General features: G+C 40.8%; 1 protein-coding gene and 1 long non-coding RNA gene across 9 annotated transcripts; one reads left to right on the plus strand and one right to left on the minus strand.

The window, feature by feature from the left end:
• Nucleotides 1-4,589: 4,589 nt before the first annotated feature.
• RBPMS (RNA binding protein, mRNA processing factor) lies at nt 4,590-162,449 on the minus strand. 7 transcript variants are annotated; one of them, XR_012495529.1, is made up of 9 exons: nt 161,472-162,262; nt 93,963-94,040; nt 91,127-91,165; nt 89,873-89,935; nt 65,292-65,442; nt 34,341-34,471; nt 21,118-21,187; nt 13,716-13,819; nt 4,590-6,055 (listed from the first exon to the last, which is right to left on the minus strand). XR_012495529.1 is itself a non-coding variant. In XM_074329695.1 (8 exons), exons 1-7 carry the CDS (start codon nt 161,535-161,537, stop codon nt 21,125-21,127), a joined length of 591 nt encoding a protein of 196 aa, XP_074185796.1. In that variant the 5' UTR covers nt 161,538-162,266; the 3' UTR covers nt 5,933-6,055; nt 21,118-21,124. The 7 variants fall into 7 exon arrangements, 5 of the variants coding, with proteins under 5 accessions (XP_074185795.1, XP_074185796.1, XP_019606069.1 ...); XR_012495528.1 differs by lacking the exon at nt 13,716-13,819 and adding an exon at nt 23,066-23,198 and having other exon boundaries at nt 5,933-6,055; nt 161,472-162,277; XM_074329695.1 differs by lacking the exon at nt 13,716-13,819 and having other exon boundaries at nt 5,933-6,055; nt 161,472-162,266.
• Nucleotides 161,034-168,657, plus strand: LOC109457551 (uncharacterized). Of its 2 annotated transcripts, XR_012495530.1 has the most exons (3): nt 161,234-161,486; nt 162,557-163,040; nt 167,700-168,657. It is a non-coding gene; the product is annotated as an uncharacterized LOC109457551 (long non-coding RNA). The 2 variants fall into 2 exon arrangements; XR_002139037.2 differs by lacking the exon at nt 167,700-168,657 and having other exon boundaries at nt 161,034-161,486; nt 162,557-164,445.
• The last annotated feature ends 119,701 nt before the right edge of the window (nt 168,658-288,358 follow it).

The raw sequence follows: 288,358 nt of genomic DNA on the forward strand, positions 1-288,358 counted from the left end.
TTCTGCTGGGGTCTGTCTTGCTCGCTGGTGCAGGGGGTGCTTTGGCCTCACCCTGTGCTCCAGAATTCTCAGTGGTGTCTCGTCCATGAATAGTTGGTTGTCAGTTCCTGTAAGGGGAACAGAATCAGGAACAACCTGTGTTGTCATCTTGGGGATATCACCTGTCACCAGCTGTATTGCAGGTTGGGTCTGAAAATGCATTTTGGATCAAACACCTCATCTTTGCGAAGACAGACATCAAGGCCTCCATCACAGGTTCTCAGACGAGTGCTTTCCTGCCGGTTGTGAATCGCTAGTGGTTTCCAGCTAAGCCTGCACTCATCAGTACTTGGTGAACTGGCCTTAGAGATTTCTGTTATCTTGTCTAAACTCTTTTCAGAAATGAGGAAATGGAGATTTAGAGAAATGAAATGTTTTGCCAAAGTGTCACACTTGCAAATTCTGTAGCTTTACCTCATTTACTTGCATTTTCTTGTGTGAAGCCTTGATTGCCTTTGCTTATTACATGGAAGAGAAATTCCACCTTATACCCCATGTTAAGGTACTAGAATTCGGTCATCTGGTGACGTGGGGAGGGATATAGTCTTTGTGGGAAATAGTGGTAGCCCTGTTGTGTTTGAAGATTGTAATAAAAATAAAGAAGAATCTTTTACCGGTTCTTCTGGGTGTCTAAAGACATATCCACCAGAAATTTGCATTAAAGTTGCAGTCACGTTCTTGCCTCTGCCCCTTTCTCCTGGATCGGCTGGCCATTTAGAAGTGGGAATGGGCATGGCTGGATGCGTTAAGAGGTTAGTCTGTAGTGCATTTTGATCTATAATTCATCACAGTCATTCGAGGCTTTTAAAAGGGATAGCTAAGAGAAACGTAGCCGAGCGTAGATCAGGTCTAAATAATGAACCTTTGGCTGCTGCTGTCACATCCTATAAGCGAGGCCAGATGACGGTGGGTCTCGGGGGATGAGGAGCCCTTGATACCAGTGGAGCAGAGTGTGTGACACAGCAGTGTAGGGCCGTCCCTTCGTTTCTGGTCAGTGTTCACAGGGAGGGCATTGCCATGGGCCAGCCCTTGATTACTTCTGTGAGCTGTTTGAAATCACTAGTAGAAAAAATGTTCTCGGTGTGGCAGCAGGGCGTTTGGATTTATAAATTCCCCCATTCTTTTTAGCTGACAATTTTCTGAGGCGTAGAAGATGAGACTCAGTGTCCCCACTTCCCTCTAAGCCACTGTTTTTACTTGTAAATGATATATTTGTGGGAAAGATTTGGGTTTTTTTAAGGTTTTATTGACTGTTCTTAACAAGCCAGGACGAGCACTGATGCCCCGTAGCCAGGCTGCTGTTCTGTGCGTGGAGACAGCAGCGATGACCTGTCATTAATGTGTTGCTGTCCTCGGGGCTTCATGTAGGACGGGCCATCTTTTCCCAGGTGTATTTTGTGGGCTGGTTCTGAGAAACCAGTGGATGTTGCGTGGGAGGTAGAGGGTTCGGGTCAGGAGGTCCAAGGACCTCGAGGCAACCACTTCTCAGACTAACGACCTTGGAACACCTGCCTCATTCCTGTCGCACGCGCGCGCGCGCGTGAGGTGTGTGGAGTGAGCACACACACACTTTGGAAACAGAGCTAGACCAGGCTTTGGCATTGCACTTTTGACCTTCCTTGTGGCCACAGCTAAAAAAACCAAACGCACGTTTTTCTTCACCAAAGGATTTCCATCAGCAGTGAGGCTGGCTGCCTCCACCAGAGTGTGAGGCTGTCTTGGCCCCTTTGGACACTTAGGCCCATAGAATTAGGCCAATCCCTCCGCTTTGGAGGTTGGTCAACGCATTCCTGTGACTCAAACCATGTGGTTTCAAGACCCCGTGAGAACTCAGGCAATTTCAACCCCCTGGAATTTTGTAGGGGTTGTACTTCAAAGGACACTCAGTGCAAACTTACCTTTAAGATTTTTTTAAATAACTGAAAATAGAAGAGTACTAACAGGAGAGAACTGAGTAAACCATAGCCTGAATTTGGCAGGACCTGATCCAGAAATCCCAAGAGCAGGTTTATCTCACATTTGACTGTTGTAAGAATTTAAACTTTCTTACTGAGCCTGTCTCACCCAAGATCTGCATTTCAGTTTTAGGGGGAAAGCATTCTTTTGGCCAGGTAAATATTTCAACCTGAGCATCATTTCCTTCCTTTTAGGCATGTCTTTGTGCTCAGAACACAAGTTTGGGTTGAATTTAAGCATCTGGCCTAATTTTCTAATTTAGTGTTCGATTAGCATGGTCAGGGTTCCACTTGAATTTTAAGTGTGAGATGCGTGTGAGTACTGAAGTGTGGATGGCTTCACTGCTGTCTTTATTTATGGGCATAGTATGTTATGGGCCTTCTCCCCTCTCCCTTACAAAGCAGGAAGCCCTGTGGTTGGTTAGGTTGAAATAGACCGCATGGATGTCACTAGAGAGCGGTGAAAGGGGGCTAAGACAAGGAAGAATTTTATGGCATATTAGCATCTTTGGGGACTTGGGATAGTTACAGGACCAGGTAGTTTAGGGAAGAGCTCACACTATTTTATACATCATCTTAAGACATTCTGCAACAAGGGTGCATAGGAGCTTTACTGTGGGAGTCTTTAAATTCTCCCAATTTGGGTGCCTTCATCAGCTGATTGCATAAGGTTTCCAGTATCACCAGTTCTTAGTTTTGAGGACCAGTATTTTAGATAACATCTCACTAGTAACAGATATTCTTCTGCCTTCTTAGAATGTTGTAAAATTGTTTGATGTCATGAGAGGGTGTGATAGAATGAATTGAGTTGAAGAGTAAGAGCAGTCATGTGCTGATACTCTTAAAATGGTAAGAATGCTCTTTTCACCTGGATGTCCCAGTGACAATGACATACAGTAGGAAATGTGCATATTCCTAGCACTCAGAAAGAACTAGTTTATTCCTCTGTGTCACCCTGGCACAGACACCAAGAATGCTTGTGTGTTGTCATACAGAATTCAGGGATGTTAGCTATGCCTCCTTCATTCTGAAGAATGTTCCTTGTGCCCCAACTCAGGACCCAAAATGCCATGGAGTTCAAGGAACCTCAGAGATGAGGGCATTAAGAATTGCAAGTTGGTCCCATAAAAGTAGGTCCTACATATATGCAAACACTGGGCCCAGTGAATTTGTAGCCTACATATGATTAACTGGAATTATAACGTTCATTTTTCAAGTTTTAAGGTACTTTCCCAAGTTTCTTTAATTTGCCATTTTGTTAGAGGTGGAAGGCACAGTATTGAATTTTAGATGGCAGTTTTATAGCCACATTAGTCATGTGTGCACAAGTCGTGCACCTTCCTCTCCTAATGGAGGGTTCACTTGGTAATGAAACAAAAAGAGGGCTTAGTTACCATCTTTCTGGAACCTATAAACTGGGACATTATGCATTTAAGCAAGAGAGACTTGCCTTTTCTTATCCTAAGTTCCCAATTCCAAGACACTCTTCCTTCCTGCTCAGTAGAGTGACCAAGGCAAGGCAGCTTTTCAGACTAATGAAGCTGGTGTCCGCCTGAGTGGTCAGTGGGAACGTATCTGGAGTTCATAAACGCCATCCAGACTTGGCAGTTGCACATCACTAATGACTGACTGTTGGCATGGTGATGGGGCACTCATTCCTCCATCCCCAGGCCCCTTGTGAAAAAGCATATGGATGAGACTGTGGTCAGGCAGTGACCGGGATGGGGGTGGCCCAAGGCAGCAGGAGGGGCCGTAAGTCTCCTTCAGAGGGAGATGCCCTCAGTTCCTAGGCTGTCTGGCCAACCCTGGTGATTTATAGATGGAAGGTCACAGATGGGCTGAAGGAAGACAAAGCTGTCTGATCAGCCTGTCCCGGAGTCATGCTGGGTGGCCTGCAAAGCCTGGGCAGGGATGCGGACTGCCGCCCGGTGGTTTTCTGCAGTTATACCTGGGCTCCAAGAGAATTGGAGGGCTGAGATGGGGGGACCTGCTTTTGGTGATGGTCTCCTCTGCGAAAAGGATGTGAGAGCCAAACCACAGAACCAATCACGTCAGTGCTCAACAAAACGAATAGTTATTAGTGGTTGTTGCCATTACTGGAATTGAGTGCTGTGCTTCGCCCACCCCTCCTCCCTTTGGGGGAAGTGGGCTTGGTGAGAGTGTATAGAAACACTTTTATCATCTTGGCTATCAATTCATTATATATTTTTCAGGTTAGCAGGAAACCTTAAGTGACCATTTTTAGATTTCAGATAACCTGGAGCTAAAGCTTTGTAGGCTAAGGTGGGTGTGGGGTCAGCTGAGTGCAGTAAAAGGCATCACGAAAGGTATGTGAACCAGCCCTGAGATCGTCGTGCCAGGTCAGGAAGGCCCAGAAAGGGCCAGCGGCCTAAGGCGTCAGTGTCATCACCGAGCGCCCACAGTAGAACATTTGTAGACGCTCTTCTCTGGCTCTCCCAGCTCCGCTGCCTCCTTAAGTCTCTGTCCTTAGCGCGAGGCCAGGAAATGGGACAGAAACTTGCTGTCCCTCGTCTGCACTGTGGTATGGATGCATTTGGTTGATCTCGTAAAAAAGAAATTCGCCAAACAGTGGAGTGACAGCTGGGATAAGCACTTTATTTTTAAAAAGGACAATAGAAAAGTACCTTTAAACAGTTTATAAAAGCATGATAGATTGTGTGGAAGTTGCTGTTTTCCTTAGAAACAAGAGGACAGAAGTCTCACTGCGAGCCAGGCGGCGCCCAAGGCGTAAGCAGGGCAGAACACAGCTGGCCCCACGCCGCCGAGTGCACTTGGCCTCATTTTTGTGAGGGTGACAGCCCCTCTCTCCTGGCTCTCTGTGGTTTTGTTGTGATGACCTTAAAAGCTTCTTGACATCTTTCTTTCTAATGGAAAATAATGAAACAAAAAAACCCCAGAAACCAACCATATAATCATTAAAACAATGAAGTCTTCAGCAGAATGTGAGCAGATCAGTAAGAAAGGTTGTGATTCTTAGGATCACTATATTTTTGCACATGGCTCTTCTACGACAGGGGGAGAGACTGAGCTGTCAGACTGGAAATGTGCCAGCTTCTGACACAAGACTGACTTTCTGGTTTTGAGACTCTTGGAGCTGCACAGCATTCATGCCGAACGCCCACTGGCTGAACCCCCTCTCTCTGGGCCGGTGTGGAAGGTAGTGTCCCCGTGAGCACGCGGGGTGCAAGGTAAAGCTTTCAATGGCTCATTTGGCATCATGCTGCCAGACTCAGGAATCACTTGGGAGCTCTGAGTGGCCCACTGCAGCCACGCAGGTCGGGCAAAGCCAGCCCCCTCCTGACGCAGCCTGGCCTCCCAAGCCGAGGTTTCGCCTTCTCAGTGAGACACTGCAGTGGGCATGAGGCATCTGTGCGTCAGTTTGTACAGCCTCCTCTGGAGCAGCCAGGGCTTTCTTAAGGGTTCACTCTGAGCAGGAGTTTGTACCAAGGAAAGGCTGCTTTGCCCAGCTGTGAATGTGCCGCCATGGTAGAAGCTCCTGGAGGCTTTGATTGTCTTGCAGGGATGTCCTGCCAGAGCCGTGAGTGTACACCTCGTACTGCATATAGCACAATTCTGTTTCTAACGTCACGCTTCTAATTTACCCTGGACTCAGGCCAGGCACACATTTCTATGTTCACAATACAATTCTGGATACTTAAAAACATGCCTCAAACATGCAGCTTATTTTAGAGGAAAAAATAGATATTTTTAATTACAAGCATTCAAAAGTCAAGCACAAAAATTGTTGTCCTACCCAGTGTAAGATCAGCCATCCTGTCGTCCTTAAATGGTACAAAAATACTCACTCTCTTGGTTTTATTGTTGACATCTTTTATGTTTCGTTTGAAAATATCTCCAAACTGTACAGAAATGTATGTCAGACCATGCGTTCACAAAAAACACACTATTTCTTACAATTATACAGTGTACAAGAGTAAAACATTTTTATTATATTTTTTTTTCTTCGAGAAAAACAGATGTGTGATAGAGGCTGTGGCAAAGTCTTGAAGGGATCAAAACTGGGCAGGGTTTTTTCAAGCCTGAAACAGAAAGAAGTGTGTAAGGAAAGCAGCTCTCACACGCATGGCACTCCCTCCTGGCTGCGGGGCTGTTAGGAGACACCTGTGATAGGAGAATTTATGGCTTAGAAACTTTTCCCTGCGAAAATTCATGGGTGACTCCCTAGGAAAGCATAAGTTATGTCACCATGGAATGTACTGACTGACTCGCCAAATAAAGACCACACGCGTATCTGTGCTCTCACCTTAGACACACAGGGAGTGGAAGAGCTCCTTCCCCTGCATTGCAAGGAAATGCTCATATTTGTTTTGCTTTGTGGCGGAAAAAGGGGCCTTCAAATAATCACTGAGACTTTCTGACTGCTTGCTGCTGGCAGAGTCCCATGATTTTCTTAAATACATCTTGGCTCCTTTGTGTCTGGCTTTAATTATGTTAAAGGCTGCATTGTGAAACCTCTACTGTTATTCTGTCATTTTACTTTTCTCAACTCCCAGGTCCCTTGTTTTCTTGCCATCATCTTACCAACATGTCAGACTCATATAAATTTATGGATGTAGAAGAGGTATATACAGAAGTATGTCCGCATATACTAGAGTTTTGTACAGGGAAATGCTTATTTGTGAGGGGCAGGAGGCTACAAAAAAATAGCATCATGATTCATAATCCATATAATTGTCCTAAGTTAGACTTATTTGGGAAAATATGTATTTAGCAGTAAATCCTGAAATTAGAAACAAATTTAGGTGAACACTCAAATATAGCTAATTGCACAATTTTAGTACCTACTCCTGTCCAAACCAGACCAGTGCTGGCTGCCCCTGAATCTGAACTATGAGCCAGTAACTCTTGTCACAGCTTCATTTGTAGATGGCAGTACAAATGGGTAGAAATAAAAATGGGCTACAAGTCAGAAGACCCAATATAATTACCACATACCTATGGATCATGGAAAAATCCACAGGAAGAAATCAGGCTGTAGCTTTCAAGAGAAGAGATCTGGACATGTAGAACTTTATGATGTTAGAATAACACTTACCTGTCTTTTCAGCTAGTTGTAACGGTTAAATTAGTTCTAGCACATCCATTTAATTATGCTTGTTACAGAGAGGCCAAATTAGAGAACCCTTTGGTTTTAGAAATGCTCCCAGCTCAGGCTCTGAGGCCTGTACAGCCGCACAGAACCGCAGTGGCCCCCAACCTCATCCCGCCTGCTCCTTGTACTTGCTCAGCAGAATTCTCTGCAACAGGAGGGAGTAAACGCCTTCAGGAAATCGCACTTGGACTCCTTTGCCGCCCCTGCTGCCCAGCACTCACCATATGCTGGCTGTGGGCCATGCCCGTTCACACCCCATCTTTGGTATAGGTCACACATCCTGTGCTGCTTAGTGAGCAGGGCCAGCAGATGGGCCCCGCCTGAGGTCTGCATTTCTTCTGCACTGATTTCTATCCGGCAGGGTGTGGGGCACGGAGCATGGAACAGCCCTGGATGGGTGGCAGGAGTGCGAGTGTCCCGCCTTGGGGGAGAGATCCAGGGGTGCAGGGGGCTTATGAGACTGTGCATTACCTTTGGGGCTGTAGTAGGTGACTTTCCCAATGAACCCACGACCTTCTGGCCCATCTCACATCCCCACAAATGCCCAATCTGCCCTTTCACTGCCAGAGAACCCTCCCCTCAAGTATGATGAGGTGACGTCCCCTCTGCCCCAGTCACCACGCATCAGAAGAGGGAAACCAGCTTAGAGGCACTGAATACAACGCCAGTTTCCTTCCTCCACATTCTCGGCCTATCAGGGATGGAGTGACACATTCCACGTCATCCCAAACTTGACCATGTGCCAGCAGCCCAAGCTGTGTGTGTTGATTCCAGGAAATCGTTTCTGAGGAACAGCAGCCACATTACGGCTGTCTGTACTTTGGAATAATCCACAGGGGATGGCACTTGGCAGCCCTTGGACTCTGGGAACCTAAGGGGCCTGCAGGCCGCCAGCAGCCTCTGACAGAGCACGGACTTGGAGCGCGCCATCTTGGGAAAGCAGCCGAAACTGGATGTGGTGACGGCATGGAGACCAACGGCCTGGAACAGAGCTGCCGCACTGCTTTCAGGGACAGAGTGAAGGGGCTGAATGAGTGGCAGGAAAAGGGACCCAGGCCACATGTGACCTGGGCTGGGGCCACTACTGGAGGATGGATGGCGTCCCTTCCAGCTCCTCCAGCTCTTGGCTGTTCTGGCAAGGGCCTCACTGACCTCCTGCTTTCTTCCCTGGAGAGCTCACAGCCATCTTTGGGCAAATGCACGTTGCTAGTCTTGGCCTCTTTCCGGTTCCACAGTCAGTTCCTGGACATTTCTGCCATGACCTCAAAGGCAACATGTCTGAACTCAGACTTCCCACACCAGCCTTAACACAGCCCCGGCCCCCTCTGCCGGGTGTCTTTGCCCCTGCACTCTCGAGTTCCTTCCCTGACATAGCCCTGCTCTTAGATCGTTCTATCCGTGACGCCACCATCATGGGTTTGCGTCTCCTGGTGTGTGCTTCGAACTTGACTCTTTATTTTGCTTTGCGTCGCAAGATGATGACGATTCTTAACACACCCCTCCTCCTCGTCAGGTCTCGCCAATGCCTCCCCAAGACCCAAATCCCTAACATACCCCTTAGGGCCCATAAAAGCTTGGTCATGTTCCCACTTCCTCCCTTCTTCTGTTCCAGTCCCCTCAGCATATACAAACCCTACTTAAGCCCCACTTCCTCAGCCTTTCCTGATCCCTTCAGCCTGCAGGGCTTTCTCCAGTGAATTCCTCCAATGCTCTCACTGTCTGGACCACTTACTAGGCTTTCACAGGGATTATTTCAGATTAGTTTTCTTCCTAAAACTATTCCCTCTGTCCTCTACCCCAGACATAGTCACTTGCGTATAGAAAAAATTTAGATACTTGGACTGTAAGCCAAATGAGACAGAACTATGGGCTGTTAACAGGATGTGGCACTGCAACTCGGTCCCCTAATCTTGATAATGCCGTGGGCTGAGAGCCAGGAGACAGTGCCCCGGGACTCAGGGTGGGCTCCAATACCAGCCCCCTGTGCCTGCGGCTCCTCTACAGGCAGCTTTGAGGTCTTCAACCAGAAGCTATATGGGGGCATGGGAAGGTGGCTCCTGCTCTCCTGACCTCTTAGTTCTCTGTCCCCCTTTCTTTTTGGACCCCTCAGTAGGAAGAAAAGGTGGGGAGGGGTGTCCTAGTTAATTCTGGCTGACTAGAAACGCTGATCTTTTGAACTGAAAAATATGGAAGGGAGAAGGGAAGAGAAAAGGAGGGGGATGGGGATGGATGGTTTCCTAAGCTTTTCCATAACTGTGCTGTGTAAATGTAATTCTCACATGGGAAAAGAATGCGTTCACATTGCCATAGATGTTCCCAGACTGAACAGAAGGTCAAAATGTGGCTATTTCAGTCCCTGTAAACAAGGAAGGGGTTTAGCTAGGAATGGAGTTCAAACCTTGGAATGTATTAACAAGGACATTTTAAACAGAATGCAAAGACATCTGAGAACACAGCACCATGAGGGCAGAGTGCCAGTTTCTGTTTAGAGAGCAGATTCTCCTCAGAGAACCTTTCCTGAAAGGGGGGAGGGGCCAACTATAATTTGAATGTGATGGGATAAACAAGGGAAGAAAATAGATGTTTGAAATCTTGTCTGAGGTAAATCATAAATGTCCGACGTTTAAGACAATGGAGAAAGTCTCCCGATATCTTAAAAAACACTATACAATTCTAAAACATTTCGTCTAGTTGTCCTTGATCAGAAAGGTCAGTATGTGGCCCTCAGTACTTGGGAGTGGGGTCAAGGTGAGTGCTGAAGCCTGTGTGTGTGTGTGTGTGTGGGGGGGGGGGGGGTGCCGACCTGGGAGTGGCTGCTTTGCCCTGGCTCCGCTTTCCCATTGCTAAGTTAGAATCTGTTTGTCCAAGTGCCTTGTGAGCTTTCTCCCAGCAATAAGAAAATTCTTTCTCTATCCCCCCCAATCCATCTTCATATACAGATGCTCCTCAACTTACGATGGGGTTATGTCCCTACAAACCCATTGTAAGCTGAAAATACCATTAAGTCAAAAATGTATTTAATACCAAACATCATAGCTTAGCCTAGCTTACCTTAAATGTGCTCAGAACACTTACATTAGCCTACAGTTGGACAAAATCATCTAACATGAAGCTATTTCATACTAAAGTGGATTAAAGACTTAAATGTAAGACCTGAAACCATAAAACTAGAAGAAAACATAGGCAGTAAGTTCTGACATCGCTCTTAATATCTTTTTGGATATGTCTCCTCGGGCAAGGGAAAAAAAGAAACAAATGGGACTACATCAAACTAAGAAGTTTCTGCACAACGAAGGAAACCATTAACAAAACGAAAAGACAACCTACTGAATGGAAGAAATATTCGCCAATGATACAGCTGATTAAGGAGTTAATATCCGAAATATATCAGGAACTCATACAACTTAACACCAAACAATCTGATTTAAAAATGGGCAGACGACCTGAATACACATTTCTCCAAAGAGGACGTACACATGGCCAAGATGTGAAAAGATGCTCAACATCACTAATCAGAGAAATGCAAATGAAAACCACAATGAGATGACACCTCACACATGTCAGAGTGGCCATCATCAATAAATCAACAGACAACAAGTGTAGCCACTATGGGAAACAGTGTGGAGGTTCCTCAAAAACTTAAAAATACAATGACCATATGGCCCAGCAAGACACTTCTGAGTATTTATCTGAAGAAACCCAAAACACTAATTCAAAATGACATATGCACCCCTATGTTCACTGCAGCACTATTTACAATAGGCAAGGTACGGAAGCATCCTAAGTGTCTATCGACTGATGAGTGGATGAAGATGATGATGTATGTATGAGTATATACAATAGAATGTTACTCAGCCATAAAAGAGAATGAAATCTTACCATTTGCGACAACATGGATGGATCTAGAGGGTATTATGCTAAGTGAAATGAGTTAGAGAAAGGTAAATAGCATCTGATCTCACTTATATATGGAATCTAAAAAAACAAATGAACAAACAAAATAGAAACAAACTCATAGATACAGAAAACATTTTGGGGGTTGCTAGATGGGGTTGGGGGAGATGGGTGAAAAAGGGGAAGGGATTAAGATGTACAAATTGGTAGTTACAAAATAGTCACGGATATAAAGTACAGTATAGGAAATAGTCAATAATATTGTAATAACTACATGGTATCAGACGGGTACTAGCTTTATCAGGTGATTACTTCGTAAGTTCTATAAATATCTAATCACTGTTGTACACCTGAAGCTAATATAATGTTGTATGTTAACCATCATTTAAAAAATAAAAAAAATGATAAAGTGTTGACTATCTCATGTAATTTACACAACACAACACAACATCCAAAAGAAGCTGGTAACACAGTACACGGTAGAGTGTCGCTTGTCTGCCCTTCGTGACTGTGGGGCTGACGGGAGCTGTGGCAGCTGCCGCCCAGCATCACAAGAGAACGTCGTACCTCATCACTAACGTGGGAAAAGACCAACATTTAAAATTTGAAGTAAGGTTTCTACTGATTGCGTGTCATACCATTATCATCACGTCAAACCATTGTAAGTCAGGGACGATCCGGACTTGACCAAGAGTTTGTCTAACATTCATTTTTACTAAAAGATTAAGGAATATTCCCCTCCTCCCAACTCGGACTTCACATGACAAAGGTTGTAAATCAGAGTGGTTTAGGTTTCATTTTATACCTGTCAGCTTGATTTTTAAAAAAACAAGTGTGGATACGAATTTGTAATAAAAGACTAGTTAATATTTTAAAAGGTTCACAGTCTATAGAGTCTCCAGGGGAATCGTCTGCAGTTAGAAGCCCCTCCCCGTTCACGCAGCCCTCCCTCCACAGTAACTAGTGTGGCTGCCCAAGCCAGTACCCTGCGTGGGCTCCAGCGCCCACGCTTGGCCAGAGAGCCTCCGTCCTCACAGTCCAGGCCTATCTGTGCCCTCCCAGGCAGGCCATAAGCAGTGTCCTCTGACTTCAGATTTGGGGAGAGGAAAGCCTCCACCAAACTCATTCTTTAAGCCATGGATGGGCCAGGAACTGGTGAGCCCCACCTTGAACACAGCTCATGCCGAAGGCAGCCTCCTCCTCGTCGGGTACATGCTGGCTGCCCACCCAGGACCACGCCGCAGTTCTCCTTCCCCACGTTTCTGCCCCTTGTCCCCAGGCCTTCCCATTGTCTGTGTGAAGTCACCCATGCACAGCTGCGGCTGCTTCCTGACTGGGCTCTTCTGCTCATGCGTCCATTTACTGCACTTAAAAAATCATTATTCTAACCTCCTTACTAAGTGTTCAGAGCAATAAGAATATCGTGGGCACTGTTATCAAAAAGGAAAAGGAAAACCTAATAAATTAGGCAGCTTTGGAATTAGTGGGATAAATAACTGCCCTTATGTGATGTGGAAAAATGTTTACCTGCTGATAAGTTGGTTACTGTGAGAAACGCGTCAGTGGGAGAAAGACCGTGAGTGCAGGTGCTGGCTTCCTGTCCAGGCAGGGAGTCAGGCTGCAGACACCCAAGCGCTTCCGCACAGGCGTGGAATGGTGCTATTCTGAACACGAAATTCCGTAAACCCCAAAGTGTCGTAATGACTTCCTTGGCCAGAACCGCCTGGTTCTCTGCCCTTAGCGGGAACTTGCCCTTTTTCTGACTCTTCTTTAGAGGTCCCTCCTAGAGATGAAATTTACCACCTTATTTGGGCCAAGACATAACCGCTGTCAGCCTGCCCCTGGCATTCCTGCTGTTCTAGGCCAAGCTTTCCAGAGACTGAAACCCCTGCGAGTGGGGCCTAGCCGGCAGGTCCCCTCTGGGAACGCTAAGCTACGTTGTTTTAAGACCACACCGTTTGCTAGAAACAGATGAATTGAGAAGTGATAGCTGGTGTTGATTAAGGAGACGGACAAGTCACCCACTAGAAAAGCCCAGCCGTCTGGAGGAATTCAGCGAGAATCCTAAGTCAGTAATGCCCAAGAGCAATCATCCTATTTACAAAGAGGCTTATAAAAATGTCGCTGAGTCATGGAGAAAGGGCTGCATTATATTCAGTATACTAGGATTAGTAAGACAGGAGAAAAAACCTAAAATGGTTAATTTCCCAAAAAGGCTTAAGGGCATTAAAAGCTTCATTTATCTGCCAGTTCCCTTAGATGGAATATCTCATCTGACGCTGCTGCTGGCGAGCAGGTGCTGTCGGCCTCACTAAGGGCCAGCCTGACGTAGGACGGCCATGGGAGGACCAAGTACTGGGGGAATGCACTTGGGGAGTTTGCCACACTCACAGTTGCTTTCCTGGCACGGCCTTCCCTAAGCAGGCCATGGTTGGAGGAGATAATGAAGGGTCCACCCCTGACCCTGAGCTCTCCACACCCACACGTCCCAAGCTGGAGCGCCCATCGGGATCACCAGGAGAGGTAGGCTGCAGAAACCCAGCACCCCGAAAGCGTGTGCCTCTGGACAGGCAGCCTGCTGAGCCCCACCCCCTGGGGCCTGCCTGATGGTCCCGACCACACGGGTCCACACAGCCCTGCCCGGACACGCTGCTGTTCTGGAGGCCTGCTCAGCCTCTGGCTTTGGCACTCACCAGCATGCTCCAGTTTTGTAGGACAGCTCGAAAACAGTAGCCACCAGTGAAGATTGCATTAATACCCACAAGACAGATTGCAGCCACCATCACACACCTGGAACCTGGGGTGGAGAAAGAGATCACCCATTAAACCCCTCAACACTGTGCCGCTGTCTCCACCCCCGGACTGCCTGCTGCAGGAATTCCCTGGGCTTTAAGACCAGCCTGTGTGGAAGGCAAAGAGCTGAGAGAGTCAAAGGCAAAGGGCCTAACAGCCTCTGCTGCTGAGTGAGGACAGCCAGCTTGGGATGGTGGAACCAGTGAGAGGGGGCGCCCAGGCCACGGAGGACAGCACCAGAAGTGAGGCTCCCAGGGAGCCCTGAGGGGGCTGCGGGGGATGGCCTTCGAGGGTGTAAATCACCAGGGTAGGGGGGCAGCACCAGGCGGCCTCCTGTCCCGGGGGCTGAGTCCTCAGGACTGTCCAAAGCCCTGTTGAGGAAACATACAGGACCTGAGGTCCCCAAAGAGAGGAAGAGCCCGAAATGGAACCAACTCCAGGGCCTGCCTCAGACCCCAGTAACAGCTTTGGTCAGCCCAAGGCCACAAACCAATTCTCCAGGACAGCCCTGTCGTGTCATGGGCACCCCTGAGCTCAACTTTGCTCCAAGCACCTACTGGAAAACAAAAACCAAAAGGAAGTATTTGTGAATATAAACTGCTAATCCCTGGGGTCTGAGATTTTTGGACTAGGAAGGTTCAGAGACCCAGCAAGTAATAAAGTTTCCCTGTTCATCCTGCAGGCATGGCTGCCTCTGAGCCAGCCAGTTTTCGAATATTTCTGAGGAAGGAAGCTCTGGCTGCCCATGGCCCCATTCCCCACTAGTATTTCTCAAATTTTCAGCCCCGGGCAGCAAAGCTCTCCTTCCTGCAGACAGAGGCTGTTTCTGGCACGCAGGGCTTCACGGACAGGCGTGCATCGAGGGCTGAGGCAAACCAAGTTCCTGTAAAGGTCGCACTGATTTGGGGGCACAGGAAGCTGCCCCTCCAGGAGGCCCCATGGCCCTTGGGGATTCAGCTGAAAGCCACCTCCAGGACTCTGGGTGAGGCTGAAGGAAAGGTGGCCTTCCTAGAACATCTCTCTTCTCAGAATTAAGAAAAAAACATGTTTTCCCCAGAATTTCACTATAAAAACATTAAAATATGAGTCAATGTGATTCTAGATTCCTAGTAAAAGGAGGGTTATTTCAGGATAGGAAAATATTCATCTTTGCAAACAAAACATCAATTTACCCAACTTCTGTCACTTGCCAGGAGCATTTCAGGGTGGGAGGGAGGCCACCCCTTCCGTCCCCCGCACCCCACCAAAGCAGCAGACCTGGGGGCCCTCCTGTGGCTGCCAAACCAAGGCTGCATTTGTGGCTGCCTGTCCTCTAAGAAAGGTTGAAGATCCCTCTGGGTGTGACTCAGGACTGAATTCAGAGTCTGGGACCCTAGTTGTCATCAGGTCCTGGAGTAGGGGGTTTTACACCAAGCTGCTCTTTGCACAGTTATCACGTCAGCAACACCTGTCTGCACGGCACTCACCTGATGGGCAGAGAGAATGCATTGGCCAGAGTCGCCAGACACCTGGGAGACGACCCCAAAGAACATAAAGCAGCGGAGGAAAGTACCACTGTGTTCATGTTTAGCTACTGTGCACGCGCAGGCCTTCTGAACTCCCGCTGCTGGTGTCAGATGATGGAAGTGGAGGCTCCTTAGGTCGCCCTGACCTGCCACTGTTCTCCGCAGCTCCTGAGACTCAGTGTCCTGGTCTCACACATGGCTGCCCCCTTTGAACAACTTCCAGGACCAGTCAGGCAACACTCCTGGTGCCGGTGCTCAGGGCTCTCAAAGACCCCCCAGCCAGATGCTCAGAACGTGGACAATGGACAATGGGGAGCGCGCAGCTTTCACTGCACTGGGCCATCCTAACAGTCTTGGTTTGAGATGAGCTCGGCCAGTGCTTGTGTGGTTAGCACACGTCTGTTGTGTTCTAATTTACAAAGCCCAGAGGACTTAGAAGTAGCTGGAAGGGGCACCCACCACAGTCCCTGGGGCAGGGGGCAGGTTTCCAGGCTGGTCGCTACTCCGTGACGCACACAAGAAGCATGGCACAGCCCAGGGCTCCTCACTGGGGAAGAAGTACCTCTCAGGGAGGGCGGGTGAGCACACAGGCCCGCTGCACAGGCTGCCCTGCTCTGAAACCTCACCTACCTTAAGCCTGCTGCATTTCGAGCCCGGTTACTTTGATTTAGCCAAAGGGGGAGACAAGAAGAGGAGGATAAGTGAAGTGAAATTACTCTCTACTAGTCTGGGAAAGCTTTGGGTCTCTGAATGGTGTCAGGCTGACCCTGACTCCTCTGCTCGCCTGCCCACCCATCACATTTCCCCTCTCACCTTGCTCACCCGTCCCCTCAGCACTTCTCACTATCTGACCCACTGTGTCTATTTTATCTATTCCCGTCTCCTCCCCGTCACAGAACGCCAGCTCCGTGAAGGCAAGGATTTTGTCTGCTGCTGTTCGCTGGAGTGTCCTTGGCACCCAGAGCACTACCTTACCTACTGTAATGGTCACTGAATATTCACTGTGTGAGTGAATGCAGTGTGATACGCAGACCTTGGTTAACAGAACAAAGGGGAACGGCAGGCCAGTCCCAAGCACCGGCCTGGTTTCTGGGCGCCAGGGCACGCTGCAGCACAAGAGCCTGGAGCCTGGGTCCCTTCCAGGGAGAAGGCAGGGGTGAGTGCAGGAGCCACAGCAGCTGTCGGGGCCGCCTGAAGACCCCGTACCTTTCCTGCCCTGCTAAGCTCCCAGCTCTGCCTTGACGTCCAGCACCTGGGACTCGCTGGTGACAGCTCCATCACAGGGCCCTCAAGCTCAAAGCCAGGGACTAGGCCGTTCCTCCCAGAACTAAACATAAGGGAAAAACCGCTTCAAATTCTGCTTTTGTCATCTCTCACCATATCGTCTCTAATCTGGTGAGGCTGTAACTATTAGGTTGGTGCAAAAGTAATTGCCATTTAAAAGGTTAAAAATAATTGCAAAACCCACAATTACTTGCACCAACCTAATATATGTGCTTATAATTTCTATGCTGTGGTCTTGTTCTGTGGCCAGGGAAATTTCATGAGTTCTTAAAGAATACCCTCCCACATCCACCCCAACTCCTAACAAACCCCCACCCCGCCTTTTGGATTTAACTACATTCCGATACCCAACAAGGAAAGCTGTGTAACTCATTCCCTGTAAAAGAGCGAGTAAAAACTTGCTCATGCTTTCCTGTTCTCAACACATCTGGGGAATTCATCATTTTCAATCATTATCATGTATTCTGGTGTTCTCTGCCACAAGGCTGGGCCATTAGCAAAAACTCCAGTGATAGGCAGACATAGCCTGTAGACCGACTAAACACCATCCATCAAGGAAGATACTTAACAAATTAAAACACCAACAACAGCCACCCCTCTGACAATAGTACTTCTGCCATGCATGCTGGTCAGCACGCCCACACCCACACCCGACACTGCAGCTTTCCTCACAGCAGGCTCAGCTTGGAGCTCCCTCTCTCTCTCTTCTCGCTAAAATGTGTGTCCATGACTCTTGCCCACTAGAATTTAAGCTCCTTAGGGGCACAGGCCTGATTTTGCACATTTTTATATCTAGCACATAGCAGACACACATATTTATTTAAAGAATAAAGAGCTTATTTACTTTTCTAGCCTAGTCACTGCAAAGCAGGTAAATTAGAAACCCTTGAAGGACCTCTGGGAAAAGCAGGCCCTGGACTCCTCAGGATTCGGAAGGAAGGCGTCCTGATGCTCCACACACCTGAAGTGACAGCCAGCCTGCATGTAGGTCGTCAGGTCTGACACCAGATGTCACTCCTGCTCTTGCCTCCTGTCCTGATGCCATCTTTCCACAAGGGAGGAAAGCCCCTACTGGTGATGGAAGAAGGCCCTGGGTCCAGCGGTGCCGTTAGCCGGCACCTACCCTTCCTTTGGCCATTCTGATTTCCTCAGCACCACTGTCTTCAATTCTAACTTACACTGCCCTACGGTTACATAGCCTGGATTATTAGCTGTCTTGGAAAGGACTTGATCCGAGAGCCTAGAAGGCCCCACTGATCTGCTCTAACTTCAGGTGCAATGGGAGACGACAGGCCCAGCCCCACTGCGGGGGGACCAGGTGCAGTCATCCGCCCTCCTTCCTAACCGCCTCCTGTACTCCACTCCCCAGGCTCCAAGGAGGACGCTCGCCCAGAACAGACAGCACATCCACCCGAGGCGTTACGTCTTTATGCACATCCTACAGCGTTTCACAAGCTGTACTTCCAAAGCGGGCACTGGTGGCCCTCCTCTCATGGCTGCTGCCACCTCTAGGTTTCGGTGGCTGGGTCAGTGGGGAAGGACAATTTAGAAAAACAGGTGAGCCGGATACAAGGACCTTTTTGGCTGAAGCCCACGCAGCTGCTTAATGATCCTGTGTTCCCTCTGGTCAACAATACACTCGTTCACGCTAAAACAATCCTTCCTCAGGCCCTATGCCACCACCACACTTTGCCAACAGAAACTGCCAGGTTTGAAGGTCTTCTCTCAATTTCCTAAACAAAGTACGTGACACTGCGGACCCAGCAGCCCCCGCTGCCCTGGCCAGGCCCCAGGCCTCGCCCGCTCCCGTCACTGCTCACTCTCACGGGCAGGTGCTGCTCCTCTGCTCACTCCTGACACCCAGGCGAGCTCAGGTTTGGTGCCACTGACCTCCCTTCAGTTCCATTACTTCCTCAAACACCAGCTTATGCTCAAGGCCACATCTACGTTTCAACTCATGAACTCTTTCGTGAGCTTCAGAATTTCAAGTTCTCCCATCCTAGACCCTTCCAGGTGAATAGTGACCAGCCTCTGAAAACAGAGAAACACACTGTCATGGAAGAGAGAGGCGCACGTGACGCTGCCTCCTGGAGCTGTAAACATGACAGTGCCGGATGTGTGTCACACAGTAACAGGGAGGCTCCCTGCGGCAAAACGATGAAGGCTTTTCTGAATAAAGAAACAAAGATTTGAGGATACATAACTTAAGTTTAACAAGTCATTACAGGTACGTGGATATAGGCATGGACTTAGGAAATCCTGGACTTGACAGACCTTTCAATATACCTCAAAACTTAAAAGTGGTACTTTCAGGGGAGATAGCATTCCCTAAACAGTGAACTTTTGATTTCACAAAATAGTAAAATATGTTTAAGAACCCTTTAGGTATCTACCATGGATGTTGACTTTATTTTTCTAAGAAAGGACATTTAAAATACAATTGCCATTCACTAACACTACCATTTCATTTAAAAAGGGTACTTGAACATACACACACAACCACACACACACAGAAGAACATAATTTCAGACTAAGGAACAAATATACCAGTAGCTTTAAGGAAAGAATCTACTATGTGGTCCTGATTTTCTCCTCATCATCAGTTCGTGAGACATGTAACAGATGACCGCTGGTCCAAGGACCTATATATATATGGGTGCCGCCACTGGTTTAGGTTTTGGATAAGAGGTTAGGGCAGTTTCCCAAAGTGTGCTCTATGTAAAACATTAGTTTTATAAGGTTCAGTGAAAAAAAGTGTTCCCTGGTCTCAAATAAGTTTGAGAAATATTGCATCCTAGAGTTCCCTAATCTTAAAGACCGGTGATGTGCCTACTGTTATAAAGGTTCTGAGAATCTTTTGGTAAAGAACCCTGTTTAACGGACATTGGGAACATTTCTGTACTCCGTCTGTGATCCCTGAGGACTAGTGCTTTGGCCACACTGAGAAGTACGTCAGGTGAGGGAAGAGGAGATCCAATTCTAACTGACCGAAGTTGGTGTCTTAAAGCACAGAAATGTTACCTCCCAACTTACTGATTTTCACCACGAGAGAAAGAATCGGGGTATAGGTCTGCTGGCTGACCCTCTGAAAAATCTATGGCATCTCTGATGCTCTGATATGCTTCGCTAGTCCCTTTCCTGTTTGGTGAGGCCCTTCCTTCAGAACAGAGAAGCTTCTTTCTAACCCAGGACCGGAGCTCTCTTGAAGTGCTCACTGCCCATGGTAATTAGAACCTCAGTAAATGAAGTCTACATGCGCAGTGACCCAGAAACTTGAAGTGAAGGGCACGTGACCTACCAAGTGAGGTTTCAGTCAACAGGGCAACGTGCCTGTGGAAAACAAACCCCAGGACTCTGAAAATCCGATTCAGCGGTCTCTTTCCTCCTCACCTGAAGCAGGCCAGCTCCCGCATCTACCATTTCTCCAATATTTTCCCAATGAGTGGTCTGAAAGACTTCTCCATTTAAGTTGCACCTAAATCAAGCAGAGGCCGGTCTTTGCCCGCATAGAACCTCCTCAGAAGAGTCTCAGTGGCCTCAAGTGATCTAACAAAGGCACATGGGACTCAGTATTAATGGTGGACGAAGAAGAACATTAGTTTAATTTGGAAGTGTTTTTCTCTAGAATAGCAGCTCTCCAAGAAAAGGACCATGACTCTAGTGTCAGCATGAGGTACGTACAGGTACATAACTTTCCATGACCTCCCTAGCATTCCTGTTTTGGGAAGGAAAGATGTAAACCAAGAGAATGGTGATTGGAGAACCCTACTATTTAAAAGACCTTAGGGCAGTGCCACTTCCCAAATTCACACACCAAAGTAGAGTTCAAAGGAAACAGTGCTTTGTGTTTAACAAAAGTGCAGTCAAGATATTGAATTAAAGAAGGCATTTGGAATTTTATAGAAATGCTACATTGAAAGGAAAAATATTCATTTGGTAGTTCTTTGAAGGTTAGGCCAAAGATAAAATGGCACCAAGATGCCAATTTAGGATATTGTTTCCTTCAAGATAAGACACTTGAAGGGAGCCTATTGGGAACAGCACACTATCTGCCTACAGTACAAACAGTAGGTAGTATAGAAAGACTCGAACTTATCTGTGAAGGAGACTGTTTGTTCCACGAGGTGACCGCTGCTGCCCCACAAGCTAGAGACCCACACAAGCTAGTCTGGGCCAGAACAGACACTGCTTCCCGTAAATCCCCTCCAGGACTGTCTGATCGACCCTCCCCTACCCCTCAGAGTACTGGTTCCTGGAACAGGCCCCCAGCAAGCATGTAAGGCGTTTGCTCCCTATCTGGGTCACACACCGGTTCCGCATCCACCCTGCCTGTTCTGTGTAACTGCAGCGCAGAGGACACCCTCATATCCTGCCGCGGCCCAAGATGTGCCTCGTTTAGAAGGTCCCTTAATAAACTTGATGTAATGCTGGATTTGTCAGCCCCTTTCTTGGGTCTCTTTACAAAGATTATCCAAAGTTGTGATGTGCGACCTGCATACAGGGAAGTACTTACACAGTATTCAGCAGAACTGACGGGACTTCCAGCCCTGAGAAGTAGCCTCGGAAGGAGGGAGCCAGCGCATCTGGAAAGACATGTGGGGAGAAGGCTGTGAACAGGGGCTCCCCTCTGACCTTCTCATTCCCCACAGAGCGTCCTGGGCTGCCATCCCCTTTACTCTTCCACGAAGGTGCCCACACACACTTGCCTATGGGCAGTTCTCCCCCCAGGGGCTGGGAAGTGGAGCAGCAGCCCAAGAAATCTTCCACAGCCCTGTGAGCACAGAGGGCAAGCTCTCAGGAAAGCACCCCCCACCCCCCAGGAACCCCGACCACCCTCCTCTTCAGAACTAAAATGTAGCCCAGTGACTCCCCCTTTCCATCCTCACTCGGAGGCACCTAGGCTGGGGATAGGCTGCCTAATGGATTTCTAAGCAGCATGTGGAAACATGGATCTGCTGATAAGGAAGGGACAGTGCATGACACCATGCCAGTGGTCTGGCCAGGACTTGAGATTCTGTGCCTGTTATCTTAGAAAAGGGGTTCTGGCTTCTTGGCACTGGGGTGTCTGGTACCCTGTGCCCCTGGCTCACTGCAGAGGGACCTGCAGCCCCATCTGTTCCGTTAGGTAGGTTTCCAAAGTGGAAGGCCAGCCCCAAACGCAACTGGATTGAGTGATGCTTTGGCCACTTGGCATTGTTCCCTTTCCTGTACTGAGGAAAATATGAAGAAACAAACAACAGGCCAAGTACACTTTGGCTTTAACAAGTGTCCCTCTGTTGGCAATGTCCATTTTGCTTCTAAGCCTTTGGACAGAGTCAAGAGATGCCCGTTTACCACTGCATCTCTGCTTACACTGGGGAGGGCCGACTCAGGGAGAGCAAACTGCAACAAAGGGGGGACACTGCACAGAAGAGGGCTGGGTGCCCCCTCCAGTGTGGCAGGAGAACTGCTCTCTCACCTGGGGCTTGGCCACACTGTGTCACCTGGAAACGTTTTTAGAGCAGCATGTGATGCTAGGAGGAATTTTACCCTGACCGATCTACTACGCTGGTTTAATAAACTATATTTTGCAGCAGAAACCCTGCTTCATATGGCATCCTATTCATGTCTCCAAAGCATAAACAGGTGCAGGGGGGCTAAGACCTGCGAAGCAACTCGGCAGAACCCAGGGGTTCTGGGGGACTGAGAAGACCTCATCTTACCTGGTTTTACAGGTGGGGAATCGGCTGAGGCCTGGGTGTTCTGAATGACATCCCTCACGGCACAGGCCCAGGGGGCTCAGGCTCACTAGTTCTCCGGACTTGATTCTAAAGCTGGCTGTCTAGGCCTTTGGCTCTGGTCCCCAGAAAGAAGTCCTTGGACTTCCCTTCCGCCCCACGGGCATTGCCCAGAGTGCTTATCTCCTCTCTGGCTGTCAGTGCAGGGTGAGAGGCTGCACCGGGGGACTCTCTCCCAACCTAGGGTAGAGGCATCTTGTTTCACTCGGGAAATAGGGGCCTACAAGGACCATGGATGCACTGTGAGCTTCTGCCTACACCAGGAGTCCATCTCAGGGAACCCCTTGGGCCAGCTGTGCATTAGAGACCCCTCCAGGGGACCACACCAGATTTACTAGGAACCAGATTACCAGCTCGAGAGGGGCCCCCACAAAGTGGAGGGCAAAGCTGTGTTCCTTGGACACCACCAGCAGGCACTGAAGCTCATTTAAGGCAGGGCCAGAGTCATTTTCAACACACAGCAATTAAGGGGGCGAGGGACCAGAAACTCTTCGCACGCTGGCAGGCTAAAAAACGTCACTTTGGGAACTTAGGGGTGTATGCTGGACAAAGGAGAGAAAGAGGGGAAATGTGGAAGGCAGGAGGACCAGAAGGGAGAGGGAGGATGGAGTACAGGGGAAGGGGGAGAGGGCGGAAGGGAGGAGAAGACAGAGAAAGAGACACAAAGAAAAAACTCATACCTACCCATGGCTTATGGCTTTGTGCATCTGAATCCACTTGCTCACTAAGCAAAGGGCAGAGCTGGAGCTGCCTTCCTGAGACAGGTGGTAAAGGGTAGGACGGGGGCACAGCCCTGTGGCAGGTGGGGGCTGGGAACCTAAACACACAGTGGATGGAAGGGCGATGGGTCTGTGTGCACCGGGGTCGGGAGCGCAGTGGTGGCCACGGGTGCTGCCTGCTGTGGGGCTGGGGCGCTGCGCCCCACGAGGCCAAGACGTGATGGTGTTTCGGAGGAGACACAGGAACAGGGAGGGCTGCCGGGGGAGCCGGGGGTGGGTGGCATGACTCGGTTCAGTGCAGGTGACTGCGGGAAGGAAGCCCCTCAGGTCCCCCGTGCCCACGCCAGCTCTCAGACAACCTCTCTCGCACTCGGGCCTCTTCCACCCACACAGCCCTCGCATTCTCTGTCACGCGCGTGCCTGCGGGGTGTGGGACCAGGGCGCTACGGTCAGCCTGGTCTACACCCGAGCGCTCGGTGGTGCCGCGGTGGGGTCCGGGTCAGCTGTGCTCAGCGGAGCTGGACTGAAGGCGGCCCCCTGGCTGAGGCTCAGGGAGGACGCGGTGGTGATGGAGGAAAGACAGGCCCCGAGATGCAGCACCTGTGACACTACTGCGCTTGCCCAGAGGGAGGGCTCTTCTCACCGCCTTCCAGACACCCAGGGCTGCCTCCTCTTCCAGCTCCGGGAAGCGCGGCTGCGCCCACCTTCCAGCAGAGGGCAGTGTCCCCCCAGGGCCGAGCCAAAGTTCCCCAATGTTCCACACACCGGGGCAGAGCAGAGGGCTTATGCTGCAAAACCGGGGTTCAGGCAGCTGGCCTAGGGGAACCAGCTGTTTTGTGCTAGTCACTGCTGCACTGCTGTCCTCAGGGAAGAAACACAGGCCTCACCTTACACCCACCCTACACCCACTGGGGCTGCTCATTCTGCTGTGGTTTTGGCCCCAGGTCACTCATGGCCACGCCTGCCCGTTGTCTGGGAGCTGCTTTAGGTGCATCATAAACACCAGGGCACCCACACTTCCCTGACTCCTATTCCTCAGACAGTTCAGCAGGGATTAAGTCTCCGCGGTTGACCTTCCGTGTAAGGCAATGCACATGTGCTCCCACACACTTACACACTCACACTGCACACTCAGTCCTGCGTGCAATTCCAGGGGCTTCCGAAGTCCCTGTGAGAACCTCTAACAGAGTATCTATAACCCAGACTAACAGATTATTTCCTCTGTGCCAGACACTGCTAAGCACGTCACACGGATTGTGACATATAACCGAATAAGCAACACAGAAGGCCCTGGGACACTTCTCCACTAGAACCTAATAACAGCACCAGTTATAACTATTACAGTTCACTGTCCAGGGGCCACACTGCATGGGATTCTCCTATTACACATTTCCAGAAACGCTCTTCTAAAATGCAGTGCCCCTGCAAGGGTACACTGAAAATCTCTAACACCTTAGCCTGGTACCAGCTCCTGTGACTGGTGACAGGGTAGGTAGGAGTAGGAGAGCACCTAGAAAGAGAAATAACTCAGAGCAAAAATAAAGTGGAACACTAGACAAAGTAGTAAGTATCCATAAAAATAATTCCCATCCTCTTCCATTTATAGATGAGCAAACCAAGGCCCAGATTAAAATACATACCGACTTCACATTCCCAACAAGGGTGCCAAGAACAGGAAGACCAACTGGTCTCCAGGTTGGAACCCCTGCCTGCCCCACCGGCCCTGCCACAGGGGTTGGCGAGAACAGTGTGAAGCAGAGAGAAATTATTTGCCCCGCCCCCTTCTGAGTGACAGACCCCTATCACCAATCACACTTGCCTTTAGAACACTCACAAGAAGGGCTTACCAGGTGCCTGGCTCATTTATGGTAGCTATTATTAACAAGGACCCTTTGGTGTAGCCATTTTCTTCTCTGTGGAATAAAGGGATAAATCTAGACCAGTGGTTCTCAGAATGTGGTACCTAGGCCATTAGCATCACCTGGGAAGGTGTCAGCAATGCAGATACTCTAGGGGTGGGGTCTAAGCACCTGTATTTAACAAGCCCTGCAGGTGACAACAATGCATGTGCTCAAGTTTGAAAAACACTGCTCTTAAATAAGGTCTCCAAGTGTGTCCAGAAGGCAGGTCTGGAGATGCTCTGTAGTCAAATAGGTTTGGGAGAAACAGTCTCCCTTAGGCAGATCTAGACACCTTAGCATATTAAAGGCTGAGAAGCTCCAAGGTCAAGGAACCTGTTTGACTTGATTGAACCCTGAGTTCCCCACGTTTATCTGACTGCAGAATCTCTTCACTATGTAGCAGCTATTAATAGTTGTGGGTATTGAGAAATGTTGGTCTGGAAGGTCCCTCCCACTGGTGACATTTGGTGGATCTAAAAGGCGGAGGTGTGCCAATACGGCACCCAAGTTTCTGGTTCGTAATTAGAGCTGGCAGATCACCAGACAGCTGGTGCCCTGGACGTCTAATCTATAACCGTGCTTCCTCGAAATAAGACCGGGTCTTAAATGTTGGTCCAAAAGACGCATTAGGGCTTATGTTCAGGGGATGTCCTGAAAAATTGGCTTGGGCTTATTTTCTGGTTAGGTCTTATCTTTGGGGAAACACGGAAGAAGCAGTAAAGATTTTCTTCCCTTTCCTAATGCAGGTGCTATACCTGAATGTAGATTTCCCCAGCACCATATTCAAAACCAAGCTCTCGCTCTCCTTTTTAAGGCATGGATATTCTTAGGCAGGTTTCTACCATATCCCTAAGATGGAGCCCTGAACACCCTGCTGAGGCTTTCCCAACATTGAGCCAACTGCAGCCAGCCACTCACACATTCTTTAATTATAATCAACTCTGGCTCACTCTCTCCAGGCCTAAGGACATGCTCTTGAGCGACATCACCAAATAAAGCCTGTCCAGTCCTACAGCAAACTGTGGAAAGCTGTCAGGCTGAGGGAGAGGTGGCCAAGCCAGCATGCTCTGATCCAGGAAACTCCAAACTCACCAAATAAACTAGAATGATGATTTGCGAAACAAAAAAGATGGTCTTCTTTGTGAGGCTAATTACAGGATTCTTTTAAATAGCAACCCTCCCCATTTCTAAGAAAGCATTCACCCAAACTGGAAGAACACTCTGCTTCAAGAAATGAGGCCCACCGTAAGCGAACATTCACCAACCTCCCCTCCCCCAAAACTACCAGCCCATACTCTTTGGTAACCGACACGGAGGGCATGAAATGCAATCAGCATTCTTTACTACTTGTCTGGAACCTAACATTCATTATTTAGGGCAATTAAATAAGTTGCCATTATCTAGGTAAATTGTCAAGACTTATGTGAACTGGTTCAGAGGTTAAGTCTGCCAGCCGACCCAGCCTAACAGCCGGGAAGGAGGAGAGTGACAGTCCTGGCCAGAGCAGGTCACGCTCCAGGCCAGCCCTGTGCTTCTGCGAGATCTCCCAATCTGGATGGTGGGATACTGCTGAGGTCTGCAGGATCTAGGCCCCAAAAGCAAGGTCTTAGGCCTGTGAACATCTCCTGCGAAGACCAGTCAAGGCCGGGCTTAATTAAAACTCAGCCTTCAGGGACAATTTTCTCTCCTGGGCTTTAAGACTCTTTTCCTGCCTGTCCAAGCACAAGCCAGGCTCTTATTTCCAAACAGGCATGTGAAATGTGCTCAGACATCCCAGAAGTTCACTCAAGACGCCACCTGGGTCAAGGGCACCCAAGCGAGTAACACCCTGTGTCAGATTAAGTCCACAGTAGTTGCTTGTCATCCATATTTAATTTTGTCAGTCTGTTAATTTTTAACTATGTTTGCTATCAAGGGCCATTAGAGGTCCCCAGGAGCTGAGCTTGGTGAAGCGAGAAGTACTTCACAGCAGAGTGGATGAAGCTTGAAGTTGGGGTGCCCCACTTTCCCATTCTGTCACTGAGTCTGGCCTTCCCCACCAGCAGCACAAATCCTGAATAAAACATGATCCCATTTGGAGTCGATTTTCCTTTTTCCCGGGTCACAGTTGGTTTTCTTCAAGAAGTTCACTTCCTTTTTATGAGGGTTATGTTTTATCATTCCAAAGTTTCTTTGTAGCCTTGATTTTGTTTCCGAAGCAGTTGGAATTGACATGCTTTCAGATGGTATGTGGGTGCCTATTCCTGCAAAAGGAAGCCTAAAACCCTGGGTGGACAGCCACCTGAGCCAGCCAGAGCCACACCTCAGCACACACCACAGCCACAGGCCCCCTTTCTCACCCCATCTCCAGCTGCTTCTCCCCTTTGCCAAAGATCAGACCTGGGCCCTCGGTTTTCTCTTGGTGGGGTGCTGGTCTTGCGTCCTTCTTCTGCACCCTACTTCTTAAGCTACAGAGGGAAGGCCCTGGAGCCTCTGGGCCATGCCAGCTCAAGTTTTGACCAAAAAAGGGAAATGGAAGAGCCATTTTAATAATTACTACTTGATGCCAAGCATTTTACTCTTTCACTCAAAGTAATACCATAAAACAGGTGTTCACTCTTCCTTCTTACAGATTAGGAAAGTGAAACGTGGTGAGGTGAAACAAAAACTTGCCTATAACCCCAGTTAGCAGAGTAGGTGGAAATTGTCATTAAAATTGGGTCTGTTTGAATGTAAAACTGAGTTGTCATCACATGCAGCCACCCTCCGTGATGGTGGGACCTCATGTTTGCTAATCCTCCCAAGGCAGAGGGTGAGGCGTGCTCACCCACAGCGTTTCCAGGGGACACGGAGACCCGGGGATGGGCTCTTCCTGAGGACAGCTGGAAACAGACAGGATCTGGGAAATTCACCCTTACGGAGGACAAAATGGAACATGCTTAGGAAACCCAGAACTGTACCAAATGGCGGTCATCTTGCTGCCCCTGCCACCAGGAGGAGCCCCCTCTCAGCTGTTCTCTCACTCAGCAATGGTAGTTCCAGGGAAGTCTCACTGGGATCCGCGACCAGGGACAGGGCCTAGCATTAGGGGACTGACTCTGGTACTCGACAGCTGCTGCCAAAAGCTGCCCAGCGTGGAGAAGTTGGGGCCTCGGTAGCATCAGCTCTGGCCAAAGGAACTGCTAGCCCAGCACTGTTGGGGGAAGGGGTTTGAACAACTTCCAAGAGGCCAGCGAGGCCAGGGCAAACATTTCTGTCTCTCACTCACTAAGGGGCTCCTTAGTTCTCCAAAACCAAAGAGCAGAGAAGGGGGAGGATGGAAGGATGGACAGGGCATTTGCTTGGCCATGACTGGGCTCCTCTGGGGTTCAGACACAGGGCTGTGAAGAGAAGTATCTCCCAAGGCACGAGATGTGACTCCACCACCTGGAAACGAATCTGGGCAGAAGCCTAGAGGATGGACTGCGGGAAGAGCAAGCCAGGAAGCCCAGGGAGGAATGGGCCGGTGACCTGTGGGCCTTTCTCTCCTCTAGCTTCTCTGATAGGAAAGCAAGATAAGGCAGCAGCTGGAAAGTTCAGGGACGAAGGGTGTGAGTAAAGCAAAACACACCAACCATTTGGTCTCCCTGGAAATTCAGCTGTTTCCCACTCTTGATCTATTTCCTGTCAGGGAGAAGTTTTCTTCTGGCAGGCGCGTCCGGGCCTGACTGGGGAGACTTCCATGAGGGGCAGAGACCATACTGCTAGATGCAGGGCAGTCGCTGTCCCTCGGTATCAGCTACTCTGCCATTGATGCCTCACTCATCTTGCTCCCCTGTCCCTCATTCAGTCTTTCCAGCCTCTGGCATTCTGTTTGGTTGCAGCCACGAGGACTCTGAGGCCCTATTACTGTTGTCAAGACGTACAGGATGTCTTTAGTGTTTGAACTATCACAGCCTTGTGGGTGGCTAGCCCTAGGCTTCCTTCTCTTTGTTGAAAATTCATTATGCTCCTTAAAAGTCTAACATTTACTAAGCCCTTACTGTGTGCCAGGTGCTCTTTTAGGAGTTTTATGTGGGGGAGTTATTAGCCCCCCCTTTACTGAAGCCCAGAGAGGTTAAGGAACTTGTTTAGTCAAGGTCACACAGCTTATAAATGGCACAGCCTGTGTCTGACCAGGCAGCTCTCTAGCCTGCACTTTCCACCATATGTTATTGCCGCAGACTCAGAGCCCTGCTAAGGGGCTCAGTCCCAGCACAAGCCAGGCCCCACGGAGCCGGCAGGGAAACAGCCCAGAGGAGGGGACCGGCAGGCGCACGCTCCGTGCTCACAGGAGGCTGGTGCTCTGAGCGCAGGGCCTGGCTCCCTGTGGGGATTAAGCCAGATGCTCCTGATGACCATAATGCTGAACAAAATAGGAAACGAGACCAGGCTGGCACGTTCAGGAGCATCACAGTATGGACTCTCCTGCCAGCCTGACCCTCCAGGGGCTACAGGTTTAGAAGGAATGGTAAATGTCAGAGGACGAATAGTTTCATTTTTATCTGAAAACAGCGGAAAGCCTTGGGCTGAACAGCCCGGAAGGCAACTCTGCAGTCCTCCAGAGGTTGGTCTCCCACAGCCACAAGCCTCGGGCTGCAGAAGGACAATACACGCTGGGGAAGGCCAGGCCTCAAGGAGGACGGCAGGTTAAGGGCTGATGTCGTCTGGGATGCACAGCTGTGGGCCTCGACCGTTGGACGGTGGCTGGCTGGCGAGGTGCGGAAGCGGCCTCTCATGGGTCCCAGAGATGGTTTTGTTCACAGGCCCCCTACAGGACCAGCCCCCATTACAGCACAGGCACTGCCTTGCATAGGAGAGTCCTTCCAGCGCGAGCCCCAGTATGTGCGTGGGCAGACTGCACTGCTGCCATGTCGCGGGGGGCTATGTGCTCACCTGAGTCCACTTACACCTGGCCTGCTCACTGCCTCCCTCAAGACACTCCTTCCTCATAGTTGCCAGAGTTAAATTACATCCCATGCCAAAGCAGACATTCTTGTGTCTTCTTTAGCTCAGTATTCTCCATAGGGCACAGTTAGTGACAGAGGAGATGCTTAATGAATTTTTTTTTTAAAGTTTAAAATGCAATTCTCAGAAGTCGCATGGTGCTGTGGAGTGAATGCTGGATATGGCGGTGGCGGGGTTGGGGGCAGCTCTGCAGTGAGGCCACCCACACACCATTCCTAGGTCCATCTCTCCCCCGTGATATTTCTTCCCTGTTTGCTATGTCTCTTTTCCCATGGTCCACTTTGGTATTTATTTTGGATTTAACCTTTACAGTTTTTCCAGTGTGTCATAAGGGACCTCCCAAGGGGCATGGCTTGCCCCTGGGAAGTCTGTGTTATGGTTTGAAAACCTTGTTTATGTGCAGGTGAAGTATTGCAGTGCAGATCTGCTGTCACTCAGGGCAGATGAGGCCTCTGAAGAACAAACAGGTCACCAGGACTTGCTCTCTGTCCTACTTACCTGCAACATTTTCTGGCCCAACAATGTGACCCTGGTCGAGGGTAAATGGTATTCTGTTTCTAGAATGTAGTGGGGACAATGCACTTTGTTGACTTTCTCTCTATTCCATCAGCAGCAAGACTAAAAAGTAAACACAAACCCAGACTTAAAAAGCTGAGATGTGTGACTATGAAGTGACAGGCACAGCTGGATGTTCTCTTCAGAGTATAACTTTCCTAAAAGCCGTGGATGAAACTTTCCTCTCCTGTTCACAGTGACTTACATAATATAGCTAATAAATTTCAAATACCAATGACCTTGAAAGCAAACAGGATGATCACGTCTAAAAATAATTAATGCTCTTCTTAGAAGTCAAATGTGTGCTGCACCAAGTAGTTTTTTTCATCTCTATGAAAACAAGGCAACACCGAGGCTTACAGTCCCACCACTGTATCCAATAATTCTTAAACATTGGGATTTGATGTCAAATAAACATCTTCAACTTAGAACCGGAGGCACCAGACCACAGACTGAAGGCAGGGCAGAACCAGATATGCGAGGCAACTCCTTTCCAATGACAATTTCTGTCTCCTGGGTCCTCCTTCTGGATCAGGGTAGACAGCTGGAAAACACATTGATTGCTTCAAAGAGGCTTCCACTAGCTAGACACATCATCCTGCTGAAACGAGGTCTCCTGGTAGATGTGACCCATGGATGTTCGACCGAGAATCTTCACTACTCAGCTCTTGATGGTCCAGGAGCCCAACAGGATACGAGCAGCAGCAGTGAGCGAGGCCTCGGCTCCGGCTGCGTCTCCCAGGGATGCTCCAAGTCCTCCCACAGAACGTGTTTTGGGCCCAGTTCTCCCCCAAATCTCAGCCACAGATAATATCTTAGCTCCAAATCACATCGTCATGAAAACAAAACGCTGCAGTCTACTTGAGACCATTTTTGCTCTGATTAAAATTTTTATTGAATTCTCTCAAAATGTTACCAAGAAATAAGTTTTTGCAAAAGGGGGAAAAATAGCTAACAAACAAATTCAACCTGGGAGCTCCCTCTGCTGGTCTGCAGTAGGTTGATACGTTACAAACACATTCCCAGAGACAAATCTAATTTGCTGGAGAAGTGGACAAAAGACAGGTGTGTTGGGCTTTGCCTCAGGAGAGAAACACTAGAAGAAAAAAAAAATCCATGTCTCAAAACAGAGCACAACATTGCTGAGAAAAGCAAAATAATTTAAAAACTTCTCCAAGACATATAATAAGATTTCCAAAACAAAAACGGAATTATCAACTAAGGGATGCTCCGTCTGGGCTTCCCCACTGCTCTCCCTCCAGTTAATAACAATGCTCTTAGGCCTTTCGGTGAAGGTTAAGTTCTCATCCCCTTGTCTTTGCCTCCAAGTCTCTTCTTACAGGCTTCTCATCTACTTAGAGAAGAAAGATCCAAGAAGTCATTGGAGTGAGGCCTTTTCAAAATTCCATCAAAGAATAAGTCTTTGGTGAGCCAGCACTGAGGCGTGGAAAGAGCAAGGCCTGTGAGTCACGTGACCTGGCTCTAGTCATGGCAGAGCCACTGGCGACTTTGAGTAACTCTCTCCATCTTCTCCGGTCTGTTGCCTCATCTGTAAAATGGGTCAGACCAGTTGATCTGTAAAGCCTCTGCCAGTTCATTCTATGATTCTCAGAGTGGACAAAGAAATTTAAGTAATGATATTTGTTCAGAGTCTTTAGGATACAGAACCCAAGCTTGCTCTGGGAATGACTCGAAACAAGAAGTGGGGTTGAGCACAAAGACCTCACTGATACCAGGTGAGAGTCCCACCCACTCTAGGAGAGATGCGGCAGAGCCGAGTGGATTCCAGGCTGGGCAAGTACTCACAGGGGAGGGTGCCCCCTCCCGCCCCCGGGCAATACATCCCATTAAGTCAAATGGCTGAGTCTACCTAAGCTGGGCTCTGTCTCTCCCCATCCTTTCTCACAATGGCATGGGCTTTCTCATCTCCTAAGAGTCTTTAGTTCGTCTTCCCACCATATCCCCAGATACTATATTTTTACTTCATCTGTTGTATGAGTGAAGCAAGGGCAAATTACCCAGATGTCATGGCCAAAAGCCACACCGTTCCTTTCTGGCCATTGTCAATTCTTGCTTTTCCAGGGTTAACGAAGGGTGAAAGGCTTTGCTGCTGATTAACCAAAGCCATGGACCTTACAAAGACTATGTGAACTTGGCACAGTTGCATGGTGTTTATTAACATCGGCCTCAACTGTCAATGGATCAGTATCCAGGCGATCTAGCAAGAAGAGGAAGACGAGGAGAGGAGACACAGCCACAGATGGGAGAGGGGGCACAGAGGGGTCCTTGAGCTGCTCCCCATCACCTCCCAGGTGATCCCCGAGGCCTACTACAAGCAGGCTGGTGGCTCAGCAGATATCCACAGGTTTACGTTTTATCCCTTCTTCCTCCACCTGCCATTACGAGGGTGACCAAGCACTGACGTGGACAAAAGGCGGAAAGAGCAGCAGGGGAAGGAGAAGCAAAAAGCTCAGCTAACCTAGAAATGAGTCGTCAGCCTCAGAATAATCCTGTCACTTGAAGTTACTTTCTGTCCCAAGTACTCCAGCAGCACCATCTACATTTCTCTTCACTACTTTACTCCTCCTCCCGACACAGAGTGAAATCGGGGCCCAGGCACCGAGGCTGTCTCTGCAGTTTGCCTGCACGGTGCCCGGGGAGCCGGGCCACCCCTGCACATAAGGAGCTCTGACAGCTCAGCTGAGAGAATGGAAGGCTGTTCAGCCAACACCACTCCTGGCCCCGTGGCCTGTGAGGCCCTCACGGGGGCTGCTTGCGGGTGTTTGTACAACACGGTGAGCTCTGTACAACAGAAAAGAGTTTTAAGTCAGAAGGAAGAGTTTTCTGGGAAGCTGTTTATTTCATCCAGCCTTATAAATAAACACTAAGCAAAACAAATAAACAAAAACTCTACCTGTGTAGGCCAACAATGTTTTAAAAACCAGGCTTTCTTGCTTTTAGAGGAGTTACACATGCAGTAAGTAAGACACATGAAATCTATATTCTATCTTATTTGCTATTGGTAATCACTCTGAATCCTAACACTGATCACCACTATGTGCACTAAAAGCAAAGCCAAGAGAAACATTTTTTCCAAGGGAAGAGACAGCGTTGGTATATAGACAGTAATCTTTGTGAAGAAATAAGGGAGTTTGTTTATAAAACTCAGGCTATTCTTAACTAAAAAAAAAAACAAAACCCTGGGCAGAACAAAGGCCTCTACCATGACCTACTGTTACATTCTAGACACTGTATCGTACCTTCTTTTCTGCAGGGTTTCCTGAAATGGAAGAAAAGGAACCCTTCATCTTTTCTGTAACATACGAAAGGTAGCACAGTCTTCCTTGTGGAAGCTCCCAACTTGCCTCTTTGGTCACTAGCGCTCATAGAACACGAGAGCAAAAATCTCTCAATACGCAGAAACACACACAAACACAACTCCTGCAACAAGTGCACGCCTCCCCCTGCAGCCCCTCCACGCAACGAGGCATTCGCACATCTACGCTGTGACGCCCTCTAGCTGGCTGGGAGCTGGGGAGGAAACCCGGCCCAGTCTCGTGTGTGATATGAGGGTGAGCTCATTAAGGAAGAGAGAGGTGTCGTTCGGGGCAAACATCAGGCAGTGGGTGGTATCATTGCTGTCAGATGGTCCTCCTAAGTCCTGGAGGAGTGTCAGCTTGATTTAGAAGGGATCATTAATCTCCTGAAGGTGGATCTGTTAGCTGGGTAGATGTTAGTTGTATGGTGTGCTCTGGGGAACCAGGTTTGAAAGGACTGGTGGTGGAGTGAGTGAAGTCGTGGCCGATGGGTATAAATTACCTGGGCATGCAGTGAAGCGGGATAGGTGAAAGCAGGAGGAGGTAGAGCAGGCGCTAACTCCGCTGGGTACAGAGGGTACGGGGCCCACACTTCAGGGCTACTGGGGTAAAGTGCAGGCACTGTGAGCTCATCTGCAAGAAAAGAATAAGGGGAGAGTTAGTGGTTACCACACAGCTGGTTTCAAATCAGAAACAAAACACCCAATACCCCAAGCCCCAATCAGTGTCAGAAGTCAAATTACTCTCATTCTTTTAATAACTTGCTGGCTTTGGTCCCCCAAACTCTAAGCAAGGGAATGGGAAATACAACATGACAAACAGCAACAGGCATCTGGTGCCTGCCCGGCCTGCAGAGATCTCAGGCCCAGGCTCTGCCTTGGACACTCTGATGTCTTCCCAGCTGTGGCTGGGGGAACCCGGGAGCAGTGGGGATTTCCTGCATAAAACAGCAAATGTGGTCCTCGAAGGGAAAGAGGAAGAACAAGAACCAGTAGGAGACAGCTCGTGAAAACCCACTGCAGAGTCTCTGGGAGAACAATGGCTTCCTGGCAGGACCCCAACAGACAAGAACTATAGGACTTTTCTGTTTATCAGTGTAATTAGCAGACAAATAAATCATGACCATCAAGCATTTTACATTTAGCCCTCAGAAGCACAGGGCCAGACACTGTCCCTACAGGGCATTTAAGATGTGAAAAATTCAGAGAATGGAAGTGAAGAGCCTTGAGTATCCTGATGAAAGTTAAGCTCCACAAAGATGCAAATAAGTACGTTCACAGGTGCCATTTACACTGACTATATATATTTTTTTCCCCAGGAAAAGTGAGTCAGGTTGCCAGCTGACTAGTCTAAATGTTCCTCGTACATCCCTGATTCCATTCAGGTCAAGCCACAGTTTGCCAGACTGAAAGGCAAGTGTCCGGGCCTCAGAATGTATCAGGAAGCCACCCATTAACATAACAGTAAATGCAAGAGTGAGCATCTCAGCAAAGGCAAAAATAACAGCCATCAATAATTACGAATCTGGACCCTGTGAAGCAGCAATCTCAATATGCGCTTTTATCACCTGTCAAAATCTGAAATCAAGTGGATCGAGGATGCCATCCAGCACTGCTGAGGGAGTCAGGAGACGGTGACTCGATAAAGCCATTAGTGACTCCGCCACTCAGGACTTCCCAGAAGTCTACAGTGCGTGTGATCCAAGGAGAAGAGTCACGTAACTCCTTCCCACCATCTAAGAAGCCACCCCAGGCCCACTCATTCCAGGTCTCCCTCATCCTCCCCCTCCTCCCCAACTCGGTCTCTGGGCAGGGTTTTCAGTATGGGAAGCGGCTGGAAACAGAACCCTGCTTTGCTGACTGATGCAGTGATTGCTCTGTGGAGCAGCCAGAAAGCAGCGGAGCCTGTGGGTGCATGTGGAGCAGGTGGGCAGGGCTGGGTGAGGCTTTCCATAGCCAGCCCGCATGGCAGGAGCTTGGTGATAGGAGTTGAGAGCTGACTGACGACTTCCATTCAGAGGGCAGCTCAGGGGTCCCAACGATGGGGTGTGAAGTACTGTGGCTGGTTGGCCAGCCGGCCTCCCCGTCACGCTCTCCCCGATGCCTTCTCTCAACAAGGCAGTAAAAATGACCTCTCAGGAGGCGGATTGGGAATACAGACTGCCTGTATAACTAGGCTAGAGAGCCTAGGCCAAAAGAGGGAACTGCTAGTCATTATTTAGACAGGGAAACAGTAGCATCATAAGCCTCTTTAAAGTGATCAGGTCTACCCCACCAGTTGTAGGCGTGTAGGTGTCTGTAGTTTCTGTAAGGAAATTCCTTACAGGGGAGTCGAGAGACTGCTTAACAGACCTCCATTTCCTGTCATGATGAGACCATATGATTTCCATTAGAGCAACTCCTGTGGGAGCCCAGCTCGTGGAAACCAGCTGCTGCCAGAACCAATGCCTCGATTTTTAAACAACCATTCTTAGGAATGACATGCTATTATTGTTGTTGTTGTTATTTCTGCTACCATGCTATTTTAAGACATTCTGAGTCTTTCTAAAAAGTCCAGAGAGTCTCAAGACCCAGCACACAATTTCTTCGCCCATGCTTGTACAGCCCCACTGTGACAGCAAAAGATTAAACGCCGGCAGAGGGGATATGCTTGGCCTGCAGCCCTCATCCAGCTGCCTAAAGGAACTGGCTAAGTGACCAATGGGTGCTTCCTTTAGAAAGTTTTAAAAATGAAATGTCTTTTAAGATATCTTAAAGAGATAAGTAATGGAGATACAGTGGAGTCAGCGTTTTAGCTGAATGGTTTAACTTACGATTTCCAGGCATTTCCACATTTTCATCCTAAAGCATTACTTTCCATTGGGTCGATACTGAGACTCAAGGAAAATTCACTGATGAACATGAACACAAAACCTAGCGCAGCAGAATGAGGGGTTTGTTTCCAAATCCCCTAAACCCAAAGCTACCCAGTATAGTCAGGTAGGGAAGCAGATGCCTAAAAGAGACGAGGGTGAACTTACGCTTGATAAATCCTTTGCTACATCTCATCTCTCCCTTCTCTTGTGACGGAATCACAAGGAGTTACTGTAAATGTCAAGAGACGTGCGGCACGCAGTGGGGTGACGAGCAAGAGGGGGCTCAGAACGTGTCAATGAAGGTGTTCCACGCTAGCGACACTGGGAGCAGAGGGACGGGCGTGAGGGTGACTTCTAACAACGAGTTTTCGGGGATCTGGGCCTTACTCAAGTCTGGGACAGCTCTGAGACTGGCATTTAGGGTATAATAATGCTTGTGGTACCCAATGGAAAATTCTAAAAGTTGTTTACAGATATACCAGTGTTTTCTTTGTTCAAGGAACTTAGAAAATATCCATAGGAATTAGATCTAAAATTTCTCAATCTTTGTAGTATTTGTCACACACACTAAATAAACTGAGCAAAAGAAGGTTCAAACCAGAGCAAATGTTACAGAGCAGTCATTTTCAAAGTTAAAAATAAAAGCAGTGAAACCTTTTTTTCAAACTAATTTTTCCCTGAAACTCTTTTTAGTAAAAGTGTAGCTATTTTGGTTGACTTGGGGGAGGTGGAGGTGCGGGGTGGCGGGGGCTGAAGGACCTCACCCCCTGTGATAGTCCCCAAGGTGCAGCAGGGTTCCAGAGAAAACAGTTTGAAAACTGCTCTTACAGCTGCTCTCATGCAGGGACCAGTTTTTAAAGTAAGATCCTCTTAAAAAATCTGTGAACTCTGAACTCTTTCCTGCAGCTCCTGGAAACCTGTCTGAGAGAGGGAGGGGAGGGCGAGCGCTGAATAGCCCGAGTGGGGGGAAGAAACAAAGAACAGTGACACAGCTGGGATGGAGCAAACAGGCTCTCCTGACTTCCTGAAGTACCTTGGAGTGCCAAACGCGTCCTCGAGTGAGAGTTTATGGCCTCACAAACAAAGTGCAGAAAAATCTGACCCAGGAAATAGAACTGGTAAAATAACAGAAAAGAGGTAAACCAACCAGGTGGCGCTATCTCCTTCCTCCTCCTTCCTCCTTCACGCTCCCAGACCATGTCTTCCCAGCTGCACTGCAGCGCCCACAGTGCACTGTCCTGTGAGTCACTGCTTCTCAACATGTGCTCCCCGACCAGCAGAATCAGCTCCACCTCACAGGCATGGCCACCACACTGCAGCCGACAGCTTTTAAAATACACAATTCAGGAATGTCACTCTCCCACTTAAAACCTTTCTGATTGTTTTGCTCTCTGGATAGTCTGAACTCCAGGTATCATGGCCTAGAACACCCCACAGGATCCTGCCCTCATCTATCTCTACAGCCCTGGCTCTCGTCTGGTTTTCCCTCGTGGTCTAAGACAGTCATTTTTCAATGCATCACCATGCCTGGTTCTCTCCCACTTTTAGGCCTTGTACGCTCTCGTTCCCTCTGCCAGAGGTGTTCTTCTGTTCTCCCTCACCGGGCTTAACTTTCGCTCATTCTTCAAAAGGACTCTCCTCCCTGGGGCGGGCTTCTCCGCCTTCTGCTGCATCCCGCACCTCCCGCACCTCCCAATCACTGCCGTCACCTCCAGGACTGTAACCTCTTATTCTTTGCTTACCCTGGTGCTTAGCATAGTGGATCAGAAAGTATCAAGAAGTCAACCATTTGCACTATACTGGACGAAATGAATGGAGAGAAAAAATGCTTATATCTTGCCCTTCAGAGGAGGAAATGACAAAACTGTAGGTTAATTCAATACTGTGTGGCAGAGACGTAGGCACAGAAAGAGGATGGACGTGAGCGCATGTAAATGTGATTCTTAAATAAGACAGCATTCTAACCCTGCTGTAAAAACACCTTATATTTGCCTGCATTTTTATACACAGCCAAGAGCTTGCACATCCAGTATCATTCTGGCGCCTCAGTAAAAGCTCTGGGCAAAGTGACAGGAATGGGTATCTCATTTTAACAATGAGGAAGGATCTCTCCAAGGTCTCATCGCTAACTCACAGTGTCTAACCTGGATTAGAACCCAGGTCTCTTGCCTCATGGTTCAGCTCCATCTCGTCCTCTGTGCAGTGGGGACACTCCCATTACTGATTTCATCTCTAGGTCTTCATCTCCAGGTTTGGGGTACTCAATTTACTAGAATAAACTCAGGGACAGAGTCTTCCAGGACAGCTTGCCTGAGAGATGAAGAATTTGGCCAGGGAAAAAATTAAAAAGCAGCTACGACAGAAAAGGCCTAAATGAAAAGTCCCATTTGAATGGGGGGAAAAAATCCATTTTGAAACAAGAAAAATAAATCAAGGATTCTATTAAGCAATCAACTCCCACTCACATAGCTCAGCAAGTAGTTGATCCATGTCTGTTAGGCAAACCCTTCAAAAATCCGCCTTGCGAGGCCTGTTTTGAGGGCCTGGCCCCTGAGGACATGCTCTTCCGGTATCATGGCTAAGACTGCAGTCCACATCCAGCTTCTGAGGCCCTGCGCAATACACACTAGCTTCTACAGTGGGTCGACTAGTGTCCTCCCAAAATTCACATCTACCTGGAACCTCAGAATGGAACCTTTTTTGAAAACAGGAATTTTGCAGATGTAATTATGTAAGGATCTCGAGATGAAATCATTCTAGATTTAGGGTGGGCCTAAATCCAATGACTGGTGTCCTTATAAGAAGAGAAGAAGGTAATGTGAGGATGGAGGCAGAGACTGGAATCGTGAGTCTACAAGCCCAGGATTGCCAGCAGCCACCGGGTGTTAGGAGAGAGGTATGAACAGTTTTTCCCTCTGAGCCTCCAGAAAAACACCAACAAGACTGACAACTTGATTTCAGACCTCTGGCCTCCTGTACTGTGAGAGAACAGATTTTTGTTGTTTTCAGCTACCCAGTTGGTGGCAATTTGTTGGGCAGCCCTAGGAAACTATAGTTCCCATAGAAGATCACACAGCTTCACTGGCTCCCGAAGATAAGCACAGGGAAGAATAAAAAGATTTGGTGAAAAGCTCAAAGGATGTGCCCAGCAGCACCTATCACAAGTCATGACTGTAACTTTTGTGTTCTGCACAGGAAACCCACTGCACTGTGTGCTGGAGACACCAGGAGAAACCAAGGCTGCGCTCAGCGCTTCCCCACCTCTGCCTGCTCTTCCTCACGGCCCTTCGCCGCTCCCACTGCCTCACTTAGTAATTCTGTGTAGGATAACTCATGAATCTACACCTTTGGTTTTTGCTCCAATGTAGACAGCCTGAACTCATCACACTCAGCTCCCCCAGTGAACTCACCGTTACTCATAAACCAATTCCTCCCCAAAACTCCCATATCCGAACAACTGCTAAGTCCTAATGACGTTAGAGAGGACAGATGCTGATGCTGCTGACAGTGGCAGGACAATAGGGCTGAGGATCACTGGTCTCACTGCGTGCGCCACACACGGGGCTCGTGCGCCTCGCGGGAGCGGCTGCATTAGCCCCTTGGATGTTGTGAGGAAGCAGAGGCACCAAAAGGTCACACAGTGCAATGACTCACAGCAAGTCCAGGGCCCATACCCTTGACTTCTCTGCCTCTCCATGTGGATTACGTTTCCTCTATGCCTTTTCTCATGTCTTTTCCTTTTTATCCCTATACTTCCACCACCCACATGCAGGTTCTCACCTGGACGGTTTTAACAGTCTCTTGAGACTTTTAAACTGGCTTCCTAATAACTTCCACTCTCTCTCCACTCCAATTTTTCTGTCATAACACATATTCCTGGAGCAACTCTTTAAACCTGCAGGAAAGGCCAACCCAGACCCACAAAATAAGTATGCCAAGGAAATTCCCAAAGCCAGTGAGTTGGTCTTGATTCAGCTGGCCCAGAGTCACCTCCTTTCCAGTTAATGATTTTCTGCCATGCCTCTGGCAGTCACTGCTCTCACTACCCAGCTGTTTCATACAAGAAACAATCCAACACAATCCATCGTTTTAAAGGGATCTGATCCCTGATCTCAGAGTTCAAGGGAACCCAGAGCATAAGCAGGAAGAAACTTGTTCCTCTGGGGACTTGACTTAAGTCCTACTGTTACCTATTCTTTTTCATCACAAGGGGACATTTTTTTTCCTCTTCCTGAGCCCTGCAGTTGCCCTCTGAGGGTATTTGCCAGCTTCTCTGATAACCGGGGTTTCTTAATGACCGCATTTAATTCTCGATGTTTCACAGAAGCTGTGTTTTCAGAGAGCGTTGGTTTTCTGTTACAGAAACAACATAAAAACATTTATCCAGCACCACTCTGCTAGAAACGTTGGTAAGCTTCATGAGGGTAGAACATTGTTCAGTTGTATTTACTAATATGCCCTTTCACAGTGGCTGGCACAAAGTAGGCATTCAATAAATATTTCCTGAATGAACATTTTGCATAACATACCCCCCACTCCTCTTTTTCCAGTCTTGAACTGTCATGTCCCTTAAAGTGCTTCTTCTGCCTCTTTTGTTGCGCAAAGAGCCTTTTCCATCTGTGGTAGATAATTTAGATTATAAAGGGATTTCAGTATTGTGAATAAGAGTGGCTGTCACACGTCAAATGGTAATAATAAGGATACTTATACACTGCACACTTTGTGTAAAATATTCCACCGACGTTAATCTATTTAGTCTCCACAACAGCCTTATGAGGTAGGTACTGCTATTATCATCTGCACATCACAAATGGAGGATGCTAAGGGCTTGGAGAGATTAAGTGACAGGCCCAAGGCCATGAGCTAGGAGGAATGAAGGCATGATGGGAATAGAAGCAATGCGGCTCCAGAGCTCGTGCTCTTAAACCACTGTATTAAGATGGTGGTTTTGTCTAGGCAAATACCTTGCCCCCAAACCATAAAACTTAACTTCTAAATCAAGTTAGAAAAGACAGGCACTGCCTTCAAAAACAAAAAGGAAAAAAAATGACTCCTTTAGGGTAGATGAATAACACAAGATGTTACTGTAAAAACATGACAATTCTGGCCTGCTTTTCCAGGCCATGATGATATGTAATTATTACTTAATTTTATTTTTAAAGTTTATAATAAAAAAGGAAAGAATATCCATAGGTAATTTTGACATGAGTTTTACCAAAACTAGTTAGGAGGCATACTATGTGTATATGAACACTGAGTGAGGGAGACAGAAGGTATGAGAATGCAGGCTTGGATCACAGAGATGATACATGAGAAATGTCAGCAACTTGTGCTTTACTAAAACATTTAGTGTTTTAGGAAAAATTCCACTTTCCACTCACGTTTTGGGGGAATATATATATTATTTGGTGAGGGAGGAAAATTAGAAAGGGAGAGGTATGTTTACAAGAACATGTGGAGGCGTAGGTGTTTCTTAATAAAATAGCTGCTGGCTATATCTCTAGTCTATAAAAACAGATCATCTACAAAACTGTTTTATTAAATGATAAGCTCTTTGAGTGCAGGGCCTGTCTGTTTTGCTCACCACTGTATCCCCAGTGCCTAGCATTGTACATGTCATACAGCAGATATTCAAAACTTTTAATAGTTTTGGGCATAAATAGTGTTGGGCATAAATCTTTGAGTACATCTTTTTTTCCCCTTTGAGATAAATTCTAAGAGTGGAACGACTACGTCTAATGTGATGAACATTTTTAATACATACATCTTGGTGTGTTGAAATGTTGTTTCAATACATATTCCCAATAGAAATAGACACATTTGTACCAATTTGTCATGTGACAATATTGGAGATCATCATTAAAAACAAAACTAAAAAAAACATTGACAACTTTATAAGCAAAACCTGTCTCCATTGTTTGAATGTACGTTTCTTTGATAGTTAAAGAGGCTAGACTAGTGTACTTCCACATTTCTAGCTGGAATGTGTGCTGCCTAAAACGTCTTCATTAAGGCACGTTGCTCTCTTGAACATCCAGGATGGACCACACGTCCTTCTTCACAGCAGCCATACAACCTGTGTGTACCTTGATCATTGCTCCTGTCACTTACATTGACACTCATCTCTTTCTGTATCTTTCTCCTTCCCCAAGTTGTAATCTCTTACTCTCAGCATTGATGTCTGGCACACAAAAGATATTCAATGAAAATTTTAAAAAATTTAACTCATATTACCAAGTGCCTGCAACTTATTATACTATCAAGTGTATGTGACAGTGAGAAATACATAGCTGACTTAATGATTTACAGTTTAGCACATTTCCTTGACTTTTAAGAAAATGTCAGTCTAAATCTGTACAGGATCCAGTCCTGGATAAAAAAGGCAAAAACTTTAATAACGTGTCACAGCCATCAGTTTTAAAGAGATTGAAAATGACTTAGAGAACTGATGAATCAGAACTTCAAAATATATCTAAGGTCCAAACGACACAAAGCCAGACACACACACACACACACACACACACACACACACAGTGGCCTATGGGCCATGTGAGGAATTTCTGGGTGGAGTTGTGTGTCTGAGCTGAGCCCCTCCTGTCATCTCCTCCCTCCTCCTGGCTCTGTAAGCTCAGCAGCTATACCCATTTGGTTCCCCATCTATGTTCACTCGCCGGTCCTGGGCCATGTGCCCTTGATTTATCCACAGGGAGTGTCATGAACATTCCCAAGCCGCTGGCAGAGCATCAGATCCTGGCTGCACAGGCTGCAAAGATGAGCGGTGGGTGGGCCACACTGGCAAAACCTCTGTCACCATTACTTCCCCTACTTGTTGGCTTTCTCTCATGCCAGATCAACACTGGTCTATAGTTTGCTGTTCTGAAAGTGATTCTGAGTTAAATGTGCGTGGCCACGTCAAAAAGTTCCAAGCATACTTTCTAGAATTCAAGAAAATGTATCCATCTTTATGGAAATAACAAAAACTAGGCACTAGCTTATGCTAACATTCTGTATCCCAAGGGGCCTTTCCAACCACAGAAAAGAGCCCATAGACTAAAAGGTGTCAGTCCACATAGATGATAAAACACCTACTGAAGTAAAATGCCATTGTCTCTAGAGATGAAGCTGGAAAGTTTTAGTATTGCCCTCCCTAGTTTCTCAGGCGATCCTATAATTTGGACTCCTAAAAATTTTAGTTAAAATTGCAATTATAAAATTAAACAAATCAATTAATTGACAGAGAGGAAGCTGTGTATATCATTTATCACCTTCCTGACTGAGGCGGCTTGGGCACTTGCCTCCAACCATCACCACCACCTCACCCACCCTCCTGGCGGCCCGAAGCACCAAGACGGACGCAGCCAGAGGACTTACTGCAGGCAGACGGGGCCCACACCAAAGCCAGGAGTCTGGTATGAAAAGGCTCCTCCTGCCAGTCACTGTGAACTATGAAAAACCTCTAAGAACAAAGCGTCAGTAGACCCAGAACTTCCTGCCCACATGTAACCAAGTTGCCAGCATATGGGAAACTCAGAAACCTGCCCTCCTTTTTCCGTCTCCTCCAAACTCCCCTTCCTTGAGTCACTCAGTCTTACAACCTGGTGACTTCAGATGAAATCCTGAGTGCAAAGCAAACCCCACTTGCAGAAGCACTAGTCTCTGTCTCAAACTGCTTTCCTCCTCCCTCACTCTCAGAGGCGACATGGGTCCCACATCACCACTGAAAGGCATCCCACCTGCACACTCTAGGATGGAATTGAATACAATGTTTTCTGAGTGTTGAAGCATGAGGCCGCAGGACGGATGAAGTAATTGGGCAGTTTCCAGTTAAGAATAACAAAACGAGAGAAAGCTAGTTCTTAAAGTTAAATGCAGCTCAGGGACAGCATGAATGAATAAATCCCAGTATCTAAAAATGTCAATTTAGTCAGGGCTACTTTCTTTCAAGTTTTATCACTTTTCTCTGTCCATGTCTTCAACAAATATTTACTAAGTACCTACTGTGGGCCAGATGCTGAGTGAATACCACCATCTTTTATTTTTCCAGCCCAAATTTGGCACAATGATGCTGAGCCACGGAAGGACCTACCTCATTATCTATAAACTTGAAAGTATAGGCTATTCAATTAAATGTGCTTTGGTGATCCTGGGGTGGGTAAGAAGAACATATTTGAAAATAACTATTTGAAAATGAAACTCCTTATTAATTTCATGGTGGTAGGCTATTAGGAGGATGTGATTTGTCATCTGGAAAGTGCGGGAAGAACTGTAAACTCTTCTGGGAGCCAGCAAATGGTCACCAAAAAGGAAATGGACAAGAAAAAATGACTTTGTTGCATCATTATTATACATGAGGTAATTCCAGAAATGTGGTGAAAAGTGACTCAGTAAGTTTCTCTGAAAGTCAAACCAGTGTTTCTCCTCTTCGAGTCTTTTAGTTGTAAATGTTGCTAGCTGTGTAACATTTGGCCTTAGTTTCCTCAGTGAAAAATATAGACTATCCCATCGGTTAATTATAAAAAGTAAATGAGAATTTGAGATGCTCACAGTAAGTACATATTATCATGCAGTGTGAGGTAGCGAACGACTGACACTGACATGGGAGAGGAGGAGAACACACTCTGGGGGTGTAAATAATGTCTGTGCTACAGGAAATCTCTCCTATTACCAGAAAATTCCTTGGTTCATTAAATTGTTTGGGGCCGTACATGCTCGGAGGAGGCAGCAGGGAGTGGTCCTGTGGAATGTGTGCCACTTCTCATGTTTAACTCTGTTTCTTCCTCATTCTTTGGTGCCTCATACTTGTCCAGCTCTTCTGACTGAGAATAAGTTGATGATCGTATAAGACAAAACCTTTGCTACAGGGCGTGGTGTGTACTTTTTTATTTGTAAAATAACAATAGGGCTCTTCTTTTAAGAGCAGATGCTTCCTTTAAAAGAAGTCTCACTGCCCTTCAGCTTCTCTAAGGGAATGTGATCCACTCAAAAGGCTCACTTAACCTCACAAACAAAACCGGCCAAGTACCTGTGGAGACTCTGACCCACACTTCCCTGAGCTCCTGTTCCACCAGCTACGCGGCTCCCAAGTTACAACAGCAGCTTCTGGTGTCCATGCAGCTCAATCCCTTGACTAGCACCCTTGATTTCCTTTCTTCCCTCCATCTCTGCACCTCATAAAAATCAGAAAGATTTAACCGCAGAATTTAAGAACAACCATAACAAAAAGCCTAGATCTTAACTGTGTAGGAGGTTAACAGTCAGTCACACTGTTGACTTTCCAGTAAGATAAACAGTGAAAACTTGGCAAGTTCTAACATATACAACGGCCCCCTCCCCCCATTCCTGAGGATTATACTCACTCTTGGGATGTGAATGACAGCAAGAGTTCATTTGTGAGAGCAGAGTGTCCTAACCTGGGCAGAAGCCCTGAAACGCCCAAAAAACCCGGCGGGCTTAGGCTGAGTGTCTTCATTTAGGGGAATAATAAGCAGTTCTGTCTCATGAGGATCTCTGGTGTGTGACGAACAGATTACAAATTACCTTCAAACTCTAAAAGGTTGCCTGTCAGTGTAAGTCTTTTTCCAGTTCTACTCTGATATGCAACACTAGGGAAAACGGGGTGAAAGGGTTAGCAGGAAGGCTGGGGGGCTCTGGCATGACTTCTGAGCACTGCTGGGGGGTCTGCACAGGAACCCGGGAGTTTGTGGGGTTGCTTCACCTCCCCAGAGCCAGATAGGAGGGCATTTTCAAGTAGAAAGGGCATGCCGAAGCCATCACAGTGCAGGCAAGACCCGTCACAAGTCTGCAACGGGCAGCTGGTTAAGCATTACGAAGGTGGTCATATGAGGTTTTGTAAAAACAACTGAGGAAGACCTTCACGCTCACACCTAGTGGCTAGCTAGGCAAGGAACTATAAAGTGCGTGTTCTTAGAGCCACTGCAAATGATGTGAGAGATCTGTATTTACACGGAAAGGTATTAACAAAACACTCATTGAAAAAGAAAATAGGTTGCAGAACAACGTATATAATACAACCTCATGAATACACACAGACACACATGCGCGCGCGTGCGCGTCGCATGAGGCACTGGCATAACGCCTTGGTAGGCAGCCGGAGGTCTCAGCCACTTTTTAGCTCTGTGACCTGGGCTAAGTCAGTAACGTCAAGGCCAAATTTCCTCATCTGAAAAACTATTAAAGAGGAAAAAGGAGAGGAGCAGGAGGGGAGTACCTGTTCTCAGAGACTGTCATGAGAATTAAATAATATATAAAGGATTTAGAAAACTACTTGTGATATAATACATATTTAATAATATTATTGTGATTATGTCTGGATAGTGGATTTTACATATTCTATTTTGCTCATTATGCTTTATGAATTTCTACCATGGCCATGTACTTTTTCCAGGTTTTTTTTTTTCCCCCTAAGGGGTAAAAACACAAAGGACACAAGGGCCTTTGGGGGATAAAAAAAAAAGAATATTTATTCTTCCAGTGTTATAAAAATGAACATAGAATTGAATATGAAGACTAAAGATTTTCATTTCATATTTGTTAAATTCCATGTCAGTAAATACATACAGAAGAAAATATCTAACCCCAGCAAATGTGCCATTTAAACAAATAACTATTGAGTAGTATTTGTCTTGAAATAACTCTGAAGGGTTGGTATTATTGCTTCCACCTTAGAGACTGAGAAAATCCAGGGTGAAAGAGGCTGGGTAACATGTCCTTGCTCTCACAACTAACGTGTGACAGACCTGGATTTCAAACCCCAGGTATGCCAGACTCTTGTAAAGACTACAGAATGTCAGTGCAGCGTCATGGTTTCTGCAACATGGTGTGACTCCAGGACTGAAGTGAGAAGTCAGGAGAGTCCGTCCTGGGTGGCCCTCAGCTCACCTTGTAACGTACATGCCAGTAAAAACGTGGGCTCTCAGCAACAGCCAAAAGGAGCAAATAACTCGTGTCCACCAACAGATGAATGGCTCAACAAAATGTGGTATAAATGGAATATTTAGCCATAAAAGGAATGAAATCCTAACACATTACAATATTGATGAACTCTGAACATTATGCTCTTACCAAGAAGCCAGGCATTAAAGGACAAATATCACATGCTCCCATTTTCAGGAAGTATCTAAAGTAGTCCAATTCATAGAGACGGAAAGCAGACAAGAGAGTATTGGGGCTGCCAGGGGAGGGAAATGGGGTACATTGCTTTATGATTAGTTTCTGTTTGAGATAATGAAAAAGTTTTGGAAATAGTGGCAATGGTTGTAAAACAACGTGAATTAATGCCACTGAACTGTACACACTTAAAATGGTTATAATGGCAAAATTTATGTCATATATTTTACCACAATTTAAAAAAATTAGTAATGTAATACAAAAAGAATTTAATCGTATGGTATGTGAATTGTATCTCAATAAATGTGTGGGGCAAAAAACAAAACAAAACAAAAAAACAACCCTTTGGGCTCTGTGGCCAGGCAGACCGGGCCATAAACCCCAGATAGGCAGCTTACCAATTATGACCCTGGACACATTTTTAAAAACAATCTGAGCCTGATTCCTCATTTGTAACATGAGGATAACAACTGCACTTATGTAATAGAGTAAATGAGGTAATTATGAGTAACAGCTGCTGCTGTTACCATTATTAAACTTCTCATACCTGAAGATTCCTGAAGGTCAAACATGCTCTACCTATTGACTCCAGGTTGTACCAGCTCTCAGAACTGTTAAGACCTAATGACCCACCACGGCAGCAAGAAAGAGTACATGTTCCACTTTCCCTTCGGAGTCCATCAGGCAAACAGACCTGCAGGAGCGCCCCCATCCTCCATGCCCCAGGCAGCAGCCGCAGCGCACCTCTCTTTGCCATCAAAATCTCACAGCAAATCAGAGGAGAGACAGAAAACAAAGGGAGCAAAATCCTACAGCAGAGACTGTTTGAGCACCTCGGACCATCCATTCTAAGCAATGTAACATCCTGCACAAAGAGAGTCCATCACTAAATAAGGATTACAAAATTTTAAAGGATCTTGATGGACCATATAATAACCAGGATGAAAATGAAGCAAGGAAAGGGGCTGCTGACTGTTCTCTCTCAACCTATCACCGTCTATCTCTTATCAGAGCTAAACCTACCCCGTTCCTTCATCCTTTTCTTATAGCAACTCCTCTTTCCAATCTTTCAATCATTTTCTTTGAGCTGGACTCCCTCCAAGTTTTTCTTTTCTCACACAGTGCTGAGGCCCAGCACGGGATGCAGGGGCTGGGAATGGTCTGGTAAACAGATCATAAAGCCCCACAGCACATCCACTGTGGGGCTTGGATGGTAAATTATGAAAAGATTAGGCTGAGGCTGTGTATGCAACCAATGGCTGTGGGCCAACTAGTGGGTGACGTGACAGGAGTTTACAAATGTCTAACAAAGGAGAAACTGTTTGGAGAGTTGTCCCTGGATGTTTCATGAGAAGTCATGAAATGAGATGAGAATGGGAAGTTTAGTTCAGAGACCTGGAGACTTGGTCGTTGGGGGGAAGAAGAACAAACTGCATGCAGAGTGAGGCTGGGAGCCCCAGAAAAGGCCTCTCAGGGCAGCTGTGAAATCATGGCTGGGGCAAGACTTCCATGGTGTGGAGACTCCACACCGGCTCATAGGGCTGTTCCCGTTGTTAATTCTTCTGTCTCTGCTGCAAATACAGAATGAGAAGCCTGCCTGAAGCTTTACAGTAATTCATCTCAAGGTTTTGTCAGAAAAGTTATTTTTGCCACACTTGAGTATCTTTAGATGAGAATCAGGTCCAAAGGGGCAAATGGTGCTGGAAATAGAGGCAGGGGTAGTACTGGGAAAGTTTCTTGAGAGTGTGTGCCAGAAAAACAAGCTAACGTGCCCTTTTTAGGATGGAGACACAGAGCACTGTCTGATTCATCACCCTGACACTTTTGGTGATGCACTTTCAATCATTCATTTCATTTTCTTGGATAAGAAAATGCCTAACGCAAAGCCATATCTCCTTCAAAACCCACCACTGAGATTTTTTTTTTTTTTTTTGAGATCTTGCTGATAATGTAATTCCCTTAGGGATCTCCAATAGCTGCCAATTCCTCCTGAATCAAAGACAACTTCTAACTGTAATAAGAATTGCCATTTATTCCTTCCTTCCTTCTTCCCATACCCACCACATACCATTAACTCACCTCTAGCTGTGTAAAATTAGTTATCATTTCTTGAACCAAGTTATTCTTGCCACTGAACTTTTGTAATTGATTTAAGTCAGGGGGGAGCCATACAGCTCAGAATGGCTTTCCCAAGGCTGTGTATGTTTCAAGAGCTAACTCTAAGGGCTTCCCAGCCCTCAAAGTTATTAACATAAAATTGAGCTAAAAATTTAGATCTCAGTAGAGCTACTTTTAAGAACTACTTACATCTATCGGCCTACTTGCGTGTAGTCAGTATCTACGCTACCACCTTAATTGCCTTCCTTCCTTCATTAGAACGAAAACCGTAAGATTTTTGCCTACCATTCTTCAGGTGGAAAGCTATCATTCAGTCCTCTCCTCCTGATGGCTGTTCTATAAGTAATTAAGTATGCTTTGCCCAGGTATAAGAAATCACTCTTTCTGGAATATCTCTTTCTTTCTGGGGAACCATCCCTCAGAAATCCAGATTCTGAGTGGCTATCACGCAAATGTGGAATTAGACTTGTTCCATGTGGCCCAGGGAATAAAAATAAGTCAGTGAGTTGTAGTGTCAGGATATATAGACTTCGGCCAGTTAGTAGTAAAACTGGATCAAAAATTAATTTAGCAAATATTTATTAAACACCTACTATGCATCTAACACTATGCATAGCCTAGTCTTATTACTCAGGAAGCTTAGAGACTACAGAGGAAGATGGAGAAATAACTGGCAATTTCAACACAGGATGACAGGTTTTCTCTAAAGGAATAACCACAGTTCTATAGCAGCAACCAACCCAGTAGGGAAATTAAGCTCGCTCTAGAGAGTCAGACAAGATTTCTAGAAGAGAGGGACAGTGAAGGTAACTTCTGAGGGGCAGGCAGCTAAATTGCAAAATGACTGAATTTACAGCCAGGGAATGGGCCCTGTAAGCAAAAAGCAGAGGCTCAAAAAGCACAGGGTGCCTCGGCCCAGACTCAGGAGCCCAGGACTGATGGAGCATGGCAGTTAGGAGACACACGGGTGGCGGGGGAGGAGCAGAGCAGCCGACCAAGAAGGGACTGCACGCTGCACTAAGGAGGCAAGAGTCTCTCCAGAGGGCAGTGGAGCTCTTTGCAGGTCACTACTGGGATCTGCATCTATTAGAAATCTCTTTTCATCAAAAGGAGACCTGTTATCATACACTGCTGCTAACCTGGGATTTAAATGCATCAAATATTTTACAATCAATGCATTTCACCAAGTACCGAGGAACTCTTTTACACATTGTATATGGTATTCAGAAGAGAATTCAAGAAAAAGCCCGAGGCTGGGAAGCCTCAGAGTAAGCGGTGAGTTGGGAAGGCCAGCTGCAGGGTTGTCACCAGCGGCAGAGCCAGGAGCTCTGTAAGGGTTGGTCCTGAGACCAGTCACCTACCTGGCCTTTGGGTCAATGCCCCATCCAATACTTTTCTCTATACCAGGATTTACCTACCTATCATCCCCTCAAGGAGTTTCCATTTCCGGACTAAAATCTCATTCTGATTCAGTTAAAGCAGTAACACAATTCCTTCTAGAAACTGGAAAAAAAGGCTCTTGTGGTTCCATTTAATTACTTAAAGACATTTCATGTTTCTCAAATATAAAGTCTCACACTTTTATCTGATGGTTTGTATTATGGCTCCAGAATTTTAGATGACTTCAGAGAGGAAGCCAGTGAACTTTGAAAGGACACATTTACATTTGTTTGCCGTATCAGTTAGCAATTAAAATATATAAATAGGGACATGGGGGAGAAGAAAAACAGAAGGATTTCTAAAGTTTCCACAGGATTACTGTAGATTCTTTTTATTTTGGTGTGTGTGGGGGGAGGAGGATCAAGTGGAAAAATGACTATATGATTTAAAACAGTTTTTACAAGAATCACATAGTTTCCTGTTTGCACATCTCTTTTGGCATTTGTTAAGATCAGTGTTTAGGTCTTGGGAGAGACCAACATATTTTAGACTTTTAAAAGTTCACTTGGATTTAAACTAGAAGGGGGAGACTGCTAATTGCTAAATTTAGCTTCCATGCAAAATTACTACAATCAAAACTTAGCTCAACCTTTGAGGAGTAACTATTTGCCAGGAGTCAAATTAAATTGCTATTTTAGGAAAATAACTTAAATAAGTTTGAGAAACATTTACTATTAATATATAATAAAATGGCTTTCGAAATACCTTTTAATGACAAGGTTTATCAAACACATCTAGATTAAATTTCTCCATAAATATACCCTCTAGTAAATTAAGAGAGAAGTGCTAGGAAAAAATGGAATGTTTAGGTGAAATGAAGGACTAAATTTGGAATGTTCCCATAGTATTCAAGCCCTGGTACTTTGTATAGTGTTAATAAATGGTCTTTAAAGGGCATGGGGAAGGTGCTACAAAATGTAGTCTTTCTGGCAAAGTTTGAGATTAAGATTCTAAAGCTACTGATTTCTGGCCAAATGTGTATTTTGAAAAATACATAGGATCAAGCAATGAATTAGTAATGATAATCAATGGCTGGATCACGATAAGCACTAGAACATCAAAACAAGAGGAGAATGTTGTGGAAATGACTTTTGTGTCTTTAACTCTCCTATGTTAATTGTTCAATTCCTTTCTTTTCATCTTTCATCTTGCCTTCTTTATTTGTTACTTTCTATCATTTCTCCAAAATGAAGATAAGCAATTACCTGGGGCTATGGGCAAAGGAGAAAAGGCAGCTCGTGTGATGTACAAGATTAAGGCAAGACTCATACATTAAACTCTGGCATTGTACTGTGACCATGGGGACAATTATAATGCTCCTTAAGCCTGAGGTACCTCATCTATAAAATAAGAAAATTAAAGTTTGGGCATTCTGGTACATGGCGGTTGCTATGTGACTTGGTATAATCTTCATATAGGGCTATTTGGCAAATATGTAAAAGGTTTTATAAATTTCATGAAATACATCAAATAACCAAGACAATAACTAAATATAAAAAGGAATAGGCAATTAACTAGTAGATCTTGGTAAAGATAATTGATGGCTGTCAACATTACAAAAGGAGAGACAACTAATCATTATGTGCCTCCTGCTGGAAGTACATATTGTCTCTCCACCCCCAATTCTAACGTGAATTTGATCAAGCCTTTATAACTAACTACTAATTTACAGAAAATTCAAAAACAGGAACATGTTAAGCAACACCACAGAGATGCAATAAACAACATCCACACTATAGGAAGTTAAGAGGACACACAATCTGGGTTCCTCAACACATAGGATGCAAGGAAAATGAGAAAGAACACAGAGATTACTATATTAGAAGAGATTTAAGAGACCAATCAAAATGTAAAGATGGTCTAGATATAAATCTTGGTTTAAACAAACTGTTAAAAACATTATGCTAAAAATCTCTCTACTTCGGTGTATGTTTGAAATTTTCCATAATAAAAAGTTAAAAATAAAATTTGGGGAGATCACCATTAAAAATGGTAATCCTGAAAGATAACAATCAACTTACAAATATCTCTATTTTCTCATCTATCCTCTTTGATGATTATTCCCCCACTCACTAGAAAGCAACACACCAACAGACAGCTATGATGTCACAATTTCTGTCTATCTTAAGTAAAATGCAATTTATGGACTTTGTAAGAGCCCAGGAATCAAGAAAAGGAAAAGGTACTTCTACATGAACCGCATTCCCAGTGACACCCCAAATGACACTCTGGTTAAGCCTTAAGCTTCAAGTCCGCCTAGTCTAGCAATACCATTTGCAATGTGCTATTATGCTTAATATATTTCAAAGCACATTATCTCATTCCCACTACAGCTCAGTGAGGTCAAGCAGAATAGGGAGTTCATCATTATATGAAAGACAAACCACCAGCTGTGAGGGATGCTCATATTATCAATTTTGAGGAGGAGGAAAAAAGAAAACAACTGCCACCTTCTTTGTCAACTAAATGATGAAGAAATTATCCACTGAAAAATAATCACACTAATCAAGAAAGCACTGTTATTCTGACACAGATATATCAGTAAGAAATAGACAGATGGAAAAATACCACTGTCAAATTAAATGGCCAATGAGTATATGACAAGAAATTAACTTTATTAATAAACCATAATGCCATGCCATTTGTGCCTGTCAGACAGAATGAAACAGTTTATATACAATGATATATCCAGAAGAATGGGAGAGACAGGGAAATAGGCATTCTCATTCCAAAGTGCCTACTAAGTTTCCATCTTTGTGCCAGGCACCACACTTGTTGATGGAATCAATCTACTCTTTATAAACAAGATGAAAAGGACAAGTAAGTTTAGCCTCAGACTCAAGTGTCTAGTCTTTTGGAAGAAAAAGTTAGTGAACCCAAACAGATCATAATGGAATGACAGATTCATACTGTCTTGATTCTAGAAAGCCACCAAATTTTCAATAGTATTAAAGAGGGTGCAAAGAAACAACCGAATGGCTTATACAAACAAAGAGAAAATGTCAAACAAACCCACCCAAATCACTGAGTGTCTTCCCGTCTACACATTCCAGCTCAGGGACCAAGGTCAGGTGTTAAAACAAGCAGAGGAGACATGTTCCAGGAATCCTCCATCAATGGCACACTGCTACAAAGCTAACATTCCACACTAATCTAAATATTTAACTTTCTGCCCCCTGAGCTTATTTTAAAGCATTTAGTCAATATCATTGCTCAGTCTGTTTTATGTTTATTTTATGTGCATAATTCAAAGACATTCTTTTTATGAGATAAATTTCATTTCCTTTTGATGAGCATTCTGGCTGTTACATGTCCCACCTTAACATTTTAGTTTAATTTCATTGGGGGAAAGTACTAGACATGCATAACTACTTTTCATTACTCTTCTGCTCAAATATTCTTAAATTAAGAGGAAAATAGCCAATCCTTTATAACTACTAATAACCGCAGTGTTCTTCTACTGAAGTGCCTAATTAAGGAATCTGAATAAATTTTTTAAAAATCTATTTTTTTCCTAAAATTCTTATCCTCAGCAAGGTTGTAGAAGTGGCCTTTCTGTGGATAAAAAGTAGCTCTGACTAGGTGAACAGCCAAAGAAATTCATTCTAGTCCGGCGATGACAGGTCATATTGAGCACCAGGGGAGGCCCATGGACAAACGCGCACTAATCCAGTCCTGTACCGCCAGGCCCAGAGCCCGTCACTCCCTAAATGAAGGACATTTTAAGGCTCTACCCACTAAAAAGTCCTGGAATTTCCTTCAGTCAAATGGAAAGAAAAGGATGCCGCCCCTTTCCTGTCCCCAGGCATCAGAAAAAGTAATGACTGCAATACACTGAAATACCTTGAAAATAATAAAAACACAAATTCACAGGGAATGCAAAAAGAAAAGCAATAAACAAAACCCCCCACAAAGCAGTGATCACTAATGCAGATAACCAAGCATCAATCCCTTATGCTCAAAATTGGCAATGAAAAGGAAAGACCTAACCATGGAGCTTTTTTGGTTTGTTTTGTTTTAGATGAACTAACTATATTTCAGGGTAAACAAACAGAATTAGGAAAATCATCATTTTTCAACTCCCAATCAAGTAATGAGGTCAAGATCAGTGGATGAAACCACGAAAGTGATGCTGATAGGGCCCTTTACATTGGAGGCGCTGTGCCATTAATACCTGAATCCACAGGTCCATTTTAGCATCACTGAACAGAAAGCCCAAACACTGGTTACTTCCTAACGCAGTACCCCAGGAAGCACACAGCACCTCCTATGATATATCCTTGACAAAAAAGATGAACTTGAATTTAACCAAACCTTTCAAATCTAACCAAGCCTTTCAATTTGCAGTAAATAGAGGGACACAGGAACAAGCACAAGGATACCTTAAAAGGAAGCAAACAGAAAAACCCAGGAGGGTTTTTTTCTCAGGAAGGCTGACACTTTTTCAACAAATCAATGGCATAAAAAAGGAAGAGTGGGGGACTGGGAACTGCTCTAGATTGAAAGACATTTAAGAGACATAACTAAATACAATATTGACATCATATGAACAATTCAACAGTAAAAAACCTAAGGAGGAAAAGAAAGAAATTTAAAACGCAAGTTATGGAGAAATCTTGCTAACTGTTAAACATGAATAATGGGTTCCTGGGGTTGATTATACTATTCTATATATATTTTGGTATGTTTGAAAACAGACAGAGGGAGACACACTCCCCCAAGCAAAAATGGAACAAAACTTCGAGATACCAATCTCTTCTGTATTGTGGGGAAAAAAAAAAAAGAAAAAAAAAGTTTCTTCTGTAATGTTGCCAAGGAGACACCTACTCCATGAGATGGGGTCCTAAGTGAAATAAAAATGTATGTTGTTTTTATAACCATCCCCATACTTCCTTTATCAGTTTGCTTATTTCATAAGTGCTTATCTCTGATGACTAACGCAGTGTACTGGTGAGATGTAGTCTGTGACAGAGTGAAAAATCTGGAATGGTTTCCTCCTGTTCACAAAACAAAACCTGTCACCTGGAGTGCATGGATTTCCTGTATTGCTACAATTTCTCTGTCTAGTGTTGTCACCCTCTATTTCCTTCTGTGCAGCTCTTCAGCCTCCCCGGATCTTTTGTGATCCCTTTCCTCCTATACCTTCAGTTTCATCTTCGAGTCAGCCACACCTGAAATCTGTAGATCCTTCTTCACTCTCTTACTAAAATCTTTCTCACCTTCAGCTACCAGGTCAACAGACCTCCATGTCTTTTCCCATTCTCTCCGTAATTACCAGTTTCATCATTATCTGTACCTTCAATTTAGCACCTTGTCTGCCTTCTATTGCAGTCATTTACAGGCATTTCCCATACTAAAGTGTAAATGCCGTTAAGAGCAGAACTGTGCCCTTATTCAGCTTTTTATCTCTCATCCCCCCTCAAATGTTTGTTATACCCAAGAGAGAAAACTAGAACAGGAAGTCACCATAATAACCAGTACAGATCTGGTAATGTTTGAACAGCTTGATCTCCTTGACCTCCTGAGAGATACTTAATTAAAAGATAGAAAGACACTCCTCCACCCTCAGCCACCAATTAGACTACTTTGTTCACGTAGAGATGCTGCTTCTGGTTTCAGCTCCATCATTTCTCTAAAATCCTAGTGGCCATACACACTGTGGAATGAAAAGGAGGACGATAAAAGGACCTACCTGCATTTGCACTGACTACATTACACCTCAAGCCTGAGATTTTTCGCTTTTAACTCTCCAAGCAACCACCACTTCTACTAGTCTTTTCCCCAAGGAAAAGAGCCTTGGTTATAGGGTATTCCTTCGTTATAAATCAGCTACCTATTTACTAATGTGCAAAAGTGAGTCCTAGAGCTGAGAAGGAAAGCAGGTATCAATCAGAACAGCATGTAGTGTATAACCCTATTCATATAAATGTTATAGTGTATATTGTTATAGTATATATTGGTATGGCTGCTCATCACAGATGTTAAAATGCTTATCTCCGGGTAGGTGAGGTTATTTTCTAAATACATGTGTAGATGTTAAATAAAAGTGGTCATATTATTAAAAACCAATGAACACAAGGAAAGCGATACATTTATATTTTTAAAACTATGTTAAAATGCCTTAAACCTTTGTATTTTTTTAAAAAAACATTTTATTTATAAAGTTGTATATTTAAAAATACAAAGGAAATAGAATTTAATAGCATGTGTCTTTAGGTTTAGGAACTTAAAAACATTAATTTTCCCCTCTTTTATATCTTTCCAAGTTTCTTAAAATGAGCTTATTACATTTGAGCCCCATTTGGTAATGGGGTGTGGTGGTGCGGCAGGGGAAGGTTAAACATTTTTGAAAGGCCCTTAGTGCAGATCCATTCCCCTAAGAAGGTTCTCAGGATGAGTCGGCGGCAAATTCTCCAGCTCCTCCAACCACATTGTGCAGTTACTCTTGGGCTGGTCTTTAGAAAATAAGTGGCAGAAGCAGACACCCCTCATCAAAGCTGAGGCTGGCACACGAGCCTGCAGGACCCTGAGCACTGTTTCCCTCCAGTCTAGCTCTGAATGGCTTTAGCTGCTGTACCGAACTTAATCACCTGCCCCAAACCTAGTAGCCATCTGGTAACTGCAAGTCTCCTTGCCCACTCCACTCAACCAGAACAAAATGTTAACTTTAAAAATGTTTAAAACCAGTGGTTTTTAAACTTTAGTTTCGATACCCCTTTACACAAGTAAAAACTATTGAAGACATCAAAGAACTTTTGTTTATGTAGGTTGTAGCAATTGGATGTTTACCATGTTAAAAATTAAAACTTAAAAAATTTCAAAAATATTTATTAATCCATTAAATAACCAGACCCATTACATATTAAAATAGAATGTTTTATGAAAAACGACATATTCCAAAACAAACAGGGAAAAACTTTAGTTGTACACTTTTGTAAACCTCTTTAGCACAAGAGAACTCCCTTATCTGTGTTTTCGCTTTCTGTGGTTTTAGTTACCCATGGTCAACTGTGGTCCAAAAATATTAAATGGAAAATTCTAGAAATAAGCAATTGATAAGTTTTAAATTGCACGCCATTCTGAGTACCTCAGTTCATCTCATCAGATAGGCACTGTATCATCTCACAGCATCACAAGAAGGGTGAGTACAGTACAATAACATATTTTGAGACCACATTCACATTAATTCTTATTAGTATATTGTTCTAGTTATTCTATCTTATTATTAGTTATTGTTGTTAATCTTATGGTGCCTAATTTGTAAATTAAACTTTATCGTGTGTGTACACACACACACATACATACACACACACACACACACACACACACACACACACATGAAAAAACATAGTATATAGGGTTTAGTACTATCTGTAGTTTCAGACATCCACTGGAGGTCTTGGGACATATCCCCCATGGATAAGGGGCGACTGCTGTATCTGGTTTAACAGAAGATAATTGGATTCTCATATCTGCTTCTAATTTAATCTATTGCAATGTATTACATTGGTTGCAATATATGAAAAAATGGCCTCTAGGAAGGAATATGTTATTATATTTTATAAGCAACTGTGGCTATTCCTTATTTATTATTAAGGTTTATGTGCTTTCAAGGTATTATTAAATTATTGTTAAATTTAATTACTAGATTATTAAGGTTATACACATTAAGCAAAAACTAAGAATGTGTGCAGGTTTGAAGAGAAGACAGAGGTGGAGGTGGGCCTATAAACATTGGTGTGGCTCAGTAAATGTTTGATCCTTCTTTTTAAAAGGAAAACAGTGTTTTTGCTTTGTCAAAGTAGGACATATGTAGAAATAAACATTAGTTTAGGACTCCGGTTTTTAAGAGTATTTTGCCGTCATTATTGACTGTAGTTTTGTTTCATGTTTCTATTTCTCAGAGCGTCCAGGGACCTAAGCCCCTGGTGCCCTTATACATATCCTGAATGGCAAAGACACATCCTGAGTCTTGACAATAGGCCTTTCTCTGTGATGGGACAATCACGCCCACAGGTGCCTGGAGGAGGGGTGGTGGAGGAGGGGCGCGGTGACGATGTCCAGAGAACGCTCAGTGGGTTACCCAATCATTACGAAGTCTCATTACACAGAATGAAAGCACTGGCGTATTTCTGTGAACTACACTTCTGGTAGCTTCAAACTGGTCCACAACAAGGACAGAATCCCTAGCCTCAGAGGGAATCCATGCCTCAGAGGGAATCCATGCCTCAGAGGGAATCCATGCCTCTGAGGGAATCCATGCCTCAGAGGGAATCCCTAGCCTCAGAGGGAATCCATGCCTCAGAGGGAATCCCTAGCCTCAGAGGGAATCCATGCCTCAGAGGGAATCCATGCCGCAGAGGGAATCCATGCCTCAGAGGGAATCCCTAGCCTCAGAGGGAATCCACACCTCAGAGGGAATCCACGCCGCAGAGGGAATCCCTAGCCTCAGAGGGAATCCACGCCTCAGAGGGAATCCATGCCTCAGAGGGAATCCACGCCTCAGAGGGAACGGGCCCATGAGTTAAATAAGTACAATCCTGCAAGTTCAGCTTCCACACTTTGATGTCCTCATCTCCTTTGCGCTTAGCCGCCAGCTTCCTCCTGTGTCCTCCCTGTGTCCATCTCCTGGCCTCGTTCCTTTACTTCTTCCCAATGCCTCTGACTGCCCCGAGCCCTCATTACAGTCTTTCTCCAGAACTTCCTTTCCATACTTGGGCTCCCCTCCTAGCTGGGGTCAGTACTGGATAAAAGGGAAATTCCAGTGGTGCGGCAGGAAAACTAGGAAGTGGTCTGATTGTTCACCAAAGGGTTATGTGCTTTCAAGGTATTTAAGAGTATCCATTGAATAGAGCATCCTTTTGGTTTTAGAGGGGCTGAGAGTGGTACAAGGGAGGGGGAGAAGAGTATGCGTAGGAAGGACAACTTAATTTTAAAACTCCTTGCTTTGCCGATGATTCGCAAACTTGGATACGCATCAGAATCATCCAAAGAGCTTTTAAAAATGCAAAGCTTAAGTCCCAGACCAGACCTGTAGAATCAGAATCCCTGGGGTTGGACTATAGGAATCTGAATTACTGCAAAGTTCTAGAGCCTTCTAATTTTTGTACCATAAAACTTGAACTTAAAGGAGAGGATCTGTCTAATCTGAGTAAAGGCTCTATAAGTATTGGCTGCCTCCACCCTTAAAAACTATTATAATATGGTATGCTACAAACAGTATAAACAGATCAAGAGCACGTAATCTATTAAATTCTATATGTATTAGGACAAAAACCTACCAAATTTAGCACATTAAATATGTGCATTTTATTGTATCCCAATCATACTCAATAACACTGTAAATTTTTAAAGTTCCAAATGAAAAAGCATAAAATAAAATCTGTGGCATCTTTTAAAAATTTTCACATGTATTTCTAGATGCTGAGCATACAAAGACAGAAAAACTGTAAGATCTCACAACTATGAGATTCAAAAAGCACATAAACATATACATTCTTATACACACATGTTATCAGTCACTGAGTACTCACTATGTGGCCCCTCTTCTAACTTTTACATATGTCAATTCATTCAATCGTCACAACCCTATGGGTGGGTACAATTATTATTGCATTATATAGATAAGACAGAGAGGTTAAGTAACTAGACCAAAGTTAACAAAATTAATAAAGCGACAGGCCAGAATTTAAATCCAGGCGCTATCACTTGATGTTATTCGTGTGCTCAGGCTGCCATCACAAAATACCACAGACTGGGTGGCTTAACCACTAGAAATTTCTCACAGCTGTAGAGGCTGGAAGTCCAAGATCAAGTTGTGGGCAGGTGTAGCTTCTCCTGAGGCTTCTGCTCTTGGCATGCAGAGCCTGCTCACTGTGTCCTCACATGGCCTTTCCTCTGTGGGAGCGCACCCCTGGTCTCTTTTTCTTCGTATAAGGACACTACCATATTGGAATAGGGCCACCCTACGGGCCTCATTTACATTTAAGCACCCCTTGATATGGTTACTGGGGGTTGGGACTTCAACGTATGAATTTGGTGGGAACACAATTCAATCCATAACACCTCATGACTGCGTAACCTCAAGAAAGTTACTAAACCTTCCTACGCCTCAGTCTCATCAACTAACATAGTGCTACAGAGAATCAAATGAGATCATTCACATCAAATGGTTAGCAAAGTGTCTGGCACAGGATCATCATCGTATAGATGAGGAAAACAACTGAGACAGATGGTGGCTCGCCCTGTTTACAGATAGTGTAAGTGGAGTTCTCACACTACAGAACACCACCTTTCTGTACAACCAAATGCATAATCTAGGAGAATTTTATATACTTTGTAGATTTTCTGCATCTCTAACTTCCTGCTTTCTCACAGCATTTTTCTTACTTTATTACATACAAGGGAGTAAGAGAAGAGGAAGCTCAAATTAATAAAAATTTAGTTAGGGATGTCTACTACTTTCCTGGAGTTTATGCAAATTTCATTCATCCTTTCTCCTAATTTGCAAAGACAATTGGCTATAGTCACACAGTGACAATACCTTATAAGATCAATACCTATTTTTTAAGTATTAGGAAAGAAAAGCAACTCAATGCTTTTTTAAAAAATTAAGATTGTATTTTACATTTGCCTAGTACTCGACACATATTACACCCATTTAATCCTCAAAACAGTTTTATGATATCGTTTTATTTAGCACTAAAACAATCACGTGAAGAAGGAATTCTTCCCATTTTATAGCTGAGGGAACAGGAGCACAGCAAGGTTAAATGCTTTTCTTTAATGTCACAAAGCTTGACAATACCATGTTTCCCCGAAAATAAGACCTAACTGGACCATCAGCTCTAATGCATCTTTTGGAGCAAAAATTAATATTAAGACCCGGTCTTATATAATATTATAATATGATATGATATGATATAATATAATATAATATAATATAATATAATATAATATATTAAGACTGGGCTATAATATAATATAATATAATATAATATAATATAATATAAATATAATCACCAGGTCTTACATTAATTTTTGCTCCAAAAGACGCATTAGAGCTGATGGTCTGGCTAGGTCTTGTTTTCGAGGAAGCACGGTAACTGGCAGAGCCAGAATTCTCACTCACATCTTCAAGTCTAAGGCCAAGGTTCTCCACTGAGGCCACCCTCTACCTTGGCAAGTTGCAATATCTGGTTTTCTCGATCTTCATGCTTAGCACAAACAGAGCAGGTGCTCAGCAAACAAGGCAGTCTAATTTGAGGCAACCCAGACTAGGCTGCAAGGAATCTTCCACACCCTTTGTATAAGCCAAGTTTCCTGACAATGCTGACCTCCACCAACCCCTTGGACGACAGCTCTTCTAAGGCAGCAACCAGAGTCCCCTTCTACCCTAGTGCTAGCATGCTGGCTGCTCATTTAAATTCAACAGATACTTGAGAAATGAGAGTGCAAGTAAATACTTGTATAATCGAATCATAACAAATTCTTCCTTTAGTGGTGGCAATGGGTGCTTTTCAGCCACCAGCATATAAAAAACATCAACAAAAAGCATTTATTAAAAAAACCACACACAAACAAAACCCTCTCTATCATGGACTACGACAGAGACGCCTACAGGGCTTTTCCAACCCCAAATTCTATTGATTCCATGGCAGCCCATTCCTGACAGGTGATTAAACCAACCACCTTGAGCACCAATTATGGGCACAATGCAATAGTATTGCCCAGTTCAGAACCAGCACAGTGTTCTTAGGCTGGGGTATGCTTCCGGGAAAGCAACAATTCCGTGTATGTGACAGGGAAGTCCACAATTCCCAGTGGGAACTGTAATGGGTGATAAGGCCGATCTGAGTCACAGAGGAACTGCTGTTTGTCAAGGCCCCTATGTCATAAAAATAAGCTATATTAAGTCAAATCGTGCTAACTTTTATTTTCTCAAGAATATATTGCTGTTTGGATTTTTTTTTTTTTTTTTAACTTCAAGTTTGTTTTGCCACGAGCAGCCAGGCATGTTCTGACCCCACCATGGAAACTATCCGACCACTTCTGAGCTATTCTGTACACATGGAAGGGACGTAGGCAGAGCCGGCCAGAGCAGAGCCGGCCAGAGCAGCGTCCTAAACTGTTTTAAGCTCTAACGTAACTTCAGGAACTTGTGATGTCCAGTTTGTTCATTTCTATTGCTTTTGTGTACCCTGTTGTGAACTGGCCATTACCTCCTGGCTACCTATTTCACAGAGCTGTTATAGCAGATTTAAAATAAATATTTGAGCTCCCAGAAATAGCAGTCAATAAAGAACTGAAGGGATAAAGTATTGCAAGCATTACAATTCCTGTCTGAATTACTCTTTTCAATGTACTCTGAGATCTGAGGCAGGCAAGTAAAATCACTAGAAAAGAGTTACTAGTAACTCTCTAGAAAAGAATTATCTTTTCTAAATCAAGGTATCCTACAAATACTCTTTTCGGATGCCTTAATCAAGAGAGAAATTTCAGAAAAAAGTGAAGAGGCATACAAATGGAATAATTCTGAAAACAGCTAAATTAAAATATTAATTTATCTACTCATGACTGTAATAAATATTATTTATTAAATATATGCAATATATAAGGCACTGAGCTAGATGCTGTAAGGACACAGAATCATATAAATGTCCATATGTCCTCCTAGAGTGCTACTGCACCAGAAGATGAAACTTTAATTTAGCTTTCCTTCCCAAATAAACAAAGGTTTGAAGTTTCCCTAGAACATGGAAGAACAAAACCTTTTCTCTATTATGACTCTGTGGCTTCATAGAAAATTTTTCGAACACACTGGGGGAGAAACTCTTTTATCTATTAGTTTCCATCAACAAGCAGCAGCTTTCTCAAGAGTGACTGAGCTACAGAACGACTATAAATTCCACAATAACCTGATTAAATCTGACAGGCACATGACGGGGGGAGAAAGGAACCCATGTGACCTTCAATTTCAATACGAAAAGTTGAAACGTATTGTCAGAGAAAGCAGGAAGATGCAGATCATGTGGTCTGGAAAGAAGATCAAAAAATGATAGGACAGAAATATTCCAAATAACAGCAAGTCACTTGGGATTCTCGGAATGCCCTGCCATATTAAATCACATAAGGCTACGCAACGAAAGGAGCAGTTAAGGCCTATCTTACGCCTCCCTTCTGCTACTGAGTGAGCTTGAGAAAAAAAATCAAGACAACCTTTTAAGTTATTCAATCAAAGGCAGAAATTGTAGCCTAGACATTTAAAAGAATAAACTCATGAGGTGGGGTAAAAGACTTGTTTAGCAATTAGTTAGTCCTTACCCAATTAATTTAAAACAAAGTCCCACATTTCCTTAAAGCTTTACTGGTATTAGTTTGCTGGAATTGATTGTTCCAATATATACATTTCGTGTGTGTGTGTTTACTTTTCCTGCCCCTATATTTATGGCTAAACTGTTCTCAAAAATAGAACTTCTTAATATCTGCTTCTTCTACTTTTAATAGCCTATTTTCCCAAAGCCACAGAACTGATGTTCTTCAACAAATAAAATAAAGGGAATACTGAGAACCAGCTCTCGTGTCCAAGGATGAGGAAATAAAAAGAGTTTATGCTCCAAAGCAAATAGAGCATACTCACGATAAGGTCAAGATCACATTAAAAGAATCTACAGCACATCAAACAAAATTTTGTGCTTATAGTTCTGATCAAGCCGAACCATCTTTCAGGACCGCCAATCCCAAACAAGATTGCTGTATTTGGAATTCAGACAGCAAGAATGGGCAGCTTCTTCATAGAAACAGAAAATGACACTCGGCCAGCTCTATGTCCCATGGTATAATCTCACAGGCAGCGCACGAACAATTCTTAGTTATTCATTTTTCTTCTTACAAATGAAAAGTAGATCAACTTACATGGCTCTCTGGCAATGAACTGAGGTACAGTGTTGGGCAGAGGAGTACTGGGGTTTGGAGTCCCTACTAGTTTGTTCTTGGCCATCTTCGTGTTTGCCTTTGCAAACTCTAGTCGTAGTGTTTGCGGAATTTCAGGATCAAAGCGGATGCCCTTTGGAAATAGAGAACAAATGGAAGATGTTTTCATTTCCTTAGAGTCAAACCGGAATGGTGACAAAATAAACACACCAGTAAACCCTGGCCTATCAAAAAAAAAGGGAGGGGGGTTCAGCAAGAGCTCTCATTCTCACTGTTTACACAGAATACACGAACACCATAACACAACATGTCCAGAAAGTCAGGGAGATTTAGTTTACTTAATTTTCAGTTACATGGGTTTTTAAGTTTTCTTCATGGTTTTTCTTCTTGGACAAAAACATTCAAGTTCAAATTTTAAATCTGTACCAGCAAATTCCTTGCACAGTTAAAAACCTCAGTTAATGGCTATCAATAAGAATAAAAGAATTATTGCAAAGCCATATACAATACTAGAAAGTCTAATACCTGAAATCCCAAAAGGCCTAGGCTTGACACTGACTTAAAATAATGTAATTCCTCAATACCTTAGCTTTATCACCTATGAGAGGAAAACATTCCATCCCTTTCTAAGGAGAGCTTTCATAACAGTGATACATGTACTCTGAGTTATTAAGAAGACAGAAACTAAACAGTTAAAAGATGTCAATATAACTAGTACAATTTATTTCTAGTTAGCTTATAAATTTATATAAAATCTGAATGTCTTGATGTGGTTAAGTCCTGATTTTGATTATAGCTGGCTTATTAGCTACATGGATAGAGAAACAGGTCATATGAGCCAAAGAGGGGATAGTAATTTCAATTACCCTTGACCCTAGTAGAACACTTTATCTAAAATAAAACATATTCAATAAAATAAATCACAAACACTATAAAATACAAGATTTAGGGCAAGAAAAGTCTATTTTGAAACCCTCACACTATTCAAGAATGCCTCCATTGCTAAGCATGACAAATCATCTCATGATATCTATGACCAATAACATGGATTCTGAACCCAAACAATAGTATCAAAAAGACATCCCAGTGTAGTGCATAAATGTGCATCCAAATCAGATTAGGTCACATGTTTGTCTGTATATGTTCTGGAAAAGGAGTGGAGTCCTGAAAATGAGTATGCTAGAAATACAGGTGGGCCTGTGGGCCCCAAAACCCCCCTTCTTCTCCTTGATTAGCTTGAAGGAAAGAAAGAGCAATTTCCACAAGAAATTAGCAAGAATCTCTGACTCTGCAGACCAGGATGAACAACTGTGAACTTCACAGGCTGAGCTCCAAAGATGGGAGGAAGAGCCTCTGACTGGATGGTAACAATAAGCGAAATGAGGTGGGGGAAGCGGTCGGAAAGAGAGGCTCTCAGAGAAATACCACAAAAAAGCTGCACATCCCTGACCCTCAGACGTCCTGGAGTGGGTGGAATTTCTATCTGAGCCTGATTTACTCATTCTCTGAGAAGAAACCAATTGAAGGTGGCAAACAGGTAGGGGTAGGGGTGGGCAGGAAGAAAAGAAATCTACTTGTGCAGCCATAACCAACAACATAAAGGAAAAAGGGGGTGCCAGTTACATGAAATGTAAAAATAAATTATTTAACTGGTCTCAGTTTTAGTTTTGTTTTAATTTGGAAAACCTTAGTATTATCTTGCCAAAAACATACCTAAAGAAAAAGAATAAAGTAGCATTCTGAAGGATTTGGCCTCCATCCGCTTCCATTTAACAGCATTTTACTCTATCAATGCTAGTATCATAACAGAACAAATTATTCCCAAATATGGCCCTGAAGAGCTATGGTCTTTGCTGGGACGCAGGCGCAGACCCTGGCTGTCACGGAAAGGTAGCTGTGCTAGATGGTAGCACTCGCATATTCACATCACACACCTTCAGCCACACAGAGTAACAGCCTGCCATCAATTTCAGGGCGTCCTCGCTGGCACTAAACTCCACCAGCGTTCCTAAACCTGAACCCACATCTACCTGAGCACCGTGGCCATGGCCATGGTAACGCGAGCCCATGCTGGGACCTATCGGGGGTCCTCTGGAGCTCCTAGCCTCAGGTGGTACGGCTGCACCTCTGAATTCTAGGCCTCAGCTTTGTCACTGCTGCTCCAGAGCCAGCTGAGGCCCCACAGCGCGCTTGCCTCTTACACAACCTGGGCTGGTGGCTCGGGTCCTAAAACATGCTTGAACGGAGTCTCTGCCACTTTCCACCCCCCTCTTCATACCCTTTCTCCCCATTTGAGCTAAAATAACACCACCATCATGTTCCAAATCAAAGTTCCAGCTCCTTATTAAAAAAAAAAAAAATCTCAGAAGTTAAAATGACCTAATTTGTTTGGCAGCATATTCAGAGACTGGAGGCTTAGAATACAAGTCACATTCCTCTAACATCTTTAGCAGCAATACCATATTTGGTAATCAATATCCTGCTCAGCTCAGTTTCTATCCACAGGGATTAGCCAAGCCCAAAACATTTTAAATGCTCAAGGATGATGAAGAGGAGGCAGAGGGGGTGGAGTAGGGGAACATGGAAGTGAAGAGGAAGAAAAGAAAAAGAGGAAGGATGAAAAAGATACAGATAAGGAGGAGACGTGAAAAAACAAACAAACAAAAAACCTTGTGCTTTTAATTAAAGCCTAAAAAGATTATTCTCTGGCCACAGTGACTTCACATTAAATGCTGTCAGGATAAAATTACTGCCAAGTCAAGGGGAAATCTGTGCCGTTCAAAATCAACTTTTTCCTCTCTTGCCTATAATTCACCAAAACCCTTCTTATAATGAACAGAAACGCTTCCTGTTGTAAATGTTGTCTTATTTACATGGTGACCAGAAAGCACAGTTTCTGGATATCAGTATGATATCAATTTGAGAATAAACAGTTACTTAGAAACAACCAAATCTGACTGCCTAGAGGGACAGTCAACAGTCTCTTCAAGATGCTCTGAAACATTGTGACCAAAGCAACACAGGTTCACTATGATCTACAAAGGCTGAACTCTCCACCCAGGGCCAACTCTGGGAGGTATAAAGACACTGTTGGTAAATAATGTATACTAAGTGGTCTAATATACTTAAGAATATACCAGGGCAGTTTCAAATCCATATGCTATCTATTATAGACAGAATGTTGTGCCCTCCTAAAATTCCTATGTTGAACCCCAATGTGATGGTATTTGGAGGTGGGGCCTTTGGGAGTAATTAGGTTTAAATGCGGTCATGAGGGTGGGGCCCCTATGACGGAATTAGTGCCCTTGGAAAAAGACACCAGAGATCTCTCTTGCCAAGAGCAGACACCAAGGAAAGGCCATGTGAGCACACAGAGAGAAGGTGGCTGGCTGTAAGCCAGGAAGAGGGCCCTCTCCAGATACTGCTTCTGTTGGTAACTCGCTCTTAGAGTTTCTAGGCTCCAGAAATGAGAGAATTAATGTCTGTTGTTTAAGCCACACAGTCTATGTATGGTATTTTGTTACTGCACTCTGAGCTGACTAAGATACCATGCTAACACAGTTTTCTTTCTTGGGCCATAGTTCCTAAAATACCTCATAATACTCTTTCTGAACCTTCTGTGTTCTCACAGAGGTAAATCTCCCTTTCTCCACCAATCCCATCCCCAGCCCCTTTCTACTCACTGCAGGTGATTCACCCACAAGAACAATTTTATTCAACAACCTTTGCAATGTCTCATAAACGCGTATGTGATCACCAGAAGGACTAATAATTCAATCTCAAAAGCTACAGAGAACAATTAGAGACTCCAAAGGAAAACTCAAACTCTGCATTTATATACAGTGTTTCCCCGAAAATAAGACCTAGCCGGACCATCAGCTCTAATGCATCTTTTGGAGCAAAAATTAATATAAGACCTGGTCTTATTTTACTATAATAAAAGACTGGGTCCATATAATATAACATAATATAATATGATATGATATGATATGATATGATATGATATGATATGATATGATATGAGACCGGGTCTTATATTAATTTTTGCTCCAAAAGACGCATTAGAGCTGATCGTCTGGCTAGGTCTTATTTTGGGGAAAACACGGTACTACAATGCTCTAAACTCAAAGAAAGTCAGTTATTGCATTCAGGACTCTGTTGAGGGAATTTTAAAAAATCCTCTTTTTATTTTTGTTTCTCTTACGTGTAAATAAAGCTTCAGAATTATTTGTAAGTAGAAAGATTAAAGAGAGAATTTTCTGGACTTATGGAGAGACTGGAACTGACCAGACCTGAAGCAATTTGAGCCTCCCTGGAACAAGAAGTTGGTTGGGATGGCTGCTCTGCTGGTCCTTCTTCTCTGAGAAGGGCACCCAGAGGCCAATGTCTGGGTTCTGTGCCTTATTCCCTTGACAACAGCTGACTATTTAAGGGACAGATGCTGCCCAAAGTGACCAAATATGGTTCTTCTGGAGCTTTCAACCTTGAGTATAGATCAAGAACATGGAGGCTGTTGGAGTTGAGTCACCTTAATAGTCTCCCGCTAGAAAAAATATCTCCGAACTCCTGTCACTGAGGTCCTTCAGAGCTGCCCTGATACCTAGAGTCTTGTTTATTTGGTCCCTCCTTCAATTCTGTCAACTACTGGGTATTCCAGTGTCCTTATGAATGGTTCTATCATTAAAGTAAGTCAGCTTATCAGTCCTTGATTACTACTTTTAGGGACAACGGAAGCATTCATTAGAGAAAAAAAGGTAAAGAATGAAGGAAAGCTGTATGTATGTACTGAAACTGATGCCCATGGCAGTATGTTAGGGAAAAAAAGATAATCAATGTTTAATAGTCTTGCGGGGAGCAGGGGAGGAGGAGGAATTCTGTACATGTGCATGAGTGTGAACACATTCGTCTATCTGTGTAAGTTTAGGAATATTTATAATGTAACAACCAACCAGCTAATAGAGGAAACTTTGGTAGTGATGGTGATGGGGCTGGCGGAGAGGTCGACAGGACAACGACGTCTGTTCTGTACAATTTTGTATGGTTTGAACTTACTACAGATATGTATATTTGATAAAGTTATAATTTATAAAATCCAATAGAGATTTAAAAAAAAGAGGGAAAGAGCTGGAATAAGGGATTTCCTATGGAGTGGTAGCAGAGTCAGAGCAGAACCAAGAGCAGGAGACACGTAGACTTCCTGGCACAGAGTATTCAAACAGCTAAGCTGGTATTTTCTATTAAGGTTTTAAAAAATATTTTATTTTCAAATAATTTCAGACTTATAGAATAGTTGGAGACATAGTACAAAGAATTCCTGTATACTCTTTGACCAGTTTCCCATGCAAAATTCCTCTCCCCCTTGAACAGTTTAAGTTGAAAGTATGATGCCCCTTTACACTTTACAGTTTGATTTCCTAAAAACAAGGACACCTCTTTGTTTTCATGATCCAAGATGCGATCCAGAATCATATATAGCATTCAGCTGCCATTTCTTTAGTATCCTGATATATTTCCCTCAGTCTTTGTCTTTTATGACCTTGACATTTTTGAAGAGTAGAGGCTATTTTGTAGAATGACCCTCAATTTGGGTTTATCTGATTTATTTCTTGATTAGATTCAGGTTATGCATTTTTGGCAGGAATATCACAGAAGAGACTTATGTCATTCTCAGTGCATATCAGGAGGCACATGATGTCATTTTTGTCCCATTACTGGTGATAATAACTGATCACTTGCCAAGTTTCTCATGGTAAGGTTACTATATTATTCTCTCTTTAATTAATAAATATCTCATTGGGAAATACTTTGAGACTACATAAATATTTTGTTTCTCTTTAAACTTTTACCCACTAACTAATTTTAACATCCATTGATGATTCTTACCTGACACAATCATGATGATTATGGTTGCCAAATGATTTGCTAATCCCATCATCCCATCTGTATTTATTAGTTTTCTACTCTAGGAAAAAGCTTATTGTTCTGCTTTGGCTATTATTTATTTATTAATATGTTCATTCATTCACTCACACATCAGTACTGATTCATAGCTTATTTTATTATTCTAAGATTTAAAATTTATTACTTATTTTTTGGTGCTCAAATTTCTCCAAATTTGTATGTGCACTCATGTATACACACATGCTTTCCCAGTCACATCTATTTAGATATGTTAAAAACACATGCTTGTACTGATAGCTCCAACTACAGGTCAACATGATTGCATTAATTCTAGCCTTCCTTTTCTGTATTTTTAACTCCTCTGAATCTTAGCTCTCATTATTGATTATACATTTACTTATTTGCTCAATACAGGAATGCATACTAAGTAGTTTCATAATTGCTAAACAATAGCAGCATAAAAAACCATCTTATTAACTGCAGTTCAATATTTATTTAGTGATTTTTGTCTTCAGCCTGAAAGAAAGCATGTAGCCAATGTGCGTGTTCAAGAGTAATTTGGGTCTGTTTTCCTCATCCTTCTCTTCACTTTATTTTCTCTGAATTTATGTATTTATTGCAGGTAAAATTATTTTACCATTTAAAAAGTCAAAGTTAATTCATCAACCTATTTTATCTTTCTGTTTACCCATTTATGAATAACTTTATGTATGTTGACTACAAAGCCGAGGACCCAGAATTTACCAGCACTCACCACTTGCTGAGAGACAACCTTTTGAAATAAGATCCTAAATAACCAAAGATTTGAAAATGTCACTTATTATAGTTAATTTTTTGTTTAATTTGCAATTGCTAATTGAAATATATTTAAATGTTTAAAAAACGGGGTGGGAGTTGGGGGTAAAGATAACTGGAGCTAAAATTGCTCTGATAAACACGCTATAAATGGGCAGTTAAATTTGTGGCCTAAACGTGGGGGAGTGGAGCATTCTCAAGGCTGAGTCCTGAACCAAAAACCTTTACAAAGTCATAATATGGGCAAATTCAAATGCTTAGGATACTATTTCATTCAGACGAACTATATGAAACTCTACTGGAAAGTAGCAGACCGCACCTACCACTCATTCCACCGTCAGTGGCCTCTGCTATCCTCTGGGAGACAGCCACAGGTCTCCCACTTGTTTTAGAGTGAAGGGCGTTTCCTAGTATCAGAATCTCCTGGCATTTCACACATACCCCATCCTGATACAGTAATCCAGTGGGTCTGAGGCATACCTATCAAACCAGATGGAACTACTTTTTTTGGGGGGGTGCGGGGGCAGCAGGTTGGAGGTAGCATAAAGGTAGTAAAGCAGCAACAGTTTCATAAGATTCAACTTAATATGCTGAGTTTCCTGGTTGAGTCTTAAAAGCTTCTTACCGCCCCTTTCTCTGTGCCCAACTCAAAATGAAAATCTACTTCTACTTTAAGGAATATGGGGCACCCAGAAAACCCTGCCTAAGCAGGTGTCTGCGCTGAAGGGGAGAAATAATTGCACTTTAAGTTATAGTTATTTAATTCATTCTTTCTAATACAGAATGAGAATGAAAAATTTCTTATCAAAACTATATATACAGTACAATAAAATCCCAGTGTATGTAAATACATTTTCTTTTGTAATAATCTGCTTAGTTCTTCCCTAACCTTGAGAATCTCCTAAGCTTTACAGATGAGGTCAATGAAATCCCCATGTTGTGTCCAGGAAATAATAGGAACCTGACGAAGGGAGCTCAAGTCAAGGTCAAATTTAATACTGACCTGTCTCTGACCTTGTAATCTAACCTCAGTACCTGGATCTTGTCTTCTCTCCCACTTCACACCATCCTCCTTATCTTGGTTTTTGGTACTAAACCCCAGATCCTCTGGGGGGAGAGGAGTTCTGACATGCCTCTTCAAGGCTTATCTAAGCACAGACCCCAATAAATCTCCAGGGCTGCTTCATAAGCTGCTGTTAGAACCTCCAATACTCAGAGCTCCACCACATGGTAGCTGCTCTGCCTGGTACCCAGAGCCGGCCTTTCTTATCACTGACCTAGCCTGAGTTAGAACTTATGTTTTTATTTCTCTTTATGAAGGTAGTGTTTATTATCCTACAAGGCAGAAGAAATCAGATAGTGTAGTAGAATTGGGGGTGGGGTGGTAAAATGATTTTCTTCTAAATTATCAAAATTATCAAGCCATTAAGCAGAAATGTTGAACCAATACTGCTGGTTGCTATAAGTAATGATGCATAAAACAGTATCTATGAGAAAGGAAGAATTAATTCAATTCTCAGGAATAACTAAGGAGAATGGCATATTCAGCTGATGTTGTGGGGGTTTTGTAAAGCATTTATATTCTAATTAACTGAGATCAAAACTTGGTTGAGCTTTAATAAACAACTATTCAATTAACTATTCCAAGTAACCTGTTGGCTTTTTCCATAAGAAACTAAGTGCTCCAACTAAGCGTTCCCTCTGCTAGTTGACTAGAACAAGCTAATAAATCAGTTCTCTCTCCTGCAGACTAGAATAAGCTAATTAATAAATAGGAGAAGCAAGCAAGTGAATGAATGAATGAATGAATGAATGAATGAATGATTCTTATTACCTATTCTTATGCAAGTTGTACTCAAAAGATTTCCAGTCATAGCATGTGGGGGAAGATATGGGCGAAAGATTCAGAGGTTGGAGGTGGCTTAATTACACTACACTACATTCAAAAGTTTTTTCATTCAATCACAAAATGCATTTGAGTCCTTACTTGCTAAGTGACCGAACACTGAAGTCTATTTTACTTATGACTTAACTTTCTATTTATTTAATGTTAATTTAACTGAAAATGTGATGTTCTTATTTTAAAAGTTGCTGGAATATCATATATACTGAATTTATTATAGATATTATAGATATTTTAATAACCTGTTTATGAAATATAATTCACATAAAACTCACCCTTTGATGTAAAATGCAATGATGTTTAGTACAGTTACAGAGTTGTGCAACCATCACCACTATATAGCTTTAGACCATTTTCATCTCCCCCAAAAGAAACTATACTCATTAGCAGTCACTCCTCAATTCCTCCCTCTTTCCTTTTCACTCACTTCCGACCACTAATCTACTGTCAGTCTCTGTGAATTTGCCCATTTATTCTGGATATTTCATATAAATGGAATCCTACAATACTGGTCTTTTATGACTGTTTCTTTTTCCCAGGATAATGTTTTCAAAGTTCATCTATGTTGTACCATGTAGCAAGTATGTATTTTTATTGCCGAGTAATATTCCATTGTACAAATATACTACACTTTGTTTATCCTTTCATCAGTTGCTATATATTGGGTTGTTTCCACGGTTTTGGCTGCTATGAACACTGTATACAAGTTTTGATGTGGACATGTGTTTTCAATTCTCTGGGAGTGGAATTGCTGGATCATCCAGTAACTACGTTAACTTTTTGAAGAACTGCAGACCTGTTTTCCAAAGTGGCCACACCGTTTCAACCTCATCAAAATTGAGGATCCCAATTTTTTCACATCCTTGCCAACACTTGTTATTGCCTGTCTTTCTTATTTTAGCCATCCTAGTAGATACAAAGTGGTATCTCATTATGGTTTTGATTTGTATTTCTCAATGCTGTTATACTTTAAAACATTTTGTAAAGAAGGCTAAGACTAAAAACCTTCTATTTTCAAAGAGCATTTTGGTCACAAGGAAAGGAAGTAACCTTGGAACCACAAATCTTTCAACATAAAAAAGGGAACGAAGCTAAAAGAATTAACTTTTGCCTTTTAAAAGTTAAAAACACATGTTAGAACTATAAACTGTTTTCTAAAAATTATTGATAGGCATGTCATTCCCCTCAAAAACTATGTAGGTAAATACATACTTTAAAGATAGTCCGAGGTCTCAGAGGACGAAACTGTATTTAGTTTTTTGAGTATTGTCAGCTTTCTCTTCTACTGGCAGCATAAAACATTCAATCAGAAACAGACGCTAGGCAAGGTATATGCAAAAGTTTCCCCAGGAGTCTGAAAACAATTGTTACATTCAGCTGGAGTCTTAAAATGACTCAATGGCATGCAAAATAGAAACTCGAATCTGGGTAATCTTTTACAGTGGAGTGGATGGGGCTCATTCAGCAGCAACAACAGTGTGGATGGAAGTGAAAGGAACAACTGCATGTTATAAATATAACTAGAGGTGACTGGAGAAAAAGAAATGGGAGGGAAATCAAAAATTTCAAAATTTTCTCCCAACTCAATACTATTTCTAAAAATGAATAAGTAGAAATCTCCCACCATTTATAAAAATGTCATTGTATCATAAATGAAAACTTGTGATGCCCAAACATTATTTTTAAAAACAAAACGATCTGTGAGTAAAGATGACAGAAGCTGGGGACTATCTGGGTCAGGTTTTCTGATGCTAAGTAGTAGAGGGTTATCTACATGAAGCATGAAATTCACAGAAATTTAGTACTGAATTTTTGGGACCTCCTAACCTAGTAATTTTCAACCACAGCTAGTCTCCTCATTGCCGTCTCCCACCACCCCCAAACTCCTTACGGACATTCAGAAATGTGTGAGGGTGTTTTTGCACTGTTACATGACTGAAGACCACACTGGCATTCAGTGGGCAGGCCAGGCCATTAAAGTCCTACAACGAGCCGGACAGTCCCATACAATTTAAGAATAATCTCATCCAAAATGTCAATTGCCTCTCCAACACAGATGAAGACATTAAAATCCAGAGAAGTCAAGTAACCCACTTAGATTCAGAGTTAACTGAGAGAATCCAGAAGTCTATTTCTGATTCCTGTGATTGTGTGTGTGTGTGTGTGTGTGTGTGTGTGTGTGTAGATTACAGTTCTGTGAAGTTCTTTATTTTACAAAGACTACATTATTTTCAGATAATAATGGAGGTTGTTGTTCAGCTTCCACTGTGCTGAAATTTAGATAGACGTGGGTTCCAAATGGGAATGAACAAGTGAGAAGAATCCAGCAGATGTAAATTGTATTTCATACTTTTCCTAAATAAGGGCACTGCTTGCAGAAACATCAGGACTGTTAATACAATAGCCTGTGCTGCTGGGTCATAGCCCATTAAGAAACTATCAGACCAATTACGCCCTGTTCTTTTTATTAATCCAACTACCTCAAAGGGCTTGTCCTGGATTTACTTTAGGATAATCTACTGCTCTTTGTCCTCCTTGCCTAAGCAATGAAATGTGTCCTTCCACATTGGTAGTATATCTGGATTACACTTCAAGAAAGAGACCCCTTTCCAAGGGCTCTCTGTGGGTATACACGGCCAGATGGGCTGAAGCTGGGCCATGAGTCCAGGTACAATTCCCTGCTCCATTGCCTAATTTAACATTCTTCCAGTAAGCATTAGGTTTCTATATATCTTGTATCCCCTTCTAGTCTTTAACTCCTTGAATTAAAAAAGAAAAAAAGAAAACACTGTATAATTTTGTTCCTAAACCAGATGTTCCATAAAATACAATGAAACTTTATCCTGCTTTGAAAGTTTTAGTGACGGGAATACATGTCCACATCTAGCCTAGAATGTCTCTAGAGGTTTATCTTTGACTTCAAGCCTATGTAATTTCTCCTCTGATAATATTTTGTAACAAGCTCAGGTCTCCGAGTATTATAATGAATCCATTTGGCCACAATAGAGAAACCCATTATCATCCCTCGTTACCCATCTTTGGTCTAGAATAAAAGGATTTTAATAATATTTCCTAGAGACTAGGCCACTTCCTAAAATAGTTTATCATTGGCTTCATTTTTATTCATGTGAACAAACTTTAGGCCTCAAATTCACACCCACTCATTACTAAGCCAGATTTCTCTGGTGAAACCTACAAAGTGGTTAAGATAAAGATGTATCTGCCTCAACAACAAAAAGAGGAAAACCTCATTTCTGTCCCCCAAATCCAGAAGGCCTAGAAAAGCAACTAGGAGATGGTCTTGGTGGACCCCATTCCACTTATCGGTGAAGGCAACAAGAAAACTGGTTCTCCAGAAGTACCATCAGCTATAGTTAATTATAGTGACAATTACAAAGGAAACACCCCAACTCAAGGTCACAACACATTTGGGGTGGACTGCCCCCCAAATAACAGGCTTAAATTGTGGCAATTACAAGACTGGGCTTTGGAGCCTGACTGCCTGCATTCAAATCTACCTCCTTTGTTGATCTTGAGCACGTTCTTTAACCTTTCTGTGCCTCAGTATCTCCGGCTATGAACTGGAAGTGATAACAGTCCATACATAACAGGGTTGACTGTAAAAAAAAAAAAGAGAGACCTCTTCTTCTCAATAGTTAATGTCTGGCATATGATAAACATTCATCAGCTATGGAGCTGCTTCCTAAACATGACCTGATAGGCATTTCTTCTCCTTTGGACTTTCTGGAAAGGTGCTTTTATCACTTGTGAAAGAGAAAGATGAGATTCATTCTCGGCTCTGAGACTCCCCCACCGGAGCGCAGAAGCAGCAGGATCCAGAGCCGCCACCTGAGCTGGTGCAGTGTAATTTCAGCGAGTTCTTTTATTCCACCGGGTTTCATCTCCTCCACGGGGAGCTGGTGCGTGTCCTCTTTCTCTCGCCTGCTTCTGTTGATTCATAGTCTCAGTAGCTCTTACGGGGACTGGCTGGTAACTGCAGAGACTGGATCCACTTTGTAGGAGAATTAGGGAGAAGTACTTCAGACGTATCTGGGTCTCCATTTGACTTGACCATCCACTCCAGCTAAATTTATTTCTTTTCCACTAAAGCATACTTTTTATTAGCCAGCCACCCCCTGTGTATATAACCATGCCCTAGAAGAATCTGCTTTGTATAGGATGACTATAAAGTCTTGACAGAGGCTTTGAAGAAGCTATAAACTCAATCTTTAACATGTCAACAGAATCAGAGTCAAACAGAGTTTATTTTCCAAAGGGTTGAGAGGGCAGGATTATTTGAACTTCTGTCACTATGTTCTCAAACTGTCCTGAAAAGGATGATTGAAAGACCTGGGTTCTGACAATGTCAGGAAGGGGATGTCCCCACTTGAAGCATGGTCAGTTACCCATTAAAGCAGTATTTTACAGTGACACTTTGAAATAGATAATATTATATGGAAAGAAACAGGCCAGAGTGCAGATGGTATTCTTTAGTTCAGGAATCCTGACATTAACATTTTTACTCCAAGGACTTGGAAGATAAACAGGGGTCAACTGTTCTGATAGGGGAAAAGCCATCTCTCGGAATCTTTCCCACACAAGCACCAAATGTGGTGGGTGCTGCCAACAGTCCCTTTCACTGTATCCTTATGCCTCCTCTCATGTCTCGTTGTTGGACAATGAATGTATCCAAAAGCATTTCCCTCCTGCCCCTCCCCCTTTCCCTTTCCAAGGGGAAAAAGGTAGCAGCTGCACGACCATCTTTTACTCCTGCTACCTGCTGAATAGAAACACTCAAACAGATGGCCCTCACAATGAAAACTCAAAAGGAAGTAATCCCAAGGCAATAGTTTTCATTTAGTTCAGTTTTTGACCCTGAGAAGATCTCTGGGTAAAAGGGGGCAAAACTACAAAACAAGTTTTCATGGTCCACATCTGCTCCATGTTGACCCATGACATTCTAGTCTGATGTCTGTCACTCCACTGGACACCAGAGAAAACTCAGAATTTTGGTGGCTAGCTTCACTTTTTTGGGAAATCAACAGAGATTCTGCCACAGCCAAGTACTTCCCTGTAGTTATCCAAAGCCTTATGGCTTCACAGCACAAATGTCAGAGATTAAAGTGACAACCTTAAGAAATGTAAGCTATAAACCATGCTCTGTCAATGTGAACATGTAAATAATTTCTAAGTTAGGCAGTTCAGCTACTAAGTCCAGATCATGGGCTTAAATCGGCTAGATTGGCATTGAGGAAAAAAGAAAACTAAATAATAAAACTAACAAAAGAAATCACAACCCTATTCTTAGCCCTAGTCTATATTACTAAATCAAGTCAGTCTAGAAAATATACACCTTTGGTCACATAGTATATCTGATGAAAAAGCAAGGGTGTTAATTGTCAATTACAACTACAAACATCACTTAAATCTCTGTTCCTAGTGACGACAAATTGCGCATATCACTTTCATTCATAAAGGCCACCCGTGTGCTCATACTGCTTATGCAAAGTACAAAACTCAAGACTGAACTGGGAAGGAATGAGTGTCTACTTACTAGTTATATATCCAATAGTTAATTCGTAGATGACTATACAAGTCCTTTAAAGATAAAAGAGTTACTGGTGTTACTGAGACTGGAGTTTCAAGTATGGTGTTGGCACTTCCAGGAAAGGACTAATTACACATAATTACACACTAATCTTCTAATTATTGAAAATAAGGTGACTGACCTGCTTTTGTATCCAATACATATTAGGCACATGCCAGGCAAAATAAGGCTGTGTGTGTGTGTGTGTGTGTGTGTGTGTGAGAATACTTTATGAACTCTGAGATATGTTGAATGTTTAACACTGGGCAATATAAAGTCTTAGAATTATAAAACCAAGTATTTTTGTATCTATGTAGAAAAGCATATGAAGAATAAATTCTACTTGTGAGGTAGGCAGGTTAACAAAATGCATTTAACATACTCTTTTTAGCTTCTTTTAGCTTTTTGTGTTTATTAGGTCACTTGAGGACCCATTTAACTTTCTGTATATGTTTTAAGGATCATTTTGCCAAGTTTACATTGAGTCTTTATTAGTGGCTGGTGTAGACAAAAAAAAGGTGAGGGTTGGGGAGGAGAGGAAAAACAGTGCTGATATAAACAGACTCTACAATTGAAAAAAGACAGTTGCCTAAACTTTCCAAAACCATTTTGAAAAAGACTTCCATTTAAAGATCAGACACAGCCCACAATAAGCCTCCAAGTATATTTTTACAGCCCTGTTTCTGCTTTCCAGCTCTTCAGCATCAAAAGCCCCTCCTCCCAACAGAAGCCAGTGGAAACTCCCACTCTTGTGTATGCATAACCAAGTTTAGGTAATCTTAATGTTAAATCTTAATTATTCTGAAAGTTAGTCTTAAGTTAAATACCAAAAGGAAGTTAAAAAACGTTCATTCTAGTTATTGATTTTTAATCTGCCTAATAGGATAATGCCAATTCTTTAGAAAGAAAAGGCTGCATTACATTTAAAAAGTTAAAAATATTTCTACAAGTCAATGGCTTTATACCCTCACCTTTACTGAGTATAAAAATGAGTGCCATCTACACCAATAAATTACTAATTTGGTCCTCAAGGTCATTTATTAACATCACTACAGATAAATCAATCCATCGGTGGGAAATCTGTTCTCTGATGAATGCACTAAAAATACAGAAATAAGGAAAGAGGGTAGAGCATTTGCTCCTTAAACCTGTTTTTAAAAAACTCTAGCACAGACCATCAAATGGTTTGCAACCTCTTTCCAAACAAGAATTTGGAGCTTAGGCACAAGTTAGTTGCAAAGAATGTAAACAGTGAAGTCTAAACTTTGGAAGTTCACTACAAAGTACTTCCTGTGCTTCACAAGGAGCCAAAATAAAGTGAGTCAAAACGGATCTCACCTCTGAGCAACTTAAATCAGCACTCTTGTTTCACTCCAATGCACGACCTCTAGGCCCCTGGTGATCTGACAGTGCTGAGGCTGAATTTCCTCCTCTCTACAGAAAAGCCTGTTTAGACAATAAATCCTGAGGAAACTCACTGGCTGATAAACAAAACACTTTTATTAAGAATAAATGTAGGGGTATTTGGTTTTAACTAGATTCAACCGGAACCTGAAATGGAGAAAGACATGTGCATGATAGTTTGGTAGAATAAAAGGGAGATGCAGGTGTGGTGGTGGGCTTACAGTATTTTAAAGGCTTGAGAATATTAAGGGCATTTGTAATTTTGTTTCCCAAAAAAGTTCCAAGGAAGGACTGATGAATCAATATTAAGGATATTTGTAATTTTGTTTCCCCAAAAAGTTCGAAGGAAGGACTGATGAATCAATTCACCATTGATTATGATACAAATCAGTGTTCATACAAATCAATGTTCGGAAGTACTCTGAACCCAGTGGAATTGGGATTCTGCATATATATTTATATACATATTTGTATATTTTATATATATAAAACATCTGTAGAAAGTGGAAATTAGGAATAAAAATCCCTTTGCAAAAGCCATCATCACCATCCATTTGCAGAATTTTTACCATATATTGAATGCTAATAGCTTTAAAAATACCTGTCTCATTAATTTGATCCTCTTACCATTTGAGATAGGTATTATCCACAGGAGGAAAACTGAGGCTCAGAGAAGAGCCTCAAATCAGTAAGTGGTAGAACCTGGATTTGAACCTGGTCAGCCTGACTCTAGCACCTTCATTACTCTCCCTTTGACTAGAAAGCCCCCCAGACATGATAATTAGTTATCAAGAAGACACTTTCCTTGCTCTCTCCTTAGCCTCAATTTAGAGACTTAGTACCTTTTCACAGGTACAAACACACTAACAACATTTAATGTTATACACAAATACATAAAACCACCCTAATACATCAAAGACACAGTACATTTTTAACATCAGTGAATTAAAATTAATTTTTAGAACTGTTTTTAAGTATGTTTTTAGAATTTGGTGACCACCACTACAGATAAACCAAGAAGACACTCTGAAGTGTTAGAAAACTCAGTATCGCTCTACTCGTTACCCGGGACATATCTTAGCCTAACAGGCTTTCCTCCATTAGTTTTGTCACTCATTTATTTAGCATTCTAAGATGTGTAAACAGCCAGATTCTCTTTCATAACATTCTGGTTGTTTGCTTTTCTCATTGAGGTGTATCCATGACCTGTAACCTTAAATAGTCATTTCTGTCTTCTATTCAACGTTCCTTTATTTGCATATTACACTGGCTTTATAACTGAGTACCAAAAATCTATGAAAAAATAATACTTTAATAGTGTGAATTCTAATTTTAAAATTAACTGCCCTCACAATGGCTAGAAAACAAAACTCATATCCTCTTATGCACTGTCCAGGTTATACAACGTACTTAATTTTTCAAAATGTTCTCTATTGAAAGTTATCACTATATTTTTAGAAGAGAAATTTTAGTCTTAAAGATATATTTCATGTTTTTTCTATAAATATAAGACACTTCATTATTTTTAAGATTCTAGATTTAGATTAGTCAAATCATGTTAACTAATTGTTTTATTTCTTATTCCTCCTTTTCCCATATTTACAATGCATTAGATATATATTTTTTATATTTTAGTAGTATATTTACTCTATTTCTTTTCCCCTACTTATTTTTACATATTAAAAAATCCTTGACTATTTGTGGTTCTCTCATTTAAAATTTGTTTAATGTTTCCATGTAATATTTATTAAATGTCTATTAAAACAAGAAAAGTTTACATTTAATTATAAAGAAAGAAAATACCTCCTATTGTATATACTTATAAGGAAATAGAAGTGTAATCACTGACATGTCCTCTCAAAATACCCTACTCCACTTAAAGGGGGTCAAATCCCACCTCCACTCCCCAAGACTTTAAAATGTTCTAATGCATCCCAGTCACAGAGTAAGACAGTTTCAGCTTTGTGGACCAAAAGCTCAAATCCATGTAGAATTATCAGAAACATTAAGCCAATGTGGGAGAGAGCTCTGTAATCCCTAGTCATTATGATGGTATAATCATTCACTAAAAAGTAAGAGTGATTTTACAACAAAGACAGTGATTTTAAAGAGCCAAAATGTGCCACACTGTAGAATAATCAGTGGAGAGGGGAGATCTTTGGTTTTAAAAACTTGCTTGGCTTCCTAGTGAAAGAAATCCTAGCTAATAACTGATTCTTTGCACTTTATGTTTCAGAAACACGAACAACATTTTCAACTTTCATTTACAATAAGGGCAAACAGATTCTCAGCATTTCTGAAATACCTGAAGAACTATGGAGAAAGGGCAAGGTCAATGAGATAGAATTTTCAAATGGGAATCTAGATAGGTTTAAACAAGCAGATCCTCAAAAAAGGCCACAATGCAGTCTGAGGACAGTTTCACATGTAATATTTGATGAACTATTTTACCTAGAGAAGAACTGGGTGAACTTGAGATTTCCATGTACACATGTTGTCACTGGAATATACACCAGTTTATGTGTGAGAACCTGTGGTCCTTCCCACCCATTTCCTTGGAAAGGATGATGCTAACATTTCTGGCTACTTTTCCTTCTCCAACCTCCCTTAGGGCTTTTTACTAGCATTGTATCTTAGCTTTTCTGTGTGATGCTTAATAGATTTAAATAACCTACTTTTCTTCAGCCAAGGACTCTAATTGGGAATTTAGCAAATTTCTCACATTCACCTTCATTGTTTTTTTTTCTTTTTTTTTCAGAACAACGTTTAAATTATGTGCTGCACCATTCCTAGGGATGTTTGATAACAATTCAAAAATGTAGGACCACCATAAAGAGAGCAGAGCACAGGAAGGGTGAAAAGGAAAAGAGCAAAAAAAAATTTTAAAGCCTATTATTTCAGACTTCAAGGGGACTAGCTGGATTGAGCCGTTTGTCGAGCCCAAAAGTACATGCAAGCATTGAGAAAAAGAGCCCAATAACCCTGCATCACGGCAGCTCTGTATTAGCCAGGCACCATCCCCAACCCAATGACATCAAATGGCTGCCTTAAAACTCTGCAAGTCAATAGTAAGCAGTTATAAACAGATTTAACAGATAAACACTAGATCGGACTCATGATCTCATCTGGCAGCCCTAAATATTTCCCATCCAAAGGTCCCAGCTGGGATCAACCGAATTGGGCCTCTTCAACCACTCTGAGCAATAGACTAAGAGAAATTTAGGGAGAAATTTTTAAAACTGATAAGAAACATATTGACATGGTGCCTGGTGAGGGGAGAGCTGAGATAGGCCATCTGGTTGCTTGTGTTTGTGAAAAGTTTTGTTTAGTGGAAATACTTCACCTAACTCACAAGCTGTATAAATATTAAGATCAGAAGTCCTAACTTGCACAACCTGTCAGGAAAACCTGTGATACAGGAAATGGAGACTGTCGTCCAGACTTCTGCCAAACCGAAGCCAAAATGTCTTTGTGTGGCCAGTGCCTGTCTCAATAGCCCTGGTGCCCCTCTGTACTCAAGAGTTTGTACCAGCACTTTACGGCTGTATCTTTTGACTAAGAAAGTATATTAATGAAATAGGTTCAGATTTAGAGCATTTCCAAGTGTTCTTGCTTGGGGGTTTCCCTTTAACACTTTTGGAAGTGAATAATATCCCTATTTCACAGACAAGGAACCTGGTATAGGAGTAGTAAATTAATTATACCCAACTATTCAGAAACTCAGTAGTCAGAGAGCCTAAGCTATGCAACAAGCTGAAATTATGTACAAGGCTGGAATCTTTGTGACATAAATAACTGTAGTGTCTACTTCAATGCCAGGAATTTATGGAGATGGAAAAAACTAAGTTTTCCTGATAATATCAGTATTTTTTTCTTCAGTCTGCGACCCTATCAAGTACCTTTTCAACAAATTAATATTTCTTACAAATTAGTATTTTCCTAAAAATTCTTTTACCACACAGTTGAATCAATAAATTTTTTCAATAATCAAGAAATAATTTAATACTATATATCCTCAATTCTTCTTCCTTTTCCACTTATTATTAACGCTCCTTTGCACTAGAAGTCTGAATGACTACCACTTTTTGCTCCTCAAAACCAAAACTGCTTTCATCTCTTTAAAATACCTTTCCTTCATGTCTTGTTTTATATTCCTGTATAAACATGCAAGTCTTATTAAAAGAATCACCCAGTGACTGGGTTGGATTTTCTCCTCCCTTCTTTTATTAACAGATAAACTATTTAAGGGTAGCACAGTTTCATTAATTACAACTGCCATCACAAAAAAGAAATGTTACTAATCCCTGTTAAAAGAAACATTTTAAGTCATGTGGGATTCCAAAAGAACCCAAATCTACTACTGAAATCAGGCAAAAATACCAATGATTACTTCACATATACTAGGTTGGTTATAATTCAAAGAAACAAAATAACAAGTGTTGGCGAGGATATGGGAAAACTGGAAAGAAACCGTCATAACATTGCTGATGTGAATGTAAAATGGTTTAGCTACTACAGAAAGGCTTGGAGGTTCCTAAAAGGCTAAAAATACAATTACCATATGACTCAGCAATTCCACTCCTAAGTATATACCTAAAGGAATTGAAAAGAAATTGTTCCTACTGAAATATTTGTACCCTAATGTTCACTGAAACATTATTCTCAATAGCCAAAAGGTATTTTGACTATTTTGAGAACTGTGAGTAACTAAACCCAAGTGTCCATCAACAAATGGATGAATAAACCAAATCTGGTATATCCATACAAGGGAATATTACTGAGCCCAAGGAGAAACGATATTCTGATACGTGCTACCATATGAATGAATCTTGAAAATATTACGCTAAGTGAAAGAAGCCAGACACAAAAGGACAAATATTTCAATAACTAGAATAGACAAATTAATAGACAAAGAAATTAGCGGTTACCAGGAGCTAGAGTGGAGGAGAAATGGGAATGTACTGCTCAATAGTTGCAGAGTTTCTGTTTCAGGTGATGAAAAAATTTTGGGAATAGTGGGATGGCTGCACAACATGGTAAATGTAATTAATGCCACTGAATGGTAAACTTAAAACATCATTAAAATAGCAACTTTTGTTATATATACTACAATTAAAATATCAAAATCACTGAATTTTACACTTTAAATGGGTGACTTGTATGGCATGTGAGTTATATCTCAATACAGCTATATAAAAAAAGAACCCAATGGACTTGGGGGTGCAACGATAATTAGAGATCACTTAGATAAATGAGTCTAGTTTGAGAGTAAAGCAAATTACTGTGCTAGCCTAAGCAATGTTTACTGTGAAAGCAGTTTGCATGACATACTTTGATAACATCAGACTCTCTAGTTCTACTGTAATAATTTATAATAGAGCCTATGATAAAACCAACCTTAATAACAATTATTTAAAATCAGGGATGGAGGGATGTCACACAAAAATGTATACTCAAGAGTCCAAACACAGCCTTTTAAAGTACTTCAGATGAGCGATGCTCAAACATAAGGGTAAGACAATGCCTGTGGAGGAACTGTACACAAGCAAGGAGTACGACCAGTCTGTTGATCTGAAATATTAACTACAAATCACGCTTATTTATTAAGACACAATTTCAGCTAGGCAACACTGGCAATATCGGGGTCTTCACAGTTGGTTGGAGCAGCCAGAGATGGCCTACTCCCACTACTACTCAGGGTCTTAAACCTCAGCCCCATCCTGCTTCCTGTGTTTCTTCTTAACATTTCCACAGATCAAGTTTGTACTAACCAGGCTAACTCTCAGCATCAATGTATTTGATTTACATTCCCAAATTATAGATAAGTCCTAAATATAATCTGATACTTTAGGTTATCAGCTCCCCCTTCCATTAGCATGGAAAATGGAAAACTGCCGGTACAGAAATTATAAATGTGTGTGGAGGGTGAAGGATAGGTCAGATATTTTGCTGTCAGTTAAAGAATGAATGGGGTTTCTAATCATGTGGATTAATGGGAACATAGATAACCTGAAGGGAAGTCTGGGTTAGGGTTATTTTTAGCTTAATTTGGGACTTTTTGTTATAAAAACAAAATATACTATATTTATTTAGAAGATATGAGTAACTCTCCGATAAAAGTTCAATGTTACCACTTAATTCAATCTGAGCTTTTCCATAAAATTATCAAATTGACTAAACCATGATCTAAAAATGGAAGAAAATAAATGGATTTAAAAAAATCAGACATTTTGGGAAAAGACTAGTAATACTAGTAACTGAACCAGATAGTAATCAAGACAGAGAAATAACAAGAGAAGCTCCAAACATGGAGAAGTGGTTCATACATGATGAACTATTTTATATACAGGGACTTACGGAATTGAGGTTTAAGATTCTCAATAATAGAATCAATCAAAACATTATAACATGGAACTTTCCCCCCAAAGGAATGTGAGGGAAAGCTTTTAAGAGAAGCCTGGACAAATGACATGCGAGGAGAAAATTTTGTAATAGCTGTGAGTATCATATGTTTTTAATTCACAAATTAGAAAAGATGACCCTGAAAAAGAGCATAATATGTCAGGTCATAGAGAAGATATGTCAGCTTCATGATTAAGTATATTATCCTGAATGGGCCCATTTTCCCTTGCTCTTGGTCACATATGAAACTTTATCATGGGCATTTGTCCTGGACATTGTGAATTAAACAGTCTGTCATTGCCACCAGGACTAAGATACAAGAGGCTCACTTCTATTTGTAGCACTAACCCTACACTTCCTGAACTGAGTCATCCATCCTCTCTAGGTCGCAGTTCCCTGAAACATAACAATAGAACAGTTTCTAAGGTGTAAAGACCTCTAATACTTCATATATAAAAGTTAAACATACTGGAAAAGAGATCAACCAGGAGCGCAATAAATACCCTATACTCACAAGTCAGCCTCTGAGCAGAAGAAAACTCAGGTTCAATATGCCACAGGTAAATACTAAGAGTTACCCTTAGGTCCACAGAATAGAATTAGGCCTGTTTCACTTGGAGTTCTTCCCAAGTTATGAACAACAGAATTAATGTTGCTAATGGAAGGCTTGCTGCCAGTGAAAAAGAAGGAAGAGCTAAGTACAAGAAGAACCTAAACTCGACCTCAGGACAGGAAAGCACATGATCTGGGGCCATCTGGCATAGGATGGGCTTAAAGGCCTCTATCCCTGTGATAGCACAGCTCAATTCCTGATGGTAGAACCCGCAGGCACTAAGAAAAATGGAAATGATATTACTACACTCTGCTTAATAAGGCAAGGAAACACAGCTCTCACAATCACCAGTTAATAACCTGGACCATAAGGGAATGTTGCTTTTGTCAGATGAGAGCGGTCACCATAAAAGCCTACTATTCTTCAGACAGAGGGTCAGTGACATCTTTACACCCACAGCAAAGATAAAATAAGGCAATGGAGAGCCCCATCTGTGAACAAGCTTCAATTGCTGTTACTTCCTTTAGAAAAACAATGAAAAGGACCTGGTGAAAAACTTCATCTCACGTAACTTTGGATGACCCAGAATGTTTCTGCATTTAGAAAGATGCCAACTGGTTAGAATGAAAGAGAACACTGCCTAAATAGAAATTGTAGTTTTATTTTCGAGTTTCAAATTTTTTTTTGATAAACTTCTGGTTGTATCTATGTAACGCAAAAATCAAAATAATTTTTATATTAAAATAACCAATTATACATTTTGCTTCAGTGTATACCATTGGCACTCAATAAATAATTGGTTTACATTTTGTTCTGTGGGAGAGGAACAGAGTGAGTAAGGAATTATTCTGACCAGGTCATTTATCCAAATTCAGAAAAATTCTGAGGTATTTGAGCTCCTAGATTCCTAAGACGCTCCTGTATGTTTTCATGAAAAACCAACAATAACAAGCAAACTATTTCTTCTGAAGAGTGTATGCATTTTTATTCAAAGCCAAAAAAACCTCTCAAGATTGTGTCAGAATGACACCACTATGTTGAGTACAGACCCCTTGGAGGCCCTTCCACTGGCCACCAAATCCTCAGCATACAGGGCACCCAGGCAGGAGAGGAGCAACTGCAGGGGTACCTGTAGGTTCCAAAGCAACACAAAGGCCAGTGACAGGTTCACAGAGCTCACACAATGATACCCAGATTGCAACCAGGCAAGTGGCCAGTTGCCTTTCCAGAAGCCCCCATAAATACTTTGAGCCACATTCATCAATCCTCATTCACAGCCACTTCGGCCAACTGCCTGGAGCACGATGGATGGAGCCAGATTTTTCACTGAGACCCCTCACCTGAGGATCAGCCCTCAGCATCTGGAACTAAATTAAATCAGCTTCCTTCCACCTTCTCTCAACTTGGTTGTTTTGTTTTTCAACATACCAAAGGGGAAAAATATTTACTAAAGTAAAGCTGGTAAAAGTCTCACAACATATGGCAGACAAGATGCTGAAAACCAAATACAGCTATCTCTATTCAATTACAGTTTACTATCATTTATTATATCACAATGCAAAATGTCTTTTAGGAAAGCCACATATGCAAGTTTTTAATCAATCAGAATGAAGACTATGTATGACCTGTTTAAAAAACAAAAAGCCACATACCTAAAATAAAAACCACATGAAATAAGGAAAGCCAAGATTTTGATCTCTTCTTGGCTTAGGCTTAGCCATTGAGAGTATGATGGCCAAACTAAGTTGTATAGCACCATGGGATATGATTGGGCTGAATTAAAAAATAAGACCATCATCATCAGATATTTTGAGCACTATAGTAAAAGCCAGAGAAGAGCAAAGTGTTACTTAATAGTTTGCACATCTGACTACAATTCTAGGAAAAATCTCTTTAGAGGCCTAAATTGATGACTCCCTCCCTGTTAGATTGAGAAGTCATATTCCTTCCTTTTGAGGTTCTAATACTTCCCACCAATTCGTAAGGAACCCCCCAATGATTACATCGTTAGTACTCACATTCAGAGCATTCTTTGCAGCTTCTGCTTCTGAGCGACTGTCAAAACTGACAAAACCTACGGGCTGAGGAAAGAAAAATATGAAGGGAAAAATAATCAGGGGATATTTTTCTGGGTCAAAGGTGATGAAGAGCTAAGATAAAGAAATGACCAGAGGCACTGGGTAGAAATAAGAAAGTCAGGCCTGAAGAATCATGACTCAGTGGTTTAGCCAAATTTCTAACATGAATCAAAGGGATTGTGAGGGTGGTTCTTCAAGGGCATAGCTGGAGATTTAGAGAACCATAAAAATAATCTAGAAGGGGTTGGAAGGTGAGCAGCAGTGAACAAGGGAATAGAGGAAAACTTGGGTCGAGAGGCTCTACTTTCCTAAATCAAATTCACTGTACCTCAGTCTGTTCACCTTTTTAAATGGAAGGAGAACAAAATCACCTTTCAGTACACTGTAAGTGCAAGGAATACAATGACACAGTGCTAAAAGCCCTGAACTCTCACTGCATGATCAAAATTATAAAATGAACATTTCCATCGCAAATCCCAAGGGATGCCTTTAAAAAGTCCTGTGTTTAATTAGGTGTGTAAACCATACTGTTCCAACTAAAGAGAGAGGGGTCGTAATCCCTTTGGACTCTGTATCTTTCAGTCCACCAGAAGGATGCTTGCAATATAGCTTATTACTGATGAATCAGAGAACACCTTACTGAGGGACTAAAAGTGATTAGGAGGTGAGCTGCCAAGTATTCAGCAGTAGGAAGAAAGAAAAAAAAAGAATATAGCTGAAAATGTTCAAGAAGCTTGCCGACTACCAGGCAAAGGTGATTACCACCCTCAATTAGGGGGTCTGAGAGACATGATTCTTCACCACCAGATACTCATACCAATTGTGAAAGTTTGCTTGTTTAACATTAAACAAACCAAAAATAAAAAAACAGGAAAGAATTGTGAATAAAAATGAATTTGTATGTAACTAATAATTACTTTTGAATATACAGATAAATCCCAATATAACTATGCTGGATGTATTAGTTTTGCCTCCAGTGGGGACAGTTCAGTCATCCTAGCAGGAGACTACAGAATTATAAATCATTTTCCTGGGCTAATTTCTGACCCATGAAACCCTTAATTTTAAAACAACAACGGCAAAATAAAACCCTAATGGGAATAAAGAACGTTAAGCTACAGTAACATTCCTAAAGGCAGTCAATTCAAACTTATTGTAGAAGTGATCATTTATATGCAAGTTTAAAATTCTTACCTGCTTAGATGTGAGCTTTATAAGAGAACCCTCATAGCCCTAAAAATAAAGAACCAAATTTAGACAAAAAATAAGTAGTAGGAAAAAAAGCAATTATAAAAGCATCTTGCTGAAGTAAAAACGAGTCCTTTATGACTACTGACTACCTCTTTTCACAAATGCCTCAAATTAACTGGAAAAGCAAATTACACACACATGCACGCACTCTCTCACACACACACACAGGCACACCCATGCATGTGTGTATATATATCTATGTTTGCAAACTTGGGGCCTAAAGGAAATCAAGCCCTGGAATTCATGCATGTTTATCTGTTTCTTTTTCTTATTTTTTTTTCATGAAATTATGCAATAGTAGGAAAATGGGTGTCTCTACAGCAGATATCTTTTTTATAGAACAAGGAGAGGGACGAGGGTAAATTAATAAGATATGAAGGTCAGAGTATGCAATAACTTGGTCGTGTATTTGCTATAAAATAACAACAATGAAACATTAAGAATGCACCAGGTAGAACTTGTTAATCAAAATTTCAAAACTGCCAGGAAAGGTTAAGCAGGCAGTGATGCTAAATCTTGTTGAGTTCTTTTGCTTATTTATTAAATCAGCCAGTTTTCATGTTGGTATTCCGAATGGGACATGCAAAAAGTCACTGTTGGGTTTTTATTGCAGCTCATCCTCAAGGAAGACAGAAACACTGTTTTCATTCCCTCCCCTCACCCCTCCCTGGCTCCTGAGGATAAGGATAACAAAGTGTGTTTATTTCTGAAAGTAATCAATGGCTGTGGCTTGCACTGATGGGTGACACAAGAGGGGGGAAAAACACCACTTGACAGGATTGACCACCACACATATCAGTGCAGAGACAGATTTGCAGACTAGAGTCAACCTCCAGGGACTTTAATTAAAAGATGGTTGTTAGGAATGTAGCAGAGTCCTGACTTCAGCATAGCGTTTCTGGGCAGGATGTTGAGATTGATTCATTCTCATATCTTCCCAGCAGAGAACTCATGACCAATTAGCTACTGTAAACATTTCACCTCAAAGACCTTGAGCTCTTCTGGCCAAAGAGGTGGTGATTCACAGCCCTTCCTCTTTCCTTTTCAAGGCGCTTTCTCTGAAAAACCTGGAGGCTTAAACCTGAAGGCCTCAGTGGCAAAGGACAAATGGGTATTTCACTCAAGTACAACACCACTAGTAGGAATAAATTGTACTCTCAAGTCACAGGAAGAGAAGCAGTATTACACAGTAATTCAGAACAGGGACAGCAGTCAGACTGCTTGGGTTCAAATACCGGCCCTGCCATTTATTATGTGTGTGAACTTGAGCAACATTTATTCAACTGCTTCAAGTTTCATTTTCCTCATTTGAAAAAATGAGGCCAACCACTTTAAAGGATTGTGATGAGAATTAAATGAGATAATTCATATAAAGGCTTGCTGGCTGAATCTCTTTCTCTGTATACATATATAAACATAACAGTATGTTGTCCATTAAGGTGGTCAATTACTTAAAAAGTCCTCATCCTACAAAAGGGACAGAGAGTAAAAATTGCAACCCTGTGGAAGAAACTCAGGAAATTCTGTGACGTTGGCACTCTCCATCCACAACACCTTTTTCTTTCCCATTTCTTCTCAGCTAACCTCATACATAACCTTTCTGTTTCCCTCTCTATCGTCATCAGTATTGTTTCGTTAAGGGGATGGCTGTCAGAATGGAATTAGGTCCATTACTACATAGTACCTCCTTGGCATATAAGCTCGACTCTGTTTTATCTTTGTTGGTTTTAACTGGCTGCCTCCTAAGGCTCCCCTTTCCTTTCCTACCTAGCTGTTTTCAGCTGTCACATCCTATTTCCTCTCCCTAAGAAGCTAGATACTGTTCTCAACCTGTCTTGCCTGTGTGGCTGGAGTCCTGCTTCAACAGAGATGGATCTTTGGTCAGAAATCAAGATGGTCCATCACCTAATCATAAGTGTGACCCTGGCCTGGCATGACTGCTGACATGTCCTCAACGACCAGCTCAGACACAGTCCTGGAATTTATCATGGCTTCTAGGTACACTCCTTGAGTGCCAAAGTCTCCAACCAGCAATTTGCCCAGTCTCAGCCTTCTCCTATCCTCCACAGGCTAACCTGCAAGGTTTCTCCATGGTTATTTCGGCTTGAGTCCAATTTCCTGTTAAGTTTTCAATCCCAGCAACATTAAGTATCTCTAAAATAGTTCTATCTTGATAGTCACACGCCATTAAATAGTTCCCTAAGCACCAGGAAAGCGTCCCCTCAACTCATACCAAGCAATACTTTAAAATTTTGTTTTACTTTATTTGAAACTCAGGACATTTTTTTTTCCTATGGAAAAAAATAGTGGTGTTAGGTTCCTAGTCTAATTCACAAAAGCCTATTTAACTTATTGTGTCTCCGAAGAATACTATTAACAGAACTATTTCAACTAATAAAGAATCTCCTAGGGATAGGGCTTGACTTTATTATTGCATTTGAAATATCAATACATAATCAGTAATTCTGGTGATCTGTACTCAGAAGAACACCCCCAGCTGGCAGAGGATAGACGGGGGTACACTAAAGCTGCTCATGTCCATATCGGTAAGAGAAGAGATTTCTCTAGATTAGCTGTTAGGAAGACAAAAGGCAACTTCAGTCTTTCCCAAGTGAGAGTGCACTTAGAATTGAGTTGTTAAATCTCCTTTACTCATTAACCTTTTTAAAATATCACTTTATAGGATACTTTCTCAAATATTTCATTTCTTCCTCCAAAGAGCCCCCATGAAGCTTATACACATACTTTTTGTTTAGTTTTACAATTTCTGAAAAGGTACCTTAAATGGTCTGAAAAGCAGATAGAGCTCCCGAGGTTTGATATCCAGAGGGAGACCACTGACAAATAGGGTCCGGACCTGGAAAATAAACATGAGAAGTCATCAGAGGAGTAGAATCCAGAGAATAGCTTTCACTTGAAATTTCAAAACCGCATTTCTTCAAATATTCCACGAGTCCCACCTATTTTACATTCTTTCAATGACACAATGAGTTCTCTAATGCTAAGATGCCATTGAGCCAACTCTTCTCTGTGAATCATTCAAAGTGAACTGCCTCAAGCTGCTTTAAATTCACAAACTGACTTTCTTCCCAACTAGTCACTGCCTGGTTCTAAAAATGTGAGGCGGGGAGAAGGTCCACATAATTGTTAACTTAAGAAAAAAACTGTCACGAGGACAGTAAATCTACCCATGCTTCTGCTCTAATCAAAAGAACATAGAATGAGGCTCAAAAAAATATCAAAACAATGTTTTCTCCTACCTATCTTGTCACTGCTTCCCTCACCAGCATTCATAGTTACAGTAATTTTGATAAATGTGAACATTTATCAAACAATTCAAACGCCTAAATAGTAGCTCGAATGCATAGCTCTAGGTCTTATTTTTGGGGAAACAGCATATAAACAGCCCTAGTATCATGCATGCCTTATTTTATTGTTTGTTTATGTTCAAATTTTAGACAGCTTTGAGGTACAATTGATATATAAAACTGTATATCTTGTTTATAATTTGGTAAATTTTGACATATGTATAACCTGTGAAACCATAAACAAACAAGATAATGTCCACATCCATCACCTCCAAAAGGTTCCTCATGCGCTCTTGGTCTTCCTCTCACCCTGTCCTACCATCGTCAGGCCTAGGCAATCACTGATTTGCCTGCTGTCACTATAGCTCAGTGTACATGTTCTAAAGTTTATATAAACTGGAGGCATAAAGTGTGTATCCTTTTTGTCTGACTTCTTTCATTTAAGCATAATTATATTGAAATTCAATCACATTGTTGCATGTATCAAGTCTATTTCTTTTTATTACTGAGTAGTATTCTGTTATATGGATAAGTAGCAGTTCGTTTATCTATCCATTTTTATTTTTTTAAGTAAAGTTTATTGGGGTGATAATTGTTAGTAAAGTCACATAGATTTCAGGTGTATGATTCCATATTACATCATCTATATATCACACGATGTGTCACCACCCAGAGTCAGTTCTCTTTCTTTCCATCACCATATATTTGATCCCTTTTACCCTCATCTACCACCCCCTTCCCCCCTTACCCTCTGGTAACCACTAAACTATTGTCTGTGTCCATGAGTTTTTGTTTCTTCATTTGTTTGTCTTGTTCTTTAGTTGTTTTCAGTTTTATATACCACATATCAGTGAAATCATATGGTTCTCAACTTTTTCTGATTTATTTCACTTAGCATAATAATCTCAAGATCCATCCATGTTGTCGCAAATAGTACTATTTCATCTTTTCTTATAGCACAATAGTACTCCATATCCATTCACTTCTTGATAGGACATTGGGATTATTTCTAGTTTGGGGCTTTTACAAATAAAATGGCTATGAACACTTACGTATCAATTTGTACAAGCTTTTGTATTGACATGTTTTCTTTCTTCTTGGATAAATAACTAGGAGTGGAATAACTGGATAATATGGTAGGTACATGCTTTACTTTTTAGAAAACTACCTTTTCAATTCCTTGTTTTATGGCCCAGAACATGATAAATGTCCTCTGTGTCCTTCAAACAAATGTATATTCTGTTGCTGTTGGGTGTTTTATAAACATCAATTAGGTCAAGTTTGTTGTTTAATATATCTTTTGCTTCTTCCCCAACTTTGCCAATGATAAAGACTCTTTCCAAGGAACTTTATCAAAGCTGTTAAGGCTGACTCACTGACAACTGCCAAAGGGAACCCAGCTATCCAGTGTTCCTTCCCTGCCATCCACAACCATCTACCCATAGTCCAGAAAGTGAACACCCATCTGTTCTCCTCAGCTGCTCTGGCCAGGACACCCTGGGCAGAGAGGGAATCCTCGCTCCCATTAGTTCAGATTTTGTTGAGTGTCCATTATATGTCTGGTTCTATGCCAGGTACTCACTGGATTATAGAGATTTCCACGGAAATAACATGAAGCAGATCCTATGTTTTAAACACTGGAGTACCATTTGTTCAGCAAGGAAGCCAAGCTATATGATAGGTGTCAATTAGTATTTGGGGAATTAACTTAGGAAATAAAACTACCATTTGTAGTACTGTTCTAAAGAAAAAGGCTTTACGAACTTGCAAGTCAAACAATTTAGCAACAACACCCACTAGAAATCTGGGAATTATCAACAAGATTACTTGATATATAAATTAAAGTTCATCTATATCCATAAAATGTAATATTAAGCAACCAATAAAAATGATGCTCAAGGAAAAAGTACATATAGTTTAGTTTCATTCTGTAAAACAGCCAACACACATGTATTAAAAAATGCCTTGTAGGATATATATATACCCAAATGTTTAAATTTATATGGTTTAGCTCTGAGTGGTAGAATATAAGTGATTTTCATTTTTTTTAGCTTATTTGTATTTTCTTTCTATAATAAGTATGTATTAGATACTGTAAGTTTATTTTGTTGGGTTGAGAATTATCTAATTTATTATTACTTTGCTTTCTTGAGGAAACTATAAATAATACCAATATTTATAACAAAAAATTGTCAAGTTTATGGAGAAAACTTTTCTATGTAAATGTTTCAGAATTCAAAGAAAGAGATTCTTATCTTAGTGTCTCAACAGGAAAGAGTCATACACGGGGGGAGAAAAAAGAGCTGTTAGGTCTACGTTTGCCACTTGCCCAGAGATGACAAGAGGCTCAAAGCAACTCTGCTTTGTTCATTAAATTAGAGGCAACTAAGATGTCTGACATTTTATTTACATATGAACACAACTTACATTTCCTAGAATCTATTGAAACCCAACATTGTCTCAGAAACCTGCCAGGATGTGTCAGTTCTCGCTGAACAGATATTGTCTCCTCTGACAGAACAGATACAATGACTAGGAGAAATATTCTTAAATACTTACATTATGAAATTACGAGTACAACTAAAGGTCACTTAAATCCAAGTGCTGGGAATCCATGTGCTTTGAATCCCTTCTAGACTTCCTCAGACTTGTAGACTTCATTAAGCAGTTTAAAAAGAAATCATGTATATAATGAATGGAAAAAGCTCTTCCTAGATATGTAACTCACACATGTCTATGAATTCTAGGTGACTGGGACCTAGAACCATGGGGATATTTGAAAACATTTTAGCTTCCCTACTCTTCCCACCACCACACTTTCTATCTGAGCCATTAAATAACAAAGCACTTCTGGGTTTTGTCTTTGCTATGTCTGTGGAAATCACAAAGTTAAGACACAATTCTTTTTTTCTTTCTCTCTCTCTTTTTTTTTTAGTTTCAGGTGTACAAAACAATGTAATAGTTAGACATTTATCATTTATATCTTTCACAAAGTGGAAACATAACCCCCCCCCCAATCTACTACCCCTCTGATATCTCATACAACCTTTATATTTCCACTGTTTCTATTCCTAAGACACAATTCTTGACTGCAGGGAGCTTACTGTCAGTGAAGGAAACAAAATATGCAAATGACCTTCTGTGACAACAGAAAGCTTAGCTCATTCACAAAATAACCAATTGGAACCCAAACAGTGAGATAAAAATTTAAGAAACATGTAAATCCATGATCAAATGCTCAGAAAAAAAAGTCCCTCCCTCCCCCAATAGCAAATAAAACACCCAAATGAACTTTGTGGCAGGTCAGTCATTATCCAGGGCAACTCTTAATTTACCAGCAGCGTCTGAGGACACAGATGTGCCTGGCATTCTGCCTCTGGCATCACAGATGTTTACTGCAGCAGACACATGGGGAAACACATTTCTTAGTCAAGGACACAACATGCCTCATAGAAGTTCAAGACATGAAGCTGCTGACAGCTCTGTCCCAAAGGAACTCTAATGGACTCTGTGGATGCATCTCCAACTTCATTTTCACCCCAATAGGACTGAAAGAATAAATGCTAGGAGAAATCATCCTGTGCCGAATGCTAAGAGCAAGAGCCTTCTTGGCTCAGCTATCACCATGTTTCCCCGAAAGTAAGACCGAGCCGGACCATCAGCTCTAATGCGTCTTTTGGAGCAAAAATTAATATAAGACCCAGTAGTTTATTATATTATATTATATTATATTATATTATATTATATTATATTATACCCGGTCTTATGTTAAAATAAGACCAGATCTTACATTAATTTTTGCTCCAAAAGACGCATTAGAGCTGATGGTCCGGCTCGGTCTTATTTTCGGGGAAACACGGTATGTACCATTCCTGCAGAGGCCACAGTTACATTTTGGATAAAACTAACCATGTGTTCTGAAATGGCACTGCCAGCTCCCACTAGGAAAGACAAGCCACATTTCAGTGACTGACTTCTAATTTAATAAACTCTCTGCAAGTAAAGTCATTGTGTCAGTCTTGAGCTTTCTTGGATAGAAAGGCCAAAACAGCCCTTGAAATGGAAAAGTCCAACCTTTAATGAAGAACAGGCATTATCTTGTAAGTACTCTAAACATTAAAATAAAAACCACCAGATAAATGCTTGTTAATTTCAGTGCACAGCAGAGAGTAATCATGCACACTTTTCAGTAAATAGCCACATCTGGTAAACACTGTAGTGTTCAAAGACTATAGGCATTTTCTCTGTATGTTTTAAATGTTTATTAAAAGGTCTTAGGGACAATCGTCTAGCTGCTCTAAAATGATCTCTTGAGGTCCTCTTACATTTATAGGACGAGGAGAAGCAATTTCTTATTTTCTAATGACTCATGAGTAACTGTGTATAGTCAGTCATTTGAAACATTCTAATAACTAAAACCCGTGGGGGTGCTTCTGTGACCATCTATCCTCTGCAAGCTTTCTCTCCATCTACCCACATTTTTAAACATACAAAAGTAGGCTCCAAAAGAAGCTTTCAAATGTGCTGTATGTTTAAATCATTCTTTTGGAGTAACCATTCTTTGAAACACATAAGTGGATTCACAGAGAAGAACTTTTAAAGGATGTTTTAAAATTTGAAGGCTTTTTTTTTTTTTGCAGTGAGCAGCACAGTCCTAGGCACGGAGTGCATACTCTATAAATAGCTCTTGAATTATGTTAGAAATCTACAGAATGACATTGTGTATTCATGGGAGACAGTGAGAGTTTGCTTGTCGGCACCTCTGGTAACTACGTGGTGAACACACTTTCCAGTCACAATCATATGCATACAGTTAGCACAACATCAAATGATAACCACTCATATATGACAAAAAGACAAAAGACATTAACACTGTAAGAGATAGAAATTTAGAAGAAGAAAAAGAGAAATGAGACAAAAACAACCAGAATCAAGGGAGAAAAATGATAAAAAGAAAAACAAACTGAAATTGCAACGGACTACAAAAAATTCAGGACTCTACATCCATTAACAAAGAGCGATCAATAAACGGATACTAGGAAAATCGCTCACATGTCAACTGATGATGACTGAAACATACTTATGTATAAATAAGTCCAATTCCAACAAATTTATGTAAATGAATAATAATTCAGAGTTTTTAAAAAAGATGCCCAAACTCACCAGCACGCACATTTAAAATGGTGAGGAGATATCTATATCTACTGACATAGAACAAGGTTTTCGATTATTAAATAAAAAAGCAAACACCAGAAATTACTCAAAATCCAAGCTTAATTCTTTCAGTGTTTTTGTAAGTTAGTACATGCTCAAGTAAAAAATTAAAAAAAAGAAAAGTGTTGAAAGAATATATACCAAATTCCCTATATGTTAATAGTGGGAAGTTCCATATGTGTTAATAGTGTGAAGGGGAAGTGGGATTTATAGAGCTTACATTTTATATATTTGTATACTTTGGCATTTAAATATTTATGAGCATAAGCTATTTATTTATAAAAAGAGAATAAACACAAGCTCAAATGTATTCTCCTTTCTTTGAAAATACAAACCTTGGGTCCTGCCTATCCACTTTTGTCCTTAGAAATTCTCATTTTCCTGCCTATCCTTGCTCTACAGGGACAAGCTTGACCTAGTAGAGATACACATTCATATATTTGCTTCACATTTCAATTCTGACTACAAGTCAATGTTTCTTCGTACTTACTTTAAAAATAAAATCTAACCCAAGGGGGCACCAGTGCCTCTAAGACAAGGCCCTAGGAGCAGGACCATCTGGTTACAGTCAAAAGGGTGTTCTTGCTTTGGGACCACCCTGCTTTCCAAGGACATATGGATCACTCCCTCTCTAACAACTAAGGGAGTACCAACTCGTAAGATAGGAAGGTGGGGCGGGGGTTCCAGAGCTGTGGAAGTTTTACACTCGGGCTAAATTATTTTTCTTTTAAAATAAAGTATAAATGGATTTAGTTCTTTGCTTATTCTATAAGCACCAACTGAAACACCATATTGCAAAAACTGAATCCTACTGAGGATTGCTGGTCATCTCGCTTCCAAAGGCGGCTCTGTTGGCCTATGATCTCCCATTCATGTATTGCCACCATGGAAATGGATTTCCACAATCATTAAAATGGACTGCCAGGTGTTTCATTCTGGTTGCAACTCAGTAAAATCTGATCGGCCTTTGGTCAAGTTCCAGTTTCTGTTGGCACTGGCTTCAAGATGAGGCAGATGGTCCGGTTCCTTTTCCTGACAATGGATACCTACTGGACTTAAAGACTCACTCCTTTCCTAGCCCCGGGGAGGTTATGTTTGAGTTCAAGAGTCCAGGTTGCTACAAACACCAAGGACTGACTAACCACAGGATAAAAAGGGTCACTGCACTGACTCCAGTTTTAAATTGATAATTGCTCTTTCCTTACTAAAGGAAAATGTCACATAATTATCCACAATGCACGTCTCCCTAGTTTTAAGGGACCCACTAGTGTTTGCCCTGACTGATATTCAGTTGGTTGACCCTATCTGTAGAATAACCAAATGTAGTATATCTTTATTTAGGGCCATGGAAGCCAGTGCCCTTTGTCAAGGCGATCAGCAAGTTTCCAGTAGTATCAGGAAAAGAAGGAAGACTCACGGGAGCACATATAGAAGGAGGAGGAACGTGGCATTCCATAAAGTCATATATGCAGGGCTCAGAACATGCACAAGGAATGGGGACAAGTTAGCAATAGATCCACCATGTGACTACGTTTGTTGTTTGAGGAGCCTATCACAGCCCAACCCGACGTCAACTGATAATCAGATGATCTCATAATCTTATTTCGATAGGACTTCTTAAGACCAAAGTCCCACCTTGCATCTGTTATACGCTAGTCTAAAAGGATAAAAGACAAATTGAGAATTTTTATGGTTTGAAAACTGCCCAAGTATAGGCAGGGGAGGTGTCTGTACGTGTAAGCACTTAACCCCATTATTAAGAAATGTCCTTAGTGTAGTGCTGTCAGACACAAAGGGAGGTGGGTACCAGAGGCAAATCAGGAATTTAGGGTTTGAATTGTCCTAGATAAGAAACCAGATATTTAAGTGCCTGCATGTAAGAACTTAATCTCATTATTAGTAAATTCACTGAGTGCTGTCAAACACAATATATGGCTGTCAGATCCTTAGAGTTCAATAAAAAGTTCCTTATAAAGACAGAAAGCTTTACCCCTTAACTCTGTTCCTGCTCTTACCCCACCATGGCTTCCCTTAGTCAACTTTCCAATGGCTTATTCTGTTTCCCTGGTTAGCCCAAGGAATCCTACTCTTCATTCAATTACATGGCTTACATTGCTAAAACATGAAAATTTAAAGACGGATACATTAATCCAGTGTATTATAAACAGAACTTTGCATTCTTGTGCCCTAACATGCACTTGCCCTTAGGATTTTAATCCTATAAAATGTCAAAAAGATCACCTGGGCTACCCACAATACAGACTTTTCCATGGCCTAACAAAATGAAATATAAGCAGAACATATGAAAAAATATTAAAAGAAAGTATCTTTCTTTCTCCTTCTGCATAGTTTGAGTAATTGTTATTTAACAAAGCAGATCTGTTCAAACAAGTCATTCCATCCATAAATATTCAGATATGGATGAGTATGAAGAAGAAATAAAGCCATTGTGACCTTTTAATATGCATTTAAGAGATTAAGTATTCAAAGCAGTAAAGCATACGTAGTTTAAAAAAAAAAATTCATGTTGAGCCTGGTTGCTGGGATTTAAATCCTGTTTCTGCAACTCACTAGCTATGCACCTTGGACAAGACACTTAACCTCTCCTGATTCAGAAGTTTTCTCATCTGGAAAATAGAGACAATAAAGGTACCCACTTGTGGCAGTTTTAAAACATGTCCACGAATTCTTTGTTACTCTTCCCTTCACAAGGTGGAACTTAATTTCCTTCCCCTTTAGCGTGGGTTCCACTTAGTGACTTACTTCAAATGAACAGAATATGGCAGAAATGAGTGTGTGTGACTTCTAACACTAGCTCAAAAAGACACTGTGGCTTCCTCAGTAGAAGAAGCTTCACTTGGATCACTCGCTCTGGGGAAGCCAGATACCATGTCTTGATGATAAGAAGCTCCTTGGGGAGGTCCACGTGCTAGGGGACTGAGGTTTGGGGCCAAAGCCTGTGAGTCAGTCATCTTAGCAGCAGACGTCCCAGTCTCAGTCAAGTCTTCAGATGACTTGTAGCCCCAGCTCAAAATGTCTTACCTGCATCCTCATTAGAGACCCTGAGCTATTAGGTTGGTGTAGAAGTAATTGCGATTTAAAAGTTTAAAATAATTGCAAAAACCGCTATTACTTTTGCACTAACCTAATAGATCCACTTGGCTAAGCCAGCTCCTAAATTCTTGACCTTTAGAAACTATCAAATAATAAATGTTTGCTGTTTAAGCTGCTAAATTTGGGGGTAATTTCTTACACAGAGTTGTCACAAGGATTAAATAAGGCCGGTCCTCAACGTCCTTCACTGCGCCTCTCTTTCTCCCTTAAGATGCCATGAGCAAGTCCCCTTCTGGCCAGCAACCCGCTCCTGCTCCTCATGCATTCTCCTGGACTCCTTTCCTCCTTCATAGCCCTCTTTTTCAACTTTTGTCACATCAGGAAAATCTGTTTCTCTTTTCATTCTATTTCTGAGATTTTAAAAAAGTATCAAGGCTAATGGGTTTAAGCAAGTCCCATGAAAGAAAAGAAAAATAAAGAAAAGAAAAACAAAGTAATAAATTTTGAAGTGGTGTTAGCAAATCATCACTTTCTAAAATCTTTAATTAAGCTTGGACATAATAATATCTGCCCTCTTCCTACCTACATTAAAAGTATAAATTAATTTCTTCATTAAGTATTAGCATTTAAGGTATATTAAAAGTATATTTTACTCAATTTTATAATATTCCTGATTTGTTGCATCACTATTTTTATTGTATATTTTAGCTAAATTATACATTAATATCCATAACTCATTAAAGCATCCATTTGATTAATATCCATAGCAAACCGTATTTTCTCATATAAAACAAAAATAATGACAATACTAGTGCTGGGAAGGATGCAAAAAACTGAATCTCTCACATACACTGCTGGTGGGAAGGTGAAAAGTACAACCTCTGTAGAAAACAGTTTGGCAGCTTCTTATCGAACAAAAATGCAATTACTACCGTGTTTCCCCGAACATAAGACCTAGCCAGACAATCAGCTCTAACGCATCTTTTGGAGCAAAAATTAATATAAGTCCCGGTCTTCTTTTACTATAATATAATATAATATAATATAATATAATATAATATAATATAATATAATATAATATAATATAATATAATATAATATAATATAATATAACGTCTTATACAACATAAGACCGGGTTTTATATTAATTTTTGCTTCAAAAGACATATTAGAGCTGATTGTCCAGCTAGGTCTTATTTTTGGGGAAACAGGGTATAGAAAAACCTGTACAAAAATGTTTGTAGATGCTTTATTCATAATAGCCATGAACTGGAAATACCGTGTTTCCCTAAAAATAAGACCTAGCCGGACCATCAGCTCTAATGGGTCTTTTGGAGCAAAAATTAATATAAGACCCAGTATTATTTTAATATAAGACTGGGTATAATATAATATGCTATAATATAATATGATATAATATAATATAATATAATATAATATAACTACTGGGTCTTACATTAATTTTTGCTCCAAAAGATGCGTAAGAGCTGATAGTCTGGCTAGGTCTTATTTTCGAGGACAAACTGTAAGCCAGATGTCCTTCAATGGGTGAATGATTAAACTGTGGCACGGCCCCACCATGGAATACCACTCAGCAAAAAGCAAACAAACAAACAGAACTTATTAATACAAACAACTTGGATAAGTCTCAAGGGAATTATGCTGAGTAAAAAAAAACCAACCCAATTCCTAAAGATTATATACCACATGATTCCTTTATATAATATTCTTGAAATGATGCAAGTATAGAGATGGAAAGCAGATGAAGAGTTTATAAAGGACAAAGGAGGAGCCAGGGATGAGAAGAGGGTGCACATTACACAAGGGCAAGGGCAGGGATCCTTGTGGTGATGGACTGTTCTTCATCCACAGAACAAAACACACACAGTAAAACGGGAATTCTAAACAAAATGACCTAAGTGTATCAATACCAATTTTTTAGTTGTGATATTGTACTATGATTTTACAACATTTTAGCATTAGGAAAAATTAGGCAAAGGGCACAAAGGATCTCTCTGTATTACTTCTTAGAACTTCATGTGAACTAACAATTATCTTAAAGTTTAAACAAATGTAAGTATACATTTAGAAAAACTTTATGATATAAATAATTATATCCACAATAATCAAGAGATTTGTATCAGTTGGTAAAACTGGGAAGTGACACTATATAGTTATGGATTCATATGCATTTCTATTTAAAACCCTACCAGAAATTAGTCTTTCTCCTTTAATGCTTTTAATTGATAAGATTCAGTATTGTAAAAGACATTAGAATGAAATAAATGTGACTTTCTTCTTTTAAAAAATGTATATTTTACTCCATCTATAATTTTCATGATTTATTCAATCACTACCTTTTATTATAGTATATGACATCTTAGTTATGGTCTACTTTGATTAAATATCCATTCCTCATTCCAGATACATCTCACATGATATAAAAAATAAAAATGTCAAATATACAAATTTAAAATATTTTAAACTACTACCAGGGAAAAGACTAGGTGTGTCAAACCCAGAGAAGTCCACAGAGCATAGATGTATTTATAGGCGGGCTACATTTTGTATTAACAAAGTGTTGGTGAGCTCACTACTAAAAATCATCGACTTTTCTAAACTTGTTTCTGCATGAAAATTTAGTCAGACAATACTTGTTTGTGTTTAAAATACCATACAACTGAAATACAAATTTTAGGAATACAACCTAACTTAAGGTGGATACTTCCTTTAATTCATAAATTAGTTCAAAATTTTAAACACTTTAAAATCCAATGCTTATAATGCATTATTCCAATAAAAGAGCAAACGTCCATTTTTAAGTTTAGATCACTTCCTAGATTTTCAGTCATAGAATTTCCAATTCTAGAATACATCCAATATATTTAGGCTACAACTAATAATCCCGCAGCCTACTACAGGAATTATCTCTCCTCTGAGACATAACTGATTTGATTTGATAATCACCTATAATTATGTCTGTTTACCATTTATGTGATCATAAATCAATTCAATATTAACTTTACATATGTATACGCATGTGTAATTTTGTAAAGGGATCAGGTCTCAGAAGACTTAACATGATTTACAAGTAGGACTGTATGTGTCAGTTGGGAGCAATGAAAGACATAGAACAAATGTCAGAAAAAAAAGAAATGGTGAGGTTTGAGGTTGAGAAATAACCTAGATTAACAAAAGTAACATATGCTTTTCAAATGAATCTAAAAAATTTTTAAGTTTGTTGGATATTTAAATATGGATTCCCATAACATTTTTCAATTACTATAACGAAAGGCAAAGACCACTATATTAAGCCTGGTGGTTTAAACCACTCTTAACAAACCAAAGTCCAAAACCAAAGTCCAAGACCAGATAGTTTCACTGGTGAATTCTACCAAACATTCAAAGAAGAATTACTACCAATCCTTCTCAAACTCTTCCAAAAATAAATAGAAAAGAAGGGAACTCTTCCAAACTCATTTTAGGAGGCTGGCATTACCCTGATAACAAAAACCAGACAAGGTGCCACAAGAAAAGTGCAGCTCAATATCCCTCCTGAACAGAGATACAGAAATCCTTAACAAAATATTAGCAAACTGAATTCAACAATACATTTAAAGGAACATAAACCATGATATCAAGTGGGATTTATTCTAGGGATGAAAGGATAGTTCAACACCTACAAATTAGTCAACATGACATTAACAAAATGAAAGGTAAAAATCATACGGTCATCTCAGTAGATGCAAAAAAGCATTTGACAAAATTAAACATCCACTTACGATTAAAAAAAACCACAAACTCAACAAATCAAGTAGAGAGAGAATGTACCTCAACATAACAAAGGCCATACATGACAAACCCAGAGCTAACATCATACTCAACAGTGAAAAGCTCAAAGTTTTTCTTCTAAGACCAGGCACAAGACAAGGATGCCAGCTCTCACCATTTTTATTCTTAGTATTAGAATTCCTAGCCAGAGCAATTAGACAAGAAAAAACAAAAGGCAGCCAAACTGGAAAGAAGTAAAACTGTCACTATTTAAAGGTAACATGATATTATACATAGAAAACCCTAAAGACTCCACCAAAAAATTGTTAGAATAAATGAGTTCAGTCAAGTTGTAGGACACAAAATCAATATGCAAAAATCGGATGCGTTTCTATACACTAATAACAAACTATCCAAAAGAGAAATTGAGAAAATAATTCCATTTACAATTACATCAAAAAGAATAAAATGCCCACGAATAAACTTAGCCAAGGAGGTGAAAGCCTGTATACAGCAAACAGCAAAACATTTATGAAAGTAATTGAGGACAAATAAATTGAAAGATATTCTGTGCTCTTGAAGAATTAAAACTGTTAAAATGTCCGTATTACCCAAAGCAATATACAAATTCAATTCAATTCCTATCAAAATTCCAATGGCTTTTTTCACAGAAATGGAACAAAAAACCCCTAAGCTTTATATGGAATCACAAGTGACCCTGAAAGCCAAAGCTATCTTGAGAAAGAGAACGAAGGTGGGGGCATCATGTTTCCCAATTTCAACTTAGCAATTAAAACAGTATGGTACTGGCATAAAAATACCCATATAGATCAAAACATCAGAATAGAAAGCCTAGAAATAAACCCACACATATATGGTCAATTAATTTATGACAAAAAGAGCCAAGAATATGCAATGGGAAAAGGACTGTTTCTTCAATTAATAGTGATGGGAAAATTGGACAGCCACATACAAAAGGATGCAACTGGACCACTATCGTACACCATATACAAAAATTAATTCAAAATGTATTAAAGACTTGAACGTAAGACCAACACCTAGAAGAAAACATAGGCGGAAAGATCCTTGACATTGGTCTTGACAGTAAGTTGTTGAACCTGGTACCAAATGCAAAAGCAACAGAAGCAAAAATAGACAAGTGGGACTACACTAAACTAAAAAGCTTCTGCACAGCAAAGGAAACCATCAACAAAATGAAAAAGCACCTTACTGAATGGGAGAAAATATTTGCAAATCATACAACTAATCAGGGGCTAATGTTCAAAATATACAAAGAACTCACACAGCTAAATAGTAAAAACTAAGCAATCTAATTTCTAAAATGGGCAGAAGATCTGAATAGACATTTTTCCAAAGAAGACATATAGATGCACAAGAGATACATGAAAATATGCTCATCTTTAAATCATCAGGGAAATGGAACTAAAAACTACAATGAGATATCATCTCACACCTGTTAGAATAGTTATTATCAAAAAGACAAGAAATAAAAAGTGTTTGCGAATGTGCAGTAAAGGGAACCCTCATGCACTGTTGGTGGGAATGTAAATTGGTGCAACCACTATGGAAAACACTATGGATATTCCTCAAAAAAATTAAAAAATGAACTACCATATGACCCAGCAATTCCACCCCTGGGTATTTATCCGAAAAAAACAAAGACACTAACTCGAAAAGACATATGCATTCCCGTGTTCACTGCACCATTATTAACAATAACCAAGATATGGAAACAACCTAAGTGCCCATCAATGGATGAATGGATAAAGAAATTGTGATATATATATATATATATATATATATATATATATATATATATATGTGTGTGTGTACACACACACACAATGTCTCAAGCCATGAGGCTCCAGATTTAAAGGGCCTATTAAGTGTTCAGCACATCGCTAGGTCCATAGTGAAATTTCAGAACACTAAGGATAAAGAGAAATGTTAAAGCACACACACATCTCTGATGTTAAACACACACACCACCTACAAAGTATTGATAATGATACTGACAACAAATTCCTTATCAGTGACACTGTAAACTATAAAACAGCAGAGCAAAAAGTTACGTAAGGCACTCCAGAAAAACAAGGGAGTAAACCAATTTACAATAAGACAGAATCCAGTTAAATGGAGTTACCTCTGGGGAGTCCAGCTGAGAGGCAGAGAAATGTAAAACAAGAGACAGTTGTTTTTCATTATAACCCCCTTTGTACAACATTTTTTGACATGTACAAGTACTACTTTAACAAAAACTTAGAAAAAAAATTTTTTCAGGTAGCACATTAAGTTAGAGATTGAGATTAGACATAAGAAAACACGAGGAAAACCCATAGCTCCAACATCTCAAACTCAAGCATTGTTAAAATTTGGGGTCTATATTCTTCCAGTCTATTTTTAAAATATAGGGGTTTTTTTAATTTAAAAACCAACAGAGTTGTAGTCATATTGTATATACAATTTTACCTTGACTTTCTTGCATAAACTTTTTTCTTAGAGTTACATATACTTTTTAAATATTTTAAATGACTGCAAGTATTTTACAATTAGATATATTACAGTTTAACTAATCTCTATAAATGAGTTGTTTATAATTTTGTATCTTTTAAACAATACTATGACAAATATTTTGCCATAAAAATAGAAGTAACATTTGTCAGTCAGCCTGACTCCACCTGAGTATTGCTATTTTTATCTGGTTAGGCTCCTTAAGTTTTCCATGCTCTCTATGAAATCATTGTAGTTGTGGTCTCCACACCTCTGATAAGAACCCAAACCTCTTGACTTCAAAGATCATGGTTCCTTGTTTTAATAACACTGTTTAAACTTCTGAAATGCAAGGACATTTCTGGGCAGCAGCATTTACGGCCTGCTGGATATGGTCATCTTGAATGCTCAGTCAACTTTATCGCAGCTAACGGAAAAGGGCCTACTGAAATCTAATGAAAACTGAGCTAGATAATGGATTCATCCTCATCTTGTAATGTAACATTTCAGGAAGAAACTGCAGCTACTTTTTTTTTCTTTAGTTTAATGCAATAGAAACTAAATTCAAAATCTTGAAGTTTAAAAACTGTTTTGTCTCTTGTGTCTCTAAGTGTTTCAGTTTCAGGATTTAAGAGCTCCTTTGGATTAGAGTCCCCAGTGAATAGGATACTGGCTAAAATAAATGTAGACAGATGCTTATCCAGAAATCCTTTATCATCCTGCAATAGGACACACAGCCATTACAAAAAAAAAAAAAAAAATGTCTTAAGCTACAAATTTAAAGACCTCAGCAGAGTTGTCAGTGTAAAACAAGGTAAAGGGGCTCCAGAGTTACTGATGTGCATTTAGTTCATCACAGACACTCTGACCTGAAATCTATTCGCTTGTCTTTTTTCCCTTGTGAGGAAGAAAAGCACAGCAGAGCACAGTGCTTAATTTAAGCACACAGACTCTGGAGCTAGACTGCCCGGATTTGAATCCCAGTTTCAACACCTATTAGCTAAGTGATCTTGGACAACCTACAGTGTTTCTCCGAAAATAAGACCTAACATTATAGGTATTATATTATATATTATACTATATTATATTATACCTGGACCGGGTCTTATATTAATTTTGCTCCAAAAGATGCATTAGAGCTGATGGTCTGGCTAGGTCTTATTTTTGGAGAAACACGGTATTAACTAATTATAGCCTCAGCTTCCTTATCTGTAAAATGAAAGATATAAAATCTACCTCATAGGGTTGCAGAGAGGATTAAATAAATGAATATTTGCAACGTATTTAGAAAAGTCCCTGGCATGTAGTAAGCATCATACAAGTTTTTGTTAAATAAGTAAAATAAATATAACCCCTCGGTTGCTATCTGATAACAAGTTTTGCTGGCAGAGGCAGAATGAGTGCTAAAGAATGAAATTGTTCAAATCCTAAAACTTGGGAGTTCACTTAGCCAGCTAAACATACTTTGAAAAGTTACCCATCATAAAACAATGTCTAAAACATAGCTGTTAAGGGAAGAAAAGAAAACACAACCACTGAACACACAAATATTTCATTATTAATACTGAATTTCCAGAGTGAAACTCTTATTATTCACATTGTTTCCCCACTCCCTAGAAATTCCTTTTCAAGGTTTAACATATGAACGAGAACACACATTTGAAATATAACATATTTGTAATGAATACAAATAAAATAGTATATTTTAAGAAACCAACTCAATATTTTCCATTTTGTGAACATCCAACAACAGCTCAGGCAGTTTCCAAAACTGTTCTTCTCCAAATGAGGAAGAATTCTCAAAATTCTCAGAACCTAAAGGCATGTGAAAAATCTCTCATAGTGGACATGACTCAGCCTGTCAGTGGTCTACCTGGAACCTGGTGTGCCAGCCTCGCTCTGGCCAGGACACAGGCTAAGATATGCACAGCCAAAACAGTGTTCATGGTGCCAGAGTCTGGATTCTAATGTGACCAAATAAAGATATAACCAACATCCCAGATATGCTGTTCCATAGTGCTAAAACTTCTCAATCATTCTTACAAACAGCCACATCTAATCTAGTAATTAAAGTGTAATTTACCCGGAGCCTAGTGGAAGAATTTCCAAATATTCTAAATATTAGGTTGGTGCAAAAGTAATTGTGGTTGGGGTGACCGGATGGCTCAGTTGGTTAGAGCACGAGCTCTGAACAACAGGGTTACTGGTTCAATTCCCACATGGGTCAGTGAGCTGTACCCTCTACAACTAGATTGAAGACGAGCTGCCTCTGAGTCCTGGAAGGGATGGCCGGATGGCTCAGATGGTTAGAGCGCAAGCTCTCAACAACAAGGTTGCCGGTTCAATTCCCACATGGGATTTTGAACTGGGGTGGGCTGCAAATGGTGACTGGACTTGGGGCTGAGCTGCGCCATCCACAGCTAGACTGAAGGACAATGACTTGGAGCTGATGGGCCCTGGAGAAACACACTGTTCCTCAATATTCCCTACTTAAAAGAAAAAGTAACTACGGTTTTTGCAATTTTTAACCTTTTAAACTTCAATACTTTTGCACCAACCTAATACAATAGAATATCAAACCTCATCAGAAATCTAAAAGACAATATATGTACATATTTAACTATAATATACCTATGACTTTAACAAAATCTGTTTAGTGTGGTTAACACCACATACCACAAGCAATACACTTTTTTGCTACCTAAAATTGTGTCACAGAGACTATGAACCCAGGGAAGATGAAAATGGATCTTTAACCTCACACCTCAGCCCTTCAAAACCATCCAAGAATAAGCAATGCGTGGATAACTGGCCAATAACCCTGAGATGACCCTCTAGGGCTAGCACAAGCATCACTTGTTTTCTCCAAATGTCTTCATCTGTGCTGGAGAGTAGTATCCCATTCATCAAAAATTTCAAATTTTATTTGCAATGTCATGTTATGGCTCAAAGACGTTAAACAGAATACACACACACACACACACACACACACTTATTTTGGAAATGCATAATAAACACACACACAACAAAATTATTGCTTTTCTAATCTCACAATCAACACTGCTCACATCCATCAGTTTCCTCACGCTACATCAAATCAAAACAAGATTCCCGAGCCTCTGGCATTCAAATGTTCATAATTATGCTTCCCTCTTCTGCAACTTTTCCCCCCAGGCTTTCCTGGGTCAGTCTTAACACCATACCTTGCTTATTCCTGGCTAAAAGCCTCTTCTGTGATGATTATTCTTTTTGCGTAGAAGGCTCACTTCTTGAATGAGAAGCCCAAGTCACGTCTCCTCCTTCTCCAGGGAAGAACCTTTCTATGGACTACTCCAATTCTTTCCCTCCTTATTTGCTGAACTCCTACTGCACTGTTTGTACCACATTCACACGTCTTCCTCTGTTCTCTAATTGTTTCACGGGCTTTAGTTAAGTCCTTTCCAATTAAACTATAAATTCCTTGAGAGCAGGCACCGTATCTTATTCACCTATCACAGAATCTTGAACTAGGGATCTAAGTTTCCTTCTGCACCTGACATTTAAGAATGACACATTCACTCGGAGAAAGCCAAGGTTGGACAGTATTTAAATTATTTGATAGAAATGGTCAGGTTTCAATTGTAAGAGGAAAAGGCTCCCTTTCTACCTATCCATCAAAAATAATTCAGAATTTAACCCAGGAAAAGATCAAGAATTTGGATTCCCAAATTAGGTAACACTACCTAATTCAATCATGGCTTTACACAAATAGTAAATTCAGTGATTTCTAAGATAGTACCGTTAAGTATTTGATAACTTATCTTTTTGTCTTAGTGTTCAAGATTATAAGGATTATTCTAATCCTAAATTAGATATCAACAAAATGTGTTTCTTTAAAAAAAACTAGCTTTCTTCTGCAAAGTTCAGAAAGGATGGCACATGAACTATTTAATTATAAGGAAAAAGAAGCATAATTCATTTCTCTAAATAATAGTAAAAATAATAAAAGTTTATCTCTGAGTGTAAAGCATGGTCAAGAGTTAAACGTGAACAAAGGAGTTATGAGATAAGAGATGACAAATCACATATTTAACCCTTCCCATATATGTATACATGCGCACGCACACACACACACACACACCCTCAAGTATTCCGTGATGCTTTACCATTTCACCATCTTAGATCTTGTTTCCTCCACATGGAGAATGGACATAACACTTGGCATCCTTATGACCTTTTCAAAGGAATATGAAAACTATGAAATAACTTGTAGTATTTTTAAGTCCTTGACCAGCAATATTGTGCAGTACTTAGTTATCCACATTCCGATTTTCAGTACTAAACTGGCAATCCTGAGATGTCTCTGTACTGTGCTTGCGGCATTATGTGTTCAAGAAAAGAAAGGGATGACATGATGAGTTCCAAAAAATACAAACAGAAAAATAAGCTGGTGGGGGGAAAAGACCACATAATTCAGTATTTCTCAAACATGCCTGATTGAAAGGAAGTCCAGGGTGTCTGCTTAAAAACCGATTGCTGGGATTCTCCTCCAGAAATTCTAATTCAGTTGATCTGGGGATGAGGCTGAGGAGTCTGAATTTTTAATAAGCAACACAGACAATTTCCCTAATCATACATATTTGGGAAACACTAAAATAACACATTACCACAGAAGGGTTTTCTAGTTTTAAAAGAACATACAAACAACATTCAATTACTGCCCCAGAGATGAGGCGTTTGCCCCCTGAAAGCTCCTGACTGCCAAGTGCCATAGGGTCTGTTTTGGGAAGACATTCCTTGACCTTAGAGCAGAAACCTTTGAGTCAGGCCCAGGGTGAATCTAACAGAGGCAGAGAAGAATCTGACCCTTTTGGATGAGAAACAGATTTGCAATCTTCCCCCACCCAGGCCTCATCATAGAGGTCAAAGACGACAGAATGACAGGAACTATACTGAAGGAGATGAAAGAAAGATTATTCTTATGCACTAATAGAAAAAAAAATTATTGGGTGGTGGAGGTGAGTAGAGCTAATAAATCTAGCTGTGACAATCACATTCTTCATCTAGTGTCTGGACAAAATGCCTGATTCCAACCAAGTGACTCCCACCTCTCCTCTCCTTGACATCGAGCATTTTTTGTTTATTACACTTTGGATGCCTTCTCTGTAAATGGTAATAGCTGGTACAATCATCTCTGCACATCAAACATCAATTACTCATTCCTTCCTGCCTTCCCATAGACTGGACTCGATGAACCTTCGTTCCTTGGCCACCTCTGAATAGACATAACAGGCCTCCAGAATGCCCAGGTTTCAGGATAATTTAGAGGAAGGCAATAATCAGAATGCATTTTTACAGTCATCAGTCTTAGTTAAATTGAACTTTGCACCATACAACCTGTATGGATGACCTCTTAGAAACAGAAACACAGTCTTCTTGAGGGAGCTCACCAAGGAGGAAGGTAGAATGATATGGAGAAAAAAATACTTGACAAGGAATTACGAGTCCTGTATTCCAGTACTGATGACCTTTGACCACTGCTTCATTCCTAAAACTTATTGTCCATGGATGCGATATCTTTCTGAGAATGCTTGAAATAATACTGTAACCAAAATAATGACGGGAATGAAACAGAGAACCAAACAGTATCTTGTGGATCCAGGCTAATGTCAAGGCTTGAAACAACACCACATCTAGCTGCTCAGTACTCTGCATTCCCTAGAAGACGGGAGAGATTTATGCAATTAACAATTTGATTTTAAAAAACAAATGGGCTAAATGTGTGTATAAATAAAATTAGCCCCAAACTCTGTACAAAAATTTCCAGTTTCTCACTTGTTCTTCATTTTTATGAGTATATTCATCACCAACAGACTGTTTCCTGCTGGGAAACATCAGTAAAATGGCAGTTTTCCCTGAGAAAAGACACTAGCCCCATTGACACTTCTGGAGAGCCTTAAATAATCTGAGCTATTTCCAAAGAGAAAACTGTTTGGGGGCGGGGGAGATGATAATCTGTAACTATCAAAATCTCAATTTAGTTCCTGTGCAAAGCATTCTTGCTTTGCTTGACAACCTTCACATGACCTAATTCAACACACACTAAATAATGAAAGATGTCTCAGTCTTGCCTAACCAACAATGCCCCATGAGTATAGACCCTGTGACAAAAACCGAATCCCTGATATACATCATTTTATCAGGAAGTTTATTAGATATTAGCTTAGGGAGATATGAAAAAGAAATCTTCTGAGGCTTAGAGCACTGGGATGGCAGGCATGACTCAGGAGCCCAAGCAAGTGACGTGTTGTGGTCTGCCCGCTTCTGCTACCGAGCAGGGTATGCAAAAGAAAACACTGCTATGCGGTAGCTCTCAGGGCCTGTTGAAGACCCCATGATTGCAGCATTTCTTTTCGCATGAAAATGATTACATATTGTACCTCCAGGGCTTTTAAAGCAATTTACTTTTAAATAAATATTAAAATGATAATTAGTCACCATGTATATTGATGTTTTCGAATCATTTTCATATATGTAGTAGGACTTTTACTAAAGGAAAATACCTGCCTTTTATCATTATCATAAAAGGCTAAGGAAAAATGGTTTTACTTCAAAATTTCTCTATTTTTAAATGAAAGGTTTTCCTTCAGTTTAAGAAAACATTTTTATTGCTCTCAGGCAGCGGGTAACCAAATAAGGCCAAAAATGATAAATAGCTATACTTAACGTTGTTATAGAAGACTATGCCAGCTTTTAGAAGGTTAGTTATTTTTTCATGCAGCTCTGGAAATATTATGCAGCATTTTATGTGATGTCTTCTGACACTGAATTCAACTGTCATGAATTCCAAGGCAGGAGCTGGGACTGAAGGCCTGAGCTTGTTGGAGGGAAACAACCTAAAAGTTGCCGTTCACTCAGCACTTGGAGTTCCCAGCCACAATCACGGGTATGGACATGGTGTTCTGCTCACACCCTCAGCCCCCAACTAAAGCGACCCCCGTGGTGCCTGTCCCTTCCTCCTCCTCCAAGTCTAGTTCTGAGTAGAATAAAAGCAGACATCAGGGCATAACCGTCCAGAGTTTCCACCGCACTGAAACTAGGTCTAGTGGAGAATATCAAGCCCAATTTAGTGCATCTGTAAATTCATTTCATGCTGAACTGCTTAATTATTAATTCTTAGGAACTAGCATGCAAGTGATTATAAATATTCTACCTCCAGGTGTTTTAAAACAGTCTACTTTTAAACAAATGCTAGCCATCAAAATGCTGGCTAGCCATCGTGTTTCTTGATTGTAAAGTGACTAGATGTGGAAATCTGAAGTTCGGTCATCTCAATCCATTCTCCCACCCTTCATTTTAAGAGGAAAGTTATCTGGGAGAAGGAAACCATGCGTGAATTCATTTTGATGTGGCAACCTACCTTCCATCTGTGTCCCATGTAATACCTCCATTTGTTTAAAAGAAAGATAAACTGTTCTTTAAAAAGGCCTGGAACCCTGCTTCTAAACAGGATATCCTAGTTGACTTGGAGTGTAACTAAATGTAAATTGTAATTTTTCAGGATTTTCTGTTGAAACCAAAGTCTGCTCATAAAACTGTAGACACTGGTCCTGAAGGAGTTCTTTCTAAAACAATGTAAAAGTACTCTGAAAATCAAACTGCCCAAGCGACTAGCCGAGGAGCAGAAACCCCCTAGAATCTGGCCAAGGGTCTGGCAGGAGCAGATGTTCCTCCAGTGACTCTGCAGGGGCCCAGCTTCTCCTGTGTGTGGCAGAGGTGACAGTGCTTGCCTCTGTCTCTTCCTGAGAGGTGGTATGTGAAGACAACGGATATCATGACCTACAGAGAACTAAGAGCTGGGGGGTAGAAAGGAGACATTAATCAAGATATGAGAATATGGGGCTAAGTCAGAAAGGAAAGATCTTGTTAGAGATTTAGTATTTTAACGAAAACCCAAGTTTAAAAACGCTATGAAGTTCGTTGTCTTTCACGTTTTCCTTTCTCTTGCTTTATTTCTTACTTTAATTCTCAATTAGTCTCAACAAAGCATTTAAGGAATACATGCCAGAATGGTAAACTGTTCAAAACCCTGAGAATCTGGAATTAGCATTGCTCCAATCACTGTTTTCTCTTGCAAAAGTTACCCATCATTCTTCTCCAGCATTCCCAGCTGAGTGAAGAAATAATATAAAATATAACGTGTCAAATCCCCAAATTTCTAATCCTGACTTCAACTCAGGGGCAGGGCAGGAAGGATGCTGGATAAGAGAACAATAGACAGAAAAGTCCACCCTGTAAATATGGTCTCACAAAGTTTTCACACTGGATGCGGAGAAGAAAGGAAAGGTGTATAGGGCGGTATCAGACTTGCCAAACATACTACCAAGTATTTAACTACATGTATTATTTATTTAATCCTAACTCCAACTAGATGAACTAGGTACTATTTTGGTCGCTGTATTATAGATGAGAAAACAGAGACTCAGAAAGCTTAAGTAACTTGTGACAAAACTAGAAAGTGACAGAGTCAAAACTTGAACATTGAACAAGACCTGACTCCTGAATTCAAGAGCTCTTAACCATTACACCCGTTTCTATCCACTGCTTTCTCACTTTACTTTTCCAATTTTTTACCAGTTCATACCAGCTACCCACTCTTTTTCACACACTGCTGCTTCCATCTTGAAAAATTCTATACTGAATAGATGTGGTGCCTTGACTTGAATTTGAGAGGCAACACAGTAAAGAGAGGAAGGAATGGAAAGGGAACTGGTTTTAAGACTAGTACTGAAACAGTGGGAGAGCTGATCCCCAGGCCCGCGGTAGAAGGGCCAAACATTAGGAATGTAGCACCTTGCAAGCATCTTGGTGTCTTCCACCAAGAATGTTATGCTGTATATTAAAATATATATATATATATATATATATATACACACACACACACACAAAGGAGGACTGCTCGTACAAACATGCTGAATGTTACAGCGTAAACATATGAAAAATACCAAATACAGGTTAACTCTTCCAATGCTTTACTAACATAGAGCTAATTAGTTAAATCTCAATATTCTAATTAATAAGAATTATGCAAAATTATCTAGAACTAGAAAACAGATTAATTTTTTTTTTAATCGTTTCACTTTGAATTTAGCAGTGGGTACTGTAGTTGTAAACCATCTCAATTTTTGTTTGTTTGCTTTTCATGCCGGAGCCCTCTTACTTCTAACAGCATATGTATTCTCACAGAGAAAATTTAGAATACCGGAAGACCAGACTATAGATTTCTGAGGCAAGAAGACAAAATGAACTAAGAGGCTTTAGAAATCACCTGTTTATATCAGTGAACTATCTAAAATTCATCATCTAGCAAAAAATGTGATCACAAATGAAGCATGTGACAATTATACTAACAGCATTATTTTAAAATTCCCCAATTAAATGCTATATAATTTTTTAAAATGAGGTAGATCTATACTGCTGATATAGAAAGAAGTCTAAAACACATCATTAAGTAAAACAAAACAATAAAACAATACAGATGCAATTTTGTATACTGACACAATAAAGTTCTAAAAGTATCTCGAAAGTTGGATGAAGGACTTTTACTTTCATTACTGAGTTATTTTTTAACCATATGTTTCAGTTAGTTAATAATAATTTCTCCTTTATGAAGGCTTTTCTAAATTAAGAATTAGGAGCGCTCTCTCCACATGTGACAGATTGGAAGGAAATATTTTTCAGGGATATCCAAGACTGGTGATTTATAGATCCCAATGGCTGTATAACAGAGGTGGGTATTTTCTTCTTGTGGTAAATATTGATAATGATGAGTATTCACAGTTAGTGAAATATTGTACTTAATATTCTATACTTTAGTAGCAACTGCCTATTTTCTCCAATATCTATTCTACCCATTTTACACAGTAATACATCTTAGCCGCGTACACGATTTCCCAAACTCCCTTGTTAGGTAGGACTATATTTTATATTACTAAGGTTTGGCCTATGGTATGGGCAGAAGTGATGCCTGCAAGTTCTAAGATGTGCCCATAAAGGGAGCATATCTTTCCTCTTGTCTAGAAGATCTAATAGTGGGAACTGAAGCAGCCATCTCAAACCATTAAGATAAAAGCTACCTGTTGAAGATGGAAAAGCAACAAAATAAAAAGTCCCTGATGAATATGTACCCACCATACCCACCATGGACCACTTTTCAGGTTTCCATGTCTGAGAGCAGTAAGTGTCTATTTTGTTTAAGCCACATTTTCTTTTATGTTGCTGCAGTCAATATCATACTGCATGCATTTGTGCCTACACACACACCCAGAAGTTATTCTAATGCTATAATTAAATATCTCATTTTAAAGCTAAGTTTATTAAAGTGATGACTGAAAAATTAATTGACCTGTATTAAATCTTAGAAAACAAGAGAAGCAGAATAACCTAAGATATCTCAGTTTCTTCCTTAACCCTCTTAGTTTTAGAGTAGCAAGTCTGAAACGGAACAGCCTCACCCTTATTGATGGCTGGCCTTGATTCTTGTTAAAGGAGTAAAATATAGGATCTTAAATACTGTGAGACTGCTAAAAATAAAATGTACTAAATGTCCTAATCTACATCACAGATTAACCACAAGAAAGAAAAAAGTGAACTGGAAGGAATTGCAATACACAATAAACTATAAAATCAACTTTAAAATTAATAGCTGACATCACCACAATGTGAAAGAGGAAAAAAGATAAAATTACACAAAGAAACAAGGCTAACTTTAAGAAGGTGATCTTTGGCAATTCTGATCTAACTTTCCAAGTTATTTTTAGTATACCACAACATTGGTATGCCTTAACTGATTCCACTGCTTCTTTCTTTAACAAAGCCCTCACACAAATATAAATGTATAGACAGACTAAAGATAAACGATAAAGAAAAGTTAGGGAGAAAGGAAAAATATAAAAACTCCAATATCAGCTTTCCTCTACAGAGAATCAATTAATTTTAGGAACTAATGGACAACTGATTTATGGGTAAAAGTGGAATTTGTAGTTCTTCATAGAATAGCTTTAAGCCAACAAAGTAATTTAAAGGATGTTATTCTCCTGAAGTGTCTGAATACCTGTGTTTAATTGCTTTTGTTAATATGTATATTTCTTGCAGACATAAGGATAATAACATTTCCCTTAAAATTTTAAATTTGCCCTTCATAGAGTGTATAATATATAGTTTCTGCTTCTAGTATCTGGTTTATCTTTTCAAGAATATACATCATTCTTTCAAACATTCCCACCTCCTCCTTTTGGTCAGGCTTTGACTGGGTATAAATATATGTATTGGGTGGAAAGAGGATGACAATCTAGAGGTCTAATCATTTTCTACTATAAGAGCTACAATAGACTTTTAATGAATTTTAATAGGATAAAATATAATAGATTGCCAGACTTTCAGGCCATACAAATTTATATAAAACATTTAATCCCACAGTCCTAAACTAGGAGTTTAAACTTTCTTTGGTAAGGCGAGCTAAAACCTTAAAAGCACTTACATTACTTAACATTTAAGATTTTTTTTTTTAACACCATCAAATGTTCCAGAAATGACCCACTGGCAGCAAAGCAGATCAAAAGATAAAGATCTACATGGAGGATTTCTGTTCTTAACATGTGCTTAAAAGTAGAGGCAAGTCAGGCAGGAGTAACTAGTCACAACAAAAGAAAATATTTCAGAAATTATTTGAAATCTCTAAAATAAATGTGCTTTAAAAATTGTTCTATATGGAATCACCTGGTAAGCAAGGCAAGATGAGAGTCAAGAGGAACATGGAACGTTTCTGCTCCGCCTTGTTCTCTTTCTTGTTTTTACACAACTGGAAAAAGGGGTGGACCTGAAACCCACATGAAATAGTAATATGTGAAAAATACATACAGTTGTGTGTGGCCCCCACCATATCCACTTTAAACCACAATGATTTAACTATCCTTATAAATAATGGCCAGCCAAAAGTCATAAAGTATAGAAAGAATTCAGTTCTGCATTTATATGGTGCTTGCAAATGCTTTATATATAATACATAGATCCACAAACCCTAATCCACAACTTAAAAACCTAAAAGCTCTGAAAGCCTGAAGTTGTACGTGTTGGGAGGAAGGGAGTTGTATGTGCAAAACTCACTGGGTGGCAAAACAGGACCTGCAGTGATGTATAGCTATTTATAGTTTTAATTTATCCCACTTAGCGTTACTATTTATGTTTCATTACAGAAACGTTAATGTGCTTAATTATTAGGTGCCACGTTAGACCTCATGGGGGGTATTATTTACTGTGTATGGGTTATGTACTGTGTTACCTTTTAAAATCTGAAAGGTTTTGAAGCACATCTGGTCCCAAGGATTTCAGATAAGTTAGTGTGGACTTGTATCAACTCAATCACCCTTACCACAACCTTATGAGATAGGAGCTGTTTTGCAAATGAGGAAACTGAGGGTTAAGGAACCTGTCCAAGAAAAAAAAAAAAAGAAGAAAGAAAGAAAAAGGAAAAAAACACACAAAAACTGGTAAATCTTAAAGCTGGGATTTGAACTTAAGTAGTTCAGAGTCTGGACTCTTAATCATTATGCTATGCAGCCTTTTCTTTTTACATCATGCAGATGATGTTTTTTTTTATTTTCCAGCCATAATTACCAAAATTATTAATGCAGGACTTTACCTCTCTCTCTCTCTCTCTCTCTCTCTCTCTCTCTCTCTCAAACCGTAATTAGGCTTCAGAAAAAGTGCAATAAATATTCCATTTTAAGGAAAAATAAGATTTGGGCAAACTCATTCCGATATTTTATAATAACCAACATCCATACAGCACATTACTCCAGATTAGGGTTGTAGATAAATGGCAGAGCTTGAAGTGGCTGTCACATCTGTTCTTGGTATTGAGGAGCCATTGCCAGTGGTGTGGACAAGGGTTATTAAACACATGCTTTTTTAAATTGCTGCTATTATCACAAGTGAATGTTTCAGGAGACATAGTCTTAACATAATGGTTAAAAAAAGTTATGGTAGGAAAAAGGTAGTGATTAGGAGTCACTGTATCAGTAGGGAGAGCTAATCGCCAAGTCTTTCTCCAGCCTTTCCCTAACCCCACCCCAAATGCCATGTTCTAACCTTTCCCCTCCTCCTGCTGGAGGACGGTTAACACACCCCAGGTAGCCTCTGGGGCTCTCCGATGCCCTCCCACTACTGACAGCTGGCGCGCCCCAAGCCTCCACCTAGATGGCGGCCGGCGCGCCGCGTGACCGGAAGCAGGACCGCGCATCTGCCATGACTTCCGGCCGGCAGCCGGCTCCGCGCAGCAGGAGGCCTCAGTGAGAGGAAGGGACGAGCAGGCAGCTGAGATGAAGGCCTAAGGAGAACAGGCTCCACTCTTAGCAAAACAGGAAGCGTTCCAGGAAGACCGCAGGGGCGGGGGGAATGTACTTAAAATGGAGAAGGCCGTGACTGGCTGCGAAGGTTTACAGCAACAAGGTCACCACCACTAAGCCCGCATTCTGAGCTGCTGAGTTAGAGACGAGGTGACGGCGGGAAGCCTTGAAGGACGTGCGTGTAAAGCGAAGGGCAAAGGTGAAAAAGTCACTAAGACCTGGAGAGGCAGAGAATGAAAAAATGGAGTGTAAAGAATCTAAAATGTTTGATTTCATCTTTTAGCTTAATTATGCCTATATCACCAGAGGGAAAACTTGGTATATGTATGGTCCAAAATATTGTTTAAAATTGTCAGTCACCACATGCTCTTAGGTCAGAAATGGCCCATGTTCTTCTACACAAGTTTACTTGATTCTCTAACGCATATATAGGAGGCAGATTATTCCCAACATATTAAGAGGATTCAAGAATAAATTTAAAAATACTATTTGATGGCAAATCAAACTTCCAAAACATTAATTTTTTTTCTCTTTACTATCTTTGGAAGGTTCACTTTTCAAATTTAACAGATGTAACAAAAAAGGGTGAAAATTAATGTCTTGGAAGTTTGATTTGCCATCAATAGTATTTTTTAATTTATTCTTGTATCCTCTTAATATATTGGGAATACTTTTATAATCTGCCTCCTATGTACTATACATAAGGATGGAAATTAGGCATTATGATGAAAAAGTCAAACACTAGAGAGAGCTGAAGAAATCCACGACCTTATCCATCTTCCTTGACTGTACAGTCTCTGGAACATTTCCATTAATGGGCAAGAAACATCCCAGTGCATTGACTGTGTACACCTGTTATTTGTAAACTCTTATGACATGAATAATGGTTTCCCCACAATATGTTCTACTGAACTTTACTTTTTTTCTATCAGCATAATAGTTGTGCCAAGTTGAGATCTGCAATTTTAGCTACCAAAATGTTCCACTGGGTTTTTTACGTAGGTTAAACATTCCCATACAGGCCTTGCTGAAAAACCAAGAAGAAACAATGATACTCTGCACTGCACCAGACCTATTAAAAACAAGTAAAAGAGAACAATTTAAAACTCAGCTTTTTAGACTGCACACAAATCTCATACTTGTGCACCTCGGGCACTCAAAAATTTTTTGATCCTTCTGGTTAGTGTTAAAAACTGTGAATTACTATTTAAAAAAAAAAATGTGTTACCGAGGATGTAGAGAAACTGGAGCCCTTCTGCACTATTAGTGGGAATGCAAAATGGTGCAGCCACTATGGAAAACAGTAGTATGGTAGTTCCTCAAAAAGTAAATGTAAAATTACCATATGTGTGATCTAGCAATCCCACTTCTGGGTATATATCCTAAAGAATTGAAAGCAGGATCTCAAAGAAATATTTGCATACCCATGTTCACAGCAGCATAATTCACAATGGTTAGGAGATGAAAGCAATCCAAATGCCCATCAACAAATGGATGGCAAAGTGTGGTGTTGATACACACAATGGATACTTACTTGGAAAGAAAAAGGATAAGACAAGGAGTGGATCAGAAATATTACATAAAATGCTGTTATTTTGCTAAAAGCCACTAGGCTATTTATCAGCAGAGGAAGATGGAAATGAATAATATCTTAAAATTGTTCTCTAAGACAAACTTGCATAACAGATAAATCATTTCCTAAATAAAAACTTTTTTAAAGCATTCAAAGAAAGGATTCAATTGAAAATTCTTCAGAAGTGAACTTGTTTATCCAAATGGCAGGCTTTGATAAGGTCAATTTTAATGTTTGTCCTATAATCCTGACAACTAAGGTCAAATTGCTACACATATCATGACAAGGAGTGTAAATATTTTAAGTTTATTACTTACACAATTACATTCAGGAAACATTTATTAAGTGCCCATGAGCAACGATCCTATGAATTGAACACAATGACCCCATATCTTTCTTTTTAAAACAAAACACAAGCAAACCATAACTGCATGAAAGAATGCAAGGGCACCAGAAAGCTATAGCAAACCACATACCCCAGTCTTGGAGAAGCAAGGAAACAGGATGACATGTGCTGAGAAAAGCAGTGTAGTCCTAAGTGACAGTAATGTTAGGTAAAGGAGAGTAATTATGCCAACATTCCACAAAATCCCACGTGAAGACTGGAAGGGACAAGCTGGAGACTCAGAGAAGAGCAATCAGGTCAGTAAAGGAACTGGAAACTATGGCATATAAAAATGGTTGAAGAAAGAAGAGATGTTTAGCCTGAAGGGAAAAAAGCAAGGAACGGGTAAATTATGTCATCATCCAACTAGGCAGAAAGAGTGCCAGGCATGGCAGTCATAGGAAGGTCCCAGGAGTGCATAACCATTTGAACTGTCCATAATGAAAAGGGGCTACCTTGGAGAATAGAGAGCTCCTGGCACCAGGAAATGTTTAGAGATTTGGAAAACTGAAAAGAAGGCCTGACTTGAGAGAGAGGCTAAAGCAGTTATTGTAAGGACAATTATTTTCTTCAAAAGGAAAAGGGGATAGCTATTGGAAATAACTAAATTCCAAATAAGGACTCAAGAAAATGCCAGAAAAATTGTTGTTCCCTCCCTGTATTTACCCATATTCCAAAAGAAAAATTTATATCTTGGATCAGTGTATTGCCGACTTATATAATCTAACCAAAAGTTGTTTCTTTTTCTCCCAATCACCAACTCATCTTTGAAGCCTCTTAAAGATTGTTCTCGATACGGAGTCTTTCCTAACTCACCACACACACACACACACACACACACACACACACAAGCCCATCCCCATTGGCTGCTGTCTTTTTTCTCTAAACTCCCAAGTTATCTGTACATACCACCAATGCTGAACCCATTGCCCCACAAGGACTACTGATATGAACGGAGTTCTAAATTTTAGCAAAAGGCTTCTAATTGATAGTCATGTAACATAAAATACTGGATTACAAAAATCTATGAATTTATGAGAGAGAATTCACCAAATCAAAGAGCAATGTGCCGAAGACGTCTCCCGAGAGCATGTATTCTAGCTGAGCACCTTCAAAAGGAGTTAGCAAACATTTGGACCAGATGGGTATGTGTCTTCTTTGGACGTTTGTCCCTTAGAAACACGTTTCATGACCCTTTCCATTCTATGGCAGTCAGCCTTGCTTAGATTATAAATTCCTTGAAGATGGAGATGTCTTCCTTTCCCAGTCCCACAAGAGCCCTTAGTAGCTGGTTAAATGGAATTCCATAAATTGCTCCCCAATAGAAAAAAATTTTACCTGGAAAACTAAATTTTGTGCAATATATGTGGTGAGGGAGTAATTGTTAAGACCATCTAATGTAGCTTCCACATTTTACAGTTTAGAAAGGTAGAGTGACCTGTTGGTCCAGGACTGTAAACAGCTTTTCCACTTTTTTAACTACAAACAAAAAAACATAGGCTGTATCACCTCAGAGAAGTCACTGCCTTGGTTTAGGACCTCCTAAGAGCAATGATTGCACAGTGATTTTATTCCTGAAATAACTCATACTTGAAAGTCATCACTTAGCTAACATATGTATACAATGACAAAAACCAGGACATGGAAGTTCTAAGGCAAGTCATTAATGATAATGAATCGATAATTATACTTAGAACAGCTATCATTTCACGAACTCCTACTATGCACTAGATAGTCGATCCAATCCTACGCACACAGTGTCTCATATAATCATCCCAATAATCCTGCCATGGCAGGTCTAATTATCGCTGGTTTACAGATTAGACAGATGAGGCTCATTTTGCCCAAAGACAAAGCATCAAAGTACAAGTCTGGATTTAAACCCAGGCCTGACTTCAAAGCCTGTGCACTCTCTGCTGTGCCGCTTTAAGCATTGTCTTATGGTTCCTCATCAAAGCTGTTCCAGTTCTTAGGACCACATTTCTGGATGTTGGGAAAGGCAAATACACCAAGAGAGGTGGCATGGTTCATTGCAACAAGCAAGGACTTAGAAAGCCAGAGCCACCAGGGTTGGAGTCCTGACACCATCACTCACTGGTTCTGAATAATCAAGGCATACAGAATAGAGAGGTATTATGAGAAGATTAACAAGGTAAATTTTAAGAAGTGAAGTCTTATTGTGTAAGAGTTATTTGTAAATCATCACCCTTAAAATTCAGAGTATAATCTTCGGATGGAACCTGAAAAATTATTCCAAAGTATGTATGACAACCCTAAAAAGAGAAAACTCACCTCCAAAAAAATGATATTTTAAAATCCTAACATAGTGACCTCTATATTTTGCCTCCCTTGTGGGTGTTTACTTTGTATCACAATTAAGTGGCCATTGGAAGAATAAGTTTTTTCAAAGTTCTGGAAAGTCATCTTAAATTAGGCCCCGGAAAGAAATGGAATCTCTTTTAGTAATGACTCTTGTTTTCTTTGAAAGTTCATGTTTGGGTCAGCCAAGTTTTAAACGGTAAAATTATATTGCTGTGTTGTTAGTCAAGTTTGGGGGTGGGGTGGGGGTGAGGCCGCTAGCTATTTGGATCACTGTAGGACAGCTTATCTGGTTTCTATACTGAAAGAAGGGTCTATTCTTAGGCAAAAGACAATCATTTTAGAGGAGCAGAAGCTTGCATTGGATTTCTATTGAATGTTCCACATGGGAAGACTCAAGAAAAGTCTAGCTCTCCAAATAAAAGCTTTTTTCAGAGCTTGTGTGATTTTTCTTGGGTCAATGGAATGTCTAAGCTAAAGGATTTTTTTTCTTTTGTTGTTTTCCTATGTTGCAATTTAGCCAGATAGAAAACAATTGCGAAATGATTTTTTTCCATTTATTTATTCTTTGCCTTGTTCTAACAAGAATAAAGCAGTGAATAATAACAAATAATAAACTCAAATTATTGCCAAGTTACAAATGAGCCAGAAGGCGTACTTGGTTTGATTATAATAGCTATTACCCTGATCTTAAACTATTAGTCATGTGAGCCTGCACACCACACTCTCATACTCTGTTGAAGCCCACCTGACTTTAATATTACCGTCTTCTATAACTACCTTCATGGAGGTTGTCATTGTATAGTTACAGGAACTGAGGAAGTGGTTTGGTTGATAGAAAGGCAAAATAGGTGAACGACACAGGTTGAGGCAGTAATTCCCTGAGGGATTAAAAACGTTTCACTCCAGGAAGGATTTAAGTAGTCCTTGCCACCAGTATCCTCAAGTGACATCAAAAGAAGCCATGAGTACCTCTGTGTGGTAGCACCAGATCACCAGAGCGCCTGGTGAAGACTTCTTGCTTAAGAGTAAAAAATATAATGCAAATAAGATGCAGGGCTAACTTGTCTGCAGCTTTCCATCTAACCAAAGACTCAGAGCATCGTATCAGACAATCAGGTGAAAAATAGATACTTTTTGACTAGAGCATCAGTTTACATAAACAACTATAGTATTACTTCAAATTAGGTAAACAAGGGACTGGTTCAAAAGAAAAGTGTTCTCTGGAAAGTAAAATTTAAAAGTTTTTTAAACTCTTACTTGATACAATAGAACAGTACAATTAGTAATAAGTATACTGCTAGACTCCATTCATTATTGAAAGAAGTGATGCAAGTGAATGAGAGTAGGCCTTGGTTCATTTTTAAACCACCTTAATTTACACAACAAAAGTAAATCATATCCACGAATACTACTTATTCCACTGCCTTATAATCATCTGCTTCACTTTTCATCACTCTCACCAGGTAAGAAAAGTGCCTTGTTTTATTTGTCTTTAAGTTTCAGCAGCTTGCACAGTGTCATGCACATGTTAGGCACTTAGTTTATCTTTTTTGGAATAAACGAACTGTAAGAGATAGGCATTTTAAAAATTCACAGCACTTTCATGTATATCTAAGTAAATGAAGATGAGGCAGAGGCTATAATTTTGGCTTTTAGGAGAAACTGCGAAATATGACCCCCTCTGTGCCCCACAAGCCTACCTAGTACATGTTTCTCAAAGTATATCCACTCAAACGTGTAAAAGGACGGCTGCATGCTTACTCCACACTATCCAATAGCTACCAGGAACTCACACACTATTTCTCCTCATAGAGCATTTAAATACCAGTAATTTTTTTAAATGCTGGCATTACTGCATTTCTGCTCTTGGACATGACATACTTCGTAATGTATTTGGGGGAGGATAGATCAAAAGTTATTGAATAACTCACTGAAGACAGGTTTTCTGAAAAATGTGCCAAAACAAAGTACATTTCAGGGATACACACAACGAAGCCTCTTCTTTGTTTTCAGTTCTCAACTACCATGCTTCACATGACAGCACAGAATCAAGACATGTAACTGGTTTCTTCTCTGTATTACAGAGATACTACAGGCATATAATGTAATAGGTATGATTGTTTCCTGTATTGCTAACAGTGGCAAAGGGACTTATGTGATTTCACATTTTTAAAATTGCCAAGTTTATGGGTAGATTCTACAAACTATCCAGTTATTACCTAAAGTATTGTTCTATAAATCAGAGTTACTAGGGCTTGGGCATTGAACCTATCTTACTCCTACTGAATTTCCTCTAAAGCACTCTCCCCTTTCACTTGAAAAATAATTTAAAATCACAAATTGACATACATTCTGAAAAAGGAGACAAGAGCAAGTGTATACCATTTTCGAAAACATGGAAATCTGGAAATAATAGTACAATTTATTGGACTGCTGAGCTTAGAAAGTTTGTAGACACCAAGAAGCCACAACATGAAAGGAAAAAGCTGCACAAAACTGATAAAAGGGATCTTGCTGGGTGACCTGACGACTCAATTGCTAAGGACATATTTGAGACCTATGAAAATTGGTTAAACTTTGATTACAAAATAAGATTATAGACTGTTTTTATATCTCACTACCAAAATTTGGGGACATGTATATCAATCACTGGATGAGGTAGTTAAGGCTTCCAACACTGTCATTAGCTTAATTGTTTTGCCTTTTTAAAAAAGGGAAACTAAATACCCTTCCAGGAGGCCTGGATTTCACCACTTTTAATTTAGGCAAAATTTAGTTATGAAAGCACAAAGGAGATACTGCCTGGGGAGTCCAGGAAGGCTTTCTAGAAGCAAGCTGTGTACTTGAAGACAGACATTCCTGCACAGACAGCAGATGTGTGGGCACTCCAGCCTCCCCTCCCCACCCCCACCGCCGCCCCCAGCCACAGGGCTAGTCATGTGAAATCTGTGTGAGGACTGATGGCACAAGCCCATCCCCACATCCACAGCACAATGTTATACGGCAAATCATCCTACATCCACGACACAATGTTATATGGCAAATCACTCCACTTTTTTTTAACCTCAGTTCCCTCACTTGCCAGGGAGAAGAAGCTAGACTAGTGAAGTTCCTTCCAGTTCTAAAAGTAGATTATTACATCTTTGACGTTTGCAGGATGTCCCTATCCTGCCTACAAAAAACACACTGAAGAAACAACTCCTTAGATGAAATTTTTTTCTCACCACCTTTGACTTGTCTTAGAAGTAGAAGCAAATGTTTTTGTGATTGTTTCTTACGGAGTCCCAGAAGGCTGACCATTACTCCTGGGGCTACATGGTGGGAACCCTTCTTCACACTTTCCAAAGCTTGCTAGGGCTGCTCTGAAAGGGATTTGAAAACACAAGGTTTTGAATACATTTAAACTATAATATTAAAACAGTGTGCACTGTATTTTTTTTTAAATAAATAAGTCTTGTATCCCACAGTACCAACTTCTAAATGGCTTAGTGCGTTTCCCTGAAAATAAGACCTAGCAGGACAATCAGCTCTAATGCATCTTTTGGAGCAAAAATTAATGTAAGACCCAGTCTTATATTACTATAATCTAAGACTGGGTCTTTAATATAATATAATATAAAATACAATACAATACAATACAATATAATACCAGGTCTTATATTAATTTTTGCTCCAAAAGATGCATCAGAGCTGATTGTCCGGCTAGGTCTTATTTTCGGGGAAACACTGTAGATTACAGTTAACATAAACACAAAGAGTTGGACTATAGAAAGTGTGTCCTATTAAGCCTCTCAGTGCCCCACAAATATTGGATTGATTTATTTGATCTATGCTAAGATTAAAACTTGGAGAAGACAGAATCAACTAAATTTCTATAATTCTAAATAACGTTATCTCCAATTATGGCTGGATTATTTTTATGAGTTTTTCATTCACTCAATAATAATACTGCTTAACATTATGATTAAAGACCACAATGGTTACCACTTGCTGAATATCTTACCACATGCCAGGCACAATATGCACTGACCCCCTTTGTCCCCCACAAGCCTACCTTTGAGGAAACAGAGACAAAATCATTTGAATACAAGTCCGCGAAGTCAGAATCTGAATCCTGACTAATCCTATAGCGCACTTGTCTAACCTCTGGATGGCAAACACATCTAGCACCTGACACTGTGCTAAGTGATAAAAGATGATTAAGACAAGCACTTGGTTACAGGTAGTGGAGACTGCCAAACATATAAAAAATAATTACAACATGATATGTGTGCTGTAACCCAGGCCTTTAAAACCTGCTATGGCAACACAAAGGAGAGAGGCTGCCAGGGGAGTTCACAAGGCTTCTAGTGGAACTGGGTACTGAAAGAGGAGCGGGCATTCCTGGGGTACAGGAAGAATGGAAGGGCATTCCAAGTAGAGAAGAGCATGTGCCAAGGTACATAAAGGTGAGTGAGCCTGGGGAATCAGTGTGGCAGGAGCGGAGAGAGGAAGGCAGGGCAGGAATAGGAAGATTTTACAGGCCAGCTAACCAGACACCTTTCAGCATTAGTTCCTATCTGGCTAATGGTGGTCAGAAAGCCTGGCCCACTGGACATCTGTCTCCTTCAATGATAACATCTGGTGGGGTTTGAGGGAATGTGTTTTCTTCCCTTCTAAGATTCACTTCCCCTGAGTCAGGAAGATTTTAAAATGCAAACAGTCCTGGGCTGTAAACAAGAATATAAGTATAATAATCAGCTGAATTTTAGAGCCAGGGTGAGCAGGCAGAGGATGGCACACAGAAGGGAGGGGCAGTAAATTGGCTCCCATGATGAATCACCGTATATTCCAAAGGCTAGGTTTGTAGCCCTTAAGCGGTTATGAACAAAACATTGTGCATTTGTGTGTTTCTGGAGAAAGTGCCCATAGGTTTCACCAGATTCTCTAAGGCATCAATGACCCCAAAGAAACAACAATCACTGCTTTCAAGCAGGCTTAGAGCCAGAACTCTATGCATCTTATAACATCTGGGGCCACCCTAAGACACAGTAAGTAAAGACTCATGCAAGCAAAATTCCTCCCTCCCTTCCTCACTCTTGGACCTTACTTGAGACTCTGACAAACACTTTAACTTCAGACTCTATTCAAAAGGCCTTTAAGATCTGAGATAGTTATGTTTGCCTAACTTTATTCAGGTCATATTATGTACATCTGCCACCTATTCAGGACCCCAAATGTTCAAGATTTACCGATAAGGTAATAAACCCTCCAATTTGTAATCTAATTCTCCTAAAGAAAACCTTCCTTCTAAATGGTAAAAACAGTGAGGAAATGCAAGACGCCGGATCCACAGGGCAGGTACTTAATTAACTTCTCTGAACTAATATTTAAAAGAAAACTGAAAAATAAACCACACTTCAGTGAAACTCACTTTAATTTTCTACCACAAGATTAAAAGGATGACTGCCCCCTGAGGAATAATAATTACCGAGGAGTCTGAACACAAGAAACCTTATTTACAGATGGACTATTTGGCCCCCTGGTGGAACATGAATATCGACCCAACATCTGTCATCATCACATCTTACATCACCAGCATTGCAACATATCATAATTCTTCTGTTGTCGGAACAGCAAAATTCTACCGCTGCTGAGCTCTATGCAGCCATCTTTACAACAGTGCACAGTTCAAGGGAATACAAGCAACTTTTTATGAAAGACAGAGAGAGACAGAGAGAAGGCGTGCTAGGCAGGAAGGAGCAGAGTAAAGAACACGGCTGGAGTCAGCAGCTGCCTGGATTCCAATGCCAGCCTTGTTCCACTGGAGCTGCGTAAGCTCAGGCAGGTTACCCTTTCTGCGGTTTCTTCACCTATAAAATGAGGATCATAGATGTACCTCTTCATTGGATTGTTATGAGAATTCAGTAAGTTAATGTTTGTAAAATGTTTAGAACAGTGTCTGGAACCTTGTAAGTGTTTGACAAATACACTAATCTTACCAAACAAAAGCCCTTGGTTAAGGAAACTAGCTATTTCAACAAAACTCAGAAAGAAAAGGCATGTTCAGTAACATGCCAATATCCAGAGTTGATCTGTCCAATGTTCAATGTGAAATAAAACTGCAGTGCAAATAGTTTACGTGTCAATGGAATGAAAAATAATTAAAAATAAAGGAATTCAAATTAAGTTAAAGAGACATATATGGAGTTTACTATCTGTGCTAGATTTTAGGGATAAAGAAATTAAAAGTATTCTACGTATACATTTTTGAACCACCGTACAGAGAATACTGACAGTAGGACTCATGCTTCTATGCATTGTAATACTATTTGGAGGAACCTAGCCTTAATTTTTAAAGGAAGATAGAAATGTCTACAGAAGTAATAAGGGAGTAAAGAGTTACTATTTAATAGTGATCTAACGCTATTGGTGTGCGTGTGTGTGTGTGTGTGTGTGTGTGTGTGTGTGTGTTTGCTGGGAAAACAAAATAATGAGTGTCGAATTTTGGAAACACAACAGGCATATTTCCAAGTACAGAAAGCACAATGATGATACTGTAGCATTAATTGCTCTCTTACTGTGCCTTAAAATTTACTGTGAAGTAAAAATAAGACCTTCCTTTCTCAGTCAAATCCTGTGCCCTACACCATGTCACATGTTTTACATGTAACATCCCCTTACGACTCCACGAAGCCGGCATTATCATCATTGTCTTCTTAAAAACAGATGAAGAAATTCAACTAGGGTTTAGACAGGTGAACGTTCACCCAGTCAGCAAGTGGAACAGACTTCATGAGCCTAGTTATGAATCCAACAGAACCATGTACCTTAAGCAACTGATTTATAATTAAATGTCCAATGTCACAAAAGCTGGGCTTCTTGCCTGAGTTCTCCCTAACCACTCTCTTTCCACTTCTCAGTGATAACTCCCTAATAATAGCAGCAGCTTCGCTCTGGTTGAGTACACTACTGAAACTCTTTGAAGGCATGCTCTCTATCAATATTGCTACAATCCATATACAATCCTATGCTGTAGATTTTGTTATTCCCAATTTACACAGGAAGAGTTAGCCTCAGAGAAATCAAGTAATTTGCCCAAGGTAACAGCTAACAAGTGACAGAGACAGGGCAGGAAACCAGGATTCAAAACCTACACAGGCTGACTCCAAAGCTCAACGTACCATAAAGAAATCCAAAGCTCATCTAAATTTTCTGAATGTAGATCTAGTGTAAAACTCTTCATATTCACCATCATGATGCCTTTCTTCTCAACTGACCCATGTGACTTGTCTCTTAAAATCTAAACTATTCTCTTTCCAGGAAGTTCCCCCACCCCTCGACTAATTTACTCCGCAGATCCTTTGGTCCTGATATGCACCCGTGGACCTAAGGTAGAAGCAGAAATGAAGAACCAACTAAAACAGAGGGAAGGAAAAGCAGAAAAGTGTAAGAAGAACTGGAAGGGAAGTGGCCGTTTCTCCAACAATAGATTTTCCTTCAGCCCCTTGAAGCACCTCCCACACTGGAGAATAACACAGGCCTAACTCAGACTTCTGCCAGGCTTCCCCTTTCCAGAGTAGTCCTCACTCCTACCCCTCAGAGGTAGGTAGCTAGGCAACCAGACCCGAGAGACACAAAGAGGGAAGAGGTGCCAAGTCCTGCCACTCAGGTCTTCAATCCAAAGCCGACCTGGTGAACTATAAATATCCGCAAAATGACGGAACACATGAACAAAGAGATAAGGGACAAATATTACGTGTTTGAAAGTCTAGATCTCTAATCAGAGTAAGAATAAAAAGAGCCCTGGTAAGACACTGGTGGACAGAGAACTGGAAGACTGGTCTGGGAAACCAGATAGCAAATCCCCTGGTGATTCCGTGCCCAGAGTAGAGACAAGAAGTGCGGCTGAATAGCTGTCCTGTTAACACAGCACTGAAGGTCTAGGGCATAGACTTTGTAATACACATTTCAACTGCTCAGAGATCTGTGAGCCAGGTCCTACTTCTCAAGCCTACTTTGGATAATGGGAATTAAGAGGTAAAGGTCCTCTACAAAATGAACTGTGAATTAGAAAGGCGCTTAGTACAGTAAATAGAATTAATTCCACGTATACTGAATTTTCCTAGCACAAATAGACATAAACAAGTATTTACTGAAAATGGAACTTTGTTTCAGTAAAACACATCCATTCAATACCATTCATTAAGGAGTTATAATGTTTCCATTTTATTTTTTAGAAAGGTGTACTTGTTAAGTATTTTTCCTATGACTTCTTGGATATTTAGTTTACATGAGAAAAAATTGAAGACAATGGGCCCAAAGTGAAAAGATTTCTAAAATCTACCCTCAGATACATCTAAATTTGTACAGAAAAATACATTTGGGTTTGTCTTATACATTTAGTTCCTTCAAGAGGAAGTGCCATGGAACACTCTTGCCTAAACAAAGCCTATATTTGTCTATAAATTAACACTATTTAATCCTACACATCCCAGCCCAAATGCTACCTCTTCTAAGAAACTTTCCTCACTTTCCTACCCAGTGATTACTTTATTCTTAGCTATTATAGCAATTAGCCTTTTCTAACCTCACTTTTAATACTTTCTAACTAGTCCATGAGTTGTCTGAGGGCATTACAATTCTTGGCACATAGTAGGTACCTAGAAAATTTCTAAAAACTCATCTATGTGATGCTGTCCTTTCAAATTTAAGAATACTAAATATAATATTTAGATACGACAGTTGTACTTGAAGGAATTTTTCATAAGAAAGACATATATGTACACACAAACAAAAACTGTAGAAGACTCATGAAAACATCACCAGAAAGAAAGACGAAGCCAAATAATGCCTTCATTTTCTTTAAGAAATTTACTTTAAAAATGATGGCTGCAGATGTGTCTATCCAGAACTAAAGTTAAATTAGCCTGCTAGCTGCTGTCTGGTGATAATTTTCTTAGTGCCAGGAAGTTGGTGAGTATGTGATTAAACCTGTTTCCGCCCTTAGCTCCACCCAAGATGATATCAGTTCACTAAACAGAAGGTTCTGCAGCTGACCAGCTCATACCACATTCAAAAAAAAAAAAAAAACACCTAAGAAAAACAAAATGAACTGTGCCAAATTTTCATACAAGTAATTATAAATGCTAAATCCCCTCCCATCCGTGCACTTTTTACTCATCTCCTTCCCAACAGAGCACAAATTTAAAGCATAGGAGGAAAATAAATTAAAATTAGCCATACTCATGACTTCAAACATTTAAATATTTAGTATTTAAATGTTCATATTTGTGGTTATATTTAATACACATATATAATTTTTTCCCCAAAAACACTATATTTTTAGTTGACAAAATGAGAAATCCCAAATGGAGTTTTGCTAAGAGTTAGACTCACATGCAATCAGTTTAGAAACTGAGAAACACTTTTATACTTCATGAACAATGTCTCTACCCAGCTCTAGGACCTTAAACTGGTCATTTCACCTTTCTGGTCTTCAGTCTCCTCAATTAGTGATTTGTCTCTTTCAACCACAACATTATACTATTTTAAAACTGGTTTTTTGTTTTTGTTTTTAACATTTTGAAATGGGTTTTGATATCTAGTCAGGAAACTCCCCTTCATAGTTCTTTTTAAAATTTTTCCTGGCACTATCTATGTTTATAAGTCCAGTTGAACTTTAGAAACTAGTATAAGTTCTAAAACTTACTTTCAATTTTTTTATTGAAATTATATTTAATTTGTAAACTAATTTGTAGGAAATTGATAATTTTATAACACCCATCCAGGAATATAGTCTTTATCTTCGTTTATTGAGGTCTTTTGTGTCCTTCAGAATACAGTATTCTTCAAGTAGTTCCTGCAAATTTGTTTTTACTGCTGTCAAGAATGGTATCTTTTTCATTATTGGTATCTTATTCATCATTTCTAACTGATTAGTACGCTTTCCTATGATAGTATGTTTAAAAAAAAAAATCCCTGTGATTTTGTGTTTATCTTGTCCAGCCACTTTACTGAAGTTTATTAGTCCTAAACGTTTTTTTTCCAATTGATAATTTTGGATTTTCTAAGCCAATAGTCTCACTGACAGCAAATGACAGTTTGAGCCTATCCTTAAAAGACAAGCAAAAGACTAGGGGAAATATTTCCAAAATACATATATTAGAAAGTATGTACATTAGACAATGTTTATAAGATATTAAGAGTGCCTAGAAATCAGTAAAGACAAACAACCTAATAGAAAAATAAAGAATATAAATAACAAAGTTGTCTAAAACCTAAAAACCAGTGAACACATAAAAATGTTAGACTTCATTAATATAAAGAATACAAATTAAAACAATAATGAAATGCCTTCTTCCAACCAATGACTGCAAAGTGAGAAAGATAGTATCTAATGTTAGAAAGGGTTACGACAAAATTAATACTCTAAATAAGATTATAAATTGATTAGTCTCTTTAGAGGGCAATTTAGCCTTATCTATCAAAAAATTAAATGTACATAACTCAACCAGAAATTTCATTTCCAGTAATCTTTGCATTATATTCAAATTCTAGAGTTAAATTATAAAACGATATATGGTAAAAAAAGAAAAAATCCTAAACGATCCCTTAAATTGTCCACATATATGTAATTCATTTTTTCAAAAATGCATTATATATACATAAATTATACCAATGTACATATTACAATGAACACATATAAAACAATAAAATTTTACATTTTTAATTACGTGTGTATATATATATATATATATATATATATATATAGTTGAATTCTAATAGGTTAAATGCATAAAATGCAACCCTAATATACTATTAGAAATACCAGCACACTCATGCCCAAAGATGCTTCCTGCAATAGCATTAGTAACAGCAAAAATACTAAAAATAACTCAAATGTCAGTCAGCAGGAAATGGTAAATTATATTTAGTACATCCATACAAAGAAATATCATGTAGCTATTAAAAAATATGAGCTACTGCTATACATTCTGACATGGAAGACCTAAGATCTATTGTCAAGTAAAAACAAAAACAGGGAGCAAATCATAGGTATTACATGTGAGAAAACATTTTTATCTGCATCTAAGTGCATAGAACAGTGCATATTAAACCATTAACTGATTACACTTCTGGAACAGGATGGGGGTAGGAGACTGAGGTGGGAATTACAGTGTTTGCGACATGGACTTCTGTATTTTTACATTTTTTAAAATCCCAAGTACTTATTACTTTAATTTTTAACAATGGAAAAATGAGGGGCCATGGTATTTATGGTTCATTGCAACTTTCTAAATGTTTATAAAAAACAGGTTTTCTGAGTATCTCCATGTTAGTTTCAGTCACTGACAGTATCAGTGACTTGGTTCTGAGCAGTGAAGATTCACTGTGAGGTGCAGACTGTGAGAAAGAAAGCAGACGGCATCTGACAATTCCAAACATTCTGGTAAAAGCTTAAATACCCAGTCAATGTGATCTATTTTGTTTTGTTTCTATGTGGAAGTAAAATACCTAAACATTTTAACAAACTTTTCAGTGATCACAAACACAGCCAAAGACTTTATTGTATGTATGCTTAGATTAGGTAAAAGATCTATCTGTCCCTTTGAAGAACAAGTTTCCCCCACCAAAAGAAAAACAATAAATGAAAAACATCAGGAGGGCAGAAGGAGGGTAAAAGAGTGGATCTGTAAGACTGGAGAGCAAAGAACATTCTATTTCCTAGGGATTAACATTTACACAAACATTGACTCCACTAATGGAGGGCCTTTTCTACACTTTATCATTTTGTTTAGTTTATCTGGCCAGGATGATGCAAAACAAACCCAGAATGAAACAGGGAACAAAGCTACTATATACGCAACTCTTCCAACTCACTAGTATATCCAGAAACAACAGTCTATATCCTGGCTCACAGAGATTTCCCAACTCTGAAAATCCCACGTTGCTATGTAACATTACTTGGAATATTACAAAAGGGACTCATTGTATTCCATTAAAGTTTAGCCCTATACATAGTCATTATAAGTATAAAGCTAATAGAAAGCCAAACTGACATGCCTCAGGAGCACTTACTTTAGATGAAGAAATCAGATGTCCTTCCCTCTGCACAATGTGTTTCTCACATAGTTCTTCCCAGGTGTCATCCTTCAAAGCCCAGCAGAAAAACAAGCTGAAATACTGCACAACTTGCACATGCCAAGCACTGTGCTAGTACACACACTGCCAGTTAAATGCATGGTCCTGGTCTAGGTTTTCCTGAAGACAGAGCCATTACAGCCTTCCAGCTAAGCCCAGTCTCCGTCTCCCTCAAGCATGTTCCCAAACCTAGTGTCTGGCATGGTTAGATAATCAATAAAAATGCCTACTGAATAAATGAATTATCATTACAGCGAATAGCAGAGAGTCTGCAGGAGAAAGGGTCACGGATGAGACTATCTGGCAAAGGAACAGTCGAAGGTTTTAAGCAGGAGCATGACAGAGCATATTTCCATTTCTTGAAAGGTTACCCTGGCTGTCCTGAGGAGCAAGACAGGCAAGGCTGGAGACAGAAAGGTGTTTGTTTCCAAGCTGGTACAGCAGCACAGAAAGCTTTGATGGTGGCCTGAAGTAGGATAGCAGCAGGGAAGATGGACAGAAGTCAACAGATTTGAGAGAGATGTGGAGGGTGGATTGCTGGATTGGTGATGGACTAGTTAGGGAGGGAGAGGGAAGAGTTAGCACCTAGATGCAGAGTGCCCTGAATCAGAGACGCGGAACACAGGGGAGCAGGTTGGGGGTGAGGATGATGAAATCATCTGGACGTGTTCAGTGTAAGGTGTATGGGAGACGAGCAACCTGAGGTGGTATAGACACTTAGATACTGGAATCTGGAGCTCAGGACAGAGAACATCATCCATGGGAGCCTCCGCAGGATAATGAGAACTGAAGACACAGGACAAAGGGCTAAGGAATACTATCATTTAAGGAGCACACAAAGGAACAAAGATGAAAGGGATAATGTAGGAGTAGGGTCAGGAAGAGGGAGGAAAATCCATGATATCATGGAAGCCAAAGAAAGAGAATATCAAGAACGGGAAAATCCAAAATGTAAGACCTGTCCGTAGTGGAAAAATGGTTTTTGTTTTTTTCCTTATTACTTTTCTGAATTTTCCTAGGATCCTCAATAGACATGTATTTTGTTATTAATCAGAAAATCCTTTTCTGAAGAAAAGCGACATAAAATTTGTTATGATATCCCCCATAAATTAAAGAGCCATGAATAGGCTACTATCCGCAGGGCATGTGTTTTGAGTCCGTTTCCTGGGTCTGGTGATCTCTCTGCTCCAGCTTCGTGACCAATGACACACATTGCCCAGCCTCCTGGCCAAGGTCTGGAATCCCAGCAGAGCAGAGCTGGCTGGCCTACACACAGATGGTCCAGTGACCTTGGCTTCATCTGCATACTGTTCTAATCAAATGAGCTAACCAGTAACAGATCCTGCCCACTTTGTCCCACTTCCCACCACTACTAAGGCCAAAGTTCCCCAGCTCTGCACCATTTCCTATAAACAAGAGATTGCCTATAAACATTCATGCAGATACAGGAGGTCCAAGGCTCACCAAAAATATTTGTTCATTGCCTCTAAATAGGATTTATGTTTACTTACAAGGTACTTGCCCTGGCAAGCAGAAGTGTATCATTAATGAAAAAGATGGTGGCCCACTGAGCCAGTGTGGATAGTAACCAATGACTCAATACCTGTTGTTCTGATCACACTGAAAAAAGGGGGTATGACCAAGATACTTCTAGAGGGCAAGAAGGACGTAAGAAATAATATACTAACCTTCTACCTCTCTCGACCCAAAAAAACAATTTTGGCATATTTTAAAACATTCACCTTTAATAGCACCCTTTTCAGTGCAGGCTGAAAGTAGGTATCATTCTCTCCACTTTTTCAATCAACAAACTCAAAATATAGGAGTTAATTTACTTGACATCAAGGGATCCAGAAAGAGATGACAGCTCTTCCTCCAGAGACAGAGGGATCAATTAGAACAACGCAGCCTACTTTAAAAAGGGAATGGGCCTTGGGCTTTGGCAACCTTGGGCTTTGGCTGTCTCACTGCTCAGGTTGAGGGGGTTGAACAAAAGTACTTTATAGGTCCCTTCCAGCTCAAAAAACACCTATGACAGCATAAATCTCTATGTCATTATTCTGACAACCAGAGCAGGAGGGATAGTCTTTAAAACTGGCTTTCAAACATGTAAATTTCCATGCTTACATACTACTACTTGAAAAGTAGTATCTGTTTCATGAAAGGAACGTGAATAAACTTTTGTAGTAATCTATATAAAATATTTGTGCATTTTCCTTTGTTGACTTAAAATATGGAACACTATTGGAATGTTGTATCTGCCATTTCTTTTTTAAATACAACATTAAAAAAAAAATGGATGTACTTTGTACTTCAACATAATTCTTGGGATAAGTAGCCTATCTTTCCAGGAAAAGAAAATTGAAGAACTTAACTTTGGCTGGAATATTCTGTGCAAATGGATTTTACTATACTTGGTTTTCAGAGGGAAAGAATCACAGAGATGGGGTGCTAAATATAGATGCAATAAAACTGAGGGGAAAGCACTTGTGAGATGACAGTAACAATTAGCAAAAAAAAAAAAGTGGCATCACCAGTATTAAAATAGGAAATCTGAGCCCATTCTGGGAACACTGTCATGGACTGCCACAGTCATCGAGCCTGGCGGGCTGGCCCAGCTCCCCTCAGCCCCAGTGGACAGCCTTATAAGGCAACCATGCTCCGAGAGAAGATAAGAACAACGCTAGGCACTTAACAGTTCCAGGGGCCTCTACACGTATTAACTCATTGATTCTCACAGTATTCTGGAGAGCCACGCTCCTATCATTTCCAAGAGAGACTGGGAAAGAAAGACACCTGACTAATCACAGTTCATTATGACAAGGTGGGCGAGGAGCTGGCAGCTCGCCTTGGATGCCTGCTTAAGGCTAGACACACCTCAGTTTTGTCAGGAACTGAATAAATACTTTCCTACTAATGAACGGAGAGGAGGAAAATTTCTCAACTTTGACAGTAAATGAAGAACAGACTCTACCCTCCATTTCCCATAGTCTCCACAAGATTCTCATCCTTAGAATTACTAAGACTGACTTGAACAGCCTAGGAAACAAAGGGGCGAGATGTAGGCAAGTGTCTGGAGTCAAGACATGGCGTACAGTGGACGTGAGACTTGCTCTCCCCAAGTTGACTTCTATTCCCTAGGGGACAGTTAATATCCATCCTTTCACCTTCATAAATAAATTCAGCAATTCTGATTATAGTGCCAGTAAGAAATAAGACAGCAACCTATAAAGTTTGGAGAGGATTAAGTGGCCTCATTTTTTTTTTAATTAAGAAAATTTCAATGTAATAGTTATCAAATAATGTTTACTGAGAATCTATACTGTATGACATATTATGGCCAGGTGTTGGAAATATAAAAGAGTAGCAGATATTTATATATATATCTGCTTTATATATCTGTTTCTCCAGAGAAAAAGAACCAATAGGAGATATATGCATATGTATATATGTATGTGTATATACGATACATATCTATATCTATATATATCTATCTAGATATATATAGATATATACAGATATATATATCTGCTACTCCTTTATATTTCCAACACCTGGCCATAATATATATATAGAGAGAGAGAGAGAGAAAGAGATCTCTCTCTCTCTCTGTCTGTCTCTCTCTCTCTCTATGTGTGTGTGTGTGTGTGCATTATCTTTAAAAAATGAGCTCAAGGTCCAAATAAGTAAACATTTGTAGATATGCAAGAAAGGATATATAAGTAAAAGTACTAGGTAACATATTCGATGTGCTAAATCAGAGACTGACTTAATAGTCCTTTGGGGGGGAAACCCCATCGGCTAATAAGTAGGAAAGCTGACAGGGCAAACCAGGAAGGAAAAAATGTAAGTGCATGGCGAGGACGGAAGAAGGTATTCTAGGCACTAGAAAGTTAGGAGGAGGTAGAATGCCTTTATACTAACACACCCCCCAAAAAACTGGCAACAACTCAAATGCTCATCAACTAATGAATGGATAACAACATGTGGTACATCTATACAATGGGATATTATTCAGTGATAAAAAGGAACAAAGTACCAATTCATGCTACAACATGGATGAAACTTGAAAACATGATGCTAAATGAAATAAACCAGACACAAAAGGCCACATTTTGTATTATTCCCTTTGTATGAAAGGTACATAATAGGCAAATCCATGGAGACAAAAACTGGATTAACAGTCACCAGGGGCTGGGAGGAGGGGTTACTGAGCACAGGTTTTTGTGGTTATTTTCCGGGGGGGGGGGGGGGGGGTCCTAGCAAAAATGTTGTAAAATTAGAGTCGTGATGATTACATAACTCTGTGAATACACCAAAAACTACTAAATTGTATACTTTAGAAGGGTGGATTTTAAGATATATGAATTATACCTCAATAAAGTTGTTATTAAAAACGAAGAACAGTGCACCATTACTAGACTAGCTGCGGGGCTGGAGGTTAAGGGAAGACAGTGCACAGGGGCAGATAGTAGATACCAAGTTTGGAAACGCAGGGAAAGGTCTGATCGTGCAGTTTTAAATGTCAGCTAATGAAATATGGATCTTACCCACTAACTACCACAAAGAAATGGTGGTAGACAGGCTCTCCAGTCTTCAGAGTACCTTAATACACATCAGATCCTTCGATTGAGGAGCCTCCAAATGTCTTCAGGTGCTAGCTGAGTTAGGGCAAGTAACACCTTTGGAAGAGAAATCTGCCATTAATGGACTAAGAGTGAAAGAAAGTCAATTTAGGCTCTGAAGGTCTAATTTAGAGTCCAGACAGGTGAGCTGGAAAAGATGGGAAAGATTAGGCTGTGGCAAGAAGTCCAGGGCCCTCCAGATTTTCTAAAACTAGGCATGCTATTCTATATATATATATATAGAATATATATATATATATATATATATATATATATATGTATATATATATATATATATATGTATATATATGTATATATATATAAATGGGTGATTCAACTCCTTGAAAAGAAGTTGCCACATTACTGCTCACTGAGGGCTTAGGCAGGTCCCATATCTCAAATTCCTCTCTCTACGAAGGCAGCGTTCTAAGAGGTACTAGGCTCAAGAGACCACTTGATCTCCTTGGAATAAACTTCTCAGAAGAAAGAGTGCTCTGGACTGGCAGTGAGGTTTAGTGTTAAGATGACAGATTTTGAACTAACTGCCCAGGTTCAAATCCAGGCTTTGCTATTTATTAGCTGTGACCTAGAACAAGTTATACAACTCTCTGAGCCTCCGTTCCTCACCTGTACATTAGGCGTAATGATGGTTGGTACCCACCTGACAGAGTAATGAGGACTAAAAGAGTTTCACATACATAAAGTGACGTGAACAGTGTTTGGAACAAACAGGGTCCCCTTGTTACCCATCAACCATGCTTTTCCTTTATAGCACTTATCAGTTTGTAAGTCTATATTTATGGGTGCTTTTAATTGTCTAATATACACTTCCTTACTACACTGTAAGTTCCAGGAAGGTCAACGACAATGTCTGTTTGCTGCCCATTGTATCACTAGGACCTAAAATACAGTAGGAGCTTAATATCTTTGGAATGACTATACCATCTAGGAATTATATATTCAGTTTCTAAGATTAAGAGGCATACTCTTCTGAATAGACAGAATAAAGGCACAAAGAAACAAATGCAGCCATGGCTTCATCAAGGAAGTGAAGGGGAAATAGTCAAAAAGGAAAATGCTTTATTTTTTCCAGTATGCTAATGCTAACAGTTTGTGTGGCCTTGCAAGCCTCATTCACACAAAAAAAAAAAAAAAAAAAAAAAGGCAAAAGGTTTAGCATATTGGCATAGCGTTCTGCAGGTTGTACATCTGTCACCTACAGAACAGGGCCTGCTAGGGGAGCCAATGACAACTGACAAAATTCTTTAAGATATCCTCAAATCTTTACCATTCATTTACTCATTTATTAAAAAGTAACAACAAAACAAGACTTCTCCTTGCCATATAAATATGCCACATTCCTTCTTACTTCCAAACCTTTACAATGGTGAAACTCTCCTATCCCAGTGCCCATTTCTTTCCACCTATTTAAATTTTACCAGTTCATTAAAGTCCATCTCTTTTACTCTCATCCCCAATGATCTCTCTCTCTCTCTCTTTGGGTTTCTAAGCCCTGTCTATATTACAAAATGTTGTCAATATACTTCGGAACTCATTATTTTTCCCATTGGTTTCTGTGTTGACTGGTTCTTTCCAAATAGCAGAAAAACTGCTCTGGGCTCACAGCCTGCCATCAAGGACCAATGACTGTACCCCAGGGGCATCATACCTCTTCACTACGAGTCAATGTTCTCTTCACCAACTCTGTCAACCGGAATCAAAGACTCAAGAAAAGAAGGCAATTTTTATTTGCAAAAGAGCTTCCAGTTCCTTTGAGAACGGTGCTACATGCATATAAATTCAGCATTTTATGACCTCAGCGGGAATTTACCCTGAAATACTGTTGGCATAAACTCTAAATGAGATGCAAATTCCACTCACATAACAGTCAAAATGAGTCAAGACTGAGGTTTCCATTACATCTGCTCATTTCCTAGCATCACACTCCCAAAAAATTTGTGTAGCATTTGTAGAGGGTGTGTGCTAGGCAGGAAATGTTCTGTTAACAATTAAGGAGGCTTTGAGGGCTGAGGTTAATGGTGATTGAACCTGCCCACATGGAGGGAGACCTGAGCTCCACTCTGCAGACAGTATTTGGCTCTTGGTTTCTTGTGGGCATCTGTAGTGAAAATGCCCATGGGAGGATGAGAACGCCCTGATGGTCCTTTTGTTCAGACTGAGGAATACTTGTGGCAGCTTCTACCCTGGAGTTCCAGGCCCTACGCCTCAATTTAGAGGGGAGGAAAAGGACATTTTCATACCACAGTAGATGTACTGCATGGTCCACACCTAATAAAAGGCATTGTTGTTTTAACTCTATCTATAAAAGTTCCTTGCAGGGATGTAACTGGCCAGTTGTCCACCAAAACTTACATCGAACTGACCAACGTGACTAAGAGAATCTATCCTTACCGGAAGAGCAAACCCACCATGTGACTAGAAAAGTAGAGATAAAAGGACATATCCACCAGTTCTGACACGTTTCTACAACGTAACATCTCTGAAATCGAGACGCACCTTATAATACAGTTTAAATGCAGTAATTAGGTCACATGACAAATGCTGGAACTGCCTCAATGAAATTCTGTACATGCACACAGAAGACCCAAGATGTTGGTGTCATCGCCAGTCGTTAAGCTTATAACCAGCAATATATATATGAAGATCCTAATATATAAGATCACAAAATCAAGAGTTTCTATGTGTTCAATGAACTCAAGAATGACATCTCCAGAAACTATCTGCTAAGCATTTCAGTGCTTGCAGCAGTACCTGAAACAATTAGGTGATGGCTTGAAATGGGGTTTTAAAAAAGTGAACAGGTGACATCCAAGTGTTGTACAGATCAGGCTGGGATATTAATTAGGAATCACAGATAGAATACAAACATGAAGAACTTCACAGTGAAGAAGCAACCTTTAAAACAGCAAAACTGCACTGGCAGGGGATACAGGAAAATGGGCCTGCTGATACTCTTGGTGGGAGTATAAGTCAGTGCCGTGTTTCTAGAGAAGATTTGGCAGTAACCATCTTCCATCTTAAAAATAATGTATGCCCTTTGACAGAGAAATTCCACTTCTAAAACTTTCAGCTAAGGAAATCACTCTGGATGTACACACAGATTTAGCTAGGAGGACGTATAGCACTGTTTCTATCACAAAGCTGGAAACACGCTAAACCCTCAATAATGTCCAATGGCAGGCAGAAATGTTCATACCATAGTGTCAAGTGAAAAAAAAAGTCAAATGTAAACATTATTATAGCATGAATTCATTTTTGTTAAAATAGAAGGGTGGGCGTAGCGTGCACGTGTGTGTGTGTGTGTGTGTGTGTGTGTGTGTACACAGAGAAAAGGACTTGAAAAAGATATACACCAAAGTGTCAACACTGGTTGTTGAGAAAGGCCTTGTAGAATTGTATACTTCTTTTTTGCTTATGTGTATTTTCTGAGGGGGAGAGAGAATAATGCAGGAGAATTTATTTGCCAATAAGGAAAGAAAAAGATTGTGTTCCGGAAAAAACAGTGAAAAAAAACTTGGGCACTAATGGCTTAAAACTAATGGCTTAAAAATCTTGGTTGTTTCAATCCTAAAATTCAAATAAGTTAAAAATCCAATGGATTTATTATCATTATTTTTTTAAATCTGTAAAATAGAAGCAATACATTACACCCTTCCTTTGAGGAATGCTGAGAGAAACGACCCACAGAATTAAGTGAATAACAGGATTTAAAATACACAAAAATTCCCCAGGAGATAATCGCTGTTGTACACTGAAGCTCTGCTGTGCCCAGTGCCATAGGAGTGGGTACTGCAAATGCCCTAGACAACAACAAAAATTGCATTCATATCCTAGAGCTTCTGATAAAGGGAAACCACCTCAGGACCTTACAATATGCGTGTGCTCTATCCCATCCCTACATGAGAAATTTCCTCATTCGTATGACTATAAATTAACCCATCAAGGGTGGGGTATTTATGGCAGGCTTTCTAAGGAATACGACTGCAATTTCAATTTGTAAAATGTAATGCTTACTAGGTTCATGGAGAGATTTCAGAGAGCACTGGAATGAGTGGGAGGACCCAGAACAAGCAGCTGGATTCCTATGCCTGGGCCTCCTTCAAGAGCGGTGCCCAAGCTTTGCCTGGTGTAAGGGAAAACAACACTTTGTTGCTGACTTCAGGATAACCTCACACCAGTAGGATTCCTCTGTATACTCATGACCCATGATTTACAACATTAGAAAAATAAGAGCAATTTTCATATTGATGAAAGGCCTAGGGGTTTTTAGGAAGAGAGATCAGGAGAACGTGAATGACTAAAACTCCACTGGATATTTGCCAAAACCGGAAATCCATATTCCAGGCCCCACAGCACCTTTGAGTCTTTGCTCCCTAGCCACGGACTTGTGCTTGTTTTTACGATATGGAGTCAGTAGGTTGGGCGCACTATGACCAAATGGCAACAGATGCTGGTCTTGCAAAGGGCAAGATGCTTCCCTTTGAGCATCTAAGAACATGGAGAGAATGGACAAACATTCCTGACCAGGACAGTTTCACTTTGACTCAAGGTTTACCAGTAGCATGAATATGAAGAGCTACAGAAAAAAGCGGCTCCTCCACTCAATAAAAGCAGGCACAGTCCATTCCTGAATCCATCTAAACCACAAACGAACCTATGTAAAACACGCCAGTTGGGAATGCTTGGAAGGCTGAGGCAGAAATGATTTTCCATGCAGAGAATGTTAGTGCCATATATTGCATAATTCTAAGGAGTTAATGTAGAGAAGATTATCACTAGTATTTTTATCTTTTCTTTGTAAAAATACAAGTAATGTTACATAGATCATTGGAAAACAGCTGATACTCTAAATGAAAAACATGCCAAATGTATATGGTATACAAGCCTCCGAACAAATCTAAATCAATATCTATTTCCATATCTGTAAATTAATAACATGACAACAGTAACCTTTCTCAAAAGTTTATGTGTCAAGAAAATGAGAAAACCTACCAACACATCAGACCCTGGAATTCTCAATGAGAATAATTTTTCCCTGGAAACCTTGGAGTTTACAATGATCATACCTCTTTTAAACAACACGGCACCCCTCGCTTCATATTTAAGACACAGAGTCTGCCAGGACATTTAATGTATAAACAAAACCCCTTCACACTGGCATCTGAGTGTCAGCTGTAATCTTATCTCAGCAATTCTGTTAAGTACCTGGGGCTGTGGACTAAGTAAGCCACCTCTCTATGCGTTACAGACCCACCAGCTATATCAGCGGCTTTCTAAAAATATAGTTACAATGTAAAGCCTAAAAATAGTGGTGTAACAATGTTTTTTCTTTGAAAAGATGTTTGTCATTTTCAAGTGTTCTGAAAACTAAACAAACCACAAAACCATTTTCAATAAAATGTGTGTTTGTAATTATTAGTGGAAAGATTTATATTCCTGGGGTGGGGGGTGGAATGGTGTGCCTGGAAGAGAAGTTCATTGCTGCAAGTCCGCAAGAATTTGTAAAGGCAAAATAATTTTGATAAGACATAACTACTTTTCTAGCAATATAAATTCAGGATCCTGCTGTACAAATATGGACACAGCGAACAGTCAGTCACTTTCAAGTGAAGAGAGGGAGCATTCCAGAGCAGGGGCAAGGCCCGACAGTTCTCATATGGGCTGGCTATCTCACACTGTAAACATTACGAATCCCCTGTTAGTCAAGAGGCAGAAGTCACTCCTATTATCAGGTCATCGGTTTAGATTTAGAAAAATAAAGACAGTAGTTAATGCAGTCATATTCAAATCTTCAATTTGTTTATAGGGCGTTTATTAGCAAATCACAGCACCCCAACTTTTACTTACGGAGAAATAGATCATATAAAATCCCTTTCTCCTGCTTCCCTCATTCTGTACTGCTGAGGCTGAAAGTTAAGGCTGAAAGCCAAGGTTAAAGCTGAATGTCACACTGTGTATAATTCTGCCCAACCTGGTTCCTTCTTGCCTCTTGGGAGTGAGGCCACACTCTACCGAAGAACCTCCCTTAAACCTCTCTGGCACTCACGGTGGGTACCGCCTGACACTTGAACACTTGAGAGGGCAGACAGGGAAGAAAATCTTCTCCTTCCTCCCCTCCCCCATCAGAATGGCTAAAGCAGAGATTAATCTCCTAGCTCTGGTTTTCTGCATAACCCTCCTCAAAACACAAAAACTCAGGATGGGTCTTAAAGAGTCCTTTTGTTTAAGAAAGGCCATTTCCTGCCGTTAGCTCACACCCAGAAACTCCCACCCATTTCTCAAGGAGACGCATTTCACAGTAAAAAACAAAAACAAAACAAAACAAATTTCAAACTTAAAACTATTCACGCCCGCCCCAACAGCCTACGCTGCCAGCCTAGATGTATGCTGGCTGATTTGCCACAACTGCACCCTGTATCACCGAGGGGGCATGAAAAGTGGGATAAGTGGGAAAATGGGAGTGGAGTTCCAGTTCTTTTAATGCACAGCAGGCCTTGTCTGTCCAATCCCTACATTTTAGTTAAGGAAACAGGCTTAAATGACTTGTCCTAGGTCCTTCAGAAGAGAAGAGGGAAGAAAAAGAGTACTGATGATTTGGTTAAGACCTGAGTAACACAAAGATTTATATACCATTGGTTCTAAGACTCTAACAGACAATGGATGATGGACGGTCAAGTTTAAGAAGTTTGCTCAAGGTCAAGTATTATGACATAAATGCTATAAATAAATGAGGATAATCCAATGGCCTGCATTTCCATGACTGCCTTAATTAGTGTGCTCAGCTAACAGCCGGTCGGATGACCAAAGCAATGATGACTTACATTTCTTTCATCGTGCAATGTCATCTGCTCCGATGTGAACAATGAATAAAAACAGCTCCCGTCTGTGAGCCTGACCAATGGGTATAAATTACGGCTGTGAGGTGCCTCCTGAAGGGTTCACAAAACCCAGCTTACACACTCCCTCGCAGCTACCCATACAGGTGCTTGAGGGCTGGATTTGTCCAGCTCAAGCCTGCATTATGCTGAGCTACAAGACTTTTTACTTTGCAGGCAAACGGAGGAAGAAAACCCGTTGAGCTTGAGGCTAGACTAAATCAAAGGACTGAGAGTGCTAAGTCTATCTCCAAATCAATTCCACCTGGGTTACTAACATTAACCCTTTGCACCCCAACAATCACATCTGCAAAGGGGGATCAAATTCACCTTGCTCTACTTATACTTATCCCCCCAACCAGGCCCACATTTCACTCCTGATTCTGTGGAATTATGTACTAGATTTCCATTCTAAGTCGACAAAGAGAAGGATTCCTTCATATGTGATAAATTGCTGTATAACCCCTACCCCTGCCAAGGGATCTATCACTTACCATCCCAAATTTCTGGCTTAAAAGTGTGTGATAATTGTATAATATTTTCTGATGTAATTAAGTGGGGATGGTGATCCAGACATGATCATGTTGAAGGCAGCAATAATGAAAATTTAATCTAAAAACTGCTGGAAAAGGTTTATGATGGTGTAGTGTATTGTACAGGTCTCGACATCTGACGAGTTGGTTTGCATTCTAGTCATTTAAAAATAACAAATTCATGGGGCAGTTCCAGGCATTGTTCTAGGCATTGGGGGTGACAGCCTTAAATAAGACAGAGGTCCCTTAGGCCAGAGACTCACGTACCAGGAGTTCAAGACAAATGATGCACAAGGTAAGGTCAGTGACTACAGATTACTATCTGAAAAATAAGAGGGACGGGATAAGTGGGAGGGAAGATGGGGCTACTTTAAACTTGGAGGTCAAAAGTGTTTATGAGTAACATCTGAACTGAGATGTGAATGAACGCCAAGGATGAGGCTGCCCTGTAAACATCTGCGTGTACCGTGTTCCAGGCAGACAGGATAGCCAACACCAAGGCCCTGAGGCAGGAACAAGTTTGGCAAGTTGGAGGTACCTAAATAAGGTCCAAGCAACTGAAGCATAATGCGTAAGGCTGTGATTCCCGGTGGATGAGGTCAGAGAGACCAGCAGGGCCCAGGTCACATGAACCGCGTGCACCACTGGAGAACTTTTCATCTTCTACCCACTGTAAAACCTTAGACAAATGACCTAATCTCTCAGAGCCTCAGTTTTCTTATTTCTCGACACATGGGATAACACTTCATTTGGTTAAAGTGCAATGTTCAAAACAGAATAGACACTACTCAGTAAGTGCTTAATGAATTGATGTGCAAAAAAATCCATAACTGCTTTTACAAGTCTGAGTATATTTGAATATGTACCTGATCTTCAATTCTCCCTCCAATCTTCTTACATGTTAAGACTGAAAAGGAAATCTGGGCCACAAAAATGGTCTGAGTGTTAGCTCTAACAATTCTCTTTTGCTCATTAATGGGAAAAGGCTTGGCGGTCCTGGAAAAGAAAGACTTGGGCTTAGGAAAGTGGAGAGGGGAGAAAGCTGAATCAGAACAGTGATTTGGCCAAGTGGCGGCTGCCTGGACTCCAGCCCCTCCCATGTTTCTTCTACTGATTAGCAAGGCCCTGAGGAGAAGCAATTACCAATGTTTTCAGTTCCCTGTCACCCAGCATCTGTGGGCAGGCACAGGACGGAAGAGTGTGTGTGTCAGTCTGTCCCTCCCCTGCCCCAAATCACATCCTGTTGGGTTAGAGGGATACTGTATTTAAAAACAGATGCCTCTTTGGAAACTCACACATTTTAAGTCCTGTAAATCACACATGCTGGGTAAAGCAATTACACTTTTGTAGCACTTCCCCTCCAAGCACAAAGGAAATTCTGGTACTTCTGTAATAAGATAGCACTTTCTAGGCTGCACCTTCTCTCACGAGGCCCCAACTATCCATCCTATAGGTGGGCCGAAGAGAAATTTTCACAAAAAAGGATCCTGGGGATTCAAGGAAAAAAATTTTTTTTATTCTTTAGTACTTCTCTTAGGATAATGTTGGCCACCTGCAAGCATATTTACCTGGTACCATAAGTGAGGAAGAGCAGAGGAACATCATTTATAAATCAACTCATGATTTATAAATTGATAGTAGAAATTGGCCTCTAAATTATTTTCATGGATTGGAGAGATGCATTTCAATTTCAGACTCCCAGATTTCTCACACCTTTGCAAAATCCCAGGGGCTGAGAGGATTGAGCTAGGCTACTACTACGGCATTTCCTTAGTATTTAAATTTGTGTAACAATACTGTATTGCAGCCTGGAATTTGAAACTAACCTTCCTGATGTGACTGGCATTTACTACTGCTATTTCCTTTTTTTTCTCCAGTATTCTACATAATATGCATCAGAATGGTTACAACCTGAGAAATACAAATGCAAGTTATTTTCTTAAATTCTCAGACTATTTTTACTATTCTTTCTTCACCAGCTGACACTTAGCCATGAGCAGAAAAGGCAGCAAACTTGTAGAAAAGGTCGAAATGAATGAATTGAAAATGTGACCCACAGAATAGATAACTTTGGGCTCTGGCCAAAGTCTTGTTCTACTATTTCACCCCACCCCACCCCCAATAAAATAAAAAAGGAACAAAGCAACTTGGGGAAATTTCTTCTTATAAAAATATTCAAGCTGGGGCGGCCAGTTAGCTCGATTGGTTAGAGCACGATGCTCGTAACACCAGGGTTGCTGGTTCGATCCCTGCATGGGCCAGTGTGAGCTGTGCCCTCCACACCTAGATTGAAACAACTACTTCACTTGGGAGCTAGTGGGTCCTGGAAAAACACATTTAAAATAAATAAAAGTTATATATATATATATATATATACACACACACACACACACACACACACACACACACACACACACATTGAAGCTTGTTTAGGCCATCCAGCTTTACTTTCCAAACCCATCTATAAATTTTATGATAGCTTAATCATCCAGGGTTGGGAAAAGAAAAATTGAACAAGTGAAAGCCTGGGAATTAACTGCAACTTTTAGAGGAAAGCAATTTCCAGAGACTGCAGATGAAAGCAAAAGAGTGTAAGAAATACTGTATATACCTAGATTTTTCTAAGCTTCCCCGCCCCCATCCAGGCTTTCAAATGGATAAGTATACTGAACACTATTAGGTTATAATTAGGTAGATTATATGTAATACATTTTTATGTTTCTAAATTAAAGAGAGCTTTAAAAATGTTGCTTCAGTTTTTCCCAAGAATTTCCAGCCCCCCCCCCCCCGAAAATAAATCACATTTTTTTACTTAGATCAACTTTTAAGTAAAATTTCTCTTTTGTTGCCTACCCACAGAGGTTTCCTAGGAACTAGAGTCTCAATGCCTCTCTTAAATTTTCTGGCCACTCTCACTCATGTTACCCACCTTTTCAGCCACCAGCTATAATAACTTCTTCAATTGTTCTCACAATCACTTTTCAAGATCAGACCTCTCCTCTGCATCTCAAACTCAACATCCTCACCTCTTAGTTGCCTATTTTTATTCCCCTTCCAAACTCTCTATTTTCTATTTCTGCAAATACAGCCACTATTTAGCTAGTCATCCATAGGAGACTCCTAAGAGAATTCCTGGATGAGACTCTTCTCTCCCGCACATCTGACAGTTGTGAAGGCCCCTACACACCTCTGGCTCTCCATCCAGCTCAGTCACCACTGCCAGCCACTGCCTTACTTTGAGACCAGGACTCTCTCAAGAACTCCTCCAAAACCTGCTGCCTCCCCTTCCCCACTGGAAGGTCCCAGAATGCCAAGTCCCTGCTGCACAGCAGCCCAGCTCCCACCACAGGCGAATTTCCCCAACAGTGCCTCCCTCCCTCTCCAGGTTCACCCTTACTTCCCTTCTTTCCTGCCATGTCTTGCTTGCTCTCCCCAAAAGGGTCCCTTGGAAGCATCTATATCTTCATACAGGCCGATCTTTCCCCACACTCTCTCAACTCTTCTCATCTGGCTAAATCTTAATCGAGACTTTGCTCACATGTCACCTCTGTTTAAGTTTTCTTTGACACAGCTCCATCACCCTGTCCTTGCTGTGTTGACTGTGTCCCCAACTCATACATCTATTTCAGCTTTAACTCAGTGCTTTATTATACATGGCTATCATCACTCAACTGGGAGTGACTACCTCTCACAGATCTTGGTATCCCCAGAATCTGCAAATGAAGGCCTGTTACTGAACTTCTCGGTGCCTCAGTGGCTCCCCATAAAATGAGGTTCATCGTCATGGTAATACCCACATCAGCTTGTACTGAGGATGGAATAATGCAATACATATAAAGTGCTTGGCCAGTCCTTGACACAAAAGTTAGCAATCATTATTTCTTGAGCGAATGGGTAAAAACAGTTCAGAAATTTTCATAGGATCAAATATTCTAGCATTTTCCTTTTTCTGCTATCAATAAAAATGACAAACTGGGGGGGCCGGCACGGTGGCTCAGGCGGTTAGAGCTCCATGCTCCTAACTCCGAAGGCTGCTGGTTCGATTCCCACATGGGCCAGTGGGCTCTTAACCACAAGGTTGCCGGTTCAACTCCCGCAAGGGATGGTGGGCTCTGCCCCCTGCAACTAGAAAACGGCAACTAGAAAACGGCAACTAGAAAACGGCAACTGGACCTGGAGCTGAGCTGCGCCCTGCACAGCTAAGACTGAAAGGACAACAACTTGAAGCTGAACGGCGCCCTCCACAACTAAGATTGAAAGGACAACAACTTGACTTGGAAAAAAGTCCTGGAAGTACACACTGTTCCCCAATAAAGTCCTGTTCAAAAAAAAAAAAAAAAAATGACAAACTGGGCAACTCTATTCTGATAAGCTCACACAGGTACCCTTCCTTGAGTATGCAGTCAAACACTCCACCCCGCCCGGTTCCCATATACACACACAATGCACTGAAGTTGTTTAAAAACATTCTCCCAACACACTTTAAAGAGTTACATGCAAGTTATCCGCAGACATCAAAATCAGCTCATCTCCATCAGGGATGACATACTGATATCAACACAGCATCAGTGTAAATACCTGGCCCAAAGCCCACTGAGCCAGGCAGCCACTTTTGCTACAGCAGTGATGATTAAGGTTCATTCCCCTCATTCCTTCCTGGGTTTTTTCTTTGACCAAAGCAAGCACTTTTCAAGAGGAACATTTGCATTCCCTTTCCCCTACCCCCAGGCAGACACTAAGGTGCCAAAGGAAACTGAACACAAACATTCCAAAGTGGCTGTCACACAGAGCATGCTTGTTTGGGAACCCAGGGAGCGCTGAGCTCTTCCACCTAACCAAGGCTTCTAGAAGCCCTGTCCAAAGAACCAACGTGAGTTCCACAGCAGTAACCAAATTCTAACGATGAAAACCCAAATGCACTTCGGAATGAGTGGGCCCACGTTGGCAGTGGCTGTTGGATGGACCAGGCAGAGCTCACCTGAGCACTCAAATGGAGACTGTGAATGACAGATGGAGGGAGTTACAGTTCCCTCTGATCCATCCATGACTTCAGTAAATCTCCTGTGAGCAAGGGACCTCAACAATAAACAGTGGTTGCTTTTTAACAGCTTACTTATACAAAAGCATCTCCAACCCTACCAATAAGGCTATTTCCTGTTTATAAACTATGCGTTTATCAAGAGTTACGTGCATATATGTGTGTGAGACTGTGCTACTTCCCTGGTTCTGGGGTAGTAACTTTGGGTAGGTGTTGAGTATTGGGAATACCATGATGTCACTGATCCTTTAAAAAAAAATACATGAAAGAAGGTAATAATTCAGGAATTAAATGGATAACAAAAAGTAACTTCTACTAGAATTCTGAGGACAATCATCTGTTTGGGATGGGACATTTAGTTGATGGGATCCTGCAAAAATGTAGGCTGAAGCTTGACTTCTGCCTTGAAAGCAGCTCAGGCTAGGAAAAAAAGGGGGTTGAAGTAAATGGTTTACAGTGTATAGAAGTACATTGGGGCGATCCTAACGTCAAGTTGGGACTTCACTGTGTAAAGAGAGCAGTGCTAAAGGAGTCGGGGCCATCAGAGGATCCAGCAGTGTTGTGTAGGGATATACTGACAAAGCATATTAGTACAAGGAAAGCTGCTAAAGATCACTAAAATGAGCCAGGATAAAGAAGAGGGGAGATAATTATGATGAAAGGCTACCAGGAACAGAAGAGGTCTGATTCCTACAGCAATGCTTGAGAACAAAACGAAATACAACCAATCTGACGGTTTTGTGACACCTACAGATGTTGCAAGAAAATTTGATGAACTCTTCAAAGCAAAAGACATTTAATTGTTTTTGTTCACGTGTTCATTTTAGAAAATTTAGAAAGCACAGAAAAGCATCAGAAAGCAAATAAATAAAAATTATTTGTAATCCACCAGATAACTTTTATTAACATTTAATTTTTTTATATATTTAGTTATATATATATTTTAAATTGGCATCACATAGTATAAAACTTTCAAATCTGTACTTTTCAATTAATGCTATAACAGTGATCATTATCTCAATTAAAACGTAGTCAGAAGCTGGAAGAGACAAAATCAAATTCTCTCATACCTCCTTCAGAGGGAGGGTGGCAATGTTGACACTTTGATTCTAGATTTCTGGTCTCCAGAACTGTAACAGAATACATTTCCTGTAGTTTTCTTTTAAAACATGCTTTTAATGGCTACATAATATTCTCTTTCAGGAAGGATACTATGATTTACTTAGCAATTTCCCTACTTCAGAAATAGAGTCTATATAAATTTTCACTATCACAAGAAACTCTGTAATAATCATTCCTATAAATAAATCTTTGTGCGTGCTTATTATTTCCTTTGGGTAAATTCCTAAAAATGAAAGTACTGAATCAAAGGGCTTAGGCATATTTTAATATATAATGCCAAAGTCCTCCAAAAAGCTGCACTAATTTAAATCACCATCACAATACACAAGCGTTCCCACACTATTATCCCATCATCATTGAACAGTTTTGTCCTCAAAGCAAAAATTAATATGAAGCTACACAAACTATATAAAAGCATCTCCAAAAAGAACCTCTACCTTATCCAAACTACCCAATAAACGAATGCCATTGGAAATAGAGAAGACTGCATGAAAGTTTAAAACCACTACTGGAAAAATAACAAAAGTGCATGCCATATTGGCAGTGGTCTTACCACATCATTTTACTATGAAGTCACCACATTTCCATCCGAAACACTGTCACCAAATCCTATTCTATGACCGAAATATAAGTTTATTATATCAGATTTGATTTAGAATAACAGAGGCCCCAGCCTTGGTTAAATTGTATAAAACCATTCTGTACTTTCCCCAAGTCATAATGTAGATTAAACTTAATGCTCAGTGAAAACCTGAAGTTGCCATATCAAACTGACATGGTAACTTTTCTCTGTGCCAATTATAAAAAGCAATTTTCTTCATGACCCCAATATTTTGGCAAAATGACTAAGCACTTTAAAAGAAGGAATGTGAGGCAAAGATTTGTATTAACTTTTGAAGAACTGACTTTACTCCATGATTGCTGCCAAACAACTTTTTGATCAATATTCCAACACTGCCAAGCTTTTTGCTTTTTTAGTGTTGAAGTACAAAAAAGTTTCAACAAAGCAATTTAAGGAGAAATTACTCTAACACTAGCACCTCAACACAATAAAACACTTTTTACAAATAATTTGTAATCAACCTGAAAAGTACCCAATGACACAAATAAAAGGAAAATGGAAACAAAATTACATATTTACCTGATTTCCAAAAAAAGAAATTTCTATTTTGAAAATTTGGTGACCAAAAATAAATTAGTCCTATCTACTACTAGATGGGAAAAAGTTGATATTTAAAACAACTGATAAGACAAATGAGTGCATTACTTACATATTTATTAATTTTAATAAAGTCTGGTCAAGCGCAAACTGCCAAAGGTGTTTTAAGAGAATACTGCCTAGTCCAAAATTAAAGGCAAATTCTAGAAATTATTTTATTAATTGTAAAATGATGTGATAAATGATCTAATGCCCTATACGTACATAAACCTTATAAATCTCACACCCCAATAAGATTTTGACAACCAGTTTTTCTTTATAGGGACAATTTGCATAGGAACACACATATTTAGCATACTAGAAGCTAGAAAGGCAGATGTATTATCTCTTACAAAATTGGCTAGCCAGATCTTAAAATCAGTTTTCCTCAGTTTTAAACACTATCTAAAGCAGAAGCCTATGTCCTGCCCAAGTTCTCAAAAACTTCCAAACCTAAAAAGCTGCAAAAATTCTCCTAAACCCTGGACTGTTCAATCTATACAGTTGGAACCAAATAAGTGTTTCTGCATCAATTATTTCAGAGTAAGCTTTAGAAGCTCTCAAGCAGGGCTAAAACGGCTTGGTAGATAAAAGGAACTCATTTAAAACATTGAAAAGAAAAACACAACTTGGATTTTATAATGTAGCAGAGAAAGCCTCAACTACCCTGACGATCTATGAAATAAACTGTTTTCCCTTAATGATGATTGGACTCTCTCGTCCTCGTCAGTGCAATCACTACCAGAAACTACAACAAAACACATTTTTCCTCTCTTGTCATTATGTGTGTATATATATATTTTATATGTCTGTGTGCTGTTTACTGGAGTCCTCAGCCAAGACTTTTAGATGTGTTTGAGGACAAATTGCTGATCGTTGGGTGGGCAGGAAAAGGGTCCAGTGTGGTGGTTTTGTATAATGCTGAGCACATTAATGAGACTCACTAAAAACCATATTTATTTTACTTGTGGCTTCCAGAGTTAGACAAAAGAGGTTCGGAGTTTTCCAAAACCAAAACATAAATCCAAAACAGGGAATTTGGGCAAAACTACCTGGATCATTCAGGCCAACTTACTTTCTTTTCCTGAATTTTTAACATTACAAACCCTCTGTCTTTATAGTGTTTGTTTTACGCACTCCACCTTTTGTACAACTTAGGTTCTGAAATCTTCCTAACCTGTTTTTAAAATAGCAAGTATCTTGCTAAAGCTACTGACACTTCCTAGAGCCACATGCCATTCCCACCTAAAAAGGAACACTGTAATGACAACAGGACAGGTAAGAGGCAGTGACTATACTGAGGTCACCTGTGATTCTACTTGGACACAACCTCACACATTAAGATGACCAGGAACAGGGTAAACAACACCTCAGTACTGGCAGTAGTTAGGCTGAGAAAGGTCAAGCAGAAAAATGTGATTTTATTTAATTTTATCAAGTTAAGTAGGTTATGGTTTGCGGACACTCAAACCTCTTTTGCTACCTACCAAAAGAAAAAAGAAAAAGAAACCTTTACTTTGCCTGATTAATGTTTTACGTTTACAAGTTTTCTTAATTGGGTGAAGAGAAAAAGCTGGTTTCATACAATATATTCTTACCCTTTGAAGTACACAGATTGCCAACCTACCCGAAATAGAAAAGCTTCTGAAGCAATTATTACCTTGGTGTGTTCTGTGAATTTGTTAAACATAGCGATTCACAAAAAAAGGCAAACTTGTCATCATTTTTAAAATTTTATTTTAGTGGCAGGAAAAATAAATAGCAAAGAAGCCAGCAAGGTTCAAGAAAAAAGTAGAACTTGCAATTCAAGTCACCTCTTTGAAAAAGAAGGAAATGTCAACAGTATTTCTTCACTTGTAGTTAAACACAACAAGCACGTAAGCAACGCTTTTCAAAATAATAGTTTATAATAAAATAGGCAGTTTCCTCATGTGAGAAGGCAATTTTTGGTTCACTGCAATTCACCTAGGTTGCACTACCCTACACCTGTGTTAAGAGTAACATTTTGTGTTAATTTTGCGTGGTTTTAGGTCTCTCCTTTACTTCCCCAGTTACAAGTGGACAATGTGCTAAGGGCTTGTATGTACTAATCAAATCCTCCACTAAATTTGGTTTCACTATCAGAATTTCAGTTTGCACATAACATATTATCTCAATAATAATGTCAATATCCTAACCGCTTTAGAATCAGCTTACCATTCTGTTAGCCTTTTATAGGATGAAATACCTGTAAAAATGCTTTATAGGTCATACCTAGGTGCATGGTTTCTGCATTTACACACATTCTAAAGTTCTTTTTAGCATTGTTTAAGAACTCCACTAGGTCGGATCTTAAAAAGTGGGCGAGAAACATTGTTTCTTGGACTCCAGATCATGTACCTGTAGGAAAAGAGCCATTTTACAGGATACGATAAATATCCAACTACAGATTCTGAAACATGTGTTCAGGACTTCCCTCCTACACTGACTGAATTCTGTTTATACCAAAGGAAAGCTCGGCAGCCCCAACATTTTTATCGTTGTTAGGGACCCACCACATAAAATTTACGCTCGGAAGTCAAAGTCCTATTAAAATTGCCTCGATGATCATTCGGTTAATTGCAAAGTTTTAAAACTCTGCTCCCCACAACCGCATCGCCCCCACATTTACAAAACCTAATCACCCAGGTTCGGGGTCTTTGACTCATCAGAGAAGAATGCGGCTGAGGAGTTATCTATTAATCCAAAATGCCTCAGCTGGAAAGATATTTCACCAAGAACTTTCAACACTGAAAGGGAGGGGGCTGGGAATAGAAGGTATCTTTTAAGACGAACTTTCCCCGACTTCTTCCTTAAACCACACACACAAACACACCCCACAACTTCCAGGGCCGGACGCAGAACTAAGTCCTGATCCTCCGGGTCCCAATAATCTGAGGTCACCCAGGAGTCAGTCTCGATTCCGCTTTTAAAATCTCGGGCAAACAAAGCTGAGCATTATACTTACAAAAGTTTCCGAAAAGTCCTCAAAGTTACGCAACGCTAGGCACGCACCCACAAAAACACACTCTCCGAAGATACAGTCTCCCGGGACGAGAGTCTGCGGCAATTCCCACCCCCTGGACTGCGGCGCCCCGGGACCAGTGCCCGCATCCCGCCAGCCTCTCCCGGCCCGCCGCCCGCACTTTGGAGAAAGCCGGCGCGGTTAGCGTCCCAGGTCGTACCCGCCACCGCACCGAGCCACTCAGTACCTCTTCCTCCTGAAGGTTGGCCTCGTTCGGGGTGTTCTCCTTCTCGGCTTTGACGCCGTTGTTCATCTTCCCGGTCCTCCCTCGCCGGGCAGGGCTGGGGCGCGGGGCTGGGCGAGGGCGCGCTCGCCCACTGTTCCCTTCCCCGGGCGCGGCGGGTTGGAGCCGGGGCAGCGGCGTCTCGAGTTCGGGCTCCCGGGCGCGGCGCGACTGCGGCGGCGGGCGACTCAGGAAGTGCAAGAAAGAGACCCGGCAGGGCGAGGCGCGGGCTGAGTAGGGGCCGGAGACAATCGGGACCCGGGCCGGAGACCTGGAGAGCGAGGGCGGGCGCAAGGGGAAGGAAGGAAGGAAGAAAGGATGGGGCGAGGACGCGCGTCCCAGGAGTGACCCCAGAGAGTTGGGGATGTGGCCGACTAGGGGTTGGGGGCGACCGCAGCCCAAGCCTAGCCGCTGCTGAAGGGAGGGGGCGAGAGGCGCCCAGAAAGGCGGAGGAGGAGGAGGAGGAGGAGGAGGAGTGGGACAGAGGGGCGCGGGCCGCGGCTGGGACGCTGGGACCCGGAGAGCGGCTGAGTGCGCGCTCCTGGCTGACTCTGGGAAGTCCAGGATCCAAGCTGCGCCCTTTCTTTCGCCTTCCTCCCTCCCCTCTTCCCTCCCCCTCCTCCCTCCGCCCTCCCTGGACGTGGGCTGCAGGCTGTCGCCGAGAGGGACAGGACGCGAACCGCGAAGCCCCCGCGGGAGGAGGGGCTGCGCCCAGGGCAGCTGCCCCGCGGCCCAAAGGCGTGCGCCCGGGAGTGGGGGGGCGCACGGGCGGAAGCGGCAGACCCCAGCCTCCAACTCCGCTGTAGGTCCGAGGGAGAGGGCCGCGGAAGGAGGGAAGGTCAGGTCTTCCGAGTTACCCTGGTGGCAGTGTGGGGACGGAGTTGGCGAACTGGCGTGGCTGTGCTCGCGAACTTGGAGCGAGGCTTCGAGGAGACAGGCCCTCTGCCAGTGTGACCACCGCTAGGTGTGATGTGCTACTTTTGTTTGTGGGATTCTCACGAGGGATTTTCACCCGTATGCCGCTTTACACCTATTTCTTCCCTTCCTAGTACGCAGCTGGAAATGACAGGATGCGAGAACTGGAGTGACATCCGGGGGCAGCCTGAGCCGGGCCGCCGTTTTCAGGGCACAGCTTCAAGCCCACTTCACGCGCGGGGTCCTCCAAAACCTTTCCCACCGCGATCCCCACCCCAGACCCCGCGAACCGTCCGCCGCCGTCACTCTCCGCGAGGCTCCCCCGGGCCCCTGTTCAGACTCTTGTCACAGCCCTTATCAGACTGTTCTGGAATTAATGTTTACCTGGCTGCCTTTCTGACTCTTTTGAGAGCTCCTCCCTGGAAGACAAGACCGTGCCCTGTTTATCTTCCTAATCCCACAGCTTTATAAATACGCTACCTGGTATATAGTAGACACTCGACAAATATTTGTTGGCTAAGGGAACATTTCTCCTCACTGCAAGCCGAACGGGGCCCAACAGAGCTGATCTGCAGAGTGTCAAAGCTGCTGCTTGAAAGAGACTCGGCATTCCGGGAGGTCAGCGCACGAAGCTTGTTCATGCACCAACCTCGGACGGACCATGTGGTTTCCTTTCCTCGAACCTGTGAAAAGGGAGTAGTTATATTATCTCCCAGGAGTTTGCCATTAGAGGAGATTACAGTTTGATAGAGCGATAGCACCTAGCACCCATTCTTACCCACTTTAAGTTTATAATACATGAAGCTAACATTTTTATTAAGGACATTTCCATTTTTCTTGCGCCATAGAGAGCTTTTCCAATACTGTATCATTTAAGCTTTCAAACTTGACTACTACAAACACATACGTTTAAAACTCCATACATCAGAAGATTCTCCCTCACTAACTACCTCCAGGAATTCTCTTTCCCAGCATGCTGTTCCTTTCCAGCACAGCACCAAACACAATTTCTAATTATTTGCTTGCTTCACTGTTCATCTCTTTCCCCCTCCCCCACCCCTACTAGACATTCTTTACCCTCATACCGGTTTAAGTGCTGCTGGTATGGGCTGAGGGTGGTGGTGGGAATTGAAGATAAGGCTCTTCGCTGTTAGGGAGTTGAAAGTGGTGTTGTGGCGACAGGATATCCAAAACAACTCCCCTGGCAACATAATCACAGACCCCGGTTCAAATTGTGGAAAGCAAAGCAAATATCCGCTGTAAGAGCATTCGGAAGAGAAACACAGTAGTAATACTTGGATTTACGTAGCGGATTTTTCTTGGTAGTGAGGGGAGTCTGAAGATTTTGATAAAGAGATGTAATTGCTGTCATGATGGCACTTCCCTCTATGGGGAAGAAAGTGTGTATCCTGGGTGAAAATAAACCCAGAGTCTATTGAAATTGAAATTCAGAATCGACAAGGGCTGCAATTAATCTGGAGACTTGGACAACTGTCTCCACCTTCAGTTCCTCACTGGGTTGTGTGAGGAACCACGAGGGGGCAATGTCTTCCCGAGCGTTGGCCGAAGGGTGGTCTTGGGCCCCTGTGCTGACCTCCAATGCCAGCTCTACCCTCCTTGGCCTTTCTTGCCTGTTAACTGAATACACTTCACAGAAAGGTATTGTCTTGCTGGAGCCTGGCAAGGGCCCAAGAAAAAGGACAGTTGATCTCGTCCTTGATGATTCCAGTCAGACTTTACTTATAAGTCGGTGGAAGAAGTATGATTCCAGGATGCTGGGCGAACCTCCCCTACCCCCACCCAGGGAAATGTGGCTTAATTCCAAATGTAGAACCTGATTCCTTTGTCTTTAAGCCAAGCTGGCATTTTGTCCATTGTTAAAAGTCAAACACCTCTGAGATTAAAAAAAAAGAACAAGTTCCACGAGAGGATCCTTGTCTAACTTGTTCATCGTTGTGATCCCAACATCTAGATACTGCCTAACGCATAGTAGACGCTCAACAATGATTTTTGAATGAATGAACACATTGTCTTATCAGTTTTGATTCTCAGGCTTAAACGACATTATCAGATCCTTCCAAGACCTGGCAGGAGGGACTGAATTAGTGGAGGCATGGAGAGCCATCACATGGGGCATGAGGCAGATTCATGGAGTGGTCTTTAGTCATTATTTTGCAGAGGGGAGACCCTAGATAGACGACAGCCTGTGCAGAAAAGGACAATCGATGAGATTTCAAGAAATAAAAAATAAAATCACACGACTCAGCACGAGGGCCCCAAACCACAACTGAGCCAGTCAACTGACACATGCAGTTGACAACAAAGCAGGGAGACCTAGACTACATAGTCAATGGTGAGCGAAATTCAAGGTGTCTTCAGAAAAGTGTGTAGGGATGGGGTAACATGCCAGTAAAAGGGGTCTCCTATTTTGCCCTTTTCTTTAGAAATGGTTTAGACTTATGTGGAAGAACAATAGAGTCATGTTGCCAACAAAACTCAATGAAAATCTGTGTATTTGGCTATTTATAAAACCTTGTGAGTATGGGGAAAGTTTGAGTGTGTGGGGGGAGAGGGCCATGTACATTCATTCAGGATATAAATGATCTTTATGACCTGTTTACTACTTCAAAGAAAGAAAGTTTCAAAAGTGAGATCTCAGTAGCAATAGTTTCCAGACGCACTAAGAGTTATAAGACAACAAAGGGATTTTATATCCTAGAAAAATAGGGCTAATGACCAAGAAACATCTGCTTTCTTTCCTGCCCACCACCCTACCATGCTGCTTCTGGCCTACCAGGTTACATGCTATATTGATAGGGAAATATTGTATGCACCTATAGTTTTTATTACTCATCTCTATTTCTCTGGCTGTGTTCATTTTGAGGTGTGCTTTAAGAAATTCGAACCTATAATTATGTCTTAAATGACTGGTCATTGCAGATATTAAAGGTCTATTTTGGGCATGGTCTTTGCACCTATGTTATCACTGCAGCAGAAAGCTGCAGTGTCTACCACATGTGTTGTGACTGTTAACTGTTCTGCATCCTCTGCTGGACCAAACAAGTTTTTCAGGGCAGAGACTGTGTTTTATTGGTTTTTGTCATCCTTAACATTTCTTTCTCTTTCACCCATCCCCACCCACCTCCAGGCCATCACCATCATCCCCTGAGTTTATTTATTACTTTTCAATTGTGGCTAAAAACACACACAACATAGTATTGACCATCTGAACCATTTTTTAGTATACAGTCAGTAGCTTACAGTATATTCACACTGTTGTGAATATACTGAATATAAAGACATAATTTAAGACCAGTCATTTAAGACATAATTTAAGACAGTCTCCTGATCTTTACCTCCTAAATAGTTCTGAGATTCAATCACTTCCCTCCAAGTACTCATGGTTGCCTATGCAGCCACGTGGACAGGCTCACAGGGAACAGGATTATAGCCCCAGCTGAGCTCTTAGTGGACAGCCGGTACCAATTGCCAGCCTTGTGAGTGAGTTATCTTGGAAGTGGATAATCGCTTAGCCCCAGCTGACGCCACATGAAAGCAAGATGAGCTGTCTTCACTGACTCGTGCCCAAATTGCAAAATTGTTAGCAAAAAAAGTGAATGCTATTGTTTTGAAACACTAAGTTCTAGGTTGGTTTGTTATACAGCAATAGATAACTGAAACATAATTGTGTACCTAGAGGTGAGGTCCTGCTGTCACAGTGTGGGAACAGAGTCCCAGAGAGCAGTTTCCAGGCTCTTGGCCTCATGTGAAAGGTTCTGGCCCCGGTAGTAGATGGCCGTCAGCTGTGGCTAATTAACCATCAGCTGTAACCAGTTAGCCAATTAGGCACTGATATAACTGCCTTGGCTGCACTGGTTGGTCAGTCGGTTGGTTGGCAGGCAGAGAAGTGGACAGCAGGTTGCAGGTCGTGTGGATCCAGCCTACAGTGAGACTATAGTGCCTTCAGTGAGACTATAGTGGTATGACTCCCCTATCTATGTCTCCGTGGGTGTTCCTTTTTGGCCTAGCCATATCCTGTGTTCTTATGTGGGGAGCAGAACCAGGGACCCTGCAGGCCGCCTTGCATGACAAATGGCTCAGCTATCAGGGTCCCCCACATGACACACAGAAACCCAAAGTAGGTGGCAGTGCCATTGGAATCAGGTGGAGGATAGAAGCTGGAAGAACTTTGAGGAATCTGCTAGTGAAGAGCATTATTAAAGGAGAATGAAAGTATTGTTATTATAGGCTGGAGAAAGGGGAACGTGATTTATACATTGGAAGAACAACTAGCTAAATTAGCCTGTTGTTACATGAAAGATACAGAAAAGATACATAATGAACATGTGGATCTGGCTAAGTAGATATTTGGATAGAATGTTGAAAGGGTTGAATGGTTTCTTTTAGATACTTATGATACAGTACAAGAGAAATGAGATCAGCTGAAAAAGGAATCTTTCCATTTTCTTTTCTTTCCTTTTTTTGGGGGGTTTATATTGGGGACGGGGCACAGGAACTTTATAGGGGAACAGTGTGTATTTCCAGGACTCATCAGCTCTGTACAAGTCAAGTTGTTGTCCTTTCAATCTTAGTTGTGGAGGGCGCAGCTCAGCTCCAGGTCCAGTTGCCGTTGTTAGTTACAGCAGGCGCAGCACAGCAACCTTGTGGTTGAGAGCCCGCAGTCCAACCAACTGAGCCATCTGGCCACCCAGGAGCTCAGTGGTAGCTCATTGACCCCACTCCAGCTGCAGAGGGCACAGCTCACTGGCCCATGTGGGAATCGAACCAGCAGCCCCATTGCCCAGACCTTATGCTCTAACCAACTGAGCCACCTGTCTGTCCCCTTTCCATTTTCAATCAGAATTTAGAGGAAGCCTAAAGAAGCCAGAACTTGCTGGATTTGAAATAAAACTATTTGTCATTCCTAGCTTCTCCAGAGGACAAAACTCTCAATATAAGAAACGACCTAATGGCAAAGGTCAAATCCAAGGTGATATCAGGAAAATATAGCCTTAGGTGAAGTTCAAGATAAGGGTGCATTGCAGCTAGAAGACCCTGTGGTAGGCAGCCTCTGTGATGGCCTCCAATGATCCCTACCTCCTGGTATTCGAGCCCTTGTGTATTCTCATCCCCTGAGCATGAGCTGGCCCTAATGACTTGCTTTTAATAAATAGAGCATGGCAAAAGTGATGGATAGCACTTCCAGTTTAAAGTGCGAAGAGACGATGGACCCCATCTTATGCACCCTCTCTTCCTCTGTCACTTGCTACCTTTCAGAGAAGCCAGCTGTTACGATGTGAGCTGCCCTGTGGAGAGGCCCATGTGGCAAGGGACAATGGAGGCTTCCATCCAAGAAGCCAGACAGGAACTGGGGCTTTCAGTCCAACAGCCCACAAAGAACTGAATCCTGCCAACAGCCACATGAGTAAGTGTAGGGACGGAGTCCCAGAGAGCAGTTTCCAGGCTCTCAACCTCACGTGGAAAAGGGCTGGCTCGGTAGTAGATGGCCATCAGCTGTGACTAGTTGGCCGTCAGCTGTAACTAGTTAGCCACTAGCCACTAATATAACTGCCGTGGCTAAGCTAGCAAGCCCGGATTGCAGCTAGCAAGTGCAGTTAGCAAGCGGATTGTGGATTGTGTTGATCCTACTTCCTGTGTCTCGCCCGGCCACCAGCGAGACTGGGGTGCAGGCAGACCCTTCGTTGGGGTACTGGCAGATGTTTGCTTTTGTGTCTTGACCAGCCACCATCGAGAATGTAGCGGTATGACTCCTCTATCTATGGCTCCATTGTTGTTCCTTTTTGGCCTCACCGTGTCCTGCGTTGTTGTGAGGGGAGTGGGAGCTGAGATCCTGCTTGACAGTAAGCTTGGAAGTGGATCTTCCCTAAGTGCAGCCTTAGAGGAGGCCTGTGATAGACTGAATGTTTAAATCCCCCAAAACTCATATTATGAAGCCCTAACTAATTCCCAATGTGATGACATTGGGGTCTTTGGGAGGTAATAAGGTTTAGATCAGGTCGTGAGGGTGTAGCCCCCATGATGAGATTAGTGCCCTTATAAGAAGAGAAATAGACACCAAAGCTTCTGTTTTCTCTGCCATGTGAGGATACAATGAGAAGGAGGCCATCTGCCAGCCAAACAGATGGCCCTCACCAAGAAGCGAACTGGCTGGTACCTTGATCTTGGACTTCCAACCTCCAGCACTGTGAAAAATAAATGTCTGTTGTTTAAGCCATCTAGTCTATGCTGTTTTCTTACGGTAATCTGAGCTGACTAAAACAAGACCATCGCCTGGCTGACACCTCGGTTGCAGCAAGAGACATTGAGGAAGAGGGTGTAAGCAGTGTCTTGGATTCCTAACAGAAGCTGTGAGATAATAATAGATCGTTGTCTTAAGCCATTAAGTTTGAAGATAACTTCTTATACAACAATAGATAAGTTCATAGCTCACAAAGATTTAAGGTAGGTAAATAGATCTTCATAGATCCTTCTAACTAGACTGCAGGGCTTCTAAGAATCCAAATGTGGCTTTTGCCTCAGGGACATGATTATAACATGAAGTATAAGAAACCTATGGCTGCTTACGGATCTCTACTAGTTTACATTGAAATAGACAGAGTCTATTCAGAATGAATAGAGACCTCTGGACCTGCAACTTTATAGGCAGGAAGCAGGCTGAGGAAGCTACTCATCTGCAATTATGGCCTGTTTTCAAAAGGGACTTAAGATGGAGCAAAGAGCCACTGAGAAGCATTTCCAAAGAGCAGAAGTGAGCTGAATTAAAGAACTGATATCATTTGACTAGTTGGATTTCAGAATTGCTATGGATCACTTTCCCCTCATTTTCTCCCCTAGTCAAGGAATTGCACCCAAGGAACCACATCTGCCCTTGGATCTGATTTAGATGCCGACCAATGTCATAAACCAGGGGTTGGCACACTTTTGCTGTATAGCTGTCAGACAGTAAATATTTCAGGCTTTACGGTAATATGTGTGATCTCTGTAGCACATTCTTCTATGTTTTTGTTTTTTTATAACCCTGTGAAAATATAAAAACCATTCTTATCTCAGGGGCTATACAAAATTGACTACAGGTCAGATTTGGCCCTTATGCTGTGGTTTCCTCACCCCCGTCCTAGACTATGAAATGATGTGTAATGGAATGAGATATTTTGATATCTTAGGGGAAGAAATGGTATATTTTTCATATGGGAGAGAAATGTGTTATTGTGGCCATAGGGTAGATGGTGGTAGCTAGTCTTCAAACATGGTCCAAATAACTTCATTTTTTTGTACATGCCTGTCACTCCTGCCATCAAGATTTGGAGCTTATGTGTCCTCCCCTTGAATCTGAGCTGGGCCTATTTCAGCTTTGACCAATAGAATATGGAGGAAGTGACATTCTGGGAATTCTGAGCCCAAGCATTATAAAATTTTGGCAGCTCTGTGTCCTCCCTCCTGGAACCCAGCTTCCATGTAAGGACAAATCCCAAACAGTCACCTGCAGAGGCCCACATGGAGGAGATTCAAGCCCTAGCCCTCCCACCCTTACCCTGACAGCCTCATCTGAGCTCCCTGCAACAGCCAGCAGCCTCGTGACTGAGCCATCCTGAGGTACATCCTCTACCATGAACCCCAGCTGCCACCACATGGAGCACAGAAAGGCTGTCTTCTCAAAACAGTGCCCACACTGTAAATATACCTGTGAGCAAATAAATGATTATTGTTTTAAGCCACTGGTTTTAGGGTGGTTACTTATGTAGCAAAATATAATGAAAACACTGGGAGGAGGAACAATGTAAGCAAGGCTCTGGAAATCAGAGAACACTGGACATTTTCAAGGGTTAGCCAGCATGGTAACCCTTGACACAATCTATAAAATAACAAAAATCACAAATGCCATTTCTCACATATACTTTTCCTTCTAAAAGACAGTAAAGTAGAATTGAAAAATGTATGTGGTCCCTTGAGAACCTGCATAAGAACTGCTGAATATCTGATGATAAGTAGAAAACAACAAAGGCCGACTGAGGTGGTGCAGTTGGCCAGGCTCGCTTATTAAGTGACTTTTCCTATCATCAACTTTATATTATATGTGATTTGAATTTGTGCTTCAGGAAAAGAGTAAAGTAGCAAATGCCTCTGGCCTTTTAGAGAGTTACTCATAAACAAAGGTCAAATGCTAAATGTAAAGTGTAAATGTCTACTATACTCTAACTTGTCCAGAATGTAGAGAACCTGTGAGCGAGTGTTAGGAGTTAAGGCTCAAGATTTAGTTCCTTTAGTCTTATCAAGAACGCCCTTTAGAAAGAAATCTTCAGATGCTTGTAAGATAGATTTAAGTGAGGCAAGTTGGGAGATAAGAAACAATGACTCTGAATGACCCATGAAAAGCAGTGACAAAAGGATTGGAAATGAAAGCCATTTCCAAGGGAGAAGCTAAATGATTGACAAATGATTGCATGTAGGGGGAAAAGGGAAAACAAGGCATTTGACCTAACAGCCAAGTTTCAAAGTTCAAGGATTTTGTGGTGCCAACTCCAAAAAGAAAAGAAAAAGAGACATGTCCAGAGAAGACTTGGTTGTATGTATAGAAGAGGAGCTCAGCATCAGGCATATGAAGTTTGCTAGTGTCAGGATCATGCTGATTGTTGGGAAATGAGTCTGTAGCCCAGAAGTAATAGAAGATAATACATATATCTGCATGCCACCTGAACTGAAATCATAGGTGAGCTTAAACCAGAACAAGGTGGGAGAATAGAGTCATAAGAAATATCTATGCTTAGGACAAGGAGAAAGACTAGTCAGAAAAGAGACAGCCCAAGCAGTCAGATGTAAGGGGAGACAAGCACACTAACAAAAATAATAGCAGCTAACAGCACTGAAGAGGGGACCATGCTACAAATTCTACATGGATCGTCAAATTTTATTGTTTGCAAATGCCAGGTTAAACATAAACATTTCTATCCACTCTGTTCCAAAACCTCTAATAAAAGCACAGAAAGGATTTGTTGTTGTCATTATTTTAAGACACAAAGTAACAAGGATAAAGAGAATGAAAGAAAACAACAGCAGTAAAATTTGGGAAGCTGTAAAGCATATATAAATACTTGGAAAATTAAATAATAAATCTGATGGGAGAAATTTGAGAAGCAAACTTGCACTGAAGAATCCCCAAAAGATTCAAGCCTTGATAGCAGCTGGCACCTCGGAAGTGAGAGTGGAAATGGGCTGTAACGTGGAGGAGTGATCGAAAGGAAAGTGTTTTATACCCAGATTCCTCTCCCTTTTTTTTCTACCCTCCACATTTTATTGTTAAATTAACGTTTTCAATTTCTCCCCTTTTTTAAGGACTATCCAACAGGAAAAAAACGAAAAACAAAACCAAAAAAACCCCAAGCATTTCTGTTTTTTTTCTTTTTTCCCTGTAAGTGCTGAATTTACTGATAGAGATATGAGTAAACTTGCAATGAGTGAAAAAGGGGAATTAAAAATAAAGCTTTCTGTATGGTGGCTATTATGTCTGGACATATCATAAAATGAATGTAAAATTTATATGCCTGTAAATTCATAAAAGCTAGAGGGATCATTTCCATCAGGAAAAGTTATAAAGAAAAAAACATTAATGCACATAACTCCCTTCCCCCCCCTTTTTACCTTTTGACCCCCTTCACCCACTTCCCTCTGCCCGCCCCACTTCACCTCTGGCAACCACCAATCTGTTCTCTGTATCTGTGAGCTTTTTTTAGATGCCATATATGAGAGATCACACAGTATTTGTCTTTCTCTGCTCGACTTATTTCACTTAGCATAATGCCCTCGAGGTCCATCCATGTTGTTGCAAACGTTAAGTTTCATTCTTTGTTGTGGCTGAGTAATATTCCATTATACATACATATATGCTACAATTTCTTTACCCATTCATCCATCAATAGACACTTAGGTGGTTTCCATATCTTGGGCTATTGTAAATCATGCTGCAGTGAACATGGGGGTGCATATATCTTTTTGAGTTAGGGTTTTCATTTTTCTCTGGGTAAATTACTGGATCATATGGTAGTTTCTATTTTTAATTTTTTGAGGAACCGCCACACTGCCTTCCATAGTGGCTGCACCAATCTGCAATCCCACCAACAGTGCATGAGGGTTCCCTTTACTGCACATCCTCGCCAACACTTGTGATTTCTTGTCTTTTTCATAACAGCCATTCTCACAGGTGTGAGATGACATCTCATTGTGGTTTTGATTTGCATTTCCCTGATAATGATGTGGAGCATCTTTTCATGTATCTGTTGGCCATCTGTATGTCTTCTTTGGAAAAATGTCTATTCGAATCCTCTGCCCATTTTTTAATTGGATTTTTGTTTGTTTGTTTTGCTACTGAGTTGTGTGAGTTATTTATATATTTTGGATATTAGCACCTTATGAGTTATATGATTTGCAAATATTTTCTCCTGTTCAATAGGGTGTCTTTTCATTTTGTCAGTGGTTTCCTTTGCTGTCCAGGAGCTTTTTTGTTTGAGGTACGTCGCGCCATTTGATTATTTATTTTTGCTTTTGTTGCTTTTACTTTTGGTGTCAGATTAAAAAAATCATTACCCAGACCTATATCAAGGAGCTCAGGTATTTCTTCATTTTTATTAGACATTTTTTCTCTTCATATGATAAAGTTTTATCAAATGCTTAAGTATAAAATCAGCTTAAGTATAAAATAAATATACAAATTTTTAAGAGGCAAAAACCATGACTAATTATGTAAGATAAGCATTAGTGGCTGAAAGTTGCAAAATTAGATCTTTGTGTGTATGTAAATTTAGTTTTGATTTTTTTACAGAAATCCTAAGCATTACTGTAATTTTTACCCTAAGTGACCCACTTTAAAATTTGTATCTTTCTTGAATATGACTAATGATTGTAAAAGTAATGTGGACATTCTGTGACTAAAAAGTTTCAAAACTAATGGCTAGATATATTCATCTTGGTCCAATATGTTTTTTGGACAGTATATGTTTCAACCAGTTTAATTGTTTTAAATTTGTTTTTTTAATCAATTTTTAACATATATTATAAATGGCATCATTAGGTACTCATACTCAATACTTGTTTTTTCAATTAAACACATATTATGAACATTTATCTATAGCAAGACATCTAGGTTTTTTAATCTCATCTTTTTAAAATGTAGATTTCCACTGTGTGTGCACAAGTTCTCTATGGATGAACATTTGTTTACAGTTTGTTGATATTAAACAATTCTTTGGTGAACATCCATACAAATATCTTTGTGCTTTGCCCAATTATTTCCTTAGAAAATATTCTAAAGAAATAACTAGGTCATATAGTAGGCAAATTTCGTGTTGATGTTTATGGTTAGAAAGTTAATACAATTTACATTTACTCCGACAGTGTATGAGGGCACCCATTTCATTTACAGCATTCCCACCACTGGTGAAATCGTCTTTTCATTTTGCCAATCTGTTGGTGAAGAACATTATTCTTTTATTATTTTTTTCTTTTTACCTTTAACCCCCTTTACCCACTTCTCCCACAGTATTTTTTAAATTTGCATTTCTTGATTGTTAGAGGATCTAACCATCTTTTCATCTGTTTATAACCATTTGGAATTGCCCATCATGTTTTTCTGCATTTTTCTAGTGAGATGTTTGCTTTTTTTCTAATTGATCTTTGAAATTATTTTGATTCTTATATATAATAATGAACAAGAGAGACACAAACTCTACTTGCATGGGCAAGACAATTTGTTAAACCGTTATGATAAAGTAGAATATGTACTAGAATTGTGGAAGTTCAAATTTCCGGGAACTTCATAAATGTGGCAAATACATACCTCGGGTGGTCAGTAGAGGCTTCTAGGATGATGTGACATTTCACCAAGTCCTAAAGGATGAGCAATAATGTCCAGTTAAAGTAGGAGTGGTAGAAGTGGTGAGGATTCCAGTTCGAAACTAGCCTGAAGGAAAGAGAGAGGACTTTGTCTGGAGAATTGAAAAAAACCTGAAGAATGCAAAAAATGGTGAGAGATTAGCTTAGAAAAGGAAAGGGGAAACCAGATTATTAAGAGCTTAAGAATTTTGTAAGTTGTAGGAAGTAATTTGGACTTTATCCTAAGGCAATAATAAAATGCATTCATTAGAATATTTTCAGCTCTAAGTAACAACAAAAAAGACTTAACTGAAAATGAGAAGTGTGGTTCCTGCATTGGTTTATCATTTCACTCTGCCAGTCTCAATGTGTGTTATACCTCTTATGGTCTCATGACCTATCCCCCTATGGTCCCAAAATAGCTGCAGCAATTCCAAGCATCATATCCTTACACAATTATTTTCAACAGCCTGGAAAATATAGGCAGAGTCTGTTAACAGGGAAGAAAGCCTTTTCTAGAAGCCTCCAGGAGAATGCCCCATCTCCCCATTGGCCAGAACAAGATTACATGGGTACTCCTAGCTGCACTGAATGCTGGGAAAGTGAGTATCTGGCATTTTCATCCTTTGTGATAGGAGATAGCTTCTATCTGCAAGAAAGAAAGGGAAAAATAATAGCTATTGGGTAGGAAACCAACAGTGTTGTTCTCAGCATTTGAAAGAGTTGGAGCAAATAAGTGATATAATTGGATTTACATTTAAATGAGTCTACATTTTAATGAAGACCTCTATTCCTCCAGGTCTTCATCCTTTCACTTGACTCTCCATTACCCCTGTCTTCTACTTCAGCCACCACTTTTCCATCTAGTTCTCCCACTTTTTTTCAAGCCAAATAAGCTCATTCTCTACAACATCTCTAAACATTCATGACTCTGTTTGATTTAATTCTGATATCATCCTGATAATATCGATAGCATTTGACATGAACACTTCAGAAAGTACCTTAGTTGATCTGAAAAATGGTCGAAAATAACTAATATGGTTGGTTTCAAGTATGCTCAGGTATGCCTGGTATTGCCACTGGCATGTTAACCAAAACTTACTTAATTTCCATCATTAACATAAGAAAATAATACTTTCACTTAGATTGTGTACATGGCACATAGTCAATAAATATTTGTAGAATGAATATCTTTTAAGTGAATAATAGTCTCTCATCCATGTCTTTACTTCACCACTTCTTTTTAAATAAATGAGAGCAAGCATATGAATTTTGTTGGAGTATTCCTTGACTTTTAAATACTAAATAGTGACAGACTCATCTGGCACTCCCATTATGTCTCTATGGCATATTTAAAAACCATTACAGGTTGGATGACTCCTATTTCAGCCATGATGTAAATCTACTGAATTGTCTTTCACGTTTGATGCTACATCAGTTAACCATTCTAGAAAATAGTTTTTTGAAAAAGCATTTTTTCTGACGCTGTCTGGAATTTATTTTATGAGTGCTAATCTTGATTTCTGCTGACCAGACATGATCAGACTTATTGTCACAGGTTATGGGCTATAACCTGGTCTGATTCAACAAACTTTGTCTGCATCTTGAATGTCAGTCTGAACTGAAGGGCAGCCAGTCAAGAAATATTGAGGAACATATGCATTGAGATTATGAAAGAAGGTGTATGCTTCAGTTTCTGTAATATAATCACTAACAAACATTTTTAGAACCTGTTGATACTCCCATAAAAGTTAAATGTTTTAGAAATGAGTTACATATGACTACTTTATATTAGCTATTATTGAATTAATGAGCTTTGAGTTGTACGTGATAAGATATGAACAATGGTTTGATCACTGAGTTACTGCTTATGTTGACTTGTGATTCTTTTGAGTGAGCCTGGTGTCATGGAAATTGCAGCAAATTTAGAGATAGGGCATCTATGTTGAGCCCAAGCTCTGCCATTTGTAAGTATAAACTTTGGGAAAGGTGCTTCATCTTGCTTGTTGTGGTTTCCTTATTTGTGCAATTGGACTGGTGATAATGGCTTTCCTCTTGCTCAGAGCTGCTATCAAGACCATATGAGAGAGTGCACATATTTATTTTAACAGAAGTAGACATAAGTTAGGGCAGAAGTTGCCAGACCATAAGTTCTTTGACTGATATGCTTACACGTGACCACATGAAATAAATTTGCTATAAGCAATGTTTCTACAATATGGTATGCAATGCTGAAATGTAACCTGCTTCTGGAAATTAACTCAGCTCAACTAAGGACATAGTGTGTTTCTTCCATCTTAACGATGAAATATAGAATTCCTATTAAAATGTATATCCTTTATTTGAAAAGCTTGAGTAGGCTAATTTTTTTTTTTAAGCATTCTAGATGGTTAAATTTAGATCTGAGCCCAGCCTGAGAATAGCGTCTGGCCCTAGGCCCACAGTATATATATATATATATATATATATATATATATTTTTTTTTTTTTTTTTTCCAGGACTACATTTTTTTTATTAGATTTTGAACTGCGTGCCATTTCTTCACTTTAAACCTTTGCTTTTCAGTATGTAGTTGCTCATGAGATAGTGGCAATTATCACATTGCCCTTAGTGGATCTGCCTCCTTTTCTGATTAATCTATTTTTGTAATAATTTTGCTAATTAATACACATTTTATTTGCTGAAATATTTTCACTAAAGGCCTGTGCAAGAAATATTGATATTTTACAGACATATGAGCCTTCTTTTCTTGTTTCATTTAAAGACCTTTCTTTCATCCATTTATCATGAAGAAGAGATTATTGGAGCATTCTGTCCTGCTCCTGCGTCTGACTATAAATCTGGCACTCTTTTGGCTTTCTTCTGTTTATAATTTTTTCTTTTTTCTTTTGAAATAACTTCAAACTTACAAAGAAAATAGCAAGGATAGTACAGGAAATTCTCAGATACTGTTCACCAAGAGACACTCAATTTTCATTAAGTGTCCCAATAATGTCCTTTAAAGCAAAAAGGCCCAATCCAGTGTCACACTTATTATGTGTGTTTGTATATTGTTATGTCTCTTCAGTTTCCTTAAATCTGGAGTACTTCCTTGGTTATTTTGTAGAATAGCCCTCAATTTTGTCTACTGTTTCTTTCCTCATGATTAGATGAAAGTTACGCATTTTTGGCAGGAATCTCACAGAAGGGATGCTGTGCTTTCCTTACTACGTGTCCATCATGTAGCACATATCAGTTTGTAGCAAAATACTGCTAATAGTGTCTAATGGTAAAATTACTCTTTTCCTCTTATAATTAATCACTCTTTTGTGGGGAGGCACTTTGAGACTATGTGAATATCCTGTTCTCATTCAATTTTCATCTTCTGTTTTAGAATCAATTGATGTTTCCTGTCTGAGTTAATTATAACTATAATGATTGACAAGTGGCAATTTTCTAACTCCATCACTCCTTTTAAACTTATTAGTTGGCCTTCTACTCTAAGGAAGAATTTTGTCTTCTCCCCATGTATTTATTCATTTGTCTATTTATGTCAGTGTGGACTCATAGATTCTTATTCTATTCAATGGGATGTAATCTGTTACTATCATTATTTATTTTGATGTTCAAATTGTCCCATATTTGGCCCAGATTTGGACCCCCATTCAAGCTGTCTCCTGTATCCTGTTGATATATCCCATCAGTCCATGGGTACATTAATACTTTCTGGTACAAGAAAATGTTGCAGACTCATATTGCACTTTCCATGCCCCAGACGTGGAATCAGCCATTTCCACGAGGATTCCTTTTAGGAAATTGTATTTCAACACCAAGATCTGGACATTAGGTGTGCTCATTGCTACAGGTCCTCTTAATGGACAGGACTATAAATGTGTACACATGCACACACTTTTTTTTGCATATATGAGTATATATGCATATGTATACAAGTATATATATATTTGTTTCTACATCTCTGTATTCACATCAATCCCTGTAATTCCAATCCAACACACAAAGCTCATTCTAGTTTTTTTCCTTTTCCATACTTGTAATTCCTGTCTCCAACAGTGAGAAACCTGGCTCTCATTATCCTCAATATTTACTTATTGCTTAATTCCCCTGTATGTACTCTTCTAATGCCTGCCAGCCTGTCACCCTGCTTGGCTGCTTTCCTTGTGTAAACTCCAGCCATCTTCCATGCTCAGACCTGCATAATGATTTTTGAATTAAATTATGAAGGAAGAAAGGGAGGAAAAAAGGAAAAAAGATTGCTCATGATTATTAAACTTTTTAATTAAGTCAATACATTTAACATCACTAATAGTTAAGGTAACTTTCAATAACCCAGTAGAAATATGGTCAAAGGACACAGAGAGGCAATTCACTTAAGAAATGTAACACCTAGATGTTACACACAACCTAATGTTCATAAGTAGGGGATTTAATAAATAAACTATATGACAATGTATACTAGGCAACCATTAACTAGGATTCATATAGATCCTTATTTCCTGATTTGAAAAGACTTATATGATATATTACATGAAAAAACTATTACAAAATATTGCCTATTTTATATCCTATTTTATGTGCGTATATGTGTGCACAGAAAAAAGCATGAGAAAATATTAACATTATTCCTGAGTCTTACAATAATAGATATTATGAGAGATTCTTAGGAGATACTCTGAAACTTCCCTTTATCAAGCACATGAGTGTATGACATTTGTAGAATTCTGTGAGAAGTCTTTTGTGAAGAAAGAATGCTTGCCTGGTGTTAAACAGTTTTTTTATAGAAAACAGAGATAAACTCTCTCTCTCCCCTTAGTACCTGTGTGATGTAACACAGTTGTAATTGGCTTTCACCATTTCACAGGCTTATATGATGTAAGATAGTTGTGTTTCCTATAATTTCTACCTGAGAGAAGGTATTAAACATGTATAACCCATGTCTCCATATCATTTTAAAATTAAAACTACAATATCATTTTATATTTTATATTGGTAGAAAACTTGAGGACTACCTGTATTTGGTTACCCTGAAATACAGGTAGACAAACTGTATTTCAGGGTAACCAAATAACTAACAGGAAATTTCGCTTTAGAGAAATATTCTAGCTAATATATAAAACAGGGAATGGTAGCATCTCACAATGTTGCAGCCTCCAATGAATGATGAACTGAGCAGTTATTACCAATGATTGCCTTTACACACAAAACAGACACAACCAGACATTGTGTGCCTCCTCATGGAAGAACACTCCACCACTTATAAAATGTTCTTGTCAGAAATTTGATCCTGAATCTGATCAAGCCTCTGGATTTAACAAACACATCACTGGAAATAGGAAACAGAGGAACACGTGAAATAGCACCATGAGAATGCATTCAACAAAACCCAGTCTATAGGGAGTTGCAGAACAAACCACCATGTTTGTTCATCAAATAAACTGCACGGAGGGGAACAGGATGGTTTTTATTTGGACTTAGATTTGAGCAGACAATAAAACAAACAAAACAAAAGCAAAAGAGTGTGACAGTTGAAGAAATCTGAACATTGACTGGGTATTTCATGATATTAAGAAATTTTTGTTAAATTTTAGATGTGATACTGGTATTGTCCTTATGTTTTAATAAGGTCGTACAAAGGAACCTTCTGGGGGAGCTGGAAATATTCTAGATCTTAATGTGGATGGTGGTTTCATAGCTGCAGACATGCATAAAAAATTCACTATTCACTGAACTGTACTCTTAAGATGTGGGCACTTTACTGTATGTAATTTTTAAAAGTTAGAGTCCTTTTCAAAAAGAGGATTCATTCTGAAATTTTTATAGATGAAGTATTATCATGTCTGGGATTAGCTTTAAAATGCTCCAAGATGACTCATGGAAGATTGGCCATGAGTTGTTAAGTGCTGAAGTTGAAGGATGGCTGATAATACAATTCTTTTACAGTTTTGAAATTTTCCGTAATATAATGTTTTTTTAAAATGTCTGGCAAGATAATGATACCAGGGATGTGGAACAATGGAAACCCTCATACACTGCTGGTGAGATTGTAAATTGTAAATTGGACAACTATTTTATATTATCTAGTAAAACTGAAGATAGACATGTCTTATAACTCAGCAATTTCTGAGGTTATAACCTAGAGAAACACTAGCACATGTGTTCATACATGTGTGTGCATGTAAGACAATTCACACAACATTGCTCATGATAAACCAAAATAAAAAGAGAAAGGAACAACTCAAATATCAATTGACAAGAGAGTGAATAAATAAATTGTGATATATTCACACAATGGAATTCTATACAATGACTGAGTTATAGCTATACTAATCAACATGAATGAATCACAAAATGAATAAGCAAAAACTTTGTAAGGTGCAGAATACCGCAGGAATACCATTAATTAAAGGTTCAAAATTTGCAAAATAGAATCATAGATTTTAGAGATACATATATTAAAACTATAAAGAAAAGCAAGTGAATGATAAACACAGGATGATACGATGGGGTAGAGACCTATAGGGGCTTTAATTGTTCTGATAATATTCGACTTCTTAAGTGATGTGTGTTTATTTTAATATCATTTTTTTACACCACGTATGTGTTATAAAAACCTATATGTGTAGAAATATTTTATAATAAAAAAATTTTTTTTAAACCATTTTCTGTTGTTTTTCAGCACGACCTGAAAAACAACAGGAAATGGTTTTAAAAATTTTTTTTAGCAGGAGTTAGGACCTGACTCATAAGTAGCGGTGTGGTGTGGTGCAAAAAATACTGGATCATCTAGAATATGGGAAACCTGGTTTTTAGACCCAGCTATACCACTAACTAGTCCTGTGACCTTGTACAAATCTTAACTTCTCCTAACCCTTTGTTCCCTCATCTAGAAAATGCCCTGATCAATATTTCCCAATTATGTTCTTCAGAACACTAGCTCTAAGATCTGTTATAGATACTTTGTGGCAACAAAAATAAAAAAGCTTTGTGATCAGATTGGTTTGGGGCACTCTAGACGAAACAATAGTAAGAGAGTCTCCCTATAGCAAAACTTCTCAGAGCCTTCAATTTGTGACAGAAACAAAACCTGAATCCAGGTTTCTTTATTTTTATTCCAAGACTCTTTACATTAAATCACACTTGAATTTCAACGTATTGGTTAGTCTAATATCTTGAGTCAAAATAATGGCTAATGAAAATTTTCAAATAGGCATGTGTTCTATACATAGTAATAGGTTTCAAATAGCTGAAATCCGTAGTTTTTAGGACTTCTGCTTATTATCAATGGTAGCTAGATAAAATTGTGGGCTTTGGAAATACAGAGACATTCAAGAGGGTACCATGTGGGTTATTTTTCATTTAGCTGCATTATTGGGCAATACTTGAGTTGCATTTTACTCAACCAGATTAACTGCAACGCTTAGTGTATTTTATCAAGCTGACTGTCATGCTGCAATCTTCCTATGCCGGCCCTTTCATTAATAATAGTACCAAGATAACACTAAGTTTTTGAATGTGCTATAAATCTTTCTGTCTGGACCAGATAGTGTGGATCCATTTTTCCCTACTCCCTCACCTCGCCCCCCCCCCCATGAAGCATAATTATAACCCCTAAAGATAGCACAAGAGGCAACCAACAGAAATCTGTAAATGTTGGCAAGGACAAAGTGAGCTTCTTTGGGACTCTGGCGCTGGAGGAACATGATAGCAGCAGGTCATCTTGCATCTACCTACCCTGCAGAAGGCGACCTAAACCTGGGCGCTCTTTGACCCCTGGGCTAGTAACAGAAGGCAGCCAGGTCAGCTCATTCCTCCTCTGGACTGAACTGGAATCCCTCTGACATTAGGTGACACTGACATAACCGGCAAGAGGGCTTGATTTGAAACCTCATCAAAAATAAGTGACCAGGGAAAGCACCCACATTCCCTGATGGGCCTGATACTTCCCTTTCTGTCAACAGATACTACCGTGTTTCCCCCAAAATAAGACCTAGCCGGACCGTCAGCTCTAATGCACCTTTTGGATCAAAAATTAATATAAAACCCGGTATTAGATTAGATTAGATTAGATTAGATTAGATTAGATTAGACCCAGTCTTATTTTACTATAAAACTGGGTTTTATATTAAGTTTTGCCCCAAAAGATGCGTTAGAGCTGATGGTCCAGCTAGGTCTTATTTTCGGTAAGATGGGCAGATGGAACTGGAAGAGTGATCCAGCTACAGCAGGCAGGTTGGTCCAGGAGGCCTTTGTCCCTGTGGGCCCCAGACCCTCCTCCCGCACCCAGAGTCACCAGGTGTTATAAACTTAATGTTTGTGTCCCCTCCCAAATTCACAGATTGAAGTCTTTACCCCCAGTGTGGCTGTATTTGGAGATGAGGCCTCTGAAGAAGTAACTAAGGTTAAATGAGGTCATAAGGGTGAGGCCTGGAACCAGTAGGATGTGTGTCCTTAGAAGAAGAGACCACAGAAAGCTCACCCTCACTCATTCCCTTGCTGTCTCCCCGCTCAGAGCAAAGGCCATGTGAGGACATGGGGAGAAGGCAGCCAGCTTCAAGCCAAGAAGTGAGGCCTCATTAGACACAGAATTTGCCAGCACCTTGATCGCGGACTCTAGTCTCCTATCTTGGTCTGTTCAGGCTGCTATAAAAAAACACCACAGCCTGGGTGGCTTATACACAACAGAAATTTATTTCTCACTGTTCTCGAAGCTGGAAGTCCAAGATTAAGATGCCAGCATAGTCACCTTCTGGTGAGGACTCTCTTTCTGGTTCATAGCTGGTGCCTTCTTCCTGTGTCCTCACACGGTGGAAGGGGCCAGGGAGCTCTGTGGGGCCTCTGTTTTAAGGGCACCGATCCCATTATAACAGAACTAAGGACCTTCCAAAGGCCCCACCTTCTAATACCATCAGCTGTGAGGGGTAGGATTTCAACGTATGAATTTCGGGGGTGGGGGGACACAAACATTCAGACCATAGCACCTCCAGAACTGAGAAAATAAATTTCTGTTGTTTGAGGCTCCCAACTTGTGGTATTTTGTTATATTAGCCTAATCAGATTGATATACAGAGTCAGGACAGAATGGGCATGAAGAATCCAGCCACAGTAAGTGGTCTGGTCTGGAAAGCCTCCTTTTCCCCACAAGCCAAGACTCTGCCCTCTGTCCAGAGAGTGTGGGGAAGCTCGGGGGACAAAGAACAAAGTAGAAGAAATCATTCTCCCCAATATTAAGGTTTACAATATGGCTGTGGTAATCAACATAGTGTGGTATTGGCAGAGAGATAGACATATTCAGCAATGGAACAGACTAAAGATTCCAGGAATATGCTTAATTGATTTTTGACAATGGTACAAAAGCAGTTCAATGGAGGAAAGTTAGCCTTTTCAATAAATGGCAATGGAACAATTGGCCATTCAACAGGCAAAAAAAATAAACCTTGACCAAAATCTTACACCTATACAAAAATTAACTCAAAATGGATTACTGATTTAATGCAAAGTGTAACACTATAAAATTTTTAGAAATGAAACATAGGAGAAAATCTTCATGATCTAGGCCTAGGCAAAGCGTTGATCCATGACACAAAAGCATGATCCATAAAAGGAAAACTTGATAAATTGGACTTCATCAAAATTGAAAACATTTCCTCTGCAAAAGATTCTGTTAAGAGGATGAAAAGACAAGCTACAGATTGGGAATGAATATTTCCAAACCACATATCTAACAAAGAGCTAGTATCTGGAATACATAAAGAACTCAAAAAAAAAAAATATTAAAAGAATTTGCAAAGTTCAACAGTGAAAAACCAAACAGTCAATTAGAAAATGAGCAAAAGACATGAACAACATTTCAATGATGAGGATATACAGATGTAAATAAACATATGAAAAGATGTTCAACATCTTTACCCCCCCAGGGAAACACAAATTAAAACCACAATAAGATATCGCTACACATTTATCAGGATAGCTAAAAAGTCTCAACACTAAATGCTTGTGAGGATATAGAGAAACTGGATCACTCACATATTACTGGTGGGAATATAAAATAGTACAGTGAGTCTGGAAAACAGCTTGGCAGTTTCTTATAAAACTAAACATGCAACTACCATATGACCCAGCAATTATACCCTTGGGTATTTATTCCAGAGAAATGAAAACTTATATTCACACAAAAACCTGAATGTTCATAAGAGCTTTATTTGTAATAAGCAAAAACCAGAAGCAGCCTAGATGTCCTCCAACAGGTTAATGGTCAGATAAGCTGTGGAACATCCATACCCTGGACTACTACTCAGCAATACAAGGAAATGAACTATGAATACCCAGGGCAACTTGGATGAATCTCCAGGGAATTACAGAGAAAAACAAGCCTGTCCCCAAAGGTTGCATACTATATGATTCCATTTATGTGACTTTTTTTAAATGACAAAATTTTAGAAATAGAGGAAAGATGGATGTGGGGAAAGGAACTTTCAGCTGGTAGATGGGGTGGGCAGGAAGGAGGCAGTTGTGGTTTAAAGGGACAAGAGAAGGGATCCTTGTGGTGTTGGGATTCAGTATGTTGACTCTGGTAGAGGATACAGGAGCCTACACAGGTGATCAGATTGTAAGACCTTAGTAAACACTCACACATACATGCACACAAATGAGTATTAGTAAAATCAGGGAAATCTGAGTCAGATCAGTGGATTGTAGCCTTGTCAATAGTTTATGATATTATACTATAATATTGCAAAATGTTACCATTAGGGGAAACTGGATAAAGTATAAGGAATCTCTCTGTATTATTTCTTACAACTGCATGTCAGTAACAATTATCAATAAAAATTTTCAGTTAAAAAATATGTAAACACCTAGATGCTGTGGTCAAGGGCAACAGGGATGATTTTACAGTTGTATCAAAGAGTAAATGACAGTCTACAAAAGGGAGAGAAAGAAATTGGAAGGCAATTAAGAAAAGTAAGGAAGAGGGAAGCTTAAAGATCTGCCTGGCAGCACCTCTAAATTGTAGAAATATGGATAACATACAAAGTTACTAAAAGAACTGAAATTCCCTTTTTATATATTGTCTACATTCCATTTCTGACTCTTAGAGCATCTGGTCTATTTGCAGAATACAGGTATGGAGCTCTAAATGCATCTGGATCTAATTTGATGGAATTCTCTCCATTTTCAGATGGGCATATCTTATTCCCCTGACTCTCAGTGTACAACTCAAGCAGTTTTAAATATTTCTGGCAATGATTAATTTACTTTTGATTTGTCATGTGCAATCCTGTAATTTTAGGTTTTCCTTCCAATCTTTTGACTTGGTGCTTCTTGATGTAAACGGCTTACCTTAAAAATTGTTCAGTGTTTCATAAATGTATCCAAGTAAGGCAAGATCAAAAAGCAATGCCTCCTAATCTTCATCTTCCTTGTCAGTGATCAGTCATTTGCCAAAAATCATTCTTTGATGTCCTCGAATCTCCTGTTTCTGCTTCTGAAATTACATTAAAGAACAATGGTTAGAAGCTAATTAGAAATAGCTTTGTAAAGAAAGAAATACAGGGGGGGAAAAAAGAAATAGCTTTGTAGCCAAGTCACTCCCCAGCTCAGTCACATTTTATGATCTATAGCCTCTTTTAAAATATCAGATTCTAGACCTTGCCCTATGCTTAATAATAATCACTACTTTCATTCCGTTAACAATTCTGTGAGGTATGTTACTGTTATTTTCCTAAATATGTAGATGAAGAGACTGAAGTACAGGAAAGATATGTGACTTGCTCAGAGACACACATAGCAAGCCAGGGAGCTGGAATTTGAACCTAGACAAACCAACTCCAGAATGTATATTCTTGACCTCTAAGCCTCCTATACTTCCTGAATCAGAGTCTCTAAGGGGCTGGTGTCTGAGTAGCTATTATTTTATAAAACAAACAAATCTCCACAGTGCCAGGCTTTAGGACCTATGTTCAAAACTGTTCTGTTGGAGATGCTCATGAGCTGAGGTTGGTGGTTATGTTCAGTCAGGAGCTAACAGCTTCCTGTTGACTGACTTGGTTGTCCTGAAATCAGTACCATCTGTTTTGGTTAAATATTTTACATACATTTTCTCCTTGCAACCGCTCTTCAAGGTAAATATTATCATTGTTATTGTATACATGAAGAAACTGAGGCTTGGACGAGATGACCTGTCCCAGGTCACTGTCAGCGAGTAAGTGGCGAGGCAGGATTTAATCTCTGAAGCCCGAGCTCTTACCATGAATAGTGCCTCTTCCATTAAAAGGTCCACCAGTCATTCTTGATCAACTGGTTAGAGCACCTGTTCTGAGGTATTAGCAAAGAAGTGTTCCCAGAGGTGCTTTGTAATCTTCAAAGCAGAACCGTAAACATGATTAGCTTTCAAGACTCCAGGGAAAAATTGTAATGGTAGAACCTCAGGCACTGTGCTAAATCTCTAGGAAAGATACGTGGGGGTTGGAGGTCTGCTCAGCACCTTCTCAGATTACAGCACCTCTGTGGAAGAGCAGCCTACGTGTACCCACCCACCCGTCCCCAAAAGTTGCCCTCTGCTGAAACAGTAACAATGAGTTAGCTCTTTCTTCCTCAATTTTCACTCTTCGTTTTCCTTCTTTGGATCTACCAAAAACTTTGCCATGTGCCATACAAAGTGGAGAACATTTTTTAAAAATGTTTTGGGTGTGATTGTTAATGTTTGCCCAATTTAAATAAAACACTGTTCATTGTATTGTATATAATGATGAAACTCATTAACTGCATACTGGCTTCATGTTCCCTAGTCCTAAATATAGAATATGCTCAATATTAAAAATTAAAATCAATCCATCAAAATCGAATGGCTAAATAAGGATATTAAAAAGAGGCATTATTTGGATCCATGTAAAATGGTCATGGGATTCATGAAAATAATTGGCAAATTTTGACACAGGACAGAGCCTCAGGTAGAGGTAAAATCCCATGCAGACCAGATCACAGATCTTTGATGTCCATTTGCTATAAGGGTTCACCTAATTATACCTGTATCTCAGCTTGACTGACTCATTAGTTCCTCCCCACCTCTCAGCCAGCTCTCTCCCAAGGTCACCTGAGACATAATCACTAATCTGAAGGGGGAGTGATTCTGACTCTTGAATCAGTCTCTGGCTTCCTGCACTGACTTTGTCATTAGCTCATTGTAATATTTTAATTATTTCAAAATCTTTCTGGTTGGATCTCTCCCTAACTTAGTGAAGCATCTGTTGCTGTTTGTTATTAAAATTTGTTTCAGTTTCACTGCATCTGCGTCCTGAGTGTGTCTTTACATAACTAGATAATCAATGAAGTGTTGGTAGATTGACATGACTAATTTTTTATATTAGTTTAAAAGTAACTGCAAGACTTACAGTCTGCTCCTCATTCTTCAGGGAATTATATTTGATGACTCACAAATTCTTGGTAACTTATCTGTCTTTTAAATCACACTAGTGTTCTCAAGACATAATAATAAAAAGAACATACCATCTTTGAAAGTGGAAAGAGAAATCTCTTATTCACTAATCCAAAAGAGGAATATTGATTTAGATTTTTAAACTCTACTTTTCCTTTTAAAAAATGTGTTTTATTTTACAATTATAAAGTACTATATGCTCATTTTAGAATATTTTTTTAAATAGGTAAAAGAGGAAAGAACTACCACATAGAATTCCACTGCCCCAATGATAGTCTCACTTCAAATTGTTGGTTCATTTATTTAAAGTGATTTTTTTCCTTCTGCATACAATTTTTACTGAACTGTGCTCAAATAGACATTGTAAAATGTATTTTTCCATGTTATATAAGTAACATAGTAAAGAAATATGAGATTATGTTAGATAAATACATAATAATTTACATAAGCATTCAAAAATCGTTCGACAGTTTAGACTGAAAATCCTGGAGCCATCTTAAATTCTTCTTGTCCATCACCTATCACATCTGATCTTCCAAGGAAGACCTGTTAGTTCTTCCTCCACATGTCTATATTTATTCTTTCTTTATCATTCCCACACTAGTTCAGGGTCTTGTAATAATGTCCTAACTGGTTTTCTTGTTCCAGTATACCCTACATACCAACCAGTTGCTTGACTCATGCCACCTGCTTCAAAAACTAACTGTAACTTTCCTTTGCTTGCTTGAAGAATAAAATCCAAAATCTTTAGCATGGCCCTCTGGGCCTTCCATAATCTTAATCCAACCTGCCTTTTAAGCCTGATTTTAGCTACTTCCCCAAATAGATCTTTATCTCTAGGCAGGTTGGTTCATTCAGTTTTCCACACTCATGCTTTGTATACTTTCCTACCATTTTGCTCCTTTTCTTGTGCTGTCCCACATCTGTAATGCCTCTCCTTCCATTTTTATCAAAATCTTGTTTATCCATCAAGGAATCCCCACATGCAATCTGTTGGGAGTCTCAAAGGATTTCCTAATAAATAGCATCTTTCCTGTCTGCCCAGGTTATGAAAATTTGACAAATAAAACAAAGAGTAAATATGGAGGCCAACATATTGAAAACCTTGCAGTGGCTTTACTGATAGAGAAAAGTTGAGGACTTAATTCGGTGAGAGGGTCAAATAGGCCCAACATCCAAGCCACAGCAGAAAGCAGACCCACTCACCCACCAGGTCCTGAGCAGTGCTTCGGCTCAGTTCCTGCCGGGAAGAGCTCAAGAGACCTCTTGCTCTCTGTGGCAGCTCACTCCCAAGAGAAAGAAGGGCTGAGACAAATTCTTCATAGGAAGGAAACATTGGATTGAGGAAAAAGGTTTCCACAATTTCACCATCTATGATTAAGAACTGATACCAGCTTTTTACTCCCAAGTATCTCCCAAATCCATCCACTTCTCTCTTCCAATGTCACCATCATCTACTGCCTGGAATAGTTTAATTGCCTGTAGTTGGTCTTCTGCACCTGCTCTGGAGCCCTACACGCAATCATTCCCCACAAAGTGGCCAGAATAGTATTCTTAATAGACAAATCTGATTGTATCCCCTTCCCAAATCCCTTCAATAGATTCTCATTGCTTTTGGGATCAAGAACAAAGTCCTTACCTGACTGGGCCCTGAGAGGTCTGGCTCTAGTCTCTCCCCGATCTTCCCTCTTTCCTATCATTTTTGTCTCATCTATGTGGGGCATTTAAAATTTTTAAGTTGCCATGCTTACTCCTACCTCAAGAACTTTGCATGTGCTATTCCCTTGAACTGTAATGCCCACTCCCATTTCCTTTCTTTTTACTTTTCTTTTTTCCTAGTTAACCGCTACTCATTTATAGATCTCAGAGTCTCATCCCTTCCATAGAACCCCCTCCTTTGTGCCCTCATAGATCCCTCTATTTCCTTCATTCAACTTACCATGAGTTATCATTATATAATTGTGTAGTTATTTGATTAATGTCTACTTCCCTTATGGCTTCCCGTAGAACCATGGACCATGTCTGTTTTGCCCACTCTTGTGTTCCCCAGCAATTAGCCCAGTACCCAGGCCTCAGAGACGCCCAATGCACATATAATGAATAAACAAAAGCCCAGCTCAACTTAAACTTCCTCTCTTAAGCTAGAAATTGTCTCTCCCTCCTCTGAAATCCTACGGCTGGTAAGATGCCCACCAGTCACTCGCAGAGCATTTACAGCGAGCGCACTGACTCGTAGTGTGGCTAATTGTACATGTCTGATCCCCCCAGCTGGGTTATGAGTGCCTCTGGGTCAGGGGTCACCGCTTTCATGCAACTGTTACTCTCATAGTGCTTAGTCCAATTTCCAGCGCTTGACGTAACAATTTATTCAAAGAATTAATAAAAACGTTGGCTTTTCTTTTTCTGTCTGTAGGACCATTGGTGGTGGTGGGAGGAAGTTATAATTCCCTGATGTTTGGAAATGCAATACAGACTGCATTTGATAGGTTAGAGCTAGGAACAGATATTAGGATGCTGTCCCTTTATAGAAAGAATATTCTCTTCGCCAATTTGCTTGGCAAAGCAAAGCCTTTTCTGTAAACAGAGCAACTAGTTCTAATTTTATGCAAAAATAGGAAACTATAACCAAAAAAGCTGCATATTCACATACAGGGGTGCTGTGTTTATTCCTTTGAGTTATATTTTATTATATTTGTTTGCCAATGATCATATACATTCCAATAAAAACTATAACTGTTCCTACCTCCAACTTTTCACTCATCTTCATAGTGGAAGGCATGGGGGCAAGACTGTCAGAAATGCGGAATTAACAGGCCAGAACCAAGGAAGTGGACAAACATTTGAATGACCAGATCTCTTTCTGGGACACACAGGGCAGGACCTGCTTGCAGGGAAGTACAGAGATTCCTGGGCCAGATCAAGCATTTTCTCTGAGGCATGGTTTTCTGAGAAAGTGCTGTGTCAAAGGAAGATGGAGACCAAGGCAGAAGATATTGGGTTGTGAGGAAAGCAAATAATTGTAGGTCAAGAGTGAGGTGGTGCCTGGTGGATTGAAGAGAGAATGGTGTGAGAAACAAGGTACAGCAAGGGTGAGGCCCTTGGTATAGTGGACCAAGTCCTTGAATTGTGGGTCACGTTGCAAGAGGGTGGAGGCAGTTTCTCAAAGGTCCAGGACAGACCATGAAGGGGGGACTTCAGACACATCCCTGCCTTTGAGATGCCTGCAGTTTGGTTCTTCAAAGATGGTTAAAACCACAACTGACTTTAAGGAAAGACACTAAATCACACACGGGAACGTACAGGTCCAGATGCATTCGCCAAAGCCTGTGATGCTGGGTAGATATGAAAAGAGTGTCAGAGCTTCTGCGAGAACAGGAATGTATAATTGGAAGGGGAGTTTAGGGGAAAACCACCACGAGGTAGACATTTCCTCCTTCCTCATTAAACCTTCTGCCCTCCCTTTCTACTTTGCTCTGTTTGCCCTCTGGTAGCTTTCCTACCTGGATTCTACCTCCTGCTATGACCTTCACAATGATGCTGGCTTCTAAGTTCTGTCCCTTCCCTCACTCTTAGCTGAACGCTCTGTGTCCTGGAGTGAGACCCTCCCCTCCCAAGCCCAGGCCAAACCAACTCATATCTGGATAAGGAGTGTGCACATTAAGAGCCTACTTGCTGATGGTAGTGAACTGCATACTGTTCAGAGCGAGTTGGATAGGTACATCCATACCCTTTGGGAGTACATAAGCTAAAGCAAAGGAGACATAACAACCGACTACATGCCAGAGGAAAAGGCAATGAAAAGATAGAGTATATTGCGAAAATCAAAGGGTTGTCGTCATTGATGACATTTCCTCTACACATTCTGCTTCATCCTCTTGAAGCCTCAAGCATCACCCCTAAGTGGATGACTCCTAAATCTCTGTCTCCAGACTTACTGCATGACTCAATGTCCAATTAGAAATCTGTAGTTGTGTGTATATCTCTCCTTAAATACTTCCTTCTTCAAGATGGGAATTTCCCAAACTGAACTCATCATTCTGTCCCACCCCACCCACATTTGCCAGTTTTTCCCTTCTCAGTTGGTTGCTGTACACCTATATCCACCATGGACATTATTTTAGTGTTTTACAGATTATAAAACTGTCCTTACACTAGAGCTCATGAATTTTCCCCGTTACCTAGGCTTGGAGCCTGTAGCATCAACATTATCTCCTGTTTCTGTTCCATCCCTTTCATCAAATTTTCTACCTGTGTCCTTGGTTTGATCTACAGATACTGTGCTTGTCATTACTCTTTTCTTTTCCCCTTGGGGAAAAAAAAAGAATAATCTCATTTATTTAAATAGAGAGAGTCAAAAGGTTTTTTTGGAAACTGACATATCTGCCGTTGAGCTTAGGCAATGCTGCAAATTTGAAACTGGCGCCAGTGAAATGCAAGGCTTATTAATGTAATTGAGACATAAATGGGTTGCTTAATGCTGGTCTCATTTACTGATTCTGTGCATATACAACATCCACATAATAAAATAATATTTGATTTTTTACATTTTAGTAGACCCTTTATAGGTTAACTTACATCTCCCATGTATTTACCCTCATATGAGGTCAGACAATTAAGTTCGCGAACTCATCCTAGAAAAAGTGCTACATACCTCATTGCTCAATATCATTACGGTCACCTTTGAAGTACTCCCCTTGGGAAGCTATGCTCTGACGCCTGTGCCTAGTCCACCCTCAAGCAGTTTTGGAACTCTTTTTCTGGAATGGCCATCAGAGCTGTCATCATATTACCCTTATGTCCTGAATGTCATCAAAATATCTTCCTTTCAATAGTTCCTCTATCTTCGGGTAAAGAAAGAAGTCATTGGGGGCCATATCAGGTGAGTAGGGAGGGTGTTCCAGTACAGTTATTTGTTTGCTGGCTAAAAACTCCCTCACAGACAGTGCCGTGTGAGCTGGTGCATTGTCGTGATGCAAGAGCTGTGAATTGTTGGCGAAAAGTTCAGGTCGTCTAACTTTTTCACACAGTCTTTTCAGCACTTCCAAATAGTAAACTTGGTTAATTGTTTGTCCCGTTGGTACAAATTCATAATGAATAATCCCTCTGATATCAAAAAAAAGGTTAGCAACATCATTGCAACAAAGTTCGCAAACTTAATTGTCATAGTAATAGGTATATCCACACTAGATTAATTCCTTGCACTGCTCCCCCACTCCCGCACCCTACCCTTTTTGTTATTGCTGTTGTTGGGGGATATTTTGCTGCTAGAACCCTTCTAAACAGCACTGAGAAGTCATGTGTTAAATTCAATATTTACATTTTGTATCAGAGAGATAACTAGAAGAGGAAAGGGACTAAAGGCAATAGATTTCTGCACAGAGGAGGGAAGAACCTCAGGTAAACAGAATTTTGAGAAAAAAGCAACCCAGGGGACTAGAAGGTAGATTAGTTTATAGGCAATGTCCCATGGAAGGAGATGATTGAACTGAAAAAGAGCCAGTGAAGTGAAGTGTTATAAAAACAGTGGCTACCTCCACAACTATGTCGATATTTTTGGAGAATATTTGGGTGTCTTTCTACCTTCCTGAACACTGGGGTCAGCACAGCCAGCCAGCGGAAACATGAGTGTCCGCAGCACTAAGGAGAGTTAATTCATTCAGGGAGTCTCACGTAAAACACAACTAAAAGAAAGAGTTTCACATATTTTCTTAACTTGGAAGCTCTGCTTAGTGTAAAGCCTGACAAGTGAAGGGCTGACGTACAAAATTACTGATAACAACTTCTAACAATAGAAAATTATAATATTATTGGTTTACAAAAGCTTGTACTCTTAATATGCCTTAACTCCAGCTTCACTTATCTGTACAGTTTAGTAGCAATTCTGAGCCCTTGAGGCACGTTGTACTTTGATTTTTGCTAAACTAATCATGTATATATTTGGACAAAATTTATTCAGGTACCAGATTCTCTCATATACAACATCAGCTCACTTCCCCCTTTCTTTTGCTTTTGGAAAATTCCCTAAAAGTCCATTTGGCTGTTTTTGATCACTTTTAAAACGATGCAAATGTTTTCCTTTTTGTTAGAAAAGAAGCAGATGCATTTTTACACTCATAACTAAAAATGGCTTTGTTTTTAATACCTTTGGTGTGCACTAAATTTGGTGGTTGATGAGGGATAAGACCTTATTTAAAGAAAGCAGATTTGAGTATCTATATTTGTGAATGTTTAAAAAATTGCTTTCTGCACAGACCCGGTGGGATCTACTACTTTTATTTAAATATGTGACAGTGCTTTTTGCCTGTGTTTGCTGGAAACATGACTCAGTGATGACTTCCTTCTGTCAACAACAAAATCTGAGAAGTATGTTATCTGAGTTGATAGAAATTTTTAAAAAGTAATTAGGTTCTAAGAAGGACCCAGTGGTTCTTTCTAATATGAATTATGCTATTATACTTTGAGCTAATGAAGAAGAAGTGAAATGGCTACCTAAATTTTAAAAATTTGAATTACAGAATTTTTCATTATTAACAGATAATCAGTTTTATCACTTAATAAATATACAGAAGCTTGGACTGATGACTATCAGTGTTGTCAAATATAGGATTTCTGGTTGACGTGCATCGATGACTTAACTGAGTACTTTACATCACTCCAACATAGCTTAAAGGTAAGTGGAGGTTGAGGCATTCACAACTTTCCAGAACTAGGACTTGCTCTCTGAGTCTGTTTACTTTATTACTGCCTGACCTTGGTGGGAAACAGACAGTTATATGGCGATGATGCCAGATCAGGTTTCTGAGTAGGGGCAGAGCTTCCTTCTACAGGAGCCCAGGCTGTTAGGCTGCACTCAGGCATAGCTCTCTTCCAGAGGACCAGAGCCCATGGAAGAAAAGGCCAGGAGTGGGGCCCCCCAGGTGTCAAGAAGAGACCTTGAGAGACCTTGAACACCAGAGTACTTCAACCCCCTAGAGAGCTAATGGAGGTGTTACTACCTCATTAGGAAACTAATTTCATTCACAACATCTTTTACTTTTAGAAAATGTATCATTTTGTTGAGCAAATCTAGCCATTAGCTCTATTCCACATCACTATATTTTTAGATTGTGTGTATCTGTTTAAAATCAAACTCTTTACCATGAACTTGTAGTCCATTATAAAATTCCCAGAGTTTAAAAAAAATCTTTAATCCAAGTTGATATTAGGTTAATTCTCCCATGACTTACCTTTGTATACTTTAAGATAAGGTGTGTATTAGCTCTATTATATTTTATGTTTTGGATTTTTTATCTATTAAGCTCAGCTATCAAGATAATATTGAATGCTCGCACTTTCTAATACTAGAAGGAAATCCACCTGTATTGAAGCTCTCTCCTAGGTATTTTACATCTGTTGTGTCGTTTAATTCTCATGAAGCCTCTATCAGGTATTCTCATTTTACTAAGACTCAGAGAAGGAAATTGAAGCTCGCAGAAGCTCCTGCAGCTGGTGAGTGGGTGAGTGGGTGCCTCTGTGGCACCCTCCAAATACCTCAGCAGTCCCTGATGACGTGGGGTCAATTATAAACTTGATAAACTGGTCTTCCATGTTTCCATTTAAAGTCTGACAGAACTATTAACTGGACACAACTAAGGACAGATACTTTCATAGGCCTTTGGGGAATCATTGTACAGTCTCATCATGCAGAGCCAACAACACACTCAGATCATTTTTTGTAACCATGAAAGCTGCTACCTGCCTGCGGAGCCCACTATCTCCTTCTGACCAAGAGGAGACGATAAGGGGTTTTGTTAAATGTGTTGCAAATCACAATACACAGTACACAGACTTCTCCTATTTTTAAAAAATTAATCTTTACGGAAGGTCCAAGTTAGCAGAATAGTCATAGCTAATGAATGTGAAGGGTAATTTTCCGTTTATTATAATGGCATTCAAAGTACAAATCTTACCGTTGGAATCAACTAGTCATCAGATCTTAAGCAGTAATATTGCCTTGCCTTCAAAAAAATTAATCTTTAAAAAAATCTTTAAAGGTAACTGAAGTTAGTTTGGTTGTATCTTTCACTTGTTGCTTTTCTCAGTGCTTACTTACCATCTGTTATTCGTCAATTTGGGGGTTTTGCTGAGGGTCAAAATCAAACAAATTCCAGTGTACATTCTCTGGAATACATTCTTCTTCCCTTGTTGAATTTTAGCACATTTGGTTGCTACCTGTTTTAAGTTTGTAAACGATTACTGAGAATGGCTCAGATTATGTTCTTATAGTACCATGGGATGTACAGTATTTCATGTTTCTTTGAAGTTAAAGTGACAAAGTTTTTATATTAAAAGTGTCTCTGCTGTTCCTGGTTCCATTACAAAGACATCTTTTTCTTGTAATACTATTTTAATGCCCAATTTTTACTGGCTTTAGTGTTATCTAGAAACAGAATCAAGGGACTTTCCTCCTCACTCTTTTTCATTGCAGTGGTTGGGAACTGAAATGAGTGTTAATTATACCTCCGATCCACAAGACCCTAGAAGTTAAGACAATTTTGAGTTCAAGGGCAGACTTACAGTTCTAATATTTAATCTAAAGAGAATATGGGTGATATTTTTTCAAGCTTTCTTGTCATGTAAGTGCAAATAAAAAGTAAGGGAAATGAAACAGTGAGAGGCTGGTATTTTGAATTCCAAGTTTCTGAGGGTTAAGTGAGTCTGCAGACTGCTCAGCCCAGTTGCCTGGTGGAGAGCTGCCACCGAGGGACCTGCTTGCTCAGCTGGATTCACTTAAGGCGCCATAACCACTTATCTGCTCCCTCACTTCAGCACCCCTCTTCCCCACATTCCTGACAGCACTTAGCTTGACCTAATGGACAGAATGTGATTCCCAGATGACACTGCGTCATAAATCCAACCTACCTACCATACATTAATGTCTGCCGTGGGCATGGAACCTACAATATGCTCATTCCAGAGTCTTACATTTTGAGATAAAGCAGGTGCCCTTGTTGGGAACTTCAACAACTTTAGAGCAAATCCACAGTTGTCTTTTCTGTTTTCAGGTATGGACTGTGGTAACCCTGCTCAGCTGAGAGGGCTGACCCTTGGCAGGACAAGTTAATGTCTTGTCTAGAGATGTGAAATTTTCTTGCCTTTGTGTCATCTGTCACAGTGGCCAAGAAGCCTGGACCAGGGAGAGGAAAGCATGTGTGCTGCACTGAATGGGGATTATCAATTGCCCAATCATAGGACAGCTCTTCTTAGAGTCAGATGTCTGTTCATTCAGTGTATTGAGCAACTAAAATGGGCAAAGCTGTGCTCTACGCTCTATAGAGGACATTTTAAATATACATGATGGGCTCCAAGGGCATCTGGTGGTATTGGGGATTTGGGGTGTTGTGCTTTGTGTTTGGCAGCGTGCTGTTTATGCCATCCCCTCTTCTGTATAGCAGTAGTCTCTCCTCAATCCTCAGCTCCTGGGCTAGATATCATTTCCCTGAGAGGCCTTCCCTGAGCACCTAATCTGAAGGAGTCATGTCCCTCCTCCCTCGACCACAGCACCTTGCTTATTTACTTCATGGCACAGATCACAATTTGTAAATAGATATTTGTTTGCCTGCATGTGTATTTTCTGTCTGGTACACTTGCTTTTATTTCACAAACTCAAGGACCCTCTGTCTTTTTTCTCTTTCTTTCTTTCTACTGTATCGCCAATGCATAGCATACAGTGCCTAATTGGTAATAAATACTGAATTAATAAATGAATCAACCGTTAAGTGCTCGCCTTACTTAAATCCAATGATGAGAGCCCTTATGTTTTTTAAAGTTTCCTATTTATTTGTTATAAAGTTCTATATATTTTATTATAAGATTTTATTGGTAATACTATTAAACTGGTTTGGGAAAAGTTGCTCAAACTTCAACTCCAATATCTACCAATAAACCTAAAATTTTTGCAGAGATGGTGGTATTTATTAGATACCCCATTCTCTTAAATCCAGATATATTTGCTCCTGCTGCAGCTTGTCCAATATTATCAGACTTACCTCTCAGTTGGCAAGAGCTATGGTGTCTAGAGTGAGTGTTCACATTGAGGGTGGAGGGAAGGGGAAGAAAAGTGATCCCAGGAATTTTAGAGGAAAATATTAGAACTTCTGTTTATCATAGTTTTATTACAGATAAGCAAGAAATTAAGCTTTATGAATATTTAATTATGTTTTGACAGTAGTTCGTGTATCAATTTGTATATTAACATATATACGTTACGGGTACATGTTCAAATGTTTTAGCATAGGGAGTCTTAATTTAAATAGTGTGGAAGCCACTAGACTAGGCTATCATGTTAATGTAAGTTTTTTGAAGGCAGGGATCATGGCTAATACTTCTTTGCGTTCCTTAGCAGGCCTAGCATAGTGATTTGAAGACACAAATAGGGGATTGATAGTTGTTTGCCTGATTAATGAGGTCAAAGATCACAAGTGCTGCTCAATTTAGGACAACTGACTTTTCCCTGGAAAACATAAAATCAACAGGTTGTATCTCAGGCCTGTCTGTTTACCACAACATCACTTTATAAGCATAATCCATCAAAGGAAAACAACTCAAAATGGACGTTCCACTGACAGTGAGTCAGAGCAGTTATCTTCGCATATGAAGGGCAGAATATTCCATGTTTGTCATAAGCTTTCCCCTGAAGACTTCATGAATCAGAGAAACTGTATCTGTCCCCTGGTTAAAGCATAAACCCACTTAAGTTGGCAAAAGTAAAATTGCAGGGTCATAACAGCACAGACCATAAGTTGATGGAAATGTACACACTTTGCTCACGTACTTTTCTCGAGGTATGGAACTCACTGCCTCTTTGGAATGCTGTGCTCTTCATCCTGACTCGAGCTCTGCTCTTCTGTAACTTCTGTCCACAGGTCTTGGTGCTTCCCAACCCCCAAACACACCCAACCCTCTTCCACACAAATTCTTCCCAAGGGCTAGAAGAGAGTTTCTCAGGTCTCTGATAGGTTTTTACTGCTGCAGGCAAGACATCCTTAGGCTTTTCACGCTTTTTCCATATGCCCTGGCATTTAGTCACCACGGATCCTAGTTACACGCCTAGAAATGAGGTCCAGTTTGTCAGTATCCCCTGGAGTGTGGCGCCTAGAACTATATGTAATTATTGAGACTTAGCCCAGTGAATGTAGGCCAGGCATCCCCTCCTTGCTCTGAACACTGAGTTTCCATTAACTGGATGAGCATGGAGTTGGCTTTCCTTGCAGACATGTTACAGTGAAGACTCACACTGACCCCTCAGATTAGGAAATCCCCTCTCTCCTTACCATCAGCGAAAGGGAACAATGGATTTTTTTTTTCCACGTTCTTTCCCCAAACCAGTATTTAGAATTTTCATGGTACTGTGAACTTTTAGAGAGGGAAGATACGCTATACGTGCAGAACACCAGCTATTTGCAGCACTCTGTTCACTTCTGATCCTTATCAATGAGCCTGCGGACTGATTTATGTTTGTAGCCAGGGTGTACGTTTTCTTTTGCATTTTTCTCTTTTCCTTAACATTATCTTGCAGTGCATTTTGATGTACCAACAGGATCAGTAAACTTCATTCCTTTTAATCGCAACATAACATTCCATTGTCTTAATGTACCATAGTTTATATAACCTTTTCCCAATTTGGGCAGTGGGTCACGTCCCATTTTCCCACTATTATGAATGATGTTACCATAAACATCTCTGTGCTGTTTGCTTTCTTTTTTCTTTTGCATGTTTCCTTGGGGCATATTCCAAAAGTAGGATGATTAAATCAAAGTGTATCAACAGTTTAATCATTTTTTTTTTTATATATTGCCAGACTGATCTCAAGAAGGGATGAATACTTTTTGAAAGTGCCAAATAAGACAATGGGGCCTGGACAAATGATAGCATAACTGGAAAATTGGGCCTACATGTTATATCAGATTCCCTTCCAGTCCTCTACTCTTAGTTCCAGTGGTCTAAATGTGTGAGAGAGGACGTTAAGAAAACCAGCGCCCTCAGTAAACCTCTCTGTGTTATCCAGAAGTGCGTCTCGCTTCTTTTCTCTGAGAGGATTTTTATTTCTTAAGAGGAGGCTCTAATCCCAGTTTTGCCACCTCCTCACTTTGTGCCCTTAGACAAGTCGCCTAACCTCTCTGAGTCTGAGTCCCTCCTCAACGGTACACAAGGTTAAATGATCGTCCTTCTTCAGAGGGTTTTGAGAAGATATTTGTAAAGTGCTGGAACACTGTTATTACTTATGTGTCACTTAATGGTGAGGGGACATGTGTTTTCACCTTCTCCTTTGTACTGCCAGGGTCCAGGTCTGTACTTGCCCCATGGCTGAAGGCAATGCATATCTATTGTGGAATTCATGGATTGTCTTCACCCCCCGATCTTGCTTTACAGTGTTTACGAACTGGAAAAACATAATAGAAATGTTTATGAAATAACATGTCTTTAACATGTGAAGAAAGGCCTTCACTTGAATGTTTGTAGGATATGCCAGGTTTGAAGCCTCTGCTTTGGTTTACTCACCAAGTCTAGTATGTTGTTGCAAGAAGAGCATCTTGAGTTTTTCAAGACCCGCAGAGGTAGTATAAGACTTTGAAAATAAGGTGGGCTGGAAGTTTAAGGAGAGACGTCAGAGAAAGCTGTTTGTTTCAGAGAAAGGTAGCCACAGGGAGCGCCCGAGGTCTCCAGGTCTCTAGATGTGTCTGCTATAGTCTTTGAGAGGGGATGGGAGGATGTGTTCAAGATCTGCCTCACATCTCTCCAGTCTCCTTCCTGATACCGGAGAAGGAGCCAGAGAAGTGAGTGGATGCTTGTGTAGGTAGCCCACTTCCACGGGGAAGAAATTTCTTTCATTCTCTGATGTTCTAGGTAAGTGATGGTTACAAATTCTTGCCATTTCTCCCATTAAGAGGTGAAGTCTAATGCCCCTCCATTTACAGCAGGGCTGGTTAGTGACTTGCTCAACCAGTACAATGCCACGCAAGTGACATTCTAGAACTTCTAACGGGGAATAAGAAACTTTGCAGATTCCCCCTAGGTTTCTCGGTACATTTTGCACTTTCTCTGAGCCACCATGTAAGTGAGACATACGATGCCATAGAGACCACATGAACATGCTCTGGTCAGCAGTTCCAGCCAAACCCACCAGGCTCAAAACATGTGAGTGGAGCCATGTTGGACCCTCCCGATGAGGCCTCTAGCAGATGACAACCACTGACTGACCTTAGTTGATGCCACATGGAGCGGAAAATTTGTCCGGTTGAACTCTCCCGAATTCCTGACAAACAAAATCAGGACATAGAATGTTGTTTTAATCCACTAAATTCTGGAGCAACGTATTACACAGCAATAGATAAGTGAACACCAGGGCTACCTGGGCGGTGCTGAGCCTCTGCTCTGCTTCCTTCCCTTCACTCAGCTCCACTCAGCAGAACCAACCCTGGGATTTGTGATTTTACTTTTAACTGTTTAGACTAAATATCAGAGGTCATACAGAAGTCATTGATGTCAGTCGTTCTATTTGACAGGATTCCCCAAATGTATTTTTGGACTATATTATTTATTATTCCTTGTTGAATTTTACAGTTAGATAAGGCAAGAAGAGTAGGCAGTGTTCCAAAATCCCAGCTAAATGGACTTTTCTGGTGTATTTAAAAAGGAAATGAGCACCTCCTGTTAAATAAGTCCCCCCACCCTAGTTATGTGAGGGGTGGTTCAGATGGCGTCCTGTTCTGAGAGTCTCAAATCCTAAATGAGGACCTATTTAGAGCACCCAGTTTTTTGTTTGTTTGTTTTGTTTTTGGCAATTAGTATGCCTTTTTGCCTATTCTCATTGCTCTTCAGGCAACCCTGGAGATTTTATTTAAATTTATTTTATTTGAATTTATTTCAATGCTTCAAAAGGTTAAAAATGTACCTTCCCTTGCTGGTGTTTCCATGTATCATATGGTGACTATTAGCAGGGCCCAGACACATAAGAGAATACAAAATAATGAAACAATTGACATTTCAGTTTTCAGGCTCACCATGACATGTCAATTATTAACTAAGAAATTAATCATTAAGCACATTAAGGAAATTGGCCCAACCCTCTTGTTGGGCCTTATTGTTCCTTACATAATTGAGGTGCTTAACTTCTGGCCTTCCACCACTTACCTAGCAACCTTGTTTTTCTGTGCTGCATATTTTAAAGTCAGCTCTTTCATTTCCATTTACTTCCATGGATGTATTAGTGACTACCAAAGACATCAAAACTATTGCTTTATCTTGACCTTCAACTCTTCCAAGCAGATTCTCAAAGGTCATTATTCTATATTGATTCATTTCTTCTTTATTAATTCATGTTTTTCACCCGTGGAATTATTTACTTTTTCAATACGCATTAAATGTGCCAGAGACACTGCTAGGCATCAGAACACATGGCTCTGCTTTACAGGGACTCCTCGTACTTAGTAGATGCTCAATAAACAGTTGCTAAATAAGTGACCTTTCTCTGAGATCACGTGCTGGGAATTCTTGTTGGGGAAACTGAAGCTCAGAGTAAGTAGTGAGCATAAAGCTGGACAATAACTAAGCAAGAAGAAACCAAGGAGTGTCTGAGTCTGCATCAGGACCACATCACTTTACTCCTTTATTTCTCCTGCTCTGTTCTTACTGGTTCTTCTACTGCATTAGTCATACATTGATTCAAAGTTTGAGGCTTCAAAGGTTTGTGCTAAACAGGTCCTCTCCTGGATTCTAGCACACTACGTCTCCTTGCATCAAGGCAATGCTTATTGGAGGATCCCATTGCCAATTACAGAGCATTCTCTATTACTGTTATGGAAAAGCAACAGCGAAAACAAAGATAGCTCAGGAGAAATTTTAGTCCACAAAAGATGCCAAAGCCCATCTCAGAGGGCAAGATAAAGCTAATCCTTATCTTTGTAGCCAGTGAGTTGGTTGGCACTGAAGTCTTGCTCATCTGTCCTGTCATGTAAGGAGCATTAAACCCCAGGGCTTGATGACACTGTGAGCAGGCCTGGGAGACCTCGGAGCTGAAAAGTAGTCTGAAGCCAGCTGATTCAGCTGCATTAGGGGCATTGCCCTTAACTCTACCCCTCACCCAACCTCCGACTAGGTCTGACAATTAAGTTTGCGAACTTGTTGCAACAATGTCGTGAAGTTTTTTTGATATCAGAGGGGTTATTCATTATGAATTTACACCAATTGGACAAACAGTAAACCAAGTTTACTATTTGGAAGTGCTGAAAAGGCTGCATTAAAAAGTTAGATGACCTGAACTTTTCGCCAACAATTCATATCTTTTGCATCACGACAACGCACCAGCTCACATGGTACTGTCTGTGAGGGAGTTTTTAGTCAGTAAACAAATAACTGTATTGGAACACCCTCCCTACTCACCTGATCTGGCCCCCAATGACTTCTTTCTTTACCCGAAGATAAAGGAAATACTGAGAGGAAGACATTTTGATGACATTCAAGACATCAAGGGTAATATGACAACAGCTCTGATGGCCATTCCAGAAAAAGAGTTCCAAAATTGCTTTGAAGGGTGGACTAGGTGCTGGAGTCTGTGCATAGCTTCTTCCCAAGGTGAGTACTTTGAAGGTGACCACAGTGATATTCAGCCGTGAGGTATGTAGCACTTTTTCTAGGAGGAGTTCACAAACTTAATTGTCAGACCTCGTATTTTAATATTGCCTAATCCTTGTTTTAGAGTCCTTTTCTCTTTTCTATTCTGAGCATAGACATGGCCAATCAAGGCCAGGGTTCCAGAAAACAGGGAAATCCTGGGCCCACACCCAGGCAAATAGAATTGGGCAGTAAAGCAATTTCCAGAGGCAGTTACTTAAGAGGGTTTATATGTCAAACATTTATCATGACTCACTTTCAAACTGTGGTTTGACTGCCAAGGAAGCAGGAAGTTATACACAACACTAAGGTGGCAGATGAGCAAGCTCCCTGAATTTCAGAATAAAGACTGGAGGTCCTCTCTAACAGACCTGCTGGACACTCAGCCTAAGTGAGTGGAGTTAACCCTGGTGTCTAGTTTACATGGACTCTGAACCTTGGCTTGCCTTTGCCCACATCCGTGGCTCCTCTTTCAAGAAGCACTCAAACTTCCTTCCGGCTTGGATTCCTGGTCCTACCCCAGTACTGACAGCTGAGTGTTAGGATGCAAAGAGCATCGCTGGCCTAGTCTATACTGATGCTGACCTGATCTCTCACCAATAACCCAATCTTCCATTTGTCCTTTGCTGATGATAACTGCCACCTGTCAAGGGTTCCCTCTCAACCTGTTTTCCACCTGATGTCCTGGACCCCGTCGTACCACTCCCCAGAGCACACAAATGGCATCTTGCTGCAACAATACCATGAATCCTCACAAATGGGTCTGAACCAAGTTGATTAAAAAATATGGGACTTGGGGATTGAAAAGAGCTTGTGCCTAGGGGAAAATGTCATGTTTTTAGTGAGGGGGAACAAAGCAGGACATAAAATTGTATAACATAGCATAAACTTAGACTTAAGAAGTTACGTAGAAGGAATAACAATCCGTCATGTGTATGTGTTTCACAACAGAGGATCAAAATACGCAAAGAAAAACTGATACAACTACCAGGAGAAACTGCAAGGAGATGAATCCACGGTTATAGTTGAAGACTTCAACACCCTTCTGTGAGAAATGGACAGAGCCAGCAGGCAGAAAATCAGCAAGAACATAGTTGAACTCAACAGCACCATTAACGGACTGAATATAATTGATATCTATAGATTATTTCATCCAACAACAATGGAACACACGTTCTTCTCAAGCTCACGTGGAACATTTACCGAGATAGACCACATTCTGGGCCATAAAACACACCTTAACAAATGTAAAAGAATGGAAATCATACAATATCTGCTCTCAGGCCACAATGGAATTAAACTAAATCAGGAACAGAAAAATAACAGGAAAATCCTAAAATACTTGAATATTAAGCAGTACGCATCTAAATAACACGTGTTCAAAGAATAAATCTCAAAAGAAATTTTAAATATTTTGAACTAAATGAAAATAAAAATACAATTTATCAAGTATGTGGGATGCAGCAAAAGTAGTGCTTGGAAATTTATAGCACTAAATACATATATTAGAAAAGAAGAAAGATCTAAAATCAATAATCCAAGCGTCACTTTAGGAAACTAGAGAATGAAGAGCAAATTAAATCCAAAGTAAGCAAAAGAAAACAAATAAAAATTAAAGCAGACATCAATGATATTAAAAACAAGAAATCAATAGAGAAAATCAACAAAACCAAAAAGATTGTTTTTTGAAAAGATCAATGAAATTGATAAATCTCTAACCAGGCTGACAAAAAGAAAAAAGAGAGAAGATCCAAATAACTAACCTCAGAAATGAAAGAAGGGATATCACTACAGATATCATGGACATAAAAATAATAATAAAGGAATACTGTGAACAACTTTATGCTCACAAAGTTGTTAACCTAGATGAAATGGGTCAATTCCTTGAAAGACACAATCTGTCAAAACACACACAAAAAGAAATACGCATATACAATTGGAATAGACTTTTACTTATTACAGACTTGAATCAACAATTAACCTTCTAAAACAGAAAGTACCAGGCCTGTATGGATTCACTGGGGAATTCTACCACACATTTAAGAAAAAATCATACCAATTCTCTAAAATTTCTTCCAGAAGATAGAAGCAGAGGGAATACTTCGTAACTCATTCTATGATCCCAGCATTATCCTAATACCAAAACTAGACAAAGACATTACAGGAAAAGAAAACTAGAGACCAATATCGCTTATACATATACATGCAAAAAGCCTCAATAAAATATTAGCAAATCAAATCCAACAATGTATAAAGAGAATTATACATTACAACTAAAAAAATTTATCTCTGTTATGTAAATCTCATTCAATGACTATAACCCATCACATCAACAAGCTGGAAAAAAAAAATCACGTGACCATATCAATACAGAACAGAAATTAGGTTCGGGAACTCATCCTAGAAAAAGTGCTACATACCTCATTGCTGAATATCACTATGGTCACCTTCGAAGTACTCCCCTTGGGAAGCTATGCACCCAGGCCAGTGCCTAGTTTATCCTTCAAAGCAATTTTGGAACTCTTTTTTCTGGTATGGCCATCAGAGCTGTCGTCGTATTACCCTTGATGTCCTGAATGCCATCAAAATATCTTCCTTTCAATATTTCCTTTATCTTCCGGTAAAGAAAGAAGTCATTGGGGGCCAGATCAGGTGAGGAGGGAGGGTGTTCCAACAAAGTTATTTGTTTACAGGCCAAAAACTCCCTCACAGACAGTGCCATGTGAGCTGGTGCGTTGTCGTGATGCAAGAGTCATGAATTGTTGGCGAAAAGTTCAGGTCGTCTGACTTTTTCATGCAGCCTTCTCAGCACTTCCAAATAGTAAACTTGGTTAACTGTTTGTCCAGTTGGTATAAATTCATAATGAATAATCCCTCTGATATCAAAAAAGGTTAGTAACATCATTGCAACAAGTTTGCGAACTTGTCAGCCCTCGTATAAAGAACTCTTAAGACTCAGCAATAAGAAAATGAACAACCCAATTAAAATATGGGTAAAATATCTGAACAGACACTTCACCAAATAATATGTACAGTTGGAAAATGAGCATATGAGAAGATACTCAACATCATATGTCATTAGAGAATTGCAAATTAAAACAACAATGAACTATCACTACACACTTATTAGAATAGCAAAAGTCCAAAACTCTAACACCACCAAATGCTAGTGAGAATGTAGAGCAACAGGAACTCTCATTCACTGCTGGTGGGAATGCAGAATGGGACAGCCACTTTGGAAGACTGCGTGGCAGTTTCTTACAATATTAAATATACTCTTACCATACGATCCAGTAATCATGCTCCTTGGTATTTACCCAAATGAGCTAAAAATTTCTGTCCACACAAAAACCTGCATATGGATGTTTATAGCAACAATACTCATAATTGCCAAAATTAGAAGCAACCAAGATGCCATTCTGTAGCTGACGTGTTAAACTGTGGTACATCCAGACAGTAGGCTATTATTCACTACTAAAACGAAATGAGCTACCAAGTCTTGAAAAGACATGGAAGAACCCTTACACGCACATTACTAGATGAAAGAAACTAATCTGAAAAGGCTATACACTGTATGATTCCAGCTATATGCCAATCTGAGAAAGGCAACGCCATGGAGACAGTAAGGAGCTCAGGGAATGCGGAGGGAGGGAAGAATAGGTGGAGCACAGAGGATTTTTAGAGCGGTGAAACTATTCTGCATGATGCTTGTAATAGTGGATATATGTCATGATACATTTGTCAGAACCCATAGAATGTACAGCACCAAGAGGTAAATGGGAATTTAGGTGATAATGATGTGTCAGTGTAGGTTCCTCGGTTATAGGATGTCAGTAGTGGGGGAGGCGGTGCACATGTGGTGTAGCGGGAATATGGAAATTAACTCTCTGTACCTTTCTCTCAATTTTGCTGTGAACCTAAAACTGCTCTTAAAAATAAAGTCTATTTAAGAACAAACAAACAATATGCAAAACATTGAAAAGAGCAGTACATAATATAGTACATCCTAACATAGACTTAGACTGGAGAAAAGGATATTAACACATTATTAGTAACTATCTCCAGTTGGTGGAATTATTGATTGTTATTATTTTATTTTTTATTTTTTATTTTCAATTTTCTATAAAAAAATATGTATTACTTAATCAAAAAGATAATATTTATTGTTAAATAAGAGGAAATGAAAGAGCATAGACTTTGAACTCAGAACTGAATTCAGTTTAGCCTCCACGCCTTAAGGGTTATGTGACCCAGCAAGGCACTTACCCCTGCAAACCAGTCTCTGCACCGATAAACGAGGGTAATAAAACCTACCCACGGTGGTTTGCGCATGCATGTGTGTCAAGCTAAAACTACAAGAAATATGAATGTATAAGGCACCCAAAGGATGCTCAACATGGATTAATTTCTGTGTCCTTTAAGGATATTTGTGTGCTTATGGGTTCCTAGGAGATTTTGCTGGGCATACACAGTGGGTTTTGTTCATCCTCCCTTTCCCATCCCGACATTCATGCTGAAACAAACAACCAGGCCTAGGGCAGCCAACCTTCACATCCAGCAAGCCCCTCCATTTTGGAGGAGAGAAAGGACCCCCAGAAAGGAAGCTGTAGTAAACATTTCTACTTTGAAAACCCCGGAAAGTACAAAGCAACGAAGCTGGCTGAATTTTGTTCTTTTGCTCCCTCTGCCATCCTATAAACATATTTCTGTGCTTCCTGTCCCAGCCTGAGGGAGAAGGCAAGGGTAAGCATCACCAGAAAATAGCTTCAGGGCCAGAGTCTTTTGCGAGGATTTGGATACCAGCAGGCTTTTGACAGACAAGGGGGAGACTGTTGCAGGCATGGGGCAGCAAGGAAGGGTGCCCAGAGCCACAGGGAGGATGGGAACAAAGAACTTAGTCTCCCAACAAGCCTGGGCCAAATCAGGCGGAATTGGGGGAGTCATGAGCGGAAAACAAGCCGGCCCCCTCCAGCTAAGAGTGAGGTACGGAATGTGAAAGGAAGGTGTGCAGAATGTAGTGAAGGGACTTTGGTTCTCATGCACATTCTGTTTTACTCTGAAGCATTTTAAACATGGTGAGAACAAAGCCTGTTTGGAAAGGATTGTTATCTGAGGCCAGGGCAGTGTGGGAAGGCCTGGGGGAGGTGCCCAGGGTGGGGTGATGGCTGACGGCTCAAGAGAGCATTCCAACTTGGAGATAAGTGAAGCAGAAGGTCAGGGATGATTTAGTGGAAGTATCAAGAACTGCTCGTTTCACTTCTGATGTGAGTTGAAATGAAATACATGAGCGCGAACTTTCGATGTTATATTGGTCCTTTTGTAATGCTGGAATAGATCATTTGTTGTCAGATTTCCAGGTCCTTTTATTCTGAATTTTAATATCAGAAAACTTGCCTATACTTTTTTACTTCTCTAATTTTCATTGGCAGGATAGGATTTTTAAAAGCTAAGAAAATTTGAATTAAAACTACCAATGATGATCACGTTACCGACGCTGATCATGACAAGATATCACAATAGATAACAACAAAATTCCATAGGCACCTTTTAATGATACATTGGACTGCTTTGTCTTTGTCACCTTACCTGCCTCCAGCCAGACTTCCTATCGTCTCAGGGGCTCTTCCTGTGCTTTTGAGTACAAACCATTTCTTCAAGTGGAGATGAAGGAGGATGGTGCAAATGTTCCCTCAGCATCACTTACAAACATCTACTGAGCACATGAGAGTAAAAAGCGATAGGGGACTCATTCTCTGCTGTCAATGACCTTACACTGTGCTCTTGCAAGAGTCTCTGACATTTTAAATGGATGGACCATGAGATTATGGAGGACACCACTGAGAGGCAGGTGGGTCATTTCTGAGCCTAGTACGTTATCCTCGACCGTCCAGGCTCACTATATTAACTCACCAAAATGTTGTTTTAGAGGAGCAAGCAGGGCCTTTCTTTCCACTTACTGTTTCTTCTGCAGTAATGCTCTTTTCCCTGATCTCAACATGGCTCATTCCCTTTCCCCTTCATTTTCAGGCTCTTGTTCAAATATTATCTTCACAGTACAACCTTCTGTTAGGGATTGAAATGTGTACCCACAAAAGGTGTTGAAGTCCTAACCCCCAGTACCTGCTGAATATGACTATATTTGGAAATAAGCTGCAGATGGTCAAGATAAAATGAAGTCATTTCTTAGGGTGGGCCCCTAATCCAACAGGACTCGTGTTCTTATAAAGGGGACATTTGGACACAGAGACAGACACATACAAAGGAAAGATGAGAAGAAGACACATAGAGAGGACAGCCACCTACCAGCCAAGGAATGCTTGAGGTCACCAGAAGCTAGGAGACAGACATGGAACCAATTTTCCCTCATAGCCTTCAGGAGGAACAAACTCTGGCAACACCTTGATTTCAGACTCTGTGACACAATGCATTTCTGTTATTTAAGCCACTTGATTCATGGCACTTTATAGCAGCCACAGGGAGCTAATATACCTTCCTTGAATCACACTATTTAAAATTGCAGTTCTTCTTTTCTCCAGAGTACTTATTACTGTCAATTACACTAGATATAGCTATTTACTTATTTACTCACATATGTGTTTATAGTCTGTCTCCCTCTCCTGGAATGGAAGCACCATAAGGCAGAGATTCTTTATATATTCCCAGCTCCTAGAATCGGTATTGCCCTTTCACCCGTCAAGCTGTAGGCGGCACGCCCTGGCCCTCCTCTGGCCTTGCCCCACCTAATCAGGTGAAGTGTCTGTGTGACCAAGTGGATGTGCCACATGGAGCCCACTCCCCTGCTTCCAGAACCCATGCTTTGCAATATCTGCACAAATAGCCTCAAGCCAATTTCTAGAGTCTGCACAGGCCTCTGCCTCGGTCCATCCTCCTTCGACTTTAGCCAAGGGGTGTGTGGGCGGAGCTTAGACAGGCTGGCTGGAGCATCCCCACAGTTTGCACATGGCCCTTCCTGATGTGGGAGGAAGTGTCAGGGTTGTGATGAGAGTGGAGTGGGCCTCAGGTCAGGGTCTTCATTTCTCCTTTGTTTCATGCCGCACAAAAGGTAGGGGATCAGGGGTGAGTCATAGGCACTTAGTAAATGTGAATAAATACATGTGTGAGTTACTTTTTTTATTGTATTATTTTCAGGTATACAAAACAACATAATGATTAGACATTTACACCCCTCACAAAGTGATAACCCCCCCCCCAAGTAGTCTACTACCCCTCTGACATTGTATATAGCTGTTACAATATCGTTGACTCTATTCCCTATTCTGTACTCCACATCCCATGAGTGAATATATATATATTATATATATGTAATTATAGTTGACATTCAATGCTATTCTACTTCAGCTTCAGGTGTACAGCACAGTGGTCAGGCATCTACACAGTCTATGAAGTAATTCTTCTGATAAGTCCACGTAAGCTACTTTTATAAGCTGTTTCTTTTCTCTGAATCACACACTCCTTTAACTAGAGGGAACATCAAACCTCAATGATTCAAATGGAAAGCCCAGCATATTCCTTGCTTTCAAACTTGGCCCTGGCTTCCACAACTGAGAAACAGACTGAGACAAGTCACCCTCATCACCCAGTGCCCTTCACCTCTGCAACCCAAGCCCCTTCCCCACTTTCTTTTTCTGCCCTCCCATTGGCCTATTTAGTTCCCTCCCTCTGGGGGCGGGATAAAGGGATGGTTACATCAATTCATACCAGACTGTTAAGATTGTATATAATGGGAGAGACTTCCCAAAGAAGTTGCATTAAAAGAACTGTAAGGAAGGATTAATAACGTTACTAAAAGAATGAATTTTTAATGAAGAAATTTAGGGGGCACAATCTGTGCCATCTACAATGGGGCAGGGGAGGTTAGATTTTGAAGCTTGTTATCACCTATCCTGCATGTGGCCCCTCTGGCTGTTGCCACTTAGGTCAAACCTGAGTAGAAACTGCTTCCTTTGCCAGTAAACTGTTGGGCAGATGATTTTATTTGGGATTCTCACCAACCTTGTTTGCCATTCCTCCTATGTGGGGAACACTCATTTGATCATGTTGGAATGTAAAGGAGATTTAAAATCCCTTTTGAAATTGTGATTTGTGCCAGTGAGATGAGAATATTCATTCTAACTACTAAGCATGTCTCTCTGACCCAAAAGCAGCCTGTTATTTCACAGGAAGAAGATCCTTGAGATACGGGGTCCTGAAGACTTGTTGTGGGTTCCCACAGAGCTTCTAAGGACTATGGATTTGAGTGCTCAGAGCTGCATGTAACCTGAGCGCTACAAGTGCTGTAGCTGCCCTGCAGCTTTGCAGTCAGTTCTTCAACACAGTCCAGAAAGGGGCAGGAGCCAGATCTGCTGGATTTCAACAAGGGAAATGCTCACACGGAAATGTCTTTGGGGCTTTGTCACATGGAGTGAGTGTATGAAGAATGCATATGGACAGGATAAACTTCTCATATTTTTCTTCTCTTAGAAATGAAGACTGAAAACTGGATTCATAATTTCTGATATTTCTGCAACTGAACTGCATTAAAACAACTATTGAGATTCATTGGAAACCAATAAGTACCATTTATTGAGCAGTTATTGTGTGCGAGGTACTGTACACGTGTCATTCACTGGTCATCGTGAACTACTGTGGTGGGAATGATAATTCTCATTTTATACAACAGAAAAGTAAATAAAACTTTCACTTATTTTAAAAATAAAAGCATAAAGATGTCACCCAGGGACTTACAACTAATCGTCCAGGAAGTGGCAGATCTATCTAACCACACAGCCTGTGCTATTGACCACTCTGCTTTTCTGATGTGGTTACTTTCTTACATTCAAACATTTCATTCTGCAAATGTGTGTTGAGTGCCTACTCTGTGCCCTTCAATTTGCTACATTCTGAGGACTTCAGTGGTGAACAGAATTGGACCTAGTCCCAGACTCATAGAGCGTATAGGCTAGTGAAGAGACAAATGATCAAATAACCCACACGTATAAAAATAAAATTGCACATGTTGCAAACGCTATAGACACAAGATACCATGCAAGCTGGTAATGTTTGACTTTTTAAATTTCTATATTGTTCTGTACATGTTTTATGTGTGTAAGTCTTGTTACTCAAGATGATAAAACTCCTTTTGGTTAGAACTGTGTCTTAGAACTGAATTTAGAACTGAATTTCCATAGTGCTGGTCACACAACAGATTCTCCAAAAATGCCTGCTAGACATGGGGAAAAAACATCTTTTCCATCTCAGCAATACAAACATTTCTCACTAACTATTCTAAACTGTTGAGAATGGTGCGCTGAATATCAGATCAAGTGCTTCCAATGCTTGGTGAATCAGAATTGAGGATAGATTTCCTGGCACTATTCTGTGAGCCAGGTTTTAAAAATGAGCTCACTCATCCCCCATCCAGGAGGATGACATGATCCTCCTCAGCTCAACTCAGTAGCCACATGAAGAGGTGAGTGTGACCTTGGAAAGCAAGTTGGAACTGAGCTTCTCAGACAGATGATGGGAGCCTGGTACCTGTATACATGAGGATATATCACAGTGCTCCTTCTGTCACATCTTGTTGCTCACTGAATTCATTCTTTCTTCTTACAGTCATATTTTATGGCTCTTATTACCTCCCAACATATTTCTTATTTGTTTGTATTGTCTGTCTCCTCTGACAGGAATGTAAACTTCCTGAGAATGTGGATTTCTTGCTTGTTTTGTTTCATTTTTGTAAACATTTTGTGGAAGTATAGCAAAGATACAGAGAGTGCACAAATCATAAGTGAACAGCTTGATACATTTTTGCAACATAAATACACTCAGATAACCAGCACCTGGTTATATGGAATGAAACATTACCAGCCCCCCAGAAGCCCCTTCATGCCAACCACTCCTAGCATTGGCTTTGTTGTGTGCATTGCTTTATACCAGCACCTCCTTCAGTACCTGGTATATAATAGGTGCTTAAAAAATAATTGTAAATACATTCATCCATTTATTCATTTATATTTATTAGGGGCCTACTCTGTGCCAGGCACTGTTCAAAGTGCTGAATAGACAAAAATAAGACACTCTTTCTTTTCTTTTTTTAAGATTTTAATTAAAAATACAGCTAGCATACAACATTATATTAGTTTCAGGAGTACACCATAGTTATTCAACATTTATATACCTAAAGAAATGATCACCATGATATAAGTCCAGCACCCATCTGACACTGTACCACGCTATCACAATATTATTGACTATATTCCCTATGCTGTACATTACATCCCCTGACTTATTTTCTTTATACCTGGAAATTTGGACCTCTTAATTCCCCTTTCCCTCCCCCCCTTTTAAATTTATGAATTACAGATGAAATTCAATATTATCTTATATTAATTTCAGGTGTACAGCATATTATTAGACATTTATAGAATTTAAGAAGTGATCCCCCGACTAGTCTTGTGCCCACCTGACACTATACATAGTTATTACCATATTATTGACTATATTCCTTATGCTTTACTTTACATCCCCATGATTATTTTCTAACTACCAATTTGTACTTTTTTTTTTTTTTTTTTTTAAGATTTTATTGGGGAAGGGGAACAGAACTTTATTGGGGAACAGTGTATACTTCCAGGCCTTTTTTCCAAGTCAAGTTATTGTCCTTTCAATCTTAGTTGTGGAGGGTGCTGTTCAACTTCAAGTTGTTGTCCTTTCAGTCTTAGTTGTGGAGGGTGCAGCTCAGCTCCAGGTCCAGTTGCCGTTTTCCAGTTGCAGTGGGCACAGCTCACCATCCTTTGCGGGAATCGAACCGGAAACCTTGTCGTTGAGAGGACGCGCTCCAACCAACTGAGCCATCCGGGAGGCAGCTCAGCTCAAGGTGTCGTGTTCAGTCTTATTCGCTCGAGGCGCAGCCCACCATCCCTTGCGGGACTCGAGGAATTGAACTGGCAACCTTGTGGTTGAAAGCCCACTGGCCCATGTGGGAATCGAACCGGCAGCCTTAGGAGTTAGGAGCATGGAGCTGTAACCGCCTGAGCCACCGGGCCGGCCCCCAATTTGTACTTTTTAATCCCTTCACCTTTTCCACCCTGCCCCCCAACCTCCTCCCATATGTAACCCCAATAAATCTAGTATGCAACTGATAGCATACACAGTTATTACAATATTATTGACTGTATTTCTTATGCGTAACTTACATCCCCATAACTACTGTGTGACAACGAATTTGTACTACTTAATTCCTTCCCCTTTTTCACATACCCCTCCAAACTCCTTCCCATTTGGCAACCATCAAAATGTTTTCTGTATCTATGACTTTGTTTCTGTTTTGTTTGTTAATTTTGTTCTTAGATTCCACATATAAGTGAAATCACATTACACCTGTCTTTCTCTGTCTGATACTCCACTCAGCACAATACCCTCCAGGTCCATACATGCTATACAGATGGCAAGAACCCATTCCCTTCCCTAACTGAGCAATATTCCACTGTATATATATGTACCACTTCCTCTTTATCCATTCATCCATTGATGGACACCCAGGCTGCCTCCAACTCTTGGCCATTGTAAACAATGCTGCAATGAGCATATGGATGCACATGTCCCCTTGAAGTAGCGTTTTGGGTTTCTTCAGATAAATACCCTGAAGTGGGATTACTGGGTCCTTCTTTGTCTCTTGTTATAGCCTTTGTTTTAAAGTCTATTTTGTCTGGTATAAATATTGCTACCCCAGCTTTTTTGGTGTTTTTTTCATTTCCATTTTCATGAACTCACGTTTTCTATCCCTTTACTTTCTGTCTGTGTCTGTCTTTCAATCTGAAGTGAGTCTCTTGTGGGCAGCATATGTAAGGGTTTTATTTTCTTATCCATTCATCCCTCCTATGTCTTTTGATTGGAGCATTTAATTCATTTGCGTTGAACGTAATTGTTGATGGATATGTAGCTATTGCCATTTTATTATTCATAATTTTGATTTTTGATTTTCCATCTTAAAGAAGTCCCTCTAACATTCCTTGTAATACTGGTTTGGTGGTGATGAACGATTTAGCGTTTTCTTGTCTGAGAAGCTCTTTATCTGTCCTTTGATTTTAAATGATAGCGTTGCTGGCTAGAGTACTCTTAGTTGTAGGTCCTTGCTTTTCATCACATTGAATATTTTGTGCCAATCCCTCTGGTCTGCAAAGTTTCTGTTGAGAAACCAGCTGACAATCTTATGGGAGCTCCCTTATAAGTTACTTGTTGCCTTTCTCTTGCTATTTTTAGGATTCTCTCTTTGTCTTTAACCTTTGCCATTCTAATTATAATGTGTCTTGATGTGGGCCTGTTTGGGTTCATCTTGTTTGGGACTCTCTGCACTTCCTGGACTTGTATGTCTATTTCTTTTGCCAGGTTAGGAAAGTTTACAGTCATTATTTCTTCAAATAGGTTCTTATCCCTTGCTTTCTCTCTTCTCCTTCTGGTACCTCTATGATGTGAATGTTGTTATGCTTGATGTTGTCCCAGAGGTCTCTTAAACTATCCTCATTTTGGGGGGTACTTTTTTCTTTTTGCTGTTCCAATTGGGTGTTTCCTGCTACATTGTCTTCCAAATAGCTGACTTGATCCTCTATTTCATCTAGTCTGCTGGTGATTCCTGCTAGTGCAGTCTTCATTTCAGTTATTGTATTCTTCACTTCTGACTGGTTCTTTTCATGGTCTCTAGGTCCTTTTTTAATGTCTGCTATCTCTTTGTTGAAATTCTCACTAAATTTCTTGAACATCCTTATAACCATCATTTTGAACTCTGTCTCTGGTAAGTTGGTTGCCTCCATTTCGTTTAGTTCTTTTTGTGTAGTTTTCTCCTGTTCTTTCATTTGGGAAGTATTTCTTTGTTACCTCATTTTGGCTGCCTCTCTCTGTTTGTTTCTATATATTAAGTAGATCTTCTATGTTTCCCAGTCTTGGCTGGGTGGCCTTATGTAGTAGGTGCCCTGTGGGGCCCTGGCACAGTCTTCCTGGTCTTCTGCACCACGTGCTCCAGGAGTGTCCCTTGTGAGGGTTGTGTGCCCTCCTATTACAGCTGAGCTGTGATTGCTATTGGCACATCAGTAGGTGGGATTGACCCTCAGGCTGACTGGCTGTGGGGTTTGGGCATGTCCACAGCTTATGGACTGTTGTGCAGGAGGCTCACCCCACTGAGTGGGATTAGCTCCAGTGGGCTCTGGTGCCTATTGAGATCACCCTTTTTGTGTGCCACTTGTGGAGCTAATTGGGTGGTGATCTGAATCCAAACTCCAGGTATGTTAGTTCTGGGGATTCTTGGGAGGGGTTCTGGTGCAGGCCCAGTTCACTGTTCCTGTGACTGGCTGGGGGCTATATGGTAGATGCTACAAAGCAATCTGCAGTTGTTTGTTGCCTGTGCTGGACCTGGAGGTGCATGAGAGAGGCCATGCTATGAGCTGAGGATGGCTGCCACCAGTACTGGGTCTGGGGTAGCTCCACAATAAGCCAGGACACCCCAAGGCCTGTAGCCACCTGCCAGCTGCCTTAAGATTTAGCCACTGATAATGCCTCATGTGGTATGTGAGTTGGATGAGGTAGGGTCTCAAGGAGTCACTAGGGAGGGAAGAATTGTGGTCACCAGGTTAATATAAATTCTGGTTTGGTGCTGGTGCTGAGCTTGGAGCTACTCAGTAAATGTCTCAGAGCACACCAAAGCCAGTCGCTGCCTACCTGGGGCCTGCCAGACACTGATAGTTTTCCAAGAAAGAGTGCAATATGAGTGGGGCTGGCTGCTTGCGGAAAAAGTGCCTCTGATGATGTAAGAGTTGGGTGGGGCAGAGTGCTAATGAGTCAGCAGGGTGGAGCAGAATTGCTCACCAGGCCAATCAGATTCAGATTTGGCTGCAGGGGGCGGGCTCAACACAGAAAAGATGGCGTCCACCAGCCGGCTGAACTTCTCAACAGGGAAACGCGTTGGTCTTCCAGTCCTGTCTCTGAAGCCACACACCTCAGTCTGCACCCCCATATGTCTCTGAGGCCCCTGGAGTCACCGTCCCTTTGCTGGAGCCCAAGGTGAGTGCCTGCGAGTGAGTGAGCCTGTGCGCGGGCCATTTAAGAGGACGTCTGGGTTTCCCACAGCCTTCTGGCCCCCACTGTGGAATCCCCACTGTTTTCCACAGTCAGATTTTGTGGGGGTCCTCTTCTCGGCGCCAGTACTCCAGGCTGGGGAACCTGGTGTGGGGGGCTGGAATCCCTCACTCTTCTAGGGGGAACAAAGGTGGTGGAGATATCCCTCCTGATTCTCAACTACCACACGCAGGTGTGGGGCCCGTTCTGCATCTCTTCCCCTTCTACCAGTCTCAGCATGGCTTCTTTATTTTTTTAGTTATAGGATTTCTGTTTGGCTAGACTTCAGATGGTTCTCCAAGTTGATTGTTCTATAATTTTGTTGTAATTTTAATGTGTTCGTGGAAGAACGCAGGCACAGTATTTACGCCATCTTGGATCTTGTCAACACTCTCCCTTTCTATAAAGACTCAAGTGAACCCTTAGATAGAAATTAGGATCAATGTCCCTGGAGCCCTGTAGAGAACAGACTACTTGGGGGTCGGGGGGGGGGGCGGTGCGGATTTTCCCTTTTCCCTTCTTAGTTCTTCTGGCTGGTGGAATAATTAGAATGACACAGACTAATGAGATTAATAACAAAATTTAACTATATATGTATGTACAGGTTTTCATAAGACTATGAGACTGAGGATAAATCAGACAGTTGAGGCTTATCTGCCATCTTGAGCTAAGGAGAAAAGGGGTTGTGGTTTGGGATTTCAAAGGGGAGTAAGGCAATTCACACGGAGACGGAAAAGCAAATTTTTGGTAAACTATTACTTATTGTACCACTTATAACAGTAGAATACAGAGAGGACTTCAATCTAACAGGCCTTGCTAGGTTCCTCCCTATCTATCACACCTATTTTATATTAAACTATAGTTATCTATGATGATAGCTTCCTTCCTAGATCAAGTCCTCCATCTAAATTCTTTTAGGCAGTTAGGGCAAAGGTCAGAGGTTCTTCTTGAGTCTTTTGTTTCTCAAAAATAACCTGCTTATTCAACTGTAATTGAAATATTTAAAAAATTAAAAAGAAAAAAAAAAAAACACCGTAAAATAATCAATACCCCAAAGAAGCATATTTTGAGTTGGCAAACTCTGCTCCCTTTCCGAAGGAATGTAGCCTGTAGCTCTGTAGAATTTCTACGATGGTCTCAAATTTTGGATACATGGTCAACTCTCTTGAAGTAGATGACCAAGTTTGTTAATATTTACCAACCGTTCACATTTCCTAGCAAAAATGGTTTACTTTTCTGATATGGTTCTTAATAGAATTATTGATGTTAAAAACGAAAAGAGGTCTTCATTGGTCATCACATCTAAACCCTAATTGTATTAGTTAGAAATCTTTTGGTGGCAGGTAACAGAAAATCTAACCCCAAACAATTTACACGATAAAGGGAATTTACTGGCTCATAAAAATAAAAAGTCCAGATACATGGTAGTTTTCAGGCAAACCTTGATCCCAGGATGGAAAATTTCAACAATGGTCCAGTTTATTTTCACCTGTTTCTCTGCCTTCCATACTGGGTCTATTGTATCTCAAGGCTTTCTTCTCTGTCATCACAAGATTACTACCAGCAGCGTTCACAGATTTAAGCTTTTTCATTCATGTTCAAGTGGAAAACAGCGCCTCTGTAGGTCACTTCCATAGAAGAGTAAGAAAGTTTCTTTCCTTTCAGTCTCCAGCAAATATCTCATCTTGCATTTCATTGGCCTTGAGTGGGATACTTGTCCATTTTTGACCAATCATTGTGGCCAAACAAGATGATAGGATGTGATGATTTGTTTAAATAAAACAAGGTTTGTCTTTGTGACGGTTCATTTGATGTATCAACTTGAGTGGGACATGGGGTTTCCAGATATCTGGTCAAACATTATTCTGAATGTAACTGTGAGGTTGTTTCTGGATGAGATTAATATTTGAATTGGTGAACTGACTAAAGCAGATTGCCCTCCCCAGTGTGAGTGGGCCTCATCCAATCTGTTGGAAGCCTGAATAAAACAAAAGGTGAGAGTAAGGAAGAATTTGTTCTCTCTGTCTGGTTTTGAGCTGGGACATCAATTTCCTCCTGTACTTGGACTGGAACTTAAACCCTCAGTTCTCCTGGTTCTCCAGATTGCAGAGGGCAGATTGTGAGTTTTTCAGCCTCCATACTCACATGAGCCAATTCTTTATAATAAAATTATTTATCTATCTATCTATCTATCTATCTATCTATCTATCTATCTATCTGTATGTATTCTATTTCTCTGGAAAACCCTGACTAATGCATCCTTGGAGCCAGGAGTAGGGTCAGATATTCCCAATGGACATTGACTGCATGAGCAAGGAATGGATAACTGATGAAAACTGTAATTCTGTTGTTGAAAGGAAGGAAGAACAAAAACTGGAGAGAGAAAAAGAGCAAGCTTGTGCTACACTTGAGTTTATCCTGTCTGTAGTAGCAGAGCCAGTGTTAGTACTTACATCTCTCCACTCCACATTGCCTCTTATTATTTATTGCCTAAAATGGGCAACTCACTGTGCTAGGTGCTGTGGTAAAAGAATGCCCCAGAATTTCTAAGAAATCGGTTGTGTAATATGAGATAGAAGGCATCCACAAACAGCTAGATTGGAGGGTAGTATGTAATACATGCCATCAAAGAGAAAAAAGTCAGGTGCTTTCCCTGTAGAAAAAGCTCCCTATATAGGCACAAGGTGCTCCCTTCCTTAGCATAATTGCACACCACTTTTTGCACTATGTACTGAGAATCCTTACTCCGTGGACAGTGGATTTCACAGAAACAGCACATTGTACAATCTTTCCTTAAAGTTAACTTGTAAGATGAACTAATACGGAGAACTAATATGGAAAAAAATTTCTTATGTCTAGGACCACGTCCTTTAGAGAAACTGAAGGCTTAACTGAGTGGTGTATTACTCAAACTTAAGCTTTAAAATGTGCCCTTGAGCCTCCAGGAAATATTCCTGAAATATTTTTTCCCTACATGGGATAATGTCTAGTGAGAAACTTTCTTCCTTCCTTAGTCTTAAAATAGTTTTCTTTTTTTCACAGCTTCTTGCTCAACACCAAAGAAAGGGCTTCATTCTTTTGTTTTGAATTTAATGAATTATGCTTTTAAAAATGCCTAGCCTAGAGCCTAGTTCATAATATGTCCTCAGTAAATACTAGGTGAACCTGAATCTCTAGCTACAAATGATTATAGCATCTGTCTTTTCTTCAGCACAGGGGAATGAAACCATTAGCCAGGGAGACTTTAAAATCAGGTTCTGCTTAACACCTGATTTTAAAGTCTCCCTGGCTAATAGTTTCATTCCCCTGTGCTATTTAAATGGAAGTTACCATCTCCTCATTGGGCTCATTCTCTTTATTGATAATATTGGGGACCTAATATTATCATTCTCATCAAGGCTGCAAGTTCAAATAGCTACAGGGGCCAAGCAGGTGATCAAAATAGTAAAGCATTCCACGGGTAGTCTAATACCAATCTTGACATCATATTCATTAATTTTTTGCATCCTCCGCCCCAAAGCAGACAATTCAACACAATAATGAAAAATCATTAATTTATACCAAATCTTATGGAGAGACAGGGCAGAGCATTTGAATACCAAAAGCAGAAGCAATCAAATTCTCCATCTCCCCCCAGAAATTCTTCTTCCCTGCCAGCTATCTTACTTTTCTGCTCTTCTTTCCCATGCAGCCTATATATGGACATAGCAGATTCCTAAATAAAACAGGGACAGAACTTGACTTTGTGAGGTGCAAGTGCCCATCTCTCTTCAGGCAGATTTCACCCATGAGAAATAACGTGTGGTGAACACCCCATATATCTACCATGGTGGAAGCCAGAGATCATGGGTGAAGGGCTACCACAGGCAGGTCATCCATCAGATGTTTCCTCTTTCCCAGTGTGGAGTTTAGATGTGGAGGGAGTGCTTTTGGTGCAGGATGGAAGAAGTATTTCAAAGACCCCACAATGGAAATTCTGCCCACACCCAAGTCTTTTTAAAATTATTTGCCTCAGGACAGTGATAAAGCTTTAATCCTCCAAAGATCATTAAACATTTGACTGACACAGAGCAGAAGCCCTTGCCTCACAGGAGAGGATGCAGTAATAACTTCCCTAAGAGATTAAACTGGTTGAAGGCCTAAAGAGCATTCACGCTATGTGGCCAGACATTGTTCTTCACGGTAAGTCAGGTTATTCAGAGACACCCTTTGGCTAAGACTATCTAAAAATGATGAATTTAAAAAAATGTTTCATAGAAGTATCAAATTACTGATTGAATAGAAGAGAAATATCAGGCCAAAAGCTAAGAGAAAACAAACTCCAGAGGTAAGCAGAGCACTCTGAATTGCTTTTGTCCTGACAGTGTTTGCCAAATTGGTTTGAGAAACTGAGCCGTGGTTTTCACAGACTCCCATTGTGAAAGGGACAGAAACTAGAGTCCAGGACTCTCTACAGGTAAAGATTTAATGGAAGCTTCCACATTAAGTGGGACTGTCAAAGGTGAAGTCACCTTCCTGCTTCCTCCCCTGGGGAGTTTGAGGAGATTTAACTGGGTCAGAGGAGCAAGGTGGGGGGAAACAAAATCCATGAGAACTTGTAATTACAAGTGGTTACTCCCATGGATTCAAAAGACTTGGGTGGTCTAAGAAACCTTAAACCCTGAATGAAGTTCAGATAGAAGGATACCCAGGTGCCTAAAAGAAGCAAATACAAATTCAAATTCTCCCTGAAGAGGGGCACCTTCATCTTAGGCCACAGAACATCTTCAAAAATCATTTTCTAAGAGCAGTGAGCGCATATAATTTAAAATATCCAAGCACACAAGGAAACCAACAGAAACAACAGAGAGCCATAAAAAATCCCATGTAGACTTTTAAGTATTAAATTAGTAGTTATAAGTTATAAAACTTCCATGTTTAGTGTTTAAAATATAAATTTAGAAATATCTACAGGAAATGGTAAATCCTAAAAAGTATTATTGGAGTTTTAAAATAACAAAGTTTAAATTTTAAAATTAAAAACTCAGGGAATAGATTGGACAATTGAAGAAACAATCAGTGAAAGAGCAAAATAAATTTTTCTGAATACAACACAGGATCGAAAAGATGGAAAATATGAAATAGGGGTTAAAGAGATATTCACAATAATGTTCAAGAGAAATTCCAGGAGGAGGAAGAAAAGAATTGGGCAAAGGCATTATTCGAAGACATAAGAGAAGGTTTTAGAACTGCCTCAAATACTTATTCAGAGATTTGGGAAACCCATCATATTCCAAGCAGGGTAAGTAAAACATATTTAGACACATTGTGAAACTGCAGAAAACTAAAGATAAAGAGAAAAACCTTAAAAGCAACCAGAAAAAAAAAAGAGAGAGAAAAAAGATTGCCTTTAAAGGAGCTAGACTGACAGCAGATTTTCAACAGTAAACAAAGGAAGCTGGAAAAACAGTGATATATCTTCAGTGTGCTGAAAAAATAACTTGCAAACCTAGAATTGTAGAACTTTTTCAAGAATAAGGACAAAATACCATGGTCAACAAATGTAAGGGTATACATTAATATTAAGAGACTGATATGATAGGAAAGGAAAAACAAAGTGCTATAATGCTGTTTCTAGAATTATATCCAAATATGAACCACTTGGCTTATATTACAGAGATTATTTTCTCTTCATTAATTTCAGTGCCAATTGAGTCATGTTGGCTGGCAGACCACTTCATTTTTTCTTTTTTTTTCTTCTAAAATTTCTCCCCCAACTACTCAGCAGTGCTTTAAATAAAGCCTCTTCTAGGTACTACGACTGACTTTTTCTCTATCAGATCATTCACTGAGAAGCTCTTGAACGACATGTTGGCTAATACACAGGTCTAGAGAGCTACAGGGATTTGAACTGGATTGATCTGGATTGTGAAATCCAGATGTTTATGTCCTCATAAACAAAAAGATAACTGACAATGAGATAAACTAAGTGTCAGATACACCCTAATGATGATAACTGCAGAAGGAAATTAAAAGACTTCTAATGATCTGAATGGTCTCCTGGTTGAGGCGAGATTGGGGTTCAGACCATAAATAGAGAAAGGGCATTTAGATTGGGGGAAAGGGCATAGGACAGATAAACAATGACTACAATCCTTGGCTCTCTCTATAGGAAAGTAATAGGAGGGGATACCATGAGGTGAACAAGGGCACGTTGTAAAGATCCTAAATGCTGTAACTCAATACTGTTCAATATTTATTAAGCATCCTCTATGACTGTATAAAGTACTGAGCAATGTAGGAGAAAGGAATCACAGATAAATATAACAAGGTACCTCAAAGACATTACAATCCAGAATGGAAAACATGAAAAAACAAGTGATGATAAAACACTAAGGAATGAAATTAGAACTAAACAGACATACAATAAGTAACTGTGCAGTGGGAACCAGCTGTGATGATTTATTTCCACAGAATTAGAGTAAATATTTGTTTTGGAAAGTTTTATATCTAAATGAGAGACAGGGCGGTATAAGGAGGGGGTAAGTCTTTGATAAGAATCCACTGCAAACTTTTAACCGTAAGGCTTAGCCTTTTAAGAAATGTTCCCATAGCTGTTGAGAGTTTTCCATAGGTTATTTATTCGCTTCCCAAAACTAAATGGAATTTTATCTCTTTGGTTCATTACAGAAGAGCTCCATTTCTTGGATGACTCCTCAAAAACACTGGCTTAGAGCCCAAAGACATGGGTTCAAATCCCTCCTAGTTATGTGAATCTGTGCAAGTTTTACTCTACCTAAGCTTTAGTTTCCTTATCTATACACTGGGGAAATAATCTTATAGCTTTGCCACAAATTTAAATGAAATAAAATTAGTGAAAACACAGAGCAGAGGGCTTAGCTTATGAAAGACAATGATATTTATTTCCTTGTTTACAGCAATCTTCATATGTCAGCACAAAAAGGTTTTGGGTTTTTGGGGTTTTTTTTACATTTTTGAAAATAGTTCTTTAAATGCTTTTTCTAATACCTCAGAAATGTAACAATTCCAACACTGTAAATATTTAAATGTATCAAGATAAACAAAACTAGTATTTTAAATCAATCTGAAACTGTTACAGGTAGAAAATTTCATATGTTAAATTCATTGTAATTATATAAAAGTAATGTGATTATGTAAAGATGTACTTTTCAAATCTGTGATATATAATGGTTTGGTTATATCATACTTATCAAATAAGATTCCTGAAAAGTTGCTTCTACAGTAAGTTAATAAGTTAAATCATATTAATAGCCATAAAATTTTTATATTTACAGTATGTCAATGTCAAGGTCAAGTTAATGAAAGAAAGAATTAACCACTGAGTATAATGGGAACCAGGAAATTCACTTATACAACAAATATTTGTTGAAAGCCTCCTTAGTGCCTGGTACAACACACCATGCTCTAAAGTTTCTCCTTTATCATCGGGCATGAAATTTAAAAAATAAATACAAATAATTCTAATGGAAATAGTGGGAAATAGTTGAGAATAAAGACTATAGGAAAGAAGTGCAGTCCAGGTACTACTATCAGGATGGTAAGAAGAAATTATGGTTCTGATTCAAAAGGGAAAGAAAAGATTTTGGTAACTGAGAACAGTTTCTCAAATTTGCTGTGAAAATTCCTTAGTGAACAATCAATTCCTATCTTATCCAATTTAAAAATCCATACACTCAACTATCTGGTTTGGTTTAAAGAAGATGTACTTTCTTTACAGTGGAGATGAATTTACAAAAAATTCCAAAATAATGGAATAAAAATAATAAGTAATTATTTTGAAAAAGAACAAAATAAATAAATATTCGAGAGAAATAAAAATTGTTAGTTCATCACTAACAAAAGCCCCTGAAGAAATATTAAAGGATATACTTGAGACAAAAAAACAAAAAAACAAAACGGTGATCCTATATGGAGTTTTTGAGATATAAAAAGAGTGAAGAACAGGGCCAGCCCAGTGGCTCAGGCGGTTAGAGCTCCGTGCTCCTAACTCCAAAGGCTGCCGGTTCAATTCCCACATGCGCCAGTGGGCTCTCAACCACAAGGTTGCCAGTTCGATTCGTCGACTCCTGCAAGGGATGGTGGGCTGTGCCCCCTGCAACTAGCAATGGCAACTGGACCTGGAGCTGAGCTGCGCCCTCCACAACTAAGACTGAAAGGACAACTTGAAGCTGAACGGCACCCTCCACAAATAAGATGGAAAGGAAACAACTTGACTTGGAAAGAAGTCCTGGAAGTACACACTGTTCCCCAATAAAGTCCTGTTCCCCTTCCCCAATAAAATAAATAATAATAATAAAAAAAAGAGTGAAGAACAAAGAAAGTGGTAAATGCAAATGAATATTGACAATATAGAGTTGTAATTAATAATTTTTGGTTGTGTTTTAAAAGTTGAATTAAAGTATATGAAAAAAATCAACCAATAAGTAGGTAAGGGGGGATGGAATTGAAGTATTCTAAGATGTTGTATTGCCTGAGAGGAGAATAAAGATATTTAAAAAGACTTTGCTAGGTTAAGTATGCAAGTAGGAAATTCTGGGGTAGCCACCAAAAGAATAGAAACAGAGTATATAACATCCAAATCAGTGTGTGTGTGTGGGGGGGGGGGGGGCGGCGGCGGCAATGCACTAATTTAAAACACTCAGTTAAACCAAAAGGACACAACCAGCTCAAATAATGCTGCCTTGGGCCACATCTGTATTATCTGGCTGTCCACAAAGGGTAGAGACCCTTGACTCCAGTTGTACTAATCAGATTCTCTCACAGGAACTTGAAAACATAAACAAATGATAAGTTAATAGAGCTGAAACACATGATAGCAGCAGTCCAGAAAAAGTACCCTTAAGATTTGTGTCCCTCTGAAGTCTCTAGAGGAACCCTGGTCCCTGCCCTGCTGTCCTTCCCAGGGCCTAGCAGGTCAGCTCTTCCTCTGAGTCTGTGAGTTCTCCCACGTGCTTCCAATATATTGCATCACCAATCCCTTCCCCCATATCCTCCTTTTTTTTTCTTTCTTAATTGGCCTTGATTTGCTTGAAACAAAAGAAATTTAACTCATGCCAAGAATTATTGTGGCGTATGCCAGATGCATCTTCACTCTCTCACACAAAAATCCAAATGTTTGGCATGGATGGTGAGGTTGTCTTCTTCTCAACAACTTAACCTGAAATGCAGCTGGATTCTTTAACTACTGTCAAATGTGCAAGACGAGGCTCCCCAAGATGTAACCCACATGGGGTGGGCCTCCCAGTGGGGGGCCTCAGCTCTTACTTTATGCTCATTTTGAGGCCATACTCACCACTTTGTCATGTGTTCCAAAACCACAATACATTAATGAGAAAATTGATGTTTTATTGACGGTTCTTTGGAGTCTGAGAAAGAGCGGTCACATCCCATACATATCACCAAGCAGAAACTTAGTCCATTACCCTACCAGACATATTTACTCTTCCTACCAAAGAGCCAGTTGCCTCTTCTCCTTTCTTTTCTCCTTCCCAACTGTAAAACTCTCTTTATTATCTTAAGAAAGTCAGCTTTTGCCCTGAATGTGTATACTCCATTTGCAGAACAAAAACCCTGGTAGTTAGTGGAACAGCATATTCCCTGGGGTTGGGGACCTTGGTTTCTTTTCCACACTATCTGATGTGTTCTTTCTCAATAACTGTGAATCCCTCAAGGGTGGGAAACTCTATAGCATTCCTAGAGCCTTGACGAGTGCCTGGCACAATAAACTTTCCATAGAGAGTTATTGAATGGATTTTATACACCTTTGTACACCTCACAGAGATTAGAAATGTGCAGCACATGAAATGTGTGCTTGAGAACGGGTTATTGAATAGATGACTGCATCACTACTATTTAGGAGTCTGTAAGAGAAATAAAGGTTGTGATTCTGGACTAAGCACTACAATATATTCAAAGGTAGAGACAATCAAATTAATAATGGGCGTACTAACAGGATAGAGCATTAACTCAATTTATCTATTGATTAAACTGTGATGCTTTAGTGCTCCCTGCTAAGGGTGTGGGCCACATGGAAGAAAGTTTGGAATCGAGAAGAGCAGTCTACATTTCCATTTCAAAGATGGTAGAAAAGTAGATAAACCATGGGAAGGGCTCCATATCTATGGCTATATATCTAAAAACAAAATCATTATTGACTTAAAACTAAAATTCAGACAGTGTCTATACAAGGCCAAAACATCTAATCTCAGTAGAATTACCAGATAAAATACAGGACACGTGGTTAAATTTGAATTTCAGATAAACTACAAATAGTTTGTTATTATGAGTATATACTAAGTATTGCATGGGGCATATTTACACTAAAAACAATTCACTGTTTATCTCAAATTCAAATTTTACTGGGCATCTTATATTTTTATTTGCTGATCTGGCAACTCCAAATCTATGGAAATAAATATCCAGTCCATTGTCTAGATATTTGATCTGTGTGTCATCTGAATAAATTAATGTCCTTTGCATATAGATGTTTGGCTATTGTGTAAAGTGTTAAAAGCCCACTTTCTCCTATCCTTACATCTTTTCACTCCTTTCCTCCCTTAATCATAAATGTTCATTTGAAACAAAAGATTTTTCTTGCTATCCCTCCAACTCTCAAGGACTCAAGGATAGTGCTTCTGGGTAATTCAGTTATTGATTTTCAGTGAAAGTGACATTGATAAAAGGGGTCAGAATGACTACTCCGGATATTAAAGATCCTAATGTGTAAAAAAGCTCAAAGTGACAAAACCAACTCATCTTTGCTATACTTTCCAATCTGGGTCACACAGCCCTGGCCATAAGGGACCCTGCAGAAAAGCCAATCTTAAGGGATATGTTCATAATTTTTCATAACAAATAATGACCAATGTGGGCAAAAGGACAGATGCTCTCCATATCCACAAATGCTGGAATTGAAAATATAGATTGTTGATGGAAGTGGAGGAAAGGGGATTAATCAAAATACAGGAATTTTTACCACAAAAAGCTGTAATTGCGCTTGAGACCATTTTTATGTTGTCAGAGGTCATATATACATTTTAAGAAAGGAGAACTGTATTAAAATTTTAATACTCAATATATACTGATAACAAAAGATGAATACAAATTATGTTTGACTTCTGCAATTACAAGAGGTGTTATAATCAATGTAATTTTAATACAGTTTTTTTCTTTTTTAAAATGTGTGTATGTATATATGTATATGAAATATACATATATACTTCATTAACCCATTTTAGTTGGAGGTAAGGCCTATCTAGATTAGGGGACTGTTTGATTTTAAAGGTCCTTTAAGAAAGAATCGATTTTATTCCTTTCAAGTATATATTCTAATTGGAATTAGATTTACCAAATGAACTATTAGAAGCCCTACTTTAATGAATAGGTAAGAATAAGGTACAGAGTTAAAATGACAAAGAACCACCCTAAACAATGACTGACTTCTTATGGTACTGCTACATAATTCATATCAATTAATACAAATTTGTTGGATGCAAGTGTGCTATAATTCTTGTGGTGCCTGCCTAGCTCATGAAGATTCTTGTTTTCTAAAAATGACCCCAGAACTCAGGAGTGAGCTCCTAATTAACTTAGTCATTCAATCCCCTGGCCATAGCTGATTGGTCCAGGCTGAACCAATCAGAGTACCTCTCTAAGATTTTTTTTCAAATTGAAACTTGAATCTAAGCCCTCTTTGGAGGTGGTGAGTTTTGGGAGTTTTCAGTGCCATGTTGAGGGATCCTGACTACAGCAGGAGAATGAATCCAACATGTAGAGAGAAACAAAGGCATAGAGCATGTGTCCTATTGAATTTTAGTCCCTAGTTCCAGTTGTTCCTGAGGCCCAGCTGTTCCCCTCTACTGCCCACTGCTGTGTGAACTGCTGGGTGTGTGTATTTGACTAATTCTCTTTTTCTCCTGTGTTAGCTATGTTCCTGTCATTTGTGATAAATGTACCCGAAATAATCCAGGATTGTGTGTCATGTGCTATGCTGCTAGGAGGCATATAGAGATGTACAGAATAGGACTTTTCTCCTTAAGGACTTTACAGTTTTGTGTGTCAACTATAATGCAGGGTGGAATGTAATAAATGCTGCAAGAGGATTCAAGAGCTATAAGAAAGCAAAGGTGGAAGAAATCACTTCTAGTAGAAGGGTTTAGGGACAACTCCTCGTCTGAGACAGCTTTTGAGCTTGCTAAGGTAAGATAAGTTTTGATCCTGTAGCAACCAGGGAGAGAAGGTCTTTGAGACAGAAAAAATAACACGAGCAAAGATTTAGCAGCAGACAAAATGGGGTATGTGTGGAAAACAGCCATGCTGGCAGGTAAAATCATTTAGCAGCAATGGGGAGATGAAGATTTTTAAGCAAGAGAAACGTGGTCTTTGGAATAATAAATCCAACAGTGGATTGGAATGGAGGAGAGAATAGGGTCGTGCAGTTAGGAGGTTATTGCAGGGTACCAAGCTGAAAATAATAAATATTCTAACTAGGAGAAGGCCGACAGGGAGTGGAAGGAAAATGAGGAAGCTCCTTACTTCAGATAATCACAATATTTTTAGTAAAGAAGGCTATCTGAAGAGCAAGAGACAGAGATGGACTGCAAACTCAAGGAGTGGAGTAAAGGCTATGATAGGCCTGGGGGGGCGGGGGGGGATATGAGAAGGAGTCAGGAGGGACTTAAGGACTGCCAAATGCCACTGATGGCTTCCTTGAGGTTAAACAGTCAGAACTAGAAGTAAAACCAGCCACCAGGCTCCTCAGTTGGTGGCCTCACAGCAGAGAAGAGAAGGGACAAGTGACCCAGAGTGGGGACCTCATAAAGTTTGTGAAAGAGAAAGAAGAGGAATGCTGGCAGGTATAACACATAGAAATGGTTGACGCCCGGAACGACCCTCTAAGGAGACTGCATGGCTCCAATATGGGAAGTCTGTAGCCTGAGTAAGGTGCAAGCAGTGAGAAGAGATGGGATCATTGGTTCAGTAGGACCAAGGGAGTGTGAGATCCTGCAGGGCCGGAAGGAGAATTTCAGGGCTCCAGCGCGTGGGCCTGGAGCACTTTTGTATGATCTGCTTGTGTCTTGATGACATAAAATCAGTGGGAATCAAGGTCTCTAGACTTGAGGCAGCTGAGAAACTGTAAGAAAAGGTTATCTATGATGTTTCTAGAATGGGGAGGAGCAAGAGACGAGGACACCTGAAGAATATCCTCTCGAGTGGTAGGCAAGGAGAAGGACTGGGAAAGGGGGGAAACAGAACGGTGGAGACTTCCACAGAGGTTGTTGAGAGCTGATGATGGAAAAAATATCAGGAAAAGGAACTTGGCAACAAGGAATAATGAGAGGCCCTTAATGGTATGTCAGTTTGGAATGGGGAATCGGAGGTATGTGTGTGGATTGCTATGCAAGGAGAGGAGGAAAGTGTCGTCCTGCAGATAAAGTCAGACTTTGATTGAAGGGAGGTGATGAAAGGAGCATTTGAAGTATAGATTAGGGATATGGGATGGTTTGTTTCCAAGAGATGACTAGTTTCCCCGAGTGCCCTGAGGAGAGCTGAGACTAAACTGTAGAGAAACAAGAATGTAGAAAAAAGTTGAGCATGGTTGATAATTTTCCATAGTAAGTTTAATGAAGTGAGAGGTAGCTCAAGGCTCACAGGAATGATAAGGAAGCAGATACAGGAAGATGGAGTCTCCCCAAATTCTTTTTAAAAGATTGTTTTCACAAGTGTGTATATATCCCCCCTCCTGCCCTTGAGCCCTTTGTTTGCTTAGCAAATCATGTATGTGTGTGCATATGCATGTGTGTACATGGGTGTGTGTGTGCACATGCATGTGTGTACATGAGTGTGTGTGCACGTGCATGTGTGTGTACATGAGTGTGTGCACGTGCATGTGTGTGTACATGAGTGTGTGCATATGCATGTGTGTGTACATGGGTGTGTGCACATGCATGTGTGTACATGAGTGTGTGTGCATATGCATGTGTGTGTACATGTGGGTGTGCGTGCATGTATGTATATGAGTGTGTGCGCGCATATGCATGTGTGTGTACATGAGTGTGTGCATAAGCATATGTGTGTACATGGGTGTGCGTGTGCATATGCATGTGTGTGTATGCAAGATAACAATGGCTCACTGGAACTTTGCTATGCCTGGAGATAAGAGACCTGTGTCCTCCTTTTTGATCCCTTACTGCAGTGGACAGTTGAATGTAAAAGATTCCAGAGAACATACATGCTTCCCTGACTCTCTTATTCAGTCTTGTCACTAAAAAAAAGAAAAAAGGAATGTCTGGTCTAAGAGCAGAAAGTAGAAACAAAGGTTATCTGAAGGTCACCTAGTAAGATAAAGCCTATTTTCCCTTTATGGCTTCTTCTTTCCCAAAGCCTTGTGATCTGAAGGTTATCACCCCTTTTGGCTTCTCCCTGCAGCATGGGTGTAAAATAACCCTGCTCCACTTATTTTCAAACCCACCTGCCAGTGCTTTGGGGTGGCTCCGGCTCCAGTGCCCCAGATGCAGTGGGTCCTGTTGGGTGCGGGTAGAGTCCTACAGATAAGGGAATGGGTCCCAGAGTTACAGCCAGAGTACACAAGGTACCCCACTCTTCAGATCCCTCCTGGCATTTGTCACCCTGTCACTAACGGCAGCACAGTGCAATGACTAGGATCTCCAGCCCCATCACCCATTGGCTGTGTGACCTTTGGCGAGTTATTTGAGTTCTCGGATCCCTGATGTCCTCTCCCAGATCATTGGTATGATGGTCCTTTACCTCACTTGTGATGATTCGTGGACATGTGTGGACGGAATTAGCATAGCACCTGCCACAGAGTTGAGGGGGTTGCTGATATTATTGTAGATTCAATAAGCTTCCAGTGGGAAGCAGAAGGAAGGCAGTGTGCATGGTGTCACCCAGTCCTTGAGTAGTACGAGGACAGGGACATTGTCCAGGAGCACCAAGGTGGCGGGGAAAGCCCAAGTCCCTGGAGAGGAAGAGGCTGAAGGACAAATTCTTCAGGGCTCTGGGTTGTTCTGTGTTCCGATAACAAGGTCCCTACTCAAAGTATGGTCTGAACCCGAGTGTTGACATTCCCTGGAAGCTGATTACAAATGCTGACTGTCACCCCCACCCAAGACTCAAGAGTCAGAATCTGCATTTTTTACATCTGGTTAGGAGATTTGTGTGCACATTGGAATTTGAGGAGCCCCGCTATTGAGGCTGAGGCACTCTGCTGACTCAATTCACTTCACCAGAACAACCTTCCCACAAAGGCGGAAAGCACTCAAAACTCTCATGTTGCTTCTGGAGAGTGACTGAGAGGTGGTGATGGTCAAAGAAGAAAATTCTAGGCTGGCTGCCCCCTATTCAAATACATTTCACTGGCCCGGAAAGGCCATTAATATGGAAAAAGAGTGGGACAGACCTTTTTGAACACTTAGTGCTGCCTGCTGACTGGAGGCCTCAGAAAAACAGTTGAAACACTTTAGAGAAGCAAATGAAGAAAGTGCCAGGAGCAAAGGAATCATAGCCTAGGTCAATCCTACACAGGCTGTGTTTGCAAAGTGCCTAGCATGTGTGTGTGTGTGTGTGTGTGTGTGTGTGTGTGTGTGTGTGTGTGTAAACAATACTCTCCCATAACACACATGGTCAGGAAAAATGTCTGCTTTCTTTCATAAACAGAACCAGTGTGCCTGCATGAAAGGGGATACTATTTTATTCAGACCTCTTCTGAGGGTACAAAAACCGCTTTTCAAAGATCCACAAGCGATTCTTCTTTCCTGTGAAATATAACTGGTCTCTAGATCCAGCTGTCCCTTTCTCTTTGCCTTGTCCTCGACAAATTTTCTTTCTGTTGTTATTTTTTAACAGAGAACGTAAGTTTCCAGTTGACAGGGTCCATGCTCAGCTCCTTCACTGAACATTACACAAGTTAGCAGGCCTCTGGCTGCCCCACTAAACAAACAAGGCAGGAACACCTGAGTGTTCCAGCGCAGCGCCACCCCAGCCTGGGTCCTCTCGAATGTCCCTTCAGGCAGTGCAGCCTTGTCCTGGGACTCCCATCCCAGGAAGCAAGTCACGGTGGGGCCGGTGGGGCCGGCTCTGTGTGCTGTCAGCAGAGATCCCCTGTCCATCAGCACTCCTCTGGGATCTGACCTGTTTTAGTCAGGAATGTTCCGCAGATAAAGAACTGAGAGGAATGCAGGCCCTCAAAGTTACCCAAGGACAGAGGATCCTATCATGTGGCGGCAAGGGCAAGCATGCTACTCAAACAACTCAGTGTGAAACCTGAAAACAATGACACTGAACTCATGGAATTGAATCACAGGAAAAGAATGTGCCAATGGTGCTTGCTCCAGAATACCTTTGACCTGGAACTGCAAACAACCACTTATTTCCCTGCCTCGCTCCTCCTATTAGAATGACCTGGTGACTGTAGATTACTTAACAGTTATATTTAGCAAGTCAGGGAAGGAACTAGCCAGTTGCAGCCAACCAGCCTTCCTCCTGATGCCTGGATTCCTTTGTTCTCTCCCTTTGCTTCCCCTCCTATTCCTTCCTGCTGGCTGACTCTTAACCCCTCCTTCCCCTGCCAGCTTCAAACTGGAACAGATAGGCTACAAGGCATGCCACCCAAGTGCCCTGGTCCCAAACCTGGCAGCCTGAAATTCTGTTGTACAAACTTCTCTCTTGGAGACTGAATATTTCGGGTCATCCAGTGTTTCCTAATAAAATGATGCAAGGACCCTTGGGAAGGGAAATGGCTTAAGCTTTTCTTTTGTCAGCTCATAGACTGAAGAATGGACACAAGTCAAAGCTTTGGAGGAGAGAGGACTGACTGGAGAAAACAAGAATATTGCTACCTCCCCCAAATCCACTAAAATGGAGCAAGGGAATGGAAAAGAGCATAAACCAGGGGGACAAAGTAAACAGAAGAGAACACAGAGGAGAGAGTGCATGCCTTTGCCTCAGCTGTGAATAAAATGGAAGTAATTTAATTATTTCTATAATTTAATTAATTATATCCATAATAATGGAGACCCTAAACATGGATTTAATCAAATGCATGAGTGGAAGGAGGGGAAGTGTAAATGGCAGGCAGTGCAGACGAAAAGCTATAGACCATCTTCCATGCTGGAAAGGTGACAGCCAATATCTAAAACTGAAAATCGAGAAAGAGCTTGTATTTCAGAGGCTGACTCAGTTGACTTATCTCTGCCACACCCTTGAGAGGAGAGCAGAAAGCCCTGCCAGTGTTTTTCCAAAATGTATAACTGAAGACAGAATTCTTTGTCTCTCCCAGTTTGGCTTCAAAGGGGGCAAATCTCGGGAAATCTATCCAACTCTAAGCAGCAGTTCTTGGGGGTGGAGGAAAGGGCTTGTAAAAGTTCAATTCCAATGGAGGAATTTGCATCTCCTTTGCTTCCTAGGATTTGTATTTTCCGTATTGGCAGACTTCACACACCAGGCAGACCTGGCCTTCTGGTGATTCTTCCCCCTGAGACAATACTTTGGGAGCTCAGCCTCCACCTGCAGACGGCACTGTGTGGGCAGGGCCAACTCAGCTCTGAGCCTCAGTGAGGACTCCTCGTGTGTCTGGGGATCCTAGCTTTGGGTGGGTAGGGGGTGAGCCATGCAGTCCTTCTCGTAAATGAGCAGACGTACGTCAAAACCCGGGACCTGGCTGGTAGTATCCCCGACTATATAACTCAGAAGCCACCATTCCGCAGGGGCAGGCATAATGCCTAGGAGAAAAACAAAACGCTAACACCGTGTATGGGCAGGCCTTGCAAAAATGTATAAAATGAGAAGAAAATGAGATGGTATAAAGCACTTAGTAAAACCCTGGTATATAGTCGGCACTCAATAACATATTTATTATTACCATGATAATCACCATTACCTACTTTGAACAGGAAAATGTCCTAGAAACTGTGATACATTTACATTGTGTTCTCTCACCACAATACATGTCTTTCATCTTAATTAATTAAAAATAGTTTCATAAATCCATTGTTTGATTATAAACAAATCCCTGGATTCCAGAGCTTCCAGCTTTGTAATGTTGTATGAAAAACAAAATAGCCAGTGCTGCCCAAACAAGCTGTGAAGGAGAGTCACTAACCTTCTCCAACCCTCTCTCTTTGTCCTACAGCCAACTGGATGTGCTGGCTGCCAGTCCCTTAAAACAGTATAATATTCTACTGAGTGAAGCTGTCACAGTTTTATAATCATTCCCCAAGTACTGGATATTTAGATTGTTTCTTACTTTTCATGTTATTTATGCTGCTGGATGGGCAATGTTGTTCAAAAGTCTCTTTCCATATTTAAGATTATTTTCTATGTTAGTCACTATAGGGAAATATTAAAGGGGAATGAAGGTGTTAAAACTTCTCCAATTTTATTCCTTAGGAGCTTTACTAATTTATAGTCACACTGAGTGTGTTCCCATTTTATTGAACTCTTGCTGACATCAAATATTATCATTTAATAATAATTTTAATTATTTGAAAAACAAATATGGCATTTTCTTTTAACGTGCCTTTCTTTGACTAGAGAGATTGAACATTTTCTTATATGCCTCCTAATTAGTTGTTTTTAATTAGTTAACCATACGTTAGTAGTATATGAGTTTTCTGTTCATATCCTTAAGGTAATTGTGCCTATGTAGGGCCAAATATGGTAAGTATAAGTATTGATTATCCAGATCCTAAAATATCACACTTTTAATTACTTGGAGATTTTGCAATATTTTGACTCCTGGGAGAAAGTGGTAGATTACAGGTTACATGGATGAAGGTGAGAGGTATAATGTTGAGTCAAAGAAGCCAGACACAGAAGAGCACATGTGTCATTCATATAAGCTTCAGGAACAAGCAGAACTAATCTTGGGTGACAGAGCTGCCAGTAGTAACTTCTTGACAGGGGGTGGGAGGGGGCAAGAGGAAGCAGTTTGGAAGGCTGAAAAAATAGATATACTGTACATATTACATGTATTTAAAAACATATCCTACAGATCATAAAAATACTGGAGAGCATACAAATACTTAGGTAAAATATATAAAAATATATATCAAATGCATATGAAAATGTATTAAAATTCCTCTTTCTCACCTATAGACACATACATACATGTATGAAAATACTTTTCCCCCCAGAAACTTACTTTTACAACTTCCACGAAGCATCCTAGGGTCAGAACTCTTCAAGATTCCACAGTCGTGCAGGAGGTTGGTAGTGCCACTGCAGAGTTTGAGGGAGAGGCAGCAGCTAGTTGCTTGGGTTTTTCCCCGTGTGAGAAGTTAAGAGAGACAAATTTCGTTGTGTACAGAGGCGAGAAGAGAAGACAAGCTAGATTTTCACGAGGCTGCGAACCAGGAAATATTATATAGTCTACACGATTTCAGTGCTTGCAGACCACAGACAATGTAGAGCATGGTCTGGAGTGAGAACACACTAGAAACATCTGGGAAGATAGTTGGGGAGCTGGCTGTGCTGACATTTTGTCAGAGACCAGGTTATCTATGGAAAATCTCAGGTGGTCTTCCAGGGCTCCTCCTGGAAGGAAACAGGCAAGATGTGGACACTCTTCCAGGACATGAGAACAATTGTTTACAATAATGACCCCCTCAACATCTACAAATCTTCACAACATTGAATTTGGAGTGGTTTCTTGGCTACAACATCAAAAGCACAGGCAACAACAACAACAACAAATAGATGTGTTAAAAACTTGTGCATTAAAGAGTATCAAGAGAGTGAAAAGACAACCAACAGAATGGGACAACATGCTTGCAAATCATATAAAAGATTAATATCCAGAATATATAAAGAACTCCTACAACTCAACAACAACAAAAAACAAAGCATTCAAAAATAGGAGAAGGGCTTGAATATACATTTCTCCAAAGAAGATATATAAATGGTCAATTAGCACATGAAAAGGTGCTACACATCATTAGTCATTAGGGAACTGCGTATCAAAACCATAATGAGACACCACTTCACACCCATTAAGATGGCTATTATCTAAAAATTGGGAAATAACAAGTGTTGATGAGGATGTGGAGAAATTGGAACATTTGTTTATTACTTGTGGGAAGCAAAATGGTTCAGCCACTGTGGGAAACAGTTTGGTGGTTCCTCAAAAAGTTCAACAGAATTATCATATAATCCATTAATTCTATTCCTAGGTATATACTCAAAATAATTGAAAGCAGTGACTCAGGTACCTGCAAACCAACATTCTTCACAATAGCCAATGCTGGCATCAACCCAAATATCCACCAATAGATGCATGGATAACAAAATACAGTCTATCCATATAATGGTGAATAGTATTTAGCCTTAAAAAGGAATTACATCCTAACATATGCTAACCACATGGTTGAACCTTGAAAACATTATGCTAAGTGAAATAAGCCATACAGAAGAGAACAATTATTATGTGATTCCACTTATCTGACGTACCTGAAATAGGCAAATTCATGGAGACAGAAAGTAGAATAGAGGTTACAAGGAATAAGGAAGAGGTATGGGGAGTTAGTGTTTAATGGTTACAGAGTTTCTATTTGGGATGATGAAAAAGTTTTGAAAATAGTGATGATAGTTGCACAACATTGTGAATGGACTTAATGCCACTTAGTTATATACTTAAACATGGTTAAAATAATAAATTTTATGTAATGCATATTTTACCACAATAAAAATGGGTTACAAAATAGCATTGTGCAAAATAATTCTAAGTTAAAAAATATGCTTGAAGAAAAGATTGGAATAATTCAGTACATCAAAATGTTAATAATAATTTTCTCTGGAGGTGAGAGTGTAATGATTTTTATTTTGTTGTTTTCATTATTTTCCTACTTGACGTCAATGAACCCTTTTGGCTTAGTGATCACAATTTTTAAAATAATGAAATAATTCAGGTATACAAGAGTATGTTATATAAGTGTAAGGTGTGAAGATTAATTTTAAAATATCACCAGATTTTCTCTTATGGCTATGATGGAGTAGCAAGGATCAGAGTTCAGAATGACCATCCTATATTAAACAATTAAAAACATGAGGAGAAAATATGTAAACGAAGAAACAAACCAGTTTTCAGGCACTGGACAACAGATAGTGCATGACAATGATCTTTGAGAAAACGCAAATGAATGAGATGAGCCCTAAAATTGCCCACCTTATTACCCGGAGAGAATTTTCAGGCCATAGTATAGGACTGGGCATCACCTGAGTTGAGGAGATGGAACTGAGACCGTGGGGAGGCTAAGGAAGCTAGAATGTACCGGGTAGAGTACTGTCAAAGAGAGAGCTGCCTAGAAAGAGCGCTCTTGAGATTTTCACATGGTTCTCCTTCAGATTTCTGCTGCACGCTAATCATGAAAGAACACTACCTGAGACCGGGGGCAGGATTTAGGGGATTTCTTCTTATTAATCTTGCAACTTTTCTGCAAATTTGAAATTACTTCAAAGTAGAAAGTTGTTTTTTAAAGGGACGTTAACTGTTATGTTATGATAACATTCATCAGAAGAAAGCTGGAGTATCTACAATAACGCAACACAAAGTGGATTTTAGAGCAAAGAATAAAGAGTATGTTTTTATAATGTTAAAGGGGCCAGTTCAATGAGATCACATAACAACCCTAATCATGTATGCACCTATGGATATTTAAGTGTTCCAATACTCATATTATGAATACAGCGCACACAGAATTTTTTAGATGACAAAATTCACACATACAATAAAAGGCAACTTATTTTTCTATAGGTGAATTTTATGTCTCTTTTGAGCCTTTATTTTCTCTGATGTCAAGAGACAGTGTACTCAAGTCTAGATGTTTTCAGTCATTTGAGGTTTAAACTCAGTCATTTTATAATTTTCCTTCACTCTCTGCATCTACAGAGATGATTCTAAGTTCTAGGGGCCTTGTGATAGTGCCATAAGGTTAATGTGGCAGTGAGTGGCCTCTAGTCATTCGTCATGGGCCTCCCAGGTCACTGCTGAGGAGTACCATTTCCCATCTGGTCTTCCTGTCAGCGTCGATCTTCCTGACATGCCTTAAGATGTCCATATTTTACCATGGCCTCTTGTGGGGCCACACACTCTATACCCTTACTCGCATGACCACAGGCCATGAGTACTGGAGAAAAACTGATGGGTTAACTCATGCTGTCTCTGCCTAAGCCTACCCTGTTGGCTCCCAGTTTTCCAGTAGAAAGTGGGGCAAAAGACTTGTCTATTCTCAGATTCTCCTAAATACATATGGAATTCTATTGTTATGTGAGAATGAAAGAGGCAACAGAGTGCAAGAACCCCGTTAAGAAATAAGCAACATCTTACTCTTGGGTTGCCTCTCTAACTCCTCCCCTAGCTTAGGAAATCTTTATCGGGCCTCCCTGGGGCAAGGTAGTCAATTCTTTATTTGTTCTCTTTTCGGTCTATTTCTTACGGCAGAAATTTTATGATTCCTTCTTCGTTTTATTTTCACACTTGAAAACCAAATTTTGGGAACTGAAAAGTCCTTATTTCTCAAAATGTCTGTCACTTCAGAATTTGGATTTCTATTCTTTATTCATGGGATCCATGCACTTCATAGGTGGGTCATTGATTTAGTTTCCTGTGGCTGCTGTAACGAATTACCACAAACTTAGTGGCGTAAAACAATACACATTTGTTATCTTATAGTTCGGGGTATCAGAAGTCCAACATGGGTCTCACTGGGCTAAAGTCAAGGTGTTGGCAGGACTGTTTCTTATGCAGGCTCTAGGGGAGCATCCATTTCTTGCCTTTTGCAGCTTCTAGAGGCCACCCGAGAATTGGCAAGCCCATCCGTTCGCTTGTGGCCCCCTCTTTCTCCATCTCCAAAGCCAGCAGCATAAAGCTGAGTCTTGTTCATGCTGACATCTCTGGTTCTCTCTTCTGCCTCCCTCTTCCTCTTATAAGGATCCTGTGATCAGATTACATTGGGCCCATCAGGATAATCTCATCTCAAGATCAAGTCATTAGTAAACTTGATTCCATCAGCAATTTTACTTCCCCTTTGCCATGTAATTAAACACGTGCACAGGCTTCAGGAATTAGGACATGGACATGTTGGGGGGTGGGGCATTATTGTGCCTACCATTGTCATGCCTAGCTTTAGTCAATTAGCACGATCCATTCCCCTGGCCACAGTCATTATTATAGTCATAGGCATGTAGCCTAATCCAGTCCAATCAAAGTGAATGTCAGCTCTAGCTAGGAATGCTGGGACAGAAGAACTCTCCCTCTTCTTTTAGATGTGTCCTGTCCAATAACCACGAGCCACATTCAGTTCTTTAGCACTTAAAATGTGGGTGCTGTGACTTGAGATGTTCTGTAAGTGCAAAATGTAGTGAATTTTGAAGACTTAGGACAAAAGAAAATTAATGCAACATATGCTATTAATTTTTAAATGATTACGCATTGAGATAATATTTTGCATATATTGAATTAAATAGAATATATTATTAGAATTGATTTCACCCTTTTCTTCTTGCTTTTAAAAAAATGTGGCTACTAGAAAATTTTAAATCACACATAGGGCTTGCATTATATTTCTACTGAATTGTGCTATTCTAGATGGTGTAAAGAAGAGATGTGAGTCCTGGAACTACCGTAGGAATTTTTGCCAGGATGTGGAAAGTTAGTTTTGGATGAAGCTGAAACTGAAGAAGACAGAACAGAGAGAGAAAGAAATCAGCTCCTTAATAACATCATTGGGCCCCTGGTTCAACCAACCTAGAATTATCCAACCACACTCTTTGCAGACTAACATCCTCACAGACTTTGTATCCCCCCTTAGTCAGCCCTACAAGCCAATACTTCCCCAAGCTGTGCATTGCCTCCCCTTAGTCTCAAAAGCAATGTCTAAATAAATCTTTTAGCAATTACAAACCTTTAAAAAAAAAACAACCCAAAACCCTAGTGTCTTTTTTTAAAATAAATTTTATTGGGGAATATTGGGGGACAGTGTGTTTCTCCAGGGAATTGTCCTTCAATCTTGTTGTGGAGGGCACAGCTCAGCTCCAAGTCCAGTCACCGTTTTCAATTTTTAGTTGCAGGGGGCGCAGCCCACCATCCCATACGGGAATTGAACCAGCAACCTTGTTGTTGAGAGCTCGCTCGCACTCTAACCAACAAAGCCATCCAACCACCCTAAAACTAGTGTCTTTTTGTAGAGAGTTTGGTCAATACAGTAAAGCTTTGTCTCTGCTAACGTTTATTCTTCCCGTGTTAAGCAAACATTCTATTCTGGAACGGGTAACTCACATTGCATTTAAGTCATAAAGTACAACAGTCATTACATCATCCAGTGAAGAGCATTCAGAATGTGTTTGCTTGCAAGACAGAGTAGCGGAGAGGGTGTGTCACTTCCCACTCCTTCTGCTGGCACCTGTCGGTTTCACAGTCCCTCCATTCATCTCCAAGAGTTTTGAGGATTTGAGGTCTATGCCATTGCCAGCTCATTCTCAGAGTGCACGGCTGCCAGCTCCTTGAAGACAAAGATCTGTGGCTGCCCTTGTCCTCTGCCTTTGCTTGACCCTCCGCCCCTTCAGCTTCAGTCTGTTCTGCGACTTCCCCGTGTAGAATTCTTTTCTGTGCTCTAGGACTCGAGCAGCAGCAGCAACAGCTCAAACTGCTCTATAAGCCTCCTGTTATTTGCACCTCCTTCAATTCCAATGGCCTTAAAGCTGTGTCTGTTTGCACCTGAGCAAAGTTTAGGATACCCTGGAAAATTGTAGATGATTTTTCAAAATTGGAATAAAGTTTTGCCAATAATAACACAGAAATACCATAGGCATAGAGAATCTCACAATATCAGAAACAGCATGAGGCTACAAGAAAAAGCCCACTGGAGCCACCTCCTGCCATGTGCTCTTGCTTATAAGAGGTTGTCCAAGCCTGGAAAACTTTGTGTCCCCAAATATAATGCAACATTTTCTGTGTCTTTAAACTTGTATTGTGCACCAGACTACCGTTGACCCAGTTTACCTTTTTTTACTGGAGTGGCTTTTTTATGGGGTTGGGGGCAGAGGGATCACAGATCTGAAATAAAGACATTTTAGGACGTTTTCTATTCAATCACATGCTACTCTTTTAAACTAAAACTTTAAAATGCTTTTTGACAACTCAGAGGTTATTTCATTCATAAATAAATTTAAGATAAAAGTTATTCAAAGTCTTGATCAATGCCATGTTGCTTAAACAAAGGCAATATTAAAAGTTAGAAGTGAGCTTTTGCCAGTATTCGATTGTATTATGGCCAGAAGCATAGGACTTCCTTCATCCTCTGGTCCACATCTCCAAATGGCTCACATGCAGGGAAGGAGAGTCAAATGGGCAACAAAGCATGACTTGGTAATAGTTGGCCAAGCCCTCCATACTCCCAAATGTGGGTCGCCTTGGTGGAAATGAATTGGAGAGTGTGGCTTAGGCCAAGAAGACACAGTGGGACTTCCTGCTCTCTGCCTTCTTGAATCCAAGATGGCTGCCTGCAGAGCAGCCTCAAGCTAATTGACCCCGTCACTTAGAAGGCAGAGAGGAGCCAGAATAGAGAGACTTGGCTAGGCTTGACTGCCAAGGAAAGTTGGCCTTGACCCTTTCTCTTCATTGTCTTGGGATGCAGCAAGGGCATGTGAGACTGTCTGGAGGATAAAGCACCTGCAGGCAGTGGTCAGCACAGGAGAGCAGAAGGGTGATGGGAAGCATCATGATGCTGCTGACCTTTAAGGTGGAAACGACAGCTTCTAAGATGTTTCATAATGAATCAGAAATGTCCCCTCCCTCTGTGTAAAGCAGAGGTGGGGAGGGGTACATAAAGGGGCAGAAACATGAGTTTGGGGAGTCTCCTCTCTGGAAGGCAACACCTGGTCTAGAAGCTAATACTTGGCAGGTATTTGCTACTTGTTTGACTCTTGTGATGGAATGAGCATCTTTATTTATAAGGGAGTTACCAAGTTTGCCCTTTATATAATTCTTTATTGAATGTTTGCAATTTTGCTTTACTTATTCTTTTTTTTAATTTAAGTATAGTTGGTATACAATCTTATATTGGTTATATTAACTTCAGCTATACAATGTAGTGATTTGACACGTTTATACCTTACAATGTGATCACCTCACTAATTCTAATAATCATCTATTACTGCATAAACTTATAACAATATTATTGACTATATTTCCCTTCCCCTTTTTCACTTGTCCCCCTGACCCCTCCCCTCTGGTAACCATCCATTTGGTCTCTGTATCTATGAGTCTATCTCATTTTGTTTTGTGTGTTTGCTTGTTTTGTTTTTCCAGATTCCACATATAAGTGAAACCATATGATGTGTCTTTCTCTGCCTGATTTATTTCACTTAGCATAATACCTTCTAGATCCATCCACATTGTTACAAATGGCAAGAGTTTATTCTTTTTAATTGCTGCACAATAGAATATTGTATATGTCTGTATATATATATATATATATATATATATATATATATATATATATATATCATGTCTTCTTTATCCATTCGTCTATTGATGGACACCTAGGTTGCTTTCATATCCTGGATATTGTAAATAATGCTGCAGTGAACATAGGGTTGCATATATCTTTTCAAATTAGTGTTTTCATTTTCCTTGGATAAATACCCAGAAGTGGAATTGCTGGGTCATATGGAATATCCTTTTATTTTGAGGAATCTCCATACTTTTTTTCCACAGGGACTACACCAGTTTGTAGTCCCACCAACAGAGCACAAGCGTTCTCTTTTCTCCACATCCTTGCCAACACGTGATATTTGTTGACTTTTTGGTAATAGCCATTCTGACTGGTATGAGGTAGTATCTCATTGTAGTTTTGATTTGCATTTTCCCGATGATTAGTGATGCTGAGCATCTTTTCATTTGTCTGTTGGCCACCTATATGTCTTCTTTGGAGAAATGTTTTTCATGTCGTCTCCCCATTTTTCAGTTGGATTGTTTATTTTTTTCGTTATTGAGTTATATGAGTTTCTTATATGTTTTGGATACTAACCCCTTAACAGATATATCATTTGCAAATATACTCTCCCATTCAGTAGGTTGTCTTTTTGTTTTATTGAAGGTTTTTCTTTGCTGTGCAGAAGCTTTTTAGTTTGATGTAGTCCCATTTGTTTATTTTTGCTTTTGTTTCCCTTGCTCGAGGGGACATATCCAAAAAGATATTACCCAGACTGATGTCAAACAATTTACTTCCTATGTTTTCTTCTAGGAGTTTTATAGAGTCAGGCCTTACATTTCAGCCTTTAACCCATTTTGAGTTTATTTTTGTATGTGGTGTAAGAGAGTGGTCCAGTTTCATTTTTTTTGCATGTATGCATCCAGTTTTCCCAATAGCGCTTAACAATATTGAGTCTTCAAACCCATGAACAAGTTACATTGCTCTGTTTATTTAGGTCTTTAATTTCAATGTTTTATACTTTTCAATGTATAAGTCTTTCACCTATTTGTCAGATTCATCCCTAAGTAGTTCATATTTTTGATACTATTTTAATGGTATTATTTTTTAATTTTATAATTTCAATTTTTTGTTGTGAATATACAGAAATACAACTGATTTTTATGTTGATCTTGTGTCATGTGGGTGGGGGCTTCAAGATGCCTTGCAGCTTTTGCCTGCAGCCCCTGAAATACTGCCCTAAGACCACCATGACATGAAAATGTCTAAATGGAAAGACCAATGAGGAAAGGAAACAGCCCAACTAGAAGATAACAAATTGTTGTATTTTAAACCACTGTTTTGGGATGGTTTGTTATACAGCAATAGATAACAGATACCGGAATTTAGGGGGAGTCACAGTAAAGAAAATAGAGTTTAGAAATTCTCAGAGGCAAAATTTCAAACAGAAGCAGTGAATAAGAAGTTAAGATACAAGTCGGGCCTTTAACTAGGATCAAACAAGCAAGCCCGGTTTAATGAGGTTAGGTAGGCAGAAGACTAAACCACAGTTACTGCTAGGGGAATTTACTGCTCTGAAGCTTAAGGAGTCTTTGCTTGCATGCAGTCAGATCTATCTGGCTAGTTTTTGTTTGTTTGTTTGTTTGTTTAATTTTATTAAATTTATTGGGGTGACAATTATTAGTAAAATTACATAGATTTCAGGTGTACAATTCTGTATTACATCATCTATAAATCCCATTGTGTGTTCATCACCCAGAGTCAGTTCTCCTTCCATCACCATATATTTGATCCCCCTTACCTTCATCTCCCACCCCCCACCCTCCACCCCCCTTACTCTCCGGTAACCACTAAACTATTGTCTGTGTCTATGAGTTTCTGTTTCTCATTTGTTTGTCTTGTTCTTTTGTTGTTTTTGGTTTATATACCACATATCAGTGAAATCACATGGTTCTCTGCTTTTTCTGTCTGACTTATTTCGCTCAGCATTACACTCTCAAGATCCATTCATGTTGTCACAAATGTTCCTATATCATCTTTTCTTACCGCCGAATAGTATTCCATTGTGTATATATACCACAACTTCTTTATCCATTCATCTATCGAAGGACATTTTGGTTGTTTCCATGTCTTGGCCACCGTAAACAAAGCTGCAATGAACATTGGAGCACACGTGTCTTTATCTCTAAATGTTTTCAGATTTTTTGGGTAGATACCCAGGAGAGGGATTGCTGGGTCATATGGCAATTCTATTCGTAATTTTTTGAGGAACCTCCACACTGCCTTCCATAACAGCTGCACCAGTCTGCATTCCCACCAACAGTGTATGAGGGTTCCTTTTTCTCCACAGCCTCTCCAACACTTGTTACTATTTGTCTTGTTGATGATAGCCATTCTGACTGGGGTGAGGTGATATCTCATTGTGGTTTTGATTTGCATTTCTCTGATGATTAGTGATGTTGAGCATTTTTTCATATGTTTATTTGCCATTTGTGTGTCCTCTATGGAGAAATGTCTCTTCAAGTCCTCTGCCCATTTTTCAATTGGGTTGTTTGTTTTTTTGTTGTTGAGTTGCATGAGTTCCTTGTATATTCTGGATATTAGGCCCTTTTCGGAGGTACTGTTTGCAAAAATCTCCCATTCAGTTGGTGGCCTCTTTATTTTGTCGATGGTTTCTTTTGCTGTGCAGAAGCTTTTAAGTTTCATAGAGTCCCATTTGTTTATTTTAGCTTTTACTTCCATTGCCTTTGGAGTCAAATTCATAAAATGCTCTTTGAACCCAAGGTCCATAAGTTTAGTACCTATATTTTCTTCTATGCAGTTTATTGTGTCAGGTCTTATGCTTTAGTCTTTGATCCATTTTGAATTAACTTTGGTACATGGTGACAGATAGCAGCCCAGTTTCATTCTTTTGCACATGGCTATCCAAGTCTCCTAGCACCATTTATTGAAGAGGCTGTCTTTGCTCCATTGTGTGTTTTTAGCTTCTTTGTCAAAAATTATCTGTTATCTGGCTAGTTTTAATTCAGAGGACTTGATCCTTGGACTTAAAAGGTCAGAGAGTATTAAATCAGAGCTAATTCCTTTTTTTCAAGAGGTTCTGGTCCACCCAGGGCCATCTCAGTGTGAGGAGAACGTTTTGCCCTTGTGTAGCGATGGAGATCTCTTAGGGGTTCCGGATTCTTAGCTGAATATAGGTTTTTCCCTACTGAGGACCTTAGGGTTCTTCAGCTTCCATTTTCTTCTACCAGGGCATTCGCTGCAACTCTGAACTGGTTCTCCGTCGGTTGTTACTAATTCTACATAAACGAGTCACGGACTCTTCTTGCCCTGAGCTGGCGACAGGGCCTTTGTGGCTTGGGACTGCTGCCCTGGGGTGTTGGGAGGCCTGGCGCTGGGGCTGTGCCTCCCAGGGCGGGAATGCTTGGCCTTCTTCCAGCGGGACACGCTGGCAGCGGCTCCCCGCAGTGGCCGGGCGGTCTGATCACCCCTCAGCACTCGACTGCTAGGAGTCCCCACAGGTGCCACCGCGGCAGCCTCAGGGGACTGCTGTTGGGGTTCCTCTGTAGTCGACTTGGCTGCCACCGCCTGTCCCCATTCCTGGTCCTGCTGCTCTGGCGCTCTAGACTCTTCCGTCTCCCCCCCCTCCCCTGCATCTGGGCTCATCTGTCTCCCATCACCTTGTCCCAGGCGGAGGAGGCAGCGGCCTTGGCCCTGCCTCCCTGCGGTCCCCTGCCTCCCGGAGTGTCCTGCTCACTCGCTCCGCTCTCCTCTCTTCCCTCGGCCCGGCTCTGAGGTTGATCCAACACCCCTACGCCCCCAGCCACTCAAGCTAATGTTTAATTTTTAATCTATAATACCTAGTTCCTCCCTTCAAAGAGCTTGTACTCTAGTTCAGATAATACAGAAACACAAACAATTGTATCCATAATGATTTACACAAATGTTGAAGAGTAACAAAAGCAGTCAGTGAGCTAGGCTGGCAAGGGAAAGGCCAGAGGGAACAAGGTTTCAACTGGACCTTACAGGACAGTTGTAAGTTAGAAAGGAGCTGAAAAAACAGGGAGGATGTTCTAGAAAGGTGTAGGCAAATACAGGAAAGATCAAGGTAGATTTCAGAGAAGGTGGATAAAGTGGCTTGACCAGAGCATACACTTCACAGGGGCACCGTGGAAGGTACAATTGGCAGGTTGTGTTATATCAGATTTTGACGGAATTTGAATGCCAGGCTAAGGAATTGGAACTTTAGTTATGGGCAATGGGAAGCCTCTCAAAGCTTCTAAGCAGAGTAGTGACAAAACCAAAGTGGGGTTAAAACCAAGTCTTTGGAAATAATGCTCAAAAATAATGATATGGTAGTATTAAGAATGTGGGTATTATTTTTCTCTATTTTGCAAACATTTACAATCAAAATTATAATCAGAGCATTTCTTGCTAAAAGTGTAATTTTCTTCTTAGTCTCTCTATGCTATGTTTCCTCTCTAGAACCTTCTTGGCTTTAGGCATTTGGTTTTGATTTACAGTAAGTTGAGGTGTCTAACTACTTGAGATTCCAGTTCAATCAAATCGTGGCCATCTCCTTACCATAGACATAATATCTCCATAGCACTTGGCTAGAGATCACCTTGCCATAACAGCTTATGAGTTTTCCTGTAAACATCTAATTAGAAAGCTTTCTGTTTTTCTTCCTCCATAAACTTAGCAAAAGAAAGGAGCAAATGTTTTTAATTCAGTTCATTCCCCCAACCCCCAACACATGCAGAGGACTGATTGGCTTCTTACTGGACTCATTTCTCTGCATATAGTACAAGTTTCCCGTATACGTAAGATGCTATGCTGTTGCTTTTCCTTCTACTTAGCTCATCCTCAGCCTGATTCCTTTCATCCCCATAGGCTAATGGGAAAGCACCCTCACAGACACCCCCCAAAATAATGTTTCCCCAGTTATCTGTGCATACTTTAGCCCAGTTTAGTTGACACATAAAGTTAACCCCCACAATACTTAACCTCCCTGAGTTTCAGTTTCTTCACCTTTAACCCGGACCAAGACTTTCCATCATGGCAGATGTAAAGATTAAGGCAGATGATGAATGGCCCATAGCAGGAGCTCAGTGATAGTTGTTCCCTTTGCCTATCCATGGTCCTTCCTGTTTCTGCCTTCTAGCAACCAGAATGCCCAAATGATTCTGGCTTGTTCAATGAAAGCCGCAAGCTGCTTCATTGCTTTCTTTACCTCCATTTAAATGTATATGCTTTAGACACCAGTTCTTCTGTTATTTGTCCATTGCTTTTGAGATGACAAAAGGTGGAGGGATAGCTGGGCAGTAAATTCATGTATTTTTCTGTATATTTCCTTCTTAGCTGAAAAGCGTATATCTCCAAAAGATCCCTAATAGTTGTTCCTAACAGTTTCACAGAACAGAAATAGTTGTTCCTTACAATAAGAGTTTTAAGGTCTAGGAAGCTCTAAGGGAGAATATAAAATGGTATGTTATGCTGGACTTTTCCTGCCAGACTGGAACTGTGGCTAAGGCTGGAAGCTGAGGACAAGAGGAGCTAACGAGACAACTTGCTGATAACTGGGACCAGACACATCCCCCCAGAGTTTCCCAAGAAGTCGTAGAACTGGCTCTGCTACCATCACCATCTCACTGTGAATTCTATCAGAAAAGATTGGGGAGTGGATCAGGGTTCATAATGAACGGTGATTCTTTCCCCACCCTCAAAGGGAAGGAGATATTTCTGCTCTGTGAACCCAAGAGAAGAGAGGATACCGCCGACAATACCGCTCACTGACAGTGAGGGGGCCCGTGAGAAGCCCTGTTTTGGGCATCGCATTTCCCTGTTGGTCATCGTCTTGGGTGGCTGCCTTGCTGTCACCACTGTGCTGATGTGAGCAGGGACAAGTGAGTTGGAAAGAGATGGTTGGACTCCGGGAAAGGGTAGCAGCTGCAGTTCTATCCTGGGAAGGTAGCGCCTTTGCCACCCATAGAACTGTCAGGATTGCGGTGTGTCGGCTTTACAATGTCAGCTCGACCTCGCTGAACTAGGTTTCCCACACTCCCATACTTATGTTTCTGGTTAGGGTTGGCCACAAGAGGAATCTGAACAAGATTTGGAAGATGGAAGTGGAGCAGTATCCATGTCTATTCTGGAAGGTCCAGGGAGGTTAGGCCCTGTCACAGCTCACACTGGTTTTTGAGGATCTAATGGCTCTGTTACTGATCAGGGAAGCAAACTGACTAAAGCTGCAGCTGCTATGGGATCACTTCCTTCAGCTTTTCCAAACCCTAGGCCAGGTGTGAGAGTGGCTCTGTAGGCAGAGCAGCAGCTTCTCTTGCAGGTTATCACAGCAACGGGGTCAGAGGCTTGGCGATGGTACGGAGTTGACATGGAGTCCAGTGAGAGGCAGACATAGGTCCAGCTGCCCCCTCTCCCACTTTGCGTTCTTCTGACCTTCCCCATCACCCATCCCATGACTTTGGGCTGATTCAGATACAGGACTGAAATTGTTTTACCAGTTTTCTCAGTCAAGTTAAATCCCTTATTCTACATCACCCTAGTGGTTCTGCTTCTCTGAGTTAGCATTGCCTGACACATGCAGTTTTCCCCCAAAATCAGTCATCATACTTCTAGATTACATGGAGAACCTAGGTACATTAAAAAGAGCACAGTTTTGGGGTGGTAGATTAGGGGGTGGGGTTGTCACTTTGTGAGGGGTATAAATTACATTGTTTTGTACACCTGAAACGAATGAAAAGAAAAAAGAGCACAGTTTGGGGAGTCACATACATGTTCTAATTTCATCTTTTTAACCAATTTGCTGTGTGATTTTGATTATGTCACTTAACCCACCAAGTCTCAGTTACATCAATGATTTAAATAAAGAGGGTTTGGATTAGGTGGTCCCTAAATATATTACCAACTTTAAATATATAAGCAAACACATGATATTAAAGTTCATTTTTAAGAGTTTCTTAACTCTTTAGAACTATTAGTGACTGATTAATTACAAACTTTATAAAAATTCTCCTGTTACTCAGTATAACAGTTCTGCTATTTTGGGGGCATGTACAAAACTCAATGTTCCTCGTTCTTTAAGAACGGCCCCTGGTGCACGAGGGTAGGCTCCTGGCAACCGTGTTAATATGCTATGGCCATGCCCTCTCCTTGGCTGCTGCTAACTAAACTGGAAGTGGACATCTGGCCCAAGGGGGCTCCCAGATTATCTCTCATAGGAATTGAGAATTGGGACCAGGAAGCTACTCATCAGCTTCGGCTGATACCTCAACCTCTGGAAACACTGGGGTGCACATATTCCTATATTCCTCCATGAGGGCCAGAGAGATAGGAAGAAGTGTCTGAATTGAGAAAGAGAGAAGAATGAAGCACATGCTCAGAGAGAAGCAAAGGTGAAAGCTAGAGAGAAAAAAAATCTTGTGGGTTTCTGGTCCTAGCCTGGCTGCCTTCCTGCCCTTTGGTTCCTTGAGACAACCTGTGATTTTATTTATTCCTCTGTTCCTTTTATACTAGCTCAGGTTCATCTTCATTACCTATTCCTAAAGAACTTTAACTGATAAGCATGTAAGAAGACCTATTTTTCTAAAAACTAGTTAAAAACTGATTGGTTATCAATTCTTTATTATTATGCTTCTTTGTCCAAAACAGAAATTTTGGTTTTGAAAAATTGCCTAACCGTGTTAGAAAATGGGCATTCTTGAACTGCCAATAATATTATATTTGTCTGATAACAATAATGAAAACCAATTACACTGAACGTTAGTATCAGTCTCTCTTTCTATGGCAATCAAGCATTAACCCTCCGACTGAACATGTTACACAAAACATACCACGTGACCAGAGGTCTCATATTGCAGTGCTGGGCTTGGCACATAAAGGTAGGGTGCAAGTCCCAGTACTGCAATTTACTACTTATGTGCCCTTGGATAAGTGTGTAAACTCTCTGACCCTCAAATACTCCATCTATGACATAGAAACAATTCCTTCCACACAAAGTTGTGATATGACATGTTGTGACATGTTACATGAACTGCTATATGCCAAAGCCCTTAAAAACCATAAAGCTCTTTATAAATGTGAATTCTGAAAACTGACTTTTGAATGTCTGTGTTGAAATATATTAGAAAACACAAGTAAAAGAAGGAAGACAAAGGAAATATGTCAGACAACGTCCTTCCTAGTGGAGGGCCAAAACCTCAATGGAAAGTTCTCTTTTCTCCCCAATTAATCTAAAATAAGAGTAACTGTAATAACATAGACATGAGCTCCTCCTTTGTCTTTACACTAACGTAGAGAAGTAATGTTGTTCTCTCCTATAATCTAATTATGGAAACATGGGCATTAACAGAAACTCTAGTATAGAGATTGAAAAACACGTTCCTATAGTCTTAGCTCAATGAGATGTGGTGTGTCATCTATATAACAACAAACACTTCTATGGATTGACCTAAAATATATTATATATGGCGTACACATATTTACACAGAGAGTGAGGATTCCAGAGTGAGAATCTAACTGGACTATCCACTGGGAATTCAGACATGGTCGGACATGTTTGAAGAGCCAGGATGTGAGACCACCCAGGATCTATTTACATGAGGGCCTGAGATAACACATGCAAGGGACAATGATGGGACATGCTGGGACAGAAGGCAGACCCCCACAAGAATAAGATCACCTACCTTTGGGAAAACAGACAAATGTGACCGAGAATAAGAGGGGATATATATGTGTACAAGCCCCTTGGTCCCGGAACTGTAGTTTAGGGTACAAAGGGGAGCCAAATCCTTACAGCACCAAATGTTGCATTTCTGTCACGCAGATGTCCTTAGTACCCCTAATTCTTGTGACCAAGAACTAAGAAGACAGCTATATCCCTAGAGTCTGTGTGGGCCAAGTAAGAAAACACTGGCGGAAGTCATTTCCTCCCCACTTCAATATGGTGTCCATTTATTAAAAACCAATAAGTCCCATGAAAACGAGGTGATTAGGAGCAGCACCTGCCCGTTGTGATCTGGTGCCAGTGACCTCTCCAGCTCACCTCCCCCTACCACCCCTCACCCCGTGTGTCTGGTCCCTGCCCATGGCAAATTCTTCCACATCCAAGGGTGCGGCTGCTTGCACCCTGTAAAAACCCTGTGCCTCAGCTCAAATGCCCAGGTTTGCATTTGCTGTGCCATAGCATCCTGGGGTACCATGAGCCCCTCACAGGGATGATGTAGCTTCAACAGGGCCTACAGAGCAATCCTTTAAAGCGTAAGTCAGGTCACGTCTCTGCTCAAAACACTCTAATGATTTCCAACTCACTCAAAGGAGAGATCCTACTACCTTCTCGTCTTCATCTCCTTCCACGTCTCCTACCTCCAGGAAGGTATCCAGGTTTCAAGAGGCCTGAAGCCTATACGCATTAAAGGGCTTTTCCAGAAATATCAGACAAAAAATACATGAACATGAATATTTATTTACAGTGAGAAAACAAATCCCAATAAATTAAAAATCTCCCTAACTCAATTTCCCCTTTGCTGGATTCTGAAAATGTGAAGCGTCAAATGTCCAACACCATCCAACTTGGGGGGAAACGTAAAGGAGGGAATGGCGGGGTGGGAAGAGACCACAGTCCTAATCAACTACAGTTGAAATACCTTATTTGCATAAATTTTACAAAATGTATGATCGTGTCAACACACTGCTAGGCTTTTCACAGATCTTGGAGGGCACCTGTGCAAGCAAGGACCCTAAAACTTCACGTCAACCTACCCCTGCCGAGGCTCTGTCTCTGCTCTAGCTGTACTGGCTTCCTCCATATGAACAGACCAAGTCAGTTCCCTTCTCAGGGCTTTGCTTTTGCTGTTTACTCCGCCTGGAATTCTCTTTCTTTAGATGAATCTGAATGGTTTCCTTGCTCATGGCCTCAGGTCTCTGCTCAGATATCACTGTGTCAGAGTCCTTCACAGACATTCTATATGAAAAGCAACCTCCACCATGTTCTGTCCCTCTCACCCTACTTTATTCTTCTCCCCACATATCAACGCCTGATATAATACCTAGTTGTTTGCTGGTTGTCTCCCCCCTCTAGAATGTGAGAGCCGAAGCTGTTTGGTTCATTATTTTATCCCAAGGACCTATAACTGTGCCTGGCACATAGCAAATGATCAGTAAATACTTGTTGAATCAGTAAATATTTTAATAATTACAAGTATTACATTGCAAGTATTTGTTGACAGGCCTCCATTAGGTGGTACAGTTCTTGAAAGCAGGGGATTTATTCATCCTTCCATTTATTTATTCAACAAAGTTTTCTGAGCACTCCCCGTGTATTTGTCTGTTAGCACTACTATAACAAAACACCACATACTAAGTGACTTAAACAACAGAAATTTATTTCCTCCCTGTTCTGGAGGCTGAAAGTCCAAGACCAAGTTGTCATCAGGGTTGGTTTCTGGTGAGAGCTCTCTTTCTGGCTTGCAGATGGCTGCCTTCTCACTGGGATCTTTCATGGCCCTTCCTCTGTGTGCACACGTGGAAGAGATTTCTGTCTCCACTGTGTCCCTTCCTCTTCTCATAAGGACACAAGTCCCATAGGATCAGAGCCCTACCTTTATCACTTTAGCGTAAATGCCTTATCTCCAAATACAGTCACACTGGGAGTTAGGGATTCAACATATAAGTTTGGGGGAGACACAATTCAGTCCATAGCACCCTGTTAGGCAGTGAAGATGCAAAACAGTCCTGCCTCCAACCTGCAGGGAGTCTGCAGTATACACTACAAAGAGGAAAATTGGACAAGAGTAAAAACGTCCATAGGTAGGGGGTATGGGGAAGATAGAGTCAGAAAACACTGTAGGAAGCAGGAGGCATCAGCAACGGCAACCACAACAATAGCTAACGTTTGTTTTGCACTTCTATGTACCAAGCACTGTTGTAAACAAGAAACGACACTGTGAGGTAGACACTATTACCCTCATTTTACAGCTGAGGCACAGACAGGGCACACACCTTGCCAAGTTCACACGACTAGTATATGGCAGAGATAGGCTTCAAACCCAGGCACCTTGCTCCCAGAGCCATGCTCTCGACCACGGTGCTGTAGGTCTGAGAACCACTCCCTCCCGCTCACCTTACAGATGAAGACCGTATCATGCTTTCCCATCTCCAGCATCCAACACTTATATGTTAGTTGAGTTGAGGCCACTTCCCGTGCTGCACATAGTCCCCAAGCTCAGGTACTGCCCCTCTTGAAACATTTAGTTACTCCCAATCTTATTATCCATTATAATAACTGATATTAGTTAAGTACTTAACAAGTGTACTGAGTGCTGCCACATGCCTCAACTGACTTAATCTCCACAATATTACTACTTGGAAAGTATTGCAACCCCATTGTATCTGAGAAGAAATTGAGAGTAAGGACGGAAAGATAACAATACCAGGAAGCAATGGATTTTCTTAGAATGAGTGAGGCTTTGGAGTAGACTCTTGGAATCCCTGATCTCACACATGGAATTTACTAGCTGTGAGGTCCTGAGCAAATTGCTTTGTCAGGGGTGTCCTTGCCTGAGCCCAAGCCTGTTACTTTACAGCAGGGTTTCCCAGCCTCAGCACTACTGATATTTGTGGGGCTGTCCTGTGCATTGTAGGACATGTAGCAGCATCTGCAGTCTCTACCCACTAGGTACCAAGAGCACCCTCCTCCCCACAGTGGTGACAACCAAACTGTCTCCAGACATTGTCAAAGGTCCCCTGAGGATAAAATCACCCCTGGTTGAGAACCACCTTAGGGACAGGCCAAGGAGAGCCAAGAGTCGTGGAAGCTCATCCCCGGGGACGTGGCGATATGAAGAGATGGATCCCCTGATTCTCACAGCCCTGCCACCTGTCAAAGGCCTCCTGATCTTCAAAGCAGGAATCCACGCCTTGTGCTCAGTACATGTCTTATTAACATGCAACATTAGAAATATTTATAATTAAAAGTATTCTGCCACAGTCCCCTGTATCAGGGCATTGCCAGCATACAGCGATGAGACTCTCACTGCAGCTAGGAGGGCGGTGAGGGACCAGCCCATGTATGAAGTTCACACAATCAGCAATGGGCTACACTGGCCGATCTGGTGGTTTCAGGGCCCATCTGCCCTTGCAGGCTGGGCCCCAGCAAGCCCTCTGTGCCTGCCTGGATAGTTAATTTGAAGACCTGTGTTCTAGTCCTGGTTTTACTATCTGCCTCCAGTGTGACCTTCAAAAACTCCTGGTTTGCTTTTCTGTAACTTAGGGTCAATTATACCTGCCTTACTTGCTCAGTTGAGATGAAGTCTATCCAGCCTCTTTTAAACTAAGCATGTTGTACTCGTATGTCATCTATCAGTTATCAGTATGGAAAGTATGTGCCCTTGTCCCACAAGCTTCCTGACTATTGCCAGAAATTGTACCATAGAGACATTCCTTTGGGTTAAGGCACAGTTCAGAACAAATCCGAAATCCATGCCAGCTTCCTGGAATGCTGTCCCAGGCCCCCAGATTCGCTACTATTCAGCCCTGCCTTTACCTAGCTGGTCTACCTGCCCACCAGTTTCCAGGGGACAAAGTCCACATGAGCTGCAGACCCTTCTGAAAAAAGGCCAGGAAAATCTGGAACTAGGAGTAGCTCCAGGAGCCTCGTGCCAGTCACAGCCTGCCCAGGTGATCAGGAGACTGTGGGCAGCCATTACTGGCTGTACTTTGAAAGAACGGGGAAACGAAGGAAATAGCACGGTCTGTTTGTGAATGAGCATATGAACTTTACAACATTGGATTAATGAGAAATGGTTCTAAACACACTTCTTACCTCTCTATATTTCATATGGATGTAAAATTACTGATTTAAATCTTGATATTCTTTTCAGAAGTAGTCCGTAAATGATCTGCCCTTCCTTTTGGTTGGAGGGTCTTTGGGTGTATGTGCGTGTGTGTGCATGTGTGTGTGTGTGTAAAACTCCATCAGCACTGCTTAAATATGCCATTTGCAAATAACAGAGGGTACTATATTTAGTGTGTGGACTTCTACTTAATTTTCTTAGGTTAATTTTCTCTTAATTTACGTTTTGCTTCACCCCTGTCCTCCACTGTGCCTGGTACCACCAAAATTACAATCCTTTACAGTTCAGTGTCTCTAGAGATGAAGCCTCCCAACTCCTGAAGTTTTTAACAAATTTTCTCTGAGACAATTTACTTTCTTTTTTTTTTCCCCCCTTCTTCCGCCTCCCCTGCCACTCTGGTTCATGCCATTGTTTTTTCTCAGCCTAGTTGTGTAGGACACAGCTCCCTGGCCCAAGAGCGATGGCAGAGAATTATGTATAAAGTATTGTGTGACTACAGCTGAGGAACCATAAAACTTCCACTGAGAGCGTGGGAAGGTTTGGCCATTGAGGTGACAACTGAACTATTTTAAAATCTCCTCCGCCCATATTATTTGACTCATTCATCTTCTCCATTACACGCAAACAAAAAATAAAGCCTATTGTGTGTCCCATTAAGTAAAAACATGGGTTGGAGTTGTCTCATGACTTGCATTTTTTTTTAACACCCCAGGTCCTCCCAGGAGGAGCCTGTGATATAGTGGAAAGTCACAGACTTAGGAACCAAAATTTAGAATTTCCCACTTAATCATAATGGACCTTGGCAAGTATAAGTTATCTGACCTCTCTGGACCTCAGTTTCTTCATCTGTAAAAAGGGAAGACAATAACAACTATGTGGCAAGCTGCTGTTAGGATTCGTGGTGATGTATTTAAAATTACAGACTGTTACTCTGAGGGCTCCCAGTGAATCAGGCCCACTGGTATTCCTGGTATTCACGGCTTTGGAGAATCTCCTCCTCCCACATGGACTCTGGCCTTAACTTTCTCACTTGCTTGGCTAATGAGACATAACTGTGACACAAGCAGAAGCCTGATAAGCATTTACACATTGGGGCTTACCTTATGCCAAGTTAAGAAGTTTACCCTATGTGAAAAGAAAAGTCTCCATTTTCCAGCATCCCTGCCAAGTGGGGTCATCTTAGACCTTCTAGCTCCAGCCAACCCACCAGGGGAATGCAGCTTCTTGAGTGAGCCCAAGCGAGACCAGCAAAAGATCCACCAACCAACCCACAAAATCATGAGACATAATACATGATTTTGTTTTTAAGCCACTAAGTTTTGGGATAGCTTGTTAAGTAGTAATAGAGAATGAATACATTAATTCCTACTTCTATGATCTGTTTTTACTTAGAATACTTCTGATACCAAATGTGTGAGGTTTTTTTCCCCTGCACCAATCAGTTCTCCAACTCTCCAGACACCAAATGGAGAGTTGGAGAATTACCCAGAGATGCAAAGTACCTGGAATTACTGCAGACCCCACAGGTTAGTAAGGGCTCAGTCCCGCAAGACTGCCCCCACTGCAGAGACCAGTTGTAAGTCTGGGCCTCCCATGCTCATGACCAACCACACAAAATTTTTGTACATGAATGTTCACACCAGCATTATTCATAATAGCTAAAAAGGAGAGACAACTTAAATGTCTATCAAACGAAGAATGGATAAATGTGGTACATCCATTTATGAACTAGCCTTGGAAGCCAGAGGCCGTCATTTCCACCATATTCTACTGGCTACACAGGACCAGTTCTCATTCACTGTGAGAGGAGACCACACAAGCGCATGAATTCCAGGAATCTAGGATTACTGGGGGATGGCTGTCACATTGCCCCATGGATGGACTCAATTCCAGATTCCACAAATGTACCAGGGTCACATGACCTCTCAACTTCCTGTGTCTTCACTGTTGCATTGGTGTTTTTCAACAGTCACTCCTGAATCCTCAGAGCTGTGCTTTCCTTATTGTTTTCTAGTGTTCTGAGAACACTTTATAATTAGCCAAGCAGTAACTCCCACCCCTGAGCTAACTCCAAGGCTCATCTGCTTGCTTCTCTGGGGTTTTTTTAACAGACAGTGATGTGTTACTGGCATAATACATTATTTACTGGTTACGGTTTTGGCAGGCAACATGGAAGTGTGATTTTTTAAAAAAAAAGAAAAGTATTTTGATTTTATTCTTAAATAACCACAATTTCTTACTGAAGATATGTGTGTGTCTGTTGGGCACTGCACAGTTCCTCAAACCATGGAATCAAATTAGACATCTCCATCCACATTTCCTGTTCCATGTTAAGTTTTGCACAGTACTGGCTTTTCATTTTTAAATGAAAGAAAAAAAAAAGATGAGCATTTTGTTTTCAGTTTGTACCATTACTAACAATATTCCAAAGACTATCTCATCCGTATCTTCTTGTTCATGTGTGGAAGTGTTTCTCAATAGTAATTGGAACTAGAATTGCTGTCTCATAGGGCATTTACATTCCCAATCTTACTAGGTAATACTGGATTGTTTTCCATAGTCATTATACTAATTTATGCTCCTACCAGCATTTAAAAATTTCCCTTTTCATCACATCCTTGCCAAATTCAATATTATTAAACTTCTCAATTTCTGTCAATCTGATGGGTATGAGGCACATCTTGTTTTTGTTTTTTTTTTAAAGTTGTGGTAAAATACATATAAAATAAAACTTACCTGAATCTCATTTTTAATTGAAATTTTTATGGAGATAATTGTAGATTCACATAAAGTTGTAAAAAATAATACAGAAAGAACCATCATTCAATGAGTTTTTATATAGGAATATAGCCATGTAACCACCACCCACATCAATATACTGAACATTTTCAAACTCCAGAAGGGTTCCTTGCATCCCCTCCCAAGCAATACCCCATCAAAGGCAAGTTATATTGATTTAAAACTGTATTTCATGATAATAATAAATACAAAGTATTTATTATAGAAAGGGGAAGTTGGATCTGGTAAGGTTGAGAACCACTGTGTCTATCTAGTGAGACTTCCTATGGCTGGTAGGTCAGAGGTATCAGAAGATGCTTTTCCTCTCTCTACTTGTTGCTGCTGTCTGTCCCAGACGACTGTAGTCTGTGGCACTGTGCCGAGATAGCCACCACATTAAAATGGAATGATTGAGTATGTTTTGATAATAACTGATGGTCTTAAAAGCCCACCCCCCTCTGCTGTTTCTTTTTCGTGCGATCTTTTGTGTTTTTACTGGGAAAGGAGCAAGACAAGGAGCTTGGATGGCTAGAGGATGCCATCTTTGGACAGCAAGCAGAAGGTAGACCCCATGAAATCGCACAGGGAGAGAGAGAGTGATGCACAGGCCGACTGTGGCCCGGGACCAGGCCGTGTTCTCTGTATTGTGGTTTATCAGGGGTTTGTCACTCTTGGCTGCAGGGATTAAGAGTTTCTGAGTGTGTGAGACATAGTACTGTATACAGGGAGCTCTCCTGGGCATCTTGTATGGATTTTCTCATTGCATTCTCACAACCACCCCATAAGGCAGGTGTTGCTATTCCCTTTTTCTGGGTGAAAACTAGAGCAGTTATTTTGAAATCAGGCAGACAGGGATTTCCATCCTAGCTGTGCCAGTTAACCAGCCATGCATATGACCTCAGCTGAATCACCCAACTTCTCTGAGAGACGGTCCTTTCACACCTCACTGAGCTGTTTTCTGTCTCAAATTGTGTAACATACGTGAGGGTTTTTACTAAATGAAATGAATATATGTAATATTATCAATCATTTTAAAGGATCTAAAACACATCTTGCTAGAGGCATAGCAAGGGAGAGGGTTTTGGCTCCTGGACTCAATATGTGAGTGGAATCTCTGGCTCCAGCAATGAAAGCCTCCACAAATTGAAGCAACGTGGGGCAAACCTCAGCCTTACCCTCTGCTCCCTCATCTTCACCAACACAACCTAAACTGTGAAGATAAACACTCTCTGCTGCACAGAACCACCTCTCCCATCAACCTCACCTTGGTGTCCGGTTGCCCTTGGATGGTGGGAAAGGCTGGGAGGGGGCTGCTGCAAATTAGCATATTAACATTCCAGGCTTAGCATATAGTTGGGGGGCCTGGATGCTCCCTGCCTGTGTCCAGCTCTGATTAGGCGGCCCTGATGGGGAGAGAGCATATCTGTGATATAAATATTTTCAGAGTCAAACCAGAGCAAAATGATGAAATGAGCTTCAGGGCCTCCTTTCCTCTGCTGGTGACGCCCATTCCTCCTCCTTACTACCCGCTCTCCCTGTGTGCTCCCTGGTGGCGCCACGCCTCTTCTGAGAAAGAGCACCTGAGTCAGAGGAGACCGTCCATGCTCACTTCACGGCAGAGGATTTCAGTCTGGTAATTCATTCCCTCAAGGGCCTGGTCAGCTCTCCACTGGTTTGTATTACTCTTTCACTGGTGCCCTCAGAGCCTTCTCTTAATTACTGCGCTTACATCACAGTGCATTCTTTTTCTCTCCCACAACCTTAAGCAACCATCCCTTAACCAGGGCCTCAGATTGCTCCTTTGAGTTCACTGATAAAGGCCCTCCCTCTAGGCACTTGTAGCCCATTTTCTTCCGGACTTGCCTAGTGAAGCATGAACTGGATTTCAGGTTGTGCTCCTTTCCTTACTGGGCTTCTGTGCACAGCTCGCAGAACTGTACAGGGGAAGCCCTGTCATCAGCTACTGTGTTTATTCATTTCTACACCCCCCATGGCCTACCATTCTGCCCGATCGATGAACATTTGTTGACTAAATACCTGTATATGTGCATAAATGGATGGGTGAATCTCATCTTCTCTAAAAGTCTAATAGGCAGCTGGCTAAACTACATAGGTATATAGGGTTAGCCAGGAGCACTGTAATCGTGCACACAAGGATATGTGGTATCATCAAGGAAGGGTTTGTGCTATTCATATGTAAACTCATACCTTTGTGAAAGGGGCTTACAAGCTACTAACTATTCCAACCACAACCAGACACCAGGAACAGGCTAGGTCCTTCGAAGGAGAATAATGAGTGTAAGATATGCTCCTGCTTCCAAGGCACTGGTGATAAGTCCAGGTGGGGAAGGACAGAAATTAACTCATCACACAAACTAATGGAAGATTATATCTGTGACAAGTAGGACATGAAGGAGAGTTACACACGTGAGTCATAATGGATGTAGACACAGCCAGAGAGTTCAGGGCAGGCTTCCCTGAGGAAGTGACACAAGTCAAGGGGTCACCAGGTGAAGTGGGGAGGGAAGCACTTTCCAGGCAGGGCTGTGACTCATGCCAATGCCCTTTCCTGGAAGGAACCATGGCAGGTAGGCAGTGATGAGAAAGGCTGGAGTGTAGGACAGGAGTGTGGCACACACGGGTGTTGGAGAAGAAGGGAGGAACAGACCCGAAGATCCCTGTGGGCCACTTTGGGAGATGCCTTTTCCCAATCCTAAGAACAATGGGAAGCTATGGAAGTGTTTTAAGCAGGAGGAGTCTATGCTTTGACTTGTGTTTTGAAACTTTCACTTTTCCTGCTGTGTGGTGTTAAAAATAAGACAACAGGCCCCCGGTAGAGTTGCTTGTGCTAAGTCCCACGTCACCAAACCAAGACTTAACTTCATTACAGTTTCGGCTCTCCGAGACATGGAATCTTAAACCAGTCCATCAGGACTCACCTGATCAGTACTAGCTGGGTGATCTGCCCGATAGGCCTCTGCCATCCCCTGATGGAAAGTAATTTTGCAATGACCACTATGCTTTTTTGCCTAGTGTGACTTCCTTGTTCCCCTCCCTTCTGCTTATAAAAGACTCATTTTGTACAGCTCCTCAGAGCTCCTTTTTATCTACTAGATTGGATGTTGCCCAATTCAAGTTGATTTTTGCTCAGATAAACTCTTAAAAAAATGTTAATATGCCTCAGTTTATCTTTTAACAAGGTCAGAAGAGGATAGAGGGGGTGAACATGGGTATAGGTGGACACAGTTAAGAAGTTATTACAATAACCCAGGAGAGAGAAGCGGAGAGCTTGAACTTTGGTGATAATGATAGAAATGCAGAGAAGTAAACATATTCAAGAGATAATTTGGACAAAAAAATCAATAATTAGGAATAGACTGGAAATGGGAATGAGGGAAGTGTTAAGAATGACATCTAGATTTCTGGCGTGTGCAACTTGACGGATAGCAGTGCCAGATTTTGGAGGGAAAAACGAGAGTTTGGTATTTCAAAGTGTTCGCTTTGTGATGGCTTTTAGGCTGTCAATATATCAGATTGGCAATTGGCTGTAAAGTCTGGGCCAGAAAAATGAATATGTGAGTTGTTCACCTAGAGAGGGTGTCAGAGGCCTTGGCTATGAAGAAGGTCACTCAGGAAAGAGGAATGAGAAAGAATGCATCTAGTACCTTCAGGTGTTTTAGGGTCAATCAATATTTTATATCAATATTTTATATCAATATTTTATATCAATCAATAGCTGAACAGAAGAGGAAGAGTCTGCGGAAGGATGAGGCAGAGGCCAGGTGACGGGAGGGGTACATGGCAGCCAAGGGAATAGACATCTCCAGTATGAATCGGCAACATGGTTCACCACTGCTGAGAGAAAAAGGAGGACAGAAGCTCAGCCATTGGCTTTAGCATCGGGAGCATTTTTTGGTGATGCTGCAGAATGGGTTGAAGAATGAATAGGAAGTGAGACTGTGGAGGCAGCGGGTATAGACCACTCTTTGGAGAAGTTTGGTTGCAAGGGAGATATGGGTGGAGATGACATGTCCAGGGTGTATGTTTTGTTTTGCTCTTTTTGGAAATGGCTTGCGTATGCTATGGAGTCAATAGCAAGGATCCAGGATCCAGAGGTTGAGAACAGGAGAGAGAAGGGATAACAGACATTTTTATGTTTGTATGAAGGGCTCTTGGCCGAGATTCAAGGCAGGAATGGAGGGCCTACCTTTTGGTAGAAGGGACAGCACCCTTGTCATAATAAGAGGAAAGAGGACATGTTGGCTTTTTGTTTGGTGTTGGGAAGAAGAGGCAATTGCTGCCTCAACCACTTCTATTTCACTGTACAGTAGGAGTAAGGTAACCTGCTGAGACTGAGGAGATCTGAGAATAGAGTGGATTTGAAATCACACTTGCGAGAGTAAGAGAGTAAGTGGACTGGAAAAGCCTAATAGTGCTACTCAGTAGGTCTGAGGAACCCTTCGTAGAATAGAACCAATCTGGTTAGGGTCAAAGTGAAATCCGTCTCACATACAGGAATATAGTCTGAAGAAAGGGCACCAGAAATGTGAAGATGACTAAAACATCAGTCCTTAGTCTCCAGGGCTCACGGTCTACTGGGACGTTTCTAGGACGTGAGCTGTACAGTAAGGATTAGGTTTGACTGGGAGTAACAGAGACGCCCAAAACAGCAGTGACTTAAACAAAACAGAAGTCTACTTCTCTCTGAAAAATGATATATGTAGTAGCCCAGAGCTACTATGGCACACTACAGTATCGTGAACTAGGATGTCTCTCCCGTTACTCTAATAGGCATGGCTTCCATTCCCAAGATCATTCCATGGTCTCAGGTGGCTGCCATAGCTCCAGTCACGTCATTGCTATCCCAACCAGCAGAAATGAGGAAGAGAAGTGGCAAAGGGTTCCTTGGAAGCTGTCACACATCATTTCAGCCTGCATCTTCCTAGCCAGAACTTCATCACCTGACCACACCTAACAGAAAGTGAGCCTGACAAATGTCAGCTTTATTCCATTTATCCATGTGCCAAACACAAAACCTGGGGCAGGGGGATTTAACTACTACGGAAGAGGAATAGAACAGAAATCGGAAATAGCTAGCAGTCTCTTCCACATAGGTAAATAAATTGGTGAATGCAGTGCAGTGACATAGCTTAAGAATCAAGTACCAAGGAGGCCTCGTTCAAGTTGGGACTTTCTGGTTGCTGCTTTCAGAAATCGCCTAGAGGCAGACAGGTAGCTGGCTATTCCTCCATATCCATTCTCTCCATCTTCCATAGAATAGTTTCTGCTGGACACACGACTATGCAGCTAAGGCCTGTGAGTAGAAGTATTATGTGCCATTTGGGTCTTGCCCTTAAAAATACTGGGCATATGCCTTCCTGCTATCTTCTTCCCTGCTGGTGGCTGGAATGCAGGCATAGTGCTGGGAGCCAGCTTTGATCTTGCAGAGAACGGCAACACTCTAGGAGAGGCTGAGAACCAGGACAGAAGGAGCCTGTTTCCTGGGTGTCCTAGTGCAGCACAGCCCCCCAGCTTCCCTGGGTAGCCTGCCCACCATGAAGCAAAACATCTTGACCTGATGGAGCTGACCAGCCCCACCAGTCTAGACCATTACCTCTGGTTTCTTGCATGAGAAGTAAATAAGTTGAATCTTCTTTAAGTCACTGTGTGTGTGTGTGTGTGTGTGTGTGTGTGTGTGTGTGTGTAGATGTCTCTTTAACATAAGAGCTTAGCCCTTCCTAGGTAGAGTAGACAGTGAGCTTCTCCAGAGCAGAGATGAAATCTCTGTTATCTTTTTATCTCCAGCACCCAGCATAGCACCTTATAAAATATAAATGTTCAATAAACCTCTGCTGATTGAATGGGTGCCTGAATTGGTAAGCACCAAGGCCATAAAAAGTGAGTTAGATCAAGTCTGAAGGGCCTGGGATGTCCTACTTTGGAATTTGGACATTGCCCTTATTTAGGTTCCATGGAAAGTTTTAAAGTAAGGGAAAAGCACTTTGCATGGTCAGGCTTCTCTGAATCGTGTTAGCTGGCGGCATCTGCTGTCAGATTGGAACACTGCAGCCTAACCCTGGCTATTTACGAGTCCTCAGTCAAGTGAAGAAGAGATAAATAAAGCAGTTGTATTGTAAGTTACAAATAGGAAGGGTAATGCCAGGGTGATCAATAATAATCTGGAACTACTCTTGGCCAATCACTGTGATGGGGGCTGTAGTGGGGATGCAGCAAACTTTAGACATGGTTCCTGGTCTGGGATTTGGGTTTTGATTTTTTTTTTTTTACAGATGCACTCCTGCCCTTTGATCTTGATAAACTGTACAATGCCTCTCCCATCCTTTCCCTCTTCCTGTGATTCTTTCTTGTCCTTTCACACCAATTTATGCTTTTCTCATTTCTACCAAAGGAATTAGTCATGATGATAATGTGAAGTTATTGGAGCCAACTTGTGGTTTTGGTTAAAAAAAGGTGCTGGGGCGGGGGACAAGGGAGAACCACAACCAACCAAAACAAAATAAAACAAAACAAAACAAAAACCCCACACTATTATGAAAAATTAGCCGTCTTCTCAGAAGAGATGTACAGCCAGCTCTTCAGCTGGGCCCACTAGGGAGATTTTTCACAGTTTTCGGAGATATTCTATTCCTAAAAACTGGTCTGATCACACCAAAGGGCCCTGTGAGGCCCCTACAAGGATGGTTTGCCCTTTAGCTTTGGCCTCCAGGAAACTCAGAGAAAATTTCTGGCCTTCTTTTAGCAGATGTATAAGACTGTGCTTTTCTCTGTGCCAATATTATACCTGAGTTTTTTAATCTTTATTTTATGTTTTCGTAAGCCACCTCAGATCTCTAATACAACATATGACTAAATATTTGAATGAATGAGCCAGATTTAAAGGTGCCCTGGGGGTCATAGAAAGGGAAGATCTAAAGGGGAGCGAGGTCCCTTAGGAAAGGGTCTGTATGTGGAAAAGGGAGGTGGGGGCTTTGAAGAGTGAACGGTGCAAAATGGACTACTTTCTATTTCTATCAATTCTGTCACCCTTTCCTTATAATTCGTCTCCTTGCCTCTGGCAATGACAAAAGGATTATTTTTTGGTTGACTTTCAAAATACCTGGTGAACTTTCCTGGTAACTAGCCACCCACCATGAAGCAAAATATCCTGACCTGATGGAGCTGACCAGCCCCACCAGCCTAGATCATTCACCTCTGGTTTCTTGCATGAGAAGTAAATAAATTGAATCTTCTTTAAGTTATTCTGTGTGTGTGTGTGTGTGTGTGTGTGTGTGTGTGTGTGTAGATGTCTCTTTAATATAGCAGCTTAGCCTTTCCTAGGTAGAGTAGGCAGTGAGCTTCTCCAGAGCAGAGATGAAATCTCTGTTATCTTTTTATCTCCAGCACCCAGCATAACACCTTATAAAATATAAATGTTCAATAAACCTCTGCTGATTGAATGGTAAGCACCAAGGCCAGCTGCAGTGAGAGGTTCATCACTGCATTGTTGACAATGGCCTGATGCAGAGAACTGAATAGAAATATTTAGAGTGACCAATAATTAAAAGGACCAATTACTGTCTAGAGAAAATCGTATACTTCTGCCCTGAGACCAAGTTAGCAGTGAGGTTGGGGGAGATAGCTGGGCATTTGGAGTTGAGTAGGAGGCCCCTTTAGCTTACCAAGGGCTCAGAGCAAGGAGACTGCAGAGCTGAGAGGGCTGTGAATCTACATCTAAATATGGCATTTACCTCCCTTGCTCCTGCCTCACCCTAGTGGCCACTTAGAGGGTCAGGCCCGTGATGGGAGAGAATCAGACCTGAGTGTGAGGCTGCTGGTGTAGTCTTATGTGTGTATGTGCATGTGTTGGAAAGGTGTGTTTACTCTTAGCCCAGGAAACCTTTCCTGTACTTGGGGGGAAAGACTGAGAGGAGGGCAGTTTTACAAGCAGTTAGACCTGAGCACTCAAAAAATGAGAAGGGGGGTTTATTTCCTAGTGTCTATGGTTCCTTGAGGAATGGACAACAACTCTTTCCATCACAGAGATTCATCCAAGTGATCCCTGGGGAGGGGGGCCTGTGAGTATGTGGGGTCCACTGTGGAGGGGTTGGCCACCAAGGAAACGGAAGGAAAGTTCCTATAAATAGAGCTGAAGTAAACTGCCCAGGAGGAGTTGAGCAGGTTTAAGAAAGCTGGGTGACTATCCATGCCAGGGCAGAGTGCACACTGGATGGCCACGGAGAGGGGATAGGGAAAGAATGGAGGCAGAGAGAGAAAAGGAAGGACTCAAGGTCAGGCTAGCAGACCCTGTACTCCCAGACCTCACCACACTTCCTACGATGTATGCCTGCCCTTCTCTAAAGAACATCGTTGGAGAAATTGAATACGAACTATACATTGGATAATACTATTGTATCAATATCAAATGACTTGGGCATGATAACAATATTATGGTTATGGAGGAGAATGTGTTTGTTCTTAGCAGCACATGCTGAAGTATTTAAGAATGAAGTGTCTTGATATCTGCAATTTTCAAGGGGTTCAGTAAAGAAACTGAAAGAAAGCAAATGTGGCAAACTTTTCACAACTGGTAGATCTAGGTTCATTGTACTATCTTCTGGTTCTTCTGTAGCTTGAAACTTAAAAAAAAATAATGTTAGGGTTAACAAATTACTGATGTATGACAACTAAAAAACAAAAACCAGACACAAAAGAGTACATACTTTATGATTCCATTTACTTGAAATTCTAGAACACATAACACTCTACAGTGGAAGGATATTAGAACAATGCTTGACTGAGCGTGTGTGTGTTTGTGTGTGTGTGTGTGTGTGTGTGTGTGTAGTGAATAGGTGGGTTGACTGGGAAGGAATGTAAGGGAACTTTCCATATTTCTACAGGAGTTTGGTTTATGAAGGTATGAGGCATTATTCAAAACTGAATAAATGTACATTTAAGATTTGTGCATTTAATGATAGGTAAAATTCACATCAAAAGAAAAAATGGTTAGAAAGAGTTGGGGGGAAATGCTGAGTATGGGTAGAGTGAGGTTTCTCTTGGACTTCTGACCTCTTTGGGATAATCCTCAGGATCTTTTCCAGGTTCTCAACATGGCTGGGCATATTCTGAATGCTTCACTTTAAGGGTTAAGAAAGAATACGTTTTTGCTCAGGTTTTGGAAGTTCCCAGCCCCAGCATTAATTTTCCAGGCACTCAGTGAGACATGGATCCAATGATGCAGCTGCACTCATACCTTAGCTCCGTGTAGAGTGTGTGGCAGCCAGCCACCAAGATGGCACCCAGTGATCCTCACCTCCTGGTTTATAGCCCCTCCCACACTGAATAGGGCCAACCCATGTAACCAATGGGATATTGTGAAAGAGATAGAGTGTGCAACTTCTGAGACTAGGTCATAAAAGACATTGCAGCATCTGCCTTGCTCTCTCTTCAATCACTTGCTCTGGGAGAAGCCAACCCTGTGGAGGAGTTCACTGGGCAAGGAACTGAGGCCTCCTGCCAACAGCCGCTCTGGGGAAGTGAGCCTCCAGTCCCAGTCAATCCTTCACATGACTACAGCTTCGGCTGACATCTTGACTGCAACCTCAAGCCAGAATTATTCTGCGAATTCTCTCCTGAACTGCTTACCTACTATGAGGCACTAAATGTTTATCATTGTGTTAAGCCACTGAATTTCGAGATTACACAGCAATAGATAACTAATACAGGAAGTGATGCTGGGCCCTTCAGAGGATGCGAAGGTGCATCTCCGCAGGTGTGGCCTCCCTTCCTGTGGTGAACCACAGGAGCTTTCTCTTCTGCCCACAAACCTCATCCTCCTTCCTCGGCTTTCATTCACAGCAGCCTAGGGAGAGACTTAGAAATGTTTTCTCTTGCCACTGTGACCCCATAATTTTACCAAAAGTCATTAAACTCCTTCAAAACTTTGATTTCGGGCACCATCCCCATCCACTCCCCACCCCGTCCCCAGAGGAACGGATCCGTCACCCACACTCACCTCAGCACCTCATGGGACCTCCAAGCACCATACAGACAATTACTCCTTGGACCTGAGAGGTTCCCAGGTCACACACATTGAAAATTTATTGCCAACATCCCACTTACATTTTCCTCACCAACCTCAAGCTTCTCATCTGAGGAGAATCTCTCCATCCAAAAATCAGTTTTTTAAAGGATGCAATTATTTTTAAAGGAAATTTAAAAAAAAGTTTTCTTTAAAAAATAGTAAAAGCTCATTTTACAAAAATTGGAAAATACATACAGCAATCACTGTTAAGGTTTTTGTGTGTGCATGTGTTCTTAAAGCAAATTCACTATAAACAATTTTTTTTTAATGAAGGGCTGAAGTAATTTATTTTGTCATAGCCAAAGCTTTGACATTAACATATTTTCAACCTGAATGCTTTGTGAATTAAGAGCATATTCTGGCAAACAGCCACTTAAATCTTCTAGAAATACTATGGAGGCAGATAAAAAGGGGAGAAAGTGGTCTTTGTGGTCTGCTTTCTGTCTGCCCAGAGAGAAATGGCCACTAGGTGGGGAGGATTGAAAAGAAGGGAAGTGACACAAAACACTTGCACTCTGGTTGGACCTTTGCTCAATGCCTGGCACCTGTGAATACCCCCAAACAACTCACTACCCCTCATGGTGAGAACCACTGCCTCTTTCCCCACAAGACGCAGGCACCTGTGTGTAGACCTGACACCACAGCCCACTGTAGTCGTTTGCAAGGGCTTCCGTAGCAAAGTACAGTAGTCACCGTATCCTCAGGAGATCCTTTCCAAGATCCCCAGTGGATGCCTAAAACCACAGATAATATTGAACGCCATACATGCTATGTTTTTTCCTATACATACATAGCTATGATAAAGTTTAATTTATAAATTAGGCACAGTAAGAGATTAACAATAATAACAAATAATAAAACAGAACAATTATAACAATATACTGTAATAAAAGGTATGTGAATGTGGTCTCTCAAAACATCTTATTGTACTGTACTCACCCTTCTTCTTGTGATGATGTGAGATGATAAAATGCCTTATTAGTCGAGAACTTTTATCTTTTCACATCAATGCAGCACTTTATGGCTTCTCTTTGGCATGTCCGAGTTGCCAGTGTCACTCTCTTGCGCTTTGGGGCCGTTATTAAGTAAAATAAGGTGACTTGAACACAAGCCCTGGGATACTGCAACAGTCGATCTGATAATGGAAATGGCTACGACGTGACTAACTGGCAGGGAGTGTCTACGACGTGGAGACACTGGACAAAGCGATAAGTCATGTCCCAGGTGGGACAGGGTGAGACCACATGAGATTTCATCTTGCTACTCAGAATGGCAAGCAACTTAAAACTTAGGAATTGTTTGTTTCTGGAATTTTCCATTTAGTATTTTCTGACTGTGTTTGACGGAAGGTAATAAACCATGGAAAGTGAAACAACAGATAAGGGGGGACTAATGTACCATAAACCCGGTAGCTTAAAACAATACAAATTTATTCTTTCACAGTTCTGGAGACCAGAAGTCCAAAATTAAGGTATCAACAGGGTTGGCTTCTTCTTAGAGACTGTGAAGGAGAATCTGTTGCATGCCTCTCTCCTAGCTTCTGGTAGTGGCCAGCAATCCTTGGTGTTGCTTTGCTTGTAGAAAGCATGACCCCAATTTCTGTCTCCGTCTTTACACGGCATTCTCCTCTCTGTATGTCTCTGTGTCTTCATATGGCCTTCTTAGAAGGACATCAGTCATTGGATTTAGGACCCACACTAATCTAGTATGGCCTCATCTTACAGAATTACATCTGCAAAGACCCTATTTTGAAATAAGGTCTCATTCTGAGGTTCTGAGTGGATATAATTGTTTTTGGGTATGGGGGGTGTGCTATTCAATCCCATACATTTGGTTCAAACATTCTACATTTTAGCCATCAGCAGTGACAGCACCCGGTATCACAATGGTTTATAGATCCCTACATCATGAGAAATAAAGGCAAGGGAAGAGATTAAGGAAAGAAAGTCTTTGACATGGAGCTCTGCTGAAACACATTAGACTAAACAAGTTGTCTGGCAGTCCCAGGAGAGCATCGATGAAGATTTTGCTGTCTTCCTTGTTGCTTAGAGAAAGCACAGGAACGGTTCTCTGCAGGAGGAAACATTCTAAGACATGGGTAATGAAAGCACATCTCATGGAAACATAAAGGTTCGATCACAGCTAATTTAGGCAAGGAAACAGTGCAATGAAGATTACGCAAACTATAAAATTGTCTTTAAGAAGTTCTTAAGGACATGGGGAAATGCTTATGTTGTAAGGCTAAACAAAAAAGCCAGGATTCAAAATTGCACTTGCTCAACCATGAGTTCAACGATGCAATAAAGAGGAAAATAAGGCTGGTGCCAACTGTGAGGTGGGGAGATGGAAGCAGAGAGCTATTATTGTTTTTTATTTTACATACTTCCATATTGTCTGAAAATTTCCCCCAGTGATCACGTAGCCCTTTTAAAAAATAAACTTCAAATTTGAAAATAGTATTAGATTTACAGAAAAGTTGCAAAGATAATACAGAGAGTTCCCACTTATCCAGTATCCAGTTTCCTTATTGTTAACATATTACATTTGTCACAACTTATGAACCAGTATTAATACATCATTATTAACTAATGTCCATTCTTTAATGGGATTTTTAAAGTTTTTAATCTAATGTCCCTTTTCTTTCCCAGGATCCCATCCAGATACCACATTACAAATAGTGATCATGTCTCCTTAGGGACCTCTAGACTGTGACATTTTCTCAGATTTTCTTTGTTTTTAATGACCTTGACAGTTTTGAGAAGTTCTGGTCAGATATTTTGCAGAATGTCCCTCAATTTGAGTTTGTCTGATGTTTTTCTTATGATTAGACTGGGGTTATGAGTGATTAGGAAAGAAACGACAGAAGTTAAGTGCCATACTCATCATATCATATCAAGAGATATATTACTTTTTTAATGAAACATACAACGAAATAAATTTTAAATAAGGATTATGATAGAAAAGAAACAGTGTTTGACTCTGAATGTGGATCATGAGGGTTTTTCTCAGTTTTTTTTTTTTATAGTGTTCTATAAAAAGCATAACATCTATTTAGAAAAAGAATTTCAAAAAGTTCCTACTGAAAATATCCAGAAAGGGCCAGAAAGATCGTGGCTGTGGGGACGGGCGGGAGTGAGGAGTCTGAACCTTGCTCTGGCACAGGAACAGAGAGTGTCAGCATGATGGGGAACAAACCAGGGCCTGGCTGCGTGCTGGGAGCAGTCAAGATTACTAATGGCAGGACAGAAAGTAACAGCAACAAAAGGAAAGTGAGGGCCGGGCTGGGAAACAGCGCTAATGAGAACATTGAGATGCATTCCAGGCGAAAGGGTAACCCAAAAATGTAAGCAAGCCCGCAGCTGAGATTAGTTATAGCCAAATAAGTCATGCAGGATTCAGAGGGTGCAGGCAGCTAAGTGGAAGTTTGGGCACCTCTGCGTCTCTGAATCCAGCAACATAATGCTTTGTATAAATACTGACTTTTTAGGGAAGACAGAGAGGAGCCTCTTCCTTTTTCCACTGCAGGGATTAAGAAAAGTTTATTGATTTTTAAACAGGCTGTTACTATTTGGGGCTCATTTTAGATCTAATAAGGCTGTTACTATTTTTTTAATTGGATGCAGAGACGGGAGTTCAATGTCAATCTGTGGCTAAAGTATTTTTAATTACTTTGGGAGATGTTGCACTGAAACCTAGGTTGTAGGTCACACACAAGTCCCAGGGCACGGGTCCCACAAGGATATTCCACTAGAACCAGTCACCCCAGCTCTTGGTCCAGCATTAAAATGTCTGGGCAGATGGGGTAAATGACTAATAACTTCCAGAGAAAGCAATCTTTCAGTTATGATCGACAAACTTCTATTCATCCTACAAAACCCAAATCAAATGTTCTGATGGAAGAAATTGACCAGATAGAAGAAATGAGGGAGCAGGCTTCAGACCTGCAGAGCAACCACCAAGGCAGGACAGAACTCAAGGGATGGGAGTGGGGTGGGGGGAGGGGAAGACAGTGAAGAGACCAGCCTGGAACTTTCCACTAGATTTTGGAGTCCTTGGGGTGAAGGCCTAGGGTGATGTCAAAGGCCACTCTTGACTGACCAAGAGGCAAATTGCTGAAACCAGAAGCTGGGAACGAACCAAGTCAAACTGGGGTGAGGATGTAGCATCTTTGGGCAGGTTGGAAGAGGCCTAGACCCCCTTCCTCCACTCCTGCCCTGTTTTGCCAAGGAAACATCCTGCCTATGGTTTTAACAAGTTGCTTTACTCATTTATTTTTGTCTATACATATATTCAGGTGGGATCTTCAAAGTGCCAAATCCACCAATAGTTTAATAGTGTTCTGCTCTAATTTAGAATCTCTACTCTCCTTGCCAGTTTACTGAGGACTCACATAACAAGAACAAGAACAATAATAAAATAGTAACTGTTTCTAGACCACATCCTGTGTGCCCAGCTCCGAGCTCCGAGCTCCGTGCTCGGCACCCTCCCTGTGAGACCTGTGTTGTTTTCCTCGTTACAGATGAGGACACTGAGATCCAACAGGCTAACCCAGGGGGGACAGCTGGTGTGTGACAGCATTGGGATTCTCACCAGAGCTGTCTGGTCCCAAAGCCTGTATTCTTGACTGTGATGTGACACAGGTGAGTGGACTGCACAGCTGTGTAGATTGCTGTGGAACAAATAGAAACACGCTGAGTTCTCAACACGTACTTTAAGTAAAGTACATAATTATTTAATACTAAAATTGTAATTATTTAATTAAACAAATTATTAAAACAAAGCAATTCAAATAAAATGAATTAATTGAAACAAAAATAAATAAATAAATTCAATGCTTGAATTAATAGTTACATTAAATAAATTACATACAAATTACATAAGGTAGTGTCACATACTTTTGAAGGTTTTATCAAATTTCCAAGTTAGATGTTATTTTTTTCCTTCTGGAAAATCCAAAGGGCCTGTGTCCATTCTATCCCATCTTCTCCAATACTTGGATGTTCCCAATGAAAGTGTTCTGCTAGGAGCTGGGGGAAGTATAAAGAATAATCACACAGTGTCTGTCTTCAAAGGGTTTTAATATAGGAGATAAATGGAGGATTGAAATAAATGCTGAATGAAGCTTTTAGCAAGTTTCTTTGCTCTTTCCCTTTGGCTGCCTAGAAATGGCATCGACTCAGTTTATTCTGCTGAATATCTCAAATTGGAGAAAGGCCTTGAATTTAACAGCCACGGGCTAAGTTTTAGGAGTACCGTTTTCGTGTATGTTTTCAGGGGCAAGGCTAAGGTTTGAAGGGTGGGGTAATGCTGTGACTGTCAATTACCATGAGAGGCTGCAATCTGTCTTTGCCCCAGACTTTGGAGAGAAGAATAAATTTTAGATTTGGTTGCTATGGAAGTCATTCTATTTCCCAGTCCCTCTGGCCTGCCCTGGAAGTATTGTTGGGTTCAGTTTAGCAAACCTTTATTGACGGCCCTCTATGAACTACGTAGTGTGTGAGGGAAGATGGGGTGTTTAAAGTTGCAAAGGGCATAGTCTCTGACCTTGAAGGATTTATCATTGAGATAGGAGAACAGATTTGTCAGGAAAAGATGGTTAGTTCAGTGACAGAGGTCTGGATAAAGGGCTATGAGAGCCCAGAGAAGGGATTGAGCCCTGTGTTGGAATGTGGTGTGGTGTCGTGTGTGGTGTGTGTGTGTGTGTGTGTATCTGTGTGTGTCTATGTATGTATCCATATGTGTGTCTGTGTGTCTATGAGTGTGTCTGAGTATCTGAGTGTGTCAGTGTGTATATCTTCCTTGAAGACAAGATGCCTGACCTAAATCTTGAAAGGAGACACCAAGCAAACAGAAGGGGATGAAGCAGTGCTCTGAGGCACCAGCTGACACGCGAAGACCCATCAACTTGGACGTGAGGTGGGGAGGTCAGCAGACAAGGCTGAAGAAGCAGGCAGGGGTCAGGACGGGGAGGCCCATGGATGTTGGCTGAGGCACTTGGGTTAATCCTGTAACAGAATGGGGCCTTGGGTAGCAGGGGAAAGACATGGTTAGGTTAGCCCATTGGGGACACTGCTCTGGCAGCAGCCTGGGGACCAGAGTGATGGTGGGCCTGATGGTGGCAGTGGATGACTGAGCTTATTCAGGGAAAACAATACAGGAAAGAGGCAATCAGGGCCCAAATTCCAGCAGGGAAGAAAGCGATAGAGAGAAGTTTCCACACCATCTTGCTTCCCAAAACCCAGCTGACATTTCCATCTCCTCTTTACAGCCTTCTCTCCTCGCTTGCCCCTTGCCAACATTTTCCCCAGCAGCTCCCCAGCCTTCCAGATGGTCCAACCTTCAGAAAGGCTCTCCTTAAACAACTGGGAAGAAGGAAGTCTGGGGAGGGGAAGAGACCACAGCAGAGAATTGGCAGAAACAGAGCCTGCCTGTGCTTCCGCATTCCAAGGGTCCTTATCTGATCACCGTGCAGTTTCATTGCTCTTTGCAGTTTTATAAGTCCAGTTACTTCTCTATCAGATTAATTGAATTGTACACTTATGAGGGGATTAAGTTATGCTGTTGGGGGGTGGGGTTCTAACTCGTGGGGATGTTTAGAAAACCACCTTTTTTTTCCTCTTTAATGGAAACAAATTTTCCTCCTCCCTCTTACCACCTTCCGCTGTCACTCTCCAGGTTGGCCAGGTGAAGACCCTGTGACTACTCCAGGGGACATTTCTCTTATCTCAGGAACAGGCCTCCACTGTAAGAGTTTCCTTGTAAGAGTTTATTCTTTGCTTCCAGAAGTCATTTCAGTAAATATCTATCAGGTTAGGTTTTCATTTAAATAACATCTGTTGTGGGGATAGGAGATAATTAAAATGTAACGAGACTGTTAGCAATCAGGTCTGTGACTTTTCAACTTTCTTATTCTGGTGAAATCAGAAGCAACAGACATTTTTGAGGACCGGCCCTGTCAACGCATCGCACTACCATGTTTCCCCAAAAATAATTTTTGCTCCAAAAGACATATTAGAGGTAATTGTCCGGCTAGGTCTTATTTTTGGGGAAACAGGGTAGGGAGTGGGGTTCGCACTCGGATGAGGCAGAGAACAGCCAGTTCTGTCCTCTAAGAGGTAGGGCCATAGCCCAGGGGAAAACTCCCTCTGCTCAAGGGAGTCAGCAGCACTTGTGTCTGAACTGCGTTTTTTTTTAAAGAATTTTTTAAAAAAATTTTCTTGGGGAATATTGGGGAACAGTGTGTTTTTCCAGGACCCATCAGCTCCAAGTCAAGTCGTTTTCAATCTAGTTGTGGAGGGTGCAGCTCACTGGTCGATGTGGGAATCAAACCGGGTGACCTTGGTGTTTGTTATGAGCACTGTGCTTTAACCAACTGAGCCAACCGGCTGCCCTGAACTGGGTTTTTAAATGGTAAGTGGATGTTTGACAGGCAAAGACAAGGGCATTCCAAGGAGGAGACAGCGTGACCAAATGCATGGGAGGAAATAGTGTGCTGAGCGGGGGAGGAGTTAGGTATGGCTGGAGGCCTAGGTGTTTGCAGAGTGATGGAAGAAGCAGAGGTGGCTGGTAAAGTCGCCTGAGGGCTGAGTGCAAAGGCCCTGACCGGAGTTGGGCTTCACTTACAAGCAACTGGAAGTTATCAAATGTACGTAGGCATGATGCATTTTGTGTTTCAGGAAGATAACTGGGTAGACTAAAGGGGAGTGATAAAAATCAATCTGCAAGCGGTTAGAGGATAAAGATGATGAAGCCTGCTTTAGGCAGTGGGATGCAGAATTGAGCTGAGCTGAGTACTGATGATACAGAAAGGAGTAAAGTGTGCTAGGAAGTTTGCTAGTTTGGGAACATAGGTGCCTGCCATGCACTGTGCTAGGATACCTGAGAAGAGGTAACACTTATATAAACTGCCTTCTTCTGGTATCATCTCAGCTGCACATAAGGATGGAATTACCTAAGAATTTGGCAGAAGGCAAGAAGGGAGAGCTGAAGGAGGGCATATGAAGAGAGACTTGTTCTTTGTGCCCAGGTGGAATCTCCTAGTTTTTCTAAGGTGTGAAGTTGTGCCATTGATGTTAACCACTGTTTGCTGTATAAAGTAGAACTCTCACTCCCAACGCCCACATATGAGGCATTTCTGGGACTCATTGGATGAAAGCACACATTGAATGAAACGCTAGAAGGACTTTCTAGAAGGCAGCCTGAGCTGAGATATCAGAAACCTAGATAGGCAGGTTGAAAGTCTGGGCTGCAAATAATTAGCCTACTGAAGGCAGCGGAAGCCAAGCTGGTGGGTGAAATCATCCAAGGAGAGCCCAGCACAGAAACCCAAGGAACATCAGCATTTAGGGAGCCGCTGTGGAGGGGTGGCAGTGGAAATTGAGGTATGAAGAGGACAGGGAGAGAGCAGAGGCTGGGACTGTGCCAATGATGGGACCAGGCTGGTGAAGAGGCAAGTAAAGCCAGTAAAGACCGTGGGGGAAACAGGCACAGTGGGAGCAAGAAGATGTGGGCAGGGCAGGGAGGAGGTGTGTGTTGGCCTAAGTGAAGCTGGGGCAAGGGAGGCAGTGGGAGCTGGACGGTTGTGCCCGGGAGGCAGTGGGAGCTGGACGGTTGTGCCCGGGAGGCAGTGGGAGCTGGACGGTTGTGCCCGGGAGGCAGTGGGAGCTGGACGGTTGTGCCCGGGAGGCAGTGGGAGCTGGACGGTTGTGCCTGTGTACTAACTGCTCTCAATCCAGGCCCAGCTTACTTTGCTCTTGGCCTATAATTCATGGCTCTAAGGAAAGCCACTGCCTTGACCTTTTGGGGTTCAGTCCCCAGGCATCAGAAGTAAAGCAAGAAGAGTCTTATAACCTCCTTTCACTCATCTCTGGGATAAGAGCTTCTGGACCACTGGGCCAACACTGTCCTTTCTTGTTCTGCACTGAGAAAAAAAAAATATATCAGCGTCGATACCATGCAGAGATATTTCTGCGAGTGGCTTTGATCTTGTGTAGGAACATTCCAGAAGAAAAAGAAGAAAAAAGCTTCTTAAGAATCTGGTGCTTGTTGGCTGAGAGATTGGGTGTTGGGCTGATTGATGAAGGTCATGACACTCAGCAGTTAGGGGGGAAAAAAGCACTCCCCCGTTATCAGAAGAACCGCATGGCATGTTCTAATCCTGGCAAGCCAGCTGCTATCTTCACGGTTAAGCACCTCTAACCACTACCATGTGTCAGCTGGAAATTTCACTTAACCAACGAAATAAACAACAATATGTAATAGTGTCAGGAAAAGCTTGTGTACCTATGTTCACATAGCAAGCAGAATCACGTTCATTGAAATTCTATCCTATGTGCAAACAGATTTTTTAATATATGCATGAAGTTTTATAATCATCTCTGAAGATTTTTAATATGGGAATGTGATGGGACAGGGTTGGAGAATTTGATATAAAGGTTCTATAAGTCAAATTGTTCTCTTACTTTTTCTACTTTTCATAATCACAGTGTAATGATACATACATTAGTAATAATGTTTATTTCTTTGGTTAAATAAAAATTCCAATGGACAGGAGGTAGATTTTAGAGGTTTTTAAATCATGAATGAAGCAAAATAGGGTCGTTATTAATTGAAGATAAATCTGAGAAAATTGCATTCATTTTGGTGGATTGGGGCCAAGTGCAGATTTTTCAAGAAAAAGTAGAGGCATTTAACCCACAAGTTTTCTTTTTATAAAGTTAGTATTTTCTCTTTGATTAATGATGGAAATTGATCGTGTGAACATTCCATCCTTTCCCTTCTTATCAATTGAGAAAATAGAATATATTCCATCTGCTGCTCCTCTCTTCACCCCAAATCTTCTTAATCTCATTAAGACAGAATTGCTAAACAATAGTAGTTGATGATAGTTTCTGGTAAGACGAGGAAATTGGATAATCATAGAGATTGAGGGAACACCCAACAGGTATGATTGAAGGAGGAAGCAGCATATAGGGAAATCTGTGGGGTCTCATTTTGAGAATTTTATTTTGACAACCCATTCCTCACTTAAAAAAAGATATTTTCTGAACTGAACTTGAACTATTAGGGTCATTTTTTTTCTGGATGGTATTTGGTTCTCATTCATTTACTTATTGAGAGCCTACCACGCACTGTGCTAGGCTATCTGAGGAGAAGTAATGCTTTTATCATGTTTTGTGGTATCATCTCAGGTGAATCTAAAAGTGGAATCACCTAAGAATTTGTCAGAAGGCAAAAAGGCAGAGCTAAAGAAGGACAGATAAAGAGAGACCTGGCCTTTGTACCCAGGTGGAATCTGCTAGTTCTTTTAAGGTCTGCAATTGTACCATGGGTGCCAACCATCGTCCCCTAGATAAAATGGGGTTCTCACTCCAGACCCCCACACTGGTGGCATTTCCAGGAGACTCTGAGGGACTGCACCAGGCCTTAGGGTATACAAGTAGGTCCTTGAGGGCATCCGTCTCAGATCCAGATGAGGGATAAGAGGAAAATCCTGTTTGGTTAGATTCTCCAGGCTCTCTGATCTGCACTAGAAATATTTTTGAGAGTCTTCTAGTTGAAACCTTCCATTATATGTGATGAGATCAATGTGAACTTACCCTTTTTGTCTTATTTGTCATGGCTACCCAGAGTCACAGATATGTGTTTCAAACCAAAATTTGGGGGACCTTATTGCCTCCACATTTTCCAGTGAGATGAAAGAGCTAAACATATGGCAAAAGTATACTGCCAGTTCAATCATTCTTTTTTTATTTCCTGAAACACAAGACTCACATGATCCTGAGTCAGAAGACAAGTGAGCTCACACACAGCCCAGCAGAACTTGGTGCTGGACTAGACTAGAAGATTCTGATCCGAAAGCGTCTTGTTCCAAAGTTATATGAAAGCTTAAAAAATGGATGTAGCTGCGACTTCATGTGGCGAAATAACATGGGTATGTCAGAAGAGAAATGTCATAGTGATTATAAATTATAATAATATTAGCTACCACTTATTAGCACTTATCGTGTTTCAGGTTTTCTACTAACGGCTTTGTATACCTGCTCTCGAAGCCAATTCTAGGGCTCAGTCAGAGTGGTTAGCTGGTTCTCAGGGGTAGCACATCTGCTTTTCCTCATTTTCTTGCTTGCTATATTTATTTCTGCTTCATTAATCTTAAAGCATACACATGCTTTTTCTTAACCCACTTAACATTTCTTTTGGAAAGGTAACATTTTGATTAATGAAATAAACAATTTTGGAATGATTTTTCTAAAGAGTGGTTAATTGTGAAGACTTTAGTTTGTCTTAAATTCTAAAGAACTGATGGTTTACTGGAAAGAAGACAACAGCCATTCTTGTTAAATTATTCTGCTCATGTTTATTGTATAAAACAGTGATATTTTATGGAAACAAAATTGATAAAAAATACATTTTGCATCCAATTCATGGACCACAGGATAAGTAGTTTAGATAATTAGTGTTTTGATTTGAGCCTTAATAAATATACATATATACTTATTATTCTTATTACATTCCTATTTAGATTATAAGCTCCTTTCTAAAGGATAAGATCTGTAAACTTACTATAATTCCTTCACCAGCTGGCTCAATTAGTATTATTCAATGAAGTTATTATCTGTTAAATTATGGGATATTTATCAAAATACTTTTTATAGTACTTAAAATACTATTTTTTCATTATTAAAATACTTTTTGAATGCAAATCATGATCTGTGATTCAAACATTACAAATGTCCTGTTAAGGTAGATTAAGGATACTTCACATGGAAACTGAATACCCTCTTTTACAGGTTACTTTTATGTTACCTCTGCTGAACTTGTAATTTATCAAAGGGCCCAAGTAGCTATCAAAGTCCGACTGTCTGTGTCTGCATCCAGTCTCTCCTACTCACCATATAACCTTGGGCAAATTATTTAGTTCTTCGAGGCTAAATTTCCTCACTGGCAAATGAGGTCAACAGTGGTAGCTAATCCTAAGTTTTTTGTGAGGTTTTAGGAAAACAATCCATTTAACGCACATAGCAAAATGCCTAGCACAAGGTGAATAACCAATAAATATTAATTATCTAGATGAACTGATATAGAAAATTAGTCATAATATATTGTTAACTTGCTTCTCTTGAAAGGCCTTTTCTCCTGACTTATCCTGCACACTTTTGCTCATAGAGTAAGGGCCAGGAGTGGGTCAGGGTCAAGGTCCATTCAAGGTTTTCTTCTCTGTGAACCTCCCTCCCTCTCCCAGACAGAGGGTTCCCTGGGTAGTTCTCTACATTGAATTGGAAACAAGTGTGCAATTGGGCTCCTTGTCCAGACAGTAGGGACTCTGAGACAGGGACTGGATTATTCTCCTCTATATCCCATAACACACTTTGTTGGATAATTGCATGAACAAAGACGTGTAGAGCCCATAGTGAAAGGAGATTCCTGCCCTTTCCCTCTCATTGATGGGAACCTAAGGGACAGATTAAAAGAGGTTATAGAAGTGGAAGAGGTTGGTATGAGAATAAAAAGGATCCTACAAACTTAGAAAAAGACTAATGGTTTTGTAGCCGTGGTAACAAGGAGCCACCAGAACTGGTTTTAAATCTGTTTATCTATTGGTGACGACTAGCTGAAATGAACATACTTCTGCAAACCTACGAGTCAGTGTCAGCTCTTGCTTATGAAAATCAGGCAATAAACATGGACCCACTCCAACAAAAACGAATGCCAGCCAATCATCTGAGCAACCAATCATCTGAGCAACCACACACTTTTACAGGTGATGTCTACCAACTTCCAGCCCTGAAAGTCCACCAGCCCATAAATTCCATACTTCTCAACAACCCTACCTGACATCACCAGTCTCCTCTGTTCTTGGAGATGGTGCCAGACTAGCAGAGCTCTCCCTTATTAAAGCAAGCAATAAATGCAATTTTTTCCCTTCTATTTTAGATAGTGCATGATAGTCTCATCATTCTTTGACAATTCTGACAAAAATATTTTTGTTTTGAGTTAAATTCCATGAAACAAAATTAATTATTTTAAACATGTAGAATGAACAATTCAGTGATTTTTTTAGTAAATTCACAATGTTTTGAATTTAATTCCAGAATATTACCTTTACTCCAAAATGAAACCCTGTGTTTCCTAATTGCCCCTTCTCTTTATCACCTGTCAACTACTAATCTAATTTCTGTCTCTATAAACACGTTTATATTTTATAAATCCAAGATGATTTTAGTAAGTATTCTTCCATCAAGTTGTCCTGCTCCTTGACTATAACCAGCATAGGAACTTTCAAGCTGTAGAAATATATTAATATAGCAGGGTCAAGAAAGAAATTGAGTTTATAATTGAGCAAAAAGCCCAAACACTAATTCACTACGATACACTTATCAGAGAGGATGCTAGTGTTAATAGACAAGTCTCAGACACCAAGATCAGGAACAGGAAATTTTCCTCCGAGTTCCAGACGCATATATTTTCTGGCCTACATCAAAATCTAGTGTGGAACAGATTTAGAGGAGTCACGTCTCTCAATTTCAAATTTTAGTACAAAACTACAGTAATCCAAGATGGATAGATGTATAGATTAATGGAATAGAATTGAAAGTCCAGAAATGAACTCATATGGTCAATCAACTTTAGACAGTGGTGCCAAGACCATTCAAAGGGGGAAAGGATAATATTTTCAACAAAGGTGCTGGGACAACTAGATGTCCACATGCAAAAGAATGAAGTTGCACTCCTTTACATCATATACAAAAATTAATTCAAAATGGATCATAGACCTAAATGTATGAGCTAAAACTATAAAATCCTTAGAAGGAAATGTAAATCTTTGTGACCTTGGATTAGATAATGGATTAGGTAAGAGAAACAAAAACTTGTTCACACAAAGAAACATATACATGAATGTTCATACCAGCATTCTTCATAATAGCAAACAAAGTAGAAACAACTCAAATGTCCATCAACTGATGAATGGATAAACAAAAGAGGTAATATCCATATAGTTCAGCCATTAAAATGAATGAAGTACTGATACATGCTACAACATATATGAATCTTGAAAACATTATGCTAAGTGGAGATAGGGTCTTTACAGAGGTACAAAAGTTACAATGAGGTCATTAGAGTAGGCCTTACTCTAATGTGACTGGTGTCCTTATAAAAAAGGGAAATATGAATACAGTCTCAAAAGACCTCATATTGTGTGATTCCATCTTTATGAAATGTCCACAATAGGCAAAAAAATTCATAGAGACTGAAAGTAGATTAGTAGTTGCCAGAGGTTACGAAGGAGGAATGAGGAATGACTGCTAATGGGGTTTTCTTTTTGGAGTGATGAAAATGTTTTTTAAATGTTAGTAATGGTGACTGCATAACTCTGTGAATGTATTAAAAACCACATAAAACGTGTCTCAAACCGCTATAGAAAAATCTAAATTGGATATCTCAAAGGCATCTAAAATTCACTGTGTCCAATATCAAACTCATGTTCTTTAATATCAAACCTTATCCTCTTCCTGTGCTCTCTAGAGCTTAGTGAGTAGACCACCATCCATCTAATTACATGAAATAGAAACCCGTGTCAGGCTTGGCACCTGTCTCTCCCTTCCCCTAATATTTAGTCCATCCTTGAATCTCATCCATTTTACCTCCTAAATATCTCTTTAATTTTTCCACTTGTCCGTATTTATTGCTATGTCCCAAAGCCAACATTGTCTCTTGTTAACAAAGCTTCTTACCTGGCCTCCTTCTCTACTTGTATACGCTCTTGTCCCTCTGCAATTTGCCGTCCATGCAGCAGCTGGTAGTGCTGGATTGCTGGACAGACAGACCAGGCACATGCTAACTACATCAACAGAGTAAAGCACCAAAAAATGGAACCAACATTTCTGGAAAACTTTTGATATGTTGTCTCACTTAGGATACAAAATTTCTGTTTGGTAACAGAAAACCCAGCTCACACTTGCTGACATAGGGAGAAAATGTATTATTTCACCAAACAAGTTCAAAGTTAGGTAGGCTGTAAGGTTAAGCTCAGGCACGTCTTGAAACACCTAATTTTTTCTCTTTCCATTCTGCTGCCTCCCCTCATCATGGTAAGGTGGCTGCCAGCAGCAAATAGGCGTCATGTTCTTCTATTCACAAGCAGTGGAAGATGGAAAATCTCCTCCAACATGAAGTTCTTCCTTTAGCAAACTGAAGTTATGTGTGACGCAGTGGACCAGGGAAAGTCCAAACACTTGTTGGCATGATTAAGGTTTACCTGTGGATTGGGTGGACAGCTGAAGAAACTTTGAGGATCTGCTGAGAAGGAGGAACAGGGGGAATACATGTTGCCTTGACCTAATATGTCTCTTCTTTTATGCAAAGCTTGAAATATAAGAAAGGGACCCTCCTATAGTGCAGAAAAAGGAAGGTAACTTTACAAAATATCATTTACAGCATGAGTGTTCCCCCTTTGTATTTCAATATTCAAAATTCAAATGCACTTGATTTTCTGTCATCTGGCACAAGCAAAATTCAATAATTTATCTATAATTCAGTAAAGAGCTTTCCCATCATTATTCTTGCATTATGGTAAAGTTAAAATGTAAAGACTATGATACAGAATTAGGTGTGGGTTGTTCTTTTTCCAATTCAAAAGTATATTGAGGGGCGGCTGGTTTGTTCAGTTGGTTAGAGCACAGTGCTCGTAACAACAAGGTTGCCGGTTCGATCCCCACATGAGGCACTGTGGGCTGCACCCTCCACAACTAGATTGAAACAACTACTTGACTTGGAGCTGATGGGTCCTGGAAAAACACACAAAATAAATAAGTATTTTTTTAAAAAATCATCGCTTAAAAAATATATATGTATATATTGAGCATGATGGAAGAGGTTCCCTTACTACAGGGGTATACACAAAGTCACCATCCTCCATTTTGGGTTCTAAGCATTTAAGCAATACATATACATCACATATCTGCAATTGTGCTGGCCAGCTGTTAAGTAAAAAGGAAAGGTTTTAGGCACAGTTATAGGATAAACTGAAAGACCTGAAATCATTCTTTCATCTAATAGGCTGTGGGGACAGAGTCCCAGAGGGCAGTTTTCAGGTTCTCGGCCTCACGTGGAAAGGTGCCGGCTCGGGTAGTAGATGGCTGTCAGCTGTGGCTAATTGGCCATCAGTTGTAGCCGGTTAGACAATTAGCCACTGATATAACTGCCTCAGCTGCACGAGTCCAGTTGAGTTGGGAGTCGAGAGAGTAGAGTCCAGTTGAGTCGGTTGGTTGGCAGGCAGAGAAGTGGACAGCAGGTTGCAGGTCATGTGACTCCAGCCTCCAGTGAGACCATAGTGGTATGACTCCCCTACCGATGGCTCCGTGGGTGCTCCTTTTTGGCCTCACCATGTCCTGCGTTCTTATGTGGGGAGCGGGAGCTGAGACCCCACAGGCTGCCCCGCATGACAAATGGCGGAGCCAGCAGGGTCCCTCGCATGACATAGGCTTAGGAACATTGTAAGTGATTAAGTTCTAAAAGTATGCTGTATTAAAAATCAAGCACATCTATCCCAGAGATAACGGACTCTATGGGTAACCTTTATAAATATGAGGTTATTCATTTGAGAGTACGTAAGTCACTAGCAAGTGTTGAGGTCCAGGCAATTCATTTCATTTCCCCGTACTTTTAGTTGACAGCTCCTGAAATTCTACTGTAAGAAAGTCTCTTTCCGTATGTAATCAGGATCTGTAGTTGGTCAGTTAAAGTAGAGAATCACAAAATTATAATAAATATCCTTAAAACTTTATTTTTAATTTGAAACATATAGAAGTCCATTCATCCACCACTCTTGGTATCAGGCTAAGGCCTTTTCTTTGAGGGGAGGTATACTAACTGGGGCTGCACGTAAGGCTTCCATTAACACAGCAAGTAGCATTGTCAATTTTAGTTTCAGTGAGGACTAAAGCAAAAACTGAGGGCAGAATTCTAGATTTTGACAACCCTTTCCTCCACCCAAACTTTCACATTTGTTTTACCCACACCTAATTCCACAACATTTTTTTTTCTTGAGAAAGACCTGATAAAGTCTTGTCCTTATCTGGTTTTTCCCAAGCTCTCAACTTATTTTCATAGAGATGACCCTCTTTACACTCATATTTGGATGGTTTGAGCAATATTGAATTTAATTATGTAATTACTAAGTATAACTTGCATAAACAAGTTTGGGAACAAATGACTAACTTTTGGAAAGCATACAACTCACTTAGGGAGAGAAATAATTAGCCTATAAGGGACTAGACTACTTTCTAGTTGTAAAAATCGGGTGGGCCTGGAGCCCAAATATGCCCCAAAATGTCAGGCATATTTTTCAAAGGTCTGAACCATAGGAAAGCTGAGTCCATTTAAGAAACGAAAATCTAAATTCTGAGACTTAGCCCTCAAACTCACACGAAATTAGTGCTGAAATTCTTGTGAGAGGAATGCTAATTAAGGAGATTTGAGCAAACCTTTCTTTGCTAGGTCTCCAGTAGGACCAGCGCAGCGTCTCTGTGGGAGGGCGTGATGCCTGAGTCTCCATGTGGATGTGATTAGAGTCCCTGGGTCTACTGGTAAATGCTCTAAAATATTAAAATATATCTCGCTTTGAAGGAGGCAGGAAAGGAACTGTTCCTAGTTTGTATTTAATAAAATATTGAAGTCTAAAGTAGCCTTAATATGGGTCAGATTACTAAGGATAATAAAATTCTCCAAAAGAACCCATTTGCTAACCAGTCGGGGAAAAACTCTCGTTTCCTGGTGTTCTCTTGTGATAAAACAGCTGGTCTACAGTGGGGATTATAAAGCTTTAATCTGAAAGAGATCTGCACTTACCTTCATTAATGGTTAAATTGCACCCGAAGAATTACCCACCAAAATGATAAAAGTGGTGGTGCTTGAGGGTGGGCCATTGAATTAGAAGTACTTCCTCCCCGCCTCCCTTAAATTGTCTAAAATGAAATTATATTCCTTTTATGAGTAAAAACAAGAACAAAAACAGCACCACAATTTACCACCACAATTAGTAATATTAGGCAGAAACAGTTTAAAGTTTTGAACAGAATAACCTGTAGCCTCAACAGAGGATCCCTCTTTGGGTGGTTCTTATTGAATTCAGTGGGAACACCAAACAATTCTTTTACAATTTTCCTACTGTTTTGTCTCATGCAGTTTAAGAACTTTAGGAGAAGCAAAGACCAAGCAATGCAAATCCACAGCTGTTTTCCTAACTAGCATTTAGGAAGCCCACTGAATTATGGAATCTCTATCTTAAAAGGTTTAACAAGTTTTCCAAAAGGCAGCATTAAATGGAGTGGAGATCATGAACTCTGGAGCCAAAATGCTGAGTGACCTTGGACAGTTACTTAACCTCTCTGTGCCTCAATTGCCACATCTGTAAAATAGTTATACCTATGAATTAAAAGAGTTAATGTGTAATTAATAAGTTATGTATAAACTGCTTTTAACAGTGCCTGGCATGTAGTAGGGTCTATACAAGTTTAGTAAAGAAATGCAAATTAAAAAAAACAATGTGTCTACTAAGTATACATTTTAAAGTTAAGAATAGTTTTTGTATTACTTTCAACATTCTCTTTCAACATTATCCTTCAAGATTCTTATTAATAATGTCTACTAAACCTAGACAGGTTAAACTGATG

The sequence above is a fragment of the Rhinolophus sinicus genome, linkage group LG04 (assembly GCF_036562045.2).
Source record: "Rhinolophus sinicus isolate RSC01 linkage group LG04, ASM3656204v1, whole genome shotgun sequence".
In the NCBI taxonomy this organism is placed as follows: domain Eukaryota; kingdom Metazoa; phylum Chordata; class Mammalia; order Chiroptera; family Rhinolophidae; genus Rhinolophus; species Rhinolophus sinicus.

What these genes read in the sequence shown, in the direction of transcription:
- RBPMS (XM_074329693.1), bottom strand. Translation starts at nt 161,537, where the DNA reads ATGAACAACGGCGTCAAAGCCGAGAAGGAGAACACCCCGAACGAGGCC. An exon ending in CCAACCTTCAGGAGGAAGAG is followed by an intron (nt 94,041 to 161,471) that starts GTACTGAGTGGC and finishes TTTATTTTCCAG; the next exon opens with GTCCGGACCCTATTTGTCAG. An exon ending in CTGCAAAGAATGCTCTGAAT is followed by an intron (nt 65,443 to 89,872) that starts GTGAGTACTAAC and finishes CTATTTCCAAAG; the next exon opens with GGCATCCGCTTTGATCCTGA.